A 288,358-nucleotide genomic window follows, 5' to 3' on the forward strand; every position below is an offset into this window, starting at 1 on the left:
AGATCAAATAAACTCTCGCGTTAGAAGACGTGAGCCCATTATCACGTGCAAGAAAAGATATTAGTCAAACACACGAGTCTGGATATGTGAGCCACGAGCCTATAGGTGTGAGTCGTGAGTCTAGAACCATGAGTTATCCAGTTGCGTGAGTCTAGAGATAAGTATACCTAATATCGTACCAACCAATTATTATTACTTTAAAGACTTATAAGGACATATCTACTCATGTCCTTTTGAGATTTTTTTGCCATATAATCTATATGGGATACAAGTACTTGTCCTTTGTAATTATTGAAACACTAAAGCATAATTTTTATCCAATAATTTTACACTAATTACTCCTATTAAAGACCTAGTGCATGACATTTATATAGTCCAAGTGGACTTATTTCATAAAAATAAAGTGTGGACCTAGTTCATAGAAAAAAAGACGTGAGCTTACAAACGCGAGTCAACACACATGAGCATAGAGACGTAAGTTTTGGAACGTGAGTCAACAAACGAGTTTAAATACACGTGAATCTAGAGACGTGAGCGTAGGAAAAAAAAATTTAAAACCAAAAATCTCAAAACTCATTAAAAATATTTATATGAAAAAATAAATAAAAATTATAGCTTGAACAAATGTGTCTAAAATCGATTTCAAACCTACTTCAAGAAGCACTAGAGCATCTTTCACCAGAGTGAATTCCTTGATGCAAACCCAATTTAGAGCAACCGAACTAACACATGCAAGGCTCCAAAACGGTATGTCTTCCGAAGTGTGATCTCCTAATCAACACCATGTAATATTAAATAATACCAATACTTGGAATGGACGTGGATGGATGTAGCTAAGCCCTAAGTTAGTCCCCAACATCAACACCAAATGACTTACAATAAAGAGGTTGGATGCAATGTCACACCACACTGCTTCTTGCTGATGGGACTAAGAGAGTGTTCTCTTTGCCTACACGGAGACAAATAGAGATGATCCTTTGCAAGTGTTTCTCTCTCACAAAAGACAAGGAAAGAAGAGGAAGCTGATATAAGCAAAAAACCTACAAACGGTTAGAAAACCTACCAACGATCCTATTTAGCTAGCCTCCATCAAGCATGTAAGATTTAATAGAGCAAAAAAAACCAAGAATAGAGGAGGTGAGAACCTCACAAGTATTCTCCTGCAAAGGAAATGAAAGTAACACTTTTATAATTAAAAAATCCTTTTATGCATCTATTTATGCATAATAAAAATCAATTTTGATGAAAGTAACACTTTTATAATTAAAAAAATCTTTTTATGCATCTATTTATGCAAAAAAATCAATTTTGATGAAAGTAACTCTTATAATTAAAAAAATTTCTTTTATGCATAAAAATCAAATTTGATGAAAGTAACACTTTTATAATTTTTTTTTCAATATGCATCTTTCTATGCATAAAAATAAATTCTAATGAAAATAACACTTTTATAATAAAAGTATTTCTAATATGCATTTTGCTATGCATAGAATAAAAATAACACTTTTAGAATACACAAACGGTGAGGATTACTCTTTTTGAATAATAAAATATAAAACTTATTTCACAAAATTTTAAAAAAATTGCTATAATCTCTTTTGTATGACTGACCATTTTTTATTTATTTTTTCATTCTCAAGTTACTTAGAAATTATCCAAATGGTTTAAAGCATTCCAAACTAATCAAATTTCACTTTTTAAAGAGAAACAATATATAAAGTTTAATTCTATATTGCTTATTATAAAAAATGACACATATACAAGTGACTAGTTCTCACCTAAGGCTAGGAAAACTTAAAAAACGATCCACTATTACTAGTTTTAAGCAATTACATACAAAGTCCTTAAACTTTTCCTACTTCACATTAAGCGCAAGATAAGGCCACTTTATATATTCCAATGCCATCTTACAAAACATGAGTGCTCGTTCGAATGGATAGGATGACAATGAGCCTTACAACAGATCGACTAGATGAAACTATGTTAACCTACGAAGGGGATAACATAACTGAACAGACTCCTAAAAATACACACTACTCTTAATATGTATGAAGTCCATCACATCTTACCCATCACATGGCCTTTTGGCTACATCTTCACACTAGTCATAGGTGTTAGTGCACCTAAGCTATATATAGATTGAAAATGAACCTAGGATAGTCAAAATGGACTGAGCTTTACACACCACGAGCACTTACTATCCTTTTACATTTGCAACTCGTATCTGTAATCATCCTTTCATCACTTGGACTAGACTTGAGTACATACTTACGATTTTTCCTTATCTTTTTTTGGAAATGAATTCGGTGATTGTTCTTGTGTACAAAGGAATACTGTAAATCTGGGATTCTTTTAAGTGTTTGAAGATTCCGATTTCTCAAGCTGCAAATTGCCTAGGTTAATTATAACAATCCAAAATGTGTAGAGTTGAAGCAATTTGTTGGGAGATATGAACCCACATTATGCACACATGTCTTTAATTACTTGTTTTCTCCGAGAATTATGATTACACATGAACAACAAAAATATGGTAAATAGCCCTCTCCTCCCCTCCCCCCTCTTCTCTTCCCAATCAACAATTTTCTAATGCCTACCTCTCTGAAGTTCTTTACTCCACTATAATTTTCATTGAGTAAAGCACATCAAAAACCTCATAAGAGAAACTATAGCAAACATATTGTCAAGATTTAAGGCTTTTGTAAACACCTCCTTCCAACAAGGCACCTCACAATTTCAAATGTGTGGGTGGGTGTCAAGGGAGGAAGGAGGGGCCTTGTCATTAATGGCTTTCACGGACGCATATGAAGATAGGAATGAGAATTTCAGAAGATGAGTATAACATGACCAAAGTGAGCTTACTTTACTAAATTTCATGGTCATGTTGCTAGCAAAATAGACCATTATGTCCATGAGCATAAACTATCTTAATCAACAATCACCTTCTCTGATGTTTGGGTGAATAGACGATAGGAGAAAATAAAGATGTTGGTGAATAGAAGATAGGAGAAGGGGGCAAATTATAAGCTTGGCATCGACAACTACGGCTTGAACGAAAGTTGATAGGAGTGCGGGACTGGAAGACGTGCTCTTTAAGTACAACATGATTAAGAGAAAGCTTGCTTTGTAAAAGTAGTCATTTTGCTAGGAAAATAGGCCACCTTGTGCGTGATCTAAAAAAGGGATAAAGTATCTCAATCAACAAACTATATTAACAATCAACTTTCCTTATCTAAGACAACTAAGTTGAGACACTGACTCACCAAATCTTTACAAAATGCTCAAGGCCAAGTACATTAGGCAAGTTACGGCTTTTGATCAAGCAAGATAGACGTCAAGAGAATAAGTGATGGTGGCCAAGGACACGCATATCAATAGAAGGCACATAGAGACGATGTTCTTATGAGAAGCATCTCTAGGTTTCAACACACAATAAAGGAAGTGTTGACGGCAACAAAGAGCAAGGGGGGAAGCTTCCCCGATGGGAATGGTATTTATGCTAGTTGAAGACGGGGCTCATGTAGTGCTGGGGCATTGTGGCATTTCCTCCAGTGGGGTAGAGCGGCATCAAGAGCAGCTTGCTTAAGAGTGGCAAGTTTAAAGCGAAGGGATGGAGGGTGGAAAAAGTCGATGTGTATATTTATTTAACTATTTATTACTATCATTATTAACAACTACTAAAAAACCCAATGGGCCTATAAGCTCAAAAGTGATCATAAACATAAACATAAACATAGAAACATAGAAAAGCCAATTAAAAAAACACACACACACACATGCCTACACATGTAGGTACATACATTGTACACGTACGCGCAAACTTGTGTAGCTAACACCTTTCTAGGGAAACCACAGGGAGAGTTTCTTGATTCGAAACCTTCTGTTTTGAGCCTTTCTCAATGCCTTGAGAGCTGAAGGCCATTTCGTGTGTATGCTCACATGCTTACAATATGCATAACACATACTCACAATGCATACACAAGCATGCACGTGAAGACACATGCTTACAATACACATAACACACACTTACAACACACATGCATGGGCTTGAAGAAACATATACATCTTAGTTTGAAGTGTTGGGGTCTAAGCAACATGATAACTCCTTGCCAGAGACAGATCACTACCAAACCATATGCAGTATGGACCGGGCTTAAGGGTGACTTGATGGAGTACATAACCCTAGAGCATGGACCCATGTGGCCACAAGCGAGACTGCTGAAACGAAACTAACAATATTACAAACAAGCTCAATATTACAAACAAGCTTACATAAATTATTTTAATCACAAAGGCTATCAAATGGCCGTGTAAGCCTGCGTTGGTTGTCTTCTGTAGAGTTCTTGAACAAAATTACATTGCTGTACAGCATTGCCCTTTGAAGGTGATGTGTCTCACAAAATTGGACATGTAACAGGAGAACATGCACCTCGGGAAGTAAATATGGAAGCCTCAACTTACACTCAGCTCTTACACAAGGATTCATTGCCCTTGAAATTTCTATTGGAAATCGACTAGTAGACTTCAATTAAAATAATAATAATTAAATATTGCAGACTATTTCATTTGATCGGACAAATGTTGAATTACCAGGACTGAATCATTCCAACATGATGATGCATCAAACCAAGCTTCATAGTGAAAGGAGAAATTCCCCTTTTCTTTGACCAGCAAGATGTTTTCTAGGGTCCAGGGAGCTCAATCATTGAAGTCCTCGTAGCATGAAGATGCATCAGATGATGCTTCACTTTGAAAAAGATGGTGATCCCTGGGATTGATCTTTAAAGAGAATAGATCCTGAAAATGCACAAGGGATTCACATTGATAGAGCTTCAAACACGTAAAATTGATAGTTATCATGTATAAGAAACGATGGACGCACGTGCACGGCACACAAAGAGAGAGAGAGAGAGAATAGATCCTGAAAATGCACAAGGGATTCACATTGGTAGAACTTCAAACAAGTACATTGATAGTTACATGTATAAGCAACGATGGACGCACGTGCACAGGCGTGCGCGCGCGCGCGCGCACACACACACACAGAAAGAGACAGAGACAGAGACAGAGAGAGAGAGAGAGAGAGAGAGAGAGTGAGAGAGAGACCCTATGCGTGTACTTGAAAGAAACTTCTTTGTACGTCGGCGAAGCAGCCAGATTGGCTTGCTTATACTAAGTTGCCTGGTAAATGGAGTACTACTGGCTTCACCTTCTGTCCACCCCCCCTCAGTTCCTTCTTCGCCATCCACACGTTTGGTTCTTAATACAACTGCTTTTGCTTTTCGCGTTGAGAGTTAAAAAGACCCCGAATGGATGAAACGAAACCTTCCACCTGCACGGTCTGTTGGTCTCTTGTACTTGGATGTGAAAACTGTTCATAAACCCCAGCGTCACTTCCTTCACTATCACTGGAGTTGGATTCATCACCAGGATAGCCCCCACCTTCTGTTTGCCCTTGTGCCTGTAACTTATCTTTGAACTTTTTACCCTACAAACAAAGCACGAATTTGAAAAAGAAAAAACAATAAATACAATTGAATCATCCATGCCTTTGTCTAGAAAATTCTTTACCATAAACAAGATTGGAACAGGAGAACCTATTTCTGAGAAAATATAATCCTGGAGGAGGGTGGGAGATTGGCAGGAGATTCACTAGTGGTGTCCCATTACCAGAAAACACTCGTCTTTAAGCTTTCCTCCCAAAAATCATTTGGTATGCAGATAAGCTTTGTTTGGGAAAGAAGCATCAATGTGGCGGTTGAGGTCTCAGGACACCGATTTAGTACTGCTCCCTGTTAAACTTTTCGTAAACTCTATGAAAGAAGAGATTGCACTTCCTTAAGGGCACAATGGTGCAAACAAGTTTCTTTAAGGTCTGGATCCAAGAGTATGGGCCCTTTACTCAGCAGCTTCCAGTCACAACCTCATGCAGAGGCTGCAAGGAGAGCCTTTCCCCATCTCCACTTGGTTTGCCAGGGCTACCTGTTATTCCATTTACTGAAGCCACAACCAACTTCCTTCACAGTAGGCTATACCCGAAGGCACCATACCATCTACAGACAGGTTTCTAGACCGCCTACAGGCAGAGAGAGAACTTTGCTGATGCAGGATCCTCACTTGGGGGGGGGGGGGGGGGGGGGGGGGGGGGGGGGGGGGGGGGGGGCGCTTCACGATCTAGGGGTTTCAGACTTCTAATAAGGAGTTCAATGACTAGATTTGTGATGACCATTTTGGGCGCCAGCCTGCTCCCATCGTCCTGATCCTCCGCCCAAGCCTTATCTTCTTCAGCCCCTTAGTCAGGTGTTTTCAGATTTTGGGCAGTTTTTTCTTCGGCAAGTGTCAGTGTCTTCTGGTCATCTCACTTCCAAGAGGACTCCATGGCAGCCGCTCCGTCATCCTTGACCAAGGCCACCGTCCCTTGCCTTTCCTTTTCTGAAGTGGACCTCTAGCTCCTCGCTTGGACATCCCTTACTTGGAGGCCTCCACCCTGGTTTGCAAGATTGTGGGTAGCCGCCCAGCACGCGGACAGCTCAGGGATCTTTTGCAGGCTAGCCTCATCAGCGAGCTAGGCACGATCACTGATATTCATCCTTTGGGTCATGAAAACTACTAGATTGAGTTTGATTCACCTACATCAGATAGAATCATGCAGCTGGTCCCCGTCGCATTGCGTATGTCCCAAGCCTACTTTGCGAGGTGGCACCACAGCTTCGACCCCGTTGGGTGGGTCTCAGGCTTTCCAGACATGGTTTGCTTTCCCGACCTCAGAAAGGAAATATCTTCCTCCCCTCCCGGTGCAGTGTTATTGAGAGAGTGATGGAATCTCCCTCCGCCACCACGGTTCTAGCTCGAACGGCAGGGATTCCCCTCTCTTCGTGTCTGCATAGCCTCTCAGGAGTCAGTCAGATGGGACACCTTGCTAGAGCTTGTCCCCGCCATCAATCCAGGAGAGCACCCCTTCCCGTTCCCTGCTCATCAAGGGGGAGGGGGGGAATCCAGCTCCATGATGAGCAGTTGAGCTGGGACTCCCTCTCTTCGTGTCTGCATAGCCTCTCGGGAGTCAGTCAGATGGGACACCTTGCTAGAGCTTGTCCCCGCCATCAATCCAGGAGAGCAGCTCAACTGCTCATCAAGGGGGAGGGGGTGAATCCCAGCTCCCATGATTCAGCACACCGGGTCGTCCCGGCCCCTGAGGATCCTGGTGCAAGAGAGTGGCACGCCACCGGTTCTAGGTAGAACCACCGTCAACGTTCTAGAGTAGAGCGGTGCCGTTTGGAGCGACTGTCTGGCAAGCCGCAGGAGGATACGGTTTTGTCAGAGCACCGTTATGAGCACTTATAACCCCCCCCCGCGGCAGGGAAGTTCCCAATGGGGAACTCGGCGGCCGGCCCCCCTTTCCAGAGACCGTTACCTCGCCATGATCCCCTCCAGGCTTTCAAGTTCCCACAGACCCATCATAGTCCCCAGCAGGCCTAGTCTTACAGCCTCAAACCCCTCTCCTTGCAGGTGAACCCTTCTTCCTCCACAGCCCTCGTCTCTCCCCCTTCCCAAACTTTTGCTTCGGCTTTCTCCCCTTGCCGTCCATCCATCCCTCCTTGGCTTCATCCGATCCCATCCCCCCCCCCCCCCCCCCCCCCCCCCCAAAAAAAAAAAAAAAAAATCTCCACCTTGCTAGAGCATACCTGCCGCCTACCGGCCGCACTTGATCCACAGAAAGGGCAGCAGGCTGGTTCCGTTCGCCACTTGATCCACCGTTTCACAGAGCCTACACTGATGACCAACGCTACCACCCTGGCATAGTAAATCCTACATCCATACCTTAGTAAAATTGAATAAAAAGAATTGTGAACACTTACCACCTGCGAAACCCAATTAGGCCCAAACAGAGAGTGCACACATGCATCCGTAGGGTTTCTAGGCGTCCCCGGGTGCAACAAACATTCACAGTCAAAATAAAAGGCATTTTCCAAGCAAACAAAACATGTCACACAAATAAAACAAAAGCTAGCACACACGTGGCTATGCAAAATGTTACTGGAAAAATTTCCCATCTTCTCATTTGTACACCTGGTAAGTCTTCCGTCGTGCACAATGTGAAGACCAAAATGTCATGGTCACCATCTATGCAAATCTTGGGCACTCACGGACATAGTTGTCAAGTACAATACCGTACGGTTCGTACGATATGATACCGTACGGGAAAATACGGTATGATATAATTTTTTTTCTTATCGTACAACTTTTCGGGTTTTTTTTTTTTTGGGGCCGCGCGGGGGGGGGGGGGGGGGGGGGGAGTGGGGGGAGTACGTACGGTATTCCGTACAGTAAGGCCACCTTTGAAGGTAGAGGATAAGGCCACCTTTGAAGCCTTAAAAGAGGCTTTCAAGGTGGAAACTCATGCCAAGGAACCCGATGGAGCCCAATCGAGCAACTACATAATGTGAAACAGAATGATGTGGATTCCATCCGAGACTATATCAACCGGGTGAGATACCTCCATTCCTACTGTAGCGACAGAAACAAGTTCTCACATGAAAGGTTGATCGGGAGATTCCTCGAAGGCCTTGAGGATGTACCCTTTCACCACAACTCCTTATATGCCCTATGCCACACCTCCTTTGAGCAATGCTGCAGGAGTGCTATGGACTTTGAGGATAATTTCAAAGAAACCCGTTCCCAAGAACTACATGAGGGCACATCTGAGCATCCTTCAAAACTACCAGCACAAGATCTGACGAGAAGGGCAAAGAGTCCTCCTCAGGACAATAGGTTGAACAGTTGGCCGCGGCCTTGATGTAGCAAATGACCCAACATTGGAGAACCGGCCAAGGTCGGAATCGAGTTGGCCAACCCCATCTTTACCCAAAGAGGGAGTTAGTATGGTACCCAGTTTGTCGAGTAACCATACTAGTATGGAGTGTCTACATTTGAGACCCATCCCACTCTCTACTGTGCTTATTGCCAAAGATGGGGCAATCACGAAACCGCAAATTGCTACCAACAAAGAGCTGCTCAAGCCTGAGCCCTACCCCAAGCCTTGCCGGCAAACCCTAGGCAACAATTGGCCTTGCAAACACTAGCACTGCATAATGCACCTCAACCAGGCCCTGAAGTCGCCCAAAGAGGAATTCTTAAGGTACCAGAAGTGCCCCTGCAACCCCCTATACTACTACCACAGCCCCCACTACCTCGAATCATCCCTGTTCGTCAATTAACCTTGACTGAAATATTTGAAGAAGGTGATGAGGGGGAAGCCGCTAAAGGGACCACCTTCGAGCCCTTCGAATCAAACAGTCCACCCTCCCAGATCCTAAGTCACTATGTGATGGAGGGAGACTAGATGTACCCCGTGTACCTAGCCACTCCGACTCCGCGGGGACGGGACTTGAATAACATGGCTAAACGACCACCCATGCAATGCTATCATTGTGCAGGACCTCACCGAGTAGCTGAGTGTCCGGTCAAAAAAGGGATGGCAAGTACTTCCACCTTAACTCCTTTATGCATAGAGTGCGGTATTGACCATATTTACAAGGATTGTCCACTAAGAGCAGGCACAAGGGAAAAATCCCATGAAGCTAATCCTAGCACCAGCATTAATTTGCTAAGTGTAAGAGATGGCTTCATCCACACCGTCCCTCTTAATGCAATTACCAGAATGCAAAGTAGAAGAAGGGCCGCAGCTCACGCTGCTATAGCTGAGGCATTGACCTCACAAAATCAGGGACACCTTGCACATCCAAAATTCTATCCCATAGGGATGTCTCGGAACAAGCATGCGTGACAAGGTGCTCGCGAAAGAAGAACGCCACAAAGATAGGCAAGGGAGATAGCCATGTGGTCATAAAGAATGGGTTTGAAGACGAAACGACCATCAATGTGTCAACCTCTTCATCTGAAGAGGAGAAACTGCTACCTTCAACCCCTCTAGCCAAAGGACCGATAGATCCCAACCAGTTGCCTAGAAAGTTAGCCAAATACCCTAACCCCATTGAAGAAAAGGAAAGGCTAAAAGCAGCTCAAGAGTTGATTAGGGACTGTCAAGCTCAACTATAGGATGAGCCTCCAATGGCATACCTTGAACCATGCCCCTCAATTTCCAACATAAGACTAACTGAGGAAGCTCAAGAACATAACAGAGGTTTCCTTCACCTAGTACTCCCTTAGAGACCCCTGTCATGACCCTGTGAAATTGGTACAGCACAAGTGTGGGCATGGTGGTCGGTGAGCAAGATAAAAATTTAATGATTCATACTTGGGTGGCCGGACAAAAAGTTAACATGTGGACCCCAAGTGTGTGAAGGGGGACCAAGGGAATAAAGTTTTTAATGTTTATAACCTTGGGTGGCCCCTAGGCATAAGTTTTAATAAACTTAAAAAGGGCCTTAGGGCCTTGGGATTTTTATGGAGAGAAGGGGCTACTCCATTTTTGGAAGTATACGCCTCTCTCCCTTCTTTCTCTCACTTGCTTTTAGAAAGAGCAAGGTGGCTGGCTGAAGCGTGGGCTGGCTGAAGCGTGGACTGGCTGAAGCGTGGAGTTTCTAAAAAAGAAAAGCGCAGACAGCAGGCTGCAGGCTGCGCCGCTTGGATTCCTGCTTTTGGGGGGATAGTTGACAGGCTGTAGGCGGGGGAAGCTTTTCTGAAAACAGGGCATAGAAGCTGGTTGCAGGGCTGCTCCTCGTTTCCGCTTGCCTTTGGAGGGACTGTAGGCGGGCAGCACAGTGTTTAAGGCTGGGAAGAACAGTATAGGCACCTGCAGTGCTGCGCATATGGCTATGAAGGCTGTGTGCAAGCTGCGCTTCTTGGCATGATTGTTGAACAGAAGGTTCAGGCGCAGACTGGACTGATTTCAAGAGGGAGTTCATACAGGCTGATTGGACTGATTTCAAGAGAGTTCATACAGGCTGATTGCTGGCTGTGGTACAGAACAGAGATTCAGGACTCCTCTCTCTCTCTCTCTCTCCTTAGTTCTTGAAGGGCTGGTTGGCTACTCGCTGCAAAGCAAACAGGCACCTACAGGTTCTCCTCTTTCTCTCTCCTTTGCTTTTGCCAAGAAGATGGTTGTCAGTTGGGAAGTGTGAGTTGCGAGAAGGGAACACAAGGCTGGACAGCAGGTTCTCTCACAAGTATTCTCCCTCTTCCGGCTGCAAGACAAGAGGACAAGACAGTTTGGGGCTTTTCCTCCAGTCTTTTCTTCCTTGTGGAAACAGACATCAAGACTATAAGTTTCTCTTTCTTTGTGAGCAAGTGGGACTGCAGGTGATATCTTTTGAAATCTCTCTTTTCACTGGCTCAAGACTGCTCTAGAGTGGTTCGCTCTAGCCCTTTGTGAAAGGAAGAGTTTGGCAGTTCAGAGGGTGGAAACAGGACAAGTTTGTGGGCTGTTTTGGATGAGTTTATGGACTGGTTTTCATGGCTGAGATTATGGTTATGTGCATGGTTCAGTCAGATGCTTATTCAAAGCCTCATGGATGTACAGACTTAGCAAATTAGAGGTGATAACACTGTGGTATTCTTGGGACACAAGGCTGTGTAACCTCTATGCTAAGAGGTACTGAGGATTGGTAGATTGGACTTGCAGACATACGAGCCATGGATGGCCATGTTGTAATCATCTAAATCTTTCCATTGAAATTGAATAAAGAAGTACCGAAAGGGGCGCCAAGCTTTGGGGCCACCTGTTTATTTGTTTATTGTCTGGACTACAATTGGATTGCTAACTGCTAGTCTACCGCACTTTGGTTTCTACCAGAGGCCGGTTTCAACCCCCTCGAGTGGTAGCACAAACTCCCCCCAATAGGGAAACCCGGTTGCGGAGTATCTCAAAAACCTAGGAGATGATCACCCGAAAAGGACAGCCACAGAAGTCCAAGTCCCAATACCCTACACATGCAAGAGCCTAAAAATAGACAAGAGTGATCCAGGTCAAGAAACTGCATCCGTTCCTAGAGACATTGTAGATCTCTCCTCCTTCCTCTCTTCTCAAATCCAAATCCCCATTGGCACCTTACTCCAAGGTAGCCCGAGCTTATGGAAAGATTTGAAACATTGGATGGAAAGACGCCTAGGAGCAAGAATGCAAGACCCTGCAGAGCTAGACAGCTCTAACAAGACTGATGAAGATGAATTCATAGAGCCCCGTGGAATGGCCAAGTTCTCCCCCCCCCCCCCCCCCCCCCCCCCCCAATGCCTCTCTTTAAATGTAGCCTTGAAGCAACCGAATTTTCCCTTGAACACCAAGGTCAAGCCTTAGGTCAACCTCAGGGTCAATCTAATCCATACAAATTCAAGGATAAAAGATACCACCACATCAAAACATGTCATGGGCTCCCATAGTCAACACAACTGGCCGTCTATAAGCCTTCTGGAAACCTTGGCCTAGGCATCTCCAAGTATGACCAACTCCACAAGACTCCCTAACCTGACACCATGTCTTGGGTTATGGCAACTCCCGACAAGACTATGTGCCACCAGCCACCTAGTGGCTATTTCGATAACACCAACGTTTCATGGTAAATCTTGGTATCCTCCATTATCCTTTAAAAAAGCCATGTCTACTAATGTAGAAAGCATGCAAGAGAGCTAGATTGACACGGGGATATGCAGCCATAGTCACATGGGACGCGAAATGGGGACGGGTAACGTTCCGAGAAAAGATCCTTTCATTAGTTATATAAAAACGCTCGTAGGGCTACAAAGGATCTCTCCTCCTCCTAAGAGAGATAGAGCAGCGAATACATCATGGCAGCCCGGGAGACTCTCCCTAGGTGCTGCAAAATACAAGCATCAGTACAAAGAACTGAGCGGCTAAATCATACAATAGGGGGGGGGGGGGGTGAGTGGCTAAATCATACAATAGGGGGGGGCAGTAGTATCATCCTTATTTTTCATTTTCTGGTTTTTTATCCAGACATTGTATAAGATCCACCATGATGTAACTTTTTGGTCTCATAGGTCATTATGGCCTTTTGAAGACGTTAATATAACATTTCATTTCATCATCTCTCTCTCTCTTTCTCTCTCTCTCTCTCCACTCCCGAGAAAGATGGACAGCTTCTATGCATGAAGCTCGGCTATAAGGAAGAGCACCCTCTCCCCTTCACCAAAGCATGGAGAGCCGGGAAAGACTCAACACGCAAGCGAGCCCTCATCCTACAGTTTGCAGGAGAGACGGAGAGGGTCACCTTCATGAGGAAGAGGGTCATACTACGGGGTTTAGAGGGAGCTCCTATTTTCTTGGATGATGATCTCACGAGGATGCAGCTTGAGCATAGGAGAGCTTGCATGCCACGAGTCTTACACGCGAGGAGAGAAGGCAAGAAGGCCTTCTATCGAGATGGTCGGGTCATCATTGATGGCCGGCCCATGGATTAGCGGTTTGGGGCCTATGGGACACAGACAAGGCCACTGACAGAGATACACATGGCAGTATGGAACTGTAATGGTTCACTATGGGTGCAGCCTGGACGACTGGAGCATGTTATGGTGGGGAGAGACATCATACTTCTGACAGACACACATCAGAGCCCAGAGAGAAGGCTACCTCGAGTAGAGGGATTCCAGTGGGAGTCAGCATACAGGAGGACCACACGCCAGGGTACCTCGAGAGGGTCAGGGGGAGTAGCAGTTCTATTCAGACGGGAGCTACAGGGGAGACTGAGAGTGGTAGCACAGGATCCAGAGGCCAGATACATGTGGATCAGCTTACAGCTCTCACAGGACAGGGTTATATACATAGCTCTATGTTACTTTTCTCCATCAGGCTCTTCCTATGTCATTATAGAGCACATGCCACAGGAGGAGGAGACAGGAGCCTCGCCATACACTTGTCTGTCAGAGGAGATTATGCATTATTCTACACTAGGGAAAGTATTGAGAAAGCATCTAGCATAGACCAGCATAAAGGTCAACAAGCATAAGTGACCATGAGGCATCACCAACTGCATGTGGGTGTGAAGCAAGGATGCCCACTTTCCCCCACGCTATTTGGGTTATACATTGATGAGGTGGCTGACTTCATTACACGGGGAGGCGGAGATGGAGTTGATCTAGCAGGTACCTCAGTACATATTATGCTTTATGCTGATGATATTGTATTAGTGTCTGAGTCTCCAGATGGTCTACAGCAGCATCTACATGCACTCGATGATTTCTGCACACAGAGAGGTCTTACTGTGAACCTTGGGAAAACCAAGGTTATGGTCTTTCATACATCGAGACAGGGCAGGAGTCAGCTGACATTCACTCTCGCACGACGCCAGGTGGAGGTGGTGACATCATACGTGTACCTAGGGGTTACCTTCTCTGCAGCCACACGCTTCACCATGGGTTCAGCAGCCAGAGCTAGATTGACACGGGGATATGCAGCATTGGCTATGCTAGAGAGACAGTGCCACCAAGCGCATTTTCAGGAGCCCCGGACGAAGGGGTGGCTATTTGACACATTAGTCACACCGGCATTGATGTATGGAGCGCTGGTATGGGCGCCAAGCCTTGCTACACATTGGTGGACACATATAGAGAGACCACAGGCCCTCATGATGGCACGCATGATACACAGCAAAACGTCAGTACCTCATGACATTATCCGAGCAAAGTTTGTTGCGCCTCCTATGATGGTAGAGGGCCATATTTCAGACTATATGCCTGCTAGACAGATTCAGAGAGATGCCACAGGACAAATTGTCATACAGAGCTTTTGAGGCATCTAGACAGCTGGCTGAGGCAGGAGACAGAGGATCATGGTATGCACAGGTCACACATTGGTTCTCACAGCATGGCCTAGACATGGATCATCTACCACCATTCAAGTATGACAGGGATGCACCACATATCCGTCTCTCTCATAGTGAGAGGAACAGAGTATTGAGACAGGATCTATGGCAGCTCTATACACGAGAGACATGGATATCGCCTACACAGCCTCTTCCACCGAAGATGCTATACTGCAGAGATCACTTCATGAGTATCACTGATGATGGATTTATAGAGAGGCCTAGATACATGGAGGGCTTTTTACCACACGGCTCCCGTGTGGCTATTGGTCAGCTTAGAGTTTGATCACACCGATTGGAGATCGAGACTAGCAGAGTAGCACGGATCCCCCGAGAGGAGAGGGTATGCAGATTGTGCAGAGAGGAGGTGGAGAGTGAGGAGCATTATGTATGCAGATGCAGAGCATATACAGCCATCAGAGAGAGATATCCCATTTTATTCAGAGAGCCACATTCCCTACGCCAGATCTTTGAGGCAGGAGACCAGAGCATACTGGGGAGATTCATTCTAGACATACAGTGCCACAGAGAGACATCATTACAGGCTCAGACAGCTCTAGAGGGGGGGACAACAGACACAGATTACTACATTTTTTCAGAGATCCATCCCACTCCCATCCCCTACACGGCAAGGAATTACTCTCCAGAGAGGAGAGACACTCAGAGCCCGCAGGAGACAGAGCACACCTGGCTTTTGGACACCACGCCTATACCAGAGAGAGATGACAGAGATCAGAGCTCAGTTTCACAGAGAGGGTGCGGAGCGACTGGCTCGCTTCAGAGCACACCCAGGCATGTTCTTCAGGGAGCTGTGGACACCCCCTTCATTGATGTATACCATTTTATAACCCCAGTATGGTACAGGATGGAGCTAGCTAGGTTGCATATCATGATAGTATACTCCATGCATATAGCTTTGCATTCTCCTAGTAGTAGAGCTCCATCCCCTCCACCACTCATTGTACTTATTGCACACCCAGATTCAGCATTTTAGTTCAGTGCTTTTTCATTTTGTTGGGATGACAGAGGATACCCCATACAGGTACACCGATTTGTCTCATAGGCCGAGTTCGGTCTTTTGGAAGACGTTAATAAAATCTTTCTTTCTTTCTTTCTTTCTCTCTCTCCCCTTCCAAGGGTGAGGGGTTTCCAAGGACTTGGAGTACTTCGATTGTGCCGGTACTCAAGTCTGGAGATCCAAGCCTGTCAACTAACTACCGCACCATTATGATTGGTCACTCGCTGGCCAAGCTATATGCCTCTATCCTTGAGCAGGAGTTGAGCAGATGGGCAAAGAGACAAGGGGTCCGAGCTCAGGGACAGGCCGGTTTCAGGAGTATATTCTCTACTTTGGATCATATCTTTACCCTCAGGTCTATCATTGAGGAGGGCAGAGCACATGGGAGGAGGATGTACTGTGGCTTTGTGGATTTCCGCAAGGCCTTTGACACAGTGTCCAGAGCTAGACTGATGCGCAGGCTGCAAGACTTGGGGGTTCCATGTGAGCTCATTTGGGGTATTATGGCACTTTATGAGACAGTAGTTGGGCAGGTGTGGACTTCAGAGGGCCTCTCCCAGCCAGTACACTCCACTATAGGGGTGAAACAGGGCTGCCCGCTCTCTCCGACTCTATTTGGACTATACATTGATGAGATCTCTGATTATATTGGGACACGAGGGGACAGAGGAGCCCAGTTGGCTGGCACTTGGATACCTCTGCTCTTATATGCTGATGATATTGTGCTTATAGCAGACTCACCAGAGGGTATGCAGAGGCACTTGGATACTTTACATGCTTATGCGAGGACAGTGCACTGGCTCTCACTTAACCGTGGTAAGACCAAGGTTATGGTGTTTAATACTGCAGCTCAGTGGGTCTGGAGATCAGCACCTATTTTCACATATGGGCAGGAGATAGTGGAGTATGTTAACTCATACACATATCTTGGAGTGGTGTTCACTGGGCCCACATTTTCCATGAGGGGGGCAGCAGAGGCCAGATCGACTAGAGGATATGCAGCACTAGGAGGTCTAGAGAGGATGTGCTCACAGGTACAGTTTCAGGAGCCACGCACTAAGCTCTGGCTTTTTGAAATGCTGGTCACATCGGCTATGCTATATGGAGTACAGATCTGGGGGCCTAGCCTAGATCGTCACAGTCGATCAGGACGCACATACGATGGATGGAGATCGATGGAGAGACCACTTGTGTCCATGATCTCCAGCATGGTTCGGGCTAAGGCCTCGGTACCCCATGAGATTATCAGAGCCGAGAGGGGAGCACCACCGATCGTAGTCGAGGCTCTTGCCAGATCAGTGTCCTTCATTCACAGCACCTGGGAGCTTCCCCGACACCGGTATGCACGACTTGCTTTAGACTCCTCTCATCAGCTAGCCATGGAGGGAGACACTTCATGTTGGTATGCACAGATAGCATCCTGGTTTGAGCTCCACAGGTTCAGTTTAGACAGACTTCCACCCTTCCAGTACTCTCTGGAGGCACCCTCTCTCACCTTGACACATTCTGAGATTAGTAGTCATCAGACACAGGACCTCATTCAGTTGGACACTAGGACATGGCTAGAGCCCTCACAAGACTTGGGGACGAAGATGGCTTTCTATAGAGACCATCTTCTCCGCACCACTGAGGATGGCTTTATACTTAGACTGAGCTACATGGATACCCATCTGTCTCATGGATTGAGGTGCGCCATTGGGTAGATCCGCACCTCTTCACATCAGTTAGAGCTAGAGATAGGCAGATTTAGAGGCATACCTCCAGGGGACAGGATTTGTCAGATTTGTTGGATAGAGCCAGAGATAGAGGAGCACTACATCTGTCGCTGCACATCATATTATGAGATTCGAGGGCGCTACCATTGCCTTTTCAGAGAGGGATTTGGACCACTGGCTAGAGTCATGGACTATTGTGATCAGCGATGCTTGGGTTATTTTTTTAATCTCCTGGAGATCCGCAGGCTCAGAGAGTTCATTATCAGGAGCAGACGCCCGACTCGCAGGGAGTCCACACAGAGACAAATTACTGACTTCTTTAGAGGGACTACCCGGGAGGACACACAGCCGAACCCAGCAATGGGCACCCCGTGGGACTCTAGTTGAGAGAGCTATCCAGTTGGGCAGATCCAGACGCTCGAGGGTTCGCGGATCCTCACATCGGAGACGGTGCCTACACCGAAGCATTCACAGCATCATTGCAATGCATCGGGCTCGTCCGACCAGGCATCTCACTATGGCAGATATCCAGGCCATCTGACAGAGACCCATGCTAGAGCTCCTAGGATGATTACCACTCCAGCCATATACTGTTGTACTTACTGTCACTTTTGTACTCCCCCATATTCATGTATTCATGTATCCATGTACTCATGTACCCCATTTTGACTAGTAGCATTAGCTTCCCACTCTCCCTAGTTGCTGCTTCCGGATGCTCCCTACTGATGTATTGTAGGACTAGATACTTACCTTCAGTTCTTTCTTTTCTTTTCCAGACAGTGTATCAGATGTCACATGGTTGTAACTTTGGTCTCATAGGTCTCTTTGGCCTTTTGAAGACGTTAATATAACATTTCTTTTTATTTCTCTCTTTGCAGATACATGGAGGGCAGGCACGGATATGACACGAGCGGCCCCTCATCATTAGATTCCCTAATGCCACCAGCAGACAGGCGGGCTGCCCTCGATGTCACACAGGTGTACATTGGAGATGATCTCACCCCAGCAGAGGTGGAACAGCGGCATACACCAGCCTTGATGTATGGAGCAGCCTTCTGGGGGCCAGATTTATCCGATGAGGATTAGGAGCGAGTTGAGAGGCCCCAGGTCATGATATTCTCCCGTATGATCCGCAACAAACCATCAATCCCACACCAAATTATCCAGGCACAGTTTGTTGCAGCCCCAATGGTAGTGGATGCACTCTTCCAGACACAGTCACGTACCTCCCTCACATCAGTCACATGGATCCCCACACGTACCCGAGGCTTGCCCTGGAGTCCTCCAGATAGCTAGCCCTTGAGGAGTATGGTATGCACTAGTTTCCACTTGGTTCTCAGTATATGGGCTCTGCATGGACCGCCTACCTGTTATATGTACATTATGGTGCTATGTTATATACACATTATGTGTGCATATACTAGGAGGCTAACCCACATTAGGCTTGTGAGCATGGGAGCATGGGAACAAGCACTAGTGGAGCATGGGTTAGGACTAACCTTAAGGATTAAGGTTAGGGTCAGGCATCCAAGGGTCACACATGAGGAATGGAAAGTCAAGAGTCACTTGAGGCCCTCCTATATAATAGGGGCATGGGGCACACTCAAGGGAGCTTGGGAGCTTGGAGGTTTTGGACTCCATGAGGCCAAGGCTATGTTATGCTCTCTTGTGTAGAGGTTCATATCTACTCTTCTACCATTTCACACTATAGCTACATGCTATTGGATTGGAGTTATACCTCTTGATGGTATGGGACATCAAGGTAGAGGTATGATGTATTTCATTATTATTCATGTGTGCATCCCTTGGGCTCAGGGGTGGTTGGGTGGTTGAGTTTATGCCTGATTTATGCATGTTTATGCATAACAATTATCTAGAGAGATCTTAGGGTTTTAACACTGGTATCAGAGCAATCTCTATTTAATTGTTGTTGATTTTTTTTAGTAAATTTTAATATTTACTAATAAAATGTTATTTTTTGTTGATTTGTGTTGATGAATTGCACGTGGATCATCGATTTGGTGATTGGAACGTGTGTAACTACAATTCAATGGACGAATCGACGTTGCGGGAAAATTCCGTGAGTTAATGCTATTTTTTCCTATTTTTTATGGTTAAAATCGAGCATTAATGGAATTTTTTACAAAAATACCATAAAATTTATGGTGGATATTTTTGTAGAATGGATTTCCTGAATTTCTAGAATTTTTAGAGATTTTTTTCTAATTTTTTAGGAATTTTTTGAGCATTTTTATGATTAAAATGTATTTTTATACATTTTTGCGAGTTTTTTCCGCGGGAATGCGATCAAATTTCTGTCAATTTGCTACTGAAATTCAGTAGGGGACAGCGTGTTGATGCATAAATTGCTCTCCCGTGTGCGTGGGATTCTCTCCGCCTTTCAAATCTGATTTTTCTTTCTCTTTTCCGGGAGAAAATCTCTTTAAAATGATTTTTTTAACATTAATCATAATTAATTATGATTAAATATGTTAATTAAAAAAGTTTAATTAAAAAGCTTAATTTAAAGATTAAGCTAATCTCTCTCTGATTAAGAGAGAGAGAGAGAAGAGATTGGAGGAGAGATTGAAATGGAGAGGAAAGGGAGGAGAGAGGGGAGAAGAGAGAGTCCCTCTCTCTCTCACAGTCCTACGCGCAAGCGACAGGAGGGGGGGGGGGGCTGCGCACAGCAGCCGGCGGAAAAAAACGCCCCCCCCTAAAAAATCAAATTCCATAATATAAGCTGATTAAAGCTTATTTTTTTCATTTTTTTTATTTTTTTTAAAAATGAGTTTTTTATTTCAAAAACAAAGCTTTTGAATTTTTTTCAAGAAAAAAGCTTGGGAAAAAAGCCTTTAAAATTCAGAAAAAATTAGAATTTGAGATAAAAAAATCTCTGAAAAATTCATGGAAATTTCTTATTGAAAAATTTTTGGCTTTTCATCTTCCGGAAAACCTTTGGCTTTCCGTTTTCCCGAAACCTTTTGGCTTTCCGAATTCCGAAAAAACTTTTGACCTTCCGTATTTCGGAAACCTTTGACCTTTCACATTCCGATTTTTTTTTGTCTTTTCATTTCCCAAAACTTTTGGCTTTCCGTATTCTGGGAAAACCGTTGGAATTCCGAAATTTTTTGACCGTTCGTATTCTAAATGCGTTCGGGATAATTTAAAAATTTTAAAAAATTCCTGAAAATTAGTGGAAAATTAGACAAAGGTTATTTTAAATTTTGGAAAAATGTGGGGTTCGTGTTTGGCATGTGGTGTGTCCATTCAGGCGCCCGTGACCAATCAAATTCCTTTAAAATTATATTTTTTGACCGAGAAAATTTAAAAAAATCCATTAAAATTAAAAATTTTCATTGGATTTGAGAATTGTCGGGCGGAATTCGAAATTTCGTGAACGATGGGATTCTCAGAGAAAATTAGAAAATTTCTAGAAATTATTTTTAGAAATCCTAAAAATTGATATTTTTTTAATATCAATGGTATTTTGGCAAATTTAATTTGCTAAAAATTTTCTGAAAAAATATAGGTTTGGAATGCCATAGGATAGGTTTGGTGGAATTCAAAATTATTATATTTTCAGGTCCTATAAAATTAGAAAAAAATTAGAAAAAATCATGATAATTCTTTTTCTCAAGAATTTAATATTTTCGAGGATTATTTAATGTTGAAGTACGTTTTCTCGTGCTGACATTAGATAGATGCGGGTTATTCGCATATTATTAATACGATTATATCTCGTATTAATGGATATTTATGTTTGGATTAATTCTAAACGATGTATTCATGATTTTTTACCATTGTTTAGCCATTCTTTTTGGACTTGTTCCTTAATTTCTTTTGATGGCTATAATTTACGTTCAAAGTGTGTTTCACCTTTGACACTTTTCATGATAATTTATTTTGCACTTATTTAAGTATGGACTGTGCTTAATTTCTTAAGCCTAAGATAACTTCTATCATGGGTTAGTTGATCGGTTTGTTTTGGTGGATTTTATTGGATGTTTTCCGAGTTTTATATGGACTCATCAGGTTCTGCCTAGATCACTTATGTCTAGGGTTTTCTTATTGAGTGCTACACACATGTGTTTCACTTTCTTACTTTGGAGTTTTATTTGAACAACACAACGTTCATATACTCCGGATTGATGAGTTGGCCACCAATTTTAATGCTTCTTTTGGCATGATTTATGTCCATTAGATAGTATGCATTGATTTTTATGATCAACTATGGTGTTTATGGATTTGAGGAGCTTCTATGCTTTTATCCATGGTTTTATAAGGATCTTTTGATCTTTTGAATATTTACATGTGCTTTGAAGGTAGCATTTGCCTTCGTTTTTTGCACATAATTTTGGAGTATATTTCTTATACTCTTGTATATATTTCAACTCGGATACCTAGTTGCTTATATATCTAGGTGAGTTATTTTTCTACCCTAACTTTATTGTGTTTTGGGTAGTTATCATTAGAAATGCGCCAATAATTCAATTTCTTTTCTAATGATGTACTCAGAAGGATTTATTCCTTGATGTAGTCTCAAGTATATAGAGACAGGTTTAGTATGTGAAAGTCTGGATAAGGCCATCTTATTCCTTTTATACAGGATTTTATTCATATTTTCCTAGACGGCATACTAGGGAGTTTCAAATTGTTAAGGTATGTATGGGTGGTATCATGGTGGAATGGGACGCTAGTGATCCCTCACATATATTATCTTATGGGATAATTTGGGCTCAAGATTGTTGCTTTGCTTACATCACTTAGCATGTTGACCTCAACATTCAAAGACAATCTTATTTTCTAAATTCACTAGAAGTTATAGTGTGGGCATTCTCTAGATAAACTTCTTTTATCTATAGCCTGCATGTTATGATGAGGGTAATCTCATCGGCATTTTCACTTGTTGAAATCTCTTTCTTTAGAGTTCAAACAAGTTTATCTTGTTGTGTTCGGATAAGGAAATTTGGATTCTTCCTTTGTTGGCATTTCTTTCTCTAGTTCCGTACTTTAGGTGATTTATATAGTCAACCGGACTGTTTACGGATGGACATATGTAACTCATCGAGACGTTGATGACTCTCTATGTTGATATGGGTAACTCGAGACGTCGATTATTCCATATGCAGATGTGGGTATGTCGGGGCGCCGATGAATCCCTGGTTTCTGCTCTTATAATGCCATGCTTTCCTACTTTATTCCGAAAGGTTTACAACGAGGAAGTTACTTTGAATGTGAATTGCTCTGATCATCCGCAGTAGTCTGATGGGCAAACAGAGTGTATGAATCAGATTATAGTGTATATGCTTCGTGCATGTCTCTAGAAAATCATCATATTGGAAAAAATATCTTCCAATGATGGAATTTGCCTATAACAGTTTTAAATTTACGGCTATTGGTTTTTAGTCCGTGCATACTTATGTATGGGTATCAACCTAGGGCACCTATTGATGTCGGTCTTAAGGACATCGAGCTTGATGCATCGAGGGATTTCTTGCGAGATATGCAGGAAATGCTGACCGAAGCTCGGGATTCTATCAGGAGTGCTCATGATAGGGCACGGTTTTATGCTGATAGGGGACGCTCATCTCGGTCTTTTGAACCAGGAGCGTTGGTTTATTTTAATGTTCCTAAAGATTTTCAGATTTTGTCAATGGGAAAATGCTCGAATTTATCTCCTAGATATTGTGGTCCATTTCGAGTTATGCATCGGATTGGCACAGTGACGTAAGAACTAAATCTACCGCCAATTATTAGAGTTCATCCAGTCTTTCATATCAATAGATTGAAAGGGAAACTGGGAGGTGAGGATAACAGAGTTACTCCTCAAGAACTCGTTGAAGTCGAAGATTTATCCTATGTTCCACATGAACCTGATATGGTACATGAATTCAGGGAAAGAAAACTTTGTAGTTGACTTATCCTTGAGGTTAAAATTAGGTGGAAAGATAGGAAAATTGAGGATTCGACTTGGAAGTCGGTTGAGATTGTTCAGCGCAGTTCTCCTTCTTTTCATTGCAAGAGTGCAATGTTTTGAGAGAGGGGAAGTATGTTATATGTACATTATGGTGCTATGTTATATACACATTATGTGTGCATATACTAGGAGGCTAACCCACATTAGGCTTGTGAGCATGGGAGCATGGGAACAAGCACTAGTGGAGCATGGGTTAGGACTAACCTTAAGGATTAAGGTTAGGGTCAGGCATCCAAGGGTCACACATGAGGAATGGAAAGTCAAGAATCACTTGAGGGCCCTCCTATATAATAGGAGCATGGGGCACACTCAAGGGAGCTTGGGAGCTTGGAGGTTTTGGACTCCATGAGGCCAAGGCTATGTTATGCTCTCTTGTGTAAAGGTTCATATCTACTCTTCTACCATTTCACACTATAGCTACATGCTATTGGATTGGAGTTATACCTCTTGATGGTATGGGACATCAAGGTAGAGGTATGATGTATTTCATTATTATTCATGTGTGCATCCCTTGGGCTCGGGGGTGGTTGGGTGATTGAGTTTATGCCTGATTTATGCATGTTTATGCATAACAATTATCTAGAGAGATCTTAGGGTTTTAACACTATCCCCCCTTTAATACAGTTTGGACTCCCCTTTTCTCCGGCTGTCTCACGAGGATACCAACAAGGTTATCCAGTTAGATCTTCTCAACCTCTGCACACATTGCACATGGATCACACCTCCGGAGCTCCCCATGAAGATGCACTTCTACAGAGATCGCTTCCTCACACTCACCGAGGATGGATTCATCCAGCAGCCGGGCTACTTGAGTGTTCACATGTCCCATGCCATGCGGATTGCGATTGGCCAGATACGGGTTTCATCCCACCACCTCAGAGTGGAGATAGGTAGAGCTGAGCGCATCTTTAGAGCCGGGAAGCTCATTCAGAGACCAAGACAGGAGAGGATCTACTGTCTATGCCACACAGAGGTTGAGACGGAGGAGCATTACATATGTCACTGCCCAGTATACTATGATCCGCCGCCGGAGGTTTCACTCTCTATTCTGTGAGGGATTTGGTCCACTCTCCAGGATCATCGACTTCCAGGACCAACGTTGCCTAGGCCTCTTCCTACTTGAGCTCCGCAGACACAGGGACACCTTCTTGAGAGAGCTTCGGCCCCAACCACCCCGCCCCCTCCCTCGCCAGCTAACCATCACCAGTTTCTTCTGGACCCAGGAGGTGGACACCGACATAGTGGATCTTATGGACCCTCCACGAGCTGCTCTGGACCTACCTCGCCCAAGAGGAGTTACCTCAGACCGGGCCTCTGCACTCCACCGTGCCCGACGCCCTCCGCCCCCCCATCAGCCACGATCACCTCATCAGCTCTAGGTCCAGGACATGCTCCACCACCATCTAGCCACCTTTCCACGTGACATAGCTGAGGCAGACCTCTCAGCCAGCCCCATGCTTGATATTTTGGAGAGTGGTATACCATCTACTCTGAAAGCTGATGTTGCTCTCATGTTTCTATGTTCTTAGTATTCCATGATGAGTTTCCATGGACAGTTTTGTATCACCCCAACGAGATAGTTATGTTTGTGTTTTCTTTCTGTTTTATTTTCCATTCCATGATGAGATAAGCCATGGACATTATTGTATCACATTGGTCTCATACACCCATTGGGCCTTTAGTAGACTCTCTCTCTCTCTCTCTCTCTCTCTCTCTCTCATGATGTACCTAGACACATTTCTTCGGCACCAGCACCAGCAACCCAGCCCACACACCGCTTGATAGCTCCTCCATTGGGCCATCAGGGCACCGACCACGCTCCCAGGGAGTCACCACTGATAGAGCAGTTATCTTATGTCGTGCTCGTCGACCACGCCCACCAGGATCCCGACCACGGCATCCTCACCATCGCCAGATCAGAGCCATTATTGCTCGGCATCGGAGGCGCCTACCTCGCTTCTACGACCTCTCCATTCTAGACAGCCCCATGGCGGAGATACTTGATCTAAGGAGAGGGCAACACTTAAACTGATCAGCATACCTGATATACATTTTTCAGTATTTTCCAGTATTTTCTACCCAGTATCATCTCGGAGTCTTACAGTTCTGTTCTTATAACTGTAGGACAATCAGTTTACTGTACTTTTTAGTCTCATTTAGTTGTTCTCTTTGATGAGACACCAACTTCAGATGTACTCTCAGTTTTGGTCTCATAGGCCATTATGGCCTCTTAGAGACATTAATATATCATTTCATCTTATTTCTCTCTCTCGTATTTTCTGCCCCCATTCTCTGCACATTGGGGTTAAGCCTAACACAACAAACAAGAGTGCTGTCAGAACATAGAGAGCTCCACCATGCCTTTTGCAAAGTCCATCCATACCATATAGATCGACCTATAGATCGACCACCTCCACACCCTCCACCGCCAATGGGAGCGCCTTCAAGGAAGCTCCAAGGTTATACAGGAATGGAGGGCAGATTTTCAAAGAATATGAAACCCAGCAGACCCTTTTTGCTTGTAGGCTCTGAAAGGATCATGTGTTATTCCAGCCCTCATTGTGACTCTCCCCACCACCCCAGCACTTGTAGCATCCCTCCAAGATCAGTCAACCATGGAGAGAGTCAAAAGACAAAAGGCTAGGTGTAAACAATTTCTATCCAAAAGTGACATGCTAAGGGGCAGTCATACATAAAGTGGTCAATGGCTCCCACCACCAAATTGTGAAAATAATTATGGAGACAATCACCACATTTCTACATTTGTTTCCCCTTCTTTCCAAAGAGATGTTCCTGATCTAAGGGTACTCCAGTCAAAACTTTCAAAAAAAAGGTTTGGGACTTCCGATTCAAACATTGGACAAAGCAATTCAGGTAGTACCTAAATAGAACATCCACTTTAGCTTGCACAATATCAGAAATAAAGAGTTGCAGACAACAGGCAGTCCACTTGGAAAGCGAGAACATGAAAGCACAATATCAGAAATAAAGAGTTGCAGAAAACAGGCAGTCCACTTAGAAAGCGAGAACATGAAAATAAACATTTTAAAAGCAGAAGACACAGCAAGGCTTAATCAAGCACCCTTACAGAAGTATCCCCTAGCAAACATCACTGCTGAATTTCACCTGCATGCCAGCAACAGATTTAAGAACGCTCCAAATGATGTGCTTTTTCACTCTTGAGAACAATCGCCGCCAAGTTCCTGTGAACTCTACTCGTGTGAATGTATCCATCAAAAACCGCCTATCATTGACACTCAACCTTGACCCCTCATATGTAACAAGAAGCTCCACCTGCAATTTACAGACAAATGGCAAAAACTTAGAGGTCAACAGCAGATCATGTCTGATTTTTTCCATCTTCGTCACAAAACAGTCCAGTTGATGTTCTAAAATGGCCAGGCCAACACACAAATCCTGACCTTCAATCAATTATAACAAAAGGGAACTCGAAAAAGTAGTTACTTTTTGGTACAAAAGAACCAAGGTGAACTTGATCAACCAAACTCTCCAAATTGGTTGATAAAAGCATCTGAGCAAACTTTCAATAAATCCTTGGGGGGCAAGTGCAGATTAAGGTCTGCTGGCTCTGACATACCATGCCTCCTCTGTCCATCACTGTCTTGCAGACTTGAAACTTTCCACCTACTTTTCATTTACATTAAGCTTTATTTAGGTCATAGAGGATGCCTATGCATCTCCCACCACAGTAGTACTCATGCATATTGCATCATCATTGATCTCATGGGCTGTTTCGTCCCCTTAAACACATAAACCACCACCCTCCCACCCCTATCTCTCTCTTTTTAACAAAGCACCAACATCGTTCCCATCCACAAAGCAGGAGACCTCATGGACCCAGATAACTACAGGACTATCATGATTGGCCACACAATGGCCAAGATCTATCTTTGAAGAGAAGAAGCCAACACCCCCCCCCCCCGGGGGTGGCCCCCATCACCGACCCTTCTTTATGGAAAACCTATGCCTACAACCTCTATGATATCCCAAATCAGCCCTCACCTGATATAACTCATATCCCACGCCTCACATCCGCCACCCATTTTACCACCCCTAATGTCACTAAAGACAAGTTAGCATTCAATTCATCAAGAAATAAAGAAAAAATCAATCAAAGGAGACAGGGAAGTTAAATGACATGTAGCATACTCTGACGGCAAGTGTCAATCAATGCATACCCTAAGTTTACAAGTGAAAGTAATTACAAGATTTTGATACAGCAGTATAGTCAAAACTTTAGAGACCTAATTTTCTCTGACATCAAACAAAACCATGATCAAGGCAATTCAATATGCCCTCTTGCACACGTGTGAAATGGTTAGAACTTAGCATGTTCGGCAAAAATAGGATAAAAACAAACAAAAGAAAAACAAGATAAGATGAAGCTTTCTTCAAAGCAAGAAAAGAAGCTAAGCTCTAAAAGCTTCAGACCTGACAAATCTTGATGTTGTGGAACTCGAGATTTGTATGGTGAAGCCTTGTACTCTTTTTCTCATCTTGAGAGCTGGATTTGACAAACTTCTTATCCTCGTGTACTGATGATTTGTGTGATTTGGTGACTCGAGAGCTGTCTCGCAGTTTGACCACACCGTTTTCATTTGAGTTGATTGCAACTAGTGCATTCTGCTGTTTATTGTCCCCTTCCTCGGGTTGAACATACTGGGTATTCCTGGATAAAGATATTGCTGGATTTGTATCTACTTTTGGCACAATATCTATTGTAATGGGTTCAGGTAGATTATCCTCCCAAATTCTATCAAAGGATGACGACCTCCGATGATTTGTAGCTTTGGCTCTTGTTGCGCTGACGACTTTATTGTCCTTCTGCATGGGAAAAAAGGAAAGAGTTCTGAGATCTAATGAAAATCATCCAATAAACTGATCACTTGATCACAGAAGGTGCACCACTTTTTGTTTTTCCTTTTTTTTTTAAAATAAACTGTCACAAGGAAGCTTTTGCATGACATTTTGTTGCTTCAGGACATGAACACCCGAATAAACACTTGACCTACCAACTTGAGAAAACAACTTAAAGAGTGGCGTAAGGGAAGTAGAAACGAGAACCGCAAGCTGCATGAGGAAAAGGGGAGTTTGGGGCTGCCTGGGATGCACAAGTAGGTATTAATAGGTTGTGGCATCCTAAAGCAGGGACTTGGTCCGCCATCTAGAACTGGTTGAGCCAGCCCAACAAGTTTTCCATAGATCTTTACTCTAATATCAAATCCATCTCATGTCCATAAGGGGATTCCCAACAAGGTATCTGTGTTCTAGGCAGCTAAAACTGGCTTCTCATTGTAATTACAAACAACCAAGGGGAAGTGTTGGCTGCTAAATATAGTGCTGCTTTGTGGATGTCCAAAAGGTATCCCAAACAGTCTCACGAGCCAAACTACTCAGCTGATTGAGATAGGAAGGGGTAGAAGAGATGTCATTTGGGCTACAATCAAACTTATGAGAAGAAATATGAATTAACAGTGTTCAAAGCAAGCGTACAGCATGACTGAGGTGAAGCAAGCTTGTCCCCCCTCTCTCCAACTCTCTTCAGGCTCTATATGGTTAACAAACTTGACAGCAAAGACCCAGTCTAGATGAGTCCGATGTCTACTCAATGCAGACCATACCACAACTAGCCTATTCAGCAATGTATCGAGACTCAAATCATCCTAAGATAATCTAAATAAATGTTTTGTCCTTTTGAAGGTTTCGAAGATTTTGTTCTGTGTGAAAGAAACGCCACAGGGTATTGGGTTAGAACTTGAGATATACCCACATACATATAAATGAACATGTACCTATATGTGTAAGTTTGTGCATGTAAACAGCATACTAGAGATCACTTGAGAAACACAAATTTTGAATGGTTTCTTAAAGAAGATACTTTTGTAATAGTCTCATCAACCTTGTGTGCTTCCCTGCATCCCATGTCGTTTTCTCTGTTAGATGCATTGACTTCAGAGATAAAGATTGTCAATCTTCAACAACCTGCCTACCCCAGCCATTCTCATGGTAATATAGACCCTTTCAGTCACTTAAAGAAATGAACATGTTTTCTTGATAACATGCCTTTAACCACAATGTACTGTTTCCTTCCCAAAGACCCACGCAACTAATGCTTAGCTGTATAAAGTAGAAAAGTATTACCTCCAACATTTGTGCTGCTAAATGAAAATCCACAACCTTCCATTCTTCATTTCTGAACTGCTGTTGGATACCAGGTGGCAAAAAGGTGGATGCGGAGCTGCTTGCTTTTGCAGTCATCTGTTCCCTCTTAGATGCGGATGAAGAGGACAACTCACTCGCTCCAGATGTTATTTTCTTTCCTCGTTTCACCACTGCAGTTGTTGAGGCTTCCCAAACCTTGAGTAGAAACAAAACAGAAAAGAAAAACAGGCACTTTGATTCAGCAGCATAAACTGACTTTGAGAATAAAACACTTTCAAAAATGGTGTTGATAAAAACAACAAATGAACTGAATCAATCCATACTTGCCGCCTTTGCGAGTCTCTGTCCTCTTCGGGGAAGAAGTAATCCCACATCATCCTATACATTGTTTCTGTCAGGTATATTCTAAGAGGATAGATTTCAACCTGGTCAGGTGTAAGAACGATCATTAGAATACAATTTATCCATGGACTTGACATGTACATAAAGTGTCAACCACAAACCATGCATGGGCCATTTATCTGCCCTGCACCTGTTCATTGCCTTCTCACCCATTGTTTCTGTGATTTACCTGCAAATTTCTTTAGCTAAAGCATGAAAGAGGGAAGACCTGGAAAAGCTCCAGCGGTGAGTGACCATCTTTAGGAGCACCTTGCTTGGCATCCACGCGAAGCATAGCATTCCTGCACACATGAATCAACTTACTTAACTTTTCTGTATTGCCTGAACCAAACCAGATTTTCCTTCAGAATCAACCCCAGGCAGATAATTACTAGTAATCTATACTTCCACACGTAATGCATGACCCTGATCCCAAAGTGAAATCTTTAGCTACTTACCACCACTGAACACTCTCTTTGATGTAAGCTGCAGCTTCAAAAACAAAACAAAACTCAAAAGGTTGCAGTACCTTCCCCATTCACTAGGAGGGTTCCAAGCTGAAAGCACTGTGCTTGATTTAGCATTTGGCAGACAGTTCTTGACAACAAAATGCTTTGCAGTGAGCTGTGCAATTCCCACCTCATGGAAATCACGATCAACATTGAGGTTCTGCAGAAAAATGATAGCCTCCATGTAATTACAAACACAAAGTCCCAAGTAAAATAAGTTACAACACAATAGTACAACCCCATCACAAAATATGTCTGCTTTCTTTTAACTCTAACCACTTGCTAGAGACAAACATACACGCACGCGCATGCACGCACTTTTTTTTGTGAAACCACTATTTTATTTTATATTCAAGAACCCTCAAAGTGAGAGGCTCTTGTTAAAATACAAACACTTCATAATTCTGTTGATCACTCTTCTACAGCTCAAAACTATCATGCAATGACTGACATAATGGCTGTGGAAGCAATAATCTATATACCCTTGCTGCTGTCAGTCCATAAAGAGGTAACTACGTAATATAACTTGGTCGGCTGTTCTTTAGCAGCCAAATTGCCAATCATCCTGTTCGGCTGTTCTTTAGCAGCCAATCACCCTGTCTCGTTGCCCAATCGATACATACGACATATCCCCATGTCTTGCTAGCTGAGCAACAACAAGTCTCCATACACGGTGGTAATGGGCTCCCAATTGCCACTGTTGGCAACAATGGTCTGCTTTCAGTAGTCGATATGACATCTCCCACCGTGCAAATTCGTTTTTGTGCTTTTAAAAAAAGCTTTTCTTGGCTCAGCCACATCCAATGGCGTATCAAATGCTCTACTCAAATGAACATTTTCAGCTACCAATGTGTTTTCACGAGGCACTAACCTATGTGCCAAATGTAATGTATAAGCATAGATTTCTAGTCTTGCAACAATCCGGAAGAGCAGCCAGCATTCGTGCCCATGGCTGTCCTTGTTCCAAGAAAGTTATTATCATAGTACTTTTGTGAGCCAGTACATGGTAATGCACATTCAAGATATTCAACCCACCATGCATTTTAGGGCTACAATTTTCAATAGCCTTAACGCCTTCCTATCTGTGCTTGTTTTCCATATCAATTCCATTGCTGATGACATGAATGTGTCAATCGATTTTTTGTCCCAAATCAACGACAGCAAAAAGAACTGTACGTAAGCCATTATGATGGACTGCACTATTCGCAGCCTAACACACAAACACCATGTAGACGCGCGCGCGCGATATTCCAGAGGCTTAAAGTGAAACTTGCTTATTGGAAGCTCTCAACGTGGCCCTTGCATGTGAGGTTACGCATTGTACAATCAGTGATCATTGCCTATGTTCAATTTCATTTGCCATTGCTTGTTTCGAGAAAGAAAGATTTGCATGCTTTCATGTCTGAAGCTTTAGAATTGTTTGGGAAGACCAAGACAAAGAAAAAGGCCTTGAGATTGGTGCCACGCAATTGTGTTTGTTTGCCAAAGATGCATGGTGGTTTGAATATTCTTGACATTCACTACCATGTTTTGGTTCAAAAGGCTACCATGATTCTAGTGTTTTATCGGCAAGAGTAGCCCAGGGCAATTATGCTTGCAGCTATGTGTACAGGCATGAAAACTATGGCTTACGGAAATTGGGTCAATTCACATTGGGAAGTGGTGTTAGGTCTTTTTGAGGGTCACATTGCGGGCTGTCCATATGCTACAAGAATGGTGCAAGATTGGAATACTGCATTGAAAAAACTCAAATGGGTGGGACATGATTTTCCAATTGGCAACTCTATGCAACTAGGAAGTTTGCACTGGTCCTCTTTGTTTTGCAGAACCGCTAGGTATACAAGAGCCACGTAAAGCATGCTTTTTAGCCACCTTGGGTGTACGCATGCTTCAAGACGTTGTGGATGATACAGGGAATGTGCTATCCTTTCTACAAGCGTGGAGTAAACATAACTTGCGTCTACATCATAGACCAATATGGAGAAAGATTAGAAGGTTATTGCAGCCATATGAAGCATTGCCTCTAGTGGTTGAAAATGATAGGCGTCATGACTGGAAAGTGAAAGGGCAAACTGAAAATGCAAGGGGATTACATTTGGATAAGATAACTACAGCTAGCATGTATAATCATCTGCTGCCACCACCTTGCGTTCATGCACCTGCTAGACATCGATATACCTGTTGGTCGCTGATTCCACCTACTCGTTGTCGCCTTTTCGTGCTTCTGCAGTTGATCCCTTCCAACCTGCTGGCTGTTGCTAGTTCTTCTTCATACCCGACCCTCTATCTGATCCACCTCAAGGCCTCTGTGTGTGTGTGTGTGTGTGTGTGTGTGTGTGTGTGTGTGTGTGTGTGTGTCACAGTCTATGTACAGAGATGGGTTCTTCTGAGCAAATTCATAATGTATATACTGGACACCACTCTAAAACCAAGGAAACATAAGCGAAAAGAGCATGCAAGTTGCATGATGGACATGTAAATATGTAACATATAATGTATAGGGTTTGTTTGATCCAAATAAATGGAGGTTGCTTTGGGATTATATACCTAGATGAATCAAGGAACATGCCCAAATTCACCTTTTAGGAACATGCATGTTCTATACTCATGGTAGTCAACCCACAAGACTATATAACTATCAACTCCATTATGCATAGTATGCACTAGATACTACGACATCCCCACTAACGTCATCAGTGCCCAATAGTGGGTGTAGAACTCTGTATCAAGATAAGCTCTCTCTCTCTCTCACACACACACACACACACATAAGAGCATATATTCACACAAAGCCCTTCGTACCAAGTTTCTGTCAAACCTCCGGAGATGCAGGGCAAACTCACCCATAATGAAGCCTAGCACTAAGGGAAGTAGCAAATAGAAAGAATTAGTACAGCAAATAAGTAGTTGATAGGGCAAATGTACCGCTAAAGATAGAAATAAGTTGCTTTGGGATTATGTTGCTTCACCAAATCCAAACATGGTTTGCTTGCAAGAGCATGCTTTTATTAGAAAAGTAGGCTTTAGAGGTTTTAGTATATTTTATGCCATAACTATGGATGTTTTGTAATTGTTAGGATTAGCAGCGAGGCTGAAAATCAACTTTAGAAAGTCAAAGTTGCTACCACTAAAACAGGCGGATTACAGTCGGAGGTAGGCCAGCAACTTGCCCGCAGTGCAACCACCCTTCGCAGTCTCAAAGACACTGTCTTTGGGAGTGCCCGAAGACTCAGCAAATCTAGCAGCGGATTCTCCGCATCTTCACTATGGACAGGAACTCGAGCCGGATCATTACATGGGGCACTGTCGCTTGGGCTAGAAAGGTTGTGGTGGTCAAACTTTATGAGGAGGATAGGGGTGGGCTGGCCCTTTAGGTCTCTCACCATGGTATTTCGGCAGTACCAGTCACAACCCCACCTACAGATCACTAGCAACCAGGCTCATGCTAGAGAGGAGAGATTTGCAGTAGCATTGCAGCCTAGCACATTTGGCATGCTAGATGCAGCGAGGCCATCGATGGTTACCCATGCTTTGCCTACTGAGTCCATCAGGGGCATTTGGCTCGACATCATTCATACCCTCCGGGGTTAGTAGGGGAAGCTTCAGGGAGGTTCTCACCACATGGGGAAGCGGCGGGAAGCTTTCTTGAGGCTATGGAGGCCTGGCCCTTTTCTCACAGACAAAGGTCGTGACCCCACTGACAAAGGTCGTGACCCCACTTGGCACTACATATACCACCTGTGTGGTTCCCCCCCCCCCCCCCCCCTTTTTATGAGATAGCCTTCTCCTCATAGAGGAGCCAACCGAAGGAGAAGGGTCTCTTCCCTTTATGATCATGTGATTCCCACCCTATATATGAGGTGAGTTTGTATCTACCCCTTTGTGGTTGTATCTAGCCCTTTGTGGCTGTCTTTTAGTAACTAATAGAATAATCTTTTTCCTGAGAAAAAAAAACAGGTGGATTAACATAGTATACTCTGGCCAGGAGATATACTACCCCTAAGCCAAATCACTACACTTTCGGGATATCCTTTGGGTTGGAACATATCTTTCAAATAAGCAGTTGCATGGGTGCTCACAAATGTTAAACAAAAGCTTGATTACTAGTACTTGTCTACATGGCCTTTGCATGTTAGGCTACGAATAGTACAATCCATCGTAATGGCTTACATATAGTTTTTCTTGCCATTGTTGATTTGGGACAAGGAATCAATCAACAAATTCATGTCAACAGCAACGGAACTGTTATGGAAAACAAGAATTGATAGGAAGGCTTTAAGGCTATTGAAAACGGAGCATGTTTGTAGCTCTAAAATGCATGGTAGGCTGAATATCTTGAATGTGCATTACCATGTACTGGCTCGGAAAAGTACCATGATAATAACTTTCCTCAAATAAGGACAACCATGGGGACTAATGCTGGCTGCAATGTGTGCGCGTTAGTTGATTCTTTGGGCATTGAAATCTCTTCTACTGGGCTATATTGAGGAAAAATCCCAAGCTACCCCTACTCTTCCAGATTGCTACAAGACTGGAAGTCTGTGCTCATAAACTTGCATTGGGCACATCGGCCAGTGCCTCCAAGAAACACACTGGTAGCTGAGAATGTGCATTGGAGCAAAGAATTTGATACGCAATTGGCTGTGGCTGCGCTTAGAAAAGCTTATTTTTTAGCACAAAAAGGAATTTGCACAGCAGGAGGAGATGTCATATCAACAGAAGGCAGACCATTATCGTTTCCACAAGCACGATGACGGTGGCCCTTGGGAGCCCATTACTGCCATGTATGGAAACTTTTTGCTTGGCTAGCAGGACATGGAGATATGTCCTATATATCGGTTGGGCAATGACATGATGATTGCGGCTCCAAATTGTTTGTGGTGCCATCATCACATGGAGAGTACTTATCATTTGCTATGAGCCTGCACTGGCACAAGGGATTTCCCGAATCATCTATTTTTGGATATGTGAACAAGATTCCCTGAGTGACATTTGGGAAAATGTTTTGGATGTTTTGAAGATATCCTTCCAGACTGCAAGAATATGCTCTTTTCTTTGCCTGGCCAAGATATTGGGCTATACGGACAATATAGCTTGATCGTATTATGAGGTGTTTGCACAACCTCGGATCCACAAGTATATATACTTCCGTCGATTATTACATCAGTCATTGATGACAGTTTTGAGCTGTAGCTGATTGATCAGCAAAACTATGAAGTGTTTTTCCACCGTTTTTAGATGTACTTTAATGAGCTATGTGTGTGTGTAATATATACTATAACATACACACAACGAATGGATAAATATGCTCTCTTTATTGCCTGGCTGCGATTTTGGGCACTATGGACTATATGGGTTGCTCGCAATCAAATGTTTCCATTCGTTAAAGATTGAAAAGTACTACTAATTCCATCAATCATTACAACAATCTTGGCATGACAGCTATCAGCTACAACAGCTTTATCAAGCTTAGTTTGAATTGTTTCTAGATGTATGTCATAGTGAAGATCCCTCTTTCAGGGCTTCACTCTGTACATTAATATAGACAGTATTTTTACACAAAAAAAGTGTGTTATGTAACGAATGTTTTCCCTTTTCCATTCTATTGATTTTCAATAATAACTTCATATAAAAAAATTCACCATGTTGCTGATTTCAGCCTCAGCAAAAGCCTGTCCATCAGAGAGCATGCTCCAAACTATTTTGTCAATAGCCCAAGAAATCCGCATTGCAGAAGGAACACTTTTATTTTTTTCTTTCTCTTTGATTCGTTGCTGGGCAGCTCTTTGTAATGCAATCCGGAGTGACTTTGCTGCCAACTTTCTAGCTTTCAATTTCCTACTCCAATCCTCCCCAAGCCTTGATACCTTGCATATTGATATAAAAAATCCCAGTAGATCAGCAGCAACAAGAGATCAATAAAAATTCCAACATATAAGAAAATGTATAGACAAAGTGTCATTACAATATTACACGTGATCGTGCAAATAAAACCCTACTCTTTTTAACACCAGCACAATTCAAACATTACACCCACTATATATCTAGCATTGCAGTGTATTGCAACATACCAGTGTTTGCTTTCCACAATACATCATCCAAAGTTTTGTATTCTTCCTCTCCTGATCTGTTTCAGATATGCTGATGGCAGAACTGCCCTGATTAACTCTTTTGAGGTCAGCAGAAAATAATTTGAGCTCCCTTTCTGATTCCTCCAGTCGAATGCGTGCGAGCTCTACCTCTGGCACTCCATCAGGTACAACTTCATCAGTCTCTTCCTCAATGTTATCCTCCTCATCCACACCATGCAAAGAGAAGTTTTTCCTTGGCCTGTGAGAAAATAAGAGCTCAGAAAAACAACAAAGATAGAATCAAAAAATTTCCCAACAAAGAAATCACTTTTGCAAAAGAAACCACAAATTAAGCTGTTTTTTGTTTGACTTTTTCAGTTCAATGAGAACAGATGCATTTAAATAATTTGCCAACCAGCTTGGGCGCACTTAAGATCTCAAGCGGCACTATAAATAGTTTTATCCTTGCATCTGTGGCAACCCTCCATCCCACATCACATTAGCTTAGCTGAAGTTTGCGGCTGCATTACCACCTTTCCAATACACAAGATAGCAAGCAGTCATGCTGACTTAACAGGAAAAGAGTTATTAAAGATGACATTCCGCAGCTCCATATCCATAAAATGTGGGTTCAACCGGAAACAGTCTCATCACTTTCTCACGCTGACAAAGGAGGGTTTTTTCAAGATGCCAGGATACATAGGTTGCATTAGAGACTGAAAGAGAGGTTGATCTCACAAGGCAGGGCAGGGAGCTCTGGATATGAATTTGCGATGGTATGTAGCACATAGGAGGTGGAGAAAGAGCAACATTTTTAACTCCATTCTTCAGCCTACTATAAGATCTATGGGCACTATCATTGTCTGTTCAGATAGGGATTCGATCACGCGGGAGGTGGAGACAAAGCAACGTTCTTTACTCAGTTGTTCAGCATACCATGAGATCAGGGCGCTATCATTGTCTGTTCAGGGAGGAATTCAGTGCTCTATGTAGGATCACTGAGTATGAGAACCAGATATGTGGGGCCTATTGCCCCGTCAGTGGTCGACCACCCCCGACACTTGACCCTGCCTGCCTCCATTTGTATCTCTATTTATGAGGATGTATTGCACTTTTACAGTTGAGCCTAGGTGTAGCACATAGGGCTTTCTTTACAATTTTGACAGTGATAGCTCAGTTTTAGTTTAGTTCTTGTTTCATTTTCAGTTTCTTATTCCATGATTCAGTTACTCATGGATTCATTGTAACTTTTGGTCTCATAGACCCTTGCGGTCTTTTGCAGACGTAAATATATCTTTCTTTCTTTCTACCTGCATAAGGTTCATAGGCATAGAGAGTGACTCTCACAGTTGCATGCCCAAAGCCACACCATTATCAAGCAACAGCAAGCAGCACCACCCAGAGTCAACATGTCCTTGATAAAGACGAGCTCATTGCTAGGGCTCATAACCAGCCGATTCAATGTGATATCTATGAGGTTCCACCTATTCATGCATACTGTCTAGGTCACTGCCATGTGCATCTAACCGTGTTTAAAACCCCTATCCTCCACATCTTAAATTCAAAAGTTGGCATCATGAAATTTGTAGCTACTCTGTACAAAGTAATTCTCATTTTGATTGCATACTATGAAGGTATTATGCACCCTCATTTGTAGACCCTCATGTCTTCTGTTAGCCATTCTACTCTGATGTGTCAAAGCTGACAGTAATTTCATGGCCTTTTTGACTTCACTTGGGCTCAATGCTCTGGAATAAGTTTCTAGTGGTGTCTTATTTATATAATATATGAAGTCCACAAATTCAGCTAAGAAGGCTTAAATTAATCATGAATAGCATTCATCGCATTGACTAACGCCTAGTCCGCCTAGTCCGCAAGCCTATGTGACCTGCTAAGTGCTTCGAAAAAAAAAACTAAGTAGTTGTTTCTGACAGAACAAAATGCTGATTTTTAAGTTGCCAGAAAAGAGAGAGTGTGCTTACTTTGGGAGCCTTGCAAGAAGCAAATTGCTGATAATATCCACCATAACTTGGAACTGACGGGAAGTCATGGTGGCTGTGATGTTTGAAGAGTTGAATGACAATTCCTTACGGGCCTTTACCTGGAAAAAAAAAAAAAGGGAGAGGGAGAGGTAGAAATAAAATACTAGCACGTTGTCAATCACTTCCTTGTGACTTATTTCACTTTTCCACAAATTGAAGCATCTCACAATATTGACCATACCATCTTCCCACAAAAACATTCATAGCTTTTTGACTTATATCTACTGAACTTCATTACTAGATGTCCCATGGCCCAGTCATTTGATTTTGTCACGGGATGGCCTTTTCCATATGTAAATCACACAAACACTAAATTCATTCCCACATTTTAGTCCTTCATGTTTCAGCACATGAGCCGAGCTAAGCGCAACATTAGCTATGGGATTCATTCCACATCCAAGCATCAATTACCTGTTGTTGAGAGGGCTTGTTTACTTGTTGCAAATAGCTTTGCCACTTAAACACTTAGTTTGTTTCGCGATATGAGTGACACATCCATTTTCAAGAAGAACAATAGTAACATCTCAAATACACTCAATGCCTCAACCATTTGTGAGTAGATATCAAGTAGCAAACTCCAAAATATAAACTAGTAAGGAACTCAGTTTTTAATCTACAATGTAAATGATCTGTACACTAAATGCATTCAATTGAGTAGGCAAAAAATATGTCACCTTGATATCTGCAGTCTCACTTTTGCAGCGAGTATACTGGAAGTACATTGCACACGGCATAAACACGCGTTCAAGTAGGGCACCTGTTCTCTTCACTTTTTGTGATCCCCTTGGAATTTTTGGAAGCCATTGCAGGCCTGCTCCTGGATCAACATCAGTTGGTGCAACATGGGCCTGAACTTGTTCTAATATCACCGAGAGTTCTCGTCTACACCAAGTTAACTCTGGCATGTTTCCAAACAAGTGGTCACCACCTGCCCTTAAGGTCTGAGCTATCATCTCGGGCCTTACATTTATGATAGAATGGAATGATCGAGCGATGACTCTCCCACTTGCTGCTGCAAGTAGAAATCGTCCCTAAAAATTCATAAGAGCAGCCAAAGTAAAAAATCATACATCAAAAGATGTAAATGCCAGGAAGGTCTCTTGTGTACCACCGGATCTATAACTTAAAACAAAAACTTGATTTCTGTTGATCTAAAGTCGAAAGTATTACCCTTGCCTCCTCTGATTGAAGATTGAACTGAGGCTGGACTACATTGACCATAAAATGCATGGTTCCTTCCTCTTCAGTCTCATCCTGCTCTCCCTGTCCTACAAAGGTTGCAAAATTGGCAGAAGAAATCAAGAGATCATGCTCTGATAATATCAGAAGATATAAGCTACCATGGAAAGATGCCATCCTTTAAAGTATATGTACTTCCATCAACTTATGTTAGTACGCTAACTTTTTGAATGTGTTTTACTAATTTAGCATACAGCTCACTACATAGCTTAATGACTGTGTCTGCCCAGAATCAGAACTGTGTCATACTTCACAAAGATTGGCTGGTTGTACAGCTTGAATCCTTGCTATCCTATAGTAAGGAATAAACTAAAGCAAAAAATCTCCAATGTCCATAAAGAAAGTACAACTTTGTTTTATTTTGTTCACACTAAGTGACTTATAAGTGAATAATCCCTAGAGTATAGCTTTTATTGGAAAAATCTATATAAGTGAGGGTAATGAGTGGAGTGGGTTATTGTACCATTACCTAGGCCATGAAAGTGCTAGCCCACTCCTAACAGTACAAAGCGATTCAAACAGTCTGCCATGGGTCCTTCGGGACAGGTCTTGGTAGTATGGGACACCAAGGCCTATTGGTTGGGTTTGTAGGGACAGAAACCTTGACCCCGATGCTCGAGGGTGATCCGACATTCTCGGATCTACCATTGGGTGGTAAGCCTCAGCCTACCCAAATTAATTTGGATTAATAATGTGTTTAACTTGTGTTTAGGGGGCTCGTTCTTGCGTCTAGTTGTGTGTGTGTGTGTGTGTGTGTGTGTGTGTGTGTGTGTGTGCGTGCGTGCATGTGTGTGTGTGTGTGAGAGAGAGAGAGAGGGGGTATCTTCATTTCTCAGCAGAAGTATGTGAAGAAGCTGCTCTCACTAGAAAGCAAGAAATAGAGATACAGTCGTTGTGTGACCTCAAGCTCCCCCACCCGCCTGCGCCCTTGCCCCTATGCGCTTCCCGCAGCCCCTTTGCCTTCTCCCCGCTGCCCGCCCCCCCCCCTCTGCGCTTCTCGGTCCCCCTCCACCTTCTCCCCGCAGCTCTCCGCCTCCTGCCCCGCTTTCGCGCGCCCTGGCCTGGCCCATCATTTTCTCTACTTGCGCTCCCCCTTCGCAAGCCCCTCCTCCCCCTCTCCACCTAGGCCTCTCCCCCCCTCCTCGTTCCACCTCCCCTTGCCCTCCTTTCTCCCCAAACCACACCCCCCCCCCGGGGGCGACTCTCCTTCCTTCCTTTGAATCCTCTCCTCCGTTCCCCCATCGCACTAGGTCCCAACTGCGGACGACCCAACGGCCGGAAGTGGCGAACGGTTGGCGCACGCCCAAGCCGTCAGCTAACCACCAAAAGTGAGCACCGTCGCCACCACGCGGGCCAAGCCGGCAGATTTCAGCAAGATTCAATTCTGTCAGAGAACCATTTCGAGCATTTATCAAAATACCCACCTGCTGGCCAACGGGCCCCTTCCAGTCACGGAGCCAGCCCCTTCGGGCCCCCAGTTTGGCAACCGACTCCCGTCGTGATTCCTCCCCCAGCTCTCAGTGCCTAGTGAGGCCGATAGACTCCACTGTGCTGCAGGCAAGCCTCTCCCAGCAGCCATATTCTCCGGTGGATCACTCCGAGCCGCACACCTCACTTGCCTCTCCGCCCCCCCACCTCCTCCCCCGCCCCCTCCCCCTCCATTCTCACCTTCCACTATTCCCACAGCAGTTCCTTCTGCCCCATCCTCCTCCCCCTCTCCCCCCTCCGCCTCTCCAAAGCACTCCCGTTGACCCACAGCAGCCCCCGACCCGGAGCAGAGACTACTAGCGAGTTCCATTCGCCGCTTGGTTCACTGTTTTTCTGAGCCGGTTGAGATGACCATTGCCACCTTCCCTGTGATGGCTCTCCCCAAAGTCCCCAAGTGGGCCCCCCAAGGATCTTGGGGCAGCCTGTGGATTATAGTTTCTTCCAATGTCTTCCGACAGAAGGGATAGATATGTTTGAGGAGAAAATAGCCCCTATCCGGATATGTGTGGTTTTTCACCACTCCATACCCTCTATGCTAGAAAATGGCATGATGATCTTCTCTTTCCCCTTGAGTGCAGTCTCAAGGATGGAGTGGGACTAGGAGTCAGTGACCGCCGCCATCATCCAGGGACAGGCAGTTGAGCTCTCCCACAATCTTCACAACCTTTGCATTACCAACGTACTCACCCATCTATGGCCACTGGCTAGGATGGAGCTTGGAGGATCAGCCCACAAAGACCAGGATGGGGAGATGGTAGCCTCCAACCTAGAGGTGTTGCTTTTTGTGTTCATGCATATTTCGGTCGCAGTACCTCTCCCCCCTTCTTACAAGTACCTCCATTGTGATCGATGGAGTTCGGAGTATGCATACTCCCGCGCTCGGACAGAGTGGCGTCACATGGACGACAAGATCCGCAACCACTTGGCACGCCTTCGTCCCAGGACGGATTGTGAATATTCCTCGTCTAAACCCTCGCCTAAGACTCTTGGAGTGGAGGGCACTTCCGCTAGTTCCACCTCCCATAGAGATTGATATGTGAATAGTCTCATGGAACATTCAGGGTGTAGGGCGGCTCAGTGCTTTCAAAGACGAGGTGTCCTTAGAGGAGAGCTTCAAAGAGCTATAGTTGGGGGACCTATCGACAATCATTTTCTCCAAGAGCATCACCTTTCCGAGGGACACACCCGCCCATGCAGAAAGATATAACCAGGCAGGAGTCACACTTTCTAGTCTCCATCCTTCGGCCCGTCAGGACGCGGGGAGGAGTTTGTATTTCTGTCAGCGAGCAGCTTTTGCCGGCACCAGTGACAAGCTCAGCAATCATAGTTTCAAGGCGAGCACAGTGGGTTACCATTTTGATTGGTAACGATTACATTGGCTTTCTCAATGTTTACGCCCCGAACGTTGCTGCAGGTCGATCCCTCTTTTGGAGCACAGTCCAACATACCCTTCCCCAAGCAGACTTTTGGTGCATAGGTTTTAACATGATAGAGGCAGCAGAGGACAGACTTGGAGAAGGTACGGCCATTGTCTCAAGAGCAGAGTACTCTGCTTGGGAGGGGATGATACTAGTACTTAGGGGACAGGACCCTTGGCAGTTTGGGCGCAGCCCTAGGAGCCTTAGCTTCTCGTGATCGGATAGGAGGACCACTGGCCCCAACCTCTCCAAACTAGACAGGTTTTATGTTGATAAGTGGGCTTGCGGCCGTGGGGGCATGATCGGTATCTTGGCAGGCACTACTTTCTCAAATCACGCCCCGGTTATTCTGTCCTTGGAGGACCCCTGAAGGTAGGACAGGCATGCGAGTTCTAGGAATCCAGACAACCTCATTTAGGACCCTGAGATGATAGAGCGGATATGGGCCGGATCGGACTTTATTTCATGCTTTTCTGCGTGCACAAAGGATGTGGGCTTAGGGGAGATCAACAGTTTCTTACACGAGGCAGACCAGAGCAGATTGGAGGGATTTTGGGAGCAAGAGAGGAATCTAAGGGGTATGGCTTCTTTGCAACGGCTTCAAGAGAGTTCTCCAGATAGCCCGTGGATTGAGAGTCAGATAGCCGTCGCCCGCACGCAGATTAGATCCATAGAGGAGAGGAGGGTGGAGTTCAGGTATATGGCAAGCAGATGGTTCGTTCCTTCCTTGGACTGCAACCAAGGATTATCATGCATTGGTTAAGCATCATTGCCCTGTACGGCTAGAAGTGGCAAACTTTCCAAGAGTTTTACTGATACAGTGATATGCTCCCCCATGTATAATGGGAAACTGTCATGTGCACATAGTATATCTACCGTGTGCAACAAGCACACAAGACTAGCTTCGAGGCTTGGGGTAGCTTGGAGTTAGGCAGGCTGATTGGCGAGCTGGGCTAGGGATGGACTGACGAGCGGGCGCCCAAGTGGGGACACCCAGTGATCGACCAAAAGCCTATAAAAGGGTGGCCAAGGTCAGTCAATTGGTCATAAAGTCTCGCGAGTCTTTGTGAGAGCTCTGCGGTTAGGAGCCTGGCTCTAGTGCAGATGTGCACTTGCTTCATAGGCCGGCAGCAATCTCGAGGTCCGCGAGGGTACCTCCATGGCGGTATGGGACATCATGGAGTAGAGATTGGTCGGTGCGTCTTGTTAGTTAGCTCAACTCGTGGCTCGGTGGGGACAACCAGGACTCGTGGGTTTTGCCCACGGCTGTCATGGTTGGGTGGTGATTCAGGCCTACACCCCCTTCACGTTGTTTGGCTTTGTTTTGCAGGTTTCGAGTCATGTTTCAAGAGCGCTCTATGAGGAGATCCATGGGGATTTGACAGTGGTATCAAAGCATGCCTCGAAGAGCGTGCAAGTTGGTAGGTGGAGAAGAAAGAGGTATGAGTTCGAGATGACTGCTATTTTTTCACGAATACTGCTGTTTTTCTCAAAATTCAGCGTATGAATTTTGTTTGCATCGGTGGAACCTGAGTGGGTTGTGGTCATGAAAAGGGGTCGACTTGGACAGTTTGTGAAGAGACTTTGTTTTTGGAAAGGAAAGAAGCATCAAAGTGCTAGTCGGCTGTGTGAATCACCAAGAGAAAGGCTATCGGCTGCGTGAATCAGCAGCAAAAGTGAGATGGAGAGAGAGCTTGTCGGCTACCGGCTGTTCGTTGAAAACAGCCTGTTAGATCTGTCGGCTACCGGCTGTTCGTGGAAAACAGCCTGTTAGATCTGTCGGCGAATTGGGGTGGCTGCGGCTGTTCATGGGTGATGGCAAAAAGCTTCCTGCAGCCGACAGGTGGCGAGCAGCCGGCACGGGTGTTTTTTTTTAAGCTTATGTTTTGTTTCTTCACCCCAATGCTTTCCGTTTTTTTTTTGTAACGAAAACCTTATGTTTTTTTTTTACGTAGCAAAAAAAAAACGTAGCATATTCATAAGAACAAAAGCTATGTTTTTTTTTTACGAAGGCCAAGTGGTTTCTAATTTTAAAAAATGAACGTAGCATGTTTACATGCTTAGGGTGGTTTTTTTTTATAATTTAAAAAAAACAACACATGGGTTTTATGCATGGCTTTCACAAAAGTCATCCCTTGTGTTTTTCTTTTTACATAAAAGCAACTCAAAAAAAAAAAAGCTTTTGTGGGCTTTTAAAATACCCCTAGAGTGGGCTTCTAGCCACACATCTTCTCGAATTATCTAGCACCATCTCTTGCTTGCAGCCACGATTTTCTCACTTTTAAATTTTTCCACTTCACGATGTCGACCTAAGCATCGCACATGGAACCCGTTCCCGAACGTAAAGACCTGCTGGCCGCCGATGTCGATCTTTTCGAAGATTTTCTCACTAAATCTGATTTTCGGGAGTTTAAAGTTACTTTCGAGGCTTCTTTCACAAAGCATCAGGAACAGGTCGCCGCGGAGATGCAGACTTTGCAAAATTTCATCTCTTGATTGACTACTACCTTGTCTACTCTCTTGGGCATGGATACCTTGGCGTCTGCTTTAGGCCCCAACATTACTCCGGAACAGTTTGGGGGCAAGCAAAAGCAGCATACCAAGGAGATTGTGGACACATGGCTACATAAGTGGTAGGTCCACTTCCAGTTTCAGATGACAAAAAGATTCAGTTGGCAGCAGGTTTTCTCTCGAGTAAAGCCTTGCTCTATTGGAAAGAACTCAAACCTAAACCAACAACCTCGACACAGTTTGAAGAAGTTTTCAAGAAATAATTCCTCAAGGAGGAGGATCACTACAATATAGTTGCTCAGTTTGCCAGTTTGACCATGACCTCGCAGAACCTCACTTATGAGGTCTACCTCCAAAAATTTAGAGACTTGGAGATGAGAGCTACTAAGATGGATTCTACTACCCCATATGGCATCAACATCCCTCACTTGGTGAGTCTTAACTCTTGGTTCTTGAATCTTGCATAAGAATCCACTTGTAGTATACTTACAAGTTATTAGTAACAAGGGCTTCGACTTCTTTTGTTGCATGAATTATGACAGGAATCCCTCGCCATTCGAGTCCTATCACAAGATTGTAGCTCGGGTCCTTGCGAGAGGGATTGGAGCACTTGGGCCCTCTTGCATACAAAGAAGAGAAATCGGTTGTCCATTGTTCAATTAGAGCGGTTGGTATTTTGTCATTGCAACCTCCACCTAATTGAGCAGGAAGGCAATCCCATCGAGACTCGCCAAGTCAATGTCGATAAAATCAACATTGAGAAAGTGAAAGAAGTCCCAGAGATTCCTCGAGAGGAGCGTGACATTTATGCCATGCTATATGAGGAGATCACAGCACCTGCACGTGTTAGTCATGCACATTCATCTACAACAGCAGGCGCTAGTACCAATGCAACAGCAGAGGCGAGTGCAGCAGCTGAGTCTTTCTCCACATCTGATTCAGATTCTCACAGTAAGTCTAAGTCCGACGGTATGAGGACGAGGAGATTGAGGATTTGCAGGACTAGCTACTAGCTAGGCTGAGACTCGAGAGCTTGAGCCATTGCCCATGAGCCATGTGGCTTATCATGATTTATTATGTATTGTTTATGTGCATTGGGCCATGACTATTGATTCATCATAATTCATGTATGATGCGACATGAATACTTCAATCTTCTAAGTTTTAACCTATGTAGTGTCATGTATGGTTTGACATTGATGATGGATGATTACATGGTTTGTTATTTGTCATTCAAAGACTATAGGCTTCAAATTGATATTTCCATGTATTCTATGCATTTAGTGTTATTTTTACATATTTTCTGCAGTATATACTTGAAATTTTGTACATGCAAAAACCTGTAGGTAGGAAACTTGTAGGAAACTTCGGATTGATTTTATGAAACGCATTTGAAACTTTTAGGAAACCCGTTTCAAACAACCCCCTAACTACTATGCTTACATCTCGATCTCATTTGCCATTTCCATAGAGACACACACTTTGGCTTCACATAGCTCATTTTATTGATCTTGTGTAAGAGTTTGAAGATGGCTGAGTGAGGTGAGCGATTGGATTTGTCACTTGGCCAATTAAACTCTTTGCTTGGCATCTGCAACATAATACCTACCATAGTCAGCAATGACTATCTACATTCGTAGAACAAAACAAATCCAAGTAGTGTCAAAATTATCTAATAACTGAGCAGAAAACAGAGAAATGGCATCATGTACTAAAGCTCTAAAGGTATCATGTGAAAAATAGGTGTTATTTGTGTCTAACAGTCTCTGATGATATAGAGGAGGTTCCCATAAGGGCATATGAAAATATAAAGCCAACCATAGTGGTGAATGATCAGAGAGGCATGATCAACCCAAAGCTTGAACGAAAAGGAGTCATCTCTCGATTATGTAACAAATACTATCTATACAATCTAGCCCAATATTGAGGGAGAGCATTATGGTGATAAGTAGATCCTAGAGTTCCAGCCATAGTAGAGAGCCAAAGATCAGAGGCATCTATTTGCAGAATGAAATTGTCCCAAGCCTGACGCTCAACATGCAACATACGAGAAAAGCCAAATGTATTATCCTCCCTTTGTGAAGAGTTGTTAACATCTCCACAAACAAAAGCATTTGACAACTAGGGATACGAATTGAAGAAATTCCAAATCCTTTGCCGTTCATGGAAAGATTGAGATGCATAAACTCTTGCAAACTGAAAATTTTCACCCTGGAAAGTACATTGCATAATGATACATTCGCCCAATGAATCATTATATTCCAATGTTGGCTCCAGTTCATATCGCAAAAGAAAAGCAACACCCGAGAATTGTTTGCTTCCGGCATAGAAAATGTCATATCCAGCAAAATGGCCAAACTGGCCTCTCCATACTCATGTTGATTGTGTTCTTGCAAACAAACTATATCTGGTCTCATCGTATGTACATAATCCCATAAACATCTCCATTTATGAGGATCGCAAATACCCTATACATTATAGGTGACACACTTTATCGGAAGCATCTTATGTACACAAAAAAAATGAGAGGATTTAACTCTCATCCATATGCGCATATCCCCCCAGATCCCGCACTGCATTCCAAACAACATCATGCTTATCAAAGAGCTGAGTACCTCCAGTACAAACTTCAACCCAATTACGTGAGACCACATTAGCAGTAGGATTAGCTTTTGCATTGAGAACATTAGCTGCCAAGGAATCCACATTGCGAGCTACATTCTCCTGAGTTTGGATCCAATTACCCGTTTTGTACAAAGATGCCTTGAAAGTCTTTTTTGGGGCAATAAAACCATCTTGATCCATTATGTTTTTCCCTTTAGACTTGGAAGATGGCGTAGCCTTACTGGTGGAAGCTTGCTGATTAACCACAGGCAAAGCACCTTTCACTAGAAACCGAGGGAAATAACAGGTCTAGTTGTATCCCAGAGAATCATAAAACGATTTCATCTTCAGCAGGTCGAGGAGGACAAATAACCTTACCCAATGAAGCAGCCAACATAAGCAAATGCTCACGGAAATGTTCCTGGAAATGTTTCACTGTAACCCACACTAGGCATTTATGCTTAATGACACTTTCATAATCCTTGTTCGCTGACCATGGCAATACATGAACCAACTAAGTGCCAAACATGAGAGGCGACTTTTCCAGCAAAGGTACTTTGAGTTTAGGTTCTTTAAAAAGAATATCATAAAATCCTCTGGCAACCTAGTATACACCATCAACTACATTTCCCTTCAACTCTGATTTTATCCTTTGTGCCACCTCATTCGCAAGAGGTGCATTTTCAGAGAACAACTTCAATGGTGAGACCACCAAAGGTAGAGGAATTTCAAACTTGAAATCAGGATCCCGCAATTGCCATTCTTTTTTATCGTCCACAAAATCATCAATTAGCATATCATGAACAAAGTGTGCATCAGGAGAAAGCTCCTGGATAGATTTGCCAAACTCAGTACAAAGAACCTTGTTCCTATGCTCATCATTCTTGTGAGCATGATGATAGACCTTGATATTCACATTTTGATCCGAAGCCAACTGTTCTAAAGAAGAAGCCATGCTGAACCACAAAGTGAAGAGCTACAAAACTGATCACTGTACACGAAGCAGGTGCACACACACACACACACACTCGCACCCGAAAAAAAGGAGGAAAAACATGAGGGCCAAACGAAGGGAAAGGTAAAGTGTAGACTACAGGAGGTTGAAGCAGGCAGAGCATAGTCACAAGGGACGGGGGACGGTAACGGGGGACGGGGATGGGACGGGGGACGCCATATGTAGGGAACAGGGACGGGGGTAAGGAACGGGGACGGGGGTAATGAACGGCACTTAAAAATTACTTTGTCAGTACCACCCACTCGCCTATACGAACTCGGCCTATGAGACAAATCAGTATACCTGTGTGAGTGAGGCTTGAGCCTTGAAAGTTGAGGGAGAACTTGAGTGTGAGGATGGGTGGGTGGGTGTGTGTGTGTGTATGTGTGTGTGTGTGTGTGAGTGAAGCTTGAGAGAGAGTGTGTGAGGGAGAGTGTGTGTCTTGAGAGACTACAGCTTGCTTGTGTGAGAGCTTGAAACTTGAGACCTTGGCCCTTGAGCATAGTCACATGGGACGCGAAATGGGGACGGGGAACGGGGACAAAAAAGATTGAGAATGGCCATTCCCTGTAACTATAGAGAGACATGGGACGGGAATGGGAACGGGAAGATGCTACCATCCCCAACATTCCCAAGTCTAAAAATGCCCATTCCCTGTGACTATGCCCTTGAGGCTTGCTGCTTGAGGGAGAGAGAGTGTGTGTGTGTGTGAAGCTAAAGCTTGAAGTGTGAAATGAAATGAAATGTTATATTAACGTCTTCAAAAGGCCAAAGTGACCTATGAGACCAAAGTTACAACCATGTGACATCTGATACACTATCTCGAAAAGAAAAGAAAGGACTGAAGGTAAGTATCTAGCCCTACAATACATCCGTAGGGAGCATCCGGAAGCAGCAACTAGGGAGAGTGGGAAGCTAATGCTACTAGTCAAAATGGGGTGCATGAGTACATGGATACATGAATACATGAATATGGGGGAGTACAAAAGTGACACTGAGTACAACAGTATATGGCTAGAGTGGTAATCATCCTAGGAGCTCTAGGATGGGTCTCTGCCGGATGGCCTGGATATCTGCCATAGTGAGATGCCTGGTCGGACGAGCCTGATGCCTCGCAATGATGCTCTTAATCCTCCGCTGTAGGCACCGTCTCTGATGTAAGAATCCGCGAACCCTCGGGCGTTTGGATCTGCCCAACTGGATAGCTCTCTCAACTAGAGTCCCATGGGGTGCCCACTGTTGGGCTATCGGCTGTGTGTCCTCCCGGGTAGTCCCTCTAGAGAAGTCAGTAATCTGTCTCTGTGTGGACTCCCTACCAGTCGGGCGTCTGCTCCTCATAATGGACTCTCTGAGCCTGGGGATCTCCAGGAGATAAAAACCCAAGCATCACTGATCACAATAGTCCATGACTCTAGCCAGTGGTCCAAATCCCTCTTTGAAAAGGCAATGGTAGCGCCCTCGAATCTCATAATATGCTGTGCAGCGACAGATGTAGTGCTCCTCCATCTCTGGCTCTATCCAACAAATCTAACATATCCTGTCCCCTGGAGGTATGCCTCTAAATCTGCCTGTCTCTATCTCTAACTGATGTGAAGAGGTGCGGATCTGCCCAATGGCGCACCTCAATCCATGAGACAAATGGGTATCCATGTAGCTCGGTCTAAGTGTGTGTGTGTGTGTCTTCTTGTAGGGAGGCTGTGCCCATGGCTGTTTTTGAGCTGCAAAATCAGCGAGCAAAGTGGCTTTCCTCGCAATTACATGAGTATGAAGGTCGAGAATGTTGATGCCCCCATGATTTCTTGGCGTACATAGCTTGTCCTTTCACAGCAATCTGAGGCCTTCAGTATTGTGCTTGGTTTTCCAAACTATCTCCAGTATAGCAGACATGTACTCATCCAAGTGCTTCTTTGGCCAAGCAAGCAGCCGCAAGAAGAACTGTATATATGCAATGAGAATGGACTGCACAATACTCTACTCTGAATCGTTGGATTGATGATGCCCATCCCACCTTTGAGGAGGGGAGGACGAGCCTGCAAGAAGTTGCAGGCTGAGGGGTTGGACCTGACCAATAAACAATTGCAAGAAAGCCCCAAATGAAGCAATGTACCACATGATGGCCAACAGAACCTAGTTGGCCACTACCAACTCCTCAGTTGCAAGAAGTTGCAACTGAGGAGTTGGACCTGACCAATAAACAATTGCAAGAAAGCCCCAGATGAAGCAATGTACCACATGATGGCCAAGAGAACCTAGTTGGCCACTACCACCACACGGCTTGCCAATAACAATCTTGCCAAGCTCCGATAGAGAAACTTCCTCTGAATGCTCCAGAGAAAGGGGGTAACTTTGTGCTCTGGGGTGATGTCAATGCCCACCTAGAATCCAAGATATTTTGTCGTGGTACCGCTGGAGATCCACTGGAAGGCGTCAAGTGGAAGCAGTCGCTAAGTCGAAATCGAGAAGAGTCCCACCCAAAACTCATACGACTTGTGCCAGTTCATGCATGCACCAGAGGCACCTTTCAAGACAAGAAGGTAAGCTGTGTTTTCATCCGCAAACTCTGCACCCAAGAGTTCCTCCAAGGGTGATGCGGACAGAGAGACTGCGTCCCTGAAGGTGCGAGCGATAAAAACAGCTCATGGCCTCTACAATGAAGAGGAGGATGAAGGGGGTCACTAGGCAGCCCAGCACACCAGCTAATTGTAGTTTTTTACATTAATATTTGCCAATAAGTGCCCACAAGTCCCTTATTCCCTGTGCGTCCCATCTTGGCCACACTAGGTATAAGCCTAGGCTCAAAGTTCATGCTAGCCATATTATGAGCTTTGGGATCGTAACAAAAGCATACAAAAAAAGGAACTTTCCTGCCAATGTAGGCAATGCTTTTGTTGTTGATGATGCCTCAAACTCATGCAAAAGCACATGGCTTCTACACATGTGGCTCACTCTGGAGCACTACACATGAGCCACAGCCCACTTGAACTTTACTGAATGCACAGCCTCTTCGAATTCTTTCACATGTCCACAAGCAGCCCACACTGTTCTAGAAGCAACCTGGACATGTGCCAATAGCTACTTTTAACCATGTTGCTTTCCTGCCTACTGTCCACAAAACACATGGGCATCTGTGCAGTTTCAGCCTCAATTAAATGCCGGTCCTTCACACAACCAAAAATTATGCATACACTGGTATGGCCTCCTGCTTTACTGGTCACACTTGTCTCTTGTTCACCTCCCACCCATCCACGTATGCAAAAGAATAGCCGAAGATAAATATATTCTGAAAACTATTAATATATTGAAAACTATATATATGTACTTCGCATAAATTTTAATCTAGTCACGTGAATTTCCTTTCTATAAGTTCTGTTTCCTGAATCATACCTTCATTCCCACCTGTCCAAATGGCACTTTTTCTAACGAGAGATGGCTTCTCTTGTCGAGATGGAGAAGGAGAGGCACTAGGTCCCTTGTTACGCTGTGTTGAGGATCCTGAACTTGATCCTTCATTCAACCCTGATTCCAGCTCTGCCAACTTGTTTTGTTCTTCCATTATTTTCCTCTGTGCATATTGCCTCGATGGAGATGGCTTTGGTGATTCAAAAGCTCTGTAGATATTTTCAACCCAAGCCCAAACTGCATCTCTATTGGATATAGCCCACAAAAGCTTGAGACCATAAAGAGAAACACGCAAACAGTTGTCTGGCAAAACAATATCAAACCCATCATCATCACTGGGGTCTGATCTAGTTGGATCACTCCCACTGCCGTGTGGAAACTCTACAGTGCTAGCACTCAATGGTCTACGAGCTTCCTCTTGCCACGAAGATAACCGTGAAAGATCAGCCTTGGGGGCTTGCTTTTGCAACGAAAAATAGTCAGTTGTGAAAAAAAATCCATTTTCTGTTGATTTTGTGAGTAACCTCGTGTCATGAGTAGGCTCGTCTGCTGTACCAGATGAGCCATTTTCAAATCCCTCACATTTCTCTCTGGCCCCTAAGCCCAACTCTCTTCTTAAGTCTGCCTCAAGCATGTGCAAATCCAGTCCCTGATATACAAGCTCAAGAATGTCACGCTTGCTGTCAAATGTGTATCGTTGTTTACCGCGGCTATAGCAAAGCTCATATTTAAATTTTCTCATACTGAAGGTCAGTCCCTTAGCAGGGTCATCTGGTACTAATGAAGTGTGCTTAATTTGAGCAGGAGTAGAATCAACTCGCAACATAAAATCCGTAAGAACTTTGTCAAGAGAAAGGTTCCCTGATCGAGGTAGTCTAATTAAACCAAACCTAGGCCACTTCGAGAAGGTACGAAGCTTGTGAGGGGGACTGTACAATGTGCTCCACCATCTAAATATCCAGATCAAATCATGTCCACCTAAGTTCATTGTTGGAACATCAGGCGAGGTTTCTGGCTTAACATATGACATCAGAGAAGTCGACTCTTTAGATGATTTGTGTGCAGCTGATTTGCGGACATTTAGTGGTTTGAATCTATGGGAGGTGCATCCCGATCCAGCCGACAATCCTGTGGAATTTTCTGTTGCTGTGGCATCCCCCAGGCGGAAGTTCCACCTTAGAATTAATGATGTAGAACGAAATGGATCATATACCTTTTCTCGTGTCACAAGCTCATGAGGAAGTGCATGTAAATAATGAAACAGAGGACTTCCTGTCTCACAATCCCAATCCATAGTGATATCAAGTTGGAAAAAGGGTGATTGAATGCAACCCTGGCCCTGTTTTGTTGGAGATTGCTTCGGACCTTGATACACCATTACATTTTCTAAGCTGCTGATACTCTGATTAAAATCCCTTGCAAAAAAGGAAAGGCTCCCCTCTTGTTGCTGAATGTCCATTGAACCAGCTTCAATTTTCATCATGTCTCTTTCTTCATATGGATTCGTCGTAGCCAGAAAAACCCACTTGAAGTGTGTTGAAACTATTGAGTTCTTCCCATGCACATAATACCGCATATCATCCCACCAAGGCAAGCTGCGCTCTTTTTTGACAGGCTGCGATCTCATGTTTAAGGTTTTGGCGGATGTGCGAACGCCATAAAAGTCAGCACCTTTTATGGGTTCCAAATCCTCTACTAAATCATGCACACTAAGATCCGCCTTTCTTAAAGCCACTGTGAAAGCAAAACTTACATCAGCAAGTGACGGCTCAAACCCTACTCCATAGGCAACCTCTGCTTTCTCAAACTCAATTGGCAATTCTGAAAACATTTTAAAAGGGGGTGTAGTTCCACTCTCTGAACGTAGCATTGTAAGCTTCCGCCAGCGACCAACATAAAGCTCTTGAGGTACTTGTCTGGGAAAACATGTCGCCTGCAAAACCAAACACCTATCAACAGTTACATGCATGCAATCATGTATTTTGAAAAGGGCAAATATGTTGAATCCGATAAGCATCTCCACAAAAATCAGTCCTCCTCTATATGAAACATTAACGAGGGTCAGTGTGAACCTGTCTAGCAAAAATTATCTTCCCATCGCATCTACCACCTGCAGCTGAAAGCATGGGGAGAGTATAGTTCCGAAGTTGAATAACAAGCGATGCTGTTGAAATTTTCACATGTTTGCCCAAAAGTCTAGAGTAAGGTATCTCTGTTTCTGAGGGGATGCAGTCCAATTTCCTTATTTGTCCAACCATCCCAGGTCTGCCACCTTCTATATCCAGCAGAGTCACTTCTAAATTGGAAGCTTGTATTGACAAAAGAGATCCCCTGTTTACACTTGGCCTGAAACCTGATTGAAAAGCACTTCTAGAAGACCCTGAGTCTTCATAAGGCTGTAATTTTTTGCATGCTCTTTGATATGCCTGGAAAGCATGTTGTTGCAACCTATCCTTGAGTTTTTTGCAGACAACAGGATCGGAAAAGTCTAATTCTTTCCCTTCAAGCATGCTATTAAGTTCACAAGCACTAAGAACCATGAAATCAGAACTAGTACACTGACTGGCACACAATCTGCCTCCTTCTGAGATGAATTCATCCAGTAAACGCTCCCTCACATCCAGCTCAAGCCTTTGCTTACTTATCAGCTGATGATGTTCATCAAGCCAGCCTTGCAGTGGTTCTTCCTCAATTTCAGCAGTTAAGCTCTCAAACAAAAACTTCACTGCCCCAATAGAAGAAGACAATTTGGATGGTTTCTTTTCAGAATTTACCTTCATGCTTGATGAGCCAGCAATTGTGATTTTCTGAGCAATCATGGAAATCTTCAAGCCTCTCCATGTATCTTCGATTGCATCATCTATTGCCCGACACTCTAGTCTGTATGGCAAAATGATACGCACTGCAGAACCCTGGATGAGATAGTCCCAACAACTGGCAATTTCAGTTCCACATTTCGAGCATTCTTGAGCAACTGCGGTCTTAATGTTGTTTTGAATAAAGCATGGAAGACGTGCAATCTGCAAACGTTTACTTTTCATTACTGTTGCACCATTTAATGCAACCTTCAGCTCTTCAAAAAGAATTCCAACTTTTAAATCTTCAGAAAACATGGAAGCAATAGACAATGAAGCATCCACCCCATCAGCAAGTGCAGCTGATAAATCAATACGTTCCAAATCAACAGCCACACTGTTTCTCTTCACACTGCTTCGGGCACTCTCAGAAGCATTGGAGGGCAATTCCATGCCATCTTTTTTCAGAACTCCCTCATCAGAACACATTGACTGCTTTTTCTTTTGAAAACATATTCTTAATCGCATAAAGGCATCGAGGAAAAACAAATGAATATCAGGTTCCCACCTGCCTCTTAGGTCAGAAATGCAGATTAAGCAACCAGGAACTCCATTCCCAACTATGGCCATTCGATACACAACTTTCCCACTTTGCAAAGCTGCAATAAGGGCTTCAGTGATCGGCTTCATCTCTGGTCCCAGTTCTTGATATGTGGCCCTCAGCCGTTGTAGATCTACTTGGGTATCATCCTTGTCCCGATCAATGTGCAATTGCAGATGTGCAATGTCAATGGTGGATTTACATATGAGACCTGACCCCTCTATACCATGAAACTTAGCAACCTTGATACTGGCTGTACGAGGCTTGCCATCATTATTTGTTTCCACAACCACCTCACCACCCTGACTGCCAAAGTTTACCTTCTTGGGGTCTGGAACATCCATATCCATTATATGCATCTGCGCACAGTACTGAATAGAAATCCCTTCAAGGCATAGTTTCACTTCCTGAATTCCTTTTCCTCTAGCATGTTCAGTCGTGCTTTCCTTCCTTGATTTGAGTTTGTGGCCTGTAGACAAAAAACGCTTAAAGTGGCGTGCAAAGCCCATGCTGGACGAGAGAAAAGACTGCAGCCGATGCAAAGTCAAATGCATTGCAGTTCCAGAGACTTCCATAAGCAAGGCAACCTTCCTTTGATCAGTGCCATTCAGTGCACTCTCAGGTTCTGTTACACCCCAATCAACTGTGACCCTGGACATCTGCAGCAAACAACCAGGATTTGTGTCCATTCCAAACAAGCCTTTATACAAGGTACCCTCCTCCTCAACCATATAAACATGGAGTTCACCCAGTTCAGTGTGAATTCCAGTTCCTTGTTTCAAAGCAGAATTAAGAAAGACGTGAGAAGTCTGCAGACAAACCTGGAAAGACCCACAATGCATCAATGCAAAAATAAACATAAAAATTTGCAAATAGATGGCACAAACAATGCACAAAACAAATCAAAAAAAAAAAAGTCAATATCATGCCTAATGAAGCTTTTCATTCCAAAACATAGCTGCTAGATGGGAAGAGGAGAAAAAACCATACATTGTAAAGGACTAAGCCATCCAAATCATGCACTGAAACTGTCATATCCGGTGCTGAAATAGTGAATGTCCAACTTATTCCCTTCTTTGGAGTCTTTATTTTTTGTTTCAAAGCAGAGTCCACTTCCCTGCTTTTGGGTCTCATGGAATACAACACATCTACCCACTTTTCGAACTTGTTTGTCAGCAAGCTGCATTGAGCCCCTCCCAGTTTCATGTCCACCTCAGCTTGCAATAAACTATTTGGCTGTGGATCACAGAAAAGCTATATCCAATCAACATGCAATCCAGACTTTGACAAAACAAAAAGTCCCTAAGGTAGATGAGGTCATGCAAAAACTTGCCTGTTTGGGAATCTCAAGTGAAGCAATGACAGCTGTCTTCATGATCTCCACAAGTGACTTATCAGCCTCCCGCAAGAGCTAACCAAAACATCCAGTTTAAGAAAGGTTGAAACTTGGACTGTGAGATTGCTGTCACACCATAACAGTAAAATGCAAAGACAGATAACAATATGACCAAATTACAGGAGAAAGAGTAAGCACACAATTTGGTAAATGATAAAAAACTTCTTGAACTACTTAGGTAGCTGCAAGAACTTACTTGTATTTCCCCAGAGTCCATGTGAATGTCGAAGCGAGAGAGAATGCCGCCCGAGTCTTCTATATTTTGCACCTTTGTGCAAACAAATTGTACCCCTGTAACTTCATTCTCCAAAGTGCATTCCTTACCCTTGTGGCTGCACTTGATGAGTAACTTTGGCAGATTCAAACTAGCCTTCCAGTAGTAGAGACAATGTTAGTCCTGTATGTGAAAAAGTGCATACATACAGTATACATACAGTAAGACACAATGCAACATATGTGAGAATTACACAAAACTAACTGGAAGACAACCAGACAAATCTCAATTGCGTGTTGAAGAGCATAACAGATATCAGCTGCTACCCACAACCAGCAAATCTCAAACGATATACATCCTTGAAGGATGTGAGGAAAGCATGCGCAGATAGCGGAAAAAAGTTTCTAAAAAAATATGCTGCTCACACTCCCACACCACCGTGCAGCATACCTTGCATGTCCTCTCAGACCACGATCTACCATGCCATCTCCCTATCTCACATCTCAAAAGATGAGAGCTTATTCATTGGTGGCTATTATGCCGATTGCATACTGTGGCAGTGCACTAACACCTCCTGCTGCAAACAAGGAGAGTTTGTGTGATTAGCTTATGTGTGAGCAGGTACTTGGATCCATTTTGCTTTTCCCTTACAGCCAAACACTGCCACTGAAAGGAATGCTACATTGACAAGTTGGTCTTTGGAGGGATTAGCGAGGAGGTGATGCACTAGATCCCAATAGGGCACTGGATTTTTTCCTAATGGACCCATGGTGTCACAAGAGAGAGAGAGAGAGAGGGCAGTCTCTCCAGAAAGAAAGACTGCATGTTTTTTGGCAAGGAACACAAGGTGGCTTGGAGGAAGATACCCCCTCGCCGCAACTCCACACCCATTACCTCTCCTAACACTTGGTACCTTCACACCCACTCACTCTACTCCATCCCCAACCAGCCATCCCTACCCCACCCATAGGATCCTCACCCTACCACATTCACTTTCTCGACGAAGGCGATTGTATTCAAAGCCATCAAGTGACTTGGGAATGGTCGATCCCCGATCACGAAGGGATTTAGCAGAACACATCTTTCATGCCGCAAATGCATTGGCCCAGCTCCTGGTTCACATGTTCAACCATGCTTTATGCAAGGGTTTCCTACTCACATGGACTACCAACACCATCACCCCCATCTTGAAGGTGGGAGACCCCCTGGAACCCAATAACTACCGCTGAGATGACAAGGAGCATCGTTGCCCTATATGAGTCCATCATTGGACGAGTAGAGCACCTGGTGGGATGTGTCAGCTGAGATCCCTAGCACAAGTTGGAGCAGTGTGTGGTTGCCTAGTCTCTCTGATTTTGTTTTGTCTTATACATTGATCAGAGCCCAGACTTAATTGACAGCTTCGGTGGGCCGGGAGGAAGCTTGGGCGGCATACTGATCCCTCTACTGGTATATGAAGAGAACATAGTCCTCATTTCAGATTCAACAAGTGGATTGCAGAGGAGCTTGCATACACTACAGGAGTTCTGTACATAGCATGACCTAACGGTCAACCTTGGCAAGACCAAGGTGATGGTCTTCCAGACCTCTCTAGCTGCTGCACAGTGTTACATAGAAACACGTTTCATACCTCCTGGAAACGTACGAAATATTTCACCTTGTATGAAGTGCGTTTTTTTTCCAGCTCGATTTTAGTAATGCCCTAGACCATACGTTTTTTAGTGCGTGTTTTCCGGTGATGCAAGATGAGGACCCTAGATGTCTCGGTATGTACTTGATAGAGCTCAGACGACATAGGGACGGAGTATTGAGAGGCCATGCTGAGAGACAAGGCCAGCCCATACAAGACCTTGCCTAGAGATCTATCATTGATTTTTTCATGGCACAAGTATCCACATGAGCCACCCACGCGAACACCGCGGCATTGACATCAGCTCTTACACAGACATTTCCATGAGATTCTCTGAGGACGTGACATGCCCTCCCCATAGCAACATCTGCCATCAGGAGGCTTATAGAGTCATGTTTCAGTCTTTAGTTTTCGTGTCTTTATTTAGTTTTTCCATGGCATCGTATTACCCATGGTATCATTGTACTATTCATGGTCTCATAGGCCTGTCGGGTCTTTTGTAGACGTTAATATATCTTTCTTTCAGTTATGGTCTTTTTGAGCAAGACTCTCCCAAGCTGGAATGCCATTTTCTATACAAAGACACATCAGAGCCCTGAGAGGGGTTTACCATACATAGCCGGACTGGAGTGGGAGTCAGCTTTACGAGGCAAGATCCACACTTTGGGAGGGGTATGTGGCTTGAGAGGGGTAGCTATCCTTTTTAGACCCCACCTCCGACATGTTGTCAACATCGTCGAGAAGGACGAGGACGCACGGTATCTTTGAAACAGTCATCCACATTGTTTGGTGTTATTTTGCACCGAGCCACTCCCCGTACACTGCATAGCATGGCCAATCACCGACGTACACCGCTGGGGGAAGTCCTCCTTCTCGTGGACTTAAATGCGAGGCCAAGGAGTCGCCAAGTCCCACTATCAGATCTGGATGACCCTATCAGACTTACAGGAGCTGGACATCACTGACAGGGTTACAGAGATCATTTCAGCATGGTCTATAACGGGATGCCCTGATGGCCCTCCTCAGTGTCCATCAGATATGATACGGGGAGTGATGGTACTATTGGGGCTGTGATTGGCAGGCTCTGAGCACCTGGAGGGTTTCAGTAGCACTATGAGAGTCAAACAGGGCTGCCTGCTCTCTCCTACATTGTTTGGGCTATACATCGATGAGATCTCATTATTTGTGGACATATTTGGAGGGACAAGCTCATGGCTGGCTCAGGCAGTTGCACCCCTGTTGCATGCAGATGATATAGTCCTCATCTCTGACCGTATGAAAGGACTACATGGACATTTGGATTCAATCATGCAAGAATAGCATGTACGCGCTTGCGGAAAGTTTTGCGAGACGAGAGACTTCACGGTTAATCTCGGCAAAATCAGATCATGGTCTTTAACACTGAATACTGACAGAGAGCAGGTAGGTCCTTTCTATATAGAGGAGCTGAGGTGGAGGTTTTCTCATCTTATGTTTACCTTGGAATGACAGTCACATGCCCGATCTTTTCGTGAGATCAGCCGCACAGGCCCGCTTGAGGAAAGCATACACAGTTTTGGCCTGCCAGAAGAGATGATGCTTCCAAGCCCACTTCCAGGAGCCCCACACCAAGTTTTGGCTTTTTGACACTTTGGTGGGCCTTGTAGTGATGTATGGTGCTCCTTTCTGGGGGCAGATTTAGGAGAGGAGGATTGGAAGAGGACAGAGAGATTGCAGGTAGTGATTCTTTCACGCATGATCCGGAGTAAGCCATCAGTGCCGCATGAGATTATCTTGGTTGAGTTTGGAGTCTCCCCTTTGGTAATAGATGCACTGTTTCAGATCATCACCTGCATACATCATGTGTTCTTTCTTATGCTCATATCAGATGACCACGATAGAGCTTGCCTTCGTGTGTCTTCCATATCCACCTCCAAGACTGGTGCATCTCCATTTCCATGTAGTATGTCCCTGATCTTGAGCTGACGGAACGAGGGTCTGAATCTCCAAGGGCATGGCCACCCATGTTTTTATGTTCTCAGTATTCCATGACGAGTTTCCATGGACAGTTTTGTATTACTCCAGTGAGATAGCTATATTTATGTTTTCATTCTGTTTTATTTTCCATTCCATGATGAGATATGCCATGGACATTATTGTATCACTTTGGTCTCATAGGCCCATTGGGGCTTTAGTAGACGCTTAATATAATTGACTCCTCGACTCAGATGTAGTGGGCTCGCATCTTCTGGCGAGGCAAGTGCCGGAAAATCGTTCACTTCTCGCTACGATGAGATTTTCCTTGCTCTTCCTCCTCACAATTGGGCCCATGTAGTCCAGCACTCGTCATCATACCGCCCATTCTGAGGCATAGCTCCACAAGGTGGCATGGCGGTAGCTTTCTCAGTCCATGGGAAGGAGTAGGTGGCAGAGCTGCGGAGGACAACAGTGAGTTCATTGGTGAAGGTATAAAGGGAGGAATGAGGCTCTAGATAGAGTATGTGGTGGTATACATGGCATGAGTAAACCTCATCTAGCTCATACTCAAATGTGACCTTGGTGTAGTGGGATGTGGGCAGCGGGTGGGCAGTTTGTGAGGGTGAAAGCCACGGATGTATGATCAGCTCAAAGAAGAAGGGGAGAGGGGCAGGGGGGGTGGCGTGCAAGGATGGTGAACTCTAGGATTTATGTAACCAGCAATGGGGATCCCATCAAATAGTCAACTATGCTGGACCAACCGCTATGCAAGAAACATGTCAAGGCTCCAGATATCAGCCACCAGGGCATGCCGTTGTAGATGACAAGGCCATGTGATGTACCCATATTTAGGAAGTGTCTCCTGAAAGCGGTGATATTTCCGTGATTCTCGGATGATCTTTGTAGGGCGAGGTCCCTGGTGTCCAGCTCTCGGAGTGTGATGGTATCCTTGACATCCAGGAAGGTGACTGTTGGCTCTGTGTCTGCGCATCGAAATCCCCTAGGAGGAGGATTTCCTTATGGCTGGAGAACTCCATGATATCACTGTGGATTAGAAGGTATGGTGACTAGCCATAGGTTTGGCCATATTGTGAGGTAGGAGGAGGGAAGTAACACAGCGATGTAGACAACCCAATCTCTCCTGCAGCCTAACCCACATATATCTAGCCTTCTCGTCCTATGGTAAGTATCCGCCGTAGATGTGGTTTGAATAGCATGGCCACCCCGCCAAATCCGCGAACTCCTCTTGATGTGCAGGTCTATGCTATGAATGCTGACTCCCACTCATATCTGGCTATATCTGGTAGCCCTCTCTCTGGGCTTTGGTGTGTCTTTGTGTAGAAGATGATGTCCCAGCCTGAGCTCCCCAGCTCTGACGACGCGTTCAACTCTACCTGTCTCCACCCTGATGCGGTGGGATGAAACCCGTATCTCGCCTGGCTGCTGGATGAATCCATCATCAATGAGTGTGAAGAAGTGATCTCTGTAGAAGTGCATCTTCGTTGGAAGCTGCAAAGGTGTGATCCATGTGCAGTGGGTGTAGAGGCTGAGAAGATCTAATCGGATAACCCGGTTGGTATCCTCATGAGAGAGAGAAAGAAAGAAAGAAAAAAAGTTACATTAAACGTCTTCTACAGACCCAATGGGTCTATGAGACCAATGTGATACAATGCTATCCATGGTATGTCTCATCATGGAAAAGGAATACAAAACAAGTATAACTATCATAGCTCTCTGAAAGTAGAGGCTGATACAATGATCATCATGTGTGAAAGACACAGAGAGAGTGCATTAATGCCTACAAAAGACCCGAAGAGTAAGATAATACATACGATCAAGGAGTAAATTGGATGTTAAGACAGCATGAAAAAGAATATCCAGCTGCTGCCAAAAGCGGAGGAGAAAAAGAGAGAGTTATTTTAATGTCTACAAAGGACTAAAGGGTCTATGAGACCATAAGTGTTACGAATACATCCATGAAGTAATTGTGCCATGGAATACAGATAAGCAATCTAACCTTTTTCTTGAAATAAATACATGTATTGTAAAGAAGAAATAGAGATACTAAAATCATATTTTCTTTAAATGTGTTTGTGTTTCAATCAATGGCCGAAATTGTTAGCAGTCATCTCCTATCTGTACCATAGTGCTCACAGAGGGCCTTTGTTCTGGGTGTGCCCACCCAAAGCTCTTATTTTTTTTCCCCATTTTTTCCCATGTTTTCCCTGTTTTTACTGGTCGTGGGGGGCTGACTGTACTGGCCAACTGAGCTCTTGTACTACCCGACTTCTCATGTGCTGGTCAACTGGATTTTACCAGTCGTGGACATGTGTGGCAGCCTGTCGGCTGATTTAGAGCTGGCCGACCGATCCCATAGGGTGGTACCACCTTGCCCCCACCTCCTATTGTTGTACTGGATCTTGTATATAGCAGAGTTTATACAGCTCCTCTCTCTCTCTTTTGCGTTTGCTCTTCTACACTCAGTTCTGCGCTTAGATTCAGGCTGGTGGTTCTCTCCTGTGTGTGCTCGTCTTCAGCGTAGAGTCCTGCTGCATGTGCTCTCAGTTTTCTATCTCATATCCGTTCCATATTCCGACATGGTATCAAAGCCCCAGGTGGCTTGAAGTTTGGAGATATTGGAGAGCTTGCAGGACTGTTGATTTCTTGAAGACCTTAGAGAGCTTGCGGGAGATTTGAAGAGCTTGCAGGACTGCTGGTTTTCGGTGCTGATTGGAGATCTCCTGGGCTGTTCGGGACTTGGAGATTGGTTAGAAGGGGCCATCACCGTTGGACAGCCACCTTGAATATTACTTCCAGCCTCTTCTTCATTTTTTTCCCACCCACCCTCCCTTCACAAGACCAAAGTAACCCCCCCCAAGATGGCAGACTTGCTTGAGATGGCTCAGAAGCACGTGAAGATCCCTACTCTCCCCACGTTCCCGGTGGATCGACAGTTGGACGGAACCAACTATGGCATCTGGAAGGTTATGATTGAGTCTGTATTGGAGTCTTATGACTTGGCTGATTTCATTATTGTTGGTGTTCCATGACCAGAGTTGGAGGACATAGAGCTTTTACCCTCTACTCAGAAAGAACGGGAGGCTCAGGCACAGTTGTGGGATCATGTCAATGCTCGTGTGCGTTCTTTCATCTTTCTTAATTGCACACCACAGGTGATTAATCATATCAAACATATGACGCTAGCCAGAGGGATTTGCCAGCATTTGGCTTCTCTGTATAATAGGGTATCACCCATGAAGCAGATCTCCTTGGAAGTGCAGATGCGGGTGATGAAACTTGCAAAGTCTTCGACAATGCGGGAACACATCAACAAGTTGCAAGCTCTTCAGCAGGAGGTTCTCCACGCTGGGAAGGAGATATCTTCAGAGGACATGGCCATCACTTTGCTGTCTCAGCTAACCTCTCAGGACTCAGCTTTCTACTCCTCTTTGCTCACCAGTGGCAGGCTCAGTACCATCACATGGGAGGAGCTCATGTCTATGGTCTTGGACTAGGAAGAGAGTTTTAGGAACCCTCCAAAGAACGGAGGTTTTGAGGTCTTGACTGGCCAGCGGTCGCAAGGCCGCAGTAAGGGCAAAAGGAAGTCTTTGTAGAAGAAGTCTTCCGAGCAGGAGCCGACTTGGATCATGAGGCCTTGAAGGCAAAGAGGACCTGTAACAATTGTGGCAAGAAAGGCTACTAATTGAGAAAACGTCCTAGAGGAGCACTGAGAAGGGTGCAGATTCCTCAACAGTAACCGTAAAGACTCCAGCTTTTGTGAGCTTGGAAATTAACCGGCGTTTCATCTTCTTTGAGCAGGGAGGCGATTGGACTCACCGCTCCGGGTTGGATTCTCGACAATGGTGCTTCCAGGCACATGACTCCTTTCCAAGAGTTATTACAGGATCTTAGAAGGCACGCAAGTCACATCCTGGTTGGTGGCGAGTCCACTATCCCTATTCGCAGTGAGGGCAAGTTAGAGATCGTTCCCGATAGCAAAGGGGGGAAGCATTCCTCCCAGGTTCTCTTTGTCCCATCTCTTGGTTTTCATTTGTATGAGGTTTGCAAGACTGGTGTACGGGTGGAGTTTGATGAGCATTTTGTTGCTCTCCGGGACAAAGCAACAAGCCAAGTTGTATGGGAAGGCGGAGTGGAGAATGGGATCTACAAACTCTCAGCACTCTCTCTTACAGGTTCTCAGTTAGGTGATTTGTGGGGCAGTTTCGTCATAACCACTTGAAAGTGGATACGCTACGGCACGCTTTCTAGGGCCAGATGGTGGATGGCTTGCCAAATGATGGCAGCAAGCACGAACATTCCTTTGTCAATCAGAGGAACCTTTACAGGTGAACTATGCTTCGCTGTCTCGTATCATTCGGGACAAAGAGCCTCCTGTAGTTGAGGAAGCTCTCTCCCAGGGGACTCGTAGGAAAGCCATGCAAGTGGAAAATGGTGACTTGCACGACGAGGTGTATGTTGGGCAGCCTCCAGGCTTTGAGGTTCCGGGTTCTGAGGGGGTGGTTTACAGGTTTCGAAAGGCCTTGAATGGTCTTTGGCAGGTTCCAGGACTTGGCATACCAAAGTTACAATAGATGATCCTTGTGAACAAGTTGATGCCTCTTTGTATCGGAAGCGGTTTGGTTCATTGATTTGGCTGCTGAACACCAGATTGGACTTGAGCTTCCCGGTGGGGCATTGAGCTCATTCATGCAAACGCCTTTGAAGACTCATTGGGACGCAGGATTGTAGATCCTGCGGTATCTGCAGGGTACGAAGGATCTTGGACTCTTCTATGACACTAGAGGGGGAACGACAGATGGAGTCAGACTCCGCGATTGGAGTGACTCAGATTGGGGAGGAGATCCAGACACGAGAAGATCTACATCAAGCTACAAATCTACCCTTAGCTCAAGAGTTGTTTAATGGAGTAGCAAGAGGCAGCCAACATTTGCCTTGCTGTCTACAGAGGCAAAGTACCGGGCTGCTTGTGGTGCTACTTGCGAGGCTGTGAGGTTGCAGAGGTTACTTGGCGAGATTGGGTGTCCACTGGCGAAACCCACGGTCATCCAGAGTCACTTTGTTCGTGAGAAGTTTTTTGCTGATGAAATCTTGCTAGAGTTTTGTTCGATGGAGCACAATCCGGTGGATCTCTTCACGAAGTCTCTACCTCAAGCGATGCTCCGGTAGCACTCCCGCTCATCGAGGTTGGTTCCACATGGAGCTGAGAGGGGGCGTTAGCAGTCATCTCCTCTATGTACCATAGTGCTCACAGAGGGCCTTTGTTGTGGGTGTGCGCCCCCAGGAGTTCTTATTTTTTTTCCCCATTTTTTCCCATGTTTTCCCTATTTTTCCTGGTCATGGGGGGCTGACTGTACTGGTTGACTGAGCTCTTGTACTACCCAACTTCTCATGTGCTGGGATTTTACCAGTCGTGGACATGTGTGGCAGCCTGTTGGCTGATTTAGAGCTGGCCATAGGGTGGTATAAATACCACCCTTGCCCCCACCTCCTACTATTGTACCGGATCTTGTATATAGCAGAGTCTATACAGCTCTTCTCTCTCTCTTCTGCGTTTGCTCTTCTACACTCAGTTCTGTGCTTAGATTCAGGCTGGTGGTTCTCTCCTGCGTGTGCTCGTCTTCAGCGTAGAGTCCTGCTGCGTGTGCTCTCAGTTTTCTGTCTCAAATCTGCTGCATATTTCAACAGATATTCCAACACATTCCTATGCCCTTCCCCTAATGTAGGCATAGCCAAAAAAAAAAAAAAAAAAAAAACTGAGTTTGCATATGAGACAAGAATTGCATGGAGGTATGGTTACAAATTTCAATACAAAAAATTGTGTCAAGTAGAAGTTGAAATATGTTTGTTATGGGGGGAGTCTCCAAAAAACAAATCAGACGACGTCAAAACTGATAAACCGTACTATTTATCATGTTTGTCCATGAGTATAAAAAGTGGTGAGCTAGAGGATGAACAGTTTTTTAAAAAGAACAAACTATGAAACGTTAAAAAGGGACCTGGACACACAACCTCAGGTGATTTTGGCATCAAAACTACAATTAAGCATTCATGGCTGTAACAACTAACATACTTTCTCAGGAGCATTTGCTAGAAAATGACCATGTCCCTTTGGATCATGACTCTTTGAAGCAACCACTTGTTGACTGGCTCTTTTAAGGTGAAGGCTAGGCTCTGAAACTTCCTCCCCTTTTCTGCTCTTGGATAATGTTAATTTTCTGTAAAGAAGGTCCTCGCTCACATCCACAAGAACATCTCCAAATATAACATCTAACTGCCTTATTGTCACGCCTTGCTCTCTGCAATGAGGACAACACAAAAGCAACTTCTCTTAAGACCTTGCATAAAACCAGCACAAACCTTTAATCCTTTACACCGTACCTCTCATGACCAAACGTGCTGTTTATCGAGAGATGCTCTACTGAGCATGGAGCTGAGGTGCCATCGACAACACTTCCAAGGCCTCCGACAGAGAAAAGCCTCTGCCCCAAACTTAAAGTATTTTCTATATGAGCATGTTGTTCTCTGTCATGGATATTGCATGCTGTCAACACTAATCTTATGCCAAGGAAAGAAAGACCTGATTCCTCACTGTCCATCCCCAAATCAAGCTCCTTCACTTCAATTGTCCATTCAGGTACCTGCACAAACTCCATAAGAATTCATTCATTCTCCAAACCAAGTTCACACACAAGACTGGTTTAACCAGCCCACTTCCTAAAGATAACACGTTCAATAAGAGCATAATCCTCTTAACAAACCTTGAAACAGAAAGGCAAGCTGTTTGGGGATTAGACTAGCTGCATTTTCTTCTGCAATGACCCATACATACTTGCAAAAAAAGGCAACACTAATGACCCCCTAGATACCCCATATTCACAAGTTTGGTGTACAATTGAGTGAGTGAAGGGAAACATGTAGGCAAGGTGGAGAAAAGACTGGTTCAACCAACACACTTCCTAAAGATACCACATTCAATAAGAGCATGATCCTCTTAACAAACCTTGAAACGGTAAGGCAAGTTGTTCACAGATTGGACTAGCTGCATTCTCTTCTGCAATGACCCAAAGAGGTTTCTATATTTGCAAAATAACGAGAACACTGATCACCCCCTAGACCATAGTTGCTCTCCTACGCCATACGACACAATCGTGCGGTGCGGTGCGGTATCGTACAGAACCCCCCCCCCCCCCCTTTTGTTTTTGACCATTGCTGTTTTTGACCCCTTTTTTTTATGCCTGTTTTTGGCCATTTATGCTGTTTTTGACTGTTATGGGGCGGGCTTGCTTTTGGTGTCATTTTAGGCTCAGCAGCCAAGAATCTGTTCTCTTTATCCTTGTGATCATTACTCTATGTTTGGAGGGTTGGGGTGAGGCACCTTCCTTAGTTAGGGCAACAAGAAGCAAAGGCTTCTCCTCAACTAACTCCCTCTCTCTGTGTCTTTGTAGACCATCCTCCGACAGTTGGGCCTTGGCCCATGGCCTTGGGTGGGTGCCTTGGACTCTTTGGCCTCCCTTTAAAAAGCTCTCCTCCAACCTTCTCTCCATCACTAGTTTCAAGCTCTCAAGCTCAACCTCTCTCATAGCTCTAGCCTCTCAAGCTCAAGCTCTCGTTGCTCTCAAGCTCTCCTCTCTTGGGCCTTGACACTTGCAAGGCAACCTCTTTAGTGATGGCGACTTTAGCGAGGGCTTGGAGATGCCCTCTTCTCCTACAGATAATGTCAGCGAGAGCTCTGATAGTGATACCTTCTCCATCTAGGTCATAGAATTCAGATTCTAGCCTGCGCACGAGTAGCTCCTCTAGAAGCATGCCTGTCCTAGGGCCCTACATGCCTCTCTCTCTACAAAGGAACAGAGCTCTCTCTCTAGCATCAATCCATATAGCTTGACCAATGTGTCGCCAATCATGATCATCCTATAGTTATTGGGGTCAAGTAGATCTCCGACTTTGAGGATGGGGGTGATGGTGTTAGTGGACCAGGAAGGTGGGAACCCCTCGCACAGGCTCTATTGAACATGTAGGCTAGTAAGAGCGCAAGTGTGTCGTTGGCACTGGGCGGTGAGTCCCTCATGATTCGGTGCTCACCCATTACGCAATCTAGAAATGGCCATGCATACCATGAGCGGTGTGAAGAAAGTGAAGGTGGCAGGGCAGCGGTGCGGTGGAGGGGGGTAGAGGTGGCTAGTCGGGGATGTGATAAGAGAGAGTGTGCATATGAGTACCAAGTGTCTCAGCATGTGATGGGCATAGGCGGTGGTGCTCACGAAGTTCTCTCCGACAGTTAGGCCCCAGGAAGAGTCGATATAATTCATCCTCTTTCCGAGTGTAAAACTCTCGTTTCTTGCGTTTGGTAATGTGTCAGGAAATCAGTCCCGCTAAGCGCCTCAAGGTTTGCCCAATGCATACCTCATGCTTGAGACACGAACGGTTGGCCCGGCATTCGTCGTCGTACCAACCATTCTGAGGCTTGGTGCCGCATGGTGACTTGGCAATAGAGTGGGGTGTGCATCTCAAGGAGGTGGTGGTAGATGTGTGAAGGATGGTGGTGTGTCACCAATTTGGTCCTCTCACCAGTCTTGATTAGTGTTTCACACACTGTCCGGAACCAAGGTTGAAGGTGCGAACGGGGATTTTCCACAAAATAAAGCTGGAGCACTTACTAGCAAACTTTGACCTGAAAGATGGCAATAGAGTTTGAACTACAAGGGATTTTATTTGTTGGTTTGATTTTTAAGGTGACAGGTTCACACATCATTAAAGTGTGGCCAACCTTCTGGACATGCATGTGTGAACCAAAAGGAGGCGCCCAGAGGAGTCTTGACCAGCAAGCTGGGAAAAGCACGTAAGTTTATATTTTTGGCTATTCAGTCATTTTTTACCAAAACTCGGAAAAAACACAGCTATTTTGAGACTGGTCGTCACTTTTGGCAAAAAGGGGAAAAGCACACCTAGTTCAGGGGCTGGTCGACTCCTTTGAAAGCAGGAGGTAAAGGATGCGCAAAAAGTAAAGGTGGGGGCAGCAAATGAAAACGTTTTCTTCTCTCTCTTCCTCTCGACAGCAGCTGGCCGTACAGTGGGCAGCACTGCAGCTTCTCTCTCTTCCCCTTGCGCTGGCCGTACAGTGGAAAGGAGGTTGGGCGGCTTCTCCGCTTCCCCTTGTGCTGGTCGTACAGTGGACAACGGGCTGGGCAAATTCTTCTCTCTCTTTACCACTCCCTCGTGGCCATCGGTTCATGGGCTGTTTTTGGAGGAATCTGGGAGTCGGGATAGTGATTTGAGAGCTTTTCTGGGGTTCTTTTGAAGGAATCAGGGACGGTTTGAGAGCTTCTCTAGGGCAGATTTGAGACTCCGTTCTAGGAGGCTGCTTTGGCACAGATTTCAGGGCTGTTTTGATACCAGACCAGGCTGTTGTTTGAGGCTGATTTGCACTGGTTTATGGTGCTAATAGGTACCTAGTTCTTGAGCAAGTGTTTGTGGAGCTTTGTGGAAAATCCGGCGCAGGACTGCACCCACACCTTGGTTTATCTGTATCTATTTATTCGTTGGAATAAAACAGTTCCTACAGGGGGCAGCCGTTCCGGCTTAGTGTTGTGTTTTAATATTGTTTATGGTTATTTCCGCTGTGTTTTCAAATCTTTGTTTAGCTTCGGAAGTGTCTGTTTATTGCTCCGGGTCCTCGTCTGGTTTCATTGGTATCAGAGCACAGTTTCTTGCCTATTCTATCTGTTGGTCATTGGTCATGTCCACTCCCAGCTAGTTCAGGTGTGAACCCAGCTTACTCACGGGAACTTTTTCCCTGTGACTGGACACAGGTTTCTTCCCTGTGTGAACACACTTATGTGAGTTGGGCACTTAGCCCTAGGCCTTTTAGTACTAACTTGTACTTTCATTTCAAATCATTATTGAGTACATCTTTTCCAGCACTCACGTTTCTCTGTGATTGAGGTTGTGTGTGTGTGTGTGTGTGTGTGTGTGTGTGTGTGCAGGCTAGCTTCTCTCCTACCTAACATTGGTATCAGAGCCTGGTTAGGGTTACAAAATTTCAAAAATTGGTAGAAAATTAGCAAATTAGTTGCATTAACTTTGGGGCTTTTTACAATTGAGCCTACAATTGCAACATTGACACACATTGGCATTGATTTCATCAAATTTGTTGCATAATTGCACTAGAAATTTGGGGATTTTCGGAAATTGACTCGATTTTGTAGAAATTGACATTTTGCAGAAATTGGCACTATTTGCAGGCAATTTTGGGTATAACACGCACATTTGGTTGGCATTGGGGCACTTCCCCCAAATTTTTGTGTATTACAGGCATGTTTGGTTGGCATTGGGGCATTTCCCCCAAATTTTTAGATATTGAAGACACATTTGGTTGGCATTGGGGCATTCTCCCCAATTTTTTGGGTATTTCCCCCAATTTTCGGGCATTACAACACTTGGTACAGGTGACAATCCCATTAGCAGATTTACAGGTGCATATCCGGTTCAGATTTGGTCTAATTTGTTACCTAAAAATTAGGGCTTTTCTACATTGAGCCCATTTTTGAAGCACTCCACCAATTTACATTTGATCTACCAGGATTTGAGCACTTGCAGCTCTTACAAGTGTCAGCTGATTGTGTTTTTCACAGCACATGTATACATTTGTGGTTTGCTGCAGTATATGTATGCCATTGTGGGATCAGAACTCGCTCGCTGAAGCTCCCGCCTCCACCCTGCTCTGCGCACCCTCGCTCCCCCCCCCCCTCTTCGCCGGTTTGCCCCCCTCCCCTCTTCGCCATTTCGCCATCCACCCCCGCTGCCGCCTGGTCGCCATCCCCCCCGCTGCCGCCTGTTCGCCATCCCCCCCGCTGCCGCTTGTTCGTCTTACCCCCCCCCGCTGCCGCCTGTTCGCCCCCCCGCCTCTTCGCCTCCTCACGCCCGCCTCCATTCAGCAGCGCCCCGCCCCCTCCTTCTCGCTTTGTCGCCCCCCCCCCCCCCCTCTGGGCCTCTCCTCCCCTTTTTTTGCGCCCCCCCCCCCCCCCCCTCCCTCCTCTGTCGTGCTTTTCACCCCTTGGGGGTTTTTGGTTTTTTTTCCCTCATCGTCATCCGTCCTTCCTCCTCTTGGTGTGCAGCCCGCTTCTTGCAGGTTTTTCCGCTTTCGCCTCGCCTTCGCTTGAGCTTCAGACTCTGATGGAGACTCCTCCCGCCTCGCCTCAGAGGGACTCTTCCGCAGCCCCCTCGCCCGCCCCCGAGGTCATCCCCATCAGGCTTTCTCTTTCGCCGGAAGAGGAAGCGAGCCTCACCGCAGAGGTGGAACGCCTTCAGGCTCACTCCACCATCTGCCGTATAGTCGGCACTCGCCCCAGCAGAGGGGAGATCAGGGATCTGCTTCAGGCTCGCCTTCTTGCAGATGTGGGCAAGATCCTTGATGTACAGCTCTTGGGCCGAGGACATTATCAGATCGAGTTCGAGGCCGCCCAGAGCGTTGCCAAGGTTCTTGCCATGAGTCCTCTGGATATCAGGGGTGCTCGGGCTTTCTTCAGGCCTTGGCAGCATGGATTTGACCCAGCTGCGGCGGAGCAGGGAGAGCGCCTCTTCCATATTACAGTTTGTTTCCCTGGTCTCCGCCGGGAGTATCTTCCGCTCCTCTCCAGGCTCGGAGCATTGGTGGGCTCGGTTCTTGAGACGGGCCCCTCAGCAGCTTCAGTGGTGGCCAGAGCAGCTGGGGTACCTTCGGTCAGAGTGTTGGTATCTGACATCTCTTCCCTTCCTAAGGTCATTCAGCTACCTAGGATAGGGGGGGGGTGGATAGATCAGAGAGTGGAGTTCTCGGGGCTCCCGAACCAGTGCTTCATTTGCAGGCAGGTCGGTCATTTGGCCAAGGCCTGCCCTCGCAGGAGACCTCGGCCCTCACCACAGCAGCAGGCCACGGATGGCCCGCCCACAGATTCGGCTCGGCAGGCTGCCTCAGGGACACCTGCTCAGGCCACAGAGACCTCGGAGTGGCAGCCTGGACAGGGGCGCCGTCGAGGGAGACAGCCACAGCAGCACGCCCAGGTACCGCTGCAGCAGCAGCCACAGTCTCAGCCTCACTGGGTTCCCGTGAGGAACAGATTTTCTCCCCTTCAGGAGGAGACCCCTGCAGCGACCGAGGACCAGGAGATGCCAGCTCCCCCTCCTTCACCTCCCCCACACCCATCCTCTCCCACCGCCTCGCTCCCACCATCGCCTCCTCCGGCCCCCGCTCCGGTCTCGGCAGCGGCTCCCTCTCCTCCTCCCTCGCCTCCCCCTCCCCCCCCTCCGCCCGCCTCGCCTTCCCGGGAGGTCCTGGCAGCTCCCTGGCGCTCACCTGCAGTCCGGAGGGCGCTGAGCACTGACCTCGCTCGAGCATCACAGAGGAGACCTATGCCGATTAGGGCCTCACGGATTTCATCTATCCGCAGTCGGCTGAGTCGCCTCGGCATTCGACAGCGCTCGGCGGCGTTTGATTATACCTTCACACGGCTTTTTGGAGCAGAGGGCCCCCATGAGCCAGCACCCATCCGAGTGCATGTAGTGATACCTCCGGCCCGCGGGGAGGAGGCACTAGACTCAGCGGTGGCCTTCTCGTTCCCTCTATGTGGACCTTGTGACCGGGAGTGGACTCTAGAGCTCGCTCTCAGCACGTTGAAGACTCAGGCAGTTGAGTTTTCTCATCACATGAGCGATTTGGAGGTTACAGATGTGCTAGGCCGACTTTGGGAGTTGGCTCATTTTGTCTTGGATCCCGGGGGTGTGGATACATCCGGGATTCGGCATTTGGTCGTGCGCATAGTTGCAGATTTGGCACGCGACCCAGGATATGTGAGTATTCACGAGGTTACTATGTCAGAGCAGGAGGCAGTCGCCATGGGTCACAGCCACTGGCGCCTGATCCGGGATTCTTGCAGTACACCGGGTGGGCAGACTCGCAGCCGTTCGGATGGGGACTACTCTCCATCCAAGCCGCTTGCGAAGGCCCGCCGCACGGCTGAGACAGCATCCACCTCAGTAGGACATCCATGAGGATCATCTCATGGAATGTACAGGGCCTTGGCGGAGCACACTTTATACGCTATCGAGGCTGCTTGAGGCAGGAGCTACAGAGATGCCTGGTTGGTGGCAGCATTGACATTCTGATGATGCAGGAGCACCACTTGGGTGAGAGCAGGATCCGGAGATATGGTTCAGTGATGCCTGGTAGATGGGACACTTTCTGGTCTGCAGGGTTTGGTCCTTTGGGTGGACAGGGAGGAGTATGCATGGTTATTGCAGATGCATGGCGGCAGGCCATTGTGGATCGAGGGATCATTGTGCCTGGTAGAGCACAGTATGTCATTCTGAGGATGCATGATGAGCTATTGGGTGTGCTCAACATCTATGCGCCCAATCATGCTAGTGCCAGAGCAGAGTTCTGGACTCAGGTTACAGATGCATTGCCAGAGGCCGCACATTGGTGTGTTGGGGGAGACTTCAACATGCTTGAGGACCCGGCAGATAGGGTGGGAGGCAGTCATGTTACAGTGCACGGCACGGAGCTTGCAGCTTGGGACCGGTTTTGTATGACACTGAGGATCACTGATGCATGGCAGCATGGGGCTTTCTCCCGGTCTCAGGACAGTCTTAGTTTCTCTCGGTCGGATCGCCGGCAGGGAGGGACTAATCTATCTCGAATTGATCGCTTTTATGTGGGCGATTGGTTGGGGGAGCGAGGGGGCTCCGTCGGCATTCTTGCTGGCACCTCATTTTCAGATCATGCGCCAGTTATACTGACTTTGGAGGAGGGGACACGGGAGCCCAGCTTGCAGTTGAGGATCCCAGAGAGGGTACTTGCAGACCCCAGTCTTGCTGAGGACATTGAGAGGATCTGGCATGATAGTCACTGCTCTGACCAGGATGCAGCGGGCCAGTGTGCCCAGGGACTCATTGATCTTAGCTCTTTTCTACACGCTGCAGCTTTGACACGACTGGGAGAGATTCGCGAGCGGGAGCAACGGCTGAGACGCAGCCTTGCTTCGCTACAGCGCCTTCAGGAGCAGCAGCCTGCATGTGAGTGGGTGGCGTCCCAGTTGAGCCAGGCACGCCAGGAGGTTAGAGAGGCAGAGGAGCAGAGACATGAGTTTTACTATCGTCGTCAGGCCTCTCAGTGGACGCAGCTTGGTGATAGAGTGACTGGGGAGTTTTTTGAGATCACTGGACCCCGTCATGCGCGAGCAGGGGTTCGCCAGCTTGGTAGACCGGATGGATCGATAGCTACTGAGCTCGGGGAGATCAGAGCCATTGCCACTGCTTTTTATCGTGACTTGCTTTCAGCGGAGCCAGCCACTGAGGATCGAGATGTATGCAGACAGACTGTGTGGGCCCATGTGCAGAGGAGGGTCACAGACCATATGCGCACAGTTCTAGGTGCGCCTCTATCAGAGATTGAGCTTGCCGAGGCCTTGAGGGTCCTGCCGCGACATAGTTGCCCAGGGGAGGACGGACTGACGCCGGCCTTTTTTATGCGCTATTGGGACCTTTTGGGGCCAGGCCTCCGCAGGGGCTTTCAGCATGTTTTGGACACTGGGGTGATGCCGCAGAGCTTTTCAGAGGGCTTGATCTATCTTATCCCCAAGGGGGAGGGAGTATCGGATGACATTCGGCATTGGAGGCCTATTACGATCCTCAATACTGTATACAAGGTCTTGGCAAAGGCCTTGAGTTTGAGGATCCAGCCCTTCCTGGGGGAGTTGATTCATGCTACTCAGACAGGATTTGTCAAGGAGCGCAGTATCCTTGACAACATCTTTACTTTCTGGGAGGCGACGGCCCGAGCTAGGTTTCTTGGCGAGGACTTGGTCGTGATGCTTCTCGATTTTGAGAAGGCATACGATAGAGTTGATTGGGGATTCTTAGAGGGCACTATGCTACGCCTGGGCTTTGAGCCAGGATGGATCAGAGGGGTGGCAGCTTTGTATTCCACAGCTCGCAGCCAGGTGCTGATTGCAGGAGGTCGGGGGCCGAGTTTTGAGCTGACCAGATCAGTCCGTCAGGGGTGTCCTCTCGCCCCTTTCCTTTTTCTCTTCTTTGCGGAGGCTATGAGTATGTATTTGACGGCAGAGGAGGTTGGTTTGAGAGGACTTCAGCTCCCAGTCCGGGGGGAGGATTTGCTTGATGCTGAGTTTGCAGACGACACGGGCTTATTTTTGCATGGCCAAGAGGCCAATCTTATTCGGGCAGAGCAGTCGCTCCAGGTTTTTAGTGCAGCTTCGGGAGCATTGATCAATTGGCGCAAGACAGTGGCCTTTTGGATCAGTAGTGCTCCCACTCCGGCATGGAGTCCGGACCCCGGTTTTAGATGGATTCCTCCCGGCACAGCAGTGCGGTATTTGGGATGCCAGATTGGCCTCGATTTGTCACCTGAGCAACAGATTGCCCCGCTTCTTCTGAGCATTCGGAAGAAGCTATTGTATTGGAGTACAGCTCGACTATCCTTGGCTGGGAGGGTGGTGGTGGCAAATCAGGTGCTGTTAGCGACTATGTGGTACATTACGTCTTGCTGGATTTTCTCGAGCTCTTGCATCAGCCAGGTACAGAGGCTGATCAGGAACTTTCTGTGGTCTGGGCGAGACGGTCAGCCAGCTCGGGCAAAGGTTGCATGGGCAGTTATTACACTTCCGCTGGCTCAGGGCGGTTTGGGCATTATAGATCCAGTCGATCAGAGTAGAGCCTTATTGGGGAAGCTTATTGTTCGGGGGTTGCTTCCAGGCGCTGAGCCTTGGAAAGAGCTCCTCTTGCAGCGACTGCAGGCTCGGGCGCCCCCTGCAGGGGATACTTGGGCACCAGAGATTCGCTGGATCTTCATAGAGATGAGGAGGACAGGCCTCAGTAGAGGATGGGAGGACAGATTTGCTTTGAGTATCCTGAGAGCTTGGGAGATATAAATTATATTGTTGGCTCGGCATTTCTACAGCCTATGTTCCGGCTTGGTAGCCTTGTGTTGGGCTGTGTTATGGCATTTGTATAGGGATAATCCGGCATCTCCCGTGGGGAGAGTAAGGCCCTCAAAGGTTGTACATGATATTATTCTCCTTGGGTAATAAAATACTCCAAGGGGGGGGGGGGGGGGGGCGGCCATTCCGGCTTCTATGAGGTGTCACACGTGCAAGCTCCATTTTCAGCATTTGTGGATGTTTTGTCCAGCTTTATGTTTTATGCAAAGTGATGATGGATATGTGTTAAGGCTGTGGCCATGTTTAAGTGTTTTAATATGCATTGATGGTATCAACAAGTGTGTCAAAGACCCTAGTCCCCTGGGCACCCGCCGGTATCAGAGCATAGGCTTTCTTGGAAGCGGAGGCTTCCTTCTATCAATAAGGAAGAGAAAAGATCTCAAGTGGGGACCACACTTACCATCATTGCTGTTAAGCATGGCCAGCCGCTTCATAGCTTTTATGAAGCAAGAGCATGAGCAGTAGACAGCTTGTTGATCTAAGGATTTATGATTCACAAAATTTTATCGTGGAAGTGTGAAGTTGGCTTTGCGTGCACACGTTTAGCACTCTTTCCATATGGATATTGTGGATTATATTATCAAGCTTACAGGCAAGCTATATGGAGATATATCTCAGGATATCTTAAGGATATGGTAACCAGATATTTCTTTTGGCTTCATGACCAACCTGGCAAAGAAAAGCTAAGTATACTTTGAGTTTGCAAAGTTGGTGCTTTGGCTATTTACTATGAAGTGTTTTTGATGTTCACTAACCCTTGTATAACTATGCAAGGAGAAAAGTGTTGTTGTTTGCCTTGAAATGGTTTCAGGGAAACATTGTTTATGGCTCCCTTTAATGGGATGAATTCTTTTCATGGCTCCCTTTTTGGGATGGATTATATCCATGGAGATTTCTTTCTTGGACGAGATTTATATAGATATTGGACTTCACAAGCAATTTCTATGGACGAATCTATCCGAGTTTATAGAGAAGAAATCTTTGGATATCTCATGGATATGATGCTTTTATGGATAAAGTCCACCTCTACTCCAAGGCGTGTGGATAGCACGGAGTATGTGGTAAGAGTTATGGTATACAAGGATTATGGTATACAGGTCTCTGGATTCCTGGACTTCTTTTCTAGGGATTTGGATCCATCCTCAGGTTTATGGATTATGTTTATGGCTCCCTTTTACTGGGATGGATTATTCTTTTTGGCTTCCTTTATTTGGGATGCATTGGACTTATGAAACTCATTGTTCACATACCCTGTGTAGTGTTCTCTTGTCCTACGTACTCTCTTGAAGATTGTTTCTACCATGTGAGGGTGGAACAATAGAGAGCAGATGGAAGGGAACATGGGCACTTCAAAGGGTAGTGACAAGCACAACATACCCTGTGTAGTGTTCTCTTGTCCTACGTGCTCTCTTGAAGACTGTTTCTATCATGTGAGGGTGCAACAATAGAGAGCAGATGGAAGGGAACATGGGCACTTGAGAGAGTAGTGACAAGCACAACATACCCTGTGTAGTGTTCTCTTGTCCTACGTGCTCTCTTGAAGATTGTTTCTACCATGTGAGGGTGGAACAATAGAGAGCAGATGGAAGGGAACATGGGCACTTGAGAGAGTAGTGTGAGTTGGTGGCCGAAATGCCTATAAACTATTGGTGGCTGAAATGCCTCTAAACTATGTGTAGCAGAAATGCTTATGGAACACCAGGTTATCTATGCCTGCGACGAGTGATTGTTTTATCTTGTTACTTGAGCCCACCTCTCATCCAAGGTGTGTGCTCAAAGTACCAACACAGAGTGCAGTGGTAAAGTGGACATGACGGGACTTATGTCTATGCCAAGGGTCATGTGGACCGATGTCTTGTTGACAGGAGACTTATTCTGTCTCGCCCATTTACTTGGGACATGGATTATGATATCTGGACTTATGGGACTGATTTGTCTCGCCCATTTACTTGGGACATGATTATGATATCTGGACTTATGGGACTGTTTTTTGTCTCGCCCATTTATCTTGGGACATGATTTTGATATTGGTATTATGGAGACTTATTTAGTCTCGCCCATTTCTTTGGGACATGGATTCTTCAGTTATATTGGATTTTTGAGACTGTCTCGTCTCGCCCAATCGATGGGACATGATTATATCTTGAATATATAGCTTGAAGCTTAAAGTTGCGGACAACTTTTAAGAAGTTGGGGAGGATGTCACCAGCTTAGACATTTCCCAGTCTGAAAGGGGTCTGGTGGACTCCAAGATGTTTAAATATTTGGAAAGTACAAGCTTTGGGAATGGGGGATTATCCTAGAATACAAAGGACCACACTCCTAAAATTTAGGAGAGTTGCTATTTTTGGCCCGACTCCGATGGAAATTCTGTTCGCGTCATTACATCTGGAATTGAGCAGATACCAACAGTTGGCAAAGTGCCTATGACAGAATGTCTACCAGTTGGGATATTTTTAGAGGTAAAGATTATGGAAGGAGTCAAGACCCATCTCTTAGATTGGGACATGTGGCAAGAAAGTGGACCAAAGTGAGACAAGTGGCCTCACAATTGTCAGAAAGTGGATCAAAATGAGACAAGTGGCCTCACACTTGTCACTCCAGCTATTGTGTGGCTCTCCACTTGTCATTGTAGCCTTCTCTTGCCATTTTAGCTCATGGGAGTTCCAAATCTATAAATTGGAGCCCTCTCTCTTCATTAATGGAGGCTCTCTTGCTGCACACTAGTCTCTACCACCGTTACAGGCTGCCCTAATGATGGCTACTCTCTTTCTCTCTCTCTTGAAGGCTGCCCATGAAGAATACCGGCTGTTGGGGACTGTTTTGGAGGCTTCCATCACGAAGAAATACTGAAGGCAAGGGTATTTAATCATTTATTATGATTTCTAGCCATTGTACTTGTTGCACCAGCATTTGTACTTGTTGTACCAGCCATCGTACCGTACCAGCCATCATACCGGCTGTACCAGCCATCGTACCGGTTGTACCAGCCACCATACCTACTGTACTAGTCATTGTACCTGCTGTACCAACATTTGTACTTGCTGTACCTGCTGTACCAGCCACCGTACTGGCTGTACCAGCCACTGTACCTGCTGTACCAGCTACTGTACTTGCTGTACCAGCCATTGTACCTGCTGTACCGGCTGAATGGAGAGTTGTACTTGCTGTACCAGCTCTATTGCATGAAGACCCATGGTTTTTGGGGAAGAATCAATACCCACACGGAGGTATATGGATTATATTGTTGGCTCGGCATTTCTACAGCCTATGTTCCGGCTTGGCGGCGCCTAGCTGAGCTCCGCCTCACTTGAGGCTCACGTGGCAACCGACGGACTTGTGAGTTTTTTTGGGCCTTACTTCCGTCGAGTTCCGACTCGGCCTAGCTCCCGCCGTCGCCCACACCCCCGCCCCCATCGACCTGTCTGGCGGACATCCTCGTTCGGCGACAACAGAGTCACCGTCTTCATCGAGCTCGTTCCGTCTGGCGTTCTTCATCAATAGCTCCATTGCCATTGCTGGAGGGCTTCCCACTGTGCCATCCAGTCGCCATCGCCGAGACAACTTTGCGCCCTTTTCCCGCCTACAGCTTTGCCAAGGCGCCATCTGCACCCTCCCCCCCTGTAGCTACCGCTGCATCTTTGCACAGCCTGTCTGCACAGTCTCCATCTCACCACCTGCTCCATGCAGACTCCAGCTTATGGCTGCCCTTGAAGGCAAGCGGATAACATGTGCAAACAATTCTTCTTATCCAGTTCAGGTGTTGGTTAGGTGATCCTCACAACAGCAGATAATGCAAAATTATGTCTTCCAAATGTATTGTATGTGCCAAGGATTAAGAAGAGCTTGGTGTCCGTCTCCTCTTTTGCTAAAAGAGAATATGTAGTGAACTTTGAGGACGACAGATGCACAATCAAAGACCGTGAAGGTGGCTATGCATTGGTCACTTCCGGCAATTTGTACCATGGGTTATATCAGCTTGACAGGTTTGACAAGAGAGTATGATGCTCATGTGCTTACCACTCTCACCCTGCCATGCATGAGGCAAAATTGTGGCATGCTAGGTTTGGGCATGTGAATTATGGCAGTTTGATGCTATTGCAAAGGCATAAAATGGTATAGGATATGCCTCATGTAGAGCTGCCACCAAAACATGTATGTGAAGGGTGCATATTGGGTAAGATGCACAAGAATGCATTCCCAAAAGATGGATCAACAAGGGCTGTCCGAAAATTACAGCTTGTGCACGATGATGTGTGGTCCTATGCGGACACCATCTTTTCAAATGTATCCATACTTTGTAACCTTTATCAATGACTACTCCAGATTTGCTTGGGTGTATCCCTTGAAAGCAAAATCTGATGTATTTGCATGTTTTCAGCCTTGTGTGGCACAAGCTGAAAATCAAACAGGTTGCAAAGTGCAGACCCTCCGTGGGGAATACATGTCCATTGCTTTCAAAGCTTTTATGGCAAAAAAAGGCATAAAGCATCAATGCACGATGCCATATTCTCCTCAGCAAAATGGTGTTGCTGAAAGAAAGAACAGGTCTTTGATGGAAATGGCTAGATGCATGGTTAAAGGCAAAGACTTGCCTCACAAATTCTGGATGGAAGCAATAATGTGTGCTACACATGTGTTGAATAGATGCCCTAACAAAGCATTAAAAACCATAATGCCATATGAGGCTTGGCACGAAAGGAAACCTAAAGTTGATCACTTTCGAGTTTTTGAATGTATAGTATGCACATGTACCTCGGCAGTTGAGAGGTAAGCTTGATGACAAAGCAACTAAGTGCATATTTGTGGGGTAAAGTAGTGGCAGTAAAGGCTACCGTCTCTTTAATCCTTCCACACAAAGGATTTTGGACAACAGAGATGTTGTATTTGCTGAAAATTGGTTTACATCTGATGGTACCATTGACAGGCACAAGGCCAAGCTAGCGTCCAAAGGATATGCCCAATAAAAGAGCATTGATTATAAGAGACTTTCGCACCTACGTGTGTCGTTGCATTGGTTGTCCATCATGGATGGAATGTGCATCAGTTGGACATAAAACCAACTTTTCTCAATGGGGATTTGTAGGAAGAAGTGTATGTAAATCAGCCCATTGGTTTTATAATGCATGGTCATGAAAACAAAGTATGCAAGCTTCAAAAAGCACTTTATGGTCTCAAACAAGCTCCCCAAGCTTGGTATGAGAAGATACATACTTATTTGTGTTAGAAATATTCCATCTCATATGGGAATATTTATTTTGTCTTTTTGCCATTTTATTTGTTTGTCCTCCAAACTTTGTGGAGTCGGGCAATTCCCATTTGGGTGTATGTACGTGACCCCTGTCCACCATTGTAACCTCACCTATTCATTGCTAATAGAGTCAAGCATTGTTCGTCTATCTTTCTCTCTCGTATCTCTTCCATCGTGTACTTTGTGCTTCCGCTAATGCAAATCAAGTATGGCATCAATTAGATGTGTCGTTGCATTGGTTGTCCATCATGGATGGAATGTGCATCAGTTGGACATAAAACCAACTTTTCTCAATGGGGATTTGTAGGAAGAAGTGTATGTAAATCAGCCCATTGGTTTTATAATGCATGGTCATGAAAACAAAGTATGCAAGCTTCGAAAAGCACTTTATGGTCTCAAACAAGCTCCCCAAGCTTGGTATGAGAAGATACATACTTATTTGTGTTAGAAATATTCCATCTCATATGGGAATATTTATTTTGTCTTTTTGCCATTTTATTTGTTTGTCCTCCAAACTTTGTGGAGTCGGGCAATTCCCATTTGGGTGTATGTACGTGACCCCTGTCCACCATTGTAACCTCACCTATTCATTGCTAATAGAGTCAAGCATTGTTCGTCTATCTTTCTCTCTCGTTTCTCTTCCATCGTGTACTTTGTGCTTCCGCTAATGCAAATCTGACATGGTATAAGAAGATACCATTGACACGAACCCATTGAAAGCAGTGAATCATGGGACTGGCTCGCTGAAGCTCCCGCCCCTCCCTGCTCGCGCTACCTGCACACCTGCGCCCCCCGCCTACCTGCCTGCTCGTCCCCTCGCGCCCCCCCTCATTCCTCACGCCTCCCCTTGTCCCCCCCGCCTGCCTTCGCTACTGCGCCCCCCTCCCTCGCTGCTCTGCCCGCCGCCCCTCCTATTGCCCCCCCACCTGCCTTCACTACTGCGCCCCCCTCCCTCGCTGCACTGCCCGCCACCCCTCCTCGCCTTCGCGCCCCCCCCCTTCTTTCGCGCCCACCTCCCCTCTGCAGCGCCCCGTCCCCCCCCCCCCCCCCCCCAGGGCTTCTCCTTCGCCGCTTCAACCCCCCCTTCCTTTTCTTGCTGACTTCCATCCCCAGGGGGTTTTTTCCTTTTTCTCCGGCCTTCGTCTTCCGCCTCTCTGTGTGCAGCTCGGTTCTTGCAGGATCTCCACTTTCGCCTCGCCTTCGCCATAGCTTCAGACTCTGATGGAGGCTCCTCCCGCCCCGCCTCAGAGGGACTCATCCGCAGCCCCCTCGCCCGCTCCTGAGGACACCCCCATCAGGCTTTCTCTTTCGCCAGAAGAGGAAGCGAGCCTCACCGCAGAGGTGGAACGCCTCCAGGCTCATTCCACCATCTGCCGTATAGTCGGCACTCGCCCCAGTAGAGGGGAGATCCGGGATCTTCTCCAGGCCCACCTTCTTGCAGATGTGGGCAAGATCCTGGACGTACAGCTACTGGGCCATGGACATTACCAGATCGAGTTCGAGACCGCCCAGAGCGTGGCCAAGGTCCTTGCCATGAGTTCCCTTGACATCAGGGGTGCTCGGGCTTTCTTCAGACCTTGGCAGCATGGCTTTGACCCAGCAGCGGCTGAGCAGGGAGAGCGCCTTTTCCATGTTACAGTTTGCTTCCCTCGACTCCGCCGGGAGTATCTTCCGCTCCTCTCTAGGCTAGGAGCATTGGTGGGCTCGGTACTAGAGACTGGCCCCACAGCAGCTTCAGTGGTGGCCCGAGCAGCTGGGCTACCTTCGGTCAGAGTTCTGGTGTCTGACATCTCCTCCCTTCCTAAGGTCATTCAGCTACCTAGGATAGGGGGGGGGATGGATTGATCAGAGAGTGGAGTTCTCGGGGCTCCCGAACCAGTGCTTCATTTGCAGGCAGGTCGGTCATCCGGCCCACCCCCGTCCCCTCCCACCGCCTCGCTTCCACCTTCGCCTCCTCCCGTCCCCGCTCTGGTTTCGGCAGCGGCTCCCTCTCCACCCACCTCGCCCCCCCCTCCTCCCCCCCCCGCCCGCCTCACCTTCCCGGGAGGCCCTGGCAGTCCCCTGGCGTTCACCTGCAGTCCGGAGGGCGCTGAGAACCGACCTCGCTCGAGCACCACAGAGGAGACCTACCATGCCGATTCGGTCGTCACGGATATCATCTATCCGCAGTCGGCTGAGTCGCCTCGGCATTAGACAGCGCTCGGAGGCTTTTGATAACGCCTTCACACGGCTTTTTGGAGCAGAGGGCCCCCATGAGCCAGCACCCATCCGAGTTCATGTAGTGATACCTCCGGTCCGCGGGGACGAGGCACTTGATTCAGCGGTGGCCTTCTGGTTCCCTCTATGTGGCCCTTGCGACCGGGAGTGGACTCTAGAGCTCGCTCTTAGAACTTTGAAGACTCAGGAAGTTGAGTTTTCTCATCATGTGAGCGATCTGGAGGTGACAGATGTGATAGGCCGACTATGGGAGTTGGCTCATTTTTTCTTGGATCCCGGGAGTGTGGATGCCTCAGGGATTCGTCATCTGGTCGTTCGCATAGTGGCAGACTTAGCACGCGACCCTGGATATGTATGTATACACGAGGTTGCTCTGTCAAAGCGGGAGGCAGTCGCCATGGGCCACAACCACTGGCGCCTGATCCGTGATTCTTGCAGTACACCGGGTGGACAGATTCGCAGCCGCTCGGATGGGGACTACTCTCCATCCAAGCCGCTTGCGAAGGCCCGTCGTACGGCTGAGACAGCATCCACCTCAGCAGGTCGTCCATGAGGATCATCTCATGGAATGTACAGGGCCTTGGCGGAGCACATTTTATACGCTATCGTGGTTGCTTGAGGCAGGAGCTTCAGAGATGCCTGGTTGGTGGCAGCATTGATATTTTGATGATGCAGGAGCACCACTTGGGTGAGAGCAGGATCCGGAGATATGGTTCGGTGATGCCTGGTAGATGGGACACCTTTTGGTTTGCAGGGTTTGGTCCTTTGGGTGGACAGGGAGCAGTATGCATGGTCATTGCAGATGTATGGCGGCAGGCCATTGTGGATCGAGGGATCATTGTGCCTGGTAGAGCACAGTATGTCATTCTGAGGATGCATGATGAGCTATTGGGCGTGCTCAACGTCTATGCGCCCAATCATGCTAGTGCCAGAGCAGAGTTCTGGACCCAGGTTACAGATGCATTGCCAGAGGCCGCACATTGGTGTGTCGGGGGAGACTTCAACATGCTTGAGGACCCGGCCGATAGGGTGGGAGGCAGTCATGTTACAGTGCACGGCACGGAGCTTGCAGCTTGGGACTGGTTTTGCATGTCACTGAGGATCACTGATGCATGGCAGCATGGGGCCTTCTCCCGCTCTCAGGACAGTCTTAGTTTCTCTCGGTCGGATCGACGGCAGGGAGGGACTAATCTACCACGGATTGATCGCTTTTATGTGGGCGACTGGTTAGGGGAGCGAGGGGGCTCCGTCGGCATTCTCGCTGGCACCTCATTTTTAGATCATGCGCCAGTTATCTTGACATTGGAGGAGGACACGGGAGCCCAGCTTGCAATTGAGGATCCCAGAGAGGGTACTTACAGATCCCAGTCTCGCTGAGGACATTGAGAGGATCTGGCATGATAGTCAGTGCTCTAACCAGGATGCAGCAGGCCAGTGTGCCCAGGGACTCATCGAGCTTAGCTCTTTTTTGCACGCTGCAGCTTTGACACGGCTGGGAGAGATTCGCGAGCGGGAGCATCGGCTGAGACGCACCCTTGCTTCGCTACAGCGCCTTCAGGAGCAGCAGCCTGCATGTGAGTGGGTGGCGTCACAGCTGAGCCAGGCACGCCAGGAGGTTAGAGAGGCAGAGGAGCAGAGACATGAGTTTTACTATCATCGTCAGGCCTCTCAGTGGACGCAGCTTGGTGATAGAGTGACTGGGGAGTTTTTTGAGATCACTGGACCCCGCCATGCTCGAGCAGGAGTCTGTCAGCTTGGTAGACCGGATGGATCGGTAGCTACTGAGCCCGGGGAGATCAGAGCCATTGCCACTGCATTCTATAGAGACCTGCTTTCAGCGGAGCCAGCCACTAAGATCGAGATGCTTGCAGACAGACTGTGTGGGCCCATGTGCAGAGGAGGGTCACAGATCGTATGTGTACAATTCTTGGCGCGCCTCTTTCAGAGATTGAGCCTGCCGAGGCCTTGAGGGTCCTGCCGCGACATAGTTGCCCAGGGGAGGACGGACTGACGCCGGCCTTTTTTATGCGCTATTGGGACCTTTTGGGGCCAGGCCTCCGCAGGGGCTTTCAGTATGTTTTGGACACTGGGGTGATGCCACAGAGCTTTTCAGAGGGCTTGATCTTTCTTATCCCCAAGGGGGAGGGAGTATCAGATGATATTCGGCATTGGAGGCCTATTACGATCCTCAATACTGTCTACAAGGTCTTAGCAAAGGCCTTGAGTTTGAGGATCCAGCCCTTCCTGGGGGAGTTGATTCATGCTACCCAGACAGGATTCATCAAGGAGCGCAGTATCCTTGACGACATCTTTACTTTCTAGGAGGCGACGGCCCGAGCTAGATTTCTTGGCGAGGACTTGGTCGTGATGCTTCTCGATTTTGAGAAGGCATACGATAGAGTTGATTGGGGTTTCTTAGAGGGCACTATGCTTCGCCTGGGCTTTGAGCCAAGATGGATCAAAGGGGTGGCGGCTCTGTATTCCACAGCTCGTAGCCAGGTGTTGATTGCAGGAGGACGGGGGCCGAGTTTTGAGCTGACCAGATCAGACCGTCAGGGGTGTCCCCTCGCCCCTTTTCTTTTTCTCTTCTTTGCGGAGGCTATGAGCATGTATTTGACAGCAGAGGAGGTTGGTTTGAGAGGACTCCAGCTCCCAGTCCGGGGGGAGGACCTGCTCGATGCTGAGTTTGTAGACGACACGGGCTTATTTTTGCATGGCCAAGAGGCCAATCTTCTTCGAGTCGCTCCAGGTTTTTAGTGCAGCTTCAGGAGCATTGATCAATTGGCGCAAGACAGTGGCCTTTTGGATCAGTAGTGCTCCCACTCCGGCATGGAGCCCGGACCCCGGTTTTAGATGGATTCCTCCTAGCACAGCAGTGCGGTATTTGGGATGCCAGATTGGACTAGATTTGTCACCTGAGCAGCAAATTGCCCCGCTTCTTCTGAGCATTCGGAAGAAGCTTTTGTATTGGAGTACAGCTCGACTATCCTTGGCTGGGAGGGTGGTGGTGGCAAATCAGGTGCTGTTAGCGACCATGTGGTACATTACGTCTTGCTGGATCTTCTCGAGTTGAGCATCCTGAGAGCTTGGGAGCTGCTGAGACCGGGGCTCTCTCAGCGACCTCCTCCTTGTGTTGGGGAGCGGGCCAGACAACCGCTCATCTGGAGCCCAACGGTTCGCACAGAGCAGGGTCATATGCTGGGTTCTCGGCCTCGTCTAGCCTGGGGACCTTTAGCGGCAGGCCCAGCACGTAGTTTTGGAGACTGGCAGGCCTTCTGCAGTCTCCCAGAGGAGATCCAGGTGGAGAGGCTGAGTCACTTCAGAGGGGGGTTGATTATGAGGGATGATATTCAGGAGGCACTCACAGAGGAGTGGTTCACGCCTTCCGAGCTAGTGGCCCCACGGTGGATGGGAGCCTTTACTCAGTTGGAGATCCTGATTGCTGTCAGAGCTTGCACTGAGGATGGCAGATGCCTCTATTATGAGATTCAGGATGAGGGCAGACTTCAGAGAGTGGAGGTGGAGTCGCCTTTGGATGCAGGGTGCACCTTTCAGAGGATACGGGTAGTGGCCGCCGCTTCTCGGAAGTGGCATATTGACCCCGACCCTGCAAATGTGCTCCCGGATTGGCGCATATGGGCATATGCAGCGCGCCCCTTGGCCCGGCTACAGTGGGACCCTGGGGAGTACGAGTGGCATGATCCTTATGCATCCCTTGAGGCCAGAGAGATCACCTTTTTCCAGTATACTGTTCGGCTGCTTGTATTTTGCAGCACCTAGGGAGAGTCCCGAGCTGCCTTGCTGTATTCACTGCTCTGTTTTTCTTATGAGCAGGAGAGATCTTTTGTAGCCCTACGGGCGTTTTTATATAACTAATGAAAGGATCTTTTCTCGGAAAAAAAAAATCTGACATGGTATCAGAGCTTTTGGCTCAGTGATCCTCAAGCGCACTAGGAGAAGTTGAGAGCAAGAGTTGGAGAAGGTGACATCCATACAAGGTGGCAAGGCGGCCTGCGTGACGCGACTCCAGGACACAAAAACGGGAAATCAAGCTTGCGTTTCTGCTTGTGGGTTGTATTGGCGACTAGAACATCGTGGCAAAGCACAAGTGGCAAAGCAACACAAAGCTTTGCAACCATTGTGGGGGCCTTGTAGGCGGTAGAGCTCAGTCAGCGGCCACAAAAAGGTGTTACACAAGCAGTACAACTCTATGGACGTGATGTGTTCACAATTCATTGTTAGCACACTATGGACAAGATGTGTTCCGAGTTCATTGTTCGGAGGTTTTTGGACATAATGTGTTTGCAGTCCACTGAATGGAGAATCATGGACGTGGAGGTGTCTACAGATTATTGTTCTATGTGGCAGCTTAAGCTCAAGATGGCATTTTCTTGTGGAGACAAGCTGATTGGTGTGTTTTTCGAGGTGTACCTAGTAAAGGCCATGCTGGGGTGTCCATAGTTGCATCTTCATCGACTTCGATTACTCATTGATGCCCACTATGAGCTGCATAGGGGGTGTTAGAAATATTGCATCTCATATGGGAATATTTATTTTGTCTTTTTGACATTTTATTTGTTTGTCCTCCAAGACTTTGTGAAGTCGGGCAATTCCCATTTGTGAGTATATAAGTGACCCCTATCCACCATTGTAACCTCACCTATTCATTGCTAATAGAGTCAAGCATTGTTCGTCTATCTCTCTCTCACCTTGTCTCTCTTCCATCGTGTACTTTGTGCTTCCGCTCATGCAAATCTGACAATTTGACCACGCAGGGATTTCGAAATAGTCCAACAGAAAGCACCCTCTATGTAAAAGAGGATCATGGCACTTTGATTATGCTCATTCTTTATGTGGATGACATGTTGCTAACTGGGAATGATATGGATAAAATTTCAGCATTCAAAGCTAAATTGCAAATGTCATTTGAGATGACAGATTTGGGATTGTTGCATTATTATTTGGGCAGCATATACTTTGTGCAGACAGATGTTGGGATTTATGTACACCAATCAAAGTACATTCAAAAGCTGTTGCACACATTTGGGTTTCAAGATTGTAAGCCCATCTCTACTCCAATGGAGCCAAGGCTGAAATTGAGCATCTATGATGTTGGAGAGCCTTTTGATACGAGTGTTTACTGCCAAGCAGTGGGCTGCCTCATATATTTATGCAACACATGCCCAGATATTCAGTTTGGGGTTTCCCAGTGTAGCAAATTTATGCACAACCTAGGTACAAAGCATTGGCAAGCAGTGAAGCAGATCTTCCACTATCCCTAGATCTAGCGTTGGTACATCACAGGGGGGGCAGCTTGCAGTTACACGATTACAGTGATTTCGACGGGGCTGATGACTATGATACACTGCAATCCACCAGCGGGAATTGTTTCTTTTTGGAGCATTCATACATATCATGGCTGAGCAAAAAGCAGCCCAGTGTTCCCACATCTACCTGTGAGGCTGAGTACAGGGCAGCCTTTACAACCACAGTAGATTGTGCATGGCTGAGGAGATTGCTAACTGATCTTCGGGAGTATCAACCAACACCCACCACCATACTCACTGACAGTCAGAGTGCTATAGCCGTGGCACGAAACCCAATGTTTCATGCACGTACTAAGCACATAGAGATTCATTATCACTATGTCAGAGAGAGGATTCATGCAGGGGAGATCTCATTATCTTACTGCTATACACACGACAATGTTGCAGATCTGTTTACGAAGGCGTTGCCTCGAGAGAAGTTTGAAGCTTTCCGCAAAGCCTTAGGCTTACTCTTCTACAAAGAGTGATCTGTTGCCGACCTTGTACAAGTTCACATTGCCACTAAGGGGGGATTTATTGGCATATATGCTATGAGTTATGCCACATATGCTATGAGTAGTGCCACATGTGAACATTCAACATGAGCTAACCAAGGGCACTTTTCTCCCTTTGGGTTTTTCCCCTTGGATATTAGGTGTGAAAGGACACCACATTTGTATTTTGATATTGTGGAGTCAACCCTCTTGCTCCACACAATTGTATCTCACCTTCTTTGTGTGAGCATCAATCACCATCTCTCTCTCTCTCTCTCTCTCTCTCTCTCTCTCTCTCTCTCTCTCTCTCTCTTGAGAGTTCTTGCTATTGTAGATCTCTATGTGCCTCATTTCTGTGCAACCCTAACCTAACATGTATGGCTTATGAAGCCAAGACTAGCAACGCTAGTGCTCACTTCATACTTAGGTTTTGGGAAGGATTCAGCATCCCTGAACATTCAGAAAAGCGGGTTATGGATTTATGAATATTTGGAACATAGTTGGCTCTTGTGCTTGTGTCTCATTATTATCAAAGTTATTTACTCAAGATATGGAAATAGTTTCTTGATACAGTTGGCTCTTGTGCCCATATCTGACTTCGAATCGTGGATCTGGAATTATGTAATACTATTGATGGACAGTGGATTTGCTATATTTGAAGGATATTTCAATGGTATCAATCTTATACAGCTGCGGCCAACTATCTTATAAGACGGAGGGGATGTCACCAATTTGGTCCTCTCACTAGTCGTGAACAGTATTTCACACACTGTCCGGAACCAAGGTGCGAATGGGGATTTTCCACAAAATAAAGCTGGAGCACTTACTAGCAAAGTTTGACTTGAAAGATGGCAACAAAGTTTAAACTACAAGGGATTTTATTTGTTGGTTTGATTTTTAAGGCGACAGGTTTACACATCATTCAAGTGTGGCTGGATTTATCACCTTTTGGACATGCATATGTGAACCAAAACGAGGCGCCTAGAGGAGTCTTGACCAACAAGCTGGGAAAAAGCACATAAGTTGATATTTTTGGCTATTCAGTCATTCTTGGCCAAAAATGGAAAAAAACACAGCTATTTTGGGACTGGTCGTCACTTTTGGCAAAAAGGGGAAAAGCACACCTATTTCAACGGCTAGTCGACTCTTTTAAAAGCAAGAGGTGAAGGATGCGCAAAAAGCAAAGGTGGGGGCAGCAAATGAAAACGTTTTTTTCTCTCTTTTCCTCTCAAGGGGAGCTGGCCGTACAGTGGGCAGCACTGCAGCTTCTCTCTCTTCCCCTTGCGCTGGCCGTACAGTGGACAGCAGGCTGGGTGGCTTCTACTCTTCCCCTTGCACTAGTCGTATAGTGGACAGCGGGCTACGCAACTTCTTCTCTCTCTTCACCACTCCCTCCTGGCCATCGGTTCATGGGCTGTTTTTGGAGGAATCTGGGAGTCGGGACAGTGATTTGAGAGCTTTTATGGGGTTCTTTTGAAGGAATCAAGGACAGATTTGAGAGTTTCTCGGGCAGATTTGAGACTCCGTTCTAGGAGGCTGCTTTGGCACAGATTTCAGGGCTGGTTTTGATACCATGCTGGGCTGTTGTTCGAGGCTGATTTGCACTGATTTATGGTGCTGATTGGTGCCTAGTTCTTGAGCAAGTGTTTGTGGAGCTTTGTGGAAAATCCGGTGCAGGACTGCACCGGAACCTTGATTTATCTGTATCTGTTTATTCATTGGAATAAAACAGTTCCTACGAGGGGCCGGCCATTCCGGCTCAGTGTTGTGTTTTGATATTGTTTATGGTTATTTCCGCTGTGTTTTCATATCTTTATTTGGCATCAGAAGTGTCTGTTTATTGCTCCGAGTCCCCGTCTGGGTTAGTGGTGAACTGAGAAGAGAGGGTGGCAAGGGGGCAAAGAGGGCCCACATCCTGGAGGTGGCGATAAATATGGTCTGAGTAAACACCATCAAGCTCATGATCAAAATGGATTTGGGTATAGTGAGAGGTGGGAGGGGGGCGGGATGTGTAGCGTGCTCATGAGGGTGAAGTGGAGATAGGTGTGGTCAGCGTCGACAGGGGGTGGCGGGTTGGAGAAGTCGGGGATGAGGCGTGCCAAAGCCGGAAATCCCAATTGGTAATCCACAGTGCTGGAGCCGCCTCGGTGCGTAAAGTAGGTGAAGGCTTCTGAGGAGGGCCAACAGGGAATCCTGTTATAAATAACGAGACCATGTGCAGCTCTGCACTCCAAGAGGTATCTCCTCAATGCTGTCACATTCCTGTCCTGTGATGATCTCATGAGGCCCATGTGACGAATATCCAGCTCCTGCAGTCTGATTGGGTCATCCAAATCAAGTAGAGGAACTTGATAGCTCCCGGTCCTGGCATTGAAGTCTCCCAATAGGAGAACTTCACCCAGGCAAAAGAATTCCATGATAAAGCTGTAGAGTGGTAGGAAAGGTGACTGGCCATGTTGTTGAGCATAAGGGAAGTGGCTCGGTGGGAAATAGCATACTGCAGTATGGATAGCTCTCTCTCCAGTCAGTAGTAGCTGCACCCATAGGTACCGTTCGTTCTCATCCTTCTGCCTGAGGTGTGACCTATAGAGGACCGCAATGCCTCCCGAGCCTCATGCCCCTCCTGACGTGCAGGTCTCACCCCGGAAGGCTGACTCCCACTCACCCCGCTATGTATGGTAGTCACCTCCTCTCGGGGCTTTGGTGTGTCTCTGTGTAGAAGAAGATGATGTCCCTACCTGTGAGGATCTCGCTCATCCCTCTTGGGTCAGACCACAATGTGCTGTTGCAGTTCCATATTGCTAGCCTCGATTGTGGTCTCATAGACCCCGTGCCCCTATTTGGGGCGACGCTCGGTGATGATGAAATAGGGGCGACGCTCGGTGATGATGATGCTACCATCTCTGTAGACAGCCCACTTGCCCACCTTGCGGGCCTCCTGTACAGTCACCATGGCCTCTCGACAGGTGCGATGTGCGGGAGTCAAATCATCCCCCATAAATATCTGTGTGCCCTTGAGGGCAGCCCGTCTATCTAGAAAGGCCTGTCGACTGGTTGTGTCAGGGAAGCAGGGATGAGAAGAGGCCTCTCACGTGTCACGTCTTTCCCGGTTCTCCACGCATCTGCAAAGGGGGTCCCACTTTCTCCTAGTTTCTGGCAGAGGGTAAGTGCATCGGCCTTGGGAGAGGCCCCTGTTGGTAACCCCGGGACGCGCACATGTAGTTCCCTCGCCATCCTGCGTCTCTCCTCCTCCAAGGTTTCATTCATGATAGCTTGAGGGAACCTCTGTTTTTTAACCACCTCTGTCCAGTCGGATTTCATGGTCTGTAGCTCCAAGGTTCTCTCAGCCGTGTGTTTCCCCAAACAGGCAAAGGGGCCCCCAATGGTGCTTGAATTCTACCAAGGGGGGTATAGAATTTTCTTGTTTCTTGTTTCTATACTCAACAATGGGTATAAGATGGCTATATGCTTTTTGAGAGAGAGAGAGAGAGAGAGAGAGAGAGAGAGAGAGAGAGAGAGGTGTGCAAGCTAAGGTCCCTCTGTAAAATCCTCTGACAAGAGTCAATATAAAGCCAATCATGATGAAGCAATACCAAAGAGCATACCCAATCAAAAGCCTTCCTTATAATCACAACTCAACCTAATGTCAAATAACATGCCCTCTAAGAAACGGCCTCACAATGCCAAACTACTGTGGGTGGACTGTTACAGCAAGATGTTAATTTGAAAAAAAAAAACACTTAAATAAGGCAGGGATCCAAAAGTTTTAAGAGTCAAGACAAATCAAGGCAGTGGTAGTATAACCTGCACCACTAGCTCCACCACTGAGACTGTAACATATTTTGCAATATTAGCAAGTACCATCCATTTCCCACGACCAGATGGATGTTTTTTATGGCGATGCCCCTTTGTTGAGCTCTGTCTAGCATTCTTTCTTAAAACCACCTCAGCATCATAAAGTAGCACCTGAAACATGGAAGCCCTTGCTGAATCATTACTGCGTGAGTCCGCGGATGTCCTGCAAGTACGCACCCTCACTTCCCCAATCACAAGTGATTCAAGAGTTCCCTGAAACATTGAAACCCCATTAGAAAAAGCATTCATAGCACCAATGTCTCTTCTCATTCTGAGAAATATCTTCTATTTATCAAAATTTGCCATGCCTTTATCACAAAGGTCAAAACAAGTCCCAAATCCATGTTTAAACTTAAAAGGACGATATACAATAACAACACAGTTGTAAAGTAGCGTACTGAAAACCAATACTCACTTGCACCATCCCCATTTTAATGCTAAAGAAAACCAATAACTAGTAAAAAGTGCATGCAAATCATTAGAAACACGCGCATGCAATCTGCATCTAATTTACCCTAAATAATTTTGTATGGAGGCCAATAGAAATCACAACTTTTACTCGAACAAAAGCCTTTCATTGGATAGTCTTGCCTTATTAACACTAACCTCAGCATGTGGTTTAACTTGCTTCTCACAATAGTGCAAAAAATTCATCCATAAGAACTGAAGACGGTTTCTTGATTTTGTCACTTCTTGAGCAGCTTGTTTCTCTACCTATGCTTCACCATTTGCTGCACATTATATGTGATAGACTTGTGCCTAATGTGCAAGTGAATACCAGAGACACATGTACAACACACAACTACCTAAACTACTTTATATTTATGTACAAGGGAATGAGATACAATAGTACTCTCCAAGTTATAAAATGATATGGAAAATGTAGATTTCTGATCTTCAGCCCTAACGCTGTTGTCAGATGGTAGTGCTATAAAATGATATGGAAAATGTAGATTTCTGATCTTCAGCCCTAACGTTGTTGTCAGATGCTAGTGCTCAGCCCAAAACCTTGGTGTAGATCTGTTTCCAGCTGTAACTCACTTGCCCGGGGGACTAAGGACTTTGCCACACTTTTAGATAGCATCAAATGCTTACTTAACATTTAAACATGAAATATGACCACAGCCTTGACATATTTCCATAATCACTTTGCATAAAACATAGAAACTAGAAATATCCACTAAAAGCTGAAAATAGACGCTTGCACATATAACACTACACTAGGGCCGGAATGGGCCACCCAATAGGCTCACCCATAACATGCATTCTTGCCCAGGGGACTAAGGACTTTGCCACACGTTTAGATACCATCAAATGCTTACTGAACATTTAAACATGAAACATGACCACAGCCTTGACATATTTCCATGATCACTTTGCATAAAACGTAGAAACTAGAAACATCCACTGAAAGCTGAAAATAGACGCTTGCACATATGCGCTACACCAGGGCCGGAATGGGCCACCCGATAGGCTCACCCATAACAGGGGTTCTTACCAGATTATCCATGTACATAACCATAAACAAATGTACAATAGGGCTATCCATCTCATGCCCAGGAACCCATGAACATATAAAGTATGTATGTAGAAGCCAATATACCTCTCGAGAGTACTAATCTTCCCCACTGACTAGGCCTTCCAACTCTTAGAGAAAAAATGCAAATATTCAGCACCATAAATACCTCTCTATCTCTACCATAATAGAACCATAAGGGTGGGTACAACTGGTACAAGCTTCACTTCAGCCAGCACATCAAATACAAGGGCTGGTACAACCAATATAGGAGCTAGTACAAGAAGTACAATGGTTGGTACAACAGGTACAATGGCTTTTGTAAAGGGGTGTAGGGTCTCCATAGAGGGCAAGCAGCCAACATGGTAGAAGAGACACTGCAACAAGAGAGAGCCTCCTCTCAATGAATAGAGAGGGCTCCAATTTATAGATATGGGGCTCTCATGAGCTAGAATGGGAAAGAGAAAGCTACACTGACAAATGGAGAGTTGAGGTGACAAGTGTGAGCCTTGAGGCCACTTACTTCACTTTGATCCACTTTCTTGCCACATGTCCCAATTTAAGAGATGGTTCTCCCCATAAACTTCATCTCCAAAAATATCCCAACTAGTAGACCTTTTACCAAATGTGCTTTGTCATGTCCCCCCATTTGCTTAGCTTACAAGTGTAATGACGCGAACATAATCTCCATTGAGGATGTAGAAAAATAGTAACCCTCCTAATTTTAGGAGTGTGGTCCTTTGTATTCCACGATAATCCCCCATTCCCAAAGCTTGTACTTTCCAAATATTTAGACGTCATGGTGTATCTATTTGGCCCTCCTAGTTCTATTTCACATGATAGAATCCTTGCCCAGGCACCAGACAAGTGGAAGAAGGCATGGGGAGAGGGACCATAAGATTTGCTCAAGAAAAAGAAAAAAGTCAAACTAGGTTGACTGCAAGCCAAGGGCAACACCCTCCCTCAACATAATATCCATGACTCTAGATGATGACAATGCTAGTCCTAGTTACAACTTACAGTACTGGTTATCTATGGGAGAGTATTGTTATGGATTTTATCTTTGGATTACCAAAGTCAGGGAATAATGGTATCTGGACCTCTTGAGGAAACCAAGAAGATCAACCGTGTATAGTTGGGGGACTCACACACTCACACACAGCAATGCTTCTTGCAAATTAGGGTTAGATGCAGGGAGAAGAAGCTCACACAGAAGAGAGAGAGAGAGAGAGAGAGAGAGAGCTAGACACAAAATGTGTGGTGATCACAAAATGCAAGTCAACCCTTGCATGTGAATCACATCCATATAATATAGAAGTACAAAAGTTATATGGATAGAGTGTCCTTTCACACTCGATATCTAAGGGGAAAAACCACATGGAAAAAAGTGTCCTTAGTTAAGCCCTGTTCACATGTAGCACTACCATAACTGAGCATATGTCTACAAATCCCCCCTATAGTGAGTGTGTGAACCTGTACAAGGTAGCAGATCACTCTATATGAGAGTAAGCCCAAAGATAAACTAATCTCCCCTGCATGTAACCTCTCTCTAACATAGTGATAATGAATCTCGATGTGCTTGGAACATGCATGAAATACGGAATTTCGTGCCACGGCCATAGCACTCTAGCTATCAGTGAGAATGGTGGTGGGTGTCTGCTGACACTCACGAAGATCAGCCAATAATCTCCTCAATCATACACAATCTACTGTAGCTGTGAAGACTGCCCTCTACTCAGCCTTGCAAGTAGATGTGGCAACGATGGGTTGCTTTTTGCTCAACCAAGATATGCATGAACTGCCGAGAAAAAAACGATTCCCACTGCCTGGCTGTAAATGCCAGCCTCAAAAGGCTCTCCAATATCATGCATAGTAAGCCGTACACTTGGTTCTAATGGAGTAGAAATTGGCTTACATTCATCCATGTGAAACCTTTTTAGCACTTTTTATGTACTTGGTTTGCTGCATAACAATGCCATCATCTCTATGCATAAACTGTATGCCGAGATAGTAGTGTAAAGGCCCCAAATCTGACATATCAAATTCAGCTTTCAAATCAGCCTTGAAATCTGAAATTTATGCTTTGCTAGTCCCTGTTATGAGGATGTCATCTACATACAAGATGACTGAGAATATCGGCACCAGTTTTCTTCACATACAATGTGCTTTCAGCTGGACTATTCACATAACCTTGGCTGGTTATATGAGCATGCATTTTATCATACCAAGCTCTTGGAGCTTGCTTTAACCCATACAATGCTTTGTGTAACCTGCATACTTTATGTTCCTCACCAGGAACTACAAAACCAATGGACTGATTTACGTATACTTCCTCTTGTAAATCCCCGTTTAAGAATGCAGTTTTGATGTCCAATTGATGCACTTTTCATCCTTTATGTGCAGCCAATGCAATCACTGATCTTATTGTAGTCATTCTCGAAGTAGGAGCAAAAGTCTCCTCATAATCTATTCCCTTTTTCTGAGAATAGCCTTTAGCCACAAGTCTTGCTTTGTAGCTGTCAATAGTACCATCAGACTTTCTTTTGACTTTGTACACCCACTTTGTTCCAATGACATCCTTGCCTTTTGGCAAGTCCACAAGATCCCAAGTATTGTTCTTCATGATAGAAGAGATTTCATCCAGCATGGTGTAATTCTCATGTGCTTCTTCATAAGAAGAAGGCTCTTCTGAATCAAAGAGACCAACCATGGCTAATGCAAACTCCCCATGATGCATATTCAATGCATGGCTGGAACTAGCCCTTGTTCTACCTGTTAATGAAGCTGCAAGTTTGCTATCTTGCAAAGTTTTCAACAACCATCTTGGCGCCGACTTGGCTGTGTCTATGGCTGTTTGCTCTTCCCTGACAAGATCTTCAACTTCTTCCGCAGAAGGGGGCTGAATTGTTGGCTGTTCCACATGTTCTACATGAGGATTTTCTTGTGTAGGGACTGGCTGATCTGAATCCCCCCTAATTGCAATGGGTAATAGCCCATCAAACATGTCTTGTATGCTTGTATCATGACTTTTATACAAGCTGTACATGGGCTATATTGAATTTTCAGCAAATACCACATCTCTACTGACAAAAATCCTGCGTGTTGTTGGATTATAAAGACGGTATCCTTTGCTCTCATTGCTGTAGCCCACAATAATGCATTTCATTGCTTTATCACCTAGCTTTGTTCGGAGTTGTTCTAGCACATGTGCATATGCCAACCACCCAAATGTACGCATATTATCCACTTTTGGCTTTCGGCTTATACCAAGCCTCAAATGGTGTTATGGTTTTCAAAGCTTTTGTTGGACACCTGTTCAACACGTGAGTTGCACACATTATAGCTTCCATCTGTGAAGCATTTGTATAAGGCACAGTACATTAGTTTTTGAAGCATATAATCCTTGAATGCATTTGACATGTATTCTCCACCTCTATCTCAGCGGAGTGTTTGGACTTTTTCAGCTTTGTTCTTCTTATTTGGGCATGCTCTTGCCATGTGCTCAGTGCTGCCACAAGTAAAGCATTTGCCTTCACACATATATTGCTCCTTCTTCTCAGCTTTAAGACCAAAGTTTGCCGGCTTATAAGGGCGCCTTTTTAGCAAACTTATTTTCAGCTTTTGGACCTGATTTGGCTTGGTTTTGGTCCCTTTTAGGTGGCTGTCCATCATTTTGCAGGTTTTGGACAGCCCTCTCTTTCCCTTGAAATGAGGGTTTAGCCTTATTGGATCGACTCAATTTGAGTTCCAATTGCTCGGTGGTGGTGGCGGCTGCGATTAATTAGTGTAAGGTATGGCCAGGATACATTTGTAATCCCGCTTTGTACACGGATTGCAATCCCGATTGAAACCTTCTCTTCCTTTCCGCCTCGGTGACATGCATAAATGGAGACACCTCCAAGAGCACTTTCCAAAACTTTTGTACATATGCATTTACCGATTCCCCCTCATTTTGCTTTACCCAATCCCACTTCATTGTTATCTCATTCAATGCATTGGGAGGCAAGAATTGAGCATAGAACCTTTCCTTGAACTCTTCCCATGATCTAACGGGATTCGGTGAGAGCTTCTCCGTGAGCCACCAATGGACAGCAGTGCCTTTTATGAACATGCTTACATGCCAGATCATGGATTTCTGAGTGAAATCCTCATCACTGAAAGCAATATCAAACTGGGCAATAAAAGCAAGTGCCTTTGATGCATCATATTCTCCATGATATGTGTCAAACTTCACAGATTTGTCTCCGGCCATTAAGTCACGAGACTTTGATGCATGTGTATGCATCTCAACATGTTTTCCCCCATGTCTGTCCATTGGGACAGCCCCTGTAACTGGAATCATTTTTGGACCAAAAGGTGATGCATAAGGCATAGATACATGTGCCCTGTAAGCATGAGGCATGGCTGGCCCCTCAACATGCATTGATACATTTTCAGCCATAGCTTCTCCCTCACGAGCACACTCGAAGGCATGAGTGGCATGAGAGATACGCGGAATACCTGCACCAACAGAAAATTGCAGCCTAAAGTTGCATGTGTTGTGCATGCACATTTTCAGCCGGCAATCGCATGTGACATACATTTTTACCACTGCCATAAACATTGTATCCTTCACGGACTACATAAGGTATTCCTGCATGGCGTGAAGTCACTGATTGTTCCTCTCCCATAGCATGGAGATTTATCCTCTTAGACATAAGTTCTTGTTCAGGCACTAGTGGGGATTCCAAGACATGTGGGATGGTTGCCTTTTCTCCATAGGCATCCTCGGTACGAGCCAAGTATGCACGTGCTGCATCCCTCAGTTGCATGTGCAACTCTTGAGCAATCATTGCCATTGCATGATCCATATAAGATTCAGCTTTCTTGGCCTTCAAACGATCATGTACCAATGGATCCTCGCGGCGAAAGAGATTCAATTCTTCTTGTTGTGCATGGAGAAGAGCCTGCATACGAGTAAGTTCAGCCCTCAAGACTATGGACTCTTCTTCTTGCATCTTCTCTTTGCCACGGGACGGCTGTCCCACATATTCATGTTCCCTATTGTGCACCACATGAGTTTGCTCATCCTGTAAAGCATTGGAGGCATGCATTTCATTGTCCCTGCCTCTTGTATTAGCATCTCCAACATTCATTGTATGGCTGTCCATAATGTTCTAAGTGTAGAGATAGCTAGTGTTCACGGTGATCGTCTCTCACGATAGAAGTGAAAGAGAACCGTATGCTCTGATACCAATGTAACTTGGTTGAACACAATGCTAATCAATACACTTAAATACACTAAGATTTGAAGGACACTTGCTCAAATACAAGAAGTAAATTGCTGAATTGACAAGAGACACACAATGAGCCGGAACGGCCGACCCCTCCCTTGAGTAAATTATATTACTATTGGAGAAATTCAATACATAGCTTCACGAGCATCCATTGCCAAATCCTCCATGCCAATGCATATGAAGTTCAGCATTTAGAAAACAATGGTATGTCGATGTAGATCACCAAGGAGCTGCCTTGATGCCCGGCCCGACTTCAGTGCCCATATTCTCTACCATTGGCTCTATGTTCTACCAAGCAAGGTAGCAACATCTTCAAGAGCACATAGGACAAGAGAAATACTACACAGGGCGGCTAAACAAGGAGTCCTGCCCTTCTACTGAATAAGTAACGACAACACATTGTCCAATTAGCTTACCAATCTTCATAGAAGTTGTTGCAAGCGGAAGCCTTCGCGTTGGAAGCTTTAGAAGTGTTGATATCTTCGATTTGCCGCAATCCTTCACGACAAAAGTCTTCAAGAGGATGAAGGGAACCCTGGGAAAGCTTCCCCTAAGGTTCAATTTGAGAAAGGAAGGCTGAAATTAGGGTTTTCAGCAAAAAGACCAGAAATTACAGCAAAAATGAGAGCTGTTTTACTGAATTTCGGTCATTGGGAGTGAGTAAGAGAGTGATTAGCACTTGAAAACACTCTTGGAAGCTTGGAAAACACCCTAGCAAGTTGGGTATGGCTATGGAGAGCTTGGAAATGGAGAGAAATGGTGGAAAAACAGAGTTTTCAGCCTCCAAAAATCCTCATGAAGAGAAAACACGAATTTTCTCTTAAGAAGTAAGTGAATTGGGGTCCAATCAGGTGAGAGGACATGGGGAGATGCCCATTTATGAGTAAAAAGGGAGGATCAGGTCCTGGACATTGAGTCTTGTCCGCCTCGGGACTTCAGTGAGTGTGAACTTGGAAGCGGTCATAATTTATAAGTGACTTTTGGGCGCCCAAACTTTAATGAAGTGGGAACTCACTCACTTATAAATATTGGCTAAGTCCTAAAGGCTATTTGAGCCTAGATTGGGTAATACTTACCACCTGTTCACATGCCACACAACCATGTCAGCAGACAGTTTCACATGCACGGTTCACGGGCGGGCGTCCCCTAGCCCGGAACTACACATAGGTCATGCAGGCATGAAAACAGCATGCAATTTCATTTGCAGGCAAGCACATAAAGATGCTATGCAATGCAGCATTGGCATGAGCAATTTCCGTTCATGAAACCATATAAGACCACGCGTTTCCAGGCAAGTATATGCGATACCAGACCCGCTGGAAAGCCAATCCTCCAGGCGTTTCCGGGCATCTACACAAAGGCACAAGTCCCAGCGGAAAGCCAAGTCCTCCAGATATTCCGGGCATGATAACGTCAAGTCCCAGCGGAATATCATTTCCAACTATACAGCATGACACGTGTCAATCACATGCATAGGCACATTCCATAAGCCATGGAAACCAATCCAATATGTACATAGTGTGAAAGCAAGAGTGAACCATTCGGGTGGCCAAATGGTGACATTCCCCCCCGCTTCTAAATAGTTGTCCGCAACTGAAATGCATCCAAATATGTCTGAAGCACATGCGGGCAATCTTTGAAGAACTCTTCATCTACCCATTTAGCATCAATGGGAAGATAGTTCTTAAACTTCACAAGGTAACGCCTCACAACTTTGCCTGCAAGCTTGCGTTCCTTGTGATACACAATCTGCTCTGGCTGCAAGATCTCCTCAAGCTCATCCACTTCTGGTGGATCCTCAATGACCATTTCACTGGGCTCAGGCCCTACATACTTGCGAAGGAGACTCACATGAAAAGCATTGTGTATGTGCCAATGACTAGGTAATGCCAATCTGAAAGCCACTTCATTGATCTTTTCGATCACTCGAAAAGGTCCATAGTACCTGGTTGCAAGCTTAGGATATGCACCCTCTTTGCCAGGCCTCTTTGCAAGTCTTGCTTTCTCAAATTTCATCAATACCCAATCATTCTCTTTAACATCCAATTGCCTTCTATGCTTGTCGGCAGCCTTTTTATGCTTGTCTTGTGACATTGCAATGGCTGTCCGCACGTGAGTAAAAGCAATATCCAAGTCTCTTACATACTCATCAGCTGCAAATATCTCACCCTTTGTGCGAAGGATGGGTGGCAAAACCACCTTACCATAAACAATCTCAAACGGGGCCTTTCCCGTAGATGCATGCACTGTGTTGTCGTATGCAAATTCGACAAGCGGTTAGTACTTCTCCCAAGAAGACTTCTGATCCGCCACATAACATTTCAAGAGATCCAACACAGCTGAATTTGCAGCCTCACTTTGCCCATCCGTTTGAGGGTGATAAGCTGATGAGAAGTCCAATTTGGTGCCCATATTATCAAATAAGGCCCGCCAAAAGAGACTTGTAGTCCCGGGATCTCTATCCCCCACAATGGACTTCGGCATTCCATGATGTTTGAACACTTGTGCAAGATATATTTTAACCATATGCTCAGCTTTGATGGTCTTTTTGACTGGCAAGAAATGAGCTTGCTTGCTAAACCTGTCCACAATTGTCCAAATTGCATCATTACCCTGTTGGGTACGTGGCAAGTCCATAATGAAATCCATTGTAATACTTTCCCATGGCTGCGTGGGAATAGGCAATGGCTGAAGCAAACCTGGTGCCTTTTGCCTATCAAATTTGACCTTTTGACAGGTGATATATGCACGTACATGTGCCTCTATGTCCTTTCGCATACCTGACCAAAAGAAATACCGCTCAATCATGTTCGCAGTAGGCATTATGCCTCTATGACCAGCATATGGAGGAGCATGGCACTCATCCAAAATCTTTTGCCTCATGTCAGACACCACACATAGGCAATTATCTTTCATGAGATAACCCTCTTTGATCACATACGAGGCATGTGTATGACCAGCCATCAAATCAGCCCAAATAGTGGCAAAATCAACATCCGTATGATACAAATCACGCATGGTAGACAAGTCTCCATGAGAGGCAACCGAGATAGCTGCTACATACGGCTTTTGTGACAATGCATCAGCCACTACATTCTTCTTTCCCGGGGTGTGCAAGATCTGAAAATGAAACATAGAGAGAAAATTGGCCATCCTCATATGCTTCTCTGACAACTTAGTTTGAGTAAGAAAATACCTCACTCTAGTGATCTGTCTTCACAGTGAAATCAGCCCCAAGAAGGTAATGTTTCCATATAGTAAGTGCATGAATTACAGCCAAGAGCTCTTTCTCATAAATGCCAAGAGATAGCTCTGCATCATGCAATCTACGACTCTCATAAGCCACGGCATTTCTCTCTTGATTAAGGACAGCCCCTATGCAATTTCCAGATGCATCACATTCCACACAAAAAGGCTTTTGCAAATCCGGAACGATCAACACTGGACCATGAGTAGTTGCATCTTTCAATTTGAGGAATGCATCTCTCTCTACATTAGTCCATTTGAACACGGCCGCCTTCTTTGTCAAATCATGCAAAAAAGGAGAAGCAATCCATGCAAAGTGCCGAATGAACCTGCGGTGGTAAGAGCATAATCCAAGAAAACTACGGATCTCACGCACCGAACTCAATTCGGGCCAATTCCGAATTGCATCAATCTTTGCAGGATCCATCCGCACTCCATCTTTGGACACAATATACCCAAGATAATGTATCTCTGACAAGAAGAACTCGCTCTTCTTTGCATTTATGAAGAGTTTATGCTTATGGAGCTCTTCAAAAACAATAGCCAAATGAGCTTTATGCTCTTCTTCGGTCTTCAAGAAGACTAGGATGTCATCAAAGAAGACACCTGTAAATTTCCTGTACCCACGGAATATGCGATCCATCATTCTATTGAATGTAGTCGGGGCATTTGTAAGACCAAAAGGCATAACAAGATACTCATAAAGCCCAAATGCTGTCCTGAAAGCAGTTTTGTGTACATCCTGAGGCACTACACGCACTTGATGATATCCACTCTTGAGATCAATTCGGCTAAAGCATGCCGATCCATCCAACTTGTCAAGGATGTCGTCTATGCGTGGGATCGGAAACCGATTCTTGATGGTAAGCTTATTCAAAGCTCTATAATCCACACACATACGAAAGGATCCATCCTTCTTTTGAACTAAGAGGACGGGTGAATAATATGGGGAAGAGCTTGGCTGAACCAAACCCTTCTCAAGAAGCTCATTTACTTGCTTCAAGATCTCCTCTTTTTGGGATGCACTTACACGATAGACTGGCCTATTAGGTGGTGAGCTACCCGGCACAAGATCAATGCGATGATCTTCCGGTCGTACAGGTGGTAACTCATTTGGTAACTCATCAGCAAAACAATCATTGTGCTCTTGCAAAAATTTCAGCCTATCATTACAAAGAGTGTTTACATGTACATTATTTTCCTCAGCAGGATCTCGTACGAAAATCAAGTACGCAAAAATACTCTTTTTCATTACTTTCTTAATTTGTACATGAGATACAAGGGGAATGGTATCACCCTCTTCACCAGCATCAATTACATGTTCTCGGCCTTTATGCATGAAGGTGATCCTGTTAGTCTTGTAAGCCTTACACGGATCAATACATGTATGGCAAGGCTTTCCAAGCAATACATCACAACCATTCAAAGGCGCCACAAGAAATCCTCATGATCCACATCGCCTTGAATGTGTATGCGCAACTTGCCAAAAATAGGCATGACGTGCACTTCTCTACCAACAAAGGCAGCCCCTGCTTCAATTCATGTCCTCCACTTCAATACCCAAAGCAGCTGCCATCTGAGTGGATATGAAATTCTCAGATCCACAATCATCAAACATGAACAAAGCGGGCTGATCTTTGAGCTATCCCCAAGCTTTACATACAACCCTATCTTTGCTATCATGTGAAGTGTTGCCCTGCACATCCGGAACCATATGCACATTAGGCTTCGATACATTAGCATTTTCAGCTTTGTTCTTCTTATTTGGGCATGCTCTTGCCATGTGCTCAGTGCTGCCACAAGTAAAGCATTTGCCTTCACGCATATATTGCTCCTTCTTCTCAGCTTTAAGACCAAAGCTTGCCGGCTTATAAGGGCGCTTTTTAGCAAACTTATTTTCAGCTTTTGGACCTGATTTGCCTTGGTTTTGGTCCCTTTTAGATGACTGTCCATCATTTTGCAGGTTTTGGACAGCCCTCTCTTTCCCTTGAAATGAGGGTTTAGCCTTATTGGATCGACTCAATTTGAGTTCCAATTGCTCGGTGGTGGTGGCCGCTGCGATTAATTAGTGTAAGGTATGACCAGGATACATTTGTAATCCCGCTTTGTACACGGATTGCAATCCCGATTGAAACCTTCTCTTCCTTTCCGCCTCGGTGACATGCATAAATGGAGACACCTCCAAGAGCACTTTCCAAAACTTTTGTACATATGCATTTACCGATTCCCCCTCATTTTGCTTTACCCAATCCCACTTCATTGTTATCTCATTCAATGCATTGGGAGGCAAGAATTGAGCATAGAACCTCTCCTTGAACTCTTCCCATGATCTAACGGGATTCGGTGAGAGCTTCTCCGTGAGCCACCAATGGACAGTAGTGCCTTTTATGAACATGCTTACATGCCAAATCATGGATTTCTGAGTGAAATCCTCATCACTGAAAGCAATATCAAACTGGGCAATAAAAGCAAGTGCCTTTGATGCATCATATTCCCCATGATATGTGTCAAACTTCACAGATTTGTCTCCGGCCATGAAGTCACGAGACTTTGATGCATGTGTATGCATCTCAACATGTTTTCCCCCATGTTTGTCAATTGGGACAGCCCCTATAACTGGAATCATTTTTGGACCAAAAGGTGATGCATAAGGCATAGATACATGTGCCCTGTAAGCATGAGGCATGGCTGGCCCCTCAACATGCATTGATACATTTTCAGCCATGGCTTCTCCCTCACGAGCACACTCGAAGGCATGAGTGGCATGAGAGATACGCGGAATAAGCTAGTGTTCACGGTGATCGTCTCTCACGATAGAAGTGAAAGAGAACCGTATGCTCTGATACCAATGTAACTTGGTTGAACACAATGCTAATCAATACACTTAAATACACTAAGATTTGAAGGACACTTGCTCAAATACAAGAAGTAAATTGCTGAATTGACAAGAGACACACAATGAGCCGGAACGGCCGACCCCTCCCTTGAGTAAATTGTATTACTATTGGAGAAATTCAATACATAGCTTCACGAGCATCCATTGCCAAATCCTCCATGCCAATGCATATGAAGTTCAGCATTTAGAAAACAATGGTATGTCGATGTAGATCACCAAGGAGCTGCCTTGATGCCCGGCCCGACTTCAGTGCCCATATTCTCTACCACTGGCTCTATGTTCTACCAAGCAAGGTAGCAACATCTTCAAGAGCACATAGGACAAGAGAAATACTACACAGGGCGGCTAAACAAGGAGTCCTGCCCTTCTACTGAATAAGTAATGACAACACATTGTCCAATTACCTTACCAGTCTTCATAGAAGTTGTTGCAAGCGGAAGCCTTCGCGTTGGAAGCTTTAGAAGTGTTGATATCTTCGATTTGCCGCAATCCTTCACGACAAAAGTCTTCAAGAGGATGAAGGGAACCCTGGGAAAGCTTCCCCTAAGGTTCAATTTGAGAAAGGAAGGCTGAAATTAGGGTTTTCAGCAAAAAGACCAGAAATTACAGCAAAAATGAGAGCTGTTTTACTGAATTTCGGTCATTGGGAGTGAGTAAGAGAGTGATTCGCACTTGAAGACACTCTTGGAAGCTTGGAAAACACCCTAGCAAGTTGGGTATGGCTATGGAGAGCTTGGAAATGGAGAGAAATGGTGGAAAAACAGAGTTTTCAGCCTCCAAAAATCCTCATGAAGAGAAAACACGAATTTTCTCTTAAGAAGTAAGTGAATTGGGGTCCAATCAGGTGAGAGGACATGGGGAGATGCCCATTTATGAGTAAAAAGGGAGGATCAGGTCCTGGACATTGAGTCTTGTCCGCCTCGGGACTTCAGTGAGTGTGAACTTGGAAGCGGTCATAATTTATAAGTGACTTTTGGGCGCCCAAACTTTAATGAAGTGGAAACTCACTCACTTATAAATATTGGCGAAGTCCTAAAGGCTATTTGAGCCTAGATTGGGTAATACTTACCACCTGTTCACATGCCACACAACCATGTCAGCAGACAGTTTCACACGCACGGTTCACGGGCGGGCGTCCCCTAGCCCGGAACTACACATAGGTCATGCAGGCATGAAAACAGCATGCAATTTCATTTGCAGGCAAGCACATAAAGATGCTATGCAATGCAGCATTGGCATGAGCAATTTCCATTCATGAAACCATATAAGACCACGCGTTTCCAGGCAAGTATATGCGATACCAGACCCACTGGAAAGCCAATCCTCCAGGCGTTTCCGGGCATCTACACAAAGGCACAAGTCCTAGCGGAAAGCCAAGTCCTCCAGATATTCCGGGCATGATAACGTCAAGTCCCAGCGGAATATCATTTCCAACTATACAGCATGACACGTGTCAATCACATGCATAGGCACATTCCATAAGCCATGGACACCAATCCAATATGTACATAGTGTGAAAGCAAGAGTGAACCATTCGGGTGGCCAAATGGTGACAGATACTGCAAGAGACTTAGAGGCATATCACTGAACAGGGGCAGCCGACTATCGTTTCTCTCTCTCTATCTCTTTCTATAGGTTTGTGGGCAGTGTCAGAAGCCCACAGGTTCAAACTCCTCTTTCTTCCGACTTGTGGGTTGTTCGGGAGTCTCTCCTGGTCCCTTGTAAGGGGAGGGATTTGCAGCCTACGAGGGCAAAAACAAGAGTTAATTTAGCATGTTTTTGGGAAGAGTTTACGGGCTGATGTATGGCTGGTTTTTGGCTATGTGCACGGGCCAGTTAGATGCGTATTCAAGGCCTCATGGATGTACTATCTTGGCCGATTAGAGGTGAATAACAGTGTGGTGTTTGGGGGCACAGGGCTGTGTGTAACCTCTGTGCTAAGAGGTCCAGAGGATTGGCATATTGGACATGCATATGTATAAGCCATGAGTGGCCATGATGTATTCAGTTAAACTCTTCCATTGAATGTGAAAATACCGAAAGGGGCGCCAAGCTTTGGGGCAAACAGGTGTCGTTCTTCTTTTTGTGTAGGAGCACTCTAGCTCCCTTTTTATCTATCTTATTTGTTGGATTACAACTGTGTTTGGGTGACTCCTAGTCTACCGCACTTTGGTTTCTACCAAGGGCCGGTTTCAAGGTTCTGTTGTTGGGACCATCACCAACTTTCTTAAGGGGGTGAATTCGTGGTTGTCTCGAGGAAAGTCGTTGCTGAAAATTTCAGCAAGATGTCAGACTATGAGGATGACTGTGACTATGATGATGAGGAAAAGCAGGAGACAACTCCTGAGAGGACTGAATCTGAGGATGTACTTGCAGGAGAACAGGCTGCAGAAGATGCACGTTATGAGGATGAAATGCAGCCAAAAGATATGCCAAGTAAAGAGGAAGATGATGCCCAATTCAAAGCCCGTTTGACAGGGGCAGTGGATGTGCTCATGCAGCTCACACAAAGTGAGAAGTTTGCTGAATTTATGAGGGCCCCTTCAGAGCCTAAGAAGAAGAAGAAGCAGAAGGTACGTTCTAGCAACCCACCTCAGGGCAATAGTGGTGCCTTCCCACAGGATCCTGCTTTTGGACAGTTTTCCAACATGCAGAACACTTATGGTGCAACCCCACAGAGTTCCTTTTTCGGGCAGCCACCTATCCCGCAGCAATCGATGCATCCACGCTATTTTGGCGGTGGTTCCGTGTTCCAATCTATGACTGGGGGTAACCCTCAAGGAGGCATGGGAATGCAAGGGAATTTTGGAGCTAGTTTTTAGCTTGGTATGCAAGGCAACATGTATGGTGGTGTGCAGCCCGGAATGCAAGGGAATATGTATGGGGGCATGCAACCCGGAATGCAGGGAAACATGTATGGGGGCATGTAGCCCGGTATGCATAGTGGTATGTTCGGAAATATGGGAGGATCAGCAGGATTGCATGGTATACAAGGTGTGGGAACAGGCAATGTTGACCCTAGTATGGGCATGAATGCAGGGGGTAGCAATCTTCTGAAGCCACTTCCTTACGATAATCCAACGCCTATGGTTAAGGCGAAGGATTATAAGGAAGGGGGAGTTGTGGTGAAATTTGACACATTCAGTGGGACCAAAGACAAGCTCAAGGCTCTTACCTTTTTACAGCAGTTTGATGCTGCTTTTTCTGGTGGAAATTACACGGAATCCTCAAAGTGAGAAAAGCTACGACTTTTCTCAAGGGCAATGCATTGCAGTGGTGGTCCACTCTTCTTTTAAAGGGCATCCCATCTACTTGGGTACAGTTTAAACAGGCGTTCTCTTCCGTGTGGCTCACATCTACATTGAGGTGGATGTAATGACAGCATGGCATAAGTTGGATGCATCGAAATGCGAGAATCTTGAGGATTATAACAAGAAGTTTTGGGAAGCTTTACTCCCAATTACTTCTTATCGTGAAATGCCACTGTCTGAGAAGGTTGAGAAGTATTGTTGTGGGTTGCCCAAGGAAGTGCGTGACTATTGCATTAAGACCCAAGTAACAAATATGTCACAGATGATAGAGAAAGCCATGACGGCAAATGCATTACTCACTGGGGGTTTCAATTGGATTTAAGGGCAGCGAAAACACTAGTAAGAAAACTGAGAAGTCAGGGCATGCATCTCGGGATGCAACAATGCCTACAGAGAAGCGGCGTAAGATGTTACCAATGCCCAAGAGAACTCCTGAGGAGAAGCAAACTTTGTTGGATGCCAAGAAATGCTTTTTCTCTACAAAAGAGGGACATATGTCTTTCAATTGCCGCAAGCGTAAGTCTAATAAGGACTGTGACACTAAAGGGGAGCCCAACTCTAAGAAAGCAAAGCCTTCTGCACGGTTAGTTCTTGATCTTGTTGGGGAACAGCCAGGTGGTGAAGAGACTGAGTTGTGCAGAGCATGGGGCAAAATTAGAGATCAGAACACTTTGATTTTCTTTGACACAAGTGCTAGAGCCAACTTTATCTCACCAGATTTGGCTGGCAGATTGGGAATCCGTGCAGAGGAGATGGGGCCTTTGTATGAGGCTAATATGGCTTGTCCAGGGTATGTAGATCCCGTTACCCCTATTATTGGGAAGCTAAGGCTTCATGAGCAGGGTTATGTGGACAGTGAGGAATTCTATATCATGCCACTTGATGGATGTGATGTTTTGTTGGGTATGCCATGGTGTCATAGAGTACATGCGGTGGTGGATACGTACAACAGGAAGATTATATCTTGCTCAGTTAGAGAGGGATTTGTATCAGTTATTTATGAGTCAGGACTCAGGCGAGGCATGGAGACTATTCCATGAGCATTCACCATCACCAGCCATTACCTCCACCGAGATTTGGGGTGAGTATGCAGCATCCCTGTACACAGCACCAGGACAGCCACCCCTGCTAGACCGATCGGAGCCATGCCCAGAGACATGTGCTTTCTTTATCGCGGAGATGGTAAGGAAAGCTATTGACAGGATGAGGACTAGGAGAGCATATGATCATGATGGTTTGGTAGCAGAGCACTTTATTCATGCTAGAGATATGCTTGCAGAGCTTATTGCTATGTATGTTTAACCGAGCCATGTGTGAGGGTTTTCCTGAGACTTGGAATATGTCCACGATTGTGCCTATCTTCGAGTCAGGGGATCCCATGCTTCGTGGGAATTATCGTACCATCATGATTGGTCACACATTGGCTAGATTATATGCATCTATTCTTGAGCAGGAGTTGAGTAGATGGGTAGAGAGAGAGGGCATACGTGCATCAGGGCAGGCAGGGTTCAGGAGAGATTTCTCCACTCTTGACCAGATCTTAACACTCAGAGCTATTATTGAGGAGGGCAGATCATATGGCAGGAGGATTTATTGTTGCTTTGTGGATTTCCGCAAAGCTTTTGACACAGTTTCGAGAGCCAGACTGATGCGTAGACTACAGGAGATGGGAGTGCCCACAGAGCTGATTTGGGGAATCATGGCTTATACAGGGCAGTTGTGGGGCAGGTACGTACTACTCAGGGTATATCGGAGATGGTTCACTCCACTATTGGGGTGAAACAGGGCTGCCCCCTTTCTCCCACCTTATTTGTGATGTATGTGGATGAGGTTTCGGACTATGTAGAGCGGGAGGGTGACAGAGGAGCACAGCTAGCAGGGACATGGATTTCGCTGTTATTGTATGCTGATGATATTGTGTTGATCTCAGATTCTCCAAAGGGGATGCAATGTCATTTGGATGCATTGCACACGTTTGCACAGGACAGTGGATTGTCTGTTAACCTTGGTAAAACCAAGGTGATGGTGTTTAACACCACAGCACAGTGGGTTAGGATGTTAGCACCCACCTTTACATATGGTCAGGAGACAGTGGAGTATACAGATGCATATACTTACCTTGGTGTGGTTTTTAGTGGCCCACTATTTTCCTTGAGGAGAGCAGCGGAGACCAGATTGACCAGAGCTTATGCAGCATTGGGGAGACTAGAGAGGATGTGTTCGCAGGTTTAGTTTCAGGAACCTCGAACAAAGCTCTAGCTCTTTGACACTTTGGTCACTTCAGCCATGCTGTATGGAGTGGAGATATGGGGACCCTTAGTGGATCACCACAGCCGAGCTGGTAGCACTGATGGATGGAGATGTATGGAGAGGCCCTTGGTTTCTATGATTTCCCGGATGTTTAGGGCCAAGGCCTCGGTACCACATGATATTATCCGTGAAGAGATGGCTGCCCCCCATTGGTAGTAGAGACACTCACTCGATCGGTCTCCTTTATACATAGCACTTGGGCTCTCCCTAGAGACGGATATGCTCGCTTAGCCCTGGAGTCTTCACGACAGTTGGCATCACAGGGAGACGGATCATGTTGGTATGCACAGATGACAGCTTGGTTCCACCTGCATGGCTTTAGTATGGACAGGCTACCTCCATTTCAGTACTCCCTGGATGCACCCTCTCTCTCTCTCTCACACGGGCAGAGATTACCAGACTCATCAGGCAGGACTTGACTCAGCTGGACAGTAGGAGGACATGGGTACAACCGACACACGAGCTTGGTATGAAGATGGCTTTCTATAGAGATCATCTTCTCCAGCTCACGGAGGATGGGTTTGCGATTAGACCCAGCTACATGGATACTCATCTTTCTCATGGGGTACGGTGTGCTATTGGTCAGATGCGCACATCCTCACACCAGCTAGAGATTGAGACTGGCAGATTTAGAAGAGTACCAGCTGAGGCCAGGATTTGTCAGTTGTGCCAGATGAAGCCAGAGACAAAGTTACATTACATATGTCACTGTGCAGTATATTATGAGATACGAGGCCGTTTTCACTGCCTGTTCAGAGAGAGTTTCGGACCACTTTCCAGAGTCATGAGATACCAGGATCAGAGATGCCTCGGATTATACTTGCTGGAGCTCCGTAGACATAGAGAGGGTCTCTTGAGAGGGAGGGGATCAGAGAGGGAGAGACACCTACAGAGGCAGATTACAGACTTCTTTCGACCAGAGATTGAGCAGTCAGGCCAGCAGGCATTGCAGCTAGCCCCAAAGTATAGCCGCACCAGAGATACACTGATTGATCGGGCTATAGAGCTGGGGCGGTCCAGGCGCCCCAAGATGAGAGGCCCATCTTGACACCGACGGAGACTACAACAGAGGATCAGGACCATAGTAGCACGGCATGGGAGACGTCCAGTCAGAGTACTCACCATGGAGGACATTGAGGATATCCGCCATCGACCGACGAGAGACATCTTTGGATAGTGATGTATATGATGCTTACCTTTGTTGCTGGAGTTTTCCTTCCCAGATGTTATCCATTAGGAGCTCCTAGTACCTTACTTTTTCCCATAGTTGTTTCAGTTTCAGTTAGTTGTTTAGTTGTTTTAGCTTTTCTTACACAGACATTGTATCAGATCCACCAATTGTTGTAACCTTTTTGGTCTCATAGGTCATTTTGGCCTTTTGAAGATGTTAATATATCATTTCATTTCATTTTATTTCTCCCTTGCAAACAGTCAGGCAGGACTATCTATCTCTCTTTTATGAAGAGCGGAGGGGATACTGCAGGAGAGTTAGAGGCATATCACTGAACAGGGGCAGCCGACTATTGTTTCTCTCTCTCTTATCTCTTTCTATAGGTGACAAACCTCACCAAAGGAGACAACCACATGCTCGAAGGCCTTGTCATCGACAGCCACTGCACAAGAGACTCTAGCCTCATCATCGTCAACAATGCCCATGAGTCTCAAACCTATAGCCTTTGCGTGCCAACCAATGTGAAGGAGAGCCCAAAACCTTTCACTTCCACCAAAAAGAAAAATCCACCAAGACAACACAAATCAAGGTATCTTAATGGTATCAAAATGTGGGTGGAAAAGCAACTACTTGTAGCCCAAGGCTACTACGGAGGTGCCAATCAAATTTTGGTGCCTCGACAGTCAAAGCCTCTTCTTAGCGCAACACTCAGAGGCCAAAGAAAAAGAAAAGTACTCCACAACACTGTCCTCAAAAGTCTATGCAAGTTCCTCAAAGAACTCCACCAAGTTAGAAAGCGTGGGTACCAAAAAGATTACTGCAAGCACAAGGATACTACCAAAATACTAACGAAGCTTGGATTCCCAAGCGCATCACAAAGTCTCCTAAGCGTGCACAAAGAAGAAAGCACAAAAGCCTTTCAGAGATCCGGTAGTACCAATATGGGATCCAAAGTAAGCTTTTCTTTAAGCTTCTTAAAGGCTGCAATTTCCCGATCAGCCCATTGAAACGGAGTTCCCTTCTTTGTTAAAGCATGAAGGGGTGAAGCAATCTCAGCAAAATACTGTATGTACCGCTTGTAATAGGAACACAATCCCAAGAAGCTGCGTACATCATGCACGGTTCTCAAATCTGGCCAATGGAGAATTGCTTCTACTTTCGAAGGATCCATACGGACTCCATCTTTAGACACGATGTGTCCCAAGAAGTGTATTTCTTCCAAGAAGAACTTACTCTTCTTGCCATTTATGACCAACCTATTCTTCCGGAGTTCTTCAAACACTGTGGCCAAATGCTCCCTATGCTCCTCCTCTGAGCGTGAATGTACAATCATGTCATGAAAGAATGTGTCCACAAACGCTCTATGAGGCCAGAAAATACTGTCCATCATCCTGTTGAAGGTGGCGGGAGCATTTGTCAAGCCAAAGGGCATGACCAAGAACTGATATAGCCCAAAGGTGGTCCGAAATGCTATCTTATGCATATCCTCCGGTCTAATGCGTATCTGATGATACCTGCTTTTCAAGTCTATTCGACTAAAGACTGTGGAGCCCTGTAAGTGGTCCAATATGTCATCGATCCTCGGAATAGGGAATGGATTCTTGATGGTGTTCTTGTTTAGCGCTCTGTAATCTATACACATGCGTCAAGAACCATCTTTCTTTTGCACTAAGAGCACGGGGGAGCAAAAGGGTGATGAGCTTGGTTGAATTAATCCCTTTTTCAACAACTCTTGTACGTGGCTCATAATTTCCTCTTGTTGGGCTGCACTAGCACGGTACGGCGGTCTATTTGGTGGGGTTCTCCCCGGAATAAGATCAATAACATGATCCTCTAGCCTTGCCGGAGGAAGTTCTCCTGGCAATGACTTGGAAAAGCAATCTTGGTACTCATGTAGGAAATCAGTCCTGTCTTTATCTAACATAGACAAATTAGATTGAGATTCATCATCTTTGACATCCTTTACAAAAGCCAAGTACGCAGAAAGATGCTTTTTCATTACTGATGAAATGGTCGAAGCCGATACAATAGGAACAGATTCCCCTTTAAGCTTTACATCCAAAATGTGCTCTTTTCCTCTATAAGTCAAAGAGCCCTCTTCTTCCGTCGCACTAGGCGTCGGAAGGTAATCCGTGACTGTCTGTGAGTGGTAACACCCATGAGCACCTCTCTCTGTAATCTGATCCTCATCTCTCTGCACTCCTCATCATACCAGCTGTTCTAGGGCATGTTCCTCCCAGATCGTCTCCGTGTAGGCTGACTATGGGGATATGCCTCTGATGCTCCAACATGAAGCGTCTCTATCAATATTTGAGTGAGCTCATCTAATGGCCGTCCCGGCTCCTCGGCACATAAGCGTCTGTATATCTCATCCGTGTACACGGTGTCAGTCTCCCTCGTAAAGGTATAACGAGTGTGTGGAGACCTGTCCCAGAGTGAAGGACAAGATAGCATGATCCACTGCTACTCCAACCGGCCTAGTGCCCACCATAAAATCTTGAAAAGAGGGAATGAGACTGGGCTGAGCCATAACATAGTCCACTGTACTAGCACCATGCCGATGTGGAAAGCAAGTGAAACCGCCCCCGCTGCCGGGAATCTCTGTAGGCCATTCAGGATGGCCAATCCATGTGCAGTCCCCATGTCTATCAAATACCGCACATACTCAGTGTGTTCCTCATCCTGTGAGAGTCTAGATAGGCCCATATCCCTAACATCAAGCTCCCTCAACATCTCCTCTGAGGTATCATAAAATACTGTCTGGCTATGGGCGGTCCTGGCATTGAAGTCCCCCAGGAGAATGATGTCACCATCCCTGGAGAACTCCCAAATGTCATCATCCAAAATAGAAAAGGGAGACTGCCTGCTAGGTGATGCATACACTGATGTACTAGGAGCAAAATAGCATATAGCAATGAAGAGATATCTGCCCGTCTCTGCCCTCAGTCTAACCCACATGTACCTAGCCTGCTCATCTCTGCGGACTATATGTATCCGTGGCTGCAGCTCCTCTCTAAACAATACTGCCACTCCTCCTGAGTCCCGTCCTCTATGATCTGAACGAGTCTCCTGTCTACAAGCTGTCTCCCATCGGTATCCACTAACATGTGGCATGGACTGTCATGTGCACAGTGGGTATCTACCGTGTGCTATACGCATGCAAGACTAGTTTCGAGGCTTGGGGAAGCCTGGAACTAGGCAGGCTGATTGACGAGCTGAGTTAGGGATATACTAACGGGCGGGCACCCAAGTATGGACGGGCGGGCGGCCAAGTGTGGACGCCCGATGACCGGCCAAGAGCCTATAAAAGGGTGGCCAAGGTTAGTTATTGTATTATAGAGAGTCTCGCGAGTTTGTGAGAGCTCTATGGTCTTGGAGCCTGGATCTAGTGCAGACGTGCACCTGCTTTATGCAGCCGAGGCCGGCAGCAATCTCGTGGCCCGCGAGGGCAGCTTCGTGGCGGTATGGGACGTCGCGAGGAGGAGATTGGTCGGTACGTCAACCTAGTTAGCTCAGCTCGTGGCTCGTGGCTCGGTGGGGACAGCCAAGACTGTGGGCTCGCCCACGGCTGTCATGGTTGGGAGGTGAGTCAGGCCTGCACCCCCTTTGTTGTTTGTTGTTCGTTTGTTTGCAGGATTCGAGTTTCGAACCAAGATCGATCACGAGGGAAGATCCGTGTGGATTTGACAGAAACCTGTCTCGGTCTTGAGCACTTCTAATAGATTCCTTTGCAACTTGTAACATTTCCTGCATATCTTGCAAAAAATTACGTGCTGCATCATGCTGAAGTCCTGAGAATCCTACTGTAACAGGTGATCTTGGTTGAAAACCGTACATAAGCATGAAAGGACTAAACCCTGTACTCGTATGCTTAGTACTGTTGTATGCAAATTCTAACATAGGAAGATAATCCTCCCATGAATTTTGTCTTTTGGATACATATGCTCGAAGCATATCCTCCAAAATCTGATTCACTCTTTCAGTCTGGCCATCAGATTGAGGATGATATGAGGAACTCAAATTCAAAGTTGTTTCCAACTTCTCGAAAACAAGTTTCCAAAAGTCACTCGTAAACTTAGAGTCCCTATCACTGACTATGTCCTGCGGTAACCCGTACAGTCTAAACAATTGCTCGATAAACTGGCGAGCTAATTGCGTAGCTGTAATAGTCTTCCGGGTCGGTAAAAATCTAGCCATCTTTGTCAAGCGATCTACCACAACCCAAATAGAATCGTGGCCTTGATGTGTTCTTGGCAATCCGGTAATAAAATCCATGGAAATACTTTCCCACTTATTACCTGGGATTTGCAAAGGATGCAACAACCCAGCCTGTCTAAAGCGTTCAGCTTTATTTGCCTGACAAATCTGACACTTGAGAACATAATCTTCTACATACCCTTTCATCTTCGGCCAATAAAAAGTGTGTTTCACTAATGATAGTGTCCTGTGTACCCCAGGGTGTCCAGCAGAAGGGGCGTCATGACACTCCCTCAGAATCTTGGACCTAATGTCCGGGATCTGTGGTACACAAATTTTGTCATTACGGAATAGCAAACCATTCCGAATCATCCACTGACCTCCTGCAGCCTGAATGGTAGACTGCGCAGTCATCGAGTCTTGGTCAATCAATGAGCTCCCGTCCTGGATCTTCTGCCAAAATGGACCAAAATAACTATCAGTCCTGCAAAGCCCTCTCAATGACTGAAATAAGTCAGTAGAAATCTCGGTGAACGACAAAGTATTCACCTCTCTAATTCGACTAAGCGCATCTGCAATATTATTCATGGACCCTTTCCGATAACGGATCTCAAAATCAAAATCTTGCATTAACTCTGCCCAACGAGCTTTCCTGCCTCTCAAATCATCCGCATCACACACATACTTGATTGACTGATGATCAGTCAATACCACAAACTTGGAGCCATATAAATAATGTCTCCAAACCTTGAGAGCATGAATCACAGCATAAAGCTCCTTCTCAAGGGTTGGCCAACGAGATTGAGTGTCGTCTAGCTTTTTACTTTCAAAAGCAACTGGTCTACCATCTTGAAATAAAGCAGCCCCGATAGCATAGTCACTGGCATCAGTTTCAAGAACATAAGGCCGACTAGGATCAGGCAATGCTAAGATAGGTGCTTCCTTGACTTTATCTTTCAAAAGTCTGAAGGCCATATCCAAATCGTTATTCCAAGTGATAGGCTGATTGGACTTACGTCCACGACCTTTCAATAAGTCGGTCATCGGTAGTGTGAGCTGAGAGTATTCCCGTACAGATTTCCTAAGAAAAACAACAAAACCGAGAAACGAACGAAGTTGTTTCACTGTTCGCGGTATAGGCCAGTCCAAAACCTTCTGAACTCGGTCATAGTCAATGCTCAATCCATCTCTAGTGATCTTGTGTCCCAAGTAAATGATGTCGGTCATAAAGAACTCACATTTACTCATCTTGGCATATAGTCGATTCTGTCTTAAAATAGCTAAGACAATCGTGAGGTGTCTGACATGATCCTCAAGAGTACGACTATAAATCAAAATATCATCCAGGAACACCACCACAAATTTTCCCAAATGTTCACGAAAAAGATCGTTCATCATTTGCTGGAAAGTGGCTGGAGCATTGGTTAACCCAAAAGGTAATACGAGAAACTCGTAATGGCCATACCTAGTCCGAAAGGCGGTTCTTTCGACATGCCTTTCATGAATACGTATCTGGTGATAACCAGTACGTAAATCTATCTTCGTGAAATATTTCGCTCCTGCTAACCGGTCAATTAGGTCATCTGATCTAGGGAGAGGATAACGGTTCTTAATTGTCAACTTGTTCAATCTTTTGTAATCTATACACATTCTCCAAGTATTGTCCTTCTTTCTCCTAAGCAACACAGGTGCACCCCAAGGTGATTTACTTGGACGGATCTGGCCCATCCTTAAATAATCTTCGAGTTGTTTAGCCAACTCATCTTCCTCAGCTTGGCTCATCCTATAAGGTGGAATACTCACAGGATGAGCACCAGGGATCAAGTCAATACGATGATCTACTGCCCGTTCAGGTGGTAAACCCGATGGCAATTCCTTAGGAAATACATCTTGAAACGAATCAAGTATCTTCTGTAATTCTTTGCTTTCAAACACACTTAATTCATTCACATCCATGGAAGGGATGAGAAAAGAAGAAAGTGGAATCAAAACACAATGGAAAGCAGTGTACAAAGAAGAATTCATTATATTTCCAAAATCAATTGTATTTACAAGAGGTCCCTGAGAGGGATGGATACAATCACCTAAAATACTATACTTGGTGTCCCTATGCTGAAAAGAAAAAATATGACTAGACCAATCTATCTGGACATCAAGAGTCTTAAACCACTCAATCCCTAATAACAAGTCTACATTTTCCAGATGCATGACATAGCATTCCAGAGTATCTTTGTAGTCCTGAATCTGGATTGGAAGCATCTCGACCTTGCGATCCCAAACTTGTCTGCCCGCAGGTAGACGTACCTCATAGGTATGGTCGCTGAGTGTCGTGTCAAGACTCAATTTCTGCACAAGTTTGTAGTTAACAAAGTTATGCGAACTGCCAGGGTCTAACAGAATGTGAATTTTATGGCCATTCACTTCTCCATAAACTCGGAGAAGATCATGTATGCCAAATACCTTAGAATTGAACAGACAATCAGAACAAGTACTAGGGCGAGAAAGTACAGTAATTGACGTACCTGTCAAAGACAACTGGTTAGCTGCCTTTGGCTTGGGTCCTGCATTTGACTTGGTACCCTTTTGCTTCGGGCACTCATTACGCATGTGTCCTTTTTCTTCGCAGATAAAACAACGTCCTTCCTTCTTGAGCTTCAAAGCCCTAAGGAGTCGTTTCTTCTTCGCTGGTGTCGAACTTGTATTCTTCGAAGGTTGGTCCGAAGACTTGCCTTCATTCGTGTTAGCCATAGGTGCGGAGAACTTTCTTTTATGCTTGTTCCCCTGCTCGGTAACGGGTTTTGATTTGGAAGAGACCATCGTATCATCATAGATACGAGCTGAATGAATGGCCTCGTCCAATGTTTTACATTTGTTATTTTTAACCTGTAATCGGTACGAGTCGGGTAAACCAGCTACGAAAAACCCCAACAGAGAAGTGGGATCCATCTTTGTAGCTTTCATCTGCAAGTCACGAAATCTCTGGAGGTAGACCTCATAAGTGAGGTGCTGCGAGGTCATGGTCAAAGCTAAAAACCGGGCAACAACATCATAATCATCCTCTTTTTTGAGGAATTCTTTCTTGAAAATGTCTTCAAATTGTGCCCAAGTCGTTGGCTTTGGGTTCAGTTCCTTCCACCAAAGCAAAGCTTTGCCGGACAGGAAACCTGCTGCTAACTGTATCTTCTTTCCATCATCATATGGATGAAACTGAAAGTGAACTTGCCACTTATGTAGCCAAGTGTCCACGATCTCCTTGGTTCTCTGCTTTTGCTCGCCCCCGAACGGTTCCGGAGTAATATTGGGGCCTAAAGCTGAAGCCAAGGTATCCATGCCCGAAAAAGTAGAGAGGGTAGTGGTTAATAGAGCGATGGAGTTCTGCAAAGCCTGCATCTGGGCTGCGATTTGTGCCTGACGTTCCGACGAAGAAGCTTCGAGAGCTACTTTGAACTCTTGGAAATCTGATTTTGACACAAACTCGTCAAAAAGATCGGCATCGGTTCCTTCCGTAGCCGGCAAGCCTTCGCGTTCCACGAGGGGCTCCAACTCTGATTCTTGGGTCGACATCGTGAAGAGGTTACGTGAAGAGAAAATTCGATCTTTGCACAATAAAAGTGCGAGCGAACTCGAGAGCTTGAGAGCTTGAAAACTTGAGAACTTGAGAACTCGAAAACTTGAGAACTCGAGAACTCGAGAGATGTGTGGCAAGAAGCCCACGTGAGGGGTTTATAAAGGTTTCCCAAAAGCCAAAAAAAACTCGAAAAGCTAGGGCTTAGCTTTTGCTTTAGCTTTTGTGTTTTTTTTTTTGTTTTTTTTTTTTTGTTCTTGAATATATATATATATATATATATATATATATATATATATATATATATATATATTTAATATATATATATATGGATATATATATTCGCTTTTCTTAAAAAAAATAAACATCTTGAAACCTTTGAGAGGGGGAAACTTTTAAACCTTTTGTTAAAAAAAATTTAAACTCCCCTAAAAAACAAAAGCGAAAGCAATTAAAAAAAAATGCTTTCCTACGTGTTTTTTTTTCTCAACCGCCTGGATTAGCCCGACTGTGTGCTGACTGCGTCGATTGAAGCTGCCGTCAGGATTACGCTGGCGCCGCCACACGAGTATCCGCCTGCGTTGCAGCCAGCGCTTGTGCGCACACGTACGCCTGGCTACTACAGGGCCACGTGGCCTGGGCGCTGGTCTTGCGTGGCCTGGGCGCCGGCTGGGCCTGGCCGCCTGGCTACGCAAGCCTGGCCGGCCTGGGGTGGCAGCGCAAGCCGCCTGGCTTGGCAGGCTTGGCCGCCCAGCTGCCTACAGGCCTAGGCCGCCTGATAACTGGCATGCCCGCTTGCAAAGCACCTGCCCGCCTAGCTACGCACCTGCCCGCCTGCAAAATCAACCAGCACGTGTCCCTAGCACTCGGCCAACCAACTCGTCAATCCAGCACTTCTCTTGCTCTCTCTCTCAAACGTTCAACAAAAAGCAAACTTGCTTTTTTTTTCTGTTTTCTCTCATGCGACTGAACAAACACGACTTCTCTTCCTTGCAAAAGCAATCAACCCTATTCAACCTACCATCTCCCATCAACATGGGGTTCTTTGATGAAGGAAAAACACATACAAAATCTGAAATCTGCAGTATGCACAGAAAAAACAGCAAGTTTTTAAACACATACCGTACTTCGACCTCTTCTTCTCTACCTACCAACTTGCTCGTTCACGAGGTATGCTCTGATACCACTGTCAAATCCACACGGATCTTCCCTCGTGATCGATCTTGGTTCGAAACTCGAATCCTGCAAACAAACGAACAACAAACAACAAAGGGGGTGCAGGCCTGACTCACCTCCCAACCATGACAGCCGTGGGCGAGCCCACAGTCTTGGCTGTCCCCACCGAGCCACGAGCTGAGCTAACTAGGTTGACGTACCGACCAATCTCCTCCTCGCGACGTCCCATACCGCCACGAAGCTGCCCTCGCGGGCCACGAGATTGCTGCCGGCCTCGGTTGCATAAAGCAGGTGCACGTCTGCACTAGATCCAGGCTCCAAGACCATAGAGCTCTCACAAACTCGCGAGACTCTCTATAATACAATAACTAACCTTGGCCACCCTTTTATAGGCTCTTGGCCGGTCATCGGGCGTCCACACTTGGCCGCCCGCCCGTCCATACTTGGGTGCCCGCCCGTTAGTATATCCCTAACTCAGCTCGTCAATCAGCCTGCCTAGTTCCAGGCTTCCCCAAGCCTCGAAACTAGTCTTGCATGCGTATAGCAGGTGGGGACAGCCAAGTCTGTGGGCTTGCCCACGGCTGTCATGGTTGGGAGGTGAGTCAGGCCTGCACCCCCTTGCTTGTTTGTTGTTCGTTTGTTTGCAGGATTCGAGTTTCGAACCAAGATCGATCACGAGGGGATCCGTGGGGATTTGACAGTGGTATTAGAGGAAGGGGAGTATGTCATGTGCACAGTGGGTATCTACCGTGTGCTATACGCATGCAAGACTAGTTTCGAGGCTTGGGGAAGCCTGGAACTAGGCAGGCTGATTGACGAGCTGAGTTAGGGATATACTAACGGGCGGGCACCCAAGTATGGACGGGCGGGCGGCCAAGTGTGGACGCCCGATGACCGGCCAAGAGCCTATAAAAGGGTGGCCAAGGTTAGTTATTGTATTATAGAGAGTCTCGCGAGTTTGTGAGAGCTCTATGGTCTTGGAGCCTGGATCTAGTGCAGACGTGCACCTGCTTTATGCAACCGAGGCCGGCAACAATCTCGTGGCCCGCGAGGGCAGCTTCGTGGCGGTATGGGACGTCGCGAGGAGGAGATTGGTCGGTACGTCAACCTAGTTAGCTCAGCTCGTGGCTCGGTGGGGACAGCCAAGACTGTGGGCTCGCCCACGGCTGTCATGGTTGGGAGGTGAGTCAGGCCTGCACCCCCTTTGTTGTTTGTTGTTCGTTTGTTTGCAGGATTCGAGTTTCGAACCAAGATCGATCACGAGGGAAGATCCGTGTGGATTTGACATGGACTGTCGAAGAGCCTGATGCGTCTCAGAGTAGAAGATGATGTCACTCCCAGTGAAACTATCCTCAAAAGCCCCTACATCAAGGCGTAGAGATCCATTACAATTCCAAGTAGCAACTTTGAGTGTAGTCCCATAGGTCTCGCACCGTCATGAAAAGCGCCTCTCCATAATCACCACTCTTACCATCTCTATAGTAGGCCACTTTCCCTTTCTCTCGGGCATAACTTCTTTCATGTGGGCAAGCTGCGACAGTGTGAGGTCATCTCCAAGAAATATTCCCGTCTTCTTGAGTGTAGGACGTCTCTTCAAGAAGTCCTTCTTCGCTTCCATGGAGGGGAAACGAATGATAAGTGCTCTCTCCTTAGAAGATTCGCCACTACCTTCTCTCTTCTTTCCCACTCTCCATGCCTTTGTGTGCGTGGCTTCAATGCCCATCATAGAGAAGAGCTCCTTGGTTTCCCCTTCCGCATCATCACGGTCTTTTAGACCGGACACTCGTACATGTAAGGCCTGGGTCTTCCTCCTTTGCTCCTCTTCAAGGGTCATGTTGATGATGGTGGGAGTGGGGATGGAAATGGGTGGCGATTCTTTACCTTTCCCTTTCTTGGCGACCTCGATCCATTTCTCTGCCTCGTCCATCTTCTTTTGTATCTCTGTGATCACCTCCACCCATGAAGATGTCTTCTCTTTATGTTGCTCCTCCTCCTCTCGAATGATCCTCATTTGTTCCTTGATGGTATTCAGCTCTTCAATCAAGGAGGGCTGAAATTTTCCATCCTCAAGCTTGCCTTGTGAAGTGGCTTCCAACTGGAAAAGGAAACAAACAGGGGGAGCTAGAGTGCTCCTGCAAATAATACAAGGACACCGATTGGCCCCAAAACGCTGTGGCGCCCCTTGTGGTATTTCTTTACTTGATCAAAATTTGAGTACAAAGTACAACTTGTCGAATCCTCTACCAATAGGATCCCTTATAGCTTTTCACCCAGGACTTCCAAATAAGAACTCTCGTTATTACAGCACAGCATTCCATAGAGAAGGCACACCTGTACGATACCTCCCTGCTTGAAAAGGTCTTCTCCATCGCTATCATGTATCCCACAACCCTTTCCCAAATAGCAGTAGGTCTGTACCAAACCACGTGTCCTTCCTATAGTCTCGGCTTGCATGTAACCTCGAGAAAACTAGAACCTGTTCACATGAATCCAGAGACATGCTTTCCACCTGACACCAAAGATCTGTATCTGATAAACCATAGACCTGTATCCATAAACCATAGGCCTATTTCCTCGTTACCAAAGTCCTGTTTCTTCTCGAAAAACCAATGTCCTATTCCCATGAGAAAAATCCACATATGCACCATCCAATCACGGTGCCAAAAACCTAGAGAGAGAAAGATAGAGGACGTGTCGAGCAATCCCTGAATACGCATAAGTCCAAGATGAAGAGCAACAACACATCTCTTCCAAGAACATCATCCTCTGCATATGTAGCTTGATCCTCTGCATCCTATTCTCATAAACAAAAACCTGCTTGCGAAGAGAGAGAGAGAGAGAGAGAGAGAGAGAGAGAGAGAGAGAGAGAGAGAGACCCCTTGGCTGTTAGCCCCTCGGCGCCTCCTTCAGCTCGCCTTCTTCCGAGAGAGAGAGAGAGTCGTGCTGTCCAATCCAACAGTTGCCTTGAGATATCTCTGTTGGCTGCTTCCACACATGCAACCTGCCTGCATCCGCCTAGCTTCCGTTGCTAGCTACAGCCCATATGCATACCATCAACCTTAAACTCTGGCAAACCTACAACAATATTTTGGGCCTGCATAGACTGCAGTCTGTACATTCACATGACCAATGTACTTGTGCCATATGTCAATATCTTCAATGACACCTGTTCCATGTGCAAACATGGCTACCTTTATCTCAGGCATGTTCACATCCAGAGTAAACATCCTGCCATTTCTGTTACCCTTTGCAACCAAGCAACACTTATTTTTGAAGTCTTCCAAAAAACATCCTTGAGGATTAAACCTCACTTGCAGACCCTGCTCAACCATTTGTCCAACATAGAAACCAGGTTCTTTGTAATATTTGGAACATGAAGTACATCAGCCAAGTACTTCATTTTGCCATCCTGTATAGACAATGGCACTTTACCAACATGCGCAATATCATCACCTGTTTCTACATAACTTGGTTTTTCTATTTTCTGTATATCTCTAAACCACTCAGCATGACTGGTCATGTGGTTAGAGGCACCAAAATCCACATACCATCCCCTGTTATGGAACTAAGCATGTGCTGCATCACAAACAACTGCTCACTTCTATCATCACCTCCATGTTTTCTAGATGATGCATAGTTGCCTTGTTGCAACTTCCCACTTTTAATGTCATTCTGCTTTTTGTTGCAGTCATTTGCCATGTGTCTTGGTTTGCCACAGTAATAGCACTTTATGCTATTTGCATATTTGTGTGACCCTCGCCCCCTCCGCAGTGTTGAGATATCGGGCTCATCTAGTGAGGCGGTGGACACTGATGACCCGCCTGGGGGATAGGCCCCACACTTACACCAGTGGCATGGTTGGTGAGATCATGGGTGATATGCAGCCAGTGGGATGACAGGCTGTGTGAGCCATTTTAGAGACTGGCATAGTTATAGCGCCAGCTCATTTAGTTGGGTTCACACTATAGAACCCTAGTATGTATTTGGTTGAGTACCATTTCATATGGTATATACTCTTATCTTTGTATATGGTGTGTTGAGTGTTGTGTGAATAAGAAGAAGATTTTCAGCCTCTCACCCACTTGGTCTTCCACACGTGCAACCTCTACCTGAAACCCGCCTGGCTGCCCGACTGACAGCAGCCCCTACGCACAGCCACCTAGTCGCCTTTTGCTGGCAGTAGCCCATGCGCAGCCACCTGGTCACCTGCCTGCCTGCCCAACTGGATGCAGTCCGTATGCGCAGCCATACCCGGTTGTACCCCACGCACAGTAGCGCCTGCCTGGAGCCCATGCATAACAGCACCTGTCTGGAGCCCAAGCGCTACAACCTGTCTGGAGCCTATGCATAGCAGCGCCTGCTGTAGACCATGCGCACAGCAGCCTGTAATAGCCCATGCACAACAGCGGCCAGCAGCAGCAACAGCAACAGCACCCGACAGCAGCCTGTAGCTCATGCGCAGCAACAACACCCGCCACCTGTAGCCCTTGCGCCTCAACCTGGTAGCCGCCTGGTCACCCGCCAGGTATCCAATGCGTAGCGTGCTGACTCCACTCGACGACTACCTCAAGGGATGCGCCCGCTGCTCCATGCGCCACACGATGATGATCCACACGACGACCTGCCCTCCTGCTCGCCACCCTTCACCTTATAAAGAGGCAATGCGCTTTTTCTCAAAAACGCCAAAAGCAAAGATTAAAAACGCATGCTCAAAAATAATAATAATATTTTAAGCTTTCAAAGGTTTAAAAACCTTATAAACTTAAAAATCCCTTTTTGTCCCCTTTCACACTTGGGCTGGCCACACTTATGAGTTTCCTTTTCACATCCAAACTGATGCCTTTCACACTGTCCATCCCGTGCCCACCTACTTGTTTTCCAGAGAGAAAAACACAGGGTCGTAACATAGCACCTCCGTTCCCTTGATACAGACAGGTTCAGATGTCATCTAGAGGTCACTTGGTGCAGCTTTTGTCTCACCCAAAGGTAGTGACAGCAGACAGTACATCTGCTTATGGGACTCCTATGATATATGTGTACTAGTCACATTGGATGTTGTGGTTATGTATGGTTCACAGTGGTATACAACTTGGACTACACCATTGGCTTGCAGTGAATGTTGCTACATATACATGGCTCAGAGAGATTGCGACGGTGATCGTGCCATATTGTACTTTTCACTTTTAGTTGGATCACATGGCTGATATCTTACTGTATTGGGCAGCCTTCATTATCAGTGTGCTTCCGCTTTGGATGTCTTGCTGTATCACCAAAATGCAATCGAGAATGCTTGCCATTTTTCAAGAGGGGGGTAATGTCACGACCCTGTGAATTTGTGCAACATAAGTGTGAGCATGGTGGTCGGTGAGTAAGACATATTTTTTAAAATGTTCACACTTGGGACAAGGGAACAAAGGTTTTAAAAACTAATAAAACCCCATGTGTGGAGGGACAAAGGTTTTAAAAACCTTTAAACTCAAAGAATACCCCTTTTTAAAGTGAATCGTGGCTTGTTAGGGGAGCCCACACTAATATAGGAGGGGCTAGCTTTTTGGAGAGTTTTTGGACTGCAGCTGCATGCATGGGTGTTTGGCTCTCTCTCTCTCTTTTTTGGAAGGGCTGGCAACTGGTTGAGCTGCAGAAAAACGCAGGGATGGACTGCACTCTCTTCTCCCTCTCTTTGGCGACTGTTGGGTTGCAGTAAAGGTGGGCTGGACTGGAGTTACGCAGGTGCTGGAGCTCATCGTGGATAGAAAGCTGGCACACAGGTGGCTGCAGCAAAGAGCTTGCAGGCAGCCACAGTCAAACCTTTCCCTCTCTTTGTTTGGAAAAGGTTGAGGACCACAGAGATGCAGAACTGAACATTGTATGTGGGCTGCAGCTGCATGTTTTCCGTCTCTCTCTAGGTGACTGGATGGGCTGCAGAGAAACGTAGTTTTTGGACTACACGAGGCCAGAACTGCAGGCTGATAGGACCGTCTTTTTCTCTCTTTCTCTCTCTTGTGGAGGGTGGCAGGTTGCAGGAGAAAGTATTGCTGGACAGAGACAGCCGACTATTGTTTCTCTTTCTCTCTCTCTTTTTACAAGCTTGTGGGTGTGTCAGACGCACACAGGTTAAAGCTCCTCTTCCTTCCGGCTCATGGGTTGTTCAGGAGTGTTCCTCCTGGTCCCTTGTGAGAGGAGGGATTTGCAGCCTAAGAGGGCAGAAACAGAAGCAAACTTAGCATGTTTTTGGAAGAGTTTACGGGCTGATGTATGGCTGTGTTTTTGGTTATGTGCATGGGTTAATTGGATGCATATTCAAGGCCTTGTGGATGTACTTTCTTGGCAAATTATAAGTGCAGAACAATGTGGTGTTTTGAGCACAGGGCTGTGTGAAACCTCTATGCCAAGAGGTCCAGAGGACTGGCAACTTGGTCATGCATATGAATAAGCCATGAATGGCCATGATGTATTTAGTTAAGCTCTTCCATTGAATGTGAATAAAGAAATACCGAAAGGGGCGCCAAGCTTTGGGGTCAACAGGTGTCGCTGTTCTTTTTGTGTAGGAGCACTCTAGCTCCCTTTTATTTGTCTTATTTACTGGATTACAACCATGTTTGGGTGACTGCTAATCTACCGAACTTTGGTTTCTACCAGAGGCCGGTTTCATAATGGCACTTTCCTCCTCAAAGGATAGGATAGCCTTCTCCTCTCATAGAGAGATTTAGAGAAGTATGAAAACTCTGATAGGACTTAGGAAAGAAACTAAGAATGGTGATGACCAATTTCCTGTTATCAACTACCTCATCTATATTCAGCTAAACTGTTCTTTTAGGTCTATTACCTTGGTAAGGTGATCTGCGATGGAACCACCCTCATTCATGGTCAAGTTGTCCAAGTCCCGCATCAAGTACATGACTCATGCTTCATTACGAGACTGGAACATGGTCTCAACGAGGGACCACCCAGAAAACCCTTGCATAGCTACACGATCGGATGTGAGGAATATTGGACCGCTTGACTAAAAGAGCAATCATGGCCATTGCTTGAGCATCACGAACATCCCACCGTCTTTTATCTTCAGCAATGGGTCCAGGCCATGGTGTTGAAATGCATGACACCACTTGTGTCCCAATTTGATTCCCCTTGGTGCTGCAGGACAACTCTCTTGCCCCGTGACAATCTCCCATAGCCTCTTGGCTATCAGCAAACTTTTCATCTCGTGAAGCTTCCGTAGTGAGTAGTTGAGACCATCAAGCCAATTTTCAGTTGTCATGAGCCTACCAAACCCAAAAAGATCAATGGCAAGTCATCTTTGCAACATGCTCGCAGTGAGGGATTTCCCAAAGCTAGATAGGATGCAAGGAACAATAAAGCTCCCCTAGATGTGAGCTCTTGGGAAAGTAAGGAAAGAAGAGAGGTATGGGAGTGTGTGAAACACGCCTTCGTAACTGTGGCATGGGTACTTAGCTTATCTTCAAGAAAAAAAAATCACCCGTAAAACCTCGAGAAAATCTGAAAATAAACAAAAGAGAGACAGTAGAGAGAGAAGACACCGCACTAGGGGTCGAAATAGCCTTGGGCCGACCCTTCCCCCCCTCCGAATTATTATGTTATATTAGATAAAACTCCTTGGAGGAGTCTTGAGTACAAGTTCTTAGAGCTAAAGAGCTCTCTTGTCTTTTTACATGTCTAAACAATGAGAGAATAGCTGAATTTATAGTTCTTGCCCAAGCCCCAAAGCACTTGAGAAAAGCACATTAAAACTCACTTATAGTCCAAAAAGCATCTTTTTAATAATAAAAGCTCTTTTCTTTTTAGTTTTTAAATACTTTGCCAACCCAATTGAAACATGTGTATCCCAACTTGCCGGCCAACACTTTTCAACACCATTGACAACAGCACTGGGAAGCATCGATTAGCAAAGGCCCTAGGGCCTATGTAGTCATCAAATGAAGAGATCATGAGCAATACCATTACGCACAGCCATGCCATTGCCATGGTGGTGCACCTTCAATCAGCTCTTTGCGAAATGTTACTAATCCTATGCTATGGCATGATGACATGGCAGACTCTTGCCTCAAGGCGAGCTAACAGGGAAAATAGCCACACTGAATAGAACAACATATGGCTACTTACCTTCTTAAGATTCAAAGAGATATCTTTGAGACAATTCAACCCTCCAATTCGGAACCGAAGCTCAGCACCAATCATCCTGCTGAGCATCCATGCTGCTAGTCTTGCTGCAAACCTGGAAGCAATACAGGATTGTATCCTCCAATGTGATGAAAGGGAGAAAGCCACATTATGTATGGGAGGGAGAATGCGTAAAACACAGTAAACCTTACGTGAAGAGAAGCCATCCAGTTACTGAAATAAACAAGAAAAGGAACAGAAATTTGGCCGGCGTGAGCTCCATGCCTGGATTGATGCTTCGAACACATCAAGACCCTAGAAATGCACAGCGTCCACCTCTGAGCTGTTAATCAGAACGCTGGAATTGCACTGTTTATGCTTATGCTTATGAAATCTGAATGGAAACCTTCGACATGCAGAGATTTTGCTTTTGAAACCCTAAAAATGTCTAATTCTTGTAATCCTGAATTCCGAGAATCGATTTCAGGCACTGGAGAGGCAAAACACTTCCGGTTCCGAGTTTTTGCCCTGGAAATGGAGCTGCGTATTGTAAGGAGCGCTAACACGGGAGGCTGTCAAAAATCGGCTAGCGATCGCAGAGATCGCTGAAGAAAATCTCTTGATTTTCTGTGTTTTTTTTTCCTGTGATTGTGCGGCGTCAGGATCTGCAGATGGTGATGAAACTGAGAAAGGCGACAATCTGGTCGTATGGGAGAAAGCTAGAAAGCACGACAAAGCTCCTGTGGATGATGACGGACGTTTTTTCTGTGTTTCTTTGCACAGAGAGAGTCGCGAGCATGATGTGCAGTAATACACCACTCGTACAGCAAACTGGAGAGACTCTCGAGCAGTCCGAAGGACCCCCCTCTTTGTTGGTACTGCTGTCCTTCACCGGGAGTCCCTTCAAACCAGTATCTTTTGTTCTTTTTTTTTCCCATGATTTTACCCAACACACTCTTTATTCCACTCTTTGCATTAAAAAGTTGTAACAACTTTTTTATTTGTATTTTTCCGTAAAGATTCGTTTTTTTAATAAAGATGAGATTGCACATAAAAGGGAGAGGGAAGATTACGAGAGAAGAAGGTGGGGGGGGGAGGGGGAGTTTCGAACTCACTCCTACGCCAGAGAGCTCTATCATTACAAATTGCAACATTTACATATCACATCTACTTTTCATAACACTTTGTAATGAGGATGTGTACATGCTGATGGGCTGGGAGATGAACGAGAGACTCCTCGTCCATGAGGATGGACCGGCGAAGAGACCTCCTCCATAATAATGGATAGGGGAGATTCCCCCTTTATTCAGGGTTCTCCTCGTTTTTAAAGCAATTGTGTTGAGCACCTAAGGACATGTAGCGCTCGTGATTTTCTTGCATTCACAAACTCATGTCTCTTGTTGTTTGTTGTCATCATGTTGTGCGTGCATGCTCGAACGTGCTAGGCCATAGTGAAAGTCACTTATAGACAAACACTGTCCTTCAATTGCATCCAAACTATCATGAATCTCAATCGTTCTAAAATGAGGCCTTCAATTGCATCCACACCCCCAAATTAAGCATGGATCTACCAAATTCAAGTATAGTGTCATCCACCATGAATCTCGATGGTCCTAGAATGAGACCTTCAATTGCATCCACGCCCCCAAATTAACCATGGATCAACCAAATTCTAGCATTTAAAAATCTTTGTAGCCACTAGTGTGCACAAAGTAGAGTTGACCTCGTTAGCCTTTTTATCGATGGAAAGAGGTTCAATTCATGAGCTTCACAACTTTCATTCTTTTGTGGCCCAAAGTGACAACTTTGGTGGCATCATTTGATCTCCCCAATTCATGAGCTTAACAACTTTCACTCTTTTATAGCCCAAAGTGACAACGTTGGTGGCATCATTAAATCTCCCCACCAATGACACATGTGCAATCTAACTATGGGCCACTTTAACAAAAATGGGCAATACAAGCTCATGATGCCAAAAACCAAGACGTGCACTCTGTGTACATACACATGTGCAGTCTAGCCATGGGCCACTTTAACAAAAATGGGCAATACCAACTCATGCCAAAAACCTAGTCATGCACTTTGTGTACCTACACGTGTGTGCCTACCTATGTCTGGTGGTTTAGCAATGTGAAAATTATATGTTATACTGTCAAAATGTTGTTATAAGTTGTATACGATGATGTCCTCCCATAAATTTATCGTTACTAGCTTTTGTTTCACAAATTTGTAGTGCAATTTAACAGAAATTCTCTCAAACATAATGATATTGTATCTCAATGTGCTTCATGTGAGCATGAAACACCTTACACTTTGAATACTTACACCATTTTGAGTGTCTCATAATATACCCTGTTAGTCCAAGATTATAAAATGAACCTACTCCCCAATCAAGATGTACAAGAAAATGGACTTTTTAATTCATTACCAAACGACAAAAGATGGTATATAGTTTGCCTCAATATAAGAAATTGTATTTCATTTACCAAAAATGACAAATTAAAAAAAAATGTGTCTATGGACCTTGAAAAAGGTGAGGGTAAGTGATGAGAACTAGACTCCTATGTCTTACATAAATAAGCTTTTTTATATTATTGCATCAGTAAGGTTTCTTAAGGCATGTACATGTCTTCGTATTAACAAAGGAGCAACTTTCAGTAGGATTGTCTTTCATTCAACATTATGATCCTTTATAATAGCATTACTTTTATGTTTTAGTAGTTGTCTCACTTACATGTGCCCTTGCAAGGATTCCATCACCTACCTCTATGAGCATTGCTTTTATGTTTTAGTAGTCGTTGCACTTACATGTCTCCTTGTTGCAAGGGTTCCATCACCTACCGCTAATACTTTGATTACAGGGATTAACAACGACAACTCACCAACCATGAGCTCATCAAATGATGGGAGATTTGGCACCCTTTGAAGAGCTAAGTCCTACATAGCAAACAACAAGAGAAGCGAATGATTTTGTCCAAAAATTCTTGATGTTATGTATTGGTCGTTATTTGTGATCAATTCCCACAATCATGGAAAGCCCTTCATCAGGTGCACCTGTCTATTGTAGCTTAAGAGTAAGCTAGCACTCCTTAAGTTGGTCCTCTTTGGTACAAGGAGAGGTTTTCTCAATTCACTTTTGTACACGGGCGGGGTGTAAGTAGGATTCAAGATTTCATGCAATAAAAGGTTATGGTGTTTTCTAAAGCTTTGAGTCTATGTTGTAAGAGCTTGTCTCTATTATGAAGGAGGCTACGGTGTTTTTTTGAGTTTGTGTCTTAAGGGCTTGTCTTAAGGAGGCTACGGTGTTTTATGAAGCTTTGAGTTTGTGAAGCTGAATTTTACTTTGATAATGAATATTCGGCACCTTGGTTCCTGACAATTGCATAATGTATCTATTGTTCACCACACAATAGCATTATCAATAAAGCAATGTTGTGGTATGTTACATCACTAGGTGAGAATTTTCACAATGTACTTAAGAAGATCTAACACTTTTGTTTCCCAAATGCTTAGCTCTATCAAGTTGCCAATGGAGATAGGTCCTACCATTAAACAAAATTTGTTTTACATGTAATAACTATGGGACTTGAAAAATGTTCAGCCATTTGAGACCAATTTTAGTTGCAGCCCTATTTATTATATTATTTCTATTGACAAATGCATATTATTTTATTGTTATCATATTATATAACAAAATCACTCACACTTGTATTAAATGTGCTTAATATAACGAACAAATTTATATGTATTACATATGACAACTATGCATCACATACAACATATATATCTATATGTAGATGTTTTTTAAAGCTTCTTTTTTTTGGGGGGGGCGGTGGGGGGGTGTGTGTGTGTGTATGGCATTCACTTAGCTCTTGACCACTTATTTGTTAAAACTCTTCATAAATGGAGGCCATGCTATTTTCCTTAGGCACTAAAAGTTTCAAGATCACCTCACTCACAATCTTGAAGTGAGAAGGTTCAATAAAAAAATAACAATGTTGACCAAAATGCCTTTGACCTCTGAAAATGGGGGGTAACAGTGGGATGTGGTAAGACTAAAAATGCATGCATATGTAGACATTTCAAGGGTAAGTGGTAGGACTAAAAACGCATATGCAATAGACATCTCAATACCTAGAATCCTTGTAATTTGGTGCATTAATATTCAATCACTTTATTTTTTTAAAGAGCAGTCTAAAAAATATGTGAAACTACACCATCTTTTATTGTAACATATCAATTAACATTCAGCCATGAGTTCCTTCCTTTTGTTTTTTGTGAGATAAGTTCCCCTTTAGGCTATTTCAGATTCCAAGTTTGAACTCGGGTTCTAGAGCCAACGGGCTACACCAACTTGATCCATTACATGCAACCTAGCCATGGCTTCCTAACTACATTAAGGAGTGGAAACATTCTTATATGCTATAATATGTATTAGCTCCTGAAGAAAATAACCAACACTCATTTCGTTAAATGAAAATGATAATGTAATGTGTCCCCTTGGCCCTTCACAAGTCTCTCTCTCTCTCTCTCTCTCTAACATAATCAAGATTATTATTTTATAATATGAATATCAATGATGCCCACTTTGTGGTCCATGTGAGAAGACACTAGAATGGTAAACATGTCTTTTCAAAGAAACAATATAAAGTTGAAGTTGGTTGTTAATGCCTTACCTACATTGCAATATATTATTCTATTACCTTTCTAAAAACCTCAATGTTTGACAAGGAGTTCTACTTTAAAGGAGGAAATATGTTGTCTTCTTTTTGTATGCTTACCTACATTGTAATACATTTTGTTTCCTTTCTGAAAACCTCAATGTTTGACAGGGAGTTCTAGTTTAAAGGAAGAATGATAAACATGTCTTCTCAAAGCAAAGGAAGAATGATAAACATGTCTTCTCAAAGCAATAATATAAAGTTGAAGTTGGGTGTTAATGACTTACCTACATTATAACACATTTTATTTCCTTTCTAGAAACCTCAATATTTGAGTGGGAGTTCTAGTTTAAAGGATGAAATATGTTGTCTTCTATTAATATCCCATCTAATAGAGATTTGGAGTCTTAGCATGCTAGTTCCAAGTTTAAAATGTTGTCTTCTGTTGTGTATCCCATTTACTATAGCTTTGGAGTCTTGGAGTCTCACACGGTGGTTCCAAGTTTGATGCTCATCGAGTACATTTGTGTAGTAACATTGAACACTTGTAAGGGGAGGGCCTACCCATGGGTGTGCAGGGGTGTGTCTCCCTCAAAAAAAGGTGGGGTGGCGCTGTTAACGGAGGTCATACCAAATGCTCCTAAGGTGGGTGCCTAATGTGTGAAGGACTTGTTATAATTATAGGGGTGGTTTTATTGGGCTTTTAAGCCTATATGTGTGAAGGACTTGTTATAATTATAGGGGTGGTTTTATTGGGCTTTTAAGCCTATATGTGAATGAAAAGCTCATAATGATGGAGCCTCTAATTGAGAGGATTCTAAGGAGATGAGGACCTAGGTTCAATGCTAGGCTAACAATTGGATGTTAGGGCTTGATGATAAGATACATTGGGGTTTTGGCTTAGCAAAATGGTTGGTTCATTAATAGCGGAGTATTGCTTCAATCTTGAGAGTGCTCCCAAGTGGAGTTACGTTTGGGTGGTGAGCTAGCCAACTTCCCTAGCATGTGGGTTCTAGACTACACTTTACAGCAAATGTTTTAAGCAAGCAAGGCAATGGTATGTTTTACTTGAGTACGTTTTAAGTAAGCAAGACAAGCAAGGCAATGGTATGTTTTACTTGATTATGTTTTAAGTAAGCAAGACAAGCAAGGCAATGGTATGTTTTAAGAAAGCAAGGCAACGCTATGTTCTACTTGAGTAACTTTTTCAAAATTAAAGATGTAAACATGCTCAAAATTTTGTTTCACTTGAGTACCTTTATCAAACACATAAAATTTGCATATAGAAAAATACTTAATTTTTAAAATTACATCTACTCCTTTCCTTTACCTAAACTCAAGTTACTTGAAGGGAAATTACTTTTATAAAATCTTGAAAAGTTACGCATGCATCACACCTTGACTCTACGGAATTCATGACATATCACGTTTTTAAAGTCAAAGGAAGAGTCAACTTACTTATCATAAAATTCATGTGTATCCACCCACCAATCATTGAATTTTTGTATCAATCCTTTCTGTTTCCTCTTATTAACGATCGCTCAAACATCTATGTCTTCTTTCCTTTACCTAAACTTGAGCCACTTGAAGAAAAACAAGGATGCCTCTTTTGAAAATGGCTCATACACTTTGAGTCTAGGAAACTCATAGCATACCATGATTTAAAAACCAAATTAACAGTAAACCCACCTACTTATGTGTGTTTTCCCACCTCTAATTCAATATTTTATGATGGTTTTTGTTTTGTTTCTTTTTAAACATAACCCACTCAAACATGAATATGTTAAGTAGGAGAGATATGATGCAAACATTATTTAAATACCTTTCTCCTTTTCACTTTAAGGTACAAGGGGTTTTTCAATTTGAGAGATAAAAACATTGTCCAAAGATATTTCTTCTCTATGTAAAGCAATTCCTATAATTATCCTATAAAACTCTTTTATCTTTGTTTTGAAGCTTGTGAACATTGTCTTTTACGTAGCTTTAAAGATCTTACAAATTCCAAAAAGCACCACGCAACATGCATATCCATAGTACTACACATGTATCTCTTTCTCACCATCCACATACATTTTGGTATTTTCTTTTAGGTCTTGAATGCCAATAGTTTTCTATCTTTTCCTTATGCTCAATGGTTCATTATCTCCTCTTGTAAATGAGGCACCTACTTGCTTTTAAATATCAAGTTTCGAAATGAGGCACCTACTTGCTTTTAAATATCAAGTTCTGAAATGAGGCACCAAACTTCAAATAACCTTAGGCCTTTTAGACCTTTGCATACAAGGATTATGCTCCCCTTGAACACAATGCTCATCACCATACTCCCCCTTGGTGATGGAGTTCCTTGACACCACCCTTGTACTCTAAGCTTCTTGGATTGCATACAAGGACTCTGCTCCCCTTGAACACAATGTTCATCACCATCCTCCCCTTTGGTGATGGAGTTCCTTAACACCGGCATTGTACACTAAGCTTCTTGACTAGAGGAGACAAAGAGTTACCTTTGAAGTTTGGACCTTCCCCCCCAAACTTGTCTATCCTCATGGACAAGGGTGTCCCATTTTCCATCCTCATGGACAATGAGATACCCTTACTCCCTAGGTAGTAGAAATAGGATACAAATGCTTACCTACTCATGGAAAATTTGAGAGAACACATGTGACCCATTGTAATAAAAAATTTGATATATTTTATATAATATTTTTTATCCATATATAAACAAACATTTTTGCAAGCAAAGTTTTTGGCAAAAACAAAATGTTGACATAGATCGTGCCCATTGAATTTTTAATGTGGAAGTTGGTCACAAGACTTTGATGAAGCCCATCATTAATGAAAATTCTTTTGTTAATGATGGTGATGTTAACGTTGACATGGGTATCAAGCGCATAATTTCTTAGGGATTCTTGAATACGCTTGAAGGCACATATGTTTTTATACCAAGAGTTTTGAAGGGCGTGTGACTTGCATATGTTTTCATACCAAGAGTTTTGAAGGGCATCAAAAAACCCTTCACACATAGCCCCTAAGGACCCTCAAGGTTATTGTTTTTATACCAAGAGCTTTTGAAGGGTATCAATAAACCCTTCACACATAGCCCGTAAGGACCCTCAGGGTTATTATGTACATAAAACTAAAGAGAGATGATTTCTCACACATTGCTAATGCCACTATTTTGGGAGACGAAGCTACTATTGAGTATGGAGAAGAACAAGACACATGTTGAGGAGAGACAATACAACTATTTGTATTTGTAAGAGAATGGATAATGCATTGTTGTTGAGAGTGCTAATCATCACTAGTTATAAGAATTATTTTTGCGATAATGTAGCATGTCTACAGCAACATTGACATGAGTAATAGAGGGAGATGTTGAGATCATTATGGAGAGAGCTAATCATCACTAGTTTTAGGGGTTATTGTTGATATCATTGTATAAATAAGCTGCATTGGAGCTATCAAGAAATGCTAGCACTAGATGTGCTACTCTCATCTTGCTACTTGAGCTATAAGAGCTATGTGCTATAAACAAGGAACTAATTGGTGGTTTGATCTGTAAGAGATCTTTGCTATAAACTGAAAAATAAGGTGACATTTTCTATCGCTCCGTGGGAGAGATTCGATGAATGAAGCCCATTGACATCAGTATAGAGGGAATTCAAAAAATAGGAAAAATGATGTGATCTACCAATGTGCAGTGCCTAGATTTGTCTAGATTGCTTTTATGCCCTCTTTACTACTCAAATTTACATTCTTCATATACTAACATAAACCCTAATATCCTCACTTAGAAATCATTTCCTAGAAACTAACCTAGCCTTGATAGCGTATTAAAAAAATATGTTATCAAACATTGTGTGTTTAAGGGGGAATATAGTCCTTGTATTCCATGTATGTATGCAAAGGTCTTAAAGGCCTTGTCTCGGTTATTATGTGATTGCAGAAAAATGTCTTCACTTAAAAAGAGAAGTCAATGTGAGCTTTTCTTACTCACACACACCTCTTTAACTTAAGCAAAAACACAATAAGATTAGAGCTCGCATGCAAGGTATAACATTGACAAGTCCCATGAAAGGTAGAAGAGGACTAAACAAAGAGAATGTGGCACCCACAAGAGGCAAAGTGCACATGAGAGCTCCAAACATGTAAAAGTGTATTGAAGAATGGAGATTTTGACATATATACAACTTAAGTTATGGGCTTTGACACTTGTCCACCAACTACAACTCACTTATTCACTAATCTATCTCTAACTCGTTATTCCCTGGGCTTCTAATTTAGAAAATACGGCCTAGGCACATCCTTTGGCATATGTTCCAAGTGGGCGACGTTTAGTAGTACATTTACTTATTTCAATGAAGCTTTGATCCAAAAATGGATTTCCATCATGCTCTTGGGTTTTTGATCATTCGGTGTTGAAACTTGTCTTTGGTCAATGTGTGTAAACCTTGAAGCCACCTCTAATAAGCATATTTGACCGCCTTCGTATTGAATGCTCATGTCCATAGGTTAGAACCCGCACATGTGCTCACTGCACACATTTCTCCTGTAGCTACTTATTGTATAATTGACATCATCAGTGATGATTACTTCCTTGACCTTTGACTTGCATGGACTCATTGACTTGGTCAAAGAATTAATTGGGTTAACATCACCCCCTTCTTAGCTAACATCCAATCCGTTGTGACTAAAATGGATGTTGGTGAAGCTCTATTTTGAGAGGGCTATGTAATGATGATTGGGGTTTCATTTTCTTCCCTAGGAGAAGGCATTTTTAATCCTTTTCTTCTTTGAGAGAAAGGAAAATACCCAAATGCATGCATTGCAACCCTCTATGTGGATTCATACCATGGTCTCCCTCTTTATTGCATTGATTCTTCTATGCATTTTGAGCACCTTTGATAAATATTGCTTGCTTAAGGTCCATGGCATATGCATGCTAATAGCGACCTCTGTCATGTCCCTTGTCCTTGTTTACACAAAAATTACTCAAATGCTAAGATGCCTTGGATTGGTGAAGGGAACATAAATTTATTGAGCAAAAACCTCTGAGCTTCCAAGCTTGGTGAAGTTGTCACACCACCCTTTCTCAAAGGGTGTCTTTAATTAGTCATGAAGGGATAGCTACCTGGCACACTATGAGAGTGGTGGTTCTATGTCCCAGAGTCCTTAGCTCACACACAACACAAGCACACTTAAACAGACTTGAATAAAGAGATAGAACAAATGCGAAGAAGACTAAATCCCTTGTATCACTTCCACATATGTTGTTACAACTCCTCACTGCACCGTGCACACCCAATAGTGGGCACAAGGAGGTGGAAATCCACAGGATAGGAATGACAATGACTATAGGACTCAATGAATGAATGATAATGACAACGATGAAGAGGATGAACCAAAGGTGTGTGACATAAAGAGTTTGATCCCTTGGTTCCTTTGATGCGTCTTTAAATGCTCAAGTGAGTCTCACCCACCAGAGGATGCCGTTGGTGAGAATCCTCTATCTTTGGTCCAAGGTGCATCCCAATTGGTGATTGATGAAGAAGATGCCAATCAACATGCGGTGCTTTTAATGATGTGTGAGACTATTGCTTTTGGAGGTTCTTGGGGATCCATTCCAATGTAGCTAGATGATCCAATTGCACTAGTCCAACGAGGATGGTCTAAGGAGGATGTCCTGGACCAATCCAAGGAGAATGGTCCAAGCTACAACATTTACATTGTGGGCACCCTTGATGGCTATAGGTCACCCATTACTAGAGTTCTCAACATCCACTAGAGGATGTCCTGGAACCAGTCCAAGGAGGATGGTTCAAGCTACAAGATTCACACTATGGGCACCATTGGTGGCTATAGGTAGCCCACCACTAGAGTTCTCAACATCCTCGATGCTCAACATTCACATTGTGGGCACCCTTGGTGGCTATAGGTCTCCCACCACTAGAGTTCTCAACATCCTCAATGAGGCGCGATCGTAAAAAAAAACTAAATAGAGTGAAGGCACTAACATGACATCATGAAAATAAAACTAAATAGAGTGAAGGCACTATGCTGCCACATTACATCATGAAAATAAAACTAAATCTCCATCAAGCTGGAGGAAAACCTAAGTGCTGACTAAGGAACTTGGAGCCATTGTAGATGGGGAGGGTTGAGAGAGCCAATGAACAGAAACTGGAGAGGTTGAAGAGTCTGACGAAGAGCAGCCACCTGAGCCCGTCATGTACTCACTTTATCATAGCTATGGGAAGAAGCGTGGAGGCATATAAGCTCAAAATCTTTGTCGTGGAGTTGCTGAATAGTGGAAATTTGAGGTCGAAGATCTCTCGAGTAAGAGCTCTGAAGCGGCTGTGTGAATTGGTGAGCTCGAAGAAACAGTCCGTGAGGTAGTGAGAGTAGATACAAAGGTCAGCCTATGCAAGCCTTGGACAAGGCAGCGAGCTCAATGAGGATGTCGTAAAACCAGGTGCTCTGGAGGATCAAGAACCTCAAGGAGGGCAGGTTGCCTACATCAATTTTAAGGGGCAGCGTAAGAGAATGGTGACTCAAGAGCATCTAAATGCCCAAGACCATGTGCTCATAACGGAATTGGATGGGGGGAAGTCATAGGACATAGAGGAACAGAGGGCTCCCCATCGGCTATGGAGAGAGGAGTTACCCCAAAAGACCATGGGGATAGGAGGGGCTGTGGGTACCCCACGCATATGGAGGGAGGGGAAGGTGGTGAGGTTGCAGGGGATGGTTCGTGAGGCTATGGCAGGGTTCGAATCAGCTATTTAAGTGAGGGGCAAGGTGGGTGGGGTGGAAATGCAGAACGGTGAGGTTATGGTGACTAGGAAATTCACTGTGGATGATGGTAGTGTGTCGAGAGATGCCCTAGGGGTGGAAGAAGGAGCGGAGAGTATAAGAGCAACACTGGGGGTGGGTCGGAGCCATCGAGACGAGGCTGGGGAATCTTGTTACACCTGAGGGCAGACCTAAGATTATCGAGGAGAGGTATGGCTAAATGGGCGAGGCAGAGGGGTGGAAAGAATTGAGATGGGAGGTTGTTGAAGAAGATACGTGAGAAAGCAGGCATAGGGCCAAATGAGAAGAGATTTTCGGCTTATTGAGTTGAGCCTGGAATCGCGATGGCAATGGAGGCGAATGGATTCATAAATGAGATGGTGGATTGGGAAGGGCTACATGCAGTAGAAGGCCTTAGTATGGTGAGAGTGGAAAGAAAAGGGGGGATTTCTATGAGTCGAATGTAGTAATGGAAGAGGATAGAAAGGTGGAGAGTGCATAAACTTAGAAGGGAAGGTGTGGGTGCAATGGTTGCAACAGAAAGGTTGATTGGGGAAAGCCCAATGAGCATGTCATGGCGATGATTAAGAACATAAGGGTGGATGGGACAATCATGGTAGAGATAAATGATGTATGCAATTGTTGAATGTTGGGCATGGTTGGAAAATTTGTGAGGACACAAAGAGTGATCCACCAAAGGAAGAGATTGGAGGGAAGCAAGGCCTGACAAGCCTAATGTATCCAATTATGTTGGCTGAACAAAGAGGAAAGGAGAGGAAGCAGTGTGACAGGGAGGGATTAGGAAAATTGATGGTGAGAGGGTTGATGCGAGAGGTGGATGATGGTAGCATCTAAAAGGGGTGCACTGAGACAAAAGTGGAAGAGGATTGAGGTAGAACTCGGCGTGGGGTGGCGGTGATTGGGATGGACATGGCATCGTCCTCAGACGGATGGTACAGGACCCTTTCGAGGACTCAAAAGTGCGTGAAGACAAGATTGATGATGCGTCCCATGGTAGAAGCCATGGAAGTGGAGGGTGGAACTGAGGAAGTATCAATTACCGTGATATTGAGGTTGCACCGGGCCACACAGGGTTCGAGGAAGCACCAACAACCAGGGGGCAGAATTTTAGATGGCACGATTGTTGAGGATGTCATGTGGGAAGAAGTAGAAGATTGGCAAGGCCAGAGAAAGCGAGCAATCGAGTGCTTAAAGGGAACTGATGTGGTGGGTAGACCATCAGCAGGTGGCGGTGCTGCAAGATATCCAAAGTGTGTGAGGGTGAAGGTTTATGGCATAGAGGAGAAGTGGAAGATAAATTTGGCAACTAGAGGGCAAGAGGGAAGCCAAGAGAAGCGGGGAAGGATGAATAATGTGGGCGAGGGCGTGGGTCTGGAAGATAGTGGAGGAAGGAAGCATGAGATGGAAAAAGGGTTGAAAGAGGTTGTATGGATTGGGGGAGAAAAAAAGAGCGTGCAAATTGGTAGAGGGGTGTGTAGGAGGGGCTGAGTCGAACGGAGGTGACGACGGTAGGAGGGTGAGTAGGTGGTGAGGGGTTAAAGGTGAGGCAAGCAGGAGGTGTTGAGGTAGGGTGTCAAGGGGTTAAGGTAGGGGGCGAGTGGGACGATGGAAGGGGGATGTGAGTAGGATGATTGGAAGGGGGGCAAGTAGGAGGGGATAAGGGGGATCAAGCAGGAGGACCGAGTTTTGTTGAGGTGGTAGGCAGTGAGGAGAAGGGTTAAGGGGAGGCTAGTGGGATGGTGGAAGAGAGATGCGAATGGAAGGGGGGCAAGTAAGAGGGGTTGAGGGGGAGGGCCGAGGAGGTGACGGGTGAGTTAGGTGAGGGGAGTTGGGTGAGGCAAGTAGGAGGGGTTGAGGGGGATTCCAGCAAGAGGGGTGAGGGGTGAGTCGGGGGAGCGAGGGGGTGAGGGGTGAGTCGGGGTTTGCGAGTGGGAGGTGAGTACGAGGGTTTGAGGGGGGTCGATTTAGGGAGGGGGTGAGGGGGGGAGGTGAGATTAGGAGGTGAATAGGAGCATTGAAGGGGGTGAGGTGGATGGGTGAGGGGCGAGGGGGGGGGGGAGGCGAGGGGGACAAGTGGAAGGGGGTGATAGCTAGAAGGAAGGGGGGGCAAGTTGGATGGTGTGGGGCGAGTGGGGGGAGGCAATCGGTACAAGTGGAAGGGGGGGGAATGGGATAGGTGGAGTGGCGAACATGATTTTTTTTTTTTGGAAGAACTAAAGAAGACTAAGAGTGGGGTGGGAAGGAAAAAAGGGTTTGCACTTGGAAGGAAGCGAGTATAAACTTGAGCAGGGGGGGACGAGTAGGAGAAGTGACCCAGGTGGGGGGTGCGAGGGGGTGAGTGACCAAGGTGGGGGTGCGAGGGGTGAGTGGCAAGTCGGGTCGAAGGTTTTTTTGGGTTTTTGTCTACAAAGATGTGCCGGGGTGGTAGGCTTTTGCTCTTAAGCCATTGATCAAAGGAAGTGGGTGGTTGTCCAATGTATGGAGCTAGACAACACCATGGGTAAGGATCTCATGGATCCAGAAGGGTCACTCGCATGCCAAGACAACCTTCTTAGCCCATTTTAGATATCGAGCTTGGGGCCAATTGGCCTTCACTAGACTTGGGTTTCCTAAGTGGCAATCATGCTAGGCCTTTCGTTTGTTTTGCTCCACCTCTAGAGCTTGATTGACCAATACCTGAGTTTCATCTAAGATTGTCAATTGGAGCACAATAAGAGTATTGAAAACGTGCACTCTAGATGGTGGAAAACTATTTGGAACACTACCCGATACGACTCGTTGTTAAATTCAAAGGGAAGGACGGCTTCCAACCCATTAACCAGTTGAAAGGGACTTTGCCACATGGTTGCTTTGAAGGTGGTGTGGTAAGCCCATAAAGTGCCTAGGAGCACTTCGGACCAATGATGAGGGTGTTGATGGCACCACTTTTGAAGTAAGTGACAGAGCACTTTGTTGGTGCTTTCAACTTGACCATTGGCCCGAGGATAGTAAGAACAGGACTTTCGATGAAAAATTTGGTGCTTGGTAAGTAAGATGGTGATGATTTCACTGACAAAATGAGAGCCCCTATCACTAGTAATTTCCAAGGAATGGGAATGTGCTCGTATAATAACCAAACCACTGTGTTAGCCATACAATCCTTGGTAGCTATGGCTTCAGCCCATTTAGTGGCATAATCAATAGCCATCAGGATGTATTTGCACCGACTAGGTTAGCAAACAACTGGATCAATGGGTCCCACAAAGTCGGCCCCCCCCGCTCAAATGGCAACTAGTAGAGGGATATGTGGAGAGGGAGATTCGATTTGATGGGTGGGTTTGTGACCACACCGTTGATAGATGCCATAAGACTCAGGAGACTGAATGGAGTCCTTGAACATGGCTGGCCACCACAAGCCATGTTGGAATAAGAGGGTGCCTAAAATGTGTCCTAGATATATAGTGACCAACCATCTGGTCCTTCGTGAGCATCCTCCACTAGGTGTGGCACTTCGTGGTGGGGACTAACACACCGTTCGGAGAACACGACCAGCCTTGTAAAGTTGGCTAGCTAGAAATTGGAATGGTTGGCTCTTCACTAGAAGCCTCTGTTTGTCCTTGAGACTTACACCAAGTAGAAATTGGCCTGTAGAAAGCAAGGCAAGAACATCCCCATACTAGTCGAGGGGTAGCATCCACTTTAAACAGAACACTATTAGGGAGATCATCATCAATACCTTTGGTTGCATCGCTAGAGTTGATGCAAGAGAAATGATCTTCCATTACGTGATGTTTGCTTGGCCGGAGTAGAATATCAAAATCAAACTCTTGCAATAGGAGCAGCCACCTCCAGATACGACCAACCACCTATGGTTTGTTGAGAATTTACTTGAAAGCATGGTGATTGGAGATGATGATAAAATGAGTGCCCAAAAGATAATGTCGAAAATTTTGGAAGGTATAAACAATGGCCAAGCCTTCCCACTTAGCGGTACTATAGTTTTGTTAGCCAAGGTGAGAAGACGACTGACATAATAGATGGGGCGATCCATCTTGTAGTCCCGATTGGGTTGGGTGAGGACTACACCAACAACAATAAGACTAGCATCTATGTGGACGTGGAAGATCACTGTCCAATTTGGTGATGATGGGGGCTTTTGTGAGACGTTTTTTGAGATAAGCAAAGGCAATAGACTCTGGGGCGGACTAGTGAAATAGAACAAATGGTTTGACTAAGCTGGTCAGGGGGAGAGCCACATCTGCATACATATTGATGAAGCGACAGTGGTAGCCAGTATGCCCTACAAAAACTTAAGTTCCTTGGAGTTCATGGGGGGGGGGAGTGGGGGGAACCTAAGGATGGCAGAAATCTTGTCAAGGTCAGGAGCTAGGCCTTTAGCAGAGATGACATGAAATAGGAGTGTACCCTAGACAACCAAAAAATGAGACGTGAAGGGATTGAGGCATAGGCGGGAGGAACAACACTTGTTAAATACTAGAGTCAACCGGGTAAGGTGTTCCACAAAGGCCTCTATGCGGGTGGTGATTTGAGTACTTGTGAACTTAGAAAAGTCATCTACTATGACACTGCAAAGAAAGGCAAGGAGGTACTCTCTGAAAATGTTAGTGACAATCCGTTGGAAGGTGGGTGCAGCATTGCACAATCCAAAGGGCATCTTAGTAGATGTAGGTGCCCCACTAGGTGACAAAGGAAATATTGGAGAAATTGTCCGGGTGCATGGTTACTTGGTTGTACATGCTGAACTTGTCCATGATCGATACATAGCATGCTTGGCAACATCCTCTAGGACCCTATCCATGAATGGAAGACCAAATCCCATCAATAGTGGCTTTGTTGACGGGTCAAAAATCCACGCACACCTGGATCTTGTTAGTCTTCTTCTTAGGAGAGATGACCATAGGAGAGAGCCATTCTGATTGTTCCACATGTGAGATGATGTGAGCTGCCTCCATCTTCTCCAACTCCACCTTGACTGCCTCATCATATTTTGGATTAAGCTTGTAACTCACCCTCGGATTAGTCTAGTGCCTTCCTAGAGAGGTATAGTGTGGACACCAATGTTAGCTAGAAAACCATCTAGATCCTTACAAGTCCATGCAAATATATCCTTGTAAGACTTAGAAGGTGGTAGCTTGGTCTAGCAGGGTCAAGAGGTCCCACAACTAGGATACCAGTAGGATAGGTCGTGGATCATCCGCCATGCCAAGGTTGAATTCACATATCGAATCTTGAATAAGAGGAAAGAGGAAGGGGTTCTCTTGTATCAGTAGCCTTGGAGAGGAGAGAGGGGTCATGGGTTGGCTATTAGTAGATTGGGAAGTTGTCATATTGTTCTTCCTTCCAAGAGTGAGCCTATCAAAATGGGCAGGTTCCTCCACTGATGTCGGCTTGTGTTGTTGCAGCCAAGGCTTAAGACCAGTGGGTGGAACACTCTGAAGCCTTACCTAGGAGTGGTTTTGTGTATCTCTTTCCCATCTAGTGGTTCATGACAGGCTCTCCTAGATCCACTACCTCATAGTGGTTTGCTGGTACCTCCATGATGTCCACCATGTAGGATGTTAGACCTTCTATTGCTTGAAGCTAATTACGGAGTTCTGAGTCATCACTGTGGGAGATAATGCCTTTGTGTGAGTTGAGCTAGAATGTCAGAGGAGAAGGGTTGCAAAAGATGTGAGGGCTAATGTGGCAGCACAGATCCCTTGATCCAAACTTTCTTCTAGCTTCAGCTCCTAGGGGCCATGCTCCTGAGGATCCACAAACGGTTAGACCCCCAATCATGAAAAACTCATATCCTTTTGAGCCATAGTCACCCAATTAGTAATGACTAAGCCCCTTTGTATCACCCTTTGTAGTAATAACGGAGTTCCTTGGATCACCGTAGTGACACCTTTCACTAAGCCTATGGGAGTCACCTCCTGTTGGTTAGCCATCATGACACAGAAGTTGGTAGGTCTAGCTAGAGATGCATTGCACGGAATGAGAATTCAGGCATGAGATTTACCCTAGAACCACCATTAACTATTTTCCCTGATAGAAGAGCCATTGATTTCCACAATTAGATGGGGACTCCGATAATCTATGAGAGAGGGGTTTGTGCGGCTGATACCCATGCATCCCTCAATGTGTTCACCCTGATAGTATAGTACCATTGATTTCTGCAATTAGATGAGGACTCCATTAATCTATGAGAGAGGGGTTCATATGGTTGATACCCATGCATCTCGCAATGCGTTCACCCTCAAGAACAGATGGCCCACCACTCAAATTTGGTGGGGTATAGTCTTGCTCCTCCAGGAGGGCACTGAGTTGTTATCATATGCCGAGGCTCATTTGCAGAAGATAAAAAAGGTTCATCTCACCACCTAACAATCCCTTAGCAGATTGTGAATGGAGAAGGTTGGTTACTAGGGCTTGGGTTTCTAGAAGGAAGACAAATTTGGTTTGCTAGATGCTGGAGGAAGGCCATGGAGTTTCCTGAAAGCTTGTAAGAAGGAGTGATCTATGATGTGGGGGACTGGGATAGTGGCATCTTCTTGGTCATCCTCTAGAGGGTTTGCATTCGGTATGGCCTTCTTGGTCATCCTCCAAAGGGTTTGCATTTGGCATGGCCTTCTTCTACGCATAGATCAGCCACTATGGCTATTGTCGCGGCAGGTTCACACCTAGAATGGTATGGGAGTGGGGGGCACTCCAAGAGTGGGATAAGATGGGGAAGTGGAGGAATTGGTTGGTGAAGTTCCCACTGAGACCAAGTGGGAAAGAAGTGGAGGAATTGGTTGGTGAAGTTCCCACTGAGACCAAGTGGGTGGCTGGGACTCCTTGGAAAGAAGTCCATTGAGGTGGATGCTCATTGCTTGGGAAATCCCATTTATAATGATCCTTAAATTTCGAGCAATGCCAAGATGGTGGTGTTCCTTTAGGTTGGGGGCACCGGTGGCTTTGGTAGTGACCATTCTCCCCGCATCTGTAACACATTACTCGCCAATTATGGGGTGAAGGGGGATGAGTAGGGTTATTGGTGGGAGAAGCTGCCATGGTTGTGGGTGGTGGTGGATTGGGGATGAGTGGTGGAAGGTAAGTCATCTAAGGAGAAGGTTGGCAGAGGGAAGGTGTGACAACTTGGAAGGAAGTTGTGGCATAGTGGCTAGGGTTGGAACCTGCTACTACAAGATTTGGTGTTTTCTAGTGATGAAGTTGGAAGAATCCCTTCAAATAGTAATAATCTTAATCTTTATGCCCACCCTCCTCGTAGAAGAAGCACTCATTAATAGTGTGTCTTGGAGACTGGCATATTTCACACCACAACCCCTTCTTAGCCTTTTACTGGTTCTTTAATTCTTCAATCTCTTTTTAAAGCTCGAGTAGTGTGCTCTCTTCATTATGGTACTTCTGACTTAGTTTTAGAGCCTACAGTTCCCTCTTCAGCTGAGTCACTGGGTCATCTAGTGATGTGGTTGGAGAAGGTGCTGAGCTCACCTCACTTTTGTGTTGGGGTGGCGATGAAGGTATCCAAGGAGAGAACAACCAGCTAGGAGAGGGAGAGGGAGAGAGAGAGAGAGAGAGAGAGAGAGAGAGAGAGAGAGAGAGATGTGATAATGCTCAAGATTGCATGACTCAATGAAGATTATATTGGTGTATATGGAAGCTCCACCCACAAGTACATGCTTTTGTAAGCAAGTAGCCTTATCTGTTAACTCAATCAAACCAATAAGGTGAATGACACAAGGCATGGCCATTGACATCATTGCTTACTTTACACACACATAATATCTTATCCACCTAAGGGTGGGTTCACACATATAAGCACACTTACATATACTAGTACACTCATAAGGAGTGTTCACACATAGTTATACACTTTGGCTATAACCTACCCTTTGACTTTGGAATCCATACAATGATAAATGACTAGAGAACATGTGTTGTCTCCAACAAACCCCCCTACAACATATGTTCAAATACCTAGAGAATGATATAGATCTAGATTCATAGATGTTCTAGGTTGATATAAATCAAGATACAATATATGTACTAATCTGGATACTCAGATGTTCTAGATTGATACAAATCTGGATACAAAAAATGCTCTAAACCCCTTAGGATTGATACAAATCCTGGTTGGAGGTTGCCTACTATCAAATGTCAAACCAAGAGGTCCTTGGTAGCAAGGATAGCCTAAAAGATTTGGAGCATTATTAATTTAACACATAAAAGAAAAGACTAACACACACACAATTATTATTACATCTTGTTTTAGATTTAATTCGGGTAGAGTACCCCACACATACATTAAAAGGAGAGTTTTATTCGAGGAAGAGGAATCGCCCCTCGGTTTAATGTCGTGATGTGATGACAAGTCTTTTTCCAACGACGTTTCCATGGAACTATGGCTTGGGGCCCAAGCATGGAAGATGTCGATGACACCCTCGTCCGATGAAGATGAATCTGATGATGACTCGCTTGCATTGTAAAAGCTACTTTTGACAAGGCAAAAGTAATTGAAGACCCCATATATGCTTCGAAAAGCTCCACAAGATAACCCACATAAATTGTCTCTTAAAAAGACCCACTTAGACCTTTAGCATTAAGGTTTTAAGCTTTAAAGCAATAAAACCTTATTCTTTGTTGGGCTCGAATACAAAACATCTAACATAGACTTCACCTCACCATTGTGCATCACCAATGGCACACTCCCAGCATGAGTGATAGCATGGTGAGTGTCATCATCTGTCTCCACATATCCTTTTTCATCTATTGGTTTCATGTGCTCAAACCACACCATGGCAAGTTATATGATTTGACATATCAATATACCATGTATCATCACTATCTCCATGTGTCATCATGGAACCTACTGCTTCATTGCAAACAAGTGATTTACACTACCATCATGACTACTGGATGCAAAATTACCACCATGTACTCTACCCCCTCTCAAATCATTCTGATTGTGATAACAGTCACAAGCCATGTGACCAAACTTTCCACAATAATAGCATTCTGCATTCTGCATAGATGATTGTTGGCCTTATTAATGACCTCTTCCACTAGCATTACCTCGACCTCTTTGAGGTGCATAACCACGACCACCTCTAGCACCAAATGGTGCCTGAAAATTCTGTTGAGACTGTGGTGACCTATCCTGCCAATCACGTCCACCTATACGTCCTCTCGGACTAGATCTCCCCCTGCCCCTAGCACTGCTGTAAGTATAATATGCTTGATCCCTTGCATGTTCACCAGTACTAGATGAAGCCCCTAAACCAAGTTTCATCTCCTCCAAAATAAGCAAAGAGATCAACTCATCAAAACTTGGGGAGTCTCCAGTTCTAACCCTAATAGAGGTTTCAAATGCTTTGTAATCCTTACCTAAACCATTCAATGTAATGGCTACCAAATCATCATCATCCATGGGGGCACCAATAGATGCTAGTGCATCAGAACATTCTTTGATCGCCTGCACATAATCATTTACGCTCCTGTTGTTTCGAGTCACACCATGTATCTTTTGCTTCAATTGCATCTTCTTTGGTGTTGTAGTTGATCATACTTCACCAAAGTATCCCATGCATCCTTGAGATTATGTGTGTCCTCAATATGACATAACATAGTATTTGTCACACAAATCGAAAAATAATGGAACACTTTGAAGGCCATCTCTATCCAATTCCGATGTGCTGTAAGCTGGGCGGGTGTTACATCATTCACTAGGGGAACCCTTGGCTCCATCTCCTCACCTGTCTCACCAAATGCCAAAGCCCTTTGCCTTTAAGGAAATTTGTCATACGATACTTCCAAATGTGGAAGAAGTGTCTATCAAGGTTTTCACCAACAATCTTGTCTGGATTGTCACTCATTTTGCTAAGCAAAATGTTCACTGAGTATTTCCAACAGTCAACTCAGACACACACATACATATATATACTTAGCACTAATGCTGTCCACACATCCCACATTTTTTATGGCAACAAACTCCAGGACTCAAAACCACTTTTTGCATAAGCTGAAAACGACTTGGCGCCGGTCACAAAATCTGAGAAACGCATCCGAAATAGTCCTCCACTTTCTAAAACACTTCAATTAGCTGTACTATGCATACAAGTTCACCTAAGTAGCATTTGAGCTCAACTATGTACGAACAGTCCACTATGCCCTATTGTGAAGGGTTTTGCCGAGCCTTCCAATCCTTCAAATCACTGGGAAATGATCAAATCAAGTGTAGAACATATACATTGACATCCATACATCCTCCGTAATCCATATGAAAATCATCCGAGCTCATTACATGATGCCAAACACTTGCCAAAAGTTGTCTCTGTTTTGATGTAAACTTGTAAACAGTGATTAATAGTCACTAATCTTGCTCTAATTGCTTCAAATGAGATCCAAATTCAAGGCCCAGGCATTCATTAGCTTCGTATCAATGTCCTCTAACTCTATATGCGAGGAATTAGACCAATTATGAAAGTGGAGAGAGTAATTAGTGTTTTAGTGATGCTTTGTTCACTAATTATAGGTTAATCACTTTGCTAATCTGCTCCAAATCAGCTCCTTATTACTCAATGCACTCAACTAAATGTTTCAAGAGCTTCTCCACATCAATGTGTAAAATTATAAAAATCTTCTCCAACGCACAATAGATTCAACGCCACCTGCTCCTAGGGGAATTTTGGAAGCTTGTTAATAATCAATGAGTGCATATATGACTTAGCTTTGGTCCTAGCTATGCTGCAAACACTTCAATGCTTCTAATTTGTACAATAAACACCTCCAATGGCATCGATTTGGAGCATATACTCTCTAGTTTTGTGAAGCTTCCAAAAGAGTGATTTTTTATCTTGTTCAATGCATAGATTTGCTACAAAATCAAGTTAGGGTTTGCATATGAGTTGCTATTGCATTCACATACATGTGTCCTTCACCTACTACATGCATTTGCCTCTTTGCATTCAAATACTCAAGCTTTCCATTAATGCTTGCAAAAACTAGAAATTCCACTTTCTTTTTGGGCAACTCAAATCTTGCTTTGCTTGTGTCAAATCGCATGCAATCTGCTCAAGGGTGTTTGGCTTTGCTTACCCATAATCCTTAGCTTTCACATATGTTGAGTAGGTGTGTTCTCCAAGCTTCTCTTTGCTCCAAGCTCCAAGCTCCAATGGATAGCTCCAAAAACAGAATTTTCCTCTTCTTCACTCACTCACAAAACCCTAATAGAGAGCACCAGGCTCTGATACCATGATAAAAGACACATAGTGAGAGAGAATACACATACACGAGCAAACCCTAATAGAATGATGTTAATGCATAATAGAAGAAGACTACACAACCACACAATACATGTGTTGTGTTCACACACCAAATAACCCTAACTAATGTCCACACATTGTGGCCAGCTAGACATGGCCATTTATTGCCACACACATTCTACTGTCAACCATGCTAGCACATATCATGCGCCTTCAGTTGTCATCGAGCTCGTAATCTCAAGAGACAATGTTGGTGGCTATGTCAAAGGTAGGTAACCTTTGGAGCTACAACGTGAGGACGATGACCAGTATGTCGGTGTTGGGCACATGGAGTCAAGCCAAAGAAGACATTGGTGCATGCAGACAATGTCATAGTTGTGGTTGCTCGTACAATTGAAGGGAAGGTAGTTGTACTGTAAGGGACAACGTGTGTAGAAGGCAACGACACAGATTGGTTGTCTGCAATACATAGGAGATTAATTGAAGTAGCACAGCGAGGAATTTTGAGATTAACAGCACGATTAACAACACTGAGTCGTGGCTCAACTACTGTAGGTGGGAGCAGATGTAAGCACATGTGGCAAAATCTGGGGTGATGGGTACTATAACGTAGTTGTAGTCCTCGCCCCATCAGTTGTTTTTGAAAGTTTTTCCACTGTGGAAGTGAGGAGAAGTAGTGTCATTGCCAGTGGGGGTGAAGCACAGGCACATTGTGTGTAGGAGAGATTGGAACATGATGATGTAGATGTTGTTGATGATAGTAATGTGGTGGCTTCTATTGATGGTGGGCACAACAATCAGCTCCATGCATAATCCTAACTTGCTCTGGTACCATGTTGGCAATGAAGGTATCCAAGGAGAGAGCAACCAGATAGGGAGGATCAAAGAGATCCATGAAGAGTGAAAGGAAGAGAGAGAGAGAGAGAGAGAGAGAGAGAGAGAGAGAGAGAAGAAGAAGAAGAAGAAGAAGAAGAAGAAGCCCTTTTTAACGTCGTAGGAACAATCCCAAGAGACAAAATATGATCTATCCGAGACGGGAGTGAGATTCGAACACAAGACGAGAGAGAGAGAGAGAGAGAGAGAGAGAGAGAGAGAGAGAGAGAGAGATGATAATGCTGAAGATTGCACGACTCAAGGAGGATTAGATTACACGACTTAATGAAAATTAGATTGATGTACATGAAGGCTCCACCAAGTACATGCTTTCATAGGCAAGTAGCCTTATCTTTTGACTCAATCAAACCAACTAGGTGAATGACACATGGCATGGCCATTCACATCATTTCTTACTTTACACACACATAATATCTTATCCACCCAAGGGTGGGTTCACACACATAAGCACACTTACAGATACTAGTAAACTCATAAGGAGTGTTCACACGTAAGCTACCCTTTGACTTTGGAACCTGTACACAATGATAAATGGCTAGAGAACATGTGTTGTCTCCAACATTTTGAACATTAGGCGTGCATTCTCTAATTGAAAAGCTAGCTCTTGGAACTCTAGCAAGGTGGTTGGTGTTGGCATGCTTCCTCAAATCTTCTATTGGGTGGTCTTGGGTAAGGCCTATGTCACCCATTGACACATCGTAAAATCACCCAGGTACGTTGGTAAGGCAGGCCGCCAACATTATGGTACATGTCATTAGTTCTAACACCCTCTCCTTTGGTAGAAGTTGCAAGTTCCCTAGCTCCTGGAGAATGCAGTCCTCATAGTTACGAGGATGAAAGGTGCGGGAGGTTTTCTTCAAGGTGGCCTAGTTTGCAAAGTGGTATGTTGGAAATTGTCTGTTGCAGTAGAGCCTCTTAGAGTGGATGGGAAGAGTACCGAGAAATCATCCTCCCAAGCTCAAGGCCTCGGCTCTTGCATATAGAGATGAACCACTGGATGTGGCCAACTACATCTTCAATGGAGGACACTTTGAAAGTTGGAAGCTTGACATTGACCCGACCCAGAACTGTGGAAAAGGGGTTTCATGCCAAGAGGGTTGGCTTGGCCTCTAGCATTGTTATTGAAGGTGGGATTACTAAGGTTGGTTGCTATAAGAAAGGGTGGAAGGGGATCCCTAGGTGGTATGTAATTAAACCTCTTCCAACTATAACAACATATTGAGAGAGGACTCTTGGATGGGTTGACCAAACTACCACATGAGCATGTATTGGTGAGCATACATAGGACACAAAGAGATAAGGGTGAACTAGGACTCTAAGTTTTGAGTGCCCCATTGCGCATGTCAAATTTTAGTGTACCTGTAGTAGGGTTAGTTTCCTAACACACTACTACGAGAGTAGTGGTTCTACTCTAGCCAATATGTCCTAGAGTCCTCAACTCACACACAACACAAGGACACTTAAACAGAATTGGATGAAGAGATAGAACAAATGCGAATAAGACCTAATCTATTGTATCACTTCCACATGACGTTACAACCCCACACTGAACCATGCACATGGTCATAGTGAGGTGGAAGTCCATAGGATAGAATGACAATGACAATGATGACAAAGAGGACGAGCTAAAGGTGTGTGGCATGAAGAGTTCAATCCCTTGGTTCCTTTGATGCATCTTTAAATGCTCTAGTGAATCTCACTGCTGCTAGAGGATGCCATTTGGTGAGATTCCTCCATCTTTGGTCCAAAGGTACATCAGTGGTGGGAAGATGCCAATCAATGTGTGGTGCCTTCAATAACACATGAGCCTTATGCTTTTGGAGGTTCTTAGGGATCCGTTCCAATCAAGAGGTGGATGGCCTTGCACTAGTCCAATAAGGATGTTTCAGCTACATTGGTCCAATAAGGATGTTCCAAGGAGGATCTCCTAGACTAGTCCAAGGAGAATGGTCTAGGCTGTAACCACAGTCACATTGTAGGCACCCTTGGTCACTATAGAGTGCCTCCAAATGGAGCACATATAAATAATGTTAGATATAAGGGAGAAAAATGAACCTAACAATGACCAATCCTTACATGAAAAGTGGAGGTGGTGTCATAATATTTTACAAATTCTATACAAATGAGGGTAAATTTTTGTGAAGCTACAATTTAGCTTGATGGCAAGGATGAAGTGGTTGTGTTCAAGTCAAGATCTTACCTTAGCCTTGCCGAAGCATGTGTCATTGGGTCTTCCCTATGTGAGTACACTAGCTCATCCATCACATTCTCACTCCATTGTCACATCAGAATGCCAAATCAATTTAAATAATTAGATTGCACATGCAAATCAAGTAAGAAATCCCCCATAAAACTCTTTTATCTTTGTTTTGAAGTTTGTGAACATCATCTTTTATGTAGCTTTAAAGGTCTTACAAATTTCAAAAAGCATCATGCAACATGCATATCCATAGTACTACCCATGTATCTCTTTCTCACCATCCACATACATTTTGGGATTTACTTTTAGGTGTTGAATGCCAATAGTTTTCTATATTTTCCTTATGCTTAATGGTTAATTATCTTCTCTTATAAATGAGGCACCTACTTGCTTTTAAATATCAAGTTTTGTAACAAAACAACAAACTTCAAATAATGTTAGGCATTTTAGACCTTTACATGCAAGGACTCTATTCCTCTAGTACATAATAGTCATCACCATACTCCCCCTTGGTGATGGAGTTCCTTGACACCACCCTTGTACCAAGCTTCTAGGATTGCATACAAGGACTCTACTCCCCTTGACCACAATGTTCATCACCATTCTTCCCCTTGGTGATGGAGTTCCTTAACACTTGCATTGTACTCTAAACTAAGTAGTCTCAAAGAGTTACATTTGAAGGTTGGATCTTCCCCAAACTTTTCCATCCTCATGGACAAGGATGTTCCATTGTTCATCCTCATGGAAAATGGGATACCATTAATAGGATACAAAGGGTTTGATCCATGCCCTTAGAACACTTACCTACTTATGACAAATTTGAGAGAACACATGTGACCCATTGTAATTAAAAATTTGATATATTCCACTATTTTTTTTATACATATATAAACAAACATTTATTGCAAAGTTTTTAGTGGAAATAAAATGTTGATATAGATCATAACCATGGAGATTTTTCTAATGTGGAAGTTTTTAGTGGAAATAAAATGTTGATATAAATCATGCCCATGGAGATTTTTCCAATGATGTGGAAGTTGGTCACACAAGACCTTGATGAGGCCCATCTTTAATGAAATTTCTTTTGTTAATGATGGTGAGGTTGACATGGCTATCAAGTGTATAGGCTTGAACGCCCCTATGTTTTTAAACTAAGAGTTTTGAAGAACGTGTGACTCACATATGTTTTTATACCAAAAGTTTTGAAAGGCACGTGACTCATATTTTATTTTGATGAGCTCAAAAAACCCTTCACACATAGTCCCTAAGGAACCTTAGGGTCATTGTTTATATAAAAATAAAGGGAGAAGATTTCTTACAAATCTAGCAATGTTGCTAATGCCATTATATATATTGGGATGAAGTTGCTATTGAGTGTAGAGAAGAACAAGCCACATGTTGATGAGAGACACTACAACTATTTGTGTTTACAAGAGAATGGATAATGCATTGTTGTGGAGAGTGCCAATCATCACTGGTTATAGGAGTTATTGTTGCTATTAGTGTAGTATGGCCACAATGACATGATTAATAGAGAGAGATGTTGAGTTCATTGTGGAGAGTGCTAATCATCACTATTGTAGGAGTTATTGATGCTATCAATGTAGTATGGCTACATTGACATGATTAATAGAGAGAGATGTTGAGTTCATTGTGGAGAGTGCTAATCATCACTATTGTAGGAGTTCTTGATGCTATCAGTGTAGTATGGCTACATTGACATGATTAATAGAGGTAGATGTTGAGTTTGTTTTAGCTTGTGGGGAAAATTAAATCAATGATTGTGGTTGGAAATGGAGAATTCTAGATTCAAGCTTTTCAATGATCTACATATAAGAAAATGTCAAAATATTGTTGTTAGTGCTTTTCCTTGTTGAATATGGAGAGGCACGTGACATTTAGCTAAATAAGTTGCATTAAAGCTATCAAGCAATGCTAGCATTAGATGTGTTGCTACTTGACCTATAAGAGATATGTGCTACAACAAGAAACTTGGTGGTTTTGATCTATAAGAGATCTTTGCTAAAAAGTAAAAAATAAGCTGCCATTCGTACAGCTTTGTGGGAGAGATTTGATGAACGAAGCACATTAAAATCAGTAGAGGGAATGATGTGATTTACCAAGGTGCATCGCTTAGATTTGTTTAGAGTATTTTTATGCTCTCTTTGCTACTTAAATTTGCATTATTTATAAATTGACACAAACCCTAATACATGCCTCACTTAGTAATCCTTCCCTGGACTTTCATCCTCTTCTTGGCTCTCAGCTTTTTCAAGAGTGTCGAATGTGTACAATGGTACACTCGGTCCTTTTACAACTTTAACTAAGGTCTGTTTGGAAGCTTGCGAATCCTTACACTTCTGTTCTATGTAACTCTTGATATCTTGGTATAACTCATGTTTAGCTTTTAAAGGTGCAAGGGGTGAAGCTATGCTAGCTTCACCACCCCACAAGAGAAGAGAACTCCTCCAAATGAGGATAAGAGAGATTGCTTAAATTTCATAAGGGAATTATCGAATTCCTTACATGTTTTTTCAACTGCACAGTATTCGTGCAAACTTCAGTTTATTTCTGTAGAGAGTATATCTTCCTCTTTAAAGGGGAAGTGATCGTCCTCCGGTTTTTGTATTTGGTTACTTTTTTAGGTTTGACATTATGAGGTTCACTCATAACCGGTGATCTTGTATGACACTCAACAATGCTAAGCATGCTCTCATGAGCTTGCTTTTTGCGTTCCTCATATATCATGTGATCATGATTTTCAATTTGGGGTGGTTGGATGGGTTCTAGTTTCTTGATTGGACTGTGAGGTGCATTGAGTGACGAGTCATAACTTGTTTCCTCCTCACTAAGTGATGCACTATAACTTTTTTCATCTTCTGACCTCCTTGGATTATCAAGTTTTCATTATGTTTGCCCATGCGACGAGAATTAACTTTCTTTTTTTGCTTTTTTGTTCTCTGTCTTACCCGTGGGTTTTGTGGTTTGAGTGGTAGCCTTTGAGGTGGATGCTTCTACATCATGTGTAGCTTTTGGCTCTTTTGGGGTTAGGACTGGCACAGGCTTCTTTTCCTTGTCCTTTATTTTAACCTTGGTTTTGACAGTTTGTTGGCCCTTGTTTTTCTTGGATTTAGAAGGTTGTGCTTCCTCTTTTGGTTTCTTTTTTAAAACATGCTCTTCTACTCATTTTGAAGTGTGTTCTTTTGTATTATTTTTGACTATTTCTTGTGCCTTGGCTTGCAAGTCTCTAATCACTTTCAAGGGTACTGTGGACAATTACCCGTTTTGCACACTCAAGATGTTAAGAGATATATTTTACGAGACAAGTTGCATTGAAGCAACTTGCCTTGGGCAATCTTGGAATATATGATCGATGCCACATCGTTCACATATAGCTTGCAAAGTATCACTGGTGCTAATGTGGTTAGGACCTCATTTAGTTCTTGGGCAACCCCCCTTCCTAGATTAGTCAATATGTCCAAGGTTTTGTCATTTAGGGGTTGCAAAGGGTTGGTTCCTAGTCCTTCTAAAGGTTTAGGTCTTGTGGTAGTGCAAGGCAAGGGGCCAAATCCCGGAGGGATTGATGTGACAGGGGATGTAAAACCCGATGACACACTTATTGTCAGCATGGCAAGTGATATTGGGAGATGCATTTGGGCATGGATCTCAACGGCTCGAAGATATTAGCCATTGGGTTCAGTCTGGGTGTGAGTCCACATAATCCCTCTATCGTTTCCATATCTTGATGTTGCCAATTACTCCTTAATGAGCAAGTACACGTGTTTTTTTTTTTGCTTTTTAGGTTTTCTTCAGGAGGTTTGGCGCACTCTTCTCTGGGTCAAATGAGTGTCCGTTTGCCTTGATTAGCTTAGGCGTTAAGCGCACGTAAACAACCTCTTAGAGATATTTTTTCAAAAAAAGTACGTACCACTAGTGTCCCAGATAGAAGTTGTCTTAAAACCGCATGTAAACACCTAGGATGAACTTTTTCAAAAAACGTGCATGCGAGTAGCATCCCAGATGGAAGAGGAGGTCTTAAACCTATTTTCCATCAACCTTAAGATGAATTTTTTTCGGGAAAGATTTTTCTTGTTTTGCAGCTCGTTTTTGGATGTGTTCCATAAGGCGTGAAAAAATGTTGTATGAGAGAGTTGTAGTATTTTTGGAGTACAACTTTGACTCTTTGATTTTTTTGTGATTTCTTGGTTTAGTCACTCAAAAAGTAGCCCGAATATGATACGCGATCTTTTTCGGGCTATTTTAGGCATTTTTAAGTGCTTTTAAGGTCTGTTTTTTGCTTGAATTTTCAGGTCAAATTTTGAGGCTGCTAGTCAAAATCTGAAACGATGGATTTTGCCCTCGGATGCTCAAGACCAATTTTAAAGAGCTCGATGCTGGCTTTCCAATGAGCATTAGAATGCATTCATTGGACTCATGGTCTAAGAGATATGAGCCTCCAAATAGGGCTATTTTCTAGGCACCTTTTTTTTTCCATAGACTTGTTTCACGACACGTGAACTAGCAGGTGCGATTCACGCCGTGAAATGGATCTCACGGATTTAATTAAATTTACTTATTTTTGGTCCACGGACCTGTTTCATGAGACGTAAACTGGCAGGTGTAATTCACGACATGAAATGGATCTCACGGATTTAATTAAATTTAATTATTATTATTTTTTCACGTGGGCATGTTTCACGACGTGAACTAGGTAGTTCATGGATTATTTTTTTTACCTGTGGGGCCCTGGTTCATGATGTGAACTAGCAGATGCGGTTCACAATGTGAACTAGGTGTTTCATGGATTTGGAGTCTAGTAGGAAATTCGAATTTCCTTGTGTGGAGGAATATTTTTTAAATTTTAAATTGGAGAGATATGGGCATTTTCCCAAAAAGATAAGTGGGAATAAAAAAGCGCACTTTTATGACACCCCCTTACACGCTTCATAAATGACTTCCCAAAATGGACAAATTGACAACTCATTGGCATCTTTTCATTCAATACTCACTAATGAGCTATGGAAAAAAGTACTTAGAAGTTAATCAAAGATTAATCATTCCTTTAATCTTTTCTCCTTTTAGACTAAGTAAGAGCTCTAAATTAACCATGAAATCACTAATTAATTCACACCAGTGAGCACATCATTGGATAGGACATGAAATTGCTAAGCTATGTGCATCAACTAATGTATAAATTAGTCCATAATTAGAGACTAATTAAACTCTTAATTTTAGTCTCTTCTCTTTATGCAAAATTAAGCAAAAGGGAGGAAAATTCCTCCAATTGATGTAATTAGGTGTTTTGATGGATCTAGATACTCTCAAAACACTCCGAAACACTAATTTTAACCTCTTACATGGTTAATTTTGACGTCTTACATGATTAATTTTGACCTAAAAAAACACATTTTCTAGTTTTTTTTCCTCTTGAATTGGACTAATCACCCCTTAATGACAAAAACCAGTCAATTAAGGAAGATTAGTCGATTTCAAAAGTTTTTTTTAATATTTTTGAGAAAAAATTGAAATAATTAAGCTACTCCTAATACTTGCTAACACTCTAATGCATACAAATCAAACCAAAAACACACAAATCAAACAAAAATTAATGATTTTAGCTCTATGTTTTACTCTAAAGAGAGCTAAAAATCATAAAATTACAATACATTGCATTGTTTGATGCAATGTATGCAAACTAAAAAAACAATGCAATGTATGCAAACTAAACCTAACACACTCTATGTGCACACTTAATAAACACTAAAAACTAGATTTAAACTAACAAAACAACACATTTAAGCCAAAAAAAACATTCTTTCAAAAGGCAAAAAAGAAAGCTATTTCTCACACAATCACACACAAATCTCCATAAAAACCACATCTTTTTCAGGGGGAATCATTAATAAAAACAATGGGCAATGGGTGATGCGTAGAGTGGAGAAAAACGATGAAAAAATCCAAGGGATGATTCCCCGACAACAACACCAAAAATCTCAAAACCCCCTTCGAACACATCTAACAAGAAGATTACCTGGTGAACTACAACTATCGTGATGAGGATCTTTCTAATGAATGAACTCGTAACCCTTGAGGTCTCCAAGCTCTACAACTCCTTGAGAAGCAATTTCACCGTGCCTCCCACAAGCGTTGTCACACTGCCGCATTGCAATACGTGTACTCGTCCCTCCTCTCACCTCACTTCACTCACACACATTCACTAGCATGGATTAGAGAGAGATTAGCAAGAGGATTAGGAAGAGCAAGACTATTGCAGAATGGGAGAGTTCTTTGTATTATGAGAGGAGGTATTCACTTATATTCATGGGCCACAAGCATTCACACTCAGTTAAACTGTGGCCGGCCGAGCACTTTAGGCTTATAAGAGGCCTAATGCTATTACAATGACTACTCTCATAATATATCCATAAATTACATCACTTGGAAGAGAGAGAGAGAGAGAGAGAGAGAGAGAGAGAGAGAGAGAGAGAGAGAGAGTTATGTTGCTGCCTTGGGGGCCTGAGCAAGGGTGGGTGGGGAAAGGGGGGCACAGAGCCTAGCGGAGAGGGAGGCGGGCCAGCATAGCGAGGTGGCGGCGAACAGTAAGCAAGTGACCAATCATAATGGTGCGGTAGTTAGTCGGCAGCAAGCTTGGATCTTCAGACTTGAGTACCAGCACAATCGTGGAAGTACTCCAAGTCCCAGGAAACCCCTCACACATGGCTCTATTAAACGTGAGAGCTAGCAAGTCTGCAATCATATCTCTAGCATGTATGAAATGCTCGGCTACAATGCCCTCATAATCCTGTGCCCTCCCTGTATGCAATTTGTTGATGGCCCTCCTCACCATCTCTGCTGTGAAGAAGGTAGAAGTGGGTGGACAAGGCTCTAGAGGGTTGGGTAGTGGTGGCTGCTCTGGTACTGTGTAGAGGGAGGCTACAATCTCCAGGCCTCCCCAGAATCCTGACTCAAAAACAACTGATAGATGTCTCTCTCCAGCCGAGCTAAGAATGTTCTATTCTTCTGCCGAATGAGGGATCGGAAGATGATGCGTGACTATCTATATGTAGTAACACCTGTGGCCACCTCTCTCTGTAGCCGGGCCCTGAGCTCCCTATAGTCATCATCATACCAACTATTCTGGGGCATGCTCCCAGGCAGTGGTCGTACTGTGGGCTGCGTGTGTGGGAAGGCCATCGCTGCAGCTATATGTAAAGCCTCTGTTAGGATCTCTGTGAGCTTTGCTAATGGCCTTTGTGGATCCTCTGCACTCAACAAGCTATAGATCTTTGCCGTGTATACTCCATCCTTGAGTCTTTTTTTTTCCCCTTGAAAATGCACAACCTAAAGCATGAAAATAAACATTTATAATACGTTCAATCAAAAGGAAGATTTGATTGTCACTCCAAATGATTCCCTTTGTGCATTAAAAACCATATTGAACCAAGACTTCGTTTAGGATTCTTTGGCATGCCTTTGGTAGGACTATAGACTTGCTTGGTTTTCTTTTAAGAGTCTATTACCATCAAGGGAGTCTTTCCATTAAACATATATTTCCACCATTTTAATGTGCACATGGAAATATCAATATCATTGGATATTGATAGAATGCCTAGAGCTATTCCTACACTTCTTAGAGTAATATTTTGTGATTTTTTGGGATATGTACTTTTGGTGGGAAATTTTGATACTGAATCACAAGTGAAATTGAGTCTTGGTCATTTGATGATACTATCCCCCCTAATGGGAGCCAAAAATGTGTATGGGCTGGTGCGTCCAAACCCATCCAAGGTCAAGCTTGTGTTTATATTTGCAAGATTTTATCTACATAACTTTTGGGCAAACTTCAAACTCCTTTGCTATTTATACTTGTTACTTTGTTGGAAGTCAATGGAAAATCTTTAACACAAGCTTTCAAGTTTCCATCAACTTATGTACTCATCATATTAGTTTCTTCCCCTTGTTTCTTTTGCTTAAAAATTATCAAGCTAACCTTTGACAATTGTGAGAGTGATTGAGATAACTATTAAGTGTATAAATGTGCTTATTCTTTCAACATATTTAAATGTACTTTCTTGGCCGAACTAATGCATCATGATACCAACCATGTGAGGAATTAATTTCCAAATTTTACGTAATGAAGATAAAGTCCATTTAGCTCTAACTATATTGTGTTAGCTGAAACACATGTTATCATAGTTCATCCCAATTTCTTCTTGGTGTTTCAATATTCTTAGTATGAAATTTGTAGACAAAAATTAGACAGTATCATATTAAGTTGAAGAGAACAAAAAAATGATAGGGTGAAAAAGCCTCATGTCTCACAGAGAATACCCAAAAGGGACACCACACTTTCATGGGTAACAAGTAGAATTGTACAATTTTGGCCAGTTTCTTCCATAATACTAAAAAGTTCTCAGAGCTGCAGATAGTAAACCCTAAAAGGAAGAAAATGTAGGCAGGTGTAGGAGAGCTGACTTCAGCACACTACTCCAATTTCTGCGACATGCTTTAACATGATAAGTTTCTCTATTGGTTCCTCAGAAATCTTTCTTTGTATGTAATTGGACGGCCAAGCAAACAATACAAGTGCCACTGTTTCTAGCCCTGTGCAATAATGGGTAGATGAATCATATACTAAACCACCCTTGCTCTCTCTAGACATGAGAAATATATGTGGAAATAACAGGTCGTATTAGGTAATAGCACTCCATTTGCAGTCACATCAAAGCCTTTTGTCAATTTATCCACACTACTTATTAGAATAAAACTAGTCCCATGGAAGGTAAGAGAATATTCTAAAAATGAATTGAGAGAATGACTCAGCTTCTATTTTTCAAGATTAGCCATATTTTCTAATGCCTTGGAGTACTAGAAGATAAGTAGAGGCATTGCAAAACTACAATTTCCTTCTCCCTTCTAATAAAATAGTTTATCAATCTTATGCTCCAAAGCATTAGAAACCCCATCATTGTAGCTGTCAGTCAAAACTAAATCCTCCATGATGTCATGCTGTGTAAAGTTATCCTACTTAGAAACTAGTTCATAGCTATGAACATTTGAGATCGGCTTTGGCCTTTTCAGTTGCTGTATTTCCTAAGCACTTCACTGCATAAAAAGCACTGGAAGTTGAAAACAGTCAGTCCAAATCTGGACAGTAGAGCAGCAAAAGTGGACCCCGTCTGCGCTGCCCATGCCCGCCAACACAAAGAACCTAACATGTTATAGATGTATCAAAACCAAGCCCGTCTTTTTTCACCATCTGCAAAAAAGAAACCCATGACCAACTCTGCCTTGTACACAAAAAAATAAGGTCTACAGCATGATTGCCGACCCAGTCTCACCTTTGTGATGAATGCATCAAGTTTCGATTTTACAGCTTGGTCTAGAGACTTCTCAGCAAGCTCATACACGTAGGAATCACCATCAGCACTGGACACTTTCTCCTTCAAAATGTACCTGTATGTATGTAGCAATGGATCTTCTTCAGCCCTTGTGGACAACCTATCTGAACAAATATATTGCACTATAAAAATTCCCTCGAGCATAAAGAGAGCAGAGGGACTTCCATAACAAAATATAATCTTAACGAAACCCCTCCCTTAGAATAACCTCCATTCTCGGGGGTGAGCCTGAATGGCTGTATGATCATTGGGCTGTGAATTAGATGTCAGTGTCTTTAAGTTTCCTCTGAAACGTGGGTCTTACAGTTCTGATGTACAAAACCTGATTAATCTGTTGATCTCAGCCCAAATTGTTGCAGACCTGCTGTCCAGAGACAAACGCTGGCTGCAAATCCGTCTTTCTGCCCTTCCAATCTCCTGGGAGCTGCTCCAATGGAGATGAAGGCACATAATTTGGTGATGAGAAGTGAGGGGCATGGTGCATTCTTTTGAAGGCTTAGGGTCGATCAAAACGGTTAAATTTGGCCCTTTGGGAGAACTTGGCACAAAAATGCCCTAACTCAGAACACGCCAAACTGGCCAAGAGCTTTCCCTAAGGTTTGGGCCATAGGTTGTGGACAAAGCTGCCGTGTCCCTACCAGGAGGCTCCTCTATGTTTGCAGAGTTTTAGTAGCATCCGAGACATGGCTCCATGTGCAAAGCCTTGGCGTCCCATACCACCAGGGCACCCCTCCAGCGCACGCATGGAGTAGTCTCACGGGCCTGGAGTCCACGTCCGAGGAGCTCTCCCTCAAACTGCCTTCTAAAGTCACTTACTTAGGCCTCCTATAAACTAGGAGCCATAAATAGCCCATGCCTCACAAATACCACTAACCTCCCTATAAGATGCCTAATTCCCAATCCATGGCTAACCTAACTGATGCTGGACTTGTTAACCTTGCTAGGGACTTGGGTCTTAACAAGAACATTTAGTTGTAAATTTATTATTTGCAACAACACAAAAGGATACTTGTGAACGATCGGGTGTGCTGCAAGTCTTCCTGCAGGTCTTCCGTTGTGCATCTACATCTGTTCACACTTTCACCATACTAGTAGTCTTACATGGCTAGTGTAAAATAGTCTATAGAGACTCTCCTCTATCATGCCATGTCATCACCTGATGTATCCCACCATCCGGTCACATCCAGAACTAGTTTCAAAGTTGGTAGGATTTGACTTGCTGTTTCAACACTTCCATCTCCAAACCTGATGTCTCTATCCGAAGCAGCATGATCTACCAAATAATGATGATGCATTTCTCACATGCTGCCATGCTTGATGGTTGTCAAAAGGGATTGTAGATGAAGACATATCCCCCATGGCCAAATCACGAATCTCAAAAATACTACCAATAAAGGCGTAAATATTCAGGATGCTCTTTACTCGTTCCCAACAAAATGGAGAAAGGGTGTGCAGGGGCACTTTTGTTTGGGGGTTGGGGTTACTCTTGTAATTCATGATAGCCACTCTCCACACAGAGAAACCACCTCTGGTACTGACCATGGGGAGTAAAACTGGGCTAACGAGAATTCCCATCTCATGGTGGCTGCTGCTAAACCAACACAGTAAGTTCAGTGGCTTGCTCACCTAGGTTTATGTATCCTCTGGCCCTTAATGTAGATGATGTCATCCACAAGCTCTGGATTGAGCCCTTCGTCTACCCATTTTGGGCAGAAAACTTTAAACCAGCTTGTTTCTGGCTGGAGTAAGGATGTCCAAAGCACTACTGGATGTTGGATATGATCTAATATGTAGGATCTCAACCTGCCACTCACTAAGATGTTCGTTTCTTGAGTCAAAATATGCAGTTACAAACTCCAGAGTTAATATATTTCCGAAGCACCAGCATCTAATCCATGTTCTTGCTTGGTTAAAACATAGTGTGCCATAAATTACTGACATATAAAATGGATTTAATATTGGTTCTTTGAAAACAACCAAGTCCAACAACTCACCTTTGCTTGATTATTGACTCCATGCACTGCTTGATATCTCCAAAAACAGGATGCTGTACATCTTGTTTGATCCCATATCTGCCCAAATGCAACCAGAGGGTCTCTGAAGAGACCATCTTTACAAGTTATTCTCTCTCTCTCTCTCTCTCTCTCTCTCTCTCTCTCTCTCTCTCTCTCTCTCTCTCTCTATATATATATATATATATATATATATATGTGTGTGTGTGTGTGTGTGTGTGTGTGTGTGTGTGTGTGTGTAGAGGAGTGCCATCTTTGACACTCCACTTGCTTTACAGGAACCTGTTCGGGCATACAATCTTATGAAATTGGGAATTAGGTACATACATGATGTGGTAGATGATCGGGGATATGTCTTATCCTTTCCCCCGGCCACTGCTTCCTATGCATTGGGAATGCATCATAGGTCGATATGGAAGAAAATTGCTGATTTATTGCATCCCTTTTTACCTATTCCACCTGTGGCTGACACAGACAGGCTTATGGATTGGCAATTGCAGCCATCTACTACATGCATTCATCCTATTCCCCTTCCTGCCTTAACCTCCATAAAAGCCTACAGGCTTCTTCAGCCTCCCCCATGGATTCACCAACATGCTAATTCTCTGTGGCATATAAGGAAGCCCCTCTCACGGTGGCGGAAGAATCTCCGGATGTTGTGGAAGTGTAAAATGCCATTGAAACAAAGACTTTTTCTTTGGAGATGTTTGACAGGCACATTGTCAGTGGGGGTCACACTTGCTAAACGTCACATTGCACCTTCCACATGTCTAAGATGTCAGGCTCCCTCAGAAATTGTTTCTTCATCTGCTTTGGCACTGCCCTTGTTCCAAGATCCCCCTCAGGAGAATTTCAGATTTTCTTCGGCTCCGTTTCCCGAGTCACAGATTTGGGAAACATTTCTGACTTTTTGGCAGATTTATGCGGTCCTTGTCCCAATACTCACTGTTTCTCTCTTGGGTGAGATATTGGGCTCTTTGGACAATTTGGAGTGAGCATAATTTGGCATACTTGGGTCGGCAGAATCATCAGTCATATGAATCCTTCCGAGCCTCATTGCGGTAATCCTTATATGATGCCTGCCATGAGGGTGATATGGATGCTTCTTGCTTAGAGCTTTTCTCTTTATGTTTCTGACATTTGGGATACTCTCCATTTCGGAGACTTCCCATCTTGTAAATTTATGAGTATATAAATATACTGCACTGGATATTACCCAAAAAAAAAAAAAGGTGTGTGTGTGTGTATGTATGTATGTTCACACACACACACACAAAAAAAATTTGTAAAAGACTATATTCTATTGCTTCACTTTACAAAGAAAGGAGTCCTCAAAGAAGAGGCAAACTTCTTAAAGAGCAATCACAAAAGCTAAAAGCACTGAACAAATAAAGCCAACTCGCCATCATCAATATGATCTAGGTGGATGGAATCAAACAAAGACTAACGCAAGGATTGACGAAAGCAAGGATAGCGTTCAATCCTTATGGAATTAGAAACCCACTGATTTCTTGCATGCCATATTGTCCATAAAGCCCAATATGTAGTCCAGAGTAGAAAGGGTTGTGCATGATCCAATGTAGAAGGCCACCTGCCAAAGAGCCAAAAAAATCTGGAGGAATACCCTAGAAATTTAAGTCAAAGAAAATGTGAAATTTGGAAAAAAAAAAAACTTTTGGTCTGCGGACAAGACCAAAGAAGATGCACCAATGTTTCTTTTATGCGAGGGCAAGAAGGGCATTTTGGTGCAACTATGTGTCTTTTTTCAAGAAGTTCTCCAACTAGGAGCACTCCCAACAAGCATCGCCATAAAAACAATCTACATTTGAGTGGCTATTTACTAAGCCAAATTTTCTTTAGATTTTGTTTCCACCACCGAGTTGTCTTAGTGAGGAGCCAAATCTTATTAACTCGATCGACAAACCAACGCGCAAGAATAATCAACCTATAGATCAAAGCAACCGAAACCTTAGGAAAACAGAATCTAGGATAAGGTCCAAGATCTACCCTATGGAAAATCCAATCCTCTGTTCTAGAGTAAAAGGCTGCAATTGTTCCTGTAACATGCGCCATAAAGGTCTATAGTGCATACCCAACTACCAATGGCTTTGAGCTCGAGGAAAGGACAAAACATTTCCTTCAACATCAACATCTTGGCAAACTTGAATGCCTTCTGTAGAAAGAAAGCTTGCTTGCCGAGAGAAACAAAGAGCCAAAGGAGTAAGGAATGCACAGCTCTAAAAGATATTTTCTTGTCTCAAAGTATTGCCAATCTCAAGAGGTCTACCTGACCACTAAATATATTGCAGAACAAGCTTCCAATCTACAAGGAGGCGAGAGATATAAGGGCATCCAGCAATCTTCCCCTCCACATAGCCAAATAAAAGTTTCCAACGAGTTAGCTGCCATTTGCCAAATGCATCTATATTCACATGAAAGCAAAGAGCTGCAATCATGAAAGTCGGTAGCCGAGTGGCTTTGCATGCCAAAACATGATAATGGATATTCACAATATTAAGCCCTCCATGCATTTTCGACAAGCATATGAACTCATACTTAAGGAGGCGCAAGGCCTTCTTATATTGAGAATTTCGCCAAAAGAGCTCAATGCTTTTGTCATAAAACAAAAGATTTGGTTTTTAGACCATGCCATAGGTTGAAGAAAAAACTGAATATATGCCATTAAAATCGATTGAACTATTCTCAATATGACATGAAGTGGCCAAGTAGAGAGTTTCCAATGTTCCAATTTAATCATAAGTTTTTGCAACACCCAATCTGTAGCATCACAAAGTGAAAGATTCCATCCCACAAGATATCCCAAATGTCTAACATGTTGTGTAAATGATATGATTTGCCCACGCCATAGAATTTTGTGCCATTGAGCTTCATTATAAGGCAACAATTTTGATTTTTTTAAATTGATAAAAAGACCTGCTACCAATACAAACATATGCAAAGTGTTTATGAGACATTGCAGATTTGATTGCATATTCTAAGGAAAAAAGAAAGAGTCATCAACACATGTCTAAGCAACCAAATGCCGACCATCAAGGAGACGAAGCCCATGTAATTTGCTAGCCTCAGTGAGCTCATCCATATATGTCAAGAAGGGATGAGTAGCAATAGCATAGAGCAAGGCACTGAGAGTGCAGCCTTGTCGAACGCATCTACCCAAAACCCATCGAGAGAATAAGCCTTTCCCCAAAATGCATCTAGCAATACTATCTTGATACAACCAATAAATTATGTTGTCACATGCACTATGCACTCAGTGCATGGTGACAAGATGGCTCATCAACATCAACAATGCTACATTTGTACATTATTAGAACCCAGTAGGATGATATTTGTCATATGCCGTGACCCCATTGTATATCTTCAGTCACATAGTGCATTATAGGAAAAGGGATTTGCAGAAGCAGGGCTAGTGTTTGCTGAGATCTGGGATCTATTGCAACAAGGACATACTTCTGAGATTGGTCCACCTTTTGGAGTTGCTATTTGTACATCAAAAACATTCAGTTGTATTTCTTTCCATTGTACAAAATACAAGAGTTGAATGCTTGTGTGTTGAAGTCTTCTGCTGTTCATTTTATCTCGTCTTCACCCTTGCAGCCGCTGTTCATTCTATCTATGGTGTGTGACTACCAGCCCAAATGGCCCAAAAGGCCCGTATTATTTACCTAAAAATCCTTTTTCCAGGTCAGTTGGGCTGGCCGACCTGCCCTTGTTGGTTAGCCAAGCACTATACAAATGTGCCTCTTGTCAACCAATGTAATCATTGCATATTGATCAACATCAACCAATCGACACACGATCTGCAGCCAGCGCTACAACACCTGCACAGCACAAATAGCAGCAGCTCGGTAGTCATCTTCATCTGGAGAGCCTTGCTGCGCAATCTAGCCGACAGCCTGGACTTCGATTTGCTTCTCTCTCTCAAGGAGAACAAGTACCACCATAGTCTTCCGGAGATCCATCATCATCAACTCAGCCGGAGACCGTGTCAGGTTCGTATGTACCTTTGAGTTCTTATGTGCCTAACACTACCTAGGTGTCCATTTCTGCAGCACATGTTCAGCATATGGTACCAACTTCTACCCTTGATCCCTAGAGTACTGTGAACCCGAATAGAGGAGGGTCTGGAGCAGAGTACACTCCCAGACTACTGGTGTGCAAGGAGGTAACTTTCTCTCTTCTGGTTCACCTTCTATTCTTGCTCCTAATGTGTTTTGGAATACTGCACAACCACAAGCACAAAACTCTCCCGCCCAACCCATGTTTCTTCCTACTGGCGTTGGCATGCAGCCATTACCGGCCGCACCTCCACAAGGACCTGCGTATGGGTTTTACCCAACACAGGGATCTCTCAGCACTATGCTTACTGGCATTGTGTCGCCACCCAGCATTCCGGGATATCAAGTAGTTTATCAACCCATCATAGGCACTACACTAGTACCAGCTTATGTGCCTACTGAAGGATTTGTGCCTCAGCCAAGTATTCCACTTGTGCCGAGTGCCCAGCCTTATATCCCATCTTATAGATTACCATAGCCAGGTCCTACACCTATGTTGGGTATTAGTGGTTATTCTAGAGTATCACCTAACCCTCTACACTCCGGATATGGGTACCAGCCATCATGGACCCCACCATCTCCTTCCCTCCATGTCTCTATGTCCAAAAATGCTTTCACAGAAAAGACTCGTTTCAATGGGTCTAATTACATCACCCAGGTTTACCTTCTGGAACAGGTTTTCACTTCCAAAAGGTTCTTGAAACCTAGTGAAGGGACTTGAACCGAAACCCCACCCCGCACTAGCACCTCCTGAAGTCATCAGCTATTGGGAAGCTAGGAATGCCACTGCCATAGTAGAGCCCATGCAAGGCCTTCTGTCGAAGTTTCATTCACAAGTCTAGCAATTTCCCTATGTCTCTAACAGATGGACACACCTTGCAAAGAGATGCAACACGTGATCGCACACATCACATTGATCTCGAGCATCAAATCCAAAAATTCTTTATTAAAGAGGGGAATGACCTGAAAGTCAAGGTTGTTGAGTACCGACGCCTTAACGCGGAGCATGCCACCACTGGCTCCGCCAAGTCTCAAGAAGACCAGGTCACCTAGTTTATTTACTTTTGCCACATAGACCATTAGTTTAGAACCTATGCCCAACTTGTATGCATAGTTGCAAGCATTCATTGCATTCGTGCATTCGCATTCAAGTTTGCCAAGTTTGCTTTTGAAGAATGCTTCAAACCTTGGCGTAGATGCATTCGTGACATTTACTAGATGGCCAATTTCCAAAAGAAAACCATCTCGGTAGACTAACATGTCAAATTTGGAGCTTTTATGGGAGAGTTTCAAATTTCAAAAATATCAATAGACACTCTACCTAGAGGTTGTAGGCTTTAGGCTATAGTGGGCTAGGGTTGTGGGGTACATCTCACACCTTCAAGCTTCTTCACAATGTTGAAAGGTGAATGACGATTGTACTCCCTGCATTGCAGTTTACTTGAGTGCGATTCACAACATTCAGCAACGTTTTAATTCGGTATGCTTTGATGAGCCATGCCACCCAATGTTTAGTATTTACACGCTACCCAAGAAAAACCTAAAACATGGCCGGCCGCCCAAATTTTTAAGCTGCAAAAAAAGTCAAGTTTGCAAGGTGTTGCAAACGTGAGAATGTAGCAACGTTTGCTAACCTATGCAAACAAGAATGTTTGCAACTATGCTTGTATGAGTGTGAGTGTCAACTCCTGCGCTTCGCTCAGTTGCATGACCAATTTCATCCCAAGAAGCCATCTTCTTCCACCTCTACCCAAGAGGAGGTCCTTGTTTCCAATACCACCTCTACCCACAAAGGGCAACAAGGGAAGGGGAACAGCAACCTAGGTAATCAAGGCAAGCCTCAAGGTAAAAACAATGATCCCAAAAACCATGCCTCGACGCCCACTCCCTATTGGCAGAATATTCCCAAAAAGAATAGATACTACACACATTGCCAAATGTCTGGACTATGAGGGCAAAAGGACAAAAGGACCAGATATATCAGAGATCAAAGCAAATCAACACAGCATGAAATATGTGAGTGAGTCTATATATAATGGTGAGTGAACATATGGTACAAGAGCCCTCTAATGTGAGGTGACTCTGAGAAGTAGACCAGTGCAGAAGTAGAGATGATGTCGGAGCTGAAGCACGGTCGGTGACGAAGGCTCGCGTCGATGTGAGGCAAAGCACTCCGAGAGGTGGTTGGTGTCGAAGGCTCGCGTCAGTGGAAGCAGAGGCACTCTGAGGTGGTAGTGGAAGCGGAAGAAGACGTGATGCAGGCTCTGGTGACAAGGGTGTTGTTGTACCTGAGGTGGTAGATGAAGAGCAGAGAGGGTTGCCGTCCCGAGTGGTGGTGGTGCAAGCTCTGATGACAAGGGTGCTACAAGACCTGGGACTTGGATTTGAACTTGGACTAGAACCTGGACTTGGACTTGAAACCTGGACTAGAACTTGGATTGAAACTTGGACTAAAGCTTGGACTTGGAACTTGGATTAGAACTTGGATTGGAACTTGGACTAAAACTTGAAATTGGACTTGGATTTGGGCTTGGATTTGGATTTGGATTTGGATTTGGATTTGGATTTAGATTTGAGATTTGGATTTGGATTCATTGGACTTGGAATCATTAGATTTGGATATTGGATATTGGATCTGATACTAGCCCATGGAGAGATACTTGTGGGTCATCCCCATGGTGTGCTCGGCATCAGAGATCTCGTGCCTAGATATCGACATCGACTTGGATATCCTACATCAACATATTTGTTTGCTTTTGTATTCATTGATTGTATTGATCCTGGCCAACGTGCCCGTGGATTGTTCCTGAATAAATTCTTGAAAGGAGACAGCGTGTTCCCCGCCGCTGAGTGTGGTGTACTGTGCAAGATTCCTATTCCATTCTCTCCCTTCTCTCTCTAATCTCTATCTCTTGGACACGTGGTTGAGTCTGTCATAGCACGCTCCATTGGGATTACAACATGGATTCAGTTAGTCACCAACCAAATGGGCATCTCGATTGGAATTGCTCGTAGTGACAATGGTGGTGAGTTTATCTCCCATCAATTTGTCGAGTTCTTGCAAGAGCAGGGCATTCAACACCAGCTCACCTCCACCAACTTCCCCTCACAAAATGGTTTGGTTGAGCACAAGAACCGTACAATCATGGATATGGCCCGCTCCATGCTCTTTGCAACAAAGTTGCATGAACGCCTTTGGTCAAAAGCGGTCAACAGTCAACGCTGTAACTCCGGCTTTTGTGCACCTTGAGGTGATGGACACCGATGTTTCATTTTCTTCAGGCAAGGAGGAGGTTGGAGGATTCTCCGCAAGGGATACTCGGGAGTGGAATGGTCCTTTCGTCCTTTTTCCCTCACATGTTCCACTTGCATTGCACACACGGCGCCTTACGGTATCAAAGCAAGGAAAAGGACAATTGAAAAGATTTTTAAATAAAAATAAGGAGATGAGCACTTCTTATTACGCTTCAATTAACCCTACCTTTGATACCCAGATCCTTGTAAAAAATTAAACCTGCATCAATTAACGGCAATGATACATGAACTGCATTTTGTGTACTGTTAAGTTAGACCCTTTGATTTGTTTTGTGACTGTGATTGAGGTGTTTCTAGCTCCACAGCACGCTCTTATACTATTTTACCTGCCTTCGACACTATATTTATCAATCCCACCACACTCATACGAAAGCTTGGCAATTAAACATAGATAAGAGATTTACCTTCAGGAACCTTTTCCCCACATAAGCTGATGACAGAGACAACGAGTAGAGTTAGACTGGAAGCCACAGAGCCTTCATGGGTATCAAGAAACTTCTCACGCAATTCTTCAGGCAAAATGCTCTTCAAAACGAAACACTTGACATCTGCAGCAGCACCTGGACATTCAGAGAAACCAGACATGGTCTATGTCAATGATAGGCCAGTTACATTATTGATCGTAACAACCCAATCACTGGAATGGCTTGACAATGTGATATGATGCATGGAAAGTCCTCTGAAACACATACAAAGAGAGGTGCTCGTGGACAATTCAAATGAGGAAAAGGGTCCCTTCATAAAAACCTGCCTTGAGAGGAATGCGAGGTTTTGGCATTCTTGGATTGCCGGGACCTGATCAGTTCCCTCATATCAAACCCTAGAATGCTTCTGAACTTCTGCTGTGCTTGCTGTATGACAAGGCTGGGGAGGTTCCGGGTCTTGTAGGTCTTGGTGATGATCTGAACGAGCTCCTCTCTTCTGACTGGGACCCCAGACTGCTGGTAGTTCTTGAACAGCATGTGCCGCATGACCTCGGAAATTAATCTTTCTACTTCCTGTAAAATTAAGACAGTATTGCAGTCCTTAATATAACAGGAAGGGCCATGCACTTAACCTTATCTGCAGAGAAGACTGGACTTCAAGCCATGCCCTACCCTAACCCTAATTTTCACAGAAGATCACATCTTCTCCGTCACTTTACACTATTCGGAAAAAGTAACTCTGCAGCGCAGAAAATGGCCAAACCCTACTATGCAACAAATCGTCCTAACCTTAGGAGCACTGGCTCCATAGGCCCATTTAGACCGGATTGGATAGGGTTAGTGGAATAGCCCTAATTCGCAGAGAAGAGAAAAGACAGATGAGAAGTGGTTACCTCTTTGGGGAGATCGATTTGGGACAGATCCTCAGCGATGGGGGTCTGAGAGACTCGGTGAGGATTAGGAAGTCGCTGGGAGGACGATTGAGAGAACCTGGACATGGCGATAACTGTTGACAAAGCTCTAAAGCCGCCGTTAGAGACCAACAAAAGCTCGCTTTGGAACACAGAAGGGCGGGAAAGAAATAAACTAATTACAGGCTTTTTCTGCAGTTACATGTTTTTAAAATGCAATAAAAAATATTAAATGTTTTTGGCCAACTTGAATAACCCGTCTTTTGGAAATATATTTAATGGAAATGCAAAAAAAAAAAATCGTGCCATATCCGGCCATAGAGACACGTGGTGTACCATGTTACCATGCCCACCCGTTCTTTTGGACCTAGGATGAAAACAGCTTCGTGTGAAAAGCCTCTTATCTTAAAGAGTTCTGCTTGGCTTTTAGAAGACATCAATTTATTTCAAACATTGGCCTCGGGAACAGGACATTGAGGGACAATGATTATAAATTAAAGTGATAGCACGAACCTACAGACGAGCAAGCATCGGAAGAGGACAAGCGTGTGGAGGCATGCGTAGGCATAACAATCTCCATGGCTCACCAATGCTCGGTAGAATGGCACAATGTGAGCCATCACATGAAGCGTGATGGCGACAAGACCGCTCTTCGCATCTTCATCATATGCTACAAAGCCTGTTAATAGCACTTGAGGCTTCTTCGTCGGAGATGTCATGTGGATAGGCATGTGGCCATTCTTCTCATCTTCATCATCGACAAAGTTGTTTCCAGCACTCTAGGCTTCTTCATCGGAGATGTCATGTGGATAGGCCACATGGATTGTGTCGATGGTGGCTATGACGTGCTCCAGATGTTCGCACACAATTTAATAAAGTATAAGGTTGCCTACTAGTGGGTATTGGGTGTTGGGGTGGTCCAACAACCTGAGTGGAGTTGAGCATCGATGACGATCGCAAAACTCTAAAGAGGTCAAGGAAGTTAGCTCTAAGTTATGCTCTAAGCAAGCATTCAGAGTTGGATATAAGGTGTCACCAGGTGAGGAGATTCAAGATAATTGGGTAGGGAAGGAGGGAATAAAGAAGGGATGGATCAAAAATGAAATGGTTTAGTCTCATCCTTTCTTCAAAGAAGCTCCCTATAAGCATCGTCTATGCTCTTCCACTTTGCTCTCTCTAGGGTCTTCACATCCCAACAGTCTTCTTAGCCCTCTTTAGATCTTCTAAGAACTTGCTTGCCCACCCTTATTGCTTTGTTATCTTTGGCCTTTGCCTTCTCTAAGGTATTGAGCCAAGAAAGCCGGCACTCTAGCGGGTCGCTTGCCCTCTATTGAGCCAAGAAAGTCAGCACTCTAGTGGGGACTCTAGTGGGGGGCCACGAGCTCGTGAATGTTGATGTACTTGAATATCGCCCATTTGTGTTGACGATCTCTTGATGGTGCTCCTCCCTCCATGTAATCTTTTGGGGCACCATGAGGAGGTTTAAGGCTCATGGTCCTCACATCTTGAGTCACCTGCAGCTTGGTGTCATCCACAAAAGCTTCACTTCCCATGTTATCGTTTTTGTTGTATGTGTTGATGGAATGGAGGGTTAGGGGAAGGTTCCCCATTGTAGTTGCTCCCTTGGTCCTCTTAGGCCCACTTCGTCAAGATAGGGTGTGACATCCAGGGCCTAGAGAGAGTCTAGATGGGTACATCACCTTGGTGGTCATCGTCCATTTTGACTTCTATCTTGACCAAGGCTCCTCAAAGTTGATGGAGCATCCTCCTTGACCGTGACTTCTGTCTCTATGTGAAAGGTGGGAGGAGGTCCCATGATGCACTTTTACGAAGTTTTGTCTGGCCCATCCACCATCTTTGGTTTAGTGCTAGCTCCTTGTGCATGAATTATAGATCATTAGTCTTTTGGTAAGTGCACATATGAATTTCAAGTGGTGCAAGTAGGGGAGTGAGCTGAACCCCCCCCCTCCCCCACCCCCACTCAAAAAAAAAAAACCACGATGAGGGACTATCTAGACTTGGATAATCTATGTGAGGAAAGGGAAGAAGACAACATGCTAGGCACTTATGAAAATACTTACTTTGTAGAGTGTGAAGAATAGACTCATAGTAGAGTGAACGGACTATGTGGAGCTGAGAGCTCAAACACACAGGTTGGTGTTGATTTGAACATATATTGTTGAGGAGAAGGAAGGAAAAATGAGATTTGTGAAACCTATTTGATACATAGTGTGGAGCCTAGTTTCAACACGTGGCTTGAAAAAGAGGATAAGAAGAGTAAATAACCTACAAACAAAATTGTCAAGCTAAACCAAGCAAACCTACCAGGGGTTGAAACCAAGCCTTGCTCACTAAAATAGGAAGAGATGCTTTAAAAAAATCATTTTTACAGAAAGTGAAGTGCATGCCTAGTCCATATGTGGTGTAGACGTGAGGCGTAAGTGTGAAGCAAATGAGTTGAAGACACGTGTTTCCTCAACAAGGTTTTGATAGCATACAAAATAGGGGTCACAGGATCCTCCTTGCAAAGAAAAAAGGACACGTTTGTTTTATATACTATTTGGGCACATGCCGAGTTCAGTAGATTTGCCAGTGGTGTGAAATTGAGGCATAAGCAAACGGACAAGTTTGATGGCGATGATGTGGTGAGGTAGATCGATGTGTTGATTGAATATGATGATTTTGAAAGTTAAAATCGGGGCGGATTTGATTAGTTGAATCCGGTGTGTTTGATGATGCGGCATGGCAAATTCAAACCAACATGAGTGATCTTAAACTCAACGGTTTGGACGATTTTAAAAGTTAAAACTAGGGCGGATTTGATTAGTTGAATCCAGTTTGTTTGATGTTGATGATGCAGCTTGGCAAATTCAAACTAACATGTGATCTTGAACTCGATGGTTTGGATGATGTTGCAAGACGGCTTCAAGCCTTGCAAATTCAATGTCGTGGGGTAGCCCTTTGAACCTAACAAATTTGATCTCATGACATGGACAAGCAAGTTCAATATGCTGACATGGCATGATGGGTTATCTTGAACCCAGATAGAGTTGATGGCATGGTAGGATGGATTTGATGAGACCAAAATTAATGTGATTAAACTTTAAACCTGATGGATTTGATGGCACGCCATCAAATCGATTAGCATGCCATGGCATGTTCGATGCCAAGTTTTGATGGATTAAACTCGGTGTGAGCCAACTATCCTCAACTAATTAAATATAGTGGTTTTGATGGATTTAACCCTATGTGATGGATTAAACCCTATGTGAGCCAACTGTCCTCGACTAATTTAGATACTATTTTGGCCCTTTCTTTGGGGTTCTCTTCTGTACTATCCTCTGGTATACTAACACCCTAGTAGCATGCCTTTGGTTACAAATTGGCCTTGGTCTTATCGGCCTCCTGCCATATTTTTTACACCCCCTATGTATTAATACTATAAAATAAACCTATAAATATACCCCTTGTATACATTGTATATGGCATGATTTTAAAATATCTCGTCGATTAACTCGTGTGATATCTTACATTTCTAAAGAGTGACCACCTTGGGGTAGCCACTACTTGTGCTATAGTTTTTATACCATCATTCTTTGTAAGTGTAATCTCTACTTGTGTTTGTGGGTTCATTCCTCAACATGGAAAAATGATCAACATGAGAGAGAGCCAAAATTGAGCTCACTACATCTGTGTGTGTTGCTACATTGATCTACAACAATTGGTATCAGGGCAAGTTCTCTTGACTCTCACCTCTTTGTCGTCTTCTTCTGAAGTTACTCTTTTGATTGCCTTAGATTGAGCTATCCTCTTAGGAGGAGAAGGTATACTTTATAGTGTGTGTTAACTATGTTAACACCATTTTTACGTGTGTCAAAGCATTTTGGGAGTGTTTCAGGGCTCATTCGCATGCTACAATGTATCCAAAGGCATCCTGAGGAGTGTCAATTTGAAATATTTTTGTTTGATTTTGGCTTTTCTACATAACAGCAGCAGCAGCAGCAGATCGTGATGTCGTCATCTTCGACATTGTATCTTCATCTTTAACAGGTTTAACAACGTCATCAACATTATCATCATCTTTTTGGCATTCTTGCTAAATATTATTTCCATACTCTATACTCTGTAATTTTTCATACACTTTGTAGGTTTCCATCGTCATTAGTGATCTATTAGTAGGCCATTTTGGTTGCATTCTGTGGGCATTGACAATACTTGTAGGTAGTTGGGATATTTGTATTATGTGTCAAAAATTAGTTATTTGTAGGTAGTGATGTATTCAGGATGCTTTCTGCTACTGAGGATACGCTTGATGGGACCAACTACCCATTGTGGTTCTTTATAATGCACCATGTATTGGTTGGTAAAGGGCTTTGGAATGTTGTTATTGGTATTTAAGCACGCCTTGTCTCACCAACATAATAGAATAATATAGGTACTTTGGATGGTGATATAAGTTTGGCATCTGCCTCTGCACCTCCCACAGTAAAACAAGCTAGGTGGGACGGCAGGGATGCATAGGCACATGCATTAGTGGCACTTTGAGTGTGAAAAGGAGCATTATTCCTCATATTTGCTCATGTAAAACTGTGAAGCATGGTTGGGATACACTTTCTATGCTTTACCAGGTGCATAATGAGGCACGAGTGGCCTACTTATGACAAGAAGCTAGAGTAGCCTACTTATGCACAAGAAGCTAGAGTTTAAGAATATGAACGAGGGGGATTTAATGGGGAGATTATTGGATGAGTCCTCATAAGGATTAAAGATCTTAGGGAGCAACTGGCATGTATTGATGAGGCCTACTCAGACACTTGTTTGGTATCTACTATTCCCATAGCTCTACCAGATTCATACCAAGGTTTTATATCTACATTTTAGCTCATGATGAAGGGTAACCCCAATGACGTTACTTTTCATGGGTTGGTTGCAGTGCTCTTGCAAAAAAGAAGAGAAATCTCACTAAAATCAAACTAGTATGCATTGTGCGGGAGATTAGGCATTTGCTACCAATCAAAAAGATAAAAGGAAAGCCTTTTCTTAGGCCAGCTATATAAGCTAAAGGCAGAATCAGCCCAATCTTCTAGAAAGGATGCCGAGAAGGGGGGTGATAAGCCTAGAAGAAAGGCAAATGCAACTGCAATCGAAAGCCAGGCCATTACATCAATGAATGTAGAAAAAGACTGGAAAAGGAAAAGAAGAAAGAGTCATGCATAGCTATGGGCTGATGCAACATCACCAAGTACTGAAAAGAAGGCATCGTCGAACAATACACAAGATGATCGGGCATTCATTATGCATTGCAATTTTGATTCTTTTGTCCATGACGTATGCATTGCAATTATGATTCTTTTGTCCATGACGTATGCATATCAATGATAGATCACAGCATGTCTGATACTTTGATAATGGTACTAGTAAGAACATCACTTCTCAATAAAAGGAGTTGGCAAGGTTGTTCTCACCACTGTAAATTGTGGGATAATCACTCTCTCAGAAGTCTTGTTTATGCCGGGCATTAAAAAAAACTTGTTGTCAGCCTCCTTTACCATTGCTAGGGTAGGCCTAGTGGTCAAATTTGTTGATTGATAGGTGTACAGTTCATGACCGAAGTGATGGAGACATCACTATGGTTTTAAGACATGGTCTTATAGGTTAGATAAACATGAGAGATTGGCACATAATGCTTGTTCACGTAGTACCACACATGTTATGAGTGACGCAAAGCTATCGCATTCCTGCTTGGGTTACTTGAATTTTGGTAGTTTATTGTGCTGTAAAAGGCAAAAGATGGTGTCAAAGTTGCCAATCTTAAGGCCCTCATCAAACATGTATGTGAGGGATGTATCTGGGGAAAGATGTAATGAGCATCATTGTCGATAAATTATAACTTATACATGGTAATGTATGTGATCCCATGAGGATACCATTGATGATCACGGGATGTCTCTACTTTGTGACTTATATTGACGACTACTCAAGCACAACTAGGTTTTTACATACTTTAGACACTTTGTTTCTATGGCTAAAAATGTGTCCACATGTAAATTTGGCACCCTTCGTACAGATTGAGGAGGGGAGTATATGTATTTTTCATGTATATATAGCTGAAAGAGGTATAAAACATTAATGCACAATGCCTTATACACCTCAGCAAAATGGTGTGGCTGATAGAAAGAGCAGATCTCTTATGGAGATGGCATGTTACATGGTTAAAGGCCATGATTTGCCTCGTGTTTTTTGGTTGGAGGCGGTTGTGTGTGCCACTTATATGCTAAACAGACGCCCCACCAAGGCCTTGTAGACAATTACCTCTTATGAAGCTTTGAATGGCAGAAAGCCCTCTATGGCTCATTTATGTATTTCTGGTTGTCTTGTTATGCTCTTGTGCGCATGAGCCACAATGCAATAAGCTGGATAATAAGGCCATAAATGTATTTTTGTGGGAAGCAAAGGGTATAGACTCTACCATCTTGCCACAAAATGGATTTTGGTGAGTAGAGATGTTGTGTTTGTGTAAAAAATAGGAAAATGTATGCTTAGAGGGCATCTTTTATACACTCTTATCTTTGTATAATGTTGGGTAGCCATATGTGGAGAAAATGAATACTAAAAAAGGTGTCGCAAATCAACCCATACTGGCTGACAATTAGCTTAAATTTTAGTCCACAGATCAGCCTATTAATGAAGGAATTATGGGTGATACAATGGATGAGAAAATACTAGTGTCCAAGAGTATGCCAAAATGGCTGGCGCAGACATTACAGGAGAGTAAATTAGTTGCTCCTTTACCTAGCAGGACATGTGCAGGTTCTCATCATGCATCTTATTATTTTGTGGATCATGCTCTTGTTGGTCAGTACTCAATTCTCAAAAGTGACAGTTCGTATTTTACAGATTTGCATTATGGTAAAAATGCCATTATTATGTAGTGGGTTTAAAAGCTATATGAGGGTACCAATTGAGGTGTCATATGGATGGTGGATTGAACAGTGGTGTGAAGATGAAGATCATGTGCTAATCATGTATTAGAATTTTATTAATCATTTATAGCCTATAATGTGGCTAGATTTTATGTGGGAGTGTGTACGAGATTATTTTATATGTGTGTGCACAATATTATTTTATGTGCGAGTGTGCATAAGATTATTTTATGTACGTGTGTGCACAGGTAGTTATGTGTATAGGCTTATTAGTATTTATTATTGGGCAAAGGTTTTGTTATGTGTAAACATTAGAAACTTTTGACAAGGTTATTTTTATGTAATGCAAAAGCCCAAAACTAAAAAAAAGTGCTATTATTGGCTCCAAGGGCTATAAATATGAATATGACATAAATACCGCGTGTAGGAGACGAAGCCACACACGTCAAGGGGAGATTACACCCAATGCTTGTGTTTTGTGTGGTGAAGTATTTTTCAAGTGTTCACGTTCATCTTCTATGTGCTTGTATTATTTTTCTCTATTCAATTTAATTATATTGTGAGAATATGGTTTAAAGTTGTACCTGGAGAAAGCTTCATGTTCCAGTGATATGAGAGCTCTGGCAAGTACAAGGACATATTGGAGGTTTAAATCCAAATACCATAATTTTGAAGCAATTCGAAATTCCAAGGTATGCCTAAATCTCTTGTAGATTTGATTTAATTTTTTTTAAAGGGTATGAAAATAGTTTTTAAAGGCTTGCAAGCTTCTGTTAAATTGAACCGTGGAGTGTACAAATAGTTCTTAGGGTTTGGGGGTCTTGAGCCTTTTGGACAAAAGAATCATGAACTATTGGACCTTGGGTAAAGGGTTTCAATGGTTTGTGTGAATTTTTTGGATCATTGGATCTAACACTAGATCAAGGGCTTTTAATTTATGTCACCTTCTTGTCCAAAACCACTATGTGTAATTAAAAGCCACCCTTCTTCATGAAAAATGGTTTTTCAAAATCCTTAACCTCTTCCAAATCCAATCATATGGATGAAATCATCAGTTAAAGGAGGCTTGGGTTCAATTGTTGGATTGCTAAACCATAGAGGAGTCAGATTTCTATAATGAACGGCTATATGGGGTGGACTCTCAAGCAAATTGAAGGAAAAAGGAAAATTTTACTTTTTGAGCTCCTAATTAATTAGTTTGAAATTAAAGACTAATCAAGGCAAGGCTATCAAAGTTTAATTTCTTTTTGTTTCCTTCACCCAATCGATGACGATGGTAATAATTTGCAAAAAAATGGGCTATGGCAAATTTCTCCCTCTTCTCTCTCAATTACGAGCTGCGCAGGTCTACAGCCATGAAGTTACGTCCTTTTTTATATATAAAGTTTAAGCTTTAAAGCCTTAATAATATTATAAGCTGTTCAAAAAGCTTATAACTCTCAAGCTTACATATTGTATCAAAGCCTTATGCTTCCCTTTTGAGTTGGTCGCCATTTGGCTTTTTGTTTTCTCTATTTTCAAAACAAGCTAAAGTTAGCTAAGCTATATGTAATAGCTATAATAGCTAATAGCTAATGGTATAGCTATTCTAAGCTATAAAGCCTAGCTACTAAAGTTATAAGGCTTAAAAACCTTATAATAAAGCTCTGAAAAAAAGCCTAATTTATGCCAAAGTCTAAGCTCATAAAACCAAAATTAAGTCTCCCAAAGCCTTAAGCATAATTTTTATGCAAGTGTTGTAAGTAGTTTATTTTTACTTCACTTATGTAATCATAAGTTAAGACCTTCTAAAACCAAGAGATGGTGGAACAACCAAGGAAATTTCTATTGAAAAACTTTAAGATACTTTCTGTTAGACTTATATGTTAATTGAAAAATTATGACCATAGGGTTGTTTGTTCGAGTCTAAGAGACACATGTACTCTACAAGACTTATATTGAAAAACTTTAAGATACTTTCTGTTAGACTTATATGTTAATTGAAAAATTATGACCATAGGGTTGTTTGTTCGAGTGTAAGAGACACATGTACTCTACAAGACTTAATAGAATTAAGACATGGACTTTATCCATTGTGAGTATAAGTATTCTAACTTCACATACAAATTTAGCTTGAGATAAGTTAAATTACATCCACTTTAAGTTTTCTATTTAAATACTAAACCTTTACTTCTAAGTTTAGTATTAAGATTTTAGAAATTCTCTTGTCACTTCCTTTCCTTTCAGCAAGACTTTGTAAGACATTCTTTTTCATTATGTCTTTGTGCCTACTTCTTTTGCTACACGTGAGTTCACATGGAACTCTATTACACCAGGTTCATAATCATGACTCCTTCTTTGAAAGGTTGTACAAAACCCAAAGTGCTACCTAGTCTAGAGGCCTTACTTATGACCTTTCTCAAGCAATGTCAATTGACATTAACTGACCTGTCTTGGATTTTAAATTTTTATACTAAAAGAGAGAGTTACAGTAAAATAGTTAAATTTATGTCTTCATTTTATCAACTTAGTCAAGGCTGCTAGATTGATACTAGTCATTCATTATTTTTATGTTAAATTTAGATGTATTGAAAGTTATTTGTCTATGGTCCACTCACGTAATACAATCTAACATCAAATCAAAGAGCCCCCAACAATTGAGATAAAAATAGATGTAAGAGACTACACCAACAAAAGTGAAGATCCTAATGGATTCTTTATCCTAAAAATTGGACAGTTCTGATTACCAAAATTCTTTTGTCTGTGTAGCACTATGACCCGGGACATCTCCACATGACCCTTATCCACCCTACGAGTCACGTTAAAGTGTAGACATTTAGCTTATTTATCCGAATGAAATGACACTCTATTTTAGCAATTTTTATATTTTTTTAGTGATAAACAAGACGATGAATGGTCGAAGATTGGATATGCAACCAGGAGGAATGCTTTGTCATGATACCTATCAACAACACCAGAGTTTTCACTCCGAACATCTGCTTTTTGTCAGGTCATGGAACACCTAAATATCATTTGGGGATATAGCATAGAAGAGGACCCAACAGTGTATCTGATTGAGGAATTTCTTACTTGTCTTCACTACCTTAAATCTAAGTTAACACCTGAGAAAGTAATTGTATCTAATCACATCTGTATTATTAGAGGATTGTAAAACTCATTATTGAACTTGTTTTTATCAATTTCAAATTTTAAAATGTTTATAGCAAATAACTCATCAATTTAAAGTAAGTCTCTCCTACCTTGATATGAATAATCAGTTTATATTTTATTTTATGATCTCAAGTTTTACTTGAATTGTTGTTTTCAATACTATTGTAATAGAAAGTTTAAAATCAATATTGGTTGTTTTTTTTCTCTTTTTCCTCAAAATTTAAAATTAATTTAAAAAAGAGTTTATACTTCGTTGCATAGAAAGTATATAGTTTCACATGTTCTTGGAGTATTAAATTATTTTTGCTAGACAATTTCAACGACACCGCAATAATGAGATATGTATTTTCTAACACTTTTCTCATCAAAAATATTTGTTCTATCCTAAGTTTCAACTATGGTAGATTTGCTACAATACAAGAACAAATTGACTCTCTTCGTGAGTTCTTATATAAAGAACGCGAACTTTGAGAGGAATTTCAAAAGAAACTTAAAAAACGATTGAGTAGAAGCAATAAAAAAGAAATAAGAAAAGAACAAATTCAAGAAAATAGACACTTATAGCTCCATTATTAACCAAAAAAATCCAAGAAATGTGTCATTACATGTTATAGATGCTGTCAAGGACATTATGCTAAAAACTATCCGATGAAAAAGAAGAACAAGTTCTTATCTACATCCACAATTGATGACAAATATCTCAAGCAAGAGAGTATCATTAGCAATATACTATTAAACAATGTAGATCATATTTACTTCTTTTCGCAAACAGTTCACATTTGTTTTATCATTTCTACAACCTAAAGACCTAAATGTAAACCTCAGTAAACCATAGATTCAACATTAAGATTAGGTTGAATTGGAAAATCGAGGAAATATTTAGATTCCATAAATGATAACTCTACCAAGAGATTCAAGAAAATAACTTAAATTTCATTTGAAACCTTCTCAACCTTTAGGATAATAATTCAAAAATAATTTTATTATTTAGAGAAACTCATTAACACCTCACTTATCTAAGTAAGAATAGAATAGACTTTAGCATACATTCTTTAAATATTTCTCACACTTTAGATATTAATTTATAAGATCCCAATTATATATATATATATATATATATATATATATATAGAGAGAGAGAGAGAGAGAGAGAGAGAGAGAGATAAAAGAAAATATGTGTCAGAATTTCTCATTGGTACACAGTACACCTCGTGTTTTGATCTTTGAACCTAAATTTTTTTCTCAATTCATGATGTGGAAGTGCGATTACTCCGAGGACTCAACTACAACTTTAAGACAAACTATGTTGTCTTGGGGGTGACACATTGTTTTCACATGCCACTGACATGAAAAACTAGGTGTACTCGAGAGCTCTCCAGTAACTCCAATTCGTAGACTACAATAGCACACATTTGTAGACTACACTACCATGCTATTCTACTAACTTGTTTATTCTTCTCCTTACATAACTCTACGGCCATAGGAGATGCAGACTAGAGTCCATAAAACAACATAAATGGAGAAAATCTAGTCATGAACAACAAAAAATAGATTCCAAAGGTGAGAGGTACTCCTCTACACTAGATTATTCATCTATGCACAAGTATATGCTTTAGAACCTTGTTGGGTTTTTAGTTTGACCACCATTAATCTACGGATGGTTGACCTCACTATTACTTAGAGTGATATTTAACCTTTGAAGTTTTCCTTCAAAGATGACTATCCAACTTTCTATCTCTACCCAATACTATATCTACAGGCAGGCCATAGTTTGTAGAGATGTTTGATAATGAGCCTAGCGAGCTTAGATGTTATCACATCTTTTAGTTGGAAGAAACTTTGTTGATCTATTTACTCTTCCCTTCAAGACAAGTTTTGGTCCGCAAAAATGGTTTTGAAAGTTGTAAACAAGTGTTTGTGTGTAGACCATATGATCATCTATGCCTGTAACTTCCCTAAGTATTACGACAAGGAAAGCAAGACACACAACACATATTTTCCTTAAGTACTACGACCAAGGGATTATGCAACACTCAAGTTTCATTTTCGGGCTTGTGTACATACGTGTGCATGGCTTGTGTGAAGAGGTTTTGCTTTTGAGGGCGTTGCCAGGTGTACAGGGTGGATGGCATTTGATTTGGGTTTGTTGCAGGCCTGTCCGGTAAGAGGTTTGCCTGCAGGTGGTTTCAGCCGTTCGATGGCTTGAAGTGTGGGCACGTCAAAAATAGAGCGGGCATCGTGGGTTGCATTTGAAGAAGGTTGTGGAAGATTATGGGGCCAAGGTAGTATTGAGTATTGGTGTGAAATGGTGTGGAACGGTCGCCATCCATTAGGAGAGAGGAGGAAAATAAAAAACATGATGTATACAATGTCTTCTGGAAAGTATACGTGGAGCTTTGAGCTACCGCCAAAACGGGTATATTCCAGAAGGTTGGCGTGGCGAAGAGGTGGCGAGTCGACGCCTGCAGCAGCAGCAGAAAAGGGGAGGTCGCCTCGTTTTGTGGTGGGGGGTTCCCAGGCGTAACTGCAGGATTGCAGAGGAAGAGACAGCGGGCAGAATCGCCTTGGGGTGTGTGGCTGGTGTAGAGGCCAACGGGGAGCCTCCTGGTGAAGAAGCCGACAGTGTGAAGGCGTGTAGAGGCCGCCTATTGTGGACAAGGCTGGAGCGCAGCTGTAGGTGCACAGCTGCTGGTGAGAGACCTAAGAAGGAGGTCGCTTTGTTTCGTGTGAGGCTGGCGCAGCTTTATCTTCGTGTGTTCGTAGCTGCGGACAGAGAGAGCCGTAAAGGAAAGTGTGGGGAGCCGCCAAAGAAGGGCAGGCGTGAGAGCAGTTTAGGCTGGTTGGCGCAAGGTAAGTGTGAAGCGCAGCTGGACGTGCAGGTAGCCGCTTGTGGAGCGCAACTGGTAGTGAGCTGACGGGCTGTTGAGGTGGTGGGCCTGGGTTCGGTTAGCCGACAGAAGACAAAGCAGGGTGCCGAGTGAAGCAGAGAGAGATGAGGTGTTGCTACTGAGCTGGTGGGGCCGGTAGCATTGCGAAGACAAAGGGCAGATAAGCTGCAAGTGAGTTTGGACCGGCTGGCAGAGGATCAGCACAGAGAGACTGAGAGAGAGGTGTGTTTGGGTAGCTGCTGCTGGTGACACATACAGAAGTGATGGGCTACAGAGAGTTGAAGGTTAGCTGGTGTGGGCGCCTTCTGAAGTGAGAGTGGCCGGATTCTTTCTGGTGTGGTTAGTACAGCAGGCAGGCGAGTGGATCATGTGGTGATTGGGGATGTGGTGTATCCTCGGCAGTGACAGGTCTGAGCCTGAGTGTTTGTGAGTTGTGTGAGTAAGGCTTCTGTGTCGGGAGAAGCTTGTATGGTGTGTTGTTTCTGGAAATATATTGCTGGGTGTTTATCTTGTCTATGGTGCCCCTATTTTATGCTGTCTGTGTGGCGTGGGTTGGGTGGTGAAGTGTGAGAGAGTGTTCCAGCCGGTGGCTGGTGGAAGTTTGCGAGGTGGAAGGGCTGTACAAGCAGGTTCTTTCTTCTTTTTTTCACCTCACAACAGTCAGAGCGCATTGGCAGTTGTGAGAAACCCAGTTTTTCATGCTCGCACAAAGCACATTGAGGTGCATTATCACTATGTCAGGGGGAGACTCTCAGCAGGAGAGATCAGCTTGGCCTATGTGCCAACACAGGACAACCTCGCCGATCTTTTCACAAAGGCGCTTCCTTGTGAGAAGTTTGAAGCTTTCCGCAAAGCTTTGGGCTTGCTCCCCTTTGTGGACTGATCTACTTAGGGCATGGCACTTCCCTATACATGAGTGCCAGCTCTCGTTCACACCATCACTCCCAGGGGGGATTTGTTGCCATATATATAGGCAGTGATGTGTGTGAACACACTTAGGACCACCGGGGCACTTTTTCCCTCTTTAGGAGGTTTTTTCCTCCGGCTTGTATATACGCCCATTATTCTAGGGCTAACTCATCTTTTGTACATTGACACAATCTAATACATTGTGTGTTGTGTGCATTCTTGCTTCTTCTTCTCTAAGCTTTGTTTGCTTTCTTGCAGCCCTAATTCCAACATTGCCCTCCCATACATAAAACATCCTACCCTCAAGAATTTGCAACTCTGGCCTACTTCTAACCTCATCCTCAAACTCCATGTTAATGTCATGCCAAATAGCATCCCATCCGCTAGTAATCTCATCATCGTTAACATAGGTAGTCTCTTTTTCACATGTCCAAAGAGAAAATATAAATGCTCCCTTTTTTGGCACATACCCCTCTTTGCCAAATGCAATTTTTAGATAAGAAACATCTTCCCTTAAACCCCTAACATGGGCATAGGGAATAAGTATGCACAAAGGGATCATAGGACATTGAAAACCACTAAACAATCTAATTTTTTGCATGATGTCCTTACCTTTGTTAATGTAAATCTTATTCTCATCTCTGTTATCCTCTAATGGAGGCACCTCCGAACTCATCACATAAGGGACAATCTGTAAAAATGCTTCTTTGCTCGTCCACTCGTCCACATTATTAAGAGAGGTACCTGATAAAGTGCTACCACCCTTTTCTTGAGTGCTGCCTATGATAATATCATCAACAACCACATGTGAGCTACCCGGTAAAGAGTCAATCACTGTACTAAACACCCTCAAAATTAGTCTCCACCACTCGACTAATTTGGTCCAAGCTAACTGTTGCAAGAGACTCCCCTTCCTTTTCAACTGGTTGTACCCTTTCTCTCTTGGTATGCTTTCCCCCGCCTCCAGTGGTGGATGGTCTGCACATTAAAAAAATACACACACAACACAAATTATAGCAGACACGATTATAAATGTGCATAAATACATAAGAACATAGCTATTAAACAAAATCAAATCTCTATCCCCCTGTATAATCTAATAAGAAGCTCTAATCATCCATCTAGTGCAAGCCCTCTATGTGTATTCCCCCTATTTTATATGGAAAAAAACACCCCAGAAATAGGCCATGCCAGCACGGCCTCTTTCTGGGGATTTTTTAAATCAAATTATGGGCTTACGAGGCCTCTCATAAAGCTGATGACCTTTCTTGAAACACTTACAAAGATGACATTCTGTGTCTTCTATATTCAAGTCCAACTAATGCTCAAAACATTTAACTATGCATCCTTCCAAACATAACCATTAATCCTTGCAAATACATGAAAAAAAAACCCAAAAATAGGCTGCGCCAGTGCCGCATGTTTCTGGGCATTTTTTTAAGAACCCCATTTTGATAAGGAAAGCCTTCATGAACATATCAAGAACATGTTACAAACACATGATTTTTTAAAAAAATGCCCAAAGGCTGTAGTGGCACAGCTTGTTTCTGCGCATTTCTTTTCAAGAAGTTAAGAACTCCATTTTGATAAGGAAAGCCTTCATGAGCATATCAAGAACATGTTGTAAACACATGAAGAAAAAATGCCTAGAAATAGGCCGCGATCGACACGTGGCCTATTTTTGGGCATTTTTTTTCTAAGTTAAGAACCCCCTTTTAATAAGGAAAACCTAATTTTTTTTCACAATTGCTCTTTTGCTCAACCTAAACAAAGCTCATAAAAAAAATCCTAGAAACAGTCCGCGGAGCGGTGCAACCTGTTTTCTAGGATTTTTTAATGTGTCAAACCCTAAATAGCAGCACTTGGACTTGAAGCCTAGGAAGCGTACCTGGGCGTTGGCGGCTTCCTCAGATGCATGTTGGCCAAAAGTTTGAGAAGACAGTGCTCCAAGCTATGGGTAGAACCTCTAATCGTGCCCTTTGTCTTCGTGCTTAATCTCTTTCACTTCCTCCATCCCTCACCCAGACAGAATCATTTATTCTCCCATGAAACACTTCAAGTGTTATCCTTCTATTAGGTTAGTTTTATTTTAAATTATTTTGTACTACTAAATTAAAATGATAATACACATTATAGTTTAATTTTATTTTGCAAAATACACATTAGTTTTTTAATTTCTCTATAATAAATGCTATATAATATATTTATTATGTGTCTTTTATTGTATTAATGTAATTAGTTAATGTAATGCAGTTTATATACTATTTAGTTTATTGTATATACTACACTATTTATTAAATGAAGTTTTTAGTTTCTCTGCAATATGGTTTAGTATATAATACACAAATTATTTAATAATTTAAGGTTTTTTTTTAATTTTATTAATTTTTAAAAATTTGGTGTTTAGTTTTTCATTATAATATACCCCGCTGATATTATATAGTCATTTACTTCTTCATAGTTACCATAGGATTTGTTAAATATAAAATAATAAATGATAGTCTATAAACTACTTGATTAATTTAAAAATATTAAAAATTTTATGTTTTTGTGATGAATTAAGAAAGACAAGCATAATTTTTGTATTGGTAAAAATTAAGAAAACAAAATTATTAATTTAGTTTTTGATGAAATTGGTGGAATTGGAGAATTGTTAAACAATTAAAGAAATTTGATTTTGAAATATGTAGTACAAACATGAGAGTAATTTGGGAAAATCAACTAGATTGTTTATATAAAAAACAAGGTTCGGAATTAAAATTTACCTAGTGGATAAATATTTAAAATTTTAAAAATAAAAAATAGGTTGTGTTTTTAGTGTTAAATGAGAAAGACATGGTCCCAATAAGCAAATATAATGTGTCTTCAAAGCCGTCACATAATCATTAACAGTGACTACTTTGAAGGCACCACTAGGTGTTCATAAATAAAAGAATATTTGGAGATTTGTTGTAACTGTGAGCTTTTTTAATAATCAGAATATATGTATAAAAATCAATTGTTTGGAAAAAGAATGGATATTTTATTAAAAATCATTATTTACTATTAGTGGTAATACAAGGAGTGACTTAGCCTAGTTCAAAAACAAAGGAACCGGGTGGTTGAAACTGTATAGAGTTGAGCTTTCGTTTTTCTCCTTTTGTTTTTAGTGGAACCATGTAGGATACAATGAGCAAGAATATTACTATGTATGGCTCTAGTCCATGAAAAAAACTATGCCTGGTCTCTAATGACATAATTTTTGAGCTAAACTTATCTACAGTCTGTGATTATTTTCATCTGGCAGGACTTCCAATTGCATTGAAGCCCCTTTCTCTAAGCTATGAGTATTTGAAACTGGACCCCGTTTGGCTAAATACAGGTGAAATGGGTTTTGAGTTGATGCAGATATGTAATCATTTTATAAGTTTTTTATTGACATGGACAAAAATAATGCTCCAAAAGATTATGTTTTAAGTGTGTTAGATGTTGTTAGGGAACTTCCTCTCAATAGTAGTTTGCATGTTGCATTACACAGTGCCATCAATATACATAGAGCGGATAAGTTGCCAGCATCATATGATGGATATGTTGCTTTTGAGCTGCCGCCATGTGGGAGCGCTTCTACAATGTATGGTATGGAACAGAGGGAGGATGGACACTCATGAGTTAAGTACATAGCATGCAGTACTGGTTTTTTTTATGGTGTTGTTCGATTTAGTAGATCCTCTGGCCATTTGCAGTGTGTGAATGTAGATTGTCCTTATTACGTCAGGATGCACTTGCATAATGAGACACAATGGAAAGGCCTATGAAAAGAAATTGTTCAAAGGAAATGGTTGGTTCATAGTTTGGTAATATTTCCTACAAACATTGTGATCAAATGCCTAAATGTGTGAAAATATGTCCAGCTGTTATCGATTACTATCTTCCAAGAGATCACCAAAATACAAGTAGATGTGCTATACATATGGGTAGTCATGCGCATCCTTAACAAAGAAGGCATAAGTACATACATTGGGAAAAATTGGAAGAGAAGGTGAATTGTACAGTCGCCCTTAGTCCTTTCACTACAGCAAAGCAGTTGCAAACAATAGTGGCCCAAGATGTTATATTTGATATGCTAATGAAGGATGAGGCACATGGTTACTCAAATATTGGGGATGATGAGTTTGCACAAATGTTGGAGTATGTTACTCCTTTGTCCAATAAGAAACACATTGAGAGATGTTTGGAATATGTGAAGCGAGATAAAAATATTTCAGCAACAACTGGTCTTGAGGTTGTACTTGAACTTAAGTACAAGTGTCGATACCCTTTTCTTCAAAGTGTTCTCTTTCTGGGCCAGTTAGGGGACAAACATCAACCCCATGTTTTTAAGATGTCTCTACAAATGATCTTGGTAGCGGACTAGACTTGCTTAATAAGATGAGACCAGGTGGTAGTTTGCAACATATGTGGGTCCATTTTGACCATGTTCACAGGGTGTCTGGATGGCCCACAAGGTTTGCCCACATATACGATCCATTCAAATCGATAGCCACTCCACAAGAGACTCTAACCTCATCATCATCAACAATGCCCATGAGTCTCAAACCCCTATAGCTTCAGCACCAATTAAAGTCAAGGAGGACCCTAAACCTTCCACATGAACCCAAACGAAAACTCCACCACGACAACCACAATCAAGGTATCTTAAGAGTATCAAAATGTGGGTGGAGAAGCAGCTACTTGTAGCTCAAGGCTACTATGAAGGTGCCAATCAAATTTGGGTGCTCGACAATCAAAACCTTTTCCTCAACGTAGCACTCAAAAGCCAAGGAAAAAAAAAAGTACTCCACAACACTGTCCACAAAACCTATGCAAGTTCCTCAAGAACTCCACCAATGCAACAAGTGTGGATACTAAAAACACTGCTGCAAGCACAAGGGTACTACCAAAGAAATACCAAAGCTTGGGTCCCCAAGCGCATAACAAAGTCCCCTAAGCTTGCTCAAAGAAGAAGGCCTCAACACCAAGCACATCGGCCACCAAGTTATAGTGTTTGTAAAAGATAGGTGCATGTGCATGTACTTCAACAACAAGGATACTATGATGTAATTCCATCGTATGGTTGCCAAAATCGAACAATGTGAAGAAAACCTCACCACCAACTTCAACCCCAATAACTTCACCTAAAGTTCAACAGGAATGGAGGCCTAAGAAATAGCAAGCAAATCACTCGACCACTCTCGTGCATTTAGCACCAACACAAAAACTTGTCTATTCAAGCAAACAATCAGCAGTCTTCCCTACTGCCTTGATATCCTTTCAGCACAACAAATTCAAGAAGAAATATGGAGACTTAGGAGCACATCAAGAACAGAATAACAATGCTCTTGTCACCCCTCTGGAAGTAAGAAATGAGCGCATAAGAAGCTGTTGCTTGTAAATCATGACATAGATTACCTATAAAATAAAATAAAAAGGGGTAAAAATCTGTAAATTCATGGAGTTCCATCTCACGGCTTAAGAACCTACACTTTCACAATTTAAGCCTCATCACTCACGAATTAAGACATCTCACGCATTAACCTTTTCCAATAATCTTCAATAGCCATTATATATCTGTTAGCTTATTGCTTACTATTCTTTTGGCTAAATTAATGTAGTAGATGCTCCATGAGTAAATACCCATACTCATGCACTGCAGAACATTTGCACCAAAGCCTCACCATCAACAACTTCTAGGTACATCTCTGAATGGGGGGGCCCATGGTGGGCGAAAGCCTAGTCAATGGTACAACCCATCACTTGGAATTTTCCTTCAAATTACAAACCTCTCCAAACGACGCCACCATCTTCACAAATCAATGATCTTCAATCCTTAGTGAAGATATCTATATTAGCCTCCTCGCAAGTTCAATCCTTACCAACAAGTGGCTTCATGAAGCCAAGATAAGGGGCTAACCGAGTCAGGAATACAATGTATCCAAATGAAACAAGCCAACAAGGGAAAGGGAATTGGACGTACCTACTCCAATTCCAAAAGAACGGAAGAGGGATCTCCAACAAACACAATGTCCAGAATGTTTGAGGAAAATGCGATGGGTGAGTCCATCCATTCCTTCCCTATGGATGAATACAGGACACACACCTGGGGGGGAACCCTCAATCACTAGAGAATCCAGAGACATAGGAAGTCTCGCAGCTGTATTGTCCATGCCTGTACAAATGCCATTAGGGCAACTATTGCGCAGTTCACCAACCCGGTGAAAATCTACTTCTAAGAGCACTTAATTATGCATAAAAACATAAAAAGCACATGGGTAGAAGAAGACAGGATCAGGTCCTACTCAACAACATTTGATAAGAATCCTGCCACACAAAGGGAAATCGTCACAAGCCAATTACTTCAAATGATGAATGTCGCTTCAATGAATCAAATGAGGAACTGAGAATCACCATCTCGTTCTGATGATTAAGTCTACATTCCTCCAAATCCTTCTCTCTCTTCTCTCCCATTATTAACATCTCTTAGTGTCCCCACTAACAAAAACACATGTAACTTTGCCGATGATTGCCAAAAGCAAAGTGGGCAAAAAAAAGGGCTCACACAAATATAAAAATGTAATCATTCGCAAAACCCCCCACCCCATTAGGAATTCCCAATACACAACTAACCTCTTCATTTATTAACTAGCTTTTCTTATTTCCTCCGGAGGAACAAAGACCATTGAACGTCGTTCAACATCAAAGCCATTGACAAGTTTGTTCATTCTCCCCACACAACGGTCTTCAACGCGATCACGTGGACGTGATCGCCATCAGGAAGGGGCGAATGTTAATCCAATTCTAGGATTAACAAGAGTTATCGCCATTATCTTACATCAAGGAGTCATGGTAGATACAACAAAGGGTCATACATTCAAGATATGAAGCAATAGTGTCCAAAGCTATAACTTGGACGGGCACCCGTAATGGTGTGACGGAGTATTTATGGTGATTCCCACTTCAAGATCATGTGGTAGCAAGTTAGGATGAAGTCTTAAAAGTGATGTACTTCATGGATATATTATGAGAAAAGTCATTGTAATAGCATTAGGTCTCTTATGAGCCTAAAGTGCCCGGTCGGCCATAGTTTAAGTGAGTGTGAACACTTATGGCCATGTATAAGTGAATTTATCTCATAATACAACATACTCTTCCATTGTGCAATTGAGTCTTGCTCTTGCTAATCTCTCTCCTTAATGCATGCTAGTGAGTGTGTGTGAGTGAGGTGAGGTGAGAGGAGGGACGAGGACCCGTAGTGCAACGTGGCGGTGTGACAACGCTCGCGGGAGACACGGTGGAATTGCTTCTCAAGGAGTTGTAGAGCTTGGAGACCTCAAGGGTATATGAGCTTGGCCATTGGAAAGATCCTCACGAGACGATAGTTTCGGTTTACCAAGTAATCTCTTTTTGGATGTGTTTCAAGGAGGGATAGGGTGGCCATAACACAGAAAATATTGCATGAGAAAGAGAGAAGTTTTGTTTTCCATTGGAAACAAAGTATAGTGAGGCACTCGCGTACGTGTATTCGACCATCTTTCATTGAGGAACACAAGTCTCTATGTAGAAAATGGAGAAATTCTCCTTCAGAATAGCCAGAGGCTTATAAAAATGAGTTAAGAAAGTTTTGTTTTTCTTGACATGCTATGCAAGGAGAGATTCCTGCATTGGAGACATGGCTAGCTTGGTGGGATATTAGGGCTTTTCACTGGGGCTCTTGGTTGTTACAAAGGAGGACTCGAGAGTTTTTGTCCCAAGGACAAACCTTGCTAAGGCAAAGCATGTGAGTATGAGAGAATCAGTAGGTTATAAAAGTTAGATTAGCTTGTTCAAGGCCACATGTGCAGACACGACATTGGCTGTTTTGCAAAGTGTGAAGTATAATGCTTCCTTGAAAGGTGAGCACTCTGGCACAGGCCCAAAAATGCAAGACATGGCTGACAGATTTATAAGGGTGAAAAAACATCTTCTAGAAAAAGATTCATTAATTTGGTTCACACAACAATGTAGTAGATGGGGATTAACTCTCCTGAGATGTAGCGTGGCAAGAGAGGTCAACAAAGTGTGCCCCAAAAGCATCCACTATGTGGGATCCAAGGGAGATCTTGGAAGAAGACAATCATCGGCCAGAGTATGTGACTGTGACAATAGATCGTCCACAAGGTAGCACGAGGACTGCAGAGAGTGTGGAGACAAGTACATGTGTGGAGACTAAAATTCCCAAAACAATGTGGTCAATTCGTAGAACTACTTCTGGTAGCAAAGTAACTTTTTTTAGGTGCTTGCCAGGACAGAATGGCAAATGTGGCTCTTAAATTATATATGTGGGGTTGGACCAAAACATTGGAGTTCCGACTCCATGTTTTTAGGGTCATAGAAAGTATCTCGATGGAGTTGTTGAAGGGTATGATTGGTTCTATAATTCGTCTCTGACACACTCTTGCGATGTTGATGAGGACCATGTGATTGGCGCACAAGGACCAGTACCCGAGGTCTGGCATGTGGAAGAAGGTACCAATTTAGATTATCATGAGGTGAAAATGCTTGAAAGAAATGGATTCGTTTTGTAAAAAAGGATTGCTATTTTGCAAAGCACACAGAATAATATGGCTGCAAATGCTACGCATGCTAGTGCTTTTTGTCCCCGGTTTCGTGTATGGGAAAATTGTGAGATGGAGGATAAGGTTAACAAAAGAATTTAATGAGAATGTTGATAAGGGTTGAAACTTGGACGGACACGTAATCCGTGAGGCCATTATTTTATGCAACGAGCCTCATATCTTCTATGTAAGCACCAATGGCTCTAGAGTGTTGGGAGTGAACTACTCCGTGAACAATCAGCAACTTTCCACAATGATGCACATGTGAAGATTTTCAAAAAAGAGAGTAAGTGCACTTTGTACATTCCATGCACGCACATGTACTTTGTTTACTTGCACGTCCTTGGTTTGGATGCGACTGCTCATATGAGTTTATTCACCAAGTAGCTCTAACAAAAATTGAGTTTTTTCAAGCACTTGGAGGTATTTGATCCAATGTCGCACCTTGAAAAAGTGCAATTAAATGTGGATTTTTTTCATCGCTAGATGTTTATGCCTTTTTGGGGTCTGCAGGACATGGGATTGTTGTGCCCATTTGCTTCAATTCAGTTTTGTGTAGTTAGAATGTTTCTTTACATATATTTTGGACTAGTTTTGTGTATTGGTGGTTTAGGAAATTTTGGGATCTTCCAACTGATTTGTGGTTATGTACGAATGGTCACTTATAAATGCACTCTAATATAGACTGGTTTGTGTTTTGGTGATTCATGCAACTTTGATATCATCCAACTGGTTTATGGTGAGGTGTGAATGGAAAATTATGTAAGTGCTTATGTCATGCTCGTTGGATTGGTGAAAAATCTTGCACTATTTTCTAATTACATTTGTGTTTTGAAAAAATTTCTAGATTTTTTTTTGGGTAGGTTGCTTGGAGAATGGGATTCCTCTTCTTTAACAAGAGGCTGCTCTTCAATGTCGGGTTCTCCAGACTCGAACAAACCCCTAGCAGTAGTAGATGAGCCTTCTGCTCCTTCACTCTGACGCACGTACACAATCTTTTTTCACTTACGGTTAGGTCTTGGACATTCAACCTCCATGTTTTCACACAATCGGTCAGGTTCAGAGAGTAACATGACCTTGTAAAATATCTACTACCCTTTGACAAGCTAGGTGAACCCATTCTATTAGTGAAATGGAAAAACATTAGCAATGACATGTTTTAAATTTTATTGGAAATAGAAATTAAAATAAAATTTCATTTTTTTCTAAATTTTTTGGGATGGGGAATTCATTTCGTTATCGGGCGAATGATAACAAATATCCATACACATATCTCAAAAAATTTCTAAATTTTTTGGGATGGGGAATTCATTTCGTTACAGAGCGAATGATAACAAATATCCATACACGTATCTCAAAATTGCACCCGCAACCTTGGTACTCATAATGTGACGTGCACCCACGACCTTGGCACTCATAAAACAAATACATATTTTGAATACCATGCATTCAAGAAGATGCTCAAAATGTATAAATAGCGACATGTAGAAAAAGGTGAAAAAATTACTTAATTCGCATTGCTAATCAAACACTAGCTACCATGTAAGTTCCTCTCCCACTATCTATATGAAGTCCCCATCTCCAGCTACAATGTAAGTTACTTAATAATATGTTTTCGAATTAATTCTTCCTCTATCTGTGAAGTTTTTGTCTCTAATTAATTTCAAAAAATCTGTTTGAATCGAACAATCTTTGTGTTTAAAGTCCTTGTGTCTGATTTAAATCTCATGTGATTAGGCCTATAGTGGTCCAGGAAAAGATCATGACCAAACATCTCATCCTCATTGTTTACTCTCAAGGGCATCTCAAGCTATGCCCCTTGTATAAGAGACATAAGTGATGATCCATTGTAGCTTGTCAACTTGTATTTGAAAGTAAGGCAAAATATTGAAAAGGGTCTTTTGCAGGCAAGGACATGCACTGTAAGGAGAGGGAAAAGGAGAAGGGGAGGCATAGAAGGGACCATAATGAAGTCATTACCTATTCCTGCTTCCTTTGTATTTCAAACTCACTACTCCTTTCTGTGCACATCATTTTCATAAGAATACGATCCATCTTGCAAACGAATGGCTTTGCTGGCCTCCTTCCATCCCTACGTCTCTCTTCCTCAGGCTGTTTACAGTTGCATAGCTTGTCATGCAGAGGGCCCATGTTAATATCTCTTCTATGGTCTTCAAACTCTTAAACAAAACAAGATTCAATGGGTCTCTTCTTCTAACTCTTGAGAGGAGACCTTGCCTAAGTAGAGAATGCCAACATGCCATTCATATCATTGAATAAGTTATGGCATGGCCACGAATGCATTTGGATGTATACGGGCTGTTGGCATTGTTATTAATGCCATTGCATGTAGATGGGTTGTTAGCATTGTATGTAGATGGGTTGTTAGCATTGCCGTTGATGCCATTGTATGTATATGGGTCATTGGCATTGTCATTTTCATGCCATTATATGTATATGGGATTTTCGCCTTGCCATTCACCACATGAACACCGGCTAATATCTTTCCACAAGCCATGTTCCATGGCTTGTGTAGATACAAGCAAAACTACTCATCACTGTTATCCTGAGTGAATAGCAACCGCATAGGTATGCCCTTATCATGTTGAGCTTCAACTGATCTCCCACTGTTAAGCTAAGTAGAAACTCCTTCTATACTTTGGTGAGTTGTGTACACTGATTCAATGCTATTCCACATTGATTAAAGGACCATTGACCCGTGGCCATGCTTTGGATATTGGGTAGCTCATCGCCCTCTCTCTACATATTTAATCGATTAAGATCTTAAAAACCTCACATATGTCTACAAGCCATGTGGTTTAATCGCGCTCAGCATGATTGAATCACATGCGAGATATGCCATGGAACATGGCCATGCTTTGGATATTGGGTAGCTCATCGCTATGTACAGCTCGCAGCCAAAAAGAGAGAGAGGAGAGAGTCGGGTAGGAACCTTTTTCTTAGGATTGATGCCAAGTTTGAAAGGGGAGAATTTCTCAAGGCGTGGTCTCTTCATTTTGAAGAGTTTAAAAATGGAAGCTCTGAGATATGCACCCCCAATGTCACCCTCCCTTGCACCCTTCTCTCCTACGTCCTTCTCTCCTGTGCTGTCGCCTCGTGGAGAGGTTGTACTTAGGTTTTAATTGCCTCACTGAGGTTGTACTTATAATTGCAACCTATAATGAGGTTGTACTTATAATTACAACCTATAATGAGGTTGTACTTAGGTTCCATGAGTTCCCTTGTCCAAGCATTCCATGTAGGCAAGATAAGGTACGTGGATCCATAATCAATAATGTAGGAAAATCCAGCCACACCAAAGAGTAGCCTTGAAGTGCCAAGAAGGACTTAAAAATATTGCCATACTTGTAGAGCCTCCTAACAAATCTTTCCATATTAAGGAACCCTTACAAGAAATTGGTCAACGTTATCACCCATCATTATTAATTGCAAGAAAACACAAAACAATGCTATGTTTTCTTTAAGCAACAAGCACACCCACACTGAACTAGTCCCTCCAAGAAATGTGTCAGCCATATGAATGATGCTTTCTTGTATCACCATATGATAGCCTGAGATACTAATTTCAGAAATTGAGACTCAAGAGCATTAAACAATGTAACTTGCAATGAATAAAATATGCAAAGAAAGGGAAATACTTAGTAGGTGGAGGACTACCAAAACTCTCTATCTCTCTAATGGAGTGCCTAAGGTTTTGCTTCCACGTAGCCCCACACCAATGTTTTAGGTTAGTTTAATGAACTTGATTTACCTAATGTTTAACGTGCCTAGTTAATGGTCAATTAAATTCACTATCTAACCTAACCACGGCTTAATAATGTGCCTAAGGTACCTCCTAAATTAACCTATGACAAGTTCCAAAATTAAATTTGTCAAGTGCCTAAGGTGTAGCTAAATTAATGCCTATTTGTGCCTAACGTGCAATTCAGGTCCTAAAAGTGCATATTTACCATGTAAGCCTAAGCCCTGAAAATTTTTATTATTTAAACTAAGCCCTAATTTGTGTCAACCTTGAAATTAAAGCATATGGCAAAGGGATTAAAACTATGTGCCTAATGTGCACAACGTAGTAACTTAGCCTAAATTATTGATGTCTTATGAAAATAAGTAATTATAAATATTGATAATGGTGGTCAGATATATAAACTACCTATTACCTTCTGATCTGACTCTGAGCTGACTCCTCATATCTCAGAGCTTCATACTCAATTGATTTCTCATAACAAATTTCATCAAAACAAACTATAGATTCTTTCCCAATTGACTCAACCTACACACCATAGCTAACTTCTATTTGACACCCTTCTGACCTGAATCAACCCCAGCTGACACCTGTTAACTGTAATCTGATTATAGCTTGATTCAGTTCCCTATTGTTGACCATTGTTAGATTTTATCTTCCAACCCTTTAGACTTTCCTCTGACATCCAAAAAGCTCAAGTACCTTGCATCAAACCCCTGCTGAACCACTCAACAACTCTCTACTGACCTTCTATTGACTCCCACTTTGAATGAATGCTAACTGAATGTGACACAGATGACATAGCTAATTCACTTGATCCAATTGACTCCAACTTCTTCACCCCTATGTCCTCTAACTCATCCAAACACTCAAACACTCAAGATTCCAGATAGATCAAACCAAATAGGCATAAAATCCACTCCATCTGACCATCAGTTTGACAATGATGGATTCTTGTGAGGTTTGAATGTCTTAAGAGTCTAAGAGTGTCATCTGAGTCAGAACTAAGTCAGCTACTACTAGCATCAGATGTTAGAGTACAGAGTCAGTTTAGGTTAGCTAAGCATTAGATGAGGTTAGCTAAAGGTTTAAAAGGCTTGTATTAGCTTGTCTGGGTTTGAGGGAAGTGTTTTTGTATCATGTATGTCAACAGTCAAAAATCAACAGTTAGCAATAAGATGAGTTAGTGGTTTGATTAGTGATCCAGAGTCAGCTGTGTCAGTTTAGTGTCCATAGTGATGTATTCTTGCAAGGTTTGAATGTCTTAAGGGTCTACGAGTGTCAACTGAGTTAGAATTGAGTCAGCCAACATCTGATGATAGAGTAGAGAGTCAGTTTAGGTCAGCTGAGCATCAAATGAAGTCAGCTGAAGGTTTAAAAGGCTTGGATTAGCTTGTCTGGGTTTAAGAGAAGTGTTTTTGTATCAGGTCTATCAGCAGTCAAAAATCAGCGGTCATCATATGAGTTATAGTGGTCTGATGAGTGAGGTCTGGTATCAGGTCTAGCTGAACTAACTGAGTGAATCCTCTTGCTGAGCTAACTCAACTAACTTAAAATCAATTCCTCAGCCATTAGACTGACACCCACAGGTGCTCCATTCCATGAAGTGTAACAAATCAACTCATTCACCATAACTGAAACATCAAATCAAAAGACTATATATCATTTAAAGATTAGATTACTATTCGCATAAAATAGAAATTTTTTATCATTATTGATAAATATTAGTTTTAAATTAAAATAGCAAAACTTATTTTGATATTTTTTACTGAATAACATATAGCAATGTTTATAACTAATCATTGAAATGAATTATAACTAATCGTTGAAGATATATGTGAGGTTTATAAGATATCAAAATCAAATAAAAGTGAGTGTAAAATAGTAAATAAATGATAAATCTATTAATGTTGCAGGGGTCTGCAAAGGTTTTCTTAAGAAATGTTGGAGCAACTTCTATTGAAGGGAACTCTAATGTTTACAGACATGATAAAATTCAAGGGGGAGAAGAAGACTATTCAATCAAAGAGACCTCATCACCAAGGAGAAGAGGAAAATGCTGCTAATTATAGTCATAAACCATAATTTATCTCTGTGACAGTAGACCAGGTGGACTTTGTAAAGGCAAACGATGCAACGATAGACTTGGAGCATGATACAGACAAACAACTAGTAGAAAAGGAAAAAGAAATTCATGATACAAAGTGGGCTATTAGGAGAGTTCCAAAGACAAGCAGGGTAAAGTGCCATCATTGGTCTCAAAGGGCCATAAATGTGATGTGTAGTTGCGAGGTGGGGATGTCACTCCTTGTTTTTCAAGTAACTATTAGTTGTCACAATGGACAAAAGATAAGATGTTCTATTTCTGCAATATTGATGTAAGACATACATGGAAGATTCAAAAACTAGTTTTACATCCACCCTCTAGTGTTCCTAATGTATGGCCCATTGCAAAGGGAAACTCCTTGAATATTGGGGAAGCACAAAAGCTTATTAGTGTAGGTTTTGATATTGTTATTTCACTTGAGGATCTCCCAACATCCACAACTTCACACGATGATAGTGACCTTTTTAGGGAACAAGCCATAAGTTTCCCTATAAAAGAGGTATATCTAAAGTTGCATTTGAACAAATTCAACAAGCATTGGACATGAAAACCGAGATTGTTGGCGAAGTCATATACAAGGTTGGTGTCGAAGAAACGTTCTATGTGAAAACAAAGGATGTTGATGAGCAAGGGATGCCACCCTTTGAAGTGATAATACAAAAGCAACCCTCCTATTCAAGTGGTGCATTTATGGAAAGGCTAATTAGCAAGAAGACATATCTTGCTTGCAATCATATATATTTTGTATTTTTTTTGGTGCTTGGGCTAGCTCTGTGAATAACAATATGCACATCCATCAAGCAAAAATAGCTCAACATGTTTTGAAGAATAGGCTCACAAAAGCTAGAGCTACCCTTCCACTTCACATTAGGCTAGAGTTCCTTTGCCTCCTTTTATGTTGTACTCCTTTTTGGTAGACCAGGAATACCTAGTATAGCACTATTTTGTGATGGCAGAAATACCAGCATAAGCATCTCCATGTGGTAGAAATTTTGACTTTTTGAAGTTATCAATGAAATGCCATGTGTCTCAGATTCTCCTAAAAACTAGCACTATAATGTTACTTGTTCTTGCCTCAGTATTACCACTAGTATATTTTTTATGTTGTATTATTTGTAAATTACTTGTCAATTCATGGATCAACTTGTTATTTGATGTTAGTAAATATAGGTAGTTTAGTATTCCTTTATTTTTAATTGCTACATTTGTACATATCCATACATCTTTTGGCTCCCTCTTGCTCACTCATGCACTTGTAAGTTGTTCAATAACCCAATCTGCTCACCGATTCATGCTCGCTCCACAGATGCACCCCATTGGTGCCAAAGATATTAGTCTCATAGAAGGACACGATGAAGGGCTTGTAGGAAAGCCAACAAGACTAGATTGTCACATGATATCAAAGGGTTTCCAGAACCTGGTATATGTTCTATGGTCGTGGAAGTATTTGACCATGACATACATATCTACTAATGGAAGTTTGGGTCTTTCCATTGAGGTTAAAGACTATGAATTATTTGCTTGTCCATTGGTGCTTTGGCACCTCCTCAAGGATGAGGATGATGAGCTGGAAGAACTAGGATGTGGCCATTGTAATTGGGTTGGGGAACTTGATGTACGCGAGAGATCATTAAATTTATTCATTCAAAGCTACTTCTCCATGGTGGTGAGTGGTGTAGGTCCATCAATGTATGGAAAGTTGTAGAGGGGACCTTTTCCTTCCATGGTCATAACTTGTGCTAGGACCACCTTCTTTAGATTAGTATGAATAGGGGGTTAATGTGGAGTTCTCTTAGTGCAGCCATGTACTCTCTCCACATTAAGGAGATAGGGCTTACGCCACTTGGGTTGTACTCCTATGTGACCTACGGTTATGTAATCCCTTGGATCAAGCCTCCTCTAGTGTGCTACATGTCAATCTTCCATTGGACAAATAGGTGATCCATGTGTTGATTTACCAGACAGATTTTGGCTATGTCAAAGGAGGGTGTATCAAGGTTGTCATGGAAGTTTCCTTGGAATATGAGGTCCCACACATTGGGTGGGTAGTGAGTTAATGCTTATGGATGGGCAAGGACACCCCTAGTGGGTCCTTCCCGTCATCTTCACTGGCTTTTTCCTAAATTGATAGCAGTGGTGCCTTATTAAGGTGTGGACCCTCATGGAATGATTTCATGATGGGGGTCTCATGGATGTAGGTATGAGGTGGTTAAGCTGGGGGAGAAGCTCAAGGAAGGGGGTTAACCTATGGATGAAGTAGGTAGTCTCTCATAGGATGATGTAGAAGGATTGACAGGATGTTTATGGGTGGGTAATTAGGTCACTAAGTTGGGGGAGAAGCTCAAGGAAGGGGGTTGAACTATGGATGAAGCAGGTAATCTCACATAGGATGATGTAGAAGGATTAACATGACGTTTATAGAGCATTGGTGGGGTGGCTTTCGGGTCACCCATTGTTGGGGTTGGGTTTTACTCTTGGGGATTTTCTTTACTCACCCAAACTACTAGAAGAGTGTGCCTCGTTGGCTTCTTATCCTCTTGAAGGCTAGGTCCCATCATGTTGGGGAATTTATTTTGGTGAGAATTTAGCAGAGCGAGCTTTTTTTGCGAGCTTTGGTTCCATGGGTTTTGCTTGGAGGTCTATGTGCCATGATCTTTTAAACTTGTATGATGGGCAACTTTGACTTCTCTTATCATTAGGACCATGGTTGTGGCTGGTATATGACTGTGACTATGATTGCGCATGCTATGGGTATGATTGTGATGACGAATGCGCCTACTATGCGTATGATTGTGATGATGGTTGTCTCTGCTATTGCTACTACATGGCTATGTCGATGTTGATGGCTCTTACTGGATCAATGACTCGTATGGCCATGGCGACAATGACACCAGCTTCAACTATGTCCATGGCCATGTTTCCTATGGCTATGGCCATGGCAGTATTCACCTGAGGTAAGGGAGCGACTTCAGCTAATGATGCCGCCTGCCGAGAGGAGATTTGGCTCGGCCACTTCCATATGTGCTTAGCTCATGAGACTACTACACTCTTCAAGAACAGACCTAGGCCGAGGTGGAGGTGGAGGTGTTACTTGTTGCTGATTGGCCATACTAGGCACTAGTAACACGCAAAGAGTGCTAAGACCTATTGACCTATGAAAATTTTGAAGCATGCTTATTCGTGAAACACAAAAAGTACAAAATCAAATCAAAACTCATGAAAAGATTGCCAAAATATTATGGAAAAGAACTTGAAAATTACAACCGTCCTCTCATGTGGAATGGAACTTGAATTACCTAGACTAGAAAAGAGTGCCAAGTTCCCTCACAAACATGTGGTAAAGGTAACTCTCGCAAAGGGAACCATGTCCCAATGCAGCCTAAGCACTACTCATGACACTGAAGATCACTCTAAATGCTGATGCAGTGATGGTAAAGAGAGGATGCGGTGTGTGTGCAAACTCTGGCCATGTTCCCAACTCCCGCAAAGTAGTTAATGATAGTGTCATTTGTCTTCATGCACATGGCAACAAGGGCACTACATACAAATTGGTTAAGCCAAGTTTACTTTGGTATAATGGGAGAAACTTAATTTTCAAGAAGGTAGACTTACGTGCAAAAGTTTGGATGCCTTTCTGTGCCACCTCGAAGTGGTGTTAAAGAATTGTGCTTCGTTGTTAACAAAGAACTCCTTGGAATCGGTGGAAGTTTCTCGCATAAAGTTCTGTGTAGGGAATATCGTGGCCTCATTGCACAAACCCCATGCAATTTCACGTTCTAATGGAGGGGGTGTTTGCTCACTATGTGCAAAGAAGCATACTACGAGTTGTGTGACCTACAAACACATGATTAGTGATGGTTCTCAAGGCCTATGTGAAACATGAGACAACATGATTCAATTTTGTGATACATGAGACATCATGATTTGCTAGTGTTCTTACATTATCAATGAATCATGTGTACATTTGTCGAGATAATTGCCCGCCCTAAACGAACAACATGAGTGTGTGTAACCTTCTAAAACTGGCAATTTTTTGTATGGCTAATGACGTGATGGGCTTGCTCCACTGCACATGTGATGAAAAATCCTCCCTTTCCAAGGCACACACATGCCATGATGATGGCTGCCCATAAACATTTCATGGGTATTCTGGTATTAGGGAGTTTCGCAAGTTTGCATAAACCAAAGAGCACCTTGATCGGACTTTTCCTTCATCTTCTAATCTCCTAGAAGGTGGGGCTCTTTTGATGAATTCTGATAAATCAAGTTGTGAAAGATCAAATGCACCTCTGGATAGAGAAGACGTAAGCACACAAATGTCAGTACATAGTGCCTTGGAATTGTTCTTAATGTTGTGTGGCCATGCAAATGGAAGACATAGTCGATGATAAGCATATTACATAGAATATGTTTCACATGACTATCATGGGAAATTTCAGGGTAGCTCCTAGATTCATGAGACGATCTCTTGGATGAGGACGTACGAAACAACCAAAATGTTATGCTACGTAGCAACCAAAGTGTATTATGCTAGTCTGCACACATGCAAGTGCTCGTGCGCATGGTCCGTAGAGATCAACTCTTCTAAGATTTGTAGTGATCTTAAAGTGAGGTCCGTAGTGATCTTTCAATTCTGAGTTTAATGAAGTACTGAGAACGGAGTCCTCATCAGGGGTGGACCCTTCATGCCCACTTGACCTTGTGTTAAATGGGGGTGATAAATTTATTAGAAGACAGTGATAAATTCATTTAACCAATATAGGTGTTGACTTCCAACAAGCTCAAATTTTATGGAAAGTCACAAACCTTAGGTGCTTATTATTCTAGATGAAGCCCTAACCTTGTCAATTTGGTGCTAAACTAAATTGGTAAGAGTGTTCGGTGTGTAGTTGAGAATGTGTGAAATTGTTTTCACACTATGCTCAGGCATGGTAGATGGCCATGAAGTGGTACCACAAAGTCTTGAGCAACTTCTTTAGGACTTTGCTGTTTATATTCACACTGGAAAGTTAAAGTCTAAGCCTACTATCACGGCCTAGTAGGACTCATGGGGTTAGATGCTAACCGTAGAGTTCAGAGATTGACATAGTTATTGATTAGATGTCATTGGATCAAAAATAATTTGGTGCTAGAATGTGTAGTATTATATGGTAGTGATGTGTGTGAACACACTTAGGACCACCCCGGTACTTTTTCCCTCACTAGGAGGTTTTTTTCCCCATGCGTATGTACACCCTCTTATCTACTCATTTTGGGGTGTGTACTTATCTTTTGTATCTAGCACACATTTCTTCATTCTACTCTAGTGAGTTTGTGTACTCTCAAGCTTCTCTATCTTGTGTGTGTGCATTGTTGCAACCCTAACCCTAATTCAAACAATTGGTATCAGAGCTAACTTCCTTAACACTTGATCGAGTAGTCTGCCTCCCTCCTCACAACCCTATTTTTCTGTCTCCGATTGAGATACCCTCTTAGGAGAAGAAGGTGTATACTGTAGTGTGTTGTATACAAAGTATACAAGTGTGTTGTATACAAAGTATACAAAGTTTTCGAGGTCTGCAGCGCGATTTGGGTGCGTTTGGGCACCATAAGGTTTCTGCAGACGTTTTGGAGAGGCATTATTTTGGATTGGTTCTGCTCGATTTTGGGTGTTTAGGCTGTGTAGCAGCAAAGATTTGGTGTGCAGCAGTATCTACAGTGGCTTCAACAACATCCACCATCATACTTTCGCCAATAACACTCTATTCTCTACTTTGTGCTAATTTTCATACACTTTACAGGTGATTCAGTCAGTTAGCAACCATCCAAGGTTGCATTGAGTGAATACTGCGTACTTTTGCAGTGTGTTGAAAGATTTTGCATTTGGTAGAAAGTCATGGCTAGCAGTAGTGATGTATTCAACATGTCTGCTGAGGACAAACTTGATGGGACTAACTACCCATTATGGTCCTATATGATGAGGCATATATTGGTTGCTAAAGGCCTTTGGAATGTGGTCAGTGGTAGTGAAACTCGTCCTATTTCACAACTACCGTGAAGCCAGGTGTTGCAAGTATAGAAGTAAAATCTAATACATATGTGGCTCCTCCACCTGCACCACCAGTACCTCCCATTGCTGCTCAAACGAGATGGGATGGAAGAGATACTCAAGCACATGCATTGTTTGCACTTTTTATGAAGCGAAGCATTATTCCTCATATTCGGTCATGTGAGAATTCAAAACAGGCATGGGATGCACTTGTTGTATTATACCAGGTACGCAATAAAGCACGTGTTGCATATATGCGCAAACAGTTGGAGTCTAAGCACATGAATGAGGGAGACTCAATGGATAGCTTCTTAACCAAGATCAAAGATTTTAAGGAGTAGCTTGCTAGTGTGGATGAGATATATCCTGATAGTACATTGGTGCCCATAGTTCTCAATGCATTACCGGATTCTTATCAGAGTTTTTCCTCTACCCTTAGACCAATGATGAAGGGAAATCCAAATGCCCTTACATTTAATGAGCTAGTTTCTGTGCTCTTGCAAGAATAGTAGTCTATGAAAAACAGATCTAATATGCGAGTTGGTGACCAAGCTTTTGTTGCCAATCAGAAAGGCAAAGGTAAAGCTTCTTCGCAGATGGTGGCTATAAGCCAAAATCAGAATCCTCAGGTAAGGATGCAGAGAAAGAAGGTGATAAGCCTAAAAAGAAGGGCAAGTGTCACTATTGCAGGAAATTAGGGAACTACATACATGAGTGCAAGAAAAGGCTAAAGAAGGAGAAAAACAAAGCATCGGGCATGACTGTGTGGCTGATGCATCTACACCACCAAGTGCAGAGAAGAAGGAATCTACAAGTTTTCCGCAAGAGGATTGGGCATGGACTGTACATTGCAGTTATGACCCTTTTGTTCATGATGTATGCATGTCAGTGGCAGAATCGGATGCCTAGTACTTTGACAATGGTGTTAGTAATCACATTACTTCACAAAAAGATTTGTTCTCATCTCTGGAATCTGTCCCAAGTGCAGGAACTGTCACATGTGCAAATGATTCCTCATATTCTGTCAAAGGAGTTGGTAGAGTTTTGCTCATTGCCGTAAATGGGGGCGCATTTACTCTTTCAAAAGTTTTATATGTGCAAGCATTAAGAAGAACTTGCTGTCAGTTTTCAACCTTAGCCTTGTCAGGCTTGACGGTGAAATTTATGGATGACAGATATATAGTTTAGGATAGAAATGATGGTTATTCTATCATTGCCTCAGGTACCTTGTTTTATGGCCTATACAAGATGGATGTATTTGAGAAGTTACAGCATGATGCTTGCTCAGTCTCTACAACTCGTGCTATGAGTGATGCAAAATTATGGCATACACGATTTGGCCATCTAAATTATGGCAGTTTGTTACGCCTTCAAAGGCATGATATGGTGTCTGAGTTGCCAACTCTTGAGACCCCTGTTAGATATGTATGTGAGGGGTGTATTCTTGGTAAAATGCATCAGGTATCATTTCTAAAGGATGGATCTATGAGAGCTATTAAGAAATTATAGATTATACATAGTAATGTATGTGGTCCTATGAGGACACCATCTATTGGGGGATATCTCTACTTCGTCACTTTTATTGATGATTACTCCAGATATAGCTGGGTGTATCCATTGAAGCATAAGTTAGAGGTTTTTATGTGCTTTAGGCACTTTGTATTCATGGCTAAAAACGCATGTGAATGTAAAGTTAGCACCCTTCATTCAAATCGAGGGGAGGAGTATATGTCCAAGGAATTTCATGCATATATGGCTGAAAAATGGCTGAAAAATGCATAAGGCATCAATGTACATTGCCATATACACCTCAGCAAAATGGTGTGGTTGAGAGAAAATACATGTCTCTCATGGGTGATGGCACGATGTATGGTGAAAGCCCAAGATTTACCTCATGGTTTTTGGTTAGAGGCAACTATGTGCGCAAACTATGTGTTAAACAAATGCCCTACCAAGGCCTTGTAGAGTTTAAAACTCCTTATGAAGCTTGGCATGGTAGGAAACCTTCTGTGGCTCATTTGCGTGTTTTTGATTGTCTTGCTTATGAACTTGAGCCTGAGCAACAATGCACTAAGCTTGATGATAAGGCAGTTAAATGCATATTTGTGGGATACAGTTCAGAAAGCAAGGGATATAGACTCTACTGTCCGACCTCAAAGTAGATTTTGGTAAGTAGAGATGTTGTTTTTGTCAAAAACTCAGTTCAGAAAGCAAGGGATATAGACTCTACTGTCCGACCTCAAAGCAGATTTTGGTAAGTAGAGATGTTGTTTTTGTCAAAAACTCAATTCAACCCATGCTTTCATGCAAAAAATAGCAGAATGTAGACTCACAGGACATGTTTGATTCGCTCCTACCTTTGTTTAATGGAGGCCAGCCATATGTAGAGCAATTGAATGCTTAACCAAGTGTTCAAATTCAGCCTTTTGTAGGTGAAAAATCAGCCTATGATGAGGCAATTATTGAGGATGTAGTGGATGAGGAGAGAGCAGCCATAGAAGAATCTAGGCGTATGCCAAAATGGCTTGTGCAGACATTGAGGGATAGCAAGTTGGCAAATCCTTTACCTAGTAGAACTTGTGTAGACATTGAGGGATAGTAAGTTGGCAAATCCTTTACCTAGTAGAACTCGTGCAGGTTCTCATCATGCAGATTATTCTCATGGATCATGTTCTCATTTCTACTTTATGTAATGAGGAGGAACTTGTTTCCTTTGAGGAAGTAGGATGATGATATTGGATGCATGCTATGCAGGATGAGTATAACTCTATACTTAAGAATGACACCTGGTATTTGACAGATCTACCTCATGGGGCAAGAAGGCCATTGGTAGTAGGTTTACAAGTTAAAACACAAAGCAGATGGTAGCATTGATCGCTACAAGGCAGACTTGTTGCAAAGGGGTATGCCCAGCAAAAGGGCATCGATTATGATGAGACCTTTGCACCCATATCTCATATGACTACCATTAGGTGTATTTTAGCAGCACATCATGGGTGGAATGTACATCAATTTGGGATTACATGAGGAGGTGTGTGTATTGCAGCCTACTAGGTTTGATGTGAAAGGAGAAGAGTCTAAAGTATGTAGGTTAAAAAAGGCTCTTTATGGCCTTAAGCTGGCTCCTAGAGCATGGTATGAGAAGATTCATGCATACTTGGTTGCAAATGATTTTTGTAACAATCCAACAAAGAGTACCCTCTATGTGAAGAGTACCCTCTATGTGAAGAGGAGTAAGGACACATTTTTGGTTATCGTTCTATATGTTGATGACATGCTGCTCCCTCACGGGACTCCATATAGATCAGATTTCAGCCTTTAAGGCTGATTTGCAGTCATCATTTGAGATGTTAGATTTGGGACCCTTGCATTACTATTCGGGGATTTAGTTTATGCAGCGCAATGATGGCATTGTTATGCTGCAGTCTAAATATATACATAAGCTATTGAAAGAGGTTTAATCTTGAAGACTGTAAACCTATGGTGGCTACACCTATGGAGACAGGTACTCGACTTAGTCTTCAAGATGCACGAGACTCTTTTGATTCTAATTTGTATCAGCAAGCTGTTGGATCCCTTCTTTATGTATACAACACGAGGCCAGATATGTAGTATGCGGTCTCATAGTTGAGCAAATTTATGCATAGCCTAGGTACAAAGCATTGGCAGGCTGTCAAGAGAGTTTTCCACTATTTGTAGGACACTTTGTATTTTGGATTGTTTTATCCGAAGGGGGTGAGTCACAACTGCATGCTTTTAGTGATTCAGATTGGGTTGGATGTTATGACACACAAGTCTCCACTAGTAGGTTTTGATTTCACCTTGGTGATTCATGTATATCATGGCTCAGTAAAGAAGCAGCCTACAGTGGCCACTTCCAGTTATGAAGCTGAGTACAAGAGGGCTGCTTTTACAACTACAGTTAAGTGTGTGTGGCTCAGACGTCTTATGGCTGATTTGGGTGCTGGACAGTCGTCTCACTAATTTTCATTGACAGACAGAGCACATTAGCAGTTGCGAGGAACCCAGTGTTTCATGCTCGCACTAAGCACATTGAGGTGCATTACCACTTTGTCAGGGAAAGACTCTCTGCAATAGAGATTAGCTTGGTCTATGTGCCTACACATGCCAACATGGCAGATTTATTCATGAAGGTTCGTCCTCGAGAAAAGTTCAAAGATTTTTGTAAAGCTTTGGGCTTACTACCTTTTCATGATTGATCGACCATACCCTATACACGTTCACATTATCACTCTAGGGGGATTTGTAGCATTCCCTCACTAGGAGGTTTTTTCCCCTGTGCATATGTACACCCTCTTATCTACTCATTTGGGGGTGTGTACTTATCTTTAGTATCTGGCACACATTTGTTCATTCTAATCTAGTGAGTTTATGTGCTCTCAAGCTTCTCTATTCTATGTGTATGCATTATTACAACCCTAACCCTAATTCCAACAAAATGCCCTATACTTTGTGGTGTAGTGCCAAAGGTTTTGATTTAATCTACATGAGCATTTCACAGTAAGTGGCTCAGGTGTCTTGTTAAAGACGACTCTATAAATATCCCAAATTGAGAAGAGTATATTCATGGGTACAAAGTTACTGTTAGAGGAGGATGAAGTTACTCAACTAAATTGAGGGAACGATTTGGTGTTTTGATAGACAGGGTAAAGTGGATGTTGTTCCTCTTTACTTTACTAAGAAAAAGAATAATCAGACACATTTGTGTTTTGTAATATGTTAATGAAGTGCATACAAGGACTCATTAATTTTTGTTGTCATCGGTTACAGTTGGGTAGTATATTGCCACCTATACGGGTAGGTAGTGCATTGCCGCTATCATGGGGAGAGGCAACAAAGATTTGTTATACACCAGACTTCATATTGGTATTGAACACAAATTGGATGTTGTGTTATTCATGTCAAAGCAGTCTCGAAGTACAGAGATTGAAGATATTTTGAAGGCATACATGATCCACATATTGTAGCATATGTATATACAGATTAGGTAAGCGATAAAGAATTTCTCATTTATTACTTTATAGTAAATAATTTCCCATAATTGAAATGGTTTACAATACTTTTTCACATAGTAGAGGTGTCCACTGAGACCACACTTGTAGAGGTGTGTCTAGATGGTGCTATTAACTTTTGAATGGGACCATAGATGGCCCATAAATATGTCCGTAGAGACATGGTTGGCCATAGAGACATAAATATGTATTGCCAAACAACCAAAGTGGTTGCAAGAGTAAACATGTGGATAGGCATGTATCTACTCAACGGCTAGAATTAGTACTCTCTTTGTTTTTGCAAGATGTGTGAATTATTCTTGGAAGAACGCAATAACTTTTAGAGAGAGGAAAGTGTAGCTTTCCTTAAACTATGTGGTCAATTGAACTTTACCACATTATATAATAATTTGCTAAAGACTTGTAACAATTGCGCAAATTTGTTAAATTAAAATCCATGTAATTTCTAACCACAAGAGAAAAACATCTTTGATGTAGTAAAACATATAAAGGAATTCCTTGAATGTCGGAGCACATTCATTATGAGGTTCTTGAGGATTTTAGACCTCTCAAAAAAACGCCTGACATACTTTGCCAACCCCCCCATCTGCTAGAGCATTCATGCTCAGCAGACAGCAAAAGACAATTCCAGTAGTCATCCACCAGGATCAAAAGGAAACAGCAACTCACCATCCCATTCCCTGACATCCGTGAAACACCATGGTTGCATCACTGCACACCAAACATCAACCTCCCGCATCACAAAATCATCTCTGTCCATCATCTGATCACCATTCACAGACTCTGACCACACAGCATCATCTTCAAGCCTTTGCTCTTTACCCACAACAAACCTCCTCGTCTTCAAAACCTGTGTCATTGCAGTATCTAGCATCCCATACATCAACACCTGTGAAGGCCACGCTCCAGCATCTTGACCTTTCTGCACACCAAGATCCACATCCTCTCCATCAACCGCAGCATCCACAAGCACTTCCAGCTCTTGTACTTCAGGCATCTCTCCATAACCATACAGCTCAACTGGTTCAGAACCCTTGTCATCCATGGACTTTGCTTTCAGCATTTCAGCAATACGCAAAGAAGCCTTTGCCACACTCTCGATCATATCTGCATCCATCTCCACCTCTGGCTCCTGTTCATCAAGGCTAGCAACTTCCCATATATCATCCTCAGGCACAATACTCACCTCACAACGCTCTTCATCAGCCAACTCTTCATGCATACCTTCTTCAGTGTTGCCAACCCCCCTGGTATCATCGTCCAAAGATTCCTCAGCACATAATGCATCCAATGGAACAACATCCATATCATCCATCGCAGGTACCAGACCACCATCCAGCTGTCCCAGAAAATTCATAATAATAGGATCTTCCTCCATCCTCTCCACATCCGCATCACAAACCATCTTCACTTCATCAGAAGTCTCTACCCCATCCTCCTCCCTTGTAAAATCTGGCAAAGAATCTTCCTCAAAGCATCCTGTATCCAGCTCCTCTTCCTTCTTATCATCAGCCAATCCCAAGACATCATCCTCTTTGCTTCCATGTGCATGCATATCATCCAGATCCCTGTCATGTACAGCCATGATATCCTCATCCAAAGAAGAATCCATTGGCAACTCCTTATCTGCAAAAGTCTCCTTCACCTGCTTTTCATCCACCTGCACATGCTTTAAAGACTTTGGAAAAAAATCAGAAGGCATATAAAACATACCCCTTTGCACCTGTATCGGCCTTTGAGGCTCCTGTTTAATCCAACTTTGCATAGGACTCTTATCCACCTCAACCAAATTCACATGCATATCCCTTACAGACACAACACTTTCATACGGATAAATACCCATCTCCATCTGCTTCAAAACCTTGCCTTCCTTTTCCCTAGCAACCCTAACTGCATCATCAAATGACCTGGGATTCTTTAATTCAACCTTGACCCTCAAATGGGGTAACAGACCATCAATAAACAAGCTCTTCTTCAAAAACATAGGAGGAACTTCCTGCTTTAATGTCATGCACCACTTACTCCACAAACATGTAAATACCTGCACAAAATCATCCAGTGATTGCCCATGGACCTGCTTCAAGATGCTCAACTCCTGCCAAAGCACACTAGGATCCTCCACTTGCTGAAAACACTCCAAAAGGCCTTCTTTCAACCTGTCTAAGGTCAAAACACCAGCATCCTGTGCTTCAAAATCCTTAAGCTAGCTTCGGACATCTCCCTTCAAGAAAATCTTTATTAGCTTCAGAACTTGCTCTTCATCCGTGACATGGTTGCTAATGCATGCCAACTCCATCTGCTCCAAAAAGTCACACACATCTTCACCTTTCCGGCCATGAAATTCCGGATAAGACCACATCATGATAACCTGTACCAGTCCCTGAGCTCTCCTCAGTGGAACACACGCCCTTCTAGGCAAAGAACAACGCCAGAGCTATCCTCAGTCAAACAATGCCAGAGCAACTCCTCAGTGGGGGCACCAGAAGGATGTGAGGTGAAAAAAAGAAGAAAGAACCTGCCTCTACAGCCCTTCCACCTCGCAAACTTGGAATAACAACACGAACGGGGGCACCAGCCACCGGCTGGAACACTCTCTCACACTTCACCACCCAACCCATGCCAGACAGACAGCATAAAATAGGGGCACCATAGACAAGATAAACACCCAGCAATATATTTCCAGAAACAATATACCATACAAGCTTCTCCCGACACAGAAGCCTTACTCACACAACTCACAAACACTCAGGCTCAGACCTGTCACTGCCGAGGATACACCACATCCCCAATCACCACATGATCCACTCGCCTGCCTGCTGTACTAACCACACCAGAAAGAATCCGACCACTCTCACTTCAGAAGGCGCCCACACCAGCTAACCTTCAACTCTCTGCAGCCCATCACTTCTGTATGTGTCACCAGCAGCAGCAGCTACCCAAACACACCTCTCTCTCAGTCTCTCTGTGCTGATCCTCTGCCAGCCGGTCCAAACTCACTTGCAGCTTATCTGCCCTTTGTCTTCGTAATGCTACCGGCCCCACCAGCTCAGTAGCAACACCTCATCTCTCTCTGCTTCACTCGGCACCCTGCTCTGTCTTCTGTTGGCTAACCGAACCCAGGCCCACCACCTCAACAGCCCGTCAGCTCACTACCAGTTGCACTCCACAAGCGGCTGCCTGCACGTCCAGCTGCGCTTCACACTTACCTTGCGCCAACCAGCCTAAACTGCTCTCACGCCTGCCCTTCTTTGGCGGCTCCCCACACTTTCCTTTATGGCTCTCTCTGTCCGCAGCTACGAACACACGAAGATAAAGCTACGCCAGCCTCACATGAAACAAAGCGACCTCCTTCTTAGGTCTCTCACCAGTAGCTGTGCACTTACAGCTGCGCTCCAGCCTTTTCCACAATAGGCAGCCTCTACACGCCTTCACACTGTCGGCTTCTTCACCAGGGAGGCTCCCCGTTGGCCTCTACACCAGCCACACACCCCAAGGCGATTCTGCCCGCTGTCTCTTCCTCTGCAATCCTACAGTTACGCCTGGGAACCCCCCACCACAAAACGAGGCAACCTCCCCTTTTCTGCTGTCTGCAGGCGCCGACTCGCCACCTCTTCGCCACGCCAACCTTCTGGAATATACCCGTTTTGGCGGCAGCTCAAAGCTCCACGTATACTTTCCAGAAGACACTGTATACATCATGTTTTTTATTTTCCTCCTCTCTCCTAATGGATGGCGGCCGTTCCACACCATTTCACACCAATACTCAATACTACCTTGGCCCCATAATCTTCCACAACCTTCTTCAAATGCAACCCACGATGCCCGCTCTATTTTTGACGTGCCCACACTTCAAGCCATCGAACGGCTGAAACCACCTGCAGCAAACCTCTTACCGGACAGGCCTGCAACAAACCCAAATCAAATGCCGTCCACCCTGTACACCTGGCAACGCCCTCAAAAGCAAAACCTCTTCACACAAGCCATGCACACGTATGTACACAAGCCCGAAAAGACCTCTCAAAAAAACGCCTGACATACTTTGCCAACCCCCCCATCTGCTAGAGCATTCATGCTCAGCAGACAGCAAAAGACAATTCCAGTAGTCATCCACCAGGATCAAAAGGAAACAGCAACTCACCATCCCATTCCCTGACATCCGTGAAACACCATGGCTGCATCACTGCACACCAAACATCAACCTCGCGCATCACAAAATCATCTCTGTCCATCATCTGATCACCATTCACAGACTCTGACCACACAGCATCATCTTCAAGCGTTTGCTCTTTACCCACAACAAACCTCCTCGTCTTCAAAACCTGTGTCATTGCAGCATCTAGCATCCCATACATCAACACCTGTGAAGGCCACGCTCCAGCATCTTGACCTTTCTGCACACCAAGATCCACATCCTCTCCATCAGCCGCAGCATCCACAAGCACTTCCAGCTCTTGTACTTCAGGCATCTCTCCATAACCATACAGCTCAACTGGTTCAGAACCCTTGTCATCCATGGACTTTGCTTTCAGCATTTCAGCAATACGCAAAGAAGCCTTTGCCACACTCTCGATCATATCTGCATCCATCTCCACCTCTGGCTCCTGTTCATCAAGGCTAGCAACTTCCCATATATCATCCTCAGGCACAATACTCACCTCACAACGCTCTTCATCAGCCAACTCTTCATGCATACCTTCTTCAGTGTTGCCAACCCCCCTGGTATCATCGTCCAAAGATTCCTCAGCACATAATGCATCCAATGGAACAACATCCATATCATCCATCGCAGGTACCAGACCACCATCCAGCTGTCCCAGAAAATTCATAATAATAGGATCTTCCTCCATCCTCTCCACATCCGCATCACAAACCATCTTCACTTCATCAGAAGTCTCTACCCCATCCTCCTCCCTTGTAAAATCTGGCAAAGAATCTTCCTCAAAGCATCCTGTATCCAGCTCCTCTTCCTTCTTATCATCAGCCAATCCCAAGACATCATCCTCTTTGCTTCCATGTGCATGCATATCATCCAGATCCCTGTCATGTACAGCCATGATATCCTCATCCAAAGAAGAATCCACTGGCAACTCCTTATCTGCAAAAGTCTCCTTCACCTGCTTTTCATCCACCTGCACATGCTTTAAAGACTTTGGAAAAAAATCAGAAGGCATATAAAACATACCCCTTTGCACCTGTATCGGCCTTTGAGGCTCCTGTTTAATCCAACTTTGCATAGGACTCTTATCCACCTCAACCAAATTCACATGCATATCCCTTACAGACACAACACTTTCATACGGATAAATACCCATCTCCATCTGCTTCAAAACCTTGCCTTCCTTTTCCCTAGCAACCCTAACTGCATCATCAAATGACCTGGGATTCTTTAATTCAACCCTGACCCTCAAATGGGGTAACAGACCATCAATAAACAGGCTCTTTTTCAAAAACATAGGAGGAACTTCCTGCTTTAATGTCATGCACCACTTACTCCACAAACATGTAAATACCTGCACAAAATCATCCAGTGATTGCCCATGGACCTGCTTCAAGATGCTCAACTCCTGCCAAAGCACACTAGGATCCTCCACTTGCTGAAAACACTCCAAAAGGCCTTCTTTCAACCTGTCTAAGGTCAAAACACCAGCATCCTGTGCTTCAAAATCCTTAAGCCAGCTTCGGGCATCTCCCTTTAAGAAAATCTTTATCAGCTTCAGAACCTGCTCTTCATCCGTGACATGGTTGCTAATGCATGCCAACTCCATCTGCTCCAAAAAGTCACACACATCTTCACCTTTCCGGCCATGAAATTCCGGATAAGACCACATCATGACAACCTGTACCAGTCCCTGACCTCTCCTCAGTGGAACACACGCCCTTCTAGGCAAAGAACAATGCCAGAGCTATCCTCAGTCAAACAATGCCAGAGCAACTCCTCAGTGGGGGCACCAGAAGGATGTGAGGTGAAAAAAAGAAGAAAGAACCTGCCTCTACAGCCCTTCCACCTCGCAAACTTGGAATAACAACACGAACGGGGGCACCACCACCAGCCACCGGCTGGAACACTCTCTCACACTTCACCACCCAACCCACGCCAGACAGACAGCATCCTCTGCCAGCCGGTCCAAACTCACTTGCAGCTTATCTGCCCTTTGTCTTCGCAATGCTACCGGCCCCACCACAGCTCAGTAGCAACACCTCATCTCTCTCTGCTTCACTCGGCACCCTGCTCTGTCTTCTGTTGGCTAACCGAACCCAGGCCCACCACCTCAACAGCCCGTCAGCTCACTACTAGTTGCGCTTCACAAGCGGCTACCTGCACGTCCAGCTGCGCTTCACACTTACCTTGTGCCAACCAACCTAAACTGCTCTCACGCCTGCCCTTCTTTGGCGGCTCCCCACACTTTCCTTTACGGCTCTCTCTGTCCGCACCTACGAACACACGAAGATAAAGCTACGCCAGCCTCACACGAAACAAGGTGACCTCCTTCTTAGGTCTCTACCCAGCAGCTGTGCACCTATAGTTGCGCTCCAGCCTTGTCCACAATAGGCGGCCTCTACACGCCTTCACACTGTCGGCTTCTTCACCAGGGAGGCTCCCCGTTGGCCTCTACACTAGCCACACACCCCAAGGCGATTCTGCCCGCTGTCTCTTCCTCTGCAATCCTGCAGTTACGCCTGGGAACCCCCCACCACAAAACGAGGCGATCTCCCCTTTTCAGCTGCAGGCGCCGACTCGCCACCTCTTTGCCACGCCAACCTTCTGGAATATACCCGTTTTGGCGGCAGCTCAAAGCTCCATGTATACTTTCCAGAAGACACTGTATACATCATGTTTTTTATTTTCCTCCTCTCTCCTAATGGATGGCGGCCGTTCCACACCATTTCACACCAATACTCAATACTACCTTGGCCCCATAATCTTCCACAACCTTCTTCAAATGCAACCCACGATGCCCGCTCTATTTTTGACGTGCCCACACTTCAAGCCATCGAACGGCTGAAACCACCTGCAGCAAACCTCTTACCGGACAGGCCTGCAACAAACCCAAATCAAATGCCGTCCACCCTGTACACCTGGCAATGCCCTCAAAAGCAAAACCTCTTCACACAAGCCATGCACACGTATGTACACAAGCCCGAAAAGACCTCTCAAAAAAACGCCTGACATACTTTGCCAACCCCCCCATCTGCTAGAGCATTCATGCTCAGCAGACAGCAAAAGACAATTCCAGTAGTCATCCACCAGGATCAAAAGGAAACAGCAACTCACCATCCCATTCCCTGACATCCGTGAAACACCATGGCTGCATCACTGCACACCAAACATCAACCTCGCGCATCACAAAATCATCTCTGTCCATCATCTGATCACCATTCACAGACTCTGACCACACAACATCATCTTCAAGCCTTTGCTCTTTACCCACAACAAACCTCCTCGTCTTCAAAACCTGTGTCATTGCAGCATCTAGCATCCCATACATCAACACCTGTGAAGGCCACGCTCCAGCATCTTGACCTTTCTGCACACCAAGATCCACATCCTCTCCATCAGCCGCAGCATCCACAAGCACTTCCAGCTCTTGTACTTCAGGCATCTCTCCATAACCATACAGCTCAACTGGTTCAGAACCCTTGTCATCCATGGACTTTGCTTTCAGCATTTCAGCAATACGCAAAGAAGCCTTTGCCACACTCTCGATCATATCTGCATCCATCTCCACCTCTGGCTCCTGTTCATCAAGGCTAGCAACTTTCCATATATCATCCTCAGGCACAATACTCACCTCACAACGCTCTTCATCAGCCAACTCTTCATGCATACCTTCTTCAGTGTTGCCAACCCCCTTGGTATCATCGTCCAAAGATTCCTCAGCACATAATGCATCCAATGGAACAACATCCATATCATCCATCGCAGGTACCAGACCACCATCCAGCTGTCCCAGAAAATTCATAATAATAGGATCTTCCTCCATCCTCTCCACATCCGCATCACAAACCATCTTCACTTCATCAGAAGTCTCTACCCCATCCTCCTCCCTTGTAAAATCTGGCAAAGAATCTTCCTCAAAGCATCCTGTATCCAGCTGCTCTTCCTTCTTATCATCAGCCAATCCCAAGACATCATCCTCTTTGCTTCCATGTGCATGCATATCATCCAGATCCCTGTCATGTACAGCCATGATATCCTCATCCAAAGAAGAATCCACTGGCAACTCCTTATCTGCAAAAGTCTCCTTCACCTGCTTTTCATCCACCTGCACATGCTTTAAAGACTTTGGAAAAAAATCAGAAGGCATATAAAACATACCCCTTTGCACCTGTATCGGCCTTTGAGGCTCCTGTTTAATCCAACTTTGTATAGGACTCTTATCCACCTCAACCAAATTTACATGCATATCCCTTACAGACACAACACTTTCATACGGATAAATACCCATCTCCATCTGCTTCAAAACCTTGCCTTCCTTTTCCCTAGCAACCCTAACTGCATCATCAAATGACCTGGGATTCTTTAATTCAACCCTGACCCTCAAATGGGGTAACAGACCATCAATAAACAGGCTCTTTTTCAAAAACATAGGAGGAACTTCCTGCTTTAATGTCATGCACCACTTACTCCACAAACATGTAAATACCTGCACAAAATCATCCAGTGATTGCCCATGGACCTGCTTCAAGATGCTCAACTCCTGCCAAAGCACACTAGGATCCTCCACTTGCTGAAAACACTCCAAAAGGCCTTCTTTCAACCTGTCTAAGGTCAAAACACCAGCATCCTATGCTTCAAAATCCTTAAGCTAGCTTCGGGCATCTCCCTTTAAGAAAATCTTTATCAACTTCAGAACCTTCTCTTCATCCGTGACATGGTTGCTAATGCATGCCAACTCCATCTGCTCCAAAAAGTCACACACATCTTCACCTTTCCGGCCTTGAAATTCCGGATAAGACCACATCATGACAACCTGTACCAGTCCCTGACCTCTCCTCAGTGGAACACACGCCCTTCTAGGCAAAGAACAATGCCAGAGCTATCCTCAGTCAAACAATGCCAGAGCAACTCCTCAGTGGGGGAACCAGAAGCATGTGAGGTGAAAAAAAGAAGAAAGAACCTGCCTCTACAGCCCTTCCACCTCGCAAACTTGGAATAACAACACGAACGGGGGCACCACCACCAGCCACCGGCTGGAACACTCTCTCACACTTCACCACCCAACCCACGCCAGACAGACAGCATCCTCTGCCAGCCGGTCCAAACTCACTTGCAGCTTATCTGCCCTTTGTCTTCGCAATGCTACCGGCCCCACCACAGCTCAGTAGCAGCACCTCATCTCTCTCTGCTTCACTCGGCACCCTGCTCTGTCTTCTGTCGGCTAACCGAACCCAGGCCCACCACCTCAACAGCCCGTCAGCTCACTACTAGTTGTGCTTCACAAGCGGCTACCTGCACGTCCAGCTGCGCTTCACACTTACCTTGCGCCAACCAGCCTAAACTGCTCTCACGCCTGCCCTTCTTTGGCGGCTCCCCACACTTTCCTTTACGGCTCTCTCTGTCCGCACCTACGAACACACGAAGATAAAGCTACGCCAGCCTCACACGAAACAAAGCGACCTCCTTCTTAGGTCTCTCACCAGCAGCTGTGCACCTACAGTTGCGCTCCAGCCTTGTCCACAATAGGCGGCCTCTACACACCTTCACACTGTCGGCTTCTTCACCAGGGAGGCTCCCCGTTGGCCTCTACACTAGCCACACACCCCAAGGCGATTCTGCCCGCTGTCTCTTCCTCTGCAATCCTGCAGTTACGCCTGGGAACCCCCCACCACAAAACGAGGCCTGCTGCAGGCGCCGACTCGCCACCTCTTCGCCACGCCAACCTTCTGGAATATACCCGTTTTGGCGGCAGCTCAAAGCTCCATGTATACTTTCCAGAAGACACTGTATACATCATGTTTTTTATTTTCCTCCTCTCTCCTAATGGATGGCGGCCGTTCCATACCATTTCACACCAATACTCAATACTACCTTGGCCCCATAATCTTCCACAACCTTCTTCAAATGCAACCCACGATGCCCGCTCTATTTTTGACGTTCCCACACTTCAAGCCATCGAACGGCTGAAACCACCTGCAGCAAACCTCTTATCGGACAGGCCTGCAACAAACCCAAATCAAATGCAGTCCACCCTGTACACCTGGCAACGCCCTCAAAAGCAAAACCTCTTCACACACGCCATGCACACGTATGTACACAAGCCCGAAAAGACCTCTCAAAAAAACGCCTTACATACTTTGCCAACCCCCCATCTGCTAGAGCATTCATGCTCAGCAGACAGCAAAAGACAATTCCAGTAGTCATCCACCAGGATCAAAAGGAAACAGCAACTCACCATCCCATTCCCTGACATCCGTGAAACACCATGGCTGCATCACTGCACACCAAACATCAACCTCGCGCATCACAAAATCATCTCTGTCCATCATCTGATCAGCATTCACAGACTCTGACCACACAGCATCATCTTCAAGCCTTTGCTCTTTACCCACAACAAACCTCCTCGTCTTCAAAACCTGTGTCATTGCAGCATCTAGCATCCCATACATCAACACCTGTGAAGGCCACGCTCCAGCATCTTGACCTTTCTGCACACCAAGATCCACATCCTCTCCATCAGCCGTAGCATCCACAAGCACTTCCAGCTCTTGTACTTCAGGCATCTCTCCATAACCATACAGCTCAACTGGTTCAGAACCCTTGTCATCCATGGACTTTGCTTTCAGCATTTTAGCAATACGCAAAGAAGCCTTTGCCACACTCTCGATCATATCTGCATCATCCATCTCCACCTCTGGCTCCTGTTCATCAAGGCTAGCAACTTCCCATATATCATCCTCAGGCACAATACTCACCTCACAACGCTCTTCATCAGCCAACTCTTCATGCATACCTTCTTCAGTGTTGCCAACCCCCCTGGTATCATCGTCCAAAGATTCCTCAGCACATAATGCATCCAATGGAACAACATCCATATCATCCATCGTCGCAGGTACCAGACCACCATCCAGCTGTCCCAGAAAATTCATAATAATAGGATCTTCCTCCATCCTCTCCACATCCGCATCACAAACCATCTTCACTTCATCAGAAGTCTCTACCCCATCCTCCTCCCTTGTAAAATCTGGCAAAGAATCTTCCTCAAAGCATCCTGTATCCAACTCCTCTTCCTTCTTATGATCAGCCAATCCCAAGACATCATCCTCTTTGCTTCCATGTGCATGCATATCATCCAGATCCCTGTCATGTACAGCCATGATATCCTCATCCAAAGAAGAATCCACTGGCAACTCCTTATCTGCAAAAGTCTCCTTCACCTGCTTTTCATCCACCTGCACATGCTTTAAAGACTTTGGAAAAAAATCAGAAGGCATATAAAACATACCCCTTTGCACCTGTATCGGCCTTTGAGGCTCCTGTTTAATCCAACTTTGCATAGGACTCTTATCCACCTCAACCAAATTCACATGCATATCCCTTACAGACACAACACTTTCATACGGATAAATACCCATCTCCATCTGCTTCAAAACCTTGCCTTCCTTTTCCCTAGCAACCCTAACTGCATCATCAAATGACCTGGGATTCTTTAATTCAACCCTGACCCTCAAATGGGGTAACAGACCATCAATAAACAAGCTCTTCTTCAAAAACATAGGAGGAACTTCCTGCTTTAATGTCATGCACCACTTACTCCACAAACATGTAAATACCTGCACAAAATCATCCAGTGATTGCCCATGGACCTGCTTCAAGATGCTCAACTCCTGCCAAAGCACACTAGGATCCTCCACTTGCTGAAAACACTCCAAAAGGCCTTCTTTCAACCTGTCTAAGGTCAAAACACCAGCATCCTGTGCTTCAAAATCCTTAAGCCAGCTTCGGGCATCTCCCTTCAAGAAAATCTTTATCAGCTTCAGACCCTGCTCTTCATCCGTGACATGGTTGCTAATGCATGCCAACTCCATCTGCTCCAAAAAGTCACACACATCTTCACCTTTCCGGCCATGAAATTTCGGATAAGACCACATCATGACAACCTGTACCAGTCCCTGAGAACACACACCCTTCTAGGCAAAGAACAACGCCAGAGCTATCCTCAGTCAAACAATGCCAAAACAACTCCTCAGTGGGGGCACCAGAAGGATGTGAGGTGAAAAAAAGAAGAAAGAACCTGCCTCTACAGCCCTTCCACCTCGCAAACTTGGAATAACAACACGAACGGGGGCACCACCAGCCACACCGGCTGGAACACTCTCTCACACTTCACCACCCAACCCATGCCAAACAGACAGCATAAAACAGGGGCACCATAGACAAGATAAACACCCAGCAATATATTTCCAGAAACAACACACCATACAAGCTTCTCCCGATACAGAAGCCTTACTCACACAACTCACAAACACTCAGGCTCAGACTTGTCATCACTGCCGAGGATACACCACATCCCCAATCACCACATGATCCACTCGCCTGCCTGCTGTACTAACCACACCAGAAAGAATCCGGCCACTCTCACTTCAGAAGGCGCCCACACCAGCTAACCTTCAACTCTCTGCAGCCCATCACTTCTGTATGTGTCACCAACAGCAGCTACCCAAACACACCTCTCTCTCAGTCTCTCTGTGCTGATCCTCTGCCAGCCGGTCCAAACTCACTTGCAGCTTATCTGCCCTTTGTCTTCGCAATGCTACCGGCCCCACCAGCTCAGTTAGCAACACCTCATCTCTCTCTGCTTCACTCGGCACCCTGCTCTGTCTTCTGTCGGCTAACCGAACCCAGGCCCACCACCTCAATAGCCCGTCAGCTCACTACCAGTTGCGCTCCACAAGCGGCTACCTGCACGTCCAGCTGCGCTTCACACTTACCTTGCACCACAACCAGCCTAAACTGCTCTCACGCCTGCCCTTCTTTGGCGGCTCCCCACACTTTCCTTTACGGCTCTCTCTGTCCGCAGCTACGAACACACAAAGATAAAGCTGCGCCAGCCTCACACGAAACAAAGCGACCTCCTTCTTAGGTCTCTCACCAGCAGCTGTGCACCTACAGCTGCGCTCCAGCCTTGTCCACGATAGGCGGCCTCTACACGCCTTCACACTGTCGGCTTCTTCACCAGGGAGGCTCCCCGTTGGCCTCTACACCAGCCACACACCCCAAGGCGATTCTACCCGCTGTCTCTTCCTCTGCAATCCTGCAGTTACGCCTGGGAACCCCCCACCACAAAACGAGGCGACCTCCCCTGCTCTGCAGGCGCCAACTCGCCACCTCTTCGCCACGCCAACCTTCTGGAATATACCCGTTTTGGCGGCAGCTCAAAGCTCCACGTATACTTTCCAGAAGACACTGTATACATCATGTTTTTTATTTTCCTCCTCTCTCCTAATGGATGGCATCCGTTCCATACCATTTCACACCAATACTCAATACTACCTTGGCCCCATAATCTTCCACAACCTTCTTCAAATGCAACCCACGATGCCCGCTCTATTTTTGACGTGCCCACACTTCAAGCCATCGAACGGCTGAAACCACCTGCAGCAAACCTCTTACCGGACAGGCCTGCAACAAACCCAAATCAAATGCCGTCCACCCTGTACACCTGGCAACGCCCTCAAAAGCAAAACCTCTTCACACAAGCCATGCACACGTATGTACACAAGCCCAAAAAGACCTCTCAAAAAAATGCCTGACATACTTTGCAAACCCCCCCCATCTGCTAGAGCATTCATGCTCAGCAGACAGCAAAAGACAATTCGAGTAGCCATCCACCAGGATCAAAAGGAAACAGCAACTCACCATCCCATTCCCTGACATCCGTGAAACACCATGGCTGCATCACTGGACACCAAACATCAACCTCGCGCATCACAAAATCATCTCTGTCCATCATCTGATCAGCATTCACAGACTCTGACCACACAGCATCATCTTCAAGCCTTTGCTCTTTACCCACAACAAACCTCCTCGTCTTCAAAACCTGTGTCATTGCAGCATCTAGCATCCCATACATCAACACCTGTAAAGGCCACGCTCCAGCATCTTGACCTTTCTGCACACCAAGATCCACATCCTCTCCATCAGCCGTAGCATCCACAAGCACTTCCAGCTCTTGTACTTCAGGCATCTCTCCATAACCATACAGCTCAACTGGTTCAGAACCCTTGTCATCCATGGACTTTGCTTTCAGCATTTCAGCAATACGCAAAGAAGCCTTTGCCACACTCTCGATCATATCTGCATCCATCTCCACCTCTGGCTCCTGTTCATCAAGGCTAGCAACTTCCCATATATCATCCTCAGGCACAATACTCACCTCACAACGCTCTTCATCAGCCAACTCTTCATGCATACCTTCTTCAGTGTTGCCAACCCCCCTGGTATCATCGTCCAAAGATTCCTCAGCACATAATGCATCCAATGGAACAACATCCATATCATCCATCGCAGGTACCAGACCACCATCCAGCTGTCCCAGAAAATTCATAATAATAGGATCTTCCTCCATCCTCTCCACATCCGCATCACAAACCATCTTCACTTCATCAGAAGTCTCTACCCCATCCTCCTCCCTTGTAAAATCTGGCAAAGAATCTTCCTCAAAGCATCCTGTATCCAGCTCCTCTTCCTTCTTATCATCAGCCAATCCCAAGACATCATCCTCTTTGCTTCCATGTGCATGCATATCATCCAGATCCCTGTCATGTACAGCCATGATATCCTCATCCAAAGAAGAATCCACTGGCAACTCCTTATCTGCAAAAGTCTCCTTCACCTGCTTTTCATCCACCTGCACATGCTTTAAAGACTTTGGAAAAAAATCAGAAGGCATATAAAACATACCCCTTTGCACCTGTATCGGCCTTTGAGGCTCCTGTTTAATCCAACTTTGCATAGGACTCTTATCCACCTCAACCAAATTCACATGCATATCCCTTACAGACACAACACTTTCATACGGATAAATACCCATCTCCATCTGCTTCAAAACCTTGCCTTCCTTTTCCCTAGCAACCCTAACTGCATCATCAAATGACCTGGGATTCTTTAATTCAACCTTGACCCTCAAATGGGGTAACAGACCATCAATAAACAAGCTCTTCTTCAAAAACATAGGAGGAACTTCCTGCTTTAATGTCATGCACCACTTACTCCACAAACATGTAAATACCTGCACAAAATCATCCAGTGATTGCCCATGGACCTGCTTCAAGATGCTCAACTCCTGCCAAAGCACACTAGGATCCTCCACTTGCTGAAAACACTCCAAAAGGCCTTCTTTCAACCTGTCTAAGGTCAAAACACCAGCATCCTGTGCTTCAAAATCCTTAAGCCAGCTTCGGGCATCTCCCTTCAAGAAAATCTTTATCAGCTTCAGAACCTGCTCTTCATCCGTGACATGGTTGCTAATGCATGCCAACTCCATCTGCTCCAAAAAGTCACAAACATCTTCACCTTTTCGGCCATGAAATTTCGGATAAGACCACATCATGACAACCTGTACCAGTCCCTGAGCTCTCCTCAGTGGAACACATGCCCTTCTTGGCAAAGAACAACGCCAGAGCTATCCTCAGTCAAACAATGCCAGAGCAACTCCTCAGTGGGGGCACCAGAAGGATGTGAGGTGAAAAAAAGAAGAAAGAACCTGCCTCTACAGCCCTTCCACCTTGCAAACTTGGAATAACAACACGAACGGGGGTACCACCAGCCACCGGCTGGAACACTCTCTCACACTTCACCACCCAACCCACGCCAGACAGATAGCATAAAACAGGGGCACCATAGACAAGATAACCAGCAATATATTTCCAGAAACAACACACCATACAAGCTTCTCCCGACACAGAAGCCTTACTCACACAACTCACAAACACTCAGGCTCAGACCTGTCTCACTGCCGAGTATACACCACATCCCCAATCACCACATGATCCACTCGCCTGCCTGCTGTACTAACCACACCAGAAAGAATTCGGCCACTCTCACTTCAGAAGGTGCCCACACCAGCTAACCTTCAACTCTCTGTAGCCCATCACTTCTGTATGTGTCACCAGCAGCAGCTACCCAAACACACCTCTCTCTCAGTCTCTCTCTGCTGATCCTCTGCCAACCAGTCCAAACTCACTTGCAGCTTATCTGCCCTTTGTCTTCGCAATGCTACCGGCCCCACCAGCTCAGTAGCAACACCTCATCTCTCTCTGCTTCACTCGGCACCCTGCTCTGTCTTCTGTCGGTTAACCGAACCCAGGCCCACCACCTCAACAGCCCATCAGCTCACTACCAGTTGTGCTCCACAAGCGGCTACCTGCACGTCCAGCTGCGCTTCACACTTACCTTGCTCCAACTAGCCTAAACTGCTCTCACGCCTGCCCTTCTTTGGCGGCTCCCCACACTTTCCTTTACGGCTCTCTCTGTCCACAGCTACGAACACACGAAGATAAAGCTGCGCCAGCGTCACACGAAACAAAGCGACCTCCTTCTTAGGTCTCTCACCAGCAGCTGTGCACCTACAGCTGTGCTCCAGCCTTGTCCACAATAGTCGGCCTCTACACGCCTTCACACTGTCGGCTTCTTCACCAGGGAGGCTCCCCGTTGGCCTCTACACCAGCCACACACCCCAAGGCGATTCTTCCCGCTGTCTCTTCCTCTGCAATCCTGCAGTTACGCCTGGGAACCCCCCACCACAAAACGAGGCGACGTCCCCTTTTCTGCTGTGCAGGCGCCGACTCGCCACCTCTTTGCCACGCCAACCTTCTGGAATATACCCGTTGGCGGCAGCTCAAAGCTCCACGTATACTTTCCAGAAGACATTGTATACATCATGTTTTTTATTTTCCTCCTCTCTCCTAATGGATGGCGGCCGTTCCATACCATTTCACACCAATACTCAATACTACCTTGGCCCCATAATCTTCCACAACCTTCTTTAAATGCAACCCACGATGCCCGCTTTATTTTTTGACGTGCCCACACTTCAAGCCATCGAACGGCTAAAACCACCTGCAGCAAACCTCTTACCGGACAGGCCTGCAACAAACCCATATCAAATGCCGTCCACCCTGTACACCTGGCAACGCCCTCAAAAGCAAAACCTCTTCACACAAGCCATGCACACGTATGTACACAAGCCCGAAAAGACCTCTCAAAAAAACGCCTGACAACTGTCAATGTAGATAGAGGTGGCAGACTCTTGTCCAACACCCAAGTCAGCCCCATAAGCCGTCTGAGCCACACACACTCAACCGTAGCTATGAAAGCTGCCCTGTACTCAGCTTCACATCTAGAAGTGGCCATAGTAGGTTGCTTCTTGCTCAACCAAGATATGCATGAGCTACCGAGCATGAAACAAAAACCACTTGTGGACACTCTTGTGTCATAGCAACCAACCCAATCTGAGTCCGAAAAAGCATGTAAATCTGGCGGCAACGATCCCCCCTTGGGATAAAACAACCCAAGATGTATGGTGCCACTCAAGTAGCGAAAGATGCGTTTAACTGCCTTCCAATGCTGAGACCTTGGGCTATGCATAAACCTACTCACCTGTGAGACTGTAAGCTGAATGTCCGGCCTCGTAATGCATACATAAATGAGGCAACCAATAGCTGTCTGATAGAGTGTGACATCAAAGTGATCTCCAGCATCATGAAGACTCAACTTCAAACCTGTCTCCATTGGAGTAGCAATAGGCTTGCAGTCTTCAAGGCCAAATCTTCGCAACAATGCCTCAATATACTTTGTCTGACACAAAGCAATACCTCCATCACACTGCTTAAATTGTATCCCCAAATAATGATGCAAAATGCCCCAAATCTGACACAAAGCAATACCTCCATCACACTGCTTAAATTGTATCCCCAAATAATGATGCAAAATGCCCCAAATCTGACATCTCAAAAGAAGCATTCAAATCAGCCTTAAAATCAGCAATATGACTCTTATTTGGTCGTGTGAGCAGCATGTCATCGACATAGAGAGCAATGATTAGATGTACATCATCCACACGTTTAACATACAAGGTGCTTTTTGTTGGACTATTCTAAAAACCATCCACACGTTTAACATACAAGGTGCTTTCTGTTGGACTATTCTGAAAACCATGTGTAGTCAAATATGCATGTATCTTTTCATACCAAGCTCGTGGAGCTTGCTTTAAACCATATAAAGCCTTTTTCAACCTACACACTTTGTTTTCCTACCCTCTTTGAACAAAACCACGATGCTGCGATACATACACCTCCTCATGCAAATCTCCATTCAAGAACGCAGCCTTTATGTCCAACTGATGTACATTCCAACCATTATGAGCTGCCAATGCACAAATGCTACGAATGGTAGTCATACGACAAGTGGGAGCAAAGGTCTCATCAAAATCAATGCCCTTTTCTTGAGCATAACCCTTTGCAACAACAAGCCTAGCCTTATAGCGATCAACACTGCCATCTAGCTTTCGTTTCAACTTAAAAACCCACTTACATCCAATGGCCTTTTTACCAATAGGCAAATCACACAAAGAGCATGTACCATTCTTCATTATAGCATCATATTCACTTTGCATTGCAGCCAACCAATTTTTTGATTTTTGTGCCTCATCAAATGAAAGAGGTTCTTCCTCTTCACACATACTAGACACAGCCAAAGCATAACAATCTGATGCATAAGAGGCATGCTGAAAACCTGAACGAGTATGACTAGACATAGGTGCATCAATTTTACTATCACGCAAGGTTTGCACCAGCCATTTAGGCATACCTCTAGCCTGCTCATTTTCAGCCCTATCTTCATAAATTACATCCTGTAAATCTGCATCAGAAATAGGCTAATCTATGATGTCATTTGAAATCTGCATAGGCTGAATATTTGCCTCATTACGACTTACATTTGAATTCCCACCTATAAAGAGAGGCAACAACGTATCAAATACATCTCGTGAGCTCACACCTATCTCTTTGGTACATGATAACAAAGGCTGCATAGCATCTTCCACAAAAACAACATCTCGACTTATCAAGATACGCTTTGACTGCGGATGATACAATCTGTAACCCTTGCTCTCAGCACTGTAACCAACAAAAATGCATTTGACAGCCTTATCATCCAATTTTTTGCGTTGTTGCACAGGCACTAAAGCATAGGCCAAGCAACCAAAGACACGCAAGTGACCAGTAGAAGGCTTCCTACCATGCCAAGCTTCGTGTGGAGTAACAGACTGCAAGGCCTTACTGGGACACCTGTTGAGTACGTATGCAGCACACATGATTGCCTCAAGCCAAAACGCATGTGGCAAAGCTTGGCTCTTGACCATACATCGTGCCATCTCCACATAAGTGACCTATTTTTCCTCTCAGCAACACCATTTTGCTGAGGGGTATACAGCACTGTACATTGGTGTTTTATCCCACGACTAGCCAGAAATGCATCAAACTCTTTAGACATGTACTCCCCCCCCTCTATACATGTACTCCCCCCCTCGATCAGAACGGAGGGTGCCCACATTATAATTGGATACATTTTAACCATAAGCAAAAACTATTTGAAGCACAAAAACACTTCGGACTTTGCCTTCAATGGATATACCCATGCATGCCTTGAGTAATCATCAATGAAAGTCACGAAGTACAAGTGTTTACCAAATGACGGAGTTTGCATAGGCCCACATACATCACTATGTACAAGTTGCAATTTGCGATTGGCCCGCACAGAACCATCCTTTGGAAACGCAGAACGCTGCATTTTGCCCAAAATACAGCCTTCACAAACATGTTTCAATGGTGCCTCAAGCGGGGGCAATGAAGCAACCATATCAAATTTCTGCAAACGCAGCAAAATAGCAAAGTTCAGATGACCAAAATGAGCATGCCATAGTTTTGCATCTAAAACTGCGTTTTCATCAGAAACTGCATTTGCTGAATCTTCCACACACTTATCTCATAAGAATTGAGCCTATACAATCCACGAAACAAGGTGCCAGATATAATAATCGTATCACCAGAAGTCAAATCATAAACAGTACATCTGTCATACACAAATTTGACTACAAGTCCAAGTCTAGCAAAGCGAAGAGACAGACAATAGATTCTTCTTTATCCCTGGCACATACAAAGCATCTGAAAGTGTGAAAGCGCTGCCATTTGCAGCAGTAAGCATAATTTTACCAATGCCCTTCACTGGGTAAGAAGCATTATTGGCACATGTGATAGTATTCCCATTAGGGACAGCCTCAAGAGAAGTGAACATATCATGATGCAAGGTAATGTGCTTTGTAGCACCACTGTCAAAATACCATACATAAGAGTCAACAGAAACTGCCAAACATGCATCATGTACAGATGGGTCATACTGGCAATACACGTTAAACGCCCATTCTGTATCCTACACAACGTTTGCGGAATCTGCATTTGTAGAAGCATCTGCTATTGTGGCTGCATTTGACTCTTTCTTCTTTGCCTCTTTAGCCTTTAGCTTAGGGTAATTCTTAATGACATGATTAGTTGCCTTACAATAGTTGCACCTCATTTTTTTCTTGCCTTTATCAAGAGCCTTCTCAGATTTATTGTTACTACCTGTGGAAGGAGAAGAAGTTGCAGACCTACTAATAGGAGAAGAAACAGTGGAAGGGGCTGCCTTACCACTTCTTCTCTGTTGGGCAGCAACAAATGCCTGATCAACTGCACGCTGCCTACTAGCCCTGTTTTGCCTAGACTGCACTTCTTGCAAGAGCTTGTTGACTAAAGTATCATACTTGACAACATTAAGTCTGTCCTCAGTATAACAAGTCTCCACGTGGAAGCAAAAGTCTGATATGACTTAGGTAAAGCATCAAGAACAAGAGAATGATCAGGAATAACATCACCTGCAGAAATCAACTGTTCCTTGATATCTTTAATCTCAGCAAGAAAAACATTCATGTCATCATCTTCTTGCATAATCTTCGATTCTAGCTCTTTACGTAGGTAAGAGATTTTTGACTCGTTGCATACAAACCAGCTAGAATATCCCAAGCCTGTTTTGCTGTTTTAGCTAAACGAATATGTAGGGTGATGTTACATTTGACAGAAAGTGCAATCAAGGCATGAGCCTGCGCATCAACGAGCTTGTTCAGCAGTGGGTAAAATAGCAGCAATAGTAGAGCTGCTAGAACCTGCAACATCCTCAACAAATCCTACATCCACAGAACCTGGACGTACATCCATACCCTGCACAATGTTCCACACTCCTTTTGCAACCAAAACATGCTGCATCATGTATGCCCAAAGTGGGTAGTTGCTGTCTCCATCCAGTTTGTCATCAGCAGACAACATGCGAAATACATCATTGCTGTTATCAGCCATGGCCACTGACTGAAACTGATGCAAAAGCTACCTGTAATGAAGCAAAGGCTGAACAGAAAACAACTCGTGCTATGTAGCACGGTCCACAATAGAATACGTATGTCTGTTTTGCAGAAAACTGCACTATCAAAATTTCTGCACAAAATGACAAAAACACCTGTGCAGAACTTGAAATGCAAAAACGGAGCCCGAAACGACCTCATCTGCAGAGTATAGGGACCTGTAAGCACTCGTGAAAGCTCACCTCAATCTGAGAACGTGGTGCTAGCGGTGTAGCCGTAGGAGCCGATGCCTGCTCTGATACCAATTGTTGGAATTAGGGTTGCAAGAAAGCAAACAAAGCTTGGAGAAGAAGAAGCAAGAATGCACACAACACACAATGTATTAGATTGTGTCAATGTACAAAAGATGAGTTAGCCCTAGAATAATGGGCGTATATACAAGCCGGGGGAAAAAACCTCCTAAAGAGGGAAAAAGTGGTGGTCCTAAGTGTGTTCACACACATCACTGCCTATATATATGGCAATAGGCAACCATTGTATGGTGGCTTGGACAATAACCATCAAAGAAAGATTTTCTCAAACAAGAGCAAAGCACCATCGTATACTATGTACGATCATTGATCCTACACATGTGAGCGAGATCACTCTCTTGGCAAGCCTGCAAAGGATGAATTAGTAAGTTGCATATAAATTTATGTTTGAGATCTCAATATCATGTGGTTTTTTGCTCATTCAAATTGAAATTTTTCATGTCCGTTTTTTAAAGCTTGAATACTCATGCTTTGGTAACCACGACCTTGCAGGACAAGATTGTAAATTGTGCCAACATTACTGCTATCAATCATCATGAAATATTTGCCGAGAGAGATAGAAAGTTAATTACTTTGATTAGAAAGAAGAATACAAAGGGAGCTGAGCCTTGGGCAAGCTTGTTTATAATGTGAGTATTTGTTAGCTTAAGCTTTGCTTAATACTCATGCTTTCCTTTAAATTATCATGTGATGAGATTCGATGTTATCTGAAGGTTCAAATTACTCAATCCTTGAACAAAAATCTTGAGCAAGTGCGCTTGACCATGGGAGAATATGAGGTGAAGAAAAATTGAAGCTAAGGAGATAGAGGAATTGGCCACGAGATAAGGTGATGTCATAGGGAAGATAATTTGTAGTGTATTTTGCAATGGTGAATTGCATGACTATTGAGATTAATATAGTGTGTTTCTAATTGTGTTTCAAGAAAATATTAATTTTGGACATGGTGTATTAAGAATAATTTCCATTTGGGTAAATCCTTAACATTATTGATCCTAAAAGCATGGTGGGCTAAAGTGTCATCCTTAAAGTAGAATGTGGATAGCTTTGCAACACTAGAGAAGCTGAATTTATTAGTATTGTGTGATATACCAATAGAGTCCAAAATCTATTGGTTAGGTTTGTTGGAGGCAAACAAGACAACCAAAAATATGTTTGGCCTTGTGTACGAAGATCATATCTATAAACAATAAGTCATGCTGGTTTTCTTTTACTTGTTGTGTTTAGTTGTTTACAATTTCTGCGAATATGTCATATGCATACTTTCCTTTGTGATGTGATTTCTATTTGCTTTGAAGTTGGCTTCGAAAAGAGGTCACTCTTAAAAAAAGATTTTGCAAAGGGCAAATGTTGTCTTTAAAGATTTTGTGGATGAGCCTAATGGCCTGGTGGTTCCCAATGATTGCTTGCTCTATGCTTATTATTATGAGGAGATAAAGATTGCTTGCTCTAATGGCATGGTGGCATCTCATGATTACTTGTTCCCTCATTATACAAGACATAATGGAAAAAAAGAGTGCTGGAAAGGCAACAAGACATGGTTCAGATGGCTGCCCAAAGGTTGATCTTTTTTGCGAGTAGTGTTGGAAATGTTCATAAGAAAATGCTACATTATTTTTAAATAAAAAATACATTCTCATTCATATGTTGGTTTTCAATGTTTTCAAATAATTCATAAGTTTAAAAGAAAGGGGTCACTTCGCTGTCATGCCTATAAGAGCAAAGAAATGGTTGGCTCTGGATAATGAAGCTCTGTGTATGCACCCTCAAAGTATGCATAAATTGTCCAAGTGCGAGCTGGAGATGTGTCCTTAGTGGATTGACCTTAAGAAAGGTAATGTTTTGGAGCGGGAGAAGGAGATCCATCATCATTTCACACTTGGGCAACTTGTCGAGGTGGAGAAGGTGGTGGATAAGGCGATGGAGAAAAAGAGACCTACACAAAGGATAGGTTAGTCGAGTTCTTTATCAATGTAGGCATCTACTAACTATTGGTCATTGTCTTGAGTTGCTCATTGCTTTTTTTTACGTGTAAGAAAAAGAAAAAGCGTGGAAGAGCAGCCAAGGGTGGACTTGTTGGATGATGAGATAGACATAAATGATGAGGATGCTCATGTTGATGGTAAGTCATTTTCAACCTCTCTAGAATTAATCTTGGTATATTCTTGTTGTTATGTTGATAATAAGTTATGTCAAGCTATGGTTTTTGACTTTTTGACTATCCTATCAACAAGTGCATGAATAAGGAAAGTTTTTTGATTATAAATCTTTCTTTGGGTTGTTTTCAAGAAGAGGACCTTAATGGCAAAACAATAGGGATCATTTCTAAAAGAATGGCAATATTTGTCTACCAACCGCATTTGCCAGTTTTGGATGTGTCATGTGGGGATGGTCCAAAGTGTTTGTGGCTGTTGTTGGGGATTATATTACTATTGGAAATAGGATTTTATGAATGGCGCAAAGAATGCATCTTATACCATAGTTCATGAGCACATGCAAAAATTTACACCCAAGGGTAAACACTATGCAAGGAAAGGGAGATTAGTTTCTTGGGCGGCTGATTTGATATTTTTGGACCTCCCTTTCAGTGGAGTACTACATGGTGCCAACAACGACTCTAGGCCCCTGTGGGATACATTATCTAAGGACCATCTAAGGACCATGTGCAGTATGGAGTTGGTTTGGCTGCATCGACTCTTGGTGATTATGGCTGGTTGTTGATTATGGCATCTATGGGAGGTAATATTCCATATCTTGGAAGCTTGCAAGCCTTTCATTTTGACTTGCAATTTGTTTGATAAAAGTTATGTTATGTTTTATAGGAGAGACAGTGGGTTGGGTTGACCGCTATTGCCGTGTATCGAATTTGGAGATTTGGCACCATGTTATTGTCATGCATCACTCACCCTATGGATACTATGAGACTGTTGATTTTTGGATTGAGGTAGTGTGTGGTGATAGTTCTAGGGATTTTTATTCAGTAATATGATTTATTTCATTCATTAAACTGTTGTCATCATGTTGCAGTATACCTCTTCTATGCTCTTTACAATTCGTAGACGAGGTATGATTCTTGCGATTTACTGCTTGGAGAGTGCACCTCTTTTTGAGGCGCTTCATATGCATCCTATGGATTTGGTGGTATACCATTATTTGCCAGATGTATCTCATGCTAGGGATTTTGAGGATATGGAGATCCGTGCTATTTTGGAGTGCATCATTACTTTCATTGCAAGGTATTTGGAGTTGTTATGTCATCCTAGTGGTGTTTGCCTTGAAGCGGGTTGTGGCACAACTCCTCTTCTTAAGACATGTTTGAGGTCAAGTCGTTTATGCACTTCGATGGACTCTGGCAAGGGTCTTCTATCTTCATACGTATAGCCATTGCTTCTACCTAAGAGGCAAGGAGGCTAGGGGGAGCCTAGAAGTTCACAAGATTGGGATGATGAGTGTGTGGGACATAATCCATATGAGTAGCAAGCATCTTGACCTTATTCAGTGCTACATTGATGACTATTTATTTGGGTTTGTTTTTTGATGTGCCTGGGACTATCGTGACTCTATTTTGATATGGATTTAGCGGTGTTTTACAATAGGTCAATGTTTGAGGATCCAAGTTTGTGATTTTGGGTACCTTCGTGCATATGTTTTAAGAATAGAACATGAAAGTTTGATCTTCAAGACACAAATATACTTAAACATGTGAATTTGTAAAACTTAAACAAATTTTATTCTTTATTTTCATGTAAAGTGTTCTGCCAGTGTATGCCAAAGCAATGGCAAGACCATGGCTGAGACGCATGTTTTGAGATGAACCAAGCAGAACGACGCCATGTTCGTTATGTTTTTTATAGACGATGAGTGTGACTCAATTGATTTGTTATGGTGTATGTAGTGGACAATGCAAAAAATGGTTTTTGTGTTTGCTTGCGAGCCATGATTGGCGATTTTGTTTCAGTCTTATATAATGTAGATATTGTTGAGCTCTACACTATTTGGACACCATTGAGAGTGGATCATGTTTCGGTGTAGTTGCAAAAATGTAGTTGGTGTAGTATTTCAAATTTCTATGGTTAACATGTGAATATTGTGTTTTGATGATGTGCAAATCTAGTGATTGATGTGATCTTGATATGTATTTCAATGATAGGAAATGTGTTGCTTCAATCAAAGATTACCCTACACGTGAATGGAAAATAATGTAACTACTTATGTCTTGTGCTCATTTGATTAGTGAACAATGTTGCATTATTTTCTAGGTACATTTCTTTTTTTAAAAGTTTGTCAAGTTAATTCCAAATTTTTGGGGGTTTTTTGCCAAGTTTCGCTCCAATTTTCACCTCGCTTAGAAATAGTTTCTTGGTATTTGGTTAGACTCTTAAAAAAGAGGAAGTGATAGAAGGAGGTAATAGAGAAGGTGAGGAAGGGAATAGAGGTAAGAGAAGGGGAAGGGGATAGGGAAGAAGAGAAAGAAGGGGAAGGGGATGGGGAAGGAGAGATGGAAGGTGTTAGTATTGAAGGGGATGATGAAGCTCATGAAGGAGGGAGTGAAGAAGGTAATGACGAGGGGGATGAAGAAGAGATTGCAAAAGGTATTGAAGGTGGAAATGAGGAAGGAGGGGAATCTGTTGAAGAATCAAGTGCTCAACAAGAAAGTGCACAGGAGATAGATGTGCCAAAAAGTGCGCATAAGAGGAAGATAGAGATATTTGGTAAGCTCTTGAAAACTAGTACACCTTAAGGTTTCCTAGAGAGAATTAGGGTGAATTTTACGACACCACCTCCAAGAATTCCTCTCTGTAGGCTCATTCCAATAGAAGCAATCATAAAATTAAGTCCATCAATAGAGAAAACTCTATCAATGTCTTTTATGAAGATGGGTGGTTAATTGGAAAGTAAGGGGTCCCTCATTGTTTCCATCCTTGATTTAGAGGGAGAGGAGACACCTCTGACAGATGAGAGAAGGGAGTCTTGGAGTGATGCATGGAAGACTATGAGTGATAGGTTTGAGCAACTCTTGAACACAAATGCAGAGTGAGGTCCATACCTTAGGGGCAAAATGATCCATATACTTGATGGAAACAATCTTGCCAAAAAGCATTCATGGATTGCATCAAAAGAGGTGAGTATTGTATTATAATTGTTTATGTTGATGGTCAAACCTTGTCTTTTGCTTATTTATACTTGTGTTCTTAATGCTGTAGAATACCAAAAACGATTTGTCGATGCACTTCAGTGTTGTTTGTGATTTTGTTTCATTTGAGAGAAATGATGTTGGGGAACTCTTACCCGATTGAACAAGTAAGAAATTTCTCTCTCCCAATTGAACTTATGTATTCCGTCATCTAATTGACCAATATGCATTTTGGGACATTGATTGAAATGTTGTCTTGTGTGGTAGGAGTAATGAGTTTCGGTATGTTCCCAACACATTTGGAGATAAGCTTTTTTAGATATGAAGCTTGGGGAATCAGACCTTACTACTCTTATTTTACTAAATTTGATGAAGAAGATAAGAAATGGATTGAAGCAAAGTTGAGCAAGAGGAAAAAAGGGTTGGTACAAGATTCCAATTCAAATACTCACACAACTTTTCTTCAAGGTAATTTCCTACTCGTAACTTGCAGTTTTTTTAATGTCAGATTACATATATGTCTTCCATTTGCAAAGTGAAAACACAAACTTTTGCTTATTGTTATTGTTTTATTATATTATGTTTTCTATCAAAGGATGAAATGGAACAAAAAGTGGATGAAAAGACAAAGGGCATGGATGATGAGGCCAAACAAGAGGTCATAAGAGAGATGGAGGTGTTGTATAGAGGAAAAGCATGGAAGTATGCAAGGCTTGCAGATCCTTACAATGGTGGTGAGTGTTATTGGGGTGCTGTCCTTTCTTTGCCTTGGCATGAGCCAAGCAAACACATTGCCATAGAGGAGAAATTGAACATGATTGTTGCTGCCTAGATTAAAGATGAAGATAGATCCTTTCTTGTGGGGATGCTTCACAATTCCCAATCTCTTATATGCACCTTAGAGTACTTGCCTAGTGTGACAAGAGGAAGATACGAGATTGGTTAAACACGTTTGTTTATTGGCTTCACATTTTCAAATTGGGGGTATCTTTGTTGCATGACATATGTAATGCATATAGAGTGAGGCTTCCTAAATGACAAAGGGCATGGATGATGAGGCCAAACAAGAGGTCATAAGAGAGATAGAGTTGTTGTATAGAGAAAAAGCATGGAAGTATGCGAGGCTTGCATATCGTTACAATGGTGGTGAGTGTTATTGGCGTGCTATCCTTTCTTTGCCTTGGCATGAGCCAAGCAAACACATTGCCATAGAGGAGAAATTGAACATGATTGTTGTTGCCTAGATTAAAGATGAAGACATATCCTTTCTTGTGGGGATGCTTCACAATTCCCAATCTCTTATACGCACCTTAGAGTACTTGCCTAGTGACAAGAGGAAGATACGAGATTGGTTAAACACGTTTGTTTATTGGCTTCACATTTTCAAATTGGGGGTATCTTTGTTGCATGACATATGTAATGCATATAGAGTGAGGCTTCCTAAATGACAATGTGTACACAAAGTATGCCACGACCAATCGAAGAAAGTACTTTAAAAAGGCTTTCAAAACTCATCAAGGAAGCATTAGATTCAACAATGACATCGAGCATCATCCTAGTCTTTGCAAGGCTACACGACGTGTTATTTACAGGTGAACTATTTTCTATATACTTCTTGACCTCTTAAAATTAATCATTAATGACACCTATTGAAATGAGCTTATGTAATAAGGAGGTGGCTTCTTAATCTTGTGAGTGTGGGTTCACTTGAGAGCATACCTCCGCTCTAGCAACCATATGGCCTTAAAATGATACACTAACATATATGTATGAAGACTTGCAATTGGGAAGAGTAAGTGTGTATCCTTTGAGTTCATGTAATACCATAGTCAACTGTAACTTTTTCTTATTCTTGTTACACCTATACACATGCTATTTCTAGTATTGAGAGAGATCGTTATCCATGCTGGTTGGACATGGAAAAAAATATAGCACTAGATAATGAGATGGATCTGAACTCTGATTGCTCGATTTGACTCAAACTAGTTCTCTCTCATCTGATCAAGATTATATTTACGTTTCTACACCTTCAGCTGACTTCCTCTAGCACACAGCTGATTGTGATGTTCCCCAGCACACAAAAACTATCAGATTAAGTCAAACTAACCTTTGATTGTCATACTTGATAGATTGATCCAAAATAGCTTCCTCTCATCTCAGAAAGATTATCTACTTTCTTACAGGGGACCACGCGGGCATAACCCAATTCAGTAGAAACCTCTCGCGACCTCTAAGTTTAACCACACCAAGCACTAATCCAAACTGCCTCCATCTCGAGTGCTTGATAACAACTTAACAAGAGAGGCCACCCAACTCCATTGAAGCTATGAGCCCAGTCGATTGCAACACACATTAACATCTCCTCGATGTTTAGGGGATGAACTTAGGAGGATTATTATTTTGTCATATGATATGTAACCTTAGAGAAATCAAATGTGACTTTTAGGATCTTAGGGGAAGTTGGAATGTCTTTTGGCGTTAGATAGAAATGGGCAGTTATGTTTTTGTGCGCAAGAAGGATGTAAGCGGAACTGTGGTTTTGGGCAATGTAGAAGTCAGCCAGTTTGTCAATTTGTAGGTTGATGTTTATGTTTTTGAAGCTTTGACAGTAATGTTTATCAGTCTCATTATTAATGGAAGTTGTTTCTCTCTTTGTAGTACCCTGTACAATGTTATTCATCTTTGTTTGTCTTAGAGAGAATGTGGAAGTTAGAGTTTGTTTGTCAGATCAGAAGTTAGGTTATTTGTCATCTTGTTCAATTTGCTAGGAAGTTACACTAGTTTACACTGGCGATCACGGTGCTTGTGATGGGTTGTCATGGTCGAATTCATTTTCTTCTGTGAGATTGATGAGTGCCAAAGAGGTTACAAAGCAGTTGTTTGGGATGACATTTGGAATTCTTTCAAAAGTTGTATGATTCCAACGGTTGTTCAGTTTCAACCTGGAGGATTTGGGAAGACCATATCATCCTTATTTTACAAGATCAGTAGCAAGGTGGTAAAGTACACAGCAGGAGGAGGATGACCAGAATCAGGTATTACAGGAAAGAGGTGAAGAAATTGGGATGCAAAGTGATAGTTCCGAGGAAGAATCGGAGCCTGATACAGAAGAATTCGACGAAACGGAGGAGTATGGTGGTGAACCATCAGAAAGAGATGTGTTAGAGAAAAATAGGCAGATAATTCCACAATTCATAGGCGCAGTAGTATTACAGCAGGCATTATTGGCCAGGAGGAGATTGCAGTTTAATCCTTTAATAGTAGGGAGAAGAGCAGCATTGGAAGCACCACGACCACCATCACCGGGGTCAGCATCATCATCATCAGCAGCATCAACATAGGTAGGGCAGTTATCCCCAAATACACTTTAAAACATGGCGGCGGCTAGAGCGGATTTACGCGTCAAGTTCTGGACCTTATTGGGAAAGTCTAAAGAAGACCCCGATGGCCACGTAGCTCAATTTGAGACAAGATGGCAGGCCAGAGGATTTGACGGAGTATATGATGCGCAAGCTAAGATGCGTTAGTTTGAAGCAACATTGGAGGGCAAAGCCATGCAGTGGTTCAACAATTTTAATGCAGGACATTTTGCGGATTACAATGCATTGAGGAATGGATTTTTGAATCGGTTTTGAAAGGAGAAGACTTCGAATGAAGTTCTTTCCAAGCTTAGGGACATTAAGCAAAAGAGGATGTTTGTGGAAGATTATGCACAGAAGTTTAATCAGTATTATCTAAATAGGCTCACGAATGAGGAGAGACCTACGGATGAAATGCTGGCGGGATATTTCATGAATGGGTTGTGCAAAGAGCTATGGAATGCAATAGCAGGTGTGGATATTGCAGCTGCTCTGGATGCATTGGTGGACACTGCCACCAGGGCAAAAAAGAGATTTAGATTATCAAATCCAAGTTCAGCATGGAAGAGCTCCAGGGATAAGAAGAAGAAAAAGTCAAACGGGAAGAAGAAGAAGAAGTCAAAAGATGATAGCAGTGATGAGGATTGAGAGGAGGAGTCAAACACAGATTCAGACAATTCGGATTCGGAAGAGGATTCAGAATCGGATAGTGAGGATAATTCAGACACTAATTTAGGTTCAGATGAAGATGGGAACAAAAATAAGAAACACAAAAAGAAATCTAGTAAGAATTCTAAGAAGAAGGTGAAGGATAGTTCGGTTGAAAAGATGGTAGAAAAGAAATTGAAGGAACTGGGAGTCGAAAGGAGTCAAGCAGTAAGACAACTTACTGTGACATCTGTGATAAGGATGGCCATAAGACAAAAGACAGTTGGAATAATCCAAATTTTTGGGGAGTAATCCCTGAAAGGATACAGCAGAAGATTCAGCAGAACATGGCGCAAGACAATGGAGATTTTCTAGAAGCTTCAGGACAACAGAGATCATTTAACAACCAAGAATGGCAAAGGCAGCAGCAGCCATATTCAAACTGGAGACCACCATTCAGAGGAAATTTCAATCAAGGAAGTCGACCAAGATTTGGAGGATGGCAAAATTTCAGACCATCATGGGGAAGAAATTGGGGTCAGCAACAACAGAGTTGGCCACAACAACAGAATTGGCAACAACCACCTAATTGGAATCCACAGGGCTGGAATCCGTAGGGTTGGAATCAGCAAGGGTGGAATCAATATAGGGACCTAGTGTGAGCAGTTACCTCAGTTACCTGCACCACCTGCACAACAAGGAGAAAAGGATAAAGCACCACAAAGTAATTTGATAGAAGTAGAGATTCCTCAGGATCATGGGACAAATCAGGTATCGGCGGATTGTTCTCCTGAATGTGATTGTTCTCAATGTCGACTAGAGGATCCGGAAGTGATGGTTGTTACACATGCTAAAGCAAAATTAAAACCACCTTTGGATTGGGAAGAGCAAAAGGATGTTCGTGATAAGGCAGCATAAGAGACTCTGAAAGCACAAAAAGAAGATCCAATTTCAAAGGGAAAGGCAAAGTTACTGAAGAAGGTGGAGAGTGATGGGGAAAAGTCAGAAGCATTGTTTCAGGAATTGCTAAATACCCCAATGCATTTCACATTGGATCAATTACTTTCGTTGGTTCCAATATTCAGAGACCGATTTTATTTGGCCATGGGGAAGTCAAAAGTTTCAAAATTTTTGAATGAATTGGAGCAAAGTGTGGGGAGTTATCAGATCAATCCTGATGATGTGGATTTTACTGTTCCAACTATTCAACTAGAGTTTGATGATCAAATGTTTTCTGATGTTTTGTTAGATGGTGGTTCTGGAGTGAATATTTTGTCCGAAACTGAATTTTTGAAGTTGAAAAATGCAAAAATGGAACCAGCACCATTTCAAGTGAGGATGGCAGATCAGCGAAGGGTTCAACCAATTGGAATGCTTAGACACCAATATCTCAAAGTGCACGGATTGCAGTTTCAACCAAATTTTGTTGTCTTAAAGATGCAAGATGCAGGGAATGCCTATACAATGTTGTTGGGAAGGCCATGGTTTCAAACAGCAAAGCTCAAGCACAGGATTGGGAAAAGAATGAAGTGATATTGAAAAAGGGGAAGAATTTGGTAAGATTTTCGATATGGGTTCTAGGAAAAAGTTGTCGATGTCATTGAAGCCGATGATGGCTCAGACAATTTGGCAGAAGAAGTCGAGGATGATGAAGAGGCCTGATTCTTGGTGGTTAATCCGACTGTAGTTTATGTATTTGAAATAGATGTGGAACGGATTATTGATCGATATGCCTTGCTGGAGGCATCAAAGATGGTGTCTAGTCAACCTGTGGAGAACGGTTCAGCACAAGATCAGACACAAAAGTCACATAAGGGTGTCCAAGATAACCTGAAGGAGGATACGGATTGTTTAGATGGAGATGTTGCACCAAAGGAGGCAATCAGTCGAGCAGAGTTTTTGTATGACAAGTTGATGGACAAGGTTTCAAGAGTCAAAGAAGATGATCCGCAGAATCTAAATCTAGGATCAGAGGAAAATCCAAAAGTAGTCAAAGTCAGTGTCCATTTGGATGAGGAATTCAAGGAGGACTTGAAGGCATTGTTACAGGAATTCATTGATGTGTTTGCTTGGGATTATTTTGATTTGAAGGGTATGGATCTTGAAGTATATAAGCATCAAATCAATTTGAAAGAGGATGCAATTCCAATGTTTCAGCATCGGATGAATCCGAATTATGTCAAACAAGTCAAGGAGGAGTTGGATAAGCTTCTGCAAGTTGGTTTCATAAGGCCAGTGGATCAGGCGGAGTGGTTGTCACCAATTGTAGTAGTGCGTAAGAAGTCAGGAAAAATCCGTGTGTGTGTGTGTGTGTGGATTATAGAAAATTGAATGCAGCAACCATTGTAGATCCATTCCCATTGCCATTTATTGAAATTATGGATGATGTAGCAGGACATGAGATGTATAGCTTTCTTGATGGGTTTTCAGGGTATAATCAGATTCGGATGGCTGAAGAGGATATAGCAAAGACTGCATTTATTACTGAATGGGGAGCATTTTCTTATATAGTTATGAGTTTTGGCCTCAAGAATGGACCACCTTCATTTTCAAAAGCAGCTTTCAAAACTTTTGAGCCATATGTGAGAGTTTATGCGGATCTTTATGGATGACTTTTTCAGTGTTTGGAAAGAAAGTTAAGCATTTGGAGTATCTCACGAAGTGTTTTGAAAGATGCAAAATATTTAGAATGGCCCTAAATCCACACAAGTGTGCTATTGCAATTCAAAGAGGGAAATTATTGGGGCATATCATCTCGGAAGAAGGTATGTCGAGATTGATGCTGCTGATAAGATCAGTGCAATTCAGAAAGCAGCAGCACCTGACAACTTGAAGGCAGTTTCAAGGTTTATGGGTCAGATTCAATGGTATAATCGATATTTGAGGTATTTGGTGGATGTTAGTGCTCCATTGAGAGAAAGATGTGGAGTTTGTATGGGGTGAGGCTCAAGAAAAAGAATCCTAGATCATGAAGAAGATGTTGGTAGTATCTCCTATTCTCCATCCACCAGATTGGGAGTTACCTTTTTATGTATTTGTAGATGCATCGGATATGGCTGTTGGAGCGGTTTCGATGTAGGAGAAGATCCGAGGATGGTTCCGACTAGTCTACTATGTCAGCAGGATGTTGAAGCCAGCAGAGAAGAACTACACTATTACAGAATGAGAAGCTTTAAGGATGATTTTTGCATTGGAAAAGTTTAGGCATTATCTATTGGGGAACAAAGTAGTCCTTCATGTTGACCATCAGGCGCTGATATTCTTGGTGAAGAAGCTAAAGCTAGAAGGAAGAATTGCCAGGTGGATGCTTTTGCTGCAGGAATTCAATTATACAGTGTTGCATACTCCCGAAAAAAAGCATGCGGTGGCGGATTATCTTAGTAGACTGGAGAATTCACAAGCGACACCAGGAGTGTCAGATCAGTTTGCCAGATGCAGAATTGTTTCGGGTGGAAGGTCAGTCCTTTGACAATTGGTATGACCAAGTGTTGCAGTTTTTGACAGATGGAGTGTTACCTTCTAATATGACAACAGATCAGAAGAAGAAATTTACCTTGAGGAGTAGGCCATTTTTTGATTATTGCTGGATCATTATATAGAAGAGGAGCAGATCAGATTATTCGCAGATGGCTGGAGGACATTTTTCAGGAGAAATTATAGGGCGGAAGATTATGCAAGCAGGTCTATGGTGGTCATTGTTGTTAAGAGATGCACACAAGTTTGCCAGAGAATGTGTTCAATGTCAGAAAATTGGTCAACCAACTCCGATGGATCAGATGCAAGATCACCCAGTTTTACCACTTGAACCGTTTCAAAAATGGGGTCTAGATTTTGTTGGACCAATAAAGCCAAAGGCTAGGAGGACAAGAGCAAGATATATTTTGGTTGCAACAAATTATGCTACAAAGTGGGTAGAAGCAGTACCTTTGAGGGATAATAAAGTAGCAAGTGTGGCCAAGTTCCTCTATAAGAATATCATGACTAGATTTGGATGCCCAATTGAATTGGTGTCAGATCAAGGTGTTCATTTTCTGAATTCAGTCACATTGAGGAGTTGACATCCAAGCACATGATCCTCCACAAGAAACCTACCCCATATCATCCACAAGCAAATGGATAGGCTGAAAGCACGAATAAGGTGTTGGTGAGGATTTTGAAAAAGATTGTTTTAGATAACAGATCAGACTGGGATGATAAGTAAGATTCAGCATTGTGGTCATTTAGAACAGCATACAAAGTGGCAACAGGTCTGACACCTTTCATGTTGGTCTATGGAATTGAAGCAGTTGTTCCGATGGAATATGTCATACCTAGTTTGAGGCTAGCTGTTCAGCATAGATTGAGCCCGGAAGATTCAGTTTTGCATCGCCAAAGAGAGTTGCTGAAATTAGAGGAGGATAGAATTTATAGTGCACCAGAAATTGGTCAGCACAGAAGACAGGCATGGATAGCAAGGCAGGTGAAGTTCAAGATCTTTCAGAAAGGCGACTGGGTAATGCTGTATAATTCAAAGTTGGGGCCACACCCAGGCAAAGTCAAGCTTGGGTATTTTGGGCCATATCTGATAGTGGAAGAATTGGGCCAAGGAACATTCTGATTGAGAGATGTGTTTGGAACTCCGATTCAGAAGCCAGTTAATGGGTTCAGATTGAAGACGTTCTTTGGGAGAATTCATGAGATTCCTGAATGGATGATAAACAAAGCTAAGGACATTTCAGTTAAGTATGTGGGTGTTGATTTTGAGGAGGAAGATAAATGAGTTTTGGAGTTTGAAGAATGTCGTTCAGACGCGGATTGTGGATTATTGGGAGTTGAAAGTGGAATCGGAATACCATGTTGTCAGAGTTAGCATGTCATATGCAGGGTTTTTGCAAGAGGAATTGTTAAACAGGAAGTTAAGGCAGCGGAATTGCAAATATTCGGAGAAGGACAACACTCATGAGACGAGGCCGTCCCATTGCCACGTGTGAGAGATTTTCGATGGTGTGCGTTTTTTAAGAAAGTTTAGTCTGCATGTGGTGCGCTGAATGAGGTAAAAGGAAATGATATAAGTGCGTGGGCGTGCTGTGACCATTCATCTCAAATCGGCTCGTGCAGGGCGATGATGTTTTTAGAAAGTCTGAGGAGGAAGCAGCTTGCGCTCACATAGGAGCACACAAGTGAGTCAATGACTCAAACAAGGTCGATGAAGACCACCATGGAGGAGCTATTGCGACCGAGAAGCGAAAGTGTCCAAATCATTGAGGAGAGCAAGGAAGCAGATTCGGGTGGAGAAGATAACCCGGAGGAGATCGATGTCGAAGAGGGATTCGATGTGCATGACAAAGAAACTGAGGTATGGCTCAAGCGAATTGGTTGGTATAAGTTTGCATGCTTACCATGGGTTGCATGGGAAAAGAACGAGTTTGCGAAGAAGCAGCTGTGTCATCTGAGGGAGAATGCAGGATGACAAGGAGGTGACGCCGAAGCTTGTGGCGAAAGTTTTTCAGGCGCCATTCATCCAAACACAAAAGTTGAAGAAAATCTCTGATGCTCTGATGCAGGCCGAGTTTGGACCCCCGGAGGGCACAAGGTTATACTATATGGTGAGGAATATAGACAAGCTAAGGAGTACCCATCTATTTTGGTACTTAGACAAGGTATGCATTCTAGCTAAGACAGCCTATATGTCAAAGGAGGCATTTGCACCCCTCTACAAAATGCAGAGAGAGGAATGAAGATGGATTGGGCCACTTTCATCTATGACAGGATACAGTTATTGGAAGCGCGTTATAAACGCAAGTTACCTTCAGGGGGAAAGTTAGCACCCTACTTGGCGGCAATCTTTGGATATGCGTTGCAAGTGCCCACTGCTTCATCGATGTCCCCATCAAGGTTTGGCAGAAGCGCAGAGCAGATGACGGTGGGGGAAGTGAAAAAGAGAAAGCTAGAGTGGCAGCCACATCGGCATCGGACAAGGGGAAGTCTATTATGCAGATTAACTTGAAGGGCCCGAAGTTAAGTCCTCCATAAAAGCAGAAAGAAGGGGGTAAGTGCAGTTTCTTTCCCCAATTGCCAAGTGTTGCAAAGCCCCGGATGCAAAGACAAGGACCATTACAGTATTCCCTAAGAGGTTTGGGGAAGTGTCGGGGGAGCAGACCCCACTGACAGCATCGCAGAGGTTAACACCATTTGTCATAAGTGTGAGTTCAAGTTTGCCAAGGATTTTTTCAGTGCAGGATGCAATTCAAAGCCTATCTGATTTGAATCGATTCATCAAGAACCAGGAGGCTATGCTCTTAACACTGGAAGCTCGGAAATTGGATACTAAGCAAGATGATGAGTTAGAGAGAGAAGTGCAGAAGCTGCAAGAGAAGTTGGAAGAAGCGATGGAGGAGAAGAAAAGCTTGCAGGAGGAAGTGGAGGAAGCGATGGAGGAGAAGAAAAGCTTGCAGGAGGAAGTGGAGCGTGTAGAAGCTATGATGCAGGCCAAATATGTAGAGCTTTTAAGCACTGCGCAAGATATCAGAGTGGCCTAAAAGTAGCCATAGAGTCTCAATTTCAAGAAATGGAGGAGAGGATAACTCAGTTGATCACAGACAATAACTTTTTGCTGAATCGATTTGACGCCCTTGGTGGAGATGGAAAAGGCAGCTTTAGATGGGCAGGCAATTTACTGGAGTCCTCGTTGCGAAAGCGGATGTGGATCTGTTAAAGAAAGAGGTGTTTTATTATACTTAGGAGTTATGGAGGCAATCGACTACCATTTTTCAGGAGAATCTGTCAGTGCCAATAGACAAGTTCAAGTCTTGGTTCGAAGCAGCAGGTGAAATGGCAATATCATGGGACGAGACACCTGATAAACAAGATGATACTACTAATAATAAATTAAAATGGTGCCCTAATAAGAGTAGGGTCACACAACCTGCAAACACAGGAACTGATATGATAATAGGAAGAGCAATGCCCAATGTCGATGATCGGTGCTCGAGCGATGAGGTGGCAATCAGGACCATATTTGCCATGATCAGTCCCCCTAGGAATTTCTTTGTATTAACTTGGCCCTAAACTAGAGGCCTCTTATCTCTTCACAAGAGATCTCAGGGTAGAGTTACAACATATGCCCAACTACAGGCATCTACATGTCTTTATATACTAGTGTATAAAAGCACATCGAGTTGCTTTTCATGTGGGACGTCTACGTGTCTTTATATACTAGTGTACAAAAGCACATCGAGTTGCTTTTCATGTGGGATAGCTTGTGATAACACACTTTGACTCATGTTACAAGAAAAAGCAGGCCTCGAAAAAACGCTTCACTTTTTTATGTTTTTTCTTTCCTGCGTTTTAATTTTTTTTGCTATTCGCATTAACTTTTCTGCTCCCTTTCTAGTCTTCTTGGCTCTGAGTTGCTCCATGCAAAAATAAAGTTCGAAAGACTCTTTCAATGCCATTACCTCAATAATCAGTAAGGGAATGCCTCGTGAGAAGTGTTGAAATATACAAGTGAATAGGGTGTGTGCGGGAACAAGCCCTTGGTTAGAGGCTGTAAAAGAGAATGTGTAAATGTGAAACAACTTGTGAAAAGGTGAGAATAATTTACTGGGAGAGAATAAAGGGTAGCATGAGGATTTAGGAAGTGTGGAGATATTTTGGCAGATATTCTGGGAAAAGTGAAGAGGTGGAGAGAATCAAGCAAAAGAGGTGGAGTGAATCAAGGAAAAATCGGTGGGATTAGATGCTTGGATGTAAACACTAAAAATTGAGGCATTGGCCTAATGAGAATTTGCTAGTTTTTGATTATCCATGCCTACATTAAGCTATTTGCTAATTACTCACTAATCACGTCTTAATTGTTTGCTTATCCATGCCTACATTAAGCTATTTGCTAATTACTCACTAATCACGTCTTAATTATTTGCTTATCCATGACTACATTAAGCTATTTGCTAATTACTCACTAATCACATCTTAATTATTTACTAATTACTCACTAATCACATCTTAATTATTTGCTAATCCATGCCTACATTAAGTTATTTGCTAATTACTCACTAATCACATCTTAATTATTTACTAATCCATGCCTACATTAAGTTATTTGCTAATTACTCACTAATCACATCTTAATTATTTACTAATCACTTTGTTACTGATGTTGATTCTAGTATTTGATCCACCATAGCTCATCACATTGCTGTAATTTCAACATGGTATCAGAGCCAAGCCTAGAATCCATCATTTTGTGAGCCCATTATCTTGCTAATCATTTTGCAAATTAGGATTAATAGCTAATTATAATTTTTCCCTCTTTTTTCAACTCACCTCTGTACCCCCAGGTCGTGGAGGAGCTCTAGCTCCTTGCACACTCAACATTAGGCCAATCCCTTCTAGCCACAAACAGCATGATCCCCACGATTCAGCCAGTCGAATCAGAACGTCAAACCGCCGCATAGAACTCCGAAAATTCGCTGATTTAGTGGGCACCTTTTTTCTGCACAGCAAATCAAAGATCTCTACTTCATCAAATTAAATCAGCCTAATTCCTCTTAGCTCCGGGGGTTTTCAAGCATGCTCTACAAGCTAGTGAAGTCAGAATTCAATTTGATCAAGTCTACAGTGAGATCCAAGCTCTTCATCAAATCTGTAGAAGGGTGACTGGTAAAACAGAGATTAAGCATTCAATATTTGGTCAAATCTTGTGTTTATTGGCTTAATCCTCTACTAGACTCATTGCTATTGATGGCCTTGAAAGCATTTGAGCTTATTTGAAGTCTAAGGCACCATATCTGGACTCCTCGCATACTCTATTTTTTGCACACAAAATAGAGGATTAATTTGCTAATCAGTGATTAATCAATGCTAATCACTATATTTTGGTGCAATTGAGGGTTCAAATTAACGATTAGGTATCTGATACAGATCCTTATAACTTCAGATTGCAATTCGGAGTTGGTTTGATACTCCAACCATTCCGTACAAATTGGTTACCCTTGATTTAATGTAATTTCTGATAAAATTGTGCTGATAAATTTGTGATAATCATCATTTTGTATTTAACCCTTGGTTAATGCCTGTAAATCTCACTCAAATTCAAGATTATTCACAGCCAGCATTTGGGAATGTGCATAAGAATGAATGCTATATGCATTATGTATTGGGCACATTACATCAGTGTAAATATGGGATCAGACACTGCCCTTGTCTCCAGAATAAGGCAAGAGAGGTAAGACCTCCCACATAAATTTGGGTTTGCATTGCATAATGATACAAGATAAACATCAAAAGCCCAAAAGAACTGTCAACAAAACATTTAAACATGTTGCTCACATGGTGCAAGAAGACCTGACGGACAAGCTCATGGCCCCAGCCATGAAAGAAGAAGAAGGTCTCTTTCCCAGAAGAAGATCCACACCAAGAAGATCCACACCAAGAAGATCTAAAGGAAGCATTGAAGGAAGACATGGACACGAGAAGAGAAGCTGCCACAAGAAGACTGAAAGAAGAGGAAGACATGGACGCGTGAAGAGAAGCTGCCCACGAGAAGAAGACTAAAGACGAGAAGATGTGAGGCTCCAAAGAGTGAGGAGCCATGTGAAAATCTCAGAGAGAGAGAGAGAGAGAGAGAGAGAGAGAGAGAGAGAGAGAGAGACCCCACAACCCAATGTAACGTGCCCCAACAAAGTAAAACCACCTCTGAGCCACCGATGATGTAGGCCACGTGGTAGATGTATGTGTGAGCACTTTAGTCAAGGTCGCGGGCAACTATAGTAAGCCTTGGACACATAGAGAGAGAGAGTGTCAAGGACTATGAGTTTAGGGACTTGAGGCACTGGTCGCGGGCTATCAAGTAAGAGAGAAACTTGGTACAGGGTCCAGGTGTGCTAAGTTAACTTGAGGGGAGGTGTGCTAGACACTGGTCGCTCGCGGACTATCAAGTAAGAGGGAAACTTGGTATAGGGTCCAGGTGTTCTAGGAGTATTCACTTGAGGGGAGGTGTTGAAATATACAAGTGAATAGGGTGTGTGCTACTTGGTTAGAGGCTGTAAAAGAGAATGTGTAAATGTGAAAGAACCTATGAAAAGGTGAGATGAATCTACTGGGAGTAAATAAAGGGTAGCATGAGAAGATTTAGGAAGTGCGGAGATATTCTGGGAAAAGTGAAGAGGTGGAGAGAATCAAGCAAAAGAGGTGGAGTGAATCAAGGAGAAATCAGTGGGATTAGATGCTTGGATGTAAACACTATAAATTGAGGCATTGGCCTAATGAGAATTTGCTGGTTTTTTATTATCGATGCCTACATTAAGCTATTTGCTAATTACTCACTAATCACGTCTTAATTATTTGCTAATCACTTTGTTAATGATGTTGATTCTAGTATTTGATCCACCATAGCTCATCACATTGCTGTAATTTCAACAAGAAGGACATAGAATATTTGGGGTTCACCCATAACTCTAAAACGAGTCTACTTCAAATAGGAGAATCCCAAGCTATGCTTGGTTTGTAATTATTAGGAATAAAAGGCCTTGAAAAGTGGGGATTTTGTGGGAACAAGTTTTGGTTAGTATCCCCTAGAAGTATTAAGGTTAAAGCTTAAAGAATGACTTACCTTTGAACCTTAGACTTGGAGCTTGTAAATGGGCATTGGAAACCTTATTGGAATTAGCCCATGTGCTAGATAAGCTTTAAAGGAGCCCGAAATGCTAGAAAGAACACATTTTTGAGAGAGTTACTAGCCCATGTGAATAGCACAAGGAGCCATGTGAAGGGTTAAATAAGGTGGTGACTACAAGGCACTTTAATGTTTGCCTATAAATAAAGCCTTGCAAAGCCTAAAGTTCTCTTTACCTTCTTTTACGTGAGAAAATTGCTCTTTGCATATGCATTGTGTGCTTTTCTCCTCCAAGCTTGGGTAGCCCAATCTCCCTGTACCTCCATATAAGGTACGATCCATATTTTTCCCCATCAAAAGCTAAGCTATTGGGGTTCATTAAGCATGGTTTTAGGCTCTTAGTAATAAATATAGGCTTCTTGTTCTTAGAAAAAAGCATTTACTTCTCATGGTTTTTGTGAGCCATTTAGCTAAGAAAAATATTAAAGTCTTGGTGGGCTATTAAGCTCAAATGCTTCAATCTCTTTGTGTATGTCAATCTTTAATGGAAAGCTTGGTTTCTTCTCTTGTCCATGAGTTGAAGGCAATGCTTGCTTAAGCATTGATTTTGCGAACACACTAGGCTAAATAAATTAGCAATGGGTGAATTCATTGGTTAATATAGCCATGCTTCATTCTCTTGTGTATGTTAAGCTTTAATGGAAAGCTTGCTTTTCTCTCTTCTTCATAAGAGATTTAGGCAATGCTTGTTTAAGCATTCTAATAGTGGTTTTGTGAACCCACTAAGCTTATTTATTTAGCAATAGGTGATTTGGTAAGCTAATGAGCCCAATGCTTTCTAGGCAATGCTTGTTTAAGCATTCTAATAGTGATTTTGTGGACCCACTAAGCTTATTTATTTAGCAATAGGTGATTTGGTAAGCTAATGAGCCCAATGCTCTTTTCTCGTAGGCATGGAAGCTTTAATGGAAAGCTTTCTTTTTGTTCTCTTCATGAGCCGAAGATATTGCTTACTTGCTTGAGTTTTTTTTCTTAAAGTTGGGATTGGAGTAGTTTTATTTGAACCCACTAAGCTTATTCAATTAGCAATAGGTGATTTGGTAAGCTAATGAGCATAATGCTATCTCTAATGGAAAGCTTGCTTTTTGTTATCTTCATGAGCTGAAGGCATTGCTTACTTAAGTTTTTTCTTAAAGTTGGGATTGGAGTAGTTTTAATTACTTAAGTCCATAGCTTAATCATGTGTTGAAGGATCAATCTTTTCTTGTTTAATAATTTATTTTTTGTTATTTATTGCTTGCTTTTGAAGTATGCCTCCTACTCTTATTTATTTTTTTGGGAGCTCAAGGCTCATTCTCTTATGATTAGAAGGTTCACATGAGCTGCAGTTGATCATTATATGCTTGCTAGTTGAAGGTTCACTCTTATGCATGGAGACCCATGAGTAGCTTGCCTCTTCTTCACAGAGACACGACTCGCTTCCATGAGTTCTTATTCTTGTTTAAGAAAGGGCTTACGTAGTATACATGCTGGAATGTCTAAGAGAAAAGTAACTACCCTTACTTATTGCACTTACTTTTTCAAGGCCCTTCACACATTGCTTAAACATAGGGAGGGAAAATCTTTCATGGAGAGCCTATAAAGCTTTGCAATGGAAGATGACGATGTCAATGGTCATGTGCAAATGTAAAGGCCCTAAATGACTCCAATTTTGTAGAAGTATTGCAAGAGCTTAAATGCTCGTCGATCGGCCATGCGAAACGATGTTTTGAATAATCATGTGTAAAGGCCCTAAGCAAAAGGCAAGATGATGTTTTTTTATATTTTTAATCTATGAATAGGAAGTACAAGGAGCACGTGAAAGGATGGGTGGGGGTCACACGGAAGCGAACCGCAGGCGACAGGTCAGTCATTGAGTGGATAAGCCCTGCAAAATTTTCCCGGTATTTTTCCAAATTTAGATATTGCAATGATCGTTTATTTGCCGAAGGGTACACACAAGCGCATGTGTCGTTGATGACGTGGCCGAAAGTGGCGTCCGCCCAGCACTGCGGGTCCGCCACCCATTTCACCAGAGTAAAGCTCGCCGTTAGCGATGTTGAGCCTCCCGCACCGCCACCGCTGACCGCGTCTGTCGTGCTATGCAGTGCCTGCCTTCTCTTAGTAGCCCTTCGGGAGCTCTATTCGCCCCTCCAGTGGGAGAAAAGCCTCAATTTTCTGCTAATTGATTGCATACCTCCTTCAGGTAGGACGCCATCGCAAAGGAGGCGAGGGCATGCCATCATCGGCAGAAGAGGGGAAGAAGCAGAAGAGACCAGTCTCGGAGGCAAGGGAATGCCACAAGTCTTTAGCTATTCTGCTGTTGTGTAAGTGAGAAGCAAGCAGAAGGGAGCTTGTTCTGTGAAATGCCTTCCAAATTGGTTTGCAAGAGGAGGGGAAGCATAAGGGAGGTTTGTTCTGTAACAGAGAGGCTATGATGCATGGGTATGCTTCTATCCTTTAGCCATTCGGCTTGTGCGCAGGAGGGGAAGCGAAAGGCAGTTTTCAGTTTGTTCTGAAGATGTCTTCCAAGGCCATGATTATTATAACCAGTCTTGGAGGCAATTGCATGACTGTTCAGGGTGTTTAGGGAGCGAAGGGAGTTTATGTCTTCCAAGGCTTGTGATGATGATGACCACAACCAGTCTAGGAGGCTAGGGCATGCCATAAGTGTCTAGCTGTTTTGGAAGGAGGTTATCCTGGAAGATGTCTTCCAAAACCATGATGACTAACCAGTCTTCCTCTGGCAGCGGTGTGCAGAGATCAAGGCAGAACTGGCGCGCTGTGGCGCAGACCACCGCAGATGCCAGGCTGCATGCTGTTTTCGAGCAGTCTGGTGACACCGGCAGCTCCTTCGACTACAAACATTCCATTGATGCCAGCCGGGAGAGTGTACCTGCACAGGCAGTAACAGCGTACCTGCAGCGCATGCAGAGGGGTGGCCTTATACAGCCCTTTGGCTGCATGCTGGCCGTCGAGGAGCGCAGCTTCCTAGTGCTTGCTTTCAGCGAGAATGCTCCTGAGATGCTTGACCTTGTACCTCAGGCGGTACCTAGTGTCGGCATGCATGAAGTACTTGGCATCGGCACTGATGCCCGCACCCTGTTCACCCCGGCCAGTGCTGCTGCCCTTGAGAAGGCTGCTGGAGCCATGGACGTTTCAATGCTCAACCCCATCGCGGTACACTGCAGAAGCTCTGGCAAGCCTTTTAATGCAGTTGTCCACCGCATTGATGTTGGACTGGTGATGGATTTTGAGCCAGTGAGAGCTGCTGACATGGCAGTGTCAGCTGCAGGTGCTCTCCAATCTCACAAGCTTGCTGCCAAGGCCATTTCCAGATTGCAGGCCCTTCCGGTAGGGGACATCAGCCTACTGTGCGACTCTGTTGTGGAAGAAGTTCGTGAACTCACAGGTTATGATCGAGTGATGGCATACAAGTTCCATGAAGATGAGCATGGTGAGGTTGTGGCAGAGATTCGAAAGTCTGATTTGGAACCCTACCTTGGTTTGCATTACCCGGCCACTGACATCCCACAGGCATCTCGCTTTCTTTTCATGAAAAACAGGGTCAGAATGATACGTGATTGCCGTGCAATCCCAGTTAGAGTTCTCCAAGATAGTGAACTCAGGCAGCCAATTAGCTTAGCTGGCTCCACTTTGCGAGCCCCTCATGGATGCCATAGCCAATACATGGCTAACATGGGGTCTATTGCTTCCTTGGCAATGGCAGTGATAGTCAATGACAACGAGGAAGACACTGGCAAAAATCGAACTCATCAGCCCAAGATGAGGAAGCTTTGGGGCCTGGTAGTATGTCACCACACCACACCAAGAGCTGTTCCATTCCCTCTGAGGTCTGCCTGTGAGTTTCTGATGCAGGTATTTGGCCTTCAATTGAACATGGAAGTGGAGCTTGCTGGGCAGATGCGGGAGAAGCACATCTTGCGCACTCAAACTCTCTTGTGTGACATGCTCCTCAGAGATGCACCGATTGGGATTGTTTCAGAGTCTCCCAATATCATGGATCTTGTGAAGTGTGATGGCGCTGCCTTATACTATGGGAAAAAGTATTGGCTTCTTGGAACAACTCCAACAGAGTCTCAGATCAAGGATCTTGCAGAGTGGCTTCTAGACATGCATAAGGATTCTACAGGTCTGAGTACTGACAGTCTTGCTGATGCAGGCTATCCTGGTGCAGCTGCATTGGGAGATGCCGTTTGTGGAATGGCTGCTGCTAAGATCACACCCAGGGATTTTTTGTTTTGGTTCAGATCTCACACTGCAAATGAGATAAAGTGGGGTGGTGCTAAACATGTTCCTGAGGACAGAGATGATGGCAGGAAGATGCACCCAAGGTCTTCTTTCAAGGCCTTTTTGGAGGTGGTGAAGAGGAGAAGCTTGCCATGGGAAGATGTGGAGATGGATGCCATCCACTCATTACAATTAATTCTTCGGGGATCTTTTCAAGATATAGATGACAGTGATGGGAAAACTATGATTCATGCACGGTTGAATGATCTGGAGCTTCGAGGAATGGATGAGTTGAGCACTGTTGCAAACGAAATGGTCCGGTTGATTGAAACTGCTACTGCACCTATATTTGCTGTTGATGCAGGCGGATTTATCAATGGATGGAACGCCAAGGTTGCAGAGCTAACAGGTCTTCCTGTGGAAGAGGCTATGACAAGGTCCTTGGTTGGGGACCTTGTTGTGGATGGGTCTGTGGAGACCGTGGAGAGGTTGCTGTGTTTAGCCCTGCAAGGTGAACAACTGTCCTCCACATTTTGCAAAAGTCTGATTAGGGCACTGCATTAGTGAAATCTCTAATATAAGGTTCCTTTTCTTAGGGCAGGCATGCATGAGTGTCACGTGTGTGTGTGTGTGTGTGTGTGTGTGAGAGAGAGAGAGAGAGAGAGAGAGAGAGAGAGAGAGAGAGAGATTAATGTCTTTCGGGGCTGAAATGGCTCATGAAACCAATGATGATACAATATGTGAGTGCTATGGTGGGAAATGCATAGGAGGGCATCTCCTATAGCCTAAACAAAGCACAATGGAAAATGAAAACTAGATGGAAACTGTGAGGTATTCTAAGTAGACACGGATGGACAAGGCATGATATGTCAAAGCGGTAGGGTTTCTAAGCGCAAGACCTCGTCTGGCGACAGACACAAGGGGAATTCAATCTTAAGATTAAAAATGGTCCTCTGTCCTTGAGGAGTGTCCCCCCCAGTGTGGCTTCGCATGGAGGGTGGTCCCTTCTACTGACCTTTGGGTCGACGTGTTTTCCGTGATGTGGTCCTAGGGTGTCTAGCAGCAGCTAGGTGTTTTGACCTTATGATGGAAACACTTTTTTGGCTGCAATCTCTTGATGCATTGATCTGGTGCACTTGCTTCTTTTTGATGCATTGATCTCTGTCCTTGAGGAGTGGTGTCCCAGTGTGGCTTCGCATGGAGGGTGGTCTCTTCTACTGGCCTTTGGGTCTTTGATGTGTTCTGCGTGATGTGGTCGTAGGGTGTCTAGCAGCAGCTAGGTGTTTGGACCTCACAATGGAGACACTTTGTGGTTGCAATCTCTTGGATGCATTGATCTGGTGCCCTTGCTTCTCCTCATCATCATCTAGCTTTTGGGCTTGGCACTGTTCAATGTTCTCGAAGAAAAATGTAAAAAGTGGCTTTGTTCTTCCTTCCTCCTTTATCCCTTTATGAATTGGTCTATGTGTCTCTATATCTCATGCAGAAAGAGTGCCTCATACCTTTCGTTCTAATGCTCTATGATTTGACAAAGAGGATTAAATCCATATCCAAATAGACAGTGAAAGCAGCATCTAATCTCATAGTATGCTGGGCATCGAAGGATGGTGTGCTCATCATTCTCATTCTCATTTATATCTCATATTGTGCATATTTGCTTGGTTCTCACGTGTGGCAGGCACCTCTCTCCGTGCCTTGATATAGAACCTATTTCATGAAAACAGAGCTGGCCCATTGAGATCCCATCTGTCATCACCATTAGAAATTGATCCCATACTTGATGGGAGTGTCTACAGAAAGACCACGTACTGTCATCCATTTTGTTGTTCTAGTATGCCAACTATTGTCTGTCTCTTGTGATGTAAGATGCATTGATGAGGACAGTCACCATTTGGCCACCCAATTGGTTCACCTGTGCTTTCTCATCATGTATGTACATTGGACTAGTGTCCATGGCAGTTGTATATGCCGGGGATTGATGCCACTCATGTGATACTGTGGACTTGGCTTTCTGTTGGGACTTGTGCCTTTGTGTACATGCCCGGAAATGCATGGTGGATTGGTGTTCCATTGGGTCTGGTGCCTCGTGTACTTGCCTGGAGCACGTCTATTTTGGTATAGTCTCATGAATGGGGATTGTCCATACCAATGCTGCATTGCATAGCATCTTTACGTGCTTGCTTGCAATTGAAATTGCATGCTGTTTTCATGCTTGCTTTACCGATGTGTAGTTCCGGGTAAGGGGACGCCTGCCCACGAACCGTGCGTGTGAAACTGTCTGCTGACATGGTTATGTGGCATGTGATAGGTGGTAAGTATTGGTCATAAACCTAGCCTTAGGAGTTAGCACTAATTTATAAGTGAGTGTGTACACACTTCATTAAGTTTTGGGCGACCAAAACTCACTTATAAATTATGACTAGCCCGGTGTTCACACACAGTGATGTCTCGAGGTGGACAAAACCCAATGTCCACCGCCCAGACCTTATCCCCTTTGTACAAAAGGAGTAACCAGCCATGTGTCCACTCTAGCTTGCTCCACAAAGCACCTGCCTGCCACCTACACTGGACAACTCACCACCTCACTCCTCTCTCAAGAGATAGGCGCCTCTTTCATGAGGACATTTGGACTGTATTTTCTGCACTTTCTCCTTCCCAACTCCATATCCAAGCTTGCTAAGGTGTTTCTCAAGCTTCCAAGAGTGTTTCCGGGTGCTAATCACTCTCCTACACATTCCCAATGACTGAAATTCAGCAAAACAGCTCTCTTTATTGTTGTAATTTCTAGTCTTTTTGCTGAAAACCCTAATTTCAACCCTCCTTTCTTAAGTTGAACCATAGGGGAAGCTTTTCCAGGGTTCTCTTCATCCTCTTGAAGACTTTTGTCGCGAAGAAATGCGACAAATCGAAGATCTCATCAGTCCAAGGACTCCCATCGCGAAGACTTCTGCGGTCATCGACTCTACTTGCAATTGGTAAGCTTGTATGCTTAAATATGGAAGCAAGTAGCAGGAGGGAGGAACCGGATTACAAGATCACATACCTTGTGTAGTGTTCTCTTGCTCTACGTGCTCTTAGATTGTTGCTACCATGTGTTGGTGGAACAATAGAGAGCAGATGGTAGGGAACATGGGCACTTGAGAAGGTAGTGTGAGTTGCAAGTCTACATCGACAACCACTTGTTTGCAATACTGTATTCATATGCATTGGTATGGAAATCTGGTTAGAAATGTCCATGACACTATGTACTTGATGCTCCCAAGATCAATATACTTTATTTGAGGGAGGGGTCAGCCGTTCCGGCTCATTGTGTGTCTTTTGTCAATTCAGCAAATTACTTCTTATATTGAGCATGTGTCCATCAAATCTTAGTATATTTAAGTGTATTGATTAGCATTGTGTTCAACCAAGTTACATTGGTATTAGAGCATACGGTTCTCTTTCACTTCTATTGTGAGAGACGATCATTGTGAACACTAGCTATCTCTACACTGAGAACATTATGGACAACCATACAGTGAATGTTGGAGATGCTAATACAAGAGGCAGGGACAATGAAATGCATGCTTCTAATGCTTTACAAGATGAGCAAACTCATGTGGTGCACAATAGGGAACATGAATATGTGGGGCAACCGTCCCGTGGCAAAGAGAAGATACAGGAAGAAGAGTCTATAGTCTTGAGGGTTGAACTTACTTGTATGCAGGCTCTTCTCCATGCACAACAAGAAGAATTGAATCTCTACCGCCGCGAGGATCCATTGGTACATGACCGTTTGAAAGCCAAGAAAGCTGAATCTTATATGGATCATGCAATGGCAATGATTGCTCAAGAGTTACAAGTGCAACCGAGGGATGTAGCACGTGCATACTTGGCTCGTACTGAGGATGCCTATGCAGAAAAGGCAACCATCTCACATGTCTTGGAATCCCCACAGGTGTCTGAACAAGAACTTATGTCTAAGAGGATGAATCTTCATGCTATGGGAGAGGAACAATCAGTGACTTCACGCCATGTAGGAATACCTTATGTAGCCCGTAAAGGATACAATGTTTATGGTAGTGGTCAAAATGTATGTCAGATGCCATTGCCGGTTGAAAATGTGCATGCACAACACATGCAACATGGGTTGCAATTTTTTGTCAGTGCAGGTATTCCGCGTCTCTCTCATGCCACTCATGCCTTTGAGTGTGCTTGTGAGAGAAGCTATGGTTGAAAATGCATTAATGCATGTTGAGGAGCCAGCCATGCCTCATGCTTACAGGCCCCAGGGCACATGTATCTTTGTCTTATGTATCACCTTTTGGTCCTAAAATGATGCCAGTTCACAGGGGCTGTCCCAATGGACAAACATGGGGGAAACATGTCGAGATGCAACCACATGCATCAAAGTCTCGTGACTTCAAAGCCGGAGATAAATCTGTGAAGTTTGACGCATATCATGGAAAATATTGCATCAAAGGCACTTGCTTTTATTGCCCAGTTTGATATTGCTTTCAGTGATGAGGATTTCACTCAGAAATCCACTCAGTCACAGGGGCTGTTCCAATGGACAAACATGGGGGAAACATGTTGAGATGCAACCACATGCATCAAATGTTGGGGTAAAGGCGTTATGCCCACCCTTATAGTGTGTACAAGCCCATAAGTTATAGTACATAGTACACTTAGTACTTTTAATGTACTAAGTGCACTATGTGTACTAGTGCAATATACATGTGTGATAGGGGAGTCACACACTCATGCTTTTCATGAGTTGACTTATCCCCACAACTCTCTCTCTCTCTCTCCCTTGCTTCTCTGTGTATGTCTCCCATGAATGATCTCTAAACCCTAATTTAGGTTTCTCCCCATCAACTGGTATCAGAGCTTGGTCGCCTGCTGAATCTCTCTTGGAGCTGGTCGCCTGCTGAATCTCTGACAGAACTGCCTGTATTTTTCTGGTCTCTACCCAGCCAGTAGGCGTGGGCTGGCTCAACTGCTGCCCAGCCATCAGCGTGGGCTGCTCCAGCTGCCCAGCAGCCAGGCTGGCTGCCCAGCAGCCACGAGCACAGGCGCCTACAACAACTGGCGCAAGGACAGTCAACGCAGCATTGGAGCGAAGACTCGTTGGGCATCTGAGCATTGGAGCGAAGACTCGTTGGGCAGCCACTACTGCGCTGAACACAGGCGAAGGCAGGTGAACGAACACGCGTGCTGACTTCTCTTACTGTCGAGTCTTCGACGACGTGGAGGGCACGCCATGCTACCTCGCTCCCCTTTGCCACGTATTCGCCTTTCGCCTGGCTGCGAACCGAGATAGCCTCGCCGCTTCCAAGCCCCAGAGCTTGTCCGCCCGTGACTCGCTCACGGAGAGTCTGAAGAGGGACGCCGCCCATGTACAGGCAATTAATCAGCGCCTTCAGGTGGCCATAATGGGCAGCAACACTGCAGAGTGGAAACCTCTGAATGAGTCCGTTACGAGCCAGGTCATGGCGGAGGATTTTAGCAGCCCCATTGTGTCGTTGTCCCTGAGATGCTTGAGCAGGTCTCCCCCCTCGCACAGCTCCATCACCACGACTACAAGCGTGTAGCGCTGGGCGTAGATGCGCTAGGCGAAGGCTATTGCCTACCTGCACAACAAGCAGCATCATCATTACCCCACTTTTCTTGCAACAACAAAAACTCGCCTGCAAATCAGAGAATCACGAGGTATTTTGCTTCAATTTTTTTTTTGGGACTTGCAATTGAGCAGGTACAATTATCAATTGAGCAGGTACAGGTGCCCAATTGCTCAATTTTTGAGCAAAATTGGCAAAATTGGGTGACATTGGTCACAATCAGGATCAATTTGCAGGAAATTGGATGTCGAAATTTGGGGCTTTTGATGTAATTGTGCAATTAAGCACTCATACATGCTGTATGATGTGAGAAATTGCACATTTGGGCAAATTGCAGCAAATTGCAGCAAATTGCAGTGCAAATCAAGGGGCTTTTGTGCCGATTTGGTTGATTTGCATGCAGGCAATCGCATTTGATGCTGTGGTTAATGTGCTGATGCCTTACAAGCACTCAATGTGCCTGTAAATCAAGGGGCTTTCATGTATTGGATGTATATGTGGCCAGGGGGAAGCATCGTGAACACTCTGGATGCCTTCATGTGCGTCAATGTACCATGCATGATCAGAAATTGATCTCAAATCAAGGGGCTTTTCAAGTTTGTATGCTTGTTGAGCTTGGCAAAGCAGCAGGCAAGACATTTATGTCTTGAATCCTCAAAAATCAGCTTGCAGTCAAGGGGCTTTTGCCCAATTTCTGTTCGGGACTGTTTTATGCAGTGTTCGTGACTGTAAAAATCTGATTTTCACTCATTTGGACAGCCAGGAGAGCATTTATTGCTACTGTACCTGCTGGTACAGATTTGGCACAGCTTTGTGCATGTTTGGGCATGGCTGTACACTGTTTTGAGTGATCAAAAGGTTCAAATTCAGCTGCTGAAATTGCCGGTACAGGTTTGGTACATCATTGGTGAGCGCTTAGTACTGCTGTACAGTACTTTCGAAGGGCAAAAGAGCACATTCAAGGTGCTGTCCAAAATCTGCAGCAACCAGATTTTGGTGTTTTCATCACAAAAAGTGGGAGAAAAGTTGCATTCTTGCTTCCGCAGTGGGAGATAAAGCTTGGGAGAACATTCGTGAGCACTTTGTGTGCTTTGGGTGCAGTGTTTGCACATCTTGGGTGCAGTGTTTGCACATTTGCAGGGAGTCAGGCATTAAAGGTTGCATATTGTTATGGCAACCACAGGTGAGAGCTCTTCATTGCTTCACATCAAGAAGCTTGAAGGCTCGCATAATTATGATATTTGGCAAACCCAGTGCTACAATGTGTTGCTTCAGAAAAAGCAACATAAGCCTATCAAAGAAAGGGGTGTGATGTCCGCTTCTCTTACAGCTGAAGAGTGGGAAGATATGGATGAGCTGGCAAGATCTACTATCATGTTGTCTGTGTCAGACTCATTACTTTTCAGCATTCGTGAAGAGAAGACAGCTTGGGGAATGTGGCAGAGATTGCAGGACTTGTATGCCCAACAAAGTGCCTCAAGCAAAGTGTATTGGTTGAAGAAACTCATAGGCCTTCAGATGAAGGAAGGGGCTTCTATGACAGCCCATCTCAATGAGTTTAATGGTATTGTCAGCCAGGTTATAAATCAAAAGTTGGCAATGGACGATGAGTTCAAAGCCACTTTTTTGTTATGCACTTTGCCAGAGAGTTGGGACACATTCAGGACAGCCACTAGCAATTCGCATGCTATGCTGTCATATGCAGATGTTGAGGGTGCTCTTCTTCAAGAAGAGATGAACAGGAAAAACAACTCTGTTGGAAAGTCCAATGCAATGAATGCACGTGGGAGATCCCAGCAAAGGGGGAAAAGCCAAGAAAGGGGAAGGAGCAAGTCTCGCTCCAAAAAGGATTTGGAATGCCATTATTGTGGCAAGAAGGGACACATTAAAAAGCAATGCTACAAATGGAAAAATGATCAGAAAGAAAAGGGAAAAGGCAAAGACAAAGAGAAGGATGAAGCCAAAGATGTAAAGCCAAAGGGCAAAAGTGGAGTCAAGATCGAAGAAATCAATGTGTCACATGCAGGTGGCAGTGAGGATGAGGTCCTCTTTACGTCTTCACTTGATGCCCATTCACTTCTTACAGGTGGTCATGGTATGCACTCATGGATCATTGATTCAGGTGCCTCCTTTCATGTCACAGGTTGCAGAGACTTGTTTGTCAGGTACACTGCTGGCAATGAAGGAGTGGTTTATTTGGGTGATAACCATGCATGCAAGATACTTGGCAGAGGTGATGTGAGGCTTGTATTTTCAGATGGCTCACAGCTTATGCTCCATGATGTCAGGCATGTGCCTGAGATCAAGAAGAATCTGCTTTCTACTGGACAGCTTGATGATGCTGATTATGTTACCACATTTGGTAGTGGAAAGTGGAAGATTAGTAAGGGCTCACTGGTTGTTGCCAGAGGCTCTAAGGTGGACACTCTTTACTTTATGCATGCAGGTGTTTGTCACCATGCTAATGTAAATGCAACCGAGCTGCCGGAAATTTCTATGTGGCATAGCCGGTTGGGACACATGAGTGTCAAAGGAATGGAGCAATTGTCTCGTTTGGGTTACTTGCCTTCTCTCAAGTTTTCAAGTTTTCAGTTTTGTGAGCATTGTATATATGGTAGGCAACTACAGTGCCCCCATAAGAAAGCTCTTGGACAGAAAGATGCTCAGTTAGAGCTTGTGCATACAGATGTATGTGAGATGCCTCAGCTTTCTTTGGGAGGTGCAAAATATTTTGTGTCTTTTATTGATGATGCCACACGCAAGGTGTGGGTCTATCCTCTTCGCTTGAAGAGTGATACATTCTCAGTGTTTCAGAAGTTTGTTGCTCTTGTTGAGAATCAAACTGGCAAAACACTGAAGGCTTTGCGTTCCGACAATGGTGGAGAGTATACGTCCAAACAGTTTCAGGACTTTTGTGATGCTAAAGGCATCAAGAGGGAGCTCTCTACTCCTTATGATCCTCCACAAAACGGGACAGCAGAGAGGATGAACAGGACCATACAGGAGAAGGTCCGTTCTATGTTGTCACATGCTGCATTACCTCATGGTTTTTGGGCTGAAGCTGTTATGACAGCCGTTCACCTTATAAACAGGTCACCTAACACGAGGCTTGGTGGGAAAGTGCCAGAAGAAGTATGGACAGGGAAGCCTCCGTCATACAAGCACTTGAGAGTGTTTGGTTGCGTTGCGTACGTGCACATACGCAGGGAAATGCGCACCAAACTTGATCCTAAGTCTCACAAATGCATATTCCTAGGATATGGTGACAGAGGTGAAATGGGGTATAGACTTTGGGATCCCATGAATAGAAAGATCATACGCAGCAATGATGTCATTTTTGATGAAACATGCATGTATAAGGAGCCTGCAAGGCAACAGGAGCCTGGCAGAGTCATCTTTGATGATGATGGACATCATGGACAACAACAAAGGGCTGTAAATCAGCCATTACAGCAGGAAAACCAGCCCTTAAATGGTGCTGAAAATGGTCCAAATGGACAGCCAGAGTTGGCAGAAGATATCCCTATGGATATACCACAGTTGGAGGATATACCGGGCATGATTTTTCAGCCTTATGGCATGGAACAGGAGCCACCAATGGGTGATATGCAGGCTGGACAGCAACCTGCAAATGATGGTCATTGGGTACGGAGGTCCACTAGACCCTCCAGAGCCCCTGACAGGTTTGTTCCAGGGGTTGACTACTTGATGCTCACTGACTGTGGGGAGCCCTCATGTTATAAGGAGGCTTTACAGAGGGCAGACAAGGCTCTATGGGAGCGTGCCATGAAGTCAGAGATGGATTCTCTGCATAAAAATGGAACATGGAAGTTGGTGCATTTGCCTGCAGGCAAGAAGGTTTTGCCATGCAAGTGGGTTTACAGGCTCAAAGTTGCATCAGATGCAAAGCCAAGATACAAAGCCAGGTTAGTGGCTAAGGGCTTTAAGCAGGAATATGGTGTGGACTTTGATGAGATCTTCTCTCCAGTGGTCAAAATGACCACACTTAGAGCTGTATTGGCTTTGGTTGCGCATGATGATCTGGACTTGATTCAGATGGATGTGAAGACTGCTTTTCTTCACGGTGATCTCCATGAGGAGATATATATGCAACAGCCAGAGGGTTATGCAGTGAGTGGAAAGGAGAAGCTTGTATGCAAGCTGAAAAAGAGTCTTTATGGGCTCAAACAGGCACCAAGAGAATGGTATCATAAATTTGATACATTCATGAAATCACAGAAATTCAGGAGAAGTGACATAGATCACTGCTTGTACACCAAGAAAGCTTTGGATGGCAGTCTATTGATTCTCATTTTGTATGTTGATGATATGTTGATTGCCGGGAAATCTCGTAAAGAGATTGATGCTTTGAAGAAGAGGCTGCATGAAACCTTTGATATGAAGGATTTGGGTGATGCAAATCACATCTTGGGTATGCGGATACTTCGGGACAGAAATCAGCATGTGTTGTATTTGTCTCAGAAGGAATACATTGGCAAAGTCTTGCAGAGGTTCAATATGGACGGGGGGAAGAAAGCTAGTACTCCTTTGCCTCCATATGTGAAACTCAGTGCTATGGACAGCCCACAGTCAGATAGAGACAGGGCTGATATGGCCAAGATTCCGTATGCTTCAGCTTGTGGCAGTCTCATGTATGCCATGGTTGCTACTAGGCCGGACATTGCATTTGCAGTGGGAGTGGTTTCTAGATACATGGCCAACCCTGGCAAGAAGCATTGGGAAGCAGTGAAAGGTGTCATGAGATACCTGAAGGGCACACAGGATTTGTGCATTTGCTTTGGCAAACAGGATGCATTAGTGCATGGTTACACGGATTCGGATTATGCCGGTCATCCAGATAACCGGAAGTCTACTACCGGTTATGTATTTACATTCACAGGAGGTGCTGTGTCATGGATATCCAGGATGCAGAAGTGCACAGCCTTATCTACTACAGAGGCCGAGTATATTGCAGCCACAGAGGCTTGCAAGGAGGCATTATGGCTATCTCGGTTAGTGGTTGATTTGGGCTATACAGGGGATATTCCATTGTTGCATTGTGACAGTCAGAGTGCCATTCAGTTGGCAAAGAACCCTGTCTTTCATGCAAAGACGAAGCATGTGGATGTGAAGTATCACTTCATCAGAGAGGTGATAGAGAACAAGCAAATTCAGCTTGTTAAGATTCATACGGATGACAACCCGGCTGATCTGTTGACGAAGAGTTTGCCTCCGGAGCGGTTTGCTCATTGCAGACACTTGATGGGCATTGGATGAGGCCATTTTCAGCCTTGATATGGCCTTGTATATTATCATGTACATGCTGATTTTTTCTTTTCCTTTACTTAAGGGCACTTTGCCTTTAAGTGGGAGGTTGTTGGGGTAAAGGCGTTATGCCCACCCTTATAGTGTGTACAAGCCCATAAGTTATAGTACATAGTACACTTAGTACTTTTAATGTACTAAGTGCACTATGTGTACTAGTGCAATATACATGTGTGATAGGGGAGTCACACACTCATGCTTTTCATGAGTTGACTTATCCCCACAACTCTCTCTCTCTCTCTCCCTTGCTTCTCTGTGTATGTCTCCCATGAATGATCTCTAAACCCTAATTTAGGTTTCTCCCCATCATCAAAGGCACTTGCTTTTATTGCCCAGTTTGATATTGCTTTCAGTGATGAGGATTTCACTCAGAAATCCATGATCCGGCATGTAAGCATGTTTATGAAAGGCACTGCTGCCCATTGGTGGCTCATGGAGAAGCTCTCACCGAATCCTGTTAGATCATGGGAAGAGTTCAAAGAGAGGTTCTATGCTCAATTCTTGCCTCCCAATGCATTGAATGAGATAACAATGAAGTGGGATTGGTTGAAGCAAAATGAGAGGGAATCAGTGAATGCATATGTACAAAAGTTTTGGAAAGTGCTTTTGGAGGTGTCTCCATTTATGCATGTCACCGAGGTGGAAAGGAAGAGAAGGTTTCAATTGGGATTGCAACCTGTGTACAAAGCGGGACTACAAATGTATCTTGGTCACACCTTACACTAACTAATCGAAGCCGCCGGTGCCACTGAGCAATTGGAACTCAAATTGAGTCGATCCAACAAGGCTAAACCCTCATTTTAAGGCAAAGAGAGGGCTGTCCAAAACCTGCAAAATAATGGACAGCCACTTAAAAAGGACCAAAACCCAGATAAAAATGGTCCAAAGGCTGAAAATAACATTACTAAGAAGCGTCCCTTCAAAGTGAGAGACTATGGTCTCACTCCGGAGCAGAAAAAGCAATATATAAGTGAAAGGCTTTACTTGTGGTAGCACCGAGCATATTGCAAAGGCATGCCCAAACAAGAAGAAGCATGATAATGTAAATGCAACAAAGCCTAATGTGCATATGGTTCCGGATGTGCAGGGCAACACTTCACATGATAGCAAAGACAGGGTTGTATGTAAAGCTTGGGGACAGATTAAGGATCAGCCCGCTTTGTTCATGTTTGATGATTGTGCAATTGAGAACTTCATATCTACACAGATGGCAGCTGCTTTGGGTATTGAAGTGGAGAACATGGGTCCTCAAATTGAAGCAGGGGCTGCCTTTGTTGGTAGAGAAGTGCAGGTCATGCCTATTATTGGCAAGTTGCGCATACACATTCAAGGCTATGTGGATCATGAGGATTTTCTTGTGGCGCCTTTGAATGGCTGTGATGTATTGCTTGGAAAGCCTTGGCATACACGTATTGATGCGTGCAAGGCTTAACAGGATCACCTTCATGCATGAAGGCCAAGAGCATGTAATTGATGTTGGTGAAGAGGGTGATACCATTCCCCTTGTATCTCATGTACAAATTAAGAAAGTAATGAAAAAGAGTGTTTTTGTGTACTTGATTTTTGTACGGGATCATGTTGAGGAAAATAATGTACATGTAAACACTTTAGTAATGATAGGTTGAAATTCTTGCAAGAGTACAATGATTGTTTTGCTGATGAGTTACCAAATGAGTTGCCATCCGTACGACCGGAAGATCATCGCATTGATCTTGTGCCGGGTAGCTTACCACCTAATAGGCCAGCCTATCGTGTAAATGCATTCCAAAAAGAGATCATGAAGCAGTGGGTATCATCAAGTGCGTGTAGTGCCTGAGGATGTACATAAAACTGCTTTCAGGACAGCATTTGGGCTTTATGTGCAAATCCCCATAGGATCTCCTCGTAGAACGCTCCTGGTACAAGACTCGAAACCTGCAAACAAACGAACAAACATGACGGGGGTGCAGGCCTGACTCACGTCCCAACCTTGACAGCCGTGGGCAAGCCCACAAGTCTTGGCTGTCCCCACCGAGCCACGAGCTGAGCTAACTAGATGGACGTACCGACCAATCTCTACGTCGTGACGTCCCATACTGCCACGAAGCTACCCTCACGGGCCTCGGCTCCATGAAGCAGGTGCACGTCTGCACTAGATCCAGGCTCCTGACCATAGAGCTCTCACAAAGTCACGGGAGACTCTATATGACTAATGACTAACCTTGGCCACCCTTTTATAGGCTCTTGGCCGGTCATCGGGCGTCCACACTTGGGCGCCCGCCCGTCCATACTTGGGGTTCCCGCCCGTTAGTCTATCCCTGACTCAGGTCGCCAATTAGCCTGCCTAGCTCCAAGCTTCCCCAAACCTCGAAGCTAGTCTTGTGTGCGTGTAGCACATGGTAGATACACACTGTGCACATGACATACTTCCCTTCCTCTAAGAGCTCACTCTTGAGCTCACTAAAAAGCCAGGGTAATCTCTCTGAAGAGTAGTCAATGTCTTCTATGTAGTGTCCTCCTCAACACGATCCTTCCACTTGATCTTGTATTCTGTGATAAGCGTATTACGCAATCTTCTTTCACGAAATCCAAGAATCTTTTCAGGTTTGTGTGGAACAAATGTCATGCCTTTGACATCTATGATTTCTTGAGGAGTAACTAACTGGTCTGTTCCACCCAGTACTTCCTTAAGTCTACTCACATGAAATACAGGATGAACTTTCACATGAGAAGGCAGTTCCAATTCATATGTAACTGAACCAATCCGTCGTGTAATACGAAATGGTCCACAGTATCTAGGGGATAATTTCGGAGATCGACCTGTACGTAAAGTCTCGGAATCTTTCGGAACTCGCAAATACACCATCGTTCCTTCAGAGAACTCTTTGGGTGAACAATGTCTATTAGAATAAAATATGTCTCGATCTTGAGCACTTCTAATAGATTCCTTCGCAACTTGTAACATTTCTTGCATATCTTGCAAAAAATTACGTGTTGCATCATGTGAAGTCCTGAGAATCCCACTGTAACAGGTGATCTAGGTTAAAAACCATACATAAGCATGAAAGGACTAAAACCTGTACTCGTATGCTTAGTACTGTTATATGCAAACTCTAACATAATGAACTCTGTCTTTTGGATACATATGCTTGGAGCATATCCTCCAAAATTTGATTCACTCTTTCAGTCTGGCCATCAGATTGAGGATGATCTGAGAACTCAAATTCAAAGTTGTTTCCAACTTCTCAAAGAAGATTATGTTCTCAAGTGTCAACTTTGTCAAGCAAATAAAGCTAAACGCTTTAGACAGGCTGGGTTGTTGCATCCTTTGCAAATCCCAGGTAATAAATAGGAAAGTATTTCCATGGATTTTATTACCGGATTGCCAAGAACACATCAAGGCCGCGATTCAATTTGGGTTGTGGTAAATCGCTTGACAAAAATGGCTAGATTTTTACCGATCCGAAAGACCATTACAGCTGCGCAATTAGCAAGGCAATTTATCAAGCAATTGTTTAGACTGTACGGGTTACCGCAGGAGACAATCAGTGATAGGGACTCTAAGTTTACGAGTGATTTTTCATCTTTGGCTAATAAAAAGTGTGTTTCACTAACGATAGTGTCATGTGTATCCCAGGGTGTCCAACAGAAGGAGCGTCGTGACACTCCTTAAGAATCTTGGACCTAATGTCCGGGATCTGTGGTACACAAATTTTGTCATTACGGAATAGTAAACCATTCCGAATCATCCACTGGCCTCCTGCAGCCTGAATGGTAGGCTGCTCAGTCATCGAGTCTTGGTCAATCAATGAGCTCTTGTCTTGGATCTTCTGCCAAAATGGACCAAAATAACTATCAATCCTGCAAAGCCCTCTCAATGACTGAAATAAGTCGGTAGAAATCTCGGTGAACGACAAAGTATTCACCTCTCTAATTCGACTAAGCGCATCTGCAACACTATTCATGGACCCTTTTCTAGAACGAATCTCAAAATCAAAATCTTGTATAAATTCAGTCCATCGAGCTTTCCTTCCTCTCAAATCATCCGCATCACACACATACTTGATTGAGTGATGATCAGCCATAATACCACAAACTTGGAGCCATATAAATAATGTCTCCAAACCTTGAGAGCGTGAATCACATCATAAAGCTCCTTCCTCAAGGGCTGGCCAATGAGATCGAGTGTGTAATATGCGGAAGCTTCGGCGAAGGATCGGTACTTCAAAACTCAGAAATCAACACTCTTTTCGCGACGGAATTAACGCACAAACTGAAAGGAGATGTGCAGAAAAAATAGAGAGAGAAGGGGGAGATGGAGAGGACACAGTATTGGGTCCCAATTACCCTCTGTAGGGCCCCCACCACGGATGGTGTATTTGCTTTATTAGAATGATGTAAATCTGAAAACAAATACAAAAAACTTGACCTTTTCTTGGCTGGAAAATCCTGCCCTTGACCTGAATCCTTCACCCCTTTGCGTTAGCAAGCCCTTGGCTGTCTTGGCCCCTTGGTTTGCTTGAGCACTTGGTGAAAAATGAGATGAATGATGGGATTATGGCCTCCACTATTTATACTCCTCCTCAGGAGCAGTCGGCCAGCTGAAAAACAGGCTATGTCCCACGACTGGTGGAAATTCAGCAATAAATGCTGAATTAAATCTCAAAAAATACTGCCTTTTTTTCCTAACAGGCTGAAAGTGATGCGCCTGCTTCTGATTGGCTGGACACCACTTTTGTCCACAATCCCAAGGCTGGGCAGCCTGTATGGGCTGCCCCATACATGCCCTACAGCCATCTAAAGGCTGTATGCTCCTGAAAATAGCCTTATCTTTGCCCTAGGGCTGTCCCACAGCCCTTCCATGGCTGGTGGGTCCAGCCTGGGCCTTCCTGGCCCTCATGGGGATGGTTTCACACCATTCCCATGCCCATACTAAGCTCCGGGGTAGCCCTATGGGCTGGCCCCTTGTCCTAAACATAATCTACTCAGTGATCTGGCATCCGGTACCATACCAGATACACAGAACCACTGACATCATTCTAGAGGGAGACTCACAGCGCGTACTGGCACTGTTTCATGTGCACCTTAGACTCCTGTGCAGGACAACGCACACCTGACCTCGGACATCTGAGATGGATCCCTGGCTGACTCGTCTCCCGGACTGGGCTCACATGGGACGAGTTCACCATCCCAGGTCTTGCACCTTCTGTACAGAAATGTCTACGTGGCATCCAAGTGCGGGATGCACGTGACATCCCCTTCTGCTTAACTTGACGGAAGCTGCATAGCCTCCAAATAATCCGTCAATAATGCCGGATAGTCTTCCTCTGTCGAGCCATACCGCTTCATGAGTTCCTCGGTCCTGAAACTTCGTGAGGAACTGTCGTAGTCTTCGGCCTGAGCCATGCTTGAAACGGTGCAGAAGGATCTGTTCTAGAACCATTACTTCTGCTTCATCAACAATGTCTGGTTCCGCTTCGTCTTTGACCTCTGAAGGGGGTGGACCTATATATGGCTTTAACCAACTGACATGAAATACATCGTGCATAGTCCAACTCGGAGGTAGCTTTAACTGCATAGACACCTCATTAATCTTTTTCCGGATAGGAAATGGTCCGAAGCTCCTGAAAGACAACTTTGGGCATCGCTTGCCCACCTGCTTCAATCTTTGCTTCATAATCCGAAGATACACCCAATCCCCTTCCGAAAACTTCATGTCCCTTCGGTCTTTATTGGCCTGTCGAGTGTAGGCCTCTTGCGCTTTAGCCAATCTGTCTTTAACGGACTCTAGGATCTCCTGGTAAGACTTCGTCACTCTGTTCGCCTCAGGTACTGAAGACGAAGTCGTGCCTCATATGGAGTCCTGCCAATAGCTGAAGAAAAAGAGTCATTCAAAACAGCTGAACTAAAGGCAAAAACGATTCCCACTTACCTTGCTGATCGTGGACATAACACTTCAGCACATCAAAGGCCAACTGGTTGTATATCTCTGTCTGGCCATGTGTCTGTGGGTGGAATGCACTGGAAAAATTCAACTTAGTACCAAAATTATCAAACAATGCCCTCCAAAAATGACTGGTAAACTTGGCATCTCGGTCTGACACTATGGTTCTAGGAATCCCGCCAATCGGGTACCAATGCCGAATGAATAGCTGGGCAACATCCTCGGCGGTCACATTGGCCCTACAAGGAATAAGCATAACAAATTTGCTAAACCTATCAACAATAGTTAAACACTGCGTATTACGCTTATTGGACTGGGAGGCAGATTTGTGACAAGGTCCATCGAAATGTCTTGGAAAGGACCCTCAGGAATTGGCAAAGGCTGTAACAACCCTATCTTCTTTCCACGAGGAGCTTTCACCTTTTGACAAATGTCACAGCGTTGTACATATGTAAACACATTACGCCTCATCTTTGGCCAATAGTATTGCCGTTCTAATTTCTCCAGAGTCGAATTCATACCCCTATGACCACCTGTAATGGCATCATGGGCATCATGGAGAAGAGCTGCCCGGAATGATTTCATGACACATAGTCGGCCTTTGTAGAAAAGCCAACCATCGCGTATCAGAAAATGGCATGGTCCTGTGGCATCCAATGCCTGTTCCCACTGAGTACCGAATTTCTCGGAATCCGCGTACGTGTGCTTCAAGTCCTGTACCAACAAGGTCAAGTCTAGTGGTCTGAATCGCAGATACTTGTCCCTTCATGTTCAAAGCATCGGCCACTGGATTGGCCTTTCCTGGAAGGTACTCAATCATACCACCAAACTGTTGGAATATCTGACTCCAGCGGTGTTGTCGATTACTTCACTGTGCACTTGGCATCATCTGAATCCAGCGCAATGCCTGATGGTCAGTGTGAACCTTGAAGTCACGACCATACAGGAAATGTTTTCAATGTTTCAAGGCCTGTATAACTGCTAGGAGTTCACGATCATAGACTGAGTAGTTCTTTTTGGCGGGCAATAACTTACGAGACATGTAAGCTACTGGATGACCATTCTGTTGCAACACACCTCCAATTGCGATGTTACTCGCATCGGTGATCACTTGAAATGGTTTGTCCCACGAGGCAAGGGCTAAACAAGGCGCTTCTGACAAAGCCACCTTGAGGTTCTGGAATGCCTCCAACGCTCGTGGAGTCATTCGAATCTTTTGCCTTCTGGTTTTCACTCCCTTTAGCAGATCGGTGAGATCTGCCGAGAGATCAAAAAACTTGTCAATGTGGGTGGAATATGCCTGGCATATACCCACAAATGATCTAATGTCATAAGCCGTCTGAGGTACTTCCTAGTTAACAATCTCGGCCACCTTAGCCGGATTATGTCGAATGCCTTCAGCACTAATTATATATCCCAAGTAATGTACCTGGAACAGATAAAATTCTGACTTCTTTTCATTGACATAGAGCTCGTTGCTTTCCAGCAACTTAAGAACTTTCTCCACATCAATGTCATGCTGCTCAACTGTAGCTGAAAATATGAGTATGTCGTCCAGAAATATGAACACACACTCTCCAATCAACTCCCGGAAAATACGCATCATCATGCGGTTAAATGTAGCTGGGGCGTTCGTCAAACCAAATGGCATGACCACAAATTCATAGTGGGCCACGGAAGGCTGTCTTGGGCCTCCTCTACAATCCGTACCTGGTGGTACCCACTCTTTAAATCTAGTTTTGAGAACACCTTTGCTCCATTCAGCCTCTCGAGAATATAGTCAATTCGAGGCATTGGGAATTTGCTCTTGATAGTCAGCTTGTTGAGTGCACGATAATCGAAACCGGGAAGACCCATCTTTCTTCTTGACAAACAAGATCGGTGCTGCAAATGGCGACACGCTGGGGCAGATGAAGCCAGCTTGCAACAATTCTTGGAGTTGGCGGTCCAACTCCGATTCCATTGCGCTCAATCCTGGAAAATGTCGCCTGTTGGCAGGAAAGAAGGTGGTTCTTTTGGTACATGTTATCTCGGAGAACGGCATAGAGATGGACCTTGAGAAGGTACAAGCAATTATGGACCTTCCACCACCTTCCAATGTAAGGGAGGTAAGGAGGATTTTGCGTAAAACAAAGTATTATCAACACTTTGTTGACATGTTTTCTGAGAAGATGTATCCTATAAATTTGTTAACAAGGAAAAATGTTTCCTTCCAATGGGGACTAGAGCAAAATCAAGCCTTTTGTTTGCCTAAGGAATGCATGAGTCAAGGTCCGATTATGCAGCCTCCTAGGTGGGGGGAGGGGGGGATGACTTTTATGTGAATCAATGTGTCATCACATTCAGTGGGTGCTATACTCTTGCAAAAGGGTGATCAAGGATGCATGAAACCAATATATTATGCAAGTCCACAACTCACTAATGCGAGGAGAGTGGCTTATGAGCGGAAATTTCGGAATTCCTGGCTCACACTTAATGGTCACTGGGGTGTTTGACACATTTCGATTGATCTGGAACGTGTGCTTGTCCCACTTGACATCAGGAAGAAACTTGTGAAACCACTGGATACCCAAAATTATGTCTGCCCCTCCTACAAGAGGGGCAACCATAAAGTCACGCACAAACTCTATGCCCTGAATCACTAACTTAGCACCTAGAGCTTCATACTTGACGCTCGTTGTCATACCTGTGCTAAAACCCTCAACCTGTTTGTCCACCGGAGTCAGCTCGAAATGGGCACGCCTAGCGGCCTGTTCCGTGACCACATCCTCCGTGCTGCTGCTGTTAAACAAGACAACAACTCTCTGGCCACCTATGTAGCCAAAGGACTTGAGTAATTCGTTGCGCTCATACTCCTGGTCATGGGCGCCCTTCTGCTTATCTTCGAGCTCCCGGCTAATAATTGCTCCAACTGAAGCACCGGGGGTTGAAGAACTAGGGTTAGCCGCTGGGGTATGTATGGGAGCTGAGCTCACCACGGAAGCTGTGGAGGCGGCGGCGGCCTTGGGAGGCTTCTTCGGACAATCCCGAGAAGTATGTCCTTTTGTATGACAAAAGAAATATCTACCCTCCTTCTTGTACTGAGAAAGCTCCTCAGCACTCAACTTGCCACCTGTTTTGCCTGCCTCCGCTTTCTGGTCTGGAGTGAGCTTAGACGCATTGTTCGAGTTCTTGGAGCCAGAGGCTCCCGGCTCTATCCTGGGGAAGACCCCGTTTGGTTCTGGATTTTGCCCCCCGAGGTGTTAGCCTTGGGAGAAGCCGGCTGGGAAGTCTTGGGCTTGCCACCATTGTGTTTCATTTCTGCACTCTGCGCAAGGGAGAGTGCGTCCTCAAAGGTGGCTGGCCTAAACATACGCACCTCCCATTGGATTTGCGTGTCCAGGCCATACAAAAACTGCCCTTTCTTGTCCGGATAAGCCTAATTGCAGATTCAAGGTCGAAATTTTATTGGCAAACTGAAGGATGGGTTGCGCGTTCTAACGCGCTCCCCTGAACTCGTCTTCGAGTCGCTCAAGGTAGTGGGGCGGTAGAAACCGTTGCTTAAGGTCGCGGACGAATTCGTCCCACACATATGCTGCCATACCTGCTCTGGTGTGGGCGTGAGCCCACTGAGTCCACCAAGGAATGGCCTCACCTTCCAAGTACCAACTGGCTAAGATCACTTTGTCAGTATCTGTTTTCCTAACTGCGGCAAAGTAAGCTTCAAATTGATGTAACCATGAATAAAGAGTTGTGGGATCGAGTTTACCATTATACTTACTGAAATTCATTTTCTTAGGAAAATGATTCAAGGGCGCCACCGGTGTCAATCTGGCGTCCAAAGCTCTGAGGTAACGCTCGTGTTCCACGCGTCGCATGGCGTCGTCTTCTCGTTGTCGGATCTCCAATGCACGCATATGCAACTCAAGCAAGGAGCTTGGCTGCGGCTGTGACCCCGCGAGAGGGTCCTTGTGACGAGGATCTGGTATCTGGGATACGGAAGGAGAGGGAGGAGGAGATGGAAAACGCGACGCTGGAGAGCGAGAACGCTCCTCCAGAGCCAAGATCCGCGCCTTCTGCTCATCCAACTTGGCTGTCTCGTGTGCGATTGCTCGCATCATCTGCCAGAACATGTCTGTGACACTCAAGCCGGGTGCCCTAGCTGGGCTGCCTGTTGCACTCTGGTCCCATGGTTCGGGTTCTTTCTCGTCGCCGAAGCAGGAAAATGCAATTCCTTTCTGGAACGCAATCTGACCATCCACTATTTGTGTGGGAGACTTCCAGAGGCTTCCGGAGGCTAAAAACCAACCGTCCTTCGAGGGACAGGAGTCACTCCGAAAGGGGTAGTCCACCGGCGTCTAAAAACCAACCACACGAGCGAGAAAAATTTTGTGGTTTTCTTTGTTGAATCTTTGTCCTTGAAGTAGGCTCTGATACCATTGTAATATGCAGAAGCTTCGGAGAAGGATCGGTACTTCAAAACTCAGAAATCAGCACTCTTTTCGCAACGGAATTAACGCACAAACAAAAAGGAGATGTGCAGAAAAAATAGAGAGAGAAGGGGGAGATGGAGAGGACACAGTATTGGGTCCCAATTACCCTCTGTAGGGCCCCCACCACAGATGGTGTATTTGCTTTATTAGAATGATGTAAATCTGAAAACAAATACAGAAAACTTGACCTTTTCTTGGCTGGAAAATCCTGCCCTTGACCTGAATCCTTCACCCCTTTGCGTTAGCAAGCCCTTGGCTGTCTTGGCCCCTTGGTTTGCTTGAGCACTTGGTGAAAAATGAGATGAATGATGGGATTATGGCCTCCACTATTTATACTCCTCCTCAGGAGCAGTCGGCCAGCTGAAAAACAGGCTATGTCCCACGACTGGTGGAAATTCAGCAATAAATGCTGAATTAAATCTCAAAAAATACTGCCTTTTTTTCCTAACAGGCTGAAAGTGATGTGCCTGCTTCTGATTGGCTGGACACCACTTTTGTCCACAATCCCAAGGCTGGGCAGCCTGTATGGGCTGCCCCATACATGCCCTACAGCCATCTAAAGGCTGTATGCTCCTGAAAATAGCCTTATCTTTGACCTAGGGCTGTCCCACAGCCCTTCCATGGCTGGTGGGTCCAGCCTGGGCCTTCCTGGCCCTCATGGGGATGGTTTCACACCATTCCCATGCCCATACTAAGCTCCGGGGTAGCCCTATGGGCTGGCCCCTTGTCCTAAACAAAATCTACTCAGTGATCTGGCATCCGGTACCATACCAGATACACAGAACCACTGACATCATTCTAGAGGGAGACTCACAGCGCGGACTGGCACTGTTTCATGTGCAGGACAGTGCACACCTGACCTTAGACTCCTGTGCAGGACAATGCACACCTGACCTCGGACATCTGAGATGGATCCTTGGCTGACTCGTCCCGGACTGGGCTCACATGGGACGAGTTCACCATCCCAGGTCTTGCACCTTCTGTACAGAAATGTCTACGTGGCATCCAAGTGCGGGATGCACGTGACAGAGTGTCGTCTAGCTTTTTACTTTTAAAAGCAACAGGTCTACCATCTTGAAATAGAGCGGCCCCGATGGCATAGTCACTGGCATCAGTTTCAAGAACATAAGGCCGAGTAGGATCGGGTAATGCTAAGATAGGTGCTTCCTTGACTTTTATCTTTCAAAAGTCTGAAGGCCATATCCAGATCATTATTCCAAGTGATAGGCTGATTTGACTTACGTCCACGACCTTTCAACAAGTCGGTCATCGGTAGTGTGAGCTGAGAGTACTCCCGCACAGATTTCCGAAGAAAAACAACAAAATCGAGAAAAGAACGAAGGTGTTTCACTGTTCGCGGTATAGGCCAAGCCAGAACCTTCTGAACTCGGTCATAGTCAATGCTCAATCCATCTCTAGTGATCTTGTGTTCCAAGTAAATGATGCCTGTCATACTCACATTTACTTAATTTAGCATATAGTCGATTCTGTCTTAAAATAGTTAAGACAATCGTGAGGTGTCTAACGTGATCCTCAAGAGTACGACTATATATCAAAATATCATCTAGGAACACAACCACAAATTTTCCCAAATGTTCACGAAAAAGATCGTTCATCATTTGCTGGAAAGTGGCTGGAGCATTGGTTAACCCAAAAGGTAATACGAGAAATTTGTAATGACCATACCTAGTCCGAAAGGTGGTTCTTTCGACATGCCTTTCATGAATACGTATTTGGTGATAGCCAGTACGTAAATCTATCTTCGTGAAATATTTCGCTCCTGCTAACCGGTCATCTGATCTAGGGAGAGGATAACGGTTCTTAATTGTCAGCTTGTTCAATCTCTTGCAATCTATACACATTCTCCAGGTGTTGTCCTTCGTTCTCCTAAGCAACACAGGTGCACCCCAAGGTGATTTACTTGGACGGATCTGGCCCATCCTCAAATAATCTTCGAGTTGTTTAGCCAACTCATCTTCCTCAGCTTGGCTCATCCTGTAAGGTGGAATACTAACAGGGTGAGCACTAGGGATCATGTCAATACGATGATCGACTGCCCTTTCAGGTGGTAAGCCCGATGGCAGTTCCTTAGGAAATACATCTTGAAACGAATCAAGTATCTTGTGTAATTCTTTGCTTTCAAATACACTTAATTCATTGACATCCATAGAAGGTATGAGAAATGAAGAAAGTGGAATCAATACACAATGGAAAGTAGTATACAAAGAAGAATCCATTATATTACCAAAATCAACTATATTTACAAGAGGTCCCTGAGAGGGATGTATACAATCACCTAAAATTTCTATGTTTAAAAGAAAAAAATATGACTAGACCAATCTATTTGGACTTGAAGAGTCTTAAACCACTCAATCCCTAATAACAAGTCTACATGTTCTAGGTGCATAATATAGCATTCCAGAGTATCTTTGTAGTCCTGAAATCCGGATCGGTAGCATCTTCACCTTTCGATCCCATACTTGCCGACCCGCAGGTAGACGTACCTCATAGATATGATCGCTGGGTGTTGTGTCAAGACCCAATTTCTGCAAAGTTTGTAATTAACAAAATTGTGTGAGCTGCTAGGGTCTAGAAGAATGTGGATTCTATGGCCATTTACTTCTCCATAAACTCGGAGAAGATCATGTAAGCCAAAAACTTTAGAGTTGAACAGACAATCAGAACATGTACTAGGGCGAGAAAGTACAGTAACTGACGTACCTATCAAAGACAACTGGTTGGCTGCCTTTGGCTTGGGTCCTGCTATCACCAACCTGGACATTTCCCAGTATGAAAGGGGTCTGGTGGACTCCAGGATGTCTAAATATTTGTAAAGTACAAGCTTTGGGAATGGGAGATTTTCCTAGAATACAAAGGACCACACTCCTAAAATTTAGGAGAGTTCTCGACTCCGATGGAAATTCTGTTCGCGTTATACCAAGAGTTGGCAAAGTGCCTATGACAGAATGTCTTACCAATTGGGATATTTTTAGAGAGAGAGTTTAGTGGCCTCACACTTGTCACTTTAGCTATTGTGTGGCTCTCCACTTGTCATTGTAGCCTTCTCTTGCCATTTTAGCTCATGGGAGTCCCAAATCTATAAATTGGAGGCCCCTCTCTTCATTAATAGAGGCTCTCTTGCTACACACTAGCCTCTACCACCGTTACAGGCTTCCCTAATGATGGCTACTCTCTTGGGTTCATGATCGACCTGGCAAAGAAAAGCTAAGTATACTTTGAGTTTGCAAAGTTGGTGCTTTTGCTATTTACTATGAAGTGTTTTTGATGTTCACTAACCCTTGTATAGCCATGCAAGGAGAAAGGTGGTGTTGTTTGCCTTGAGATGGTTTCAGGGAAACATTGTTTATTGTTCCCTTTATTGGGATGGATTATATCTATGTAGATTTCTTTCTTGGACGAGATTTATATAGATATTGGGCTTCACAAGCAATTTCTATGGACGAATCTGTTCGAGTTTATAGAGAAGAAATCTTTGGATATCTCATGGATATGATGCTTTTATGGATAAAGTCCACCTCTACTCCAAGGTGTGTGGTTAGCACGGAGTATGTGGTAAGAGTTATGGTATACAGATCTATGGATTCTTGGACTTCTTTTCTAGGGATTTGGATCCATCCTTTGGTTTATGGATTATGTTTATGACTCCCTTTAATTGGGATGGATTATTCTTTATGGCTTCCTTTATTTGGGATGGATTATTCTTTATGGCTCCCTTTATTTGGGATGCATTGGACTTATGAAACTCATTGTTCACATACCCTGTGTAGTGTTCTCTTGTCCTACGTACTCTCTTGAAGATTGTTTCTACCATGTGTGGGTGGAACAATAGAGAGCAGATGGAAGGGAACATGGGCACTTCAGAGGGTAGTGTTGAGCACAACATGCCGTGTGTAGTGTTCTCTTGTCCTACGTGCTCTCTTGAAGATTGTTTCTACCATGTGTGGGTGGAACAATAGAGAGCAGATGGAAGGGAACATGGGCACTTGAGAGGGTAGTGTGAGTTGGTGGCTGAAATGCCTATAAACTATGTGTAGCAGAAATGCTTATGGAACACCAGGTTATCTATGCCTGCGAGTGATTGTTTTATCTTGTTACTTGAGTCCACCTCTCATCCAAGGTGTGTGGTCAGAGTACCAACACGGAGTGCAAGTGGTAAAGTGGACATGACGCTTGGTTGGCACGGAACTTATATCTATGCCAAGGGTCATGTGGACCGATCTTTTTTTGGCAGGAGACTTATTTTGTCTCGCCCATTTACTTGGGACATGGATTATGATATCTAGACTTATGGGACTGATTTGTCTCGCCCATTTATTTTGGGACATGATATTGCTATTATGGAGACTTATTTAGTCTCACCCATTTCTTTGGGACATGGATTCTTCAGATATATTGGATTTTTGAGACTGTCTCGTCTCGCCCACTCGATGGGACATGATTATATCTTGAATATATGGCTTGAAGCTTAATGTTGCGGACAACTTTTAAGAAGCTGGGGAGGATGTCACCAGCCTGGACATTTCCCAGTATGAAATGGGTCTGGTGGACTCTAGGATGTCTAAATATTTGTAAAGTACAAGCTTTGGGAATGGGGGATTATCCTAGAATACAAAGGACCACACTCCTAAAATTTAGGAGTTGCTATTTTTGGCCCGACTCCGATGGAAATTCTGTTCGCGTCATTACATCTGGAATTGAGCAAATACCAAGAGTTGGCAAAGTGCCTATGACAGAATGTCTACCAGTTGGGATATTTTTAGAGATAAAGTTTATGGAAGGACCCATCTCTTAGATTGGGACATGTGGCAAGAAAGTGGACCAAAGTGAGACAAGTGGCCTGACACTTGTTAGAAAGTGGATCAAAGTGAGACAAGTGGCCTCACACTTGTCACTTCAGCTATTGTGTGGCTCTCCACTTGTCATTGTAGCCTTCTCTTGCCATTTTAGCTCATGGGAGGCCCAAATCTATAAATTGGAGCCCTCTCTCTTCATTAATAGAGGCTCTCTTGCTACACACTAGCCTCTACCACCGTTACAGGCTTCCCTAATGATGGCTACTCTTTTTCTCTCTCTCTCTTGAAGGTTGCCCATGAAGA

At 43.8% G+C, this 288,358-nt stretch overlaps 3 protein-coding genes across 6 annotated transcripts in view; 1 reads left to right on the forward strand and 2 right to left on the reverse strand.

The window, feature by feature from the left end:
- Nucleotides 1-5,103: 5,103 nt before the first annotated feature.
- Nucleotides 5,104-131,709, reverse strand: SAB (HYPERSENSITIVE TO PI STARVATION 4). 3 transcript variants are annotated; one of them, XM_086824111.1, is made up of 23 exons: nt 131,045-131,709; nt 130,836-130,947; nt 94,000-94,263; nt 67,314-67,573; nt 67,006-67,231; nt 57,311-57,484; nt 57,052-57,129; nt 56,709-56,954; nt 54,395-56,539; nt 52,308-54,255; nt 39,841-39,938; nt 39,345-39,701; nt 38,611-38,729; nt 36,629-36,887; nt 36,200-36,424; nt 30,578-30,717; nt 30,278-30,350; nt 29,991-30,092; nt 29,647-29,862; nt 27,937-28,329; nt 26,611-26,778; nt 7,680-7,788; nt 5,104-5,485 (listed from the first exon to the last, which is right to left on the reverse strand). In XM_086824111.1, the coding sequence occupies exons 1-22, from the start codon at nt 131,113-131,115 to the stop codon at nt 7,687-7,689; spliced, it is 7,776 nt and encodes a 2,591-aa protein (XP_086680237.1). In that variant the 5' UTR covers nt 131,116-131,709; the 3' UTR covers nt 5,104-5,485; nt 7,680-7,686. The 3 variants fall into 3 exon arrangements, with proteins under 3 accessions (XP_086680237.1, XP_086680235.1, XP_086680236.1); XM_086824110.1 differs by having other exon boundaries at nt 5,349-5,485; nt 7,680-7,803; XM_086824109.1 differs by lacking the exon at nt 7,680-7,788.
- Nucleotides 131,710-165,450: 33,741 nt separating this feature from the next.
- Nucleotides 165,451-176,957, reverse strand: LOC147621372 (melanoma-associated antigen G1-like protein). The gene is made up of 6 exons (XM_086824112.1): nt 176,769-176,957; nt 176,202-176,448; nt 175,855-176,010; nt 168,039-168,141; nt 165,985-166,099; nt 165,451-165,902 (listed from the first exon to the last, which is right to left on the reverse strand). The coding sequence occupies exons 1-6, from the start codon at nt 176,871-176,873 to the stop codon at nt 165,855-165,857; spliced, it is 774 nt and encodes a 257-aa protein (XP_086680238.1). The 5' UTR covers nt 176,874-176,957; the 3' UTR covers nt 165,451-165,854.
- An 82,627-nt stretch (nt 176,958-259,584) lies between these two features.
- LOC147621373 (phytochrome 2-like) overlaps nt 259,585-288,358 on the forward strand; it is a 57,768-nt gene continuing 28,994 nt past the window's right edge. For both annotated transcript variants that reach the window (XM_086824113.1, XM_086824114.1), the window contains exon 1: nt 259,585-262,432. In XM_086824113.1, the coding sequence (XP_086680239.1) occupies nt 260,377-262,432 (2,056 nt within the window). In that variant the 5' untranslated portion in view covers nt 259,585-260,376. The remainder of the gene's footprint in view (nt 262,433-288,358) is intronic.

This window comes from Cibotium barometz, chromosome 30, assembly GCF_041138505.1.
Source record: "Cibotium barometz isolate CiBa-2024 chromosome 30, ASM4113850v1, whole genome shotgun sequence".
NCBI lineage: Eukaryota > Viridiplantae > Streptophyta > Polypodiopsida > Cyatheales > Cibotiaceae > Cibotium > Cibotium barometz.

Excerpts from the sequence above, each read along its gene's own strand:
- SAB (XM_086824109.1), bottom strand. The coding sequence starts at position 131,115 with ATGGAGCTCACGCCGGCCAAATTTCTGTTCCTTTTCTTGTTTATTTCA. Across the intron at positions 130,948-131,044 it reads ACTGGATGGCTTCTCTTCAC|GTTTGCAGCAAGACTAGCAG; the intron begins GTAAGGTTTACT and ends TATTGCTTCCAG. Across the intron at positions 56,540-56,708 it reads ATGGCTTAGTCCTTTACAAT|GTTTGTCTGCAGACTTCTCA; the intron begins GTATGGTTTTTT and ends GGGTCTTTCCAG.
- LOC147621372 (XM_086824112.1), bottom strand. The coding sequence starts at position 176,873 with ATGTCCAGGTTCTCTCAATCGTCCTCCCAGCGACTTCCTAATCCTCAC. Across the intron at positions 168,142-175,854 it reads TGGGGAAAAGGTTCCTGAAG|AGACCCTCTGGTTGCATTTG; the intron begins GTAAATCTCTTA and ends TGGTCTCTTCAG. Across the intron at positions 166,100-168,038 it reads GAGTCAATAATCAAGCAAAG|GTACATTTTGAAGGAGAAAG; the intron begins GTGAGTTGTTGG and ends ACATACATACAG.